At 41.4% G+C, this 288,358-nt stretch overlaps 14 protein-coding genes and 1 long non-coding RNA gene across 21 annotated transcripts; 7 read left to right on the forward strand and 8 right to left on the reverse strand.

Annotated features, from left to right (window-relative positions):
* Positions 1-3,022: 3,022 nt before the first annotated feature.
* Positions 3,023-10,091, reverse strand: ikzf4 (IKAROS family zinc finger 4). The gene is given in 9 exon segments (XM_022203204.2): positions 3,023-5,789; positions 6,057-6,188; positions 6,447-6,599; positions 7,508-7,675; positions 7,808-8,110; positions 8,220-8,327; positions 8,426-8,480; positions 9,935-10,021; positions 10,023-10,091. Coding segments are annotated over 9 exon segments (1,881 nt in total). The 5' UTR covers positions 10,077-10,091; the 3' UTR covers positions 3,023-4,968.
* On the forward strand, positions 10,052-13,425 carry LOC127534541 (uncharacterized). The gene is made up of 2 exons (XR_007942697.1): positions 10,052-10,164; positions 12,185-13,425. It is a non-coding gene; the product is annotated as an uncharacterized LOC127534541 (long non-coding RNA).
* dnajc22 (DnaJ (Hsp40) homolog, subfamily C, member 22) lies at positions 11,055-13,649 on the reverse strand. The gene is made up of 4 exons (XM_022203205.2): positions 13,427-13,649; positions 12,164-12,773; positions 11,779-12,071; positions 11,055-11,644 (listed from the first exon to the last, which is right to left on the reverse strand). Exons 2-4 carry the CDS (start codon positions 12,711-12,713, stop codon positions 11,468-11,470), a joined length of 1,020 nt encoding a protein of 339 aa, XP_022058897.1. The 5' UTR covers positions 12,714-12,773; positions 13,427-13,649; the 3' UTR covers positions 11,055-11,467.
* A 3,163-nt stretch (positions 13,650-16,812) lies between these two features.
* On the forward strand, positions 16,813-31,315 carry lmbr1l (limb development membrane protein 1-like). Its single transcript, XM_022208664.2, has 17 exons — positions 16,813-17,038; positions 22,500-22,584; positions 24,412-24,445; positions 24,797-24,936; positions 25,521-25,624; positions 25,737-25,860; positions 25,948-26,016; positions 26,104-26,168; positions 26,967-27,039; positions 27,121-27,207; positions 27,316-27,392; positions 27,485-27,562; positions 27,659-27,732; positions 27,942-28,032; positions 28,127-28,193; positions 28,849-29,010; positions 29,564-31,315. Exons 1-17 carry the CDS (start codon positions 16,976-16,978, stop codon positions 29,647-29,649), a joined length of 1,479 nt encoding a protein of 492 aa, XP_022064356.1. The 5' UTR covers positions 16,813-16,975; the 3' UTR covers positions 29,650-31,315.
* Positions 31,316-35,616: 4,301 nt separating this feature from the next.
* Positions 35,617-40,813, forward strand: dhh (desert hedgehog signaling molecule). Its single transcript, XM_022208665.2, has 3 exons — positions 35,617-36,630; positions 39,166-39,427; positions 39,579-40,813. The coding sequence occupies exons 1-3, from the start codon at positions 36,322-36,324 to the stop codon at positions 40,397-40,399; spliced, it is 1,392 nt and encodes a 463-aa protein (XP_022064357.1). The 5' UTR covers positions 35,617-36,321; the 3' UTR covers positions 40,400-40,813.
* Positions 40,814-44,746: 3,933 nt separating this feature from the next.
* On the forward strand, positions 44,747-75,647 carry kmt2d (lysine (K)-specific methyltransferase 2D). Of its 4 annotated transcripts, none has more exons than XM_022208663.2 (55): positions 44,747-44,870; positions 47,158-47,240; positions 47,564-47,672; positions 47,790-47,992; positions 48,108-48,217; positions 48,327-48,489; positions 49,276-49,447; positions 49,552-49,666; positions 49,860-50,038; positions 50,131-50,423; positions 50,553-50,657; positions 50,800-51,581; positions 51,710-51,823; positions 51,938-52,051; positions 52,179-52,283; positions 52,367-52,548; positions 52,831-52,995; positions 53,196-53,305; positions 53,433-53,477; positions 53,586-53,774; positions 53,861-54,037; positions 54,139-54,261; positions 54,785-54,906; positions 55,006-55,141; positions 55,242-55,331; positions 55,417-55,494; positions 55,608-55,766; positions 55,908-55,977; positions 56,191-56,429; positions 56,544-56,617; positions 57,055-57,105; positions 57,380-59,008; positions 59,091-59,264; positions 59,522-59,661; positions 59,874-61,660; positions 61,743-61,866; positions 62,900-62,981; positions 63,071-63,137; positions 63,254-63,486; positions 63,600-66,515; positions 66,602-66,751; positions 66,846-67,010; positions 67,123-67,270; positions 67,358-67,439; positions 67,544-67,716; positions 67,950-68,074; positions 68,640-68,775; positions 69,140-69,261; positions 69,360-70,728; positions 70,853-70,989; positions 71,265-71,395; positions 71,734-72,019; positions 72,207-72,280; positions 72,372-72,480; positions 72,599-75,647. In XM_022208663.2, exons 1-55 carry the CDS (start codon positions 44,866-44,868, stop codon positions 72,689-72,691), a joined length of 15,114 nt encoding a protein of 5,037 aa, XP_022064355.2. In that variant the 5' UTR covers positions 44,747-44,865; the 3' UTR covers positions 72,692-75,647. The 4 variants fall into 4 exon arrangements, with proteins under 4 accessions (XP_022064355.2, XP_051804980.1, XP_051804981.1 ...); XM_051949020.1 differs by having other exon boundaries at positions 55,245-55,331; XM_051949021.1 differs by having other exon boundaries at positions 54,139-54,258.
* Positions 75,648-78,395: 2,748 nt separating this feature from the next.
* acvr1ba (activin A receptor type 1Ba) lies at positions 78,396-96,210 on the reverse strand. The gene is made up of 9 exons (XM_022208661.2): positions 95,989-96,210; positions 86,596-86,832; positions 86,214-86,474; positions 85,774-86,004; positions 85,396-85,563; positions 85,124-85,280; positions 81,532-81,656; positions 81,284-81,414; positions 78,396-80,819 (listed from the first exon to the last, which is right to left on the reverse strand). Exons 1-9 carry the CDS (start codon positions 96,050-96,052, stop codon positions 80,694-80,696), a joined length of 1,500 nt encoding a protein of 499 aa, XP_022064353.1. The 5' UTR covers positions 96,053-96,210; the 3' UTR covers positions 78,396-80,693.
* Positions 96,211-100,097: 3,887 nt separating this feature from the next.
* On the reverse strand, positions 100,098-111,513 carry acvrl1 (activin A receptor like type 1). Its single transcript, XM_022208660.2, has 10 exons — positions 110,865-111,513; positions 106,230-106,301; positions 104,819-105,055; positions 104,367-104,569; positions 104,163-104,262; positions 103,930-104,076; positions 103,534-103,809; positions 103,142-103,339; positions 101,523-101,653; positions 100,098-101,157 (listed from the first exon to the last, which is right to left on the reverse strand). Exons 2-10 carry the CDS (start codon positions 106,297-106,299, stop codon positions 101,008-101,010), a joined length of 1,512 nt encoding a protein of 503 aa, XP_022064352.1. The 5' UTR covers positions 106,300-106,301; positions 110,865-111,513; the 3' UTR covers positions 100,098-101,007.
* Positions 111,514-117,532: 6,019 nt separating this feature from the next.
* ankrd33aa (ankyrin repeat domain 33Aa) lies at positions 117,533-122,491 on the reverse strand. The gene is made up of 4 exons (XM_022208656.2): positions 122,156-122,491; positions 121,916-122,045; positions 121,685-121,825; positions 117,533-120,370 (listed from the first exon to the last, which is right to left on the reverse strand). The coding sequence occupies exons 1-4, from the start codon at positions 122,411-122,413 to the stop codon at positions 119,538-119,540; spliced, it is 1,362 nt and encodes a 453-aa protein (XP_022064348.1). The 5' UTR covers positions 122,414-122,491; the 3' UTR covers positions 117,533-119,537.
* Positions 122,492-147,514: 25,023 nt separating this feature from the next.
* On the forward strand, positions 147,515-190,107 carry arhgef25a (Rho guanine nucleotide exchange factor (GEF) 25a). Of its 4 annotated transcripts, none has more exons than XM_022208658.2 (16): positions 147,518-148,066; positions 168,536-168,843; positions 169,340-169,450; positions 172,711-172,835; positions 176,551-176,617; positions 177,047-177,150; positions 177,378-177,447; positions 178,959-179,048; positions 179,677-179,769; positions 180,204-180,254; positions 180,365-180,442; positions 180,559-180,750; positions 180,976-181,156; positions 183,376-183,605; positions 183,836-183,970; positions 188,133-190,107. In XM_022208658.2, the coding sequence occupies exons 1-16, from the start codon at positions 147,961-147,963 to the stop codon at positions 188,256-188,258; spliced, it is 2,067 nt and encodes a 688-aa protein (XP_022064350.2). In that variant the 5' UTR covers positions 147,518-147,960; the 3' UTR covers positions 188,259-190,107. The 4 variants fall into 4 exon arrangements, with proteins under 4 accessions (XP_051805836.1, XP_051805837.1, XP_022064350.2 ...); XM_022208659.2 differs by having other exon boundaries at positions 147,519-148,066; positions 188,136-190,107; XM_051949876.1 differs by lacking the exon at positions 183,836-183,970 and having other exon boundaries at positions 147,515-148,066.
* Positions 190,108-191,068: 961 nt separating this feature from the next.
* On the reverse strand, positions 191,069-193,801 carry sp5l (Sp5 transcription factor-like). Its single transcript, XM_022208657.2, has 2 exons — positions 193,328-193,801; positions 191,069-192,947 (listed from the first exon to the last, which is right to left on the reverse strand). Exons 1-2 carry the CDS (start codon positions 193,379-193,381, stop codon positions 191,913-191,915), a joined length of 1,089 nt encoding a protein of 362 aa, XP_022064349.1. The 5' UTR covers positions 193,382-193,801; the 3' UTR covers positions 191,069-191,912.
* Positions 193,802-214,092: 20,291 nt separating this feature from the next.
* On the forward strand, positions 214,093-220,364 carry slc26a10 (solute carrier family 26 member 10). The gene is made up of 18 exons (XM_022199567.2): positions 214,093-214,531; positions 215,280-215,390; positions 215,573-215,730; positions 215,859-216,023; positions 216,297-216,449; positions 216,541-216,623; positions 216,714-216,861; positions 216,958-217,071; positions 217,342-217,419; positions 217,506-217,601; positions 218,002-218,108; positions 218,402-218,471; positions 218,642-218,824; positions 218,913-218,967; positions 219,085-219,173; positions 219,269-219,323; positions 219,402-219,508; positions 219,617-220,364. The coding sequence occupies exons 1-18, from the start codon at positions 214,267-214,269 to the stop codon at positions 219,653-219,655; spliced, it is 2,076 nt and encodes a 691-aa protein (XP_022055259.1). The 5' UTR covers positions 214,093-214,266; the 3' UTR covers positions 219,656-220,364.
* A 1,186-nt stretch (positions 220,365-221,550) lies between these two features.
* On the reverse strand, positions 221,551-232,168 carry b4galnt1a (beta-1,4-N-acetyl-galactosaminyl transferase 1a). The gene is made up of 7 exons (XM_051950158.1): positions 232,141-232,168; positions 228,827-230,171; positions 227,721-227,813; positions 227,445-227,632; positions 227,215-227,355; positions 224,458-224,695; positions 221,551-224,349 (listed from the first exon to the last, which is right to left on the reverse strand). Exons 2-7 carry the CDS (start codon positions 228,921-228,923, stop codon positions 224,138-224,140), a joined length of 969 nt encoding a protein of 322 aa, XP_051806118.1. The 5' UTR covers positions 228,924-230,171; positions 232,141-232,168; the 3' UTR covers positions 221,551-224,137.
* A 26,050-nt stretch (positions 232,169-258,218) lies between these two features.
* Positions 258,219-272,404, forward strand: c1galt1la (core 1 synthase, glycoprotein-N-acetylgalactosamine 3-beta-galactosyltransferase 1, like a). Its single transcript, XM_022199275.2, is given in 8 exon segments — positions 258,219-258,503; positions 261,568-261,795; positions 261,798-261,818; positions 265,779-266,237; positions 266,240-266,275; positions 266,278-266,358; positions 266,361-266,440; positions 271,114-272,404. Coding segments are annotated over 7 exon segments (1,218 nt in total). The 5' UTR covers positions 258,219-258,503; positions 261,568-261,608; the 3' UTR covers positions 271,468-272,404.
* A 265-nt stretch (positions 272,405-272,669) lies between these two features.
* On the reverse strand, positions 272,670-274,576 carry tac3a (tachykinin precursor 3a). The gene is given in 8 exon segments (XM_022199276.2): positions 272,670-272,794; positions 273,066-273,132; positions 273,277-273,315; positions 273,318-273,329; positions 273,432-273,461; positions 273,674-273,773; positions 273,860-273,975; positions 274,360-274,576. Coding segments are annotated over 7 exon segments (369 nt in total). The 5' UTR covers positions 273,962-273,975; positions 274,360-274,576; the 3' UTR covers positions 272,670-272,775.
* Between the last annotated feature and the right edge of the window lie 13,782 nt (positions 274,577-288,358).

The raw sequence follows: 288,358 nt of genomic DNA on the forward strand, positions 1-288,358 counted from the left end.
CCTTTATCTATACACCACTTAATCCTCATTAGGGTTGCAGACGATTTGGAGTTACCAGTTATCCTCAGCATATTTTTGGACTGTGGGAGGAAGCCAGAGAACCTGGAGAAAACCCACACATGCACAGGGAGAACATGCAAACCCCATGCAGAAAGATCCTGGGAAGGGTGAGACGCAAACTGGGGATCTTCTAGCTTCAAGGCAAAAGCGCAAACCACCAAGCCACTGTGCAGCCCTGAATGTACCAGTGCCTGAAAATATAAAAATTTTGCTTGCAATGTCTCACCTCAGTAGCACATTTACACAGTTAGTTTATTAACACTACTGTGTTTATTTATTCCTTTCTACCTTGTAAATACCTGTGTATATACTATGTTGTATTTATTATTATTACTGCTATTTTTTCCCGCTGTTCTTCTCTCTACCAACATGTACATAACTTGGACATTAAAGCTGATTCTGATTCTGATTAAGTCGGTCTAAAATACAATCACTCAGAGAGCAGATTACATTGATAGAACATCTCATCAAAGGTCAGATGTTAATTGAAGTCAGTTACTTTACACACTGAAGACACTTGACACACTGTGACACTTCACACACAAACACTTTTAGAAACTTACATTTTGTACTTTGCATTCTGTCCTTTATATTATTTGTTATTTCTATTTCCTACTAACTTCTGTGTAACTATGTGTATTCCACCAACCTTTGTCTATTGTTTTTTGTGCTCTGGCAAAACAATTTCCTCCGGGATGAATAAAGTAGATCTTATCTTAATTCAAGTTAGCTGAATAAATGAATAGATACATGTGTCAAGTCTCTGAAAACTGGTGCAACACAGTGGTAAAAGTGTAAAGCTGTGGCTACATTATTAATAGAAATAATGAGTTGAAAAGATCAAACTTGCATTGGAAAACAGTCAGCTATAGTGTTTTGGCAATGTGCTGTAAATTCGGTAAAACGTGCAAACTAAGAATATCAAAGAATCAATCAGGGGAACATGCTGCCTGAAAGCTTCCTGTTGAGGACAGGTGGCATTTCTCTGTAAATTCACGACTCAAACTCAGCATATTCACACAGGGATTGCAAGCAGATTATTTCCTCAGAAATGTAAAAGCTGCACATACCACAAGTACACGATGTTTTTCAAGTTGTGCCAAGTTCTCAAATTAGCAATAATGATCTTGCGAGCATTGCATTGCTTCACAGAGGTTTGTTCGCATTAAACAATTCACGTTGACCATTTGCAAAGGCATTTAAAAGTACATCAGATGAGGATGCTCACTTGGTATCTGTGTGACCTGTTTACATCAGTGTTGCACATATAAAAATTAAAACACATTTCACAGCTCCTAATCTTTACTGTTCAGAACACAATGCTAAGCCTGTTTGCTTTCTTCATGGTGGTGATGTGTGCACTGATGTTTGGTAAACTAAGAAGCAGTAATCTGTTCAGACATATTTTGCTTTATACAGACAAGAATTTGGTAGTTTCTACAAATTTGGTAATTTCTACAAGTATGCAATTCTTTTAAAAAATACTGCTGTGAAAGATATTCTGAATTTCAAATAAGGGAATCCTTAAATGAACAGAACAAACAACCGTCTTTCACCTTTAAGAATCTGTGCAAAAGTTGATTTAACTCTATTTAACGCTATTCCACCGCGCTCATTTTTAAAAGTAGCTCATAAAGTAAAGTTTTTTGCGCGCACAATGCTTATTTGTGCTTTTAAACTGTAGCGCGTGTTTATGTTTATGTACTTTGTGCACCTGGAATTTGTATGTAGGAGCAGTGAAGATAGATGTGTCGCTTCAGAAAGCAGAAAAGGTCAAAACTAACCTGCAACCAGTAGAACAACGGTATGTCATGTGGGCCAAAAGGTCACATGAGAACAAACAGTAAAGCTTCAGGTTAGGCCTATTTATATATAACCCTATCTGAAACATGTTTCTCAGAAAAAATACACAGCCTAACTGAAAGTCTGAAAATGTCAAGTTCCATTTTAGGTTTATCACAGTTACATACTTATGTATTTATGCCAGACTTTTGTGCTTTTCTAAAACACTAAACTGATTTCAAAACTGCAAAATTATGTTTATAAAGATTTTTTTTAACCAGAGAAAAGAGGTTTGATAGCTTTTTACACAGACATTACAGAGCCTCTCTTACTACTCTTCCCACTCTACAATAAACAATTCAATTTTTTTAAAAGACTATAATTTTAAAGATGAAAATGATAATCAAAGAGCTGCTCGCCCCATATACATTTATAATTAGAGCTGATTTTTTTACAGCCACTTAATTAACTGTCAAACCCCTTTGTGAATGGTCTTCTGAAAGGTGCTATACAAATAAAGTTTATTATAATTAAGCTATATCCTTAATTTTCCTTACTGTGGCAGACCTTGTTGTGAAGCATGGAGATATGAGATCCCAGAATCAGCCTTTAAGTTATTACTGTTAGGCCAAAATGTGAAAATTATGAGCGCTATGTGCAGCAGATACTTAAAGCTCAAAGATAGGAAACTGAATATTCAAAATATTTACAATAACGGGTGTTTTTCTTTATTCTCCCAGAGTTCTTATATGCGGGTAGAATTATAATAAACCTTTTTCCAATTGCTAACTGAAATACCACACAGATTACAAGCAGTAATGTTAAATATTTAGATTCTAAAATGTGACTTGGGCTGATAGACATAACGCTGAAATGTAAAAGATAGCTATGAAAGCATTGTTTTTACTCAAATGTAAGTCTAAGACCTTGCAGAACTGTGGCAGTGGTAAGCAGTTAAAGGAATAGCGATGGATCAGTGTGCCTATACAGTAATATCCCTCGAGTCCTTGTGAAGCTTTTATGTATTTTTGTGAAATATTATTCTTATAAACATCTCAACTCTGCTCTTTATGTGTTTGCATTGGCACAAAGGAGAAAGTGAGACAGTCTTAATGTGTTTCGTGTGACAAACAAGCACAGCGGAGCGATTCGGATGCTTTCATAGTCAAACCGGAGAAAATCACTTTTACAATAAATGTAACTTTATTGACAGTAAAAAGTTTTGAGAATATCGAGGGGCACGCATTTGTAACTGCAAGAACATCTCGGAAAGCAACATGACTTTTTTGAAATAATGAGGCAGTTGTACATCTTTAACTTTGAGGTAAAGTGTTTTGTCGTGTTACATCATTCACAAAATATCGTATAACATTGAGTCCACACAAGGAGACAGAAACCCATGCCTCATTTTCACTTCTTCAAAGTACTTCACATTTCAAAAATAATTCACAATTCAGGTAAAAGCAGAAAATGACAAGCACACATGCTATATTCCATTCACGCACACATTTCTCTACTTATCAAACCAAGTGCATTTTTAGATTACTTTTTTTCTCAAACGGTTTCAAGTACATTTTGCCTGCTATTAAAGGAAATCAAGTTAAACTATGAAGCAGCAAACCAACAATAACAAGTAAGAATACTGAGTTTGGTCTCATTCATGTTCCCAATATTAACATTATCAGATAACTCACCATACTGTAGCAATAAGGTATTTGGGTGCTATAAAGAAGCAGGAGGTAACATTTCATGGACTTGAGGAATATGCTGGATAAGATTTGGAATATAGCTGATTAAATACACCAAGGCTGAAACAAACAACACTAAATAGATAATCACAAGTGATAACTGAACAGTTTCAAACTGATTTGTTGTTAATTAATTTTTAAATAATTTCTTAATTCACCTACATCATGGAAATCGTTTAAAATCTCAGCTACAACCGCCGAGTGCAAAACCACAAAATAACTGTTTTAGGTGGAACTGATGTTTAATTCTCAGTCACACATTGCAGCAAACTCGAGTGCAGACCGCGGAACCAGTGCAACGCTGTGGGTGATTCTGTAGAAGGCCGGCTCCGTTAAAAACACACTGGTGTTGCAAATTAGGTGATCAGTTATTGTGAGTATTATGCGATTTATCAGTGCAGTAGAATAATCACAGAAAAAAAAACTTGTAAAGCCATCAAGTGCTTCAGCAAAGATGTTCATATATAAGCAGGGAACCAAAAAGTGCAATCCTGTATAGGTATAGCACCCTGGGCCATCTCAGTCAGGCTCTTAATATACACCACATGGCTCATGGTCTGATCTGCACCAGTACTCTAAGGCTCACTTTAAAATCCAAAAACCTATTTTAGAGTTGAGCCCTGAACTCCCATTTCACCCTCAGGAGCGATTTCAACTTCATTTCCTCCATGATTTTGCTTTGTCCTGAATATTCTCTCTTCTAAGCTGACTTCACACGCTGTTAAACCAAGCTGTAAACATTATGTATTCGTACAGCAGCGTACTACTGTAGGAGTTAAGGCAATCCATTTCTGTGCTTCGTCTGTGACAAAAGCTCCTCCCCGACCCAGAGGCACAAAGCTCTCAGTGCATATTAAGCTTACCTGACACACTACACAATATACCCTCCTCAGCCACAAAAGCAAAGCTCTTAGAGCACATTAAGCAATAGAATTCATAAAATGTACGTGCCATGCTTTTCTTACTGCATGTGCACATGATCTCCTAAAAGTGCTAACTACTCAAAATCACTTAGGAAAAGATGGCTAGTCAAGATTTTTGAGCACCAGTTTCCCCCCCCCACATGTTTTTTTTAAGTTAAGAGTAAATCCCCAAAGAAGGCACTTTTGAAGCAAAACCGGTAGTTTTGCCAAATGATTTGATAAAGGAGTGCAATCAATCATAGAATGTAATTTGCCTCCACTAAACTTAAACTGGTGCTGTGAAAAGAGTCTTCACTTGCATCTGACTTAGTATAATAAATTTCCTTGTGTTAAAATCGCAAATCTTTTACTTATACTAGGGATTTAAAGCAACTGATCTGGTGCAGAACAAACGTGAGCCCACAACTTTTGAGAGCAGCAGTCACCTCTCCTCACACAGCCACTGTTTCCTCTCCTCAGCCCACCTGGTGCTCTCCGCGGCTGATGTGGGATGAGAACTCGTAGCGGTCCTGGCTGCGGTGGCCACAGATGTTGCACTCGAATGGCTGGCGGAAGCCATGACAGCCCATGTGGATGGTGAACATGACATGGTCCAGAAAGAGAATCCGGCACTGGCGGCAGTGGAAGGAGCGCACAGGCCTGCCTTCCCCGTCTACCACCTGCACAGTGTCCCTGGAAGTGAGGGGTGAACCAGGGGTCCTCTTTACTGCAGTGGGGGGCACAGGACATGCCCTGTCCCACTCTGCATCCAAGTCTTTGGCCTGGCTGGGGCTGGAAGTGGGATGGCTGCGGGGCAGTGTTGGGGTTTGGTAGTGGAGGTGGTGGTTGTTGGAGGTACTAGTCGGGGCTGTAGCCCTTGTGCTCTGCTCTTCTGCTGTGCTCTCTGTGTCTGTGGAGTCGGGGCAGCCGTTGGGTGAGGCGGTGTGGCTGTGTGCTGAGGGCTGGTCCTCACGGCCTTCACCTGCCTCCCGCCCGGCCTGGCCAAGCGACATTACTGCCAGCCCACCTCCGCTATGGGCTCGGGGGCCCTGAGGAGTCACATTGCTGTTGATGGAGCCCATAACCGTGCGGAGCTCTGACAGGAAGGCAGGATGGAGCTGAGGCAGTGCAGGCGACTCGTGGTTCTCGCCTTTACCTCTAGCGCAGTGGAGATGTGAACCAGCCAGCCCAGCTGAGTCTCCAGCAGACTGAGAGCTCATGAGGTCGCCATCCTTCTCTGAGCCAGAGGACAATTCATAAGGTGCTTCAGGTGGATCAAGGTGCATGTGCATTTCACCTATGAAAAGGACATAGTAGCGATAACAAGCAATTTAAATGAAGTGTGCCCTGGACTGACTACATCTGCTCCATCTGGCAGTTGTCATGAAACAACTGTGTCCCAAAACTGGCACAGCAAAGTTGACATTTGGCTGGCTTACACTGCAGGACAGCTGATGATGTTATTGTAGAAATAAAGCTGAGATATAATGTAGAATGTGGGTAATACATATTTCTACACTTACACAAAAATGAATAGCATAACTTTCTTTTTAAAGAAACTCACCCAAAAACTTCTGTGGTGTTGACCTCTTACGTTTGGTGATGCTAATAGCCAGTCTGTCCACAAACTGGATTTTTTCATTGGATGGCTGAAGTGCAGGTTTAGTAACCGTCTCCATATTTACTGATTCCTCACCTACAAAAAGAAAACCACAATCAAACATCAACATACTGACAAATTACATGTTTAAAGACACTAAACTTACTTTATTCAATACATTTGCATTTACAGTGTGTATGGACTCTGACTATTGTCCATAACATCAGTGAGTGTGAGTAGTCAATCAATCAATCAATCAATCAATCAATCATTATTTATAAAGCACCTTTCATACATTAGAAATGCAGCACAAAGTGCTTTACATAGAATAAAACACAAAGTGTGATGTGTTACCCTGTACAGTCTGCATGTTGACAGCCGTCTGGTGATCCAGAGTCTTCAGATAACTATGGCAGCGCTCCAGATGTTCCTCTAGTGTGCTCTTTTGTTTGTAGCTTCGACTACAGGAGCTGCACTTGAAAGGCTTTCCCACTGTCGGAGAAGAAACTGCAATCCAGAGAAAAAATACTTCTTATTGATTTCTTCCCCGAGATGATGAATAATTTTTTCTTGAAGGAAGCATGTATACAGTATTCTAATGATGTTATTTATTTAATTGCTGGAGGGGATTTTTTAATAAAAATGGAATGGATTTCCCCCTTGATTAGCTATTCCTGAAATTGACCTATGTTGCTTGCCAGTGACGAGTGAAAAACGCCTAACCATTGACCGCAACGTTCCACCTTAGTAAGCTGTCGGAAACATTGACGTCATTTCGCTGAAATCCAGCTTGCAGTAATCTTTTCTTCGAAAATGAACCCATGAGACCCGTTGAGATCCACTACTGTACCAAGATTGTATGTGAGCACCTGTTGAATGCGTGTTGAAAAATTGACAGCAAAAGCAGGATTTCCTGTTTTTGAAAATGTTAAATGTCATACTTTGTCATGTGTTTTACAGAACATTGTGGTAAATAAGACCTACTTCCTCTGAGCTTCACAGAAGGGGGAAAGGACCATTCTAATGAATCCCCATTTCACTGCTTACCTCTGTTTCACATTACACGAAACCGCAATATAGAACAGAATTGTTTTGTTACACTTACATACATCAAACGCTTTTCTGAAAAATTTTCTCATTGAATAAGTTTGATGTGTTATTAATATTGTATTGCACCTAAATAGCAGATAGCAGATAGCAATCAGTTCTTGGCTGATCTGGGCTCTTAACCTGCAGTGTGAGCCGCCACTTTATATGTGTGTGAGCCTCAGTGATTCCAGATGTGTGTGTGTAGCATCAGACAATCATGCTGCGTATAAGCTGAGAACACAGGTATATATTGGGCCAGAAGAAACACAAACATGTGGCCCAGTCTTATGGCAGAATAGGTTTACTATCTTGGAAGTCTGATTTACCAGCATGTGTGCGTAGATGTCCAGCCAGGGCATCTCTCCGGCGGCAAGCATAATTACAAATGGGACATTTGAAAGGCTTCTCTCCTGAATGCAACTTTATGTGGCGCAACAAGTTCCCCTTCTGGGTGAAAGAAGCTCCACACTGGTTACACTGGAATGGCCGCTCACCTATGAAATACATGGACGGATGCAGAATTTTTGTGTTAAACTATTACGAGTACCGCTTTTCATTTTTTGGCATTTAGATTGATAATGCAGGTTGTGCGTAAAATGTACATTGTCTTGTTGGCTTGTTTTCACCTGTGTGGCTTCGCTTGTGCACCATCAGCACATTGGGTCCGATGCAGATCATCCCGCACACCTCGCACTGGAGCTTCCCGTTGGGCAGCCGGATGGGTCCCGGTGAAGCAGAGTTTGGACTGGCCATCTCGCTGTAGGCGTTTGCTCTGTCTCTTCCAGCCCCAGCGAACTCTGCAGTGCCCTCTTCCATGGGGTCACCTCGGTCATCCTTCCCGCTATCAGACCTCACAGCGTCTTTGTTCTCTGGCTGTGAGGCGCCTGCTGACTCATCATCACTGCACAGCTCTACCTTGATGGAGTTTGCTTTGAACAGAGATCGAAAGAAGAAACATTTTTACTTTTGCACATAATATGAATGAAGCGGTCTACACGGATCATATGAGCACATTGTGGGAAAGCAATGATAACTAACCACTAAGAGAGCGGTGTGGTGACGACTGCTGACTGTTTGGAGATCTCGCAGAAGGGCCCTGCAGCCCGCCATAAAAATCCTGTTCAGTTGATGACTCTCCTCCATTACCTGAAACACAAATATGCCCATGTTATTAAAGTAAATATTAAAGTCTGGAGACGCCACACACTAATGTACAGTAGTTTTCCCTCTATATATGAACTTACCTTGTGCATATGAGCGTCCATTGCAGTCATCAGCATTCATTCTCTCACCAGATGCCTGCGGAAATATAATTTAAACACAGATTTTAAGCATCACTCTTTCCAAATTTACAACAATAATTCCTAACTAACTTCACAAATCTCAATCACATGAACATGTTACATCACACCTGTGATACTAATCATATGATATATGATCAGCAGCTGTTTGTTGCTCCAAAAATAAGGCTAGAAGACAGATTCTCAGGTTTAAGCTTTCAGCTCCAAGTGTCTAATAATAAGTTCACCGCAATAAAGCAATCGAGTAAAGTCCTCTGCTATTTCTGTAACCTGCAGATTCTTCTCCAGCGTGGCCAGCAAATGAATATGAGAGGCACCACATTTATAGAAAGCTAATGGCCAAGAGGGTTGAAGGAGGAGTTTCAACTTTTGGGGGGGTAGACGAAAAAGCTGTAACTGCTTTAACTATAAGGGTACGGAGTATGTGCTCGATTTGAGGCATTAATCTCAAAAAGATATTATTATATTATTTTATATTATATCAGCAAAGCAATTAATGTTAAATTTAAATGAGAGGTTAAGCTTATAAATTGCATTTGTTGCATGCATCCAGCTTATTGATTTGGGATTATTTAGCACCTGTTCCTGTTATTTTGTCCACCCCCTGTTTGATTATAATTATTAATTTACTGCAGGTTACATTAAACATTTCATCCAAAGCAAACAAAGTGAGATATGTAGACTCTACACTGACAGCAGACTGCACCGGCGTTGCTGAGTTACGTCCTCAGACATAAAGGCGACGACGCTTTCAGATGAAATATATATATTTATATATTTAGACAATGATAACGGCAAGACACCAAGACGTGGCTTCAAGGCTGCACCTTTTGCTCAAATGGATGACAACAGTGGACACAGGAGACTTTGGAGCGAGCAGGGGGCGGAGACAGCACATCGCAGGGAAAATTAATATCCTGGCATTGGCCGCGCACGGGGAGCAACAGGCGCTGATGCAGCCGGGAGACGCGCCAGTCACACCAGGGCACGGCGATTAAAAAAGGGACGCGCACCAGCGACGACCCTTCGCTCGACAATCCATTCCGCTCCCAGACGGCCGACCGTGCATCAAAACACACATATCCTCCAAAAAACTACCATGCCTCTCCATTCGTCCGCGGCTACTTGTTTTAGCTGCTCGCCGCTGGATCCGCTCCCTCCACCCGTTGTGACACCAAAATCAGCTCACAGACGGTCGAGACGGCGACGAGACGCAATTTGTTGCAAGAGTTGTCCAAATTGTCCGCATGAACGCGGCTGTCATCCAACATCGAGCACGTCAAACTGGCCTGGGCTGTACAATGTTTCTCATGAGCCGTTGCTATGGCACCCGACCACACGACAAATGGTATTCAGCCTACCAACTACTCAAAAACATGCCGTACCTCCACATTAATACCGATGGATGGTCTTACCAAGTGCCGCGGCGAAGTCCACAAGCCTCCTCCTTACCTGGCGACCGATCGGTGTTTTCCTTTTTAACTGTCTGGATAGCTGTTTGTTTTCCCAGGCGACGACAGCATCTCCGGGATTTTTTTTTTTTTTTTTTTTTTTTTTTTTTTACCTGGGAATCCCAAAGAACTTCCGGGCCCATGCTGGGATACAGACTGAATAATTGGACAACAGAGCTGTGGATTCGGAGATTGCCGAATGCATCGATGCATGTCAGTGGTATATCTATGGTCAGTGGCAAAAAATTAAAAAAAAGAAAAAAAAAGAAAAAAGAACATGTGGTAAAGTTTCTGCCTGTAGAAATATTCAGGTTCAACACAATAACACACACGGCATGATTATGTATGTATTTTAGGAAACACTGGCTGCAGCTAAGCATGCCAGGTTTAGGAAAATAAATGCATGCACGGTAAGAATATGTTTTATTTTATATTTAAAAATGCACATATATTTTGAATATCAATGTGACATTTAAACAAGAAAGCCTTTTTAAAGTTTACCGTAATGGACTACAACTTTATTTTATTTACATTTTTGATCAATGCAAATAAGTTATTTATGCATATGATTAACTTTATTTTCAAAATTTCCTCTGAGTTTAGCTGCATGTAACACACATAGAAAATACTTTTAATTTTTAAAACGGTTTGATTATTCCCAGGTAATTTAGAATTGATGACACTAGGACATCACTGATATTTAAAGTCCAAATATAACAAAAAAATATATATAAATTATGCCCAATACTCAACCAACAGAGATGTTTGGCTAACACTAGCAAAGAACTCAAGCTAGCTAGCTAGGGCTACAGCAAGCTAATATAGCATAACATTATTAGCTTAACATAAAGTCAGCTAGTTAGCCTTTTAGACAGTTAATTGTACGTTTTTAAAAGCTGGTTAGCTGTTATGCTATTGTATTAGATGATAGAGTACAAAATATATCAGAAATTTAGGCTAGAGTATTGAAAATCATGACGACCATAGGGGGCTTCTCATCCAATATCAAAGTGGGCATCTTCAATCAAAAATCCTTGTCTTACACTCTCACAGATTACAGTAAACGTATTTCTTATTTCTCCCATTCAAATTAATGGATAACCATTCATAACACTCATATAAACAGAATAGAAAATTTGTATGTGTATATTTATGTATAAAATAGACTTAGAATCTTACATCAATATACCTCAAACCCAGTTCTTTAGATTTCCTCTAAGAAGTAAAAGGATTTCAGTACTTTTTAAAGATTAGCAAGGCCACTGTCATCCAAGGAAAGACCTGAAATGACACGTTTTACTGTGATAATACATCTGTGACACCACGAGGTGGCAGCAAACTGCTGTTTCACACAAACTGCCAAATATCCAGACATCTGTGAAATGCTGTTTGACAGGTGGATGTATGCTCATTACACGTGTTGATACCAGCACAGTACAAGTCCCCTATGAATGTTCTTGTTGGGTGTTGTTGGAACAATAGGAGATAAAAGCTACAACATAATTTAGGCCAATCCTTAATGAATGTAAGGCAGCTATTGGAATCGACGGGGCCTGTGCCAGCGTTGAAGAACATCATAAGCATCATGAATCTTCACAAACATTGCCTCAGCATCCTTGCTGGGGTTGTGGTCTGGATGCCATGTCTTTGCCAGCTCCCTGTAGCTTCGAGTTATCTCTTCAAGAGAGGCCTCTGAATCCAAAGATAAAACCTGCAACATATCAGAATATTCAGGTCATAAATCAAGTCAAGCAGAAAATGCAGAGACTGACATGTAGTATAAATGCTGAACTACAACTACTTTATCTTATCCCTTAGATTTTCCTGAGATATGAGACTGTTTACCTGCAGTGCCTCTTTTTCTCTCTCAGTGTACTCTTTGAGCAGTATTTCCAGCACCTTCCTCCAACCCTCTTCATAGTAGCCTCCTCCAGTTAGGACACACAAGATCCGATATGGCATTAAAAGAATGTACTCCAACACACCTCTGAGCCAAGGCAGAAACCAGAAAATATCCAGCAGTGCTGCTATAGAGTCAGACAGATAGTATAGTGTGGCTGTGGTGTTGTGAAAAATACAGTAACCCAGCGGAGCAGAGAACGCCAGCCAAGCTAGGCCGAGCCTGTAAAGCCGTGGACCTGAATAAAAAGTAGTCATTTTAGTAAGGCCTTAAAATTCAAAGCAAAGCCAAATTATTTGTCAGAAGGAAATCAGATGAAAATCAGCTCACCTAATTTCTGTGTCTTCCCAGGTGTCTGTGGAGGTTTGAACCTGCGGTTTTGTGCAGCAGTGACGCTCGCAGCCAAGCTTATAGGAAGAGGTGATAAAGTGCTGCCGTAGAATATTGGGGAGGTAATGAGACAAGCAGTCAAAGTTTTTTGGAGATCAGAGGTCTGCTGGCCAACATTGGACACCAGATGTACACCTGCACCCACACTTAAAGGCAGAACAATCAAGTAGAAGAAACTGAGGGAGTTCAGTCCTATCAGAGCCACGGTACCAAAGTAGATCCCAACACACACCTGTCCAGCAAATCTGACAGGGCCCACAGGAGGAGGAACCGAGGCATGATCCCTTTTTCTCTCTTTGTCGGCATCTTGATTGGCCTCGCCCACGTATGCAGGAATACGTGAGACCTCTCTGACCCAGCCAAACCCAAATCCTCCCAAGGTTAGCATCCACAGCAGAGCATGGCTGTCTCTTCCTAAATACAAATGGTGGAGGCCTAAAGGCCCTCCTACTGCCCACAACACATAGGCTACTATTACACTTTTTGCCATCCTGTGGCCTCAGTGGATTAGTCTTAGTGCAGGTTGGTATTAATCATCCTTGAGAAGTACCTGCAATGAAAATACACAAAAATTTAGCCTTACCTTGAAATCAAAATTATGTGGAATCTAGTAAATAATCATTATTTCTAGTCAGTGTTTCTAGTTCATTATATATGGACAGAATCTTAGAATATATTGTTTATTTTCAGTGATGTGTGATGTATTTTTTCATTAATGCTTTTACTTAAAGAATGGAAAAACACGTGTTTACTCTTTTATTTGTTTTACAGTCATGCTTCTTTTGATCACATCTAATTTTTTTAATCCAATGTTCTTACATCGTTTCTAAAATATACAGCTTACTTCATTAAATTTCATTTTAAGACTTTGATATACTCTATGTTTCCTGTATTATCTGTCAGCTGCTGGTTGACCAGGACACTCAAAGGGATTTTTAATCTCCACGATCCCCTTCCCCGGTTAAATAATATATTATATAAGAGGGATTTATCTTGGTCCATGATGTGCATTGTCATTTAATTCGACTCATTACGTGATCCAAAATGTGGTGCTTTCTAACCGGAATCGTAGCACATATGGCCGTTACAAACAGTCAGACATTACGCTATTAGATAGTCTACCAACCTTCTCTACAGACAGAGGACATTTTCTATTTTTATTTTCTATATTTGTTTTTGTGCAATAAAGATTGAATTACTTACTTAGTGTACTCATAGTTTCAAATCCTTATCCCAAGAAGAGGTTTCAATACTTTCCGTAGGTGAAGGTGGTGCATGCAGTTGCAACAGTTGGACTTTGGATCATGACAATGGAATTGCACGGTGCCCTCAACACATGATGTACATCGGCATGAGCCCTTGATTATTTGAACTGATAAGATGAGTGAAAAGTTTAAAGGGGACGCTTGTGAGAAACAGTATACTGGCATTAATGCTTCGTAAAGTTCTGTAAACCTTTCAAGGAAGGTTGAACTGCAAATACAGTGATATTTGTGAAGCAAAGCTTTAAACCGTCAAAAAGTAAAGTAAATTAGAGGTGGGTTATGTACATACAGCTTATATAGAATGGCCATTGTCAGACTTAGAGTGGCATATAAAATTGGATTGTTAAATACATTTCTGTGTTAGCAACATTTCCTCTGGTTGTGAAGTTAATTGTAAATATGCTATATGGTTATGGGTAGTACAAACTAATGCATTATTTCATATATAAATTATAAGTTACAAAAATTAGACTGTAATTTGCAACAATCTGCAGAATCCTAGAACAATTTAGTTTATTGAAAAAATATAGTAATCCTTTCTTAATTGTAGAGGAGTATAGAATATGGAAACACAAAATAAAGATAAAGTAAAATACAGAATATTGTACTTAGTTACTATCCCCCTATGACTGATTAAAGCAGCTGTAAAAGGACATGCTAAGGTAGAGTTTGAAAGCTTTAAGGCACGTCATATACATTCAGGAAAAACACATTGCACATATTCAGTTGCCAGTTTATTATTAGTTTAAAACTAGTGCATCAGTTCTGCAATAAATCCTATTCATGAAGGGTGTAATGAGGAAGCTGTCTTAGACAATTGTTCAGTCTACTCATTTCAGAGGCAGTTTGTGTTGCAGCTTATAGTTAGGACTGTCTCAGGTGACCCAGAACCATCCATTAGTAATGCTGCTGCAGGCCTAGACTGCTGGGGGAGTTCCCACGATGCACTGTGTGCCTCTCTCTTCTACCCACTTTTCTTTTCCTCTCCATGCATTCATTTGCTACCGTTGCATGTCATTAACTGTCTTCTCTCTTTTGAAGTTTGTGTTCTATCCTCTCTGCAGGTATCTCTAGAGCGGCATGTTTCTGATCTGAGGTTGCAGACCTCACCAACCTCCCCCATACTTTTTGTTTAATTGTATTTATGTTTCTCTTTGCTATCCTTTCCTTAATTCCTTTTACCCTCACCCCAACCAGCTGGGGAAGATGGCAACCTGAGCCTGGTTCTATCTGAAAATCCTTCCTTCTAAAACAGATTTTTCTTTTTCCAACGGTCACCACAGTGTTTGCTCAAGGAGAACTGTTGGATTTCTCTCTATAATATAATAGTGTAAAGTCTTGTAAGTCCTTTAAATGAATTAAACTGGACAAAATTATCAAGGTAGCATGCAACATTTAATTTAATTAAATCGATTGTTTTTTTGTGTTTTTATCATCGGGGAATAAGTATTTGTTGTGTCAACACACTGCATCTCTGCAACACAGTGAACGTAATGACATCCACAATACTGGAGATGATAATGGACAGATTAAGAGCAGAGTGGCAGACCAGAAATCAAAAATCAGTGAAGAACCACAGTTCTATGATGAACAGAGTTAATGAGGTTGTTGTTGCTACCTGGTGGAATCTTGTCCCACTTCCCCTGAAGCACTTAGCAAAGTTGGTTGACATATTGGGGAACAGGATCCATTTGTCAGACAAAGCAAGGAACATATGCCATATTTATGCTGTACCATTCTGTCTGAATCAAATGGCAGAGTCGTGGACATTCACGTGCCGTTAAACTGACGTGTCAGCATCCAGCCTTTCTCTTATCATCTGCGGCATTGTGTTATTTGAATGAAGCTGCATTTTAAGGTGGCCTTTTATAATCACTGGTCAAAGGAGTGTCAGTGTGCTGGTTAGACTATCTGATCATTGTGTTTAAAGCTGCACCTGACTAGGGTGTACATTGACTCAACAGTTGAAAATTTATCACCATCTCAACAACGTTTTGTGCACAGTTGGCTAAGTGAAATCCTTTTACAACCTTAGCAACATAAATTAGATTTTCAACTCCCCACTTGCAAACGTCCCATTTTGCAGGCTGCAATCATATTTTTCTTCAGTTGAATATTATCAGGTCTTGATCTTACTATAAAGGTATTTCAAAAAGTTCTCAGCCTGACTTGGAAACAAGGAGTGTCACTCCTATTTTAGTCTAACTGTGTATTGTAATTATATATAATTTCACTGTCCACAAAAAAATCAATTGTTTGAAGCAATGACAGCAAAGATAAAAGAAGAGGGAGGCTCTGTCCAAACAGCACAGGTGGCAGAAGCAGCCAATTGGGAATCTGAATTGTAGTTTCCCAAAGTAATGATGAAGCTGTTGTATCTACTCTCAGATGTACGTCGCTTTGGATTGGTGTCTGCTAGATCAGTCCATCCATTCTCTATACACCGCTTTATCCTCACTAGGGTTGCGGGGGGTGCTGGAGCCTATCCCAGCTGACTCGGCGAAGGCAGGGGACACCCTGGACAGGTTGCCAGTCTGTCACAGGGCTACATATACAGACAAACAATCACACTCACATTCACACCTACAGGCAATTTAGAGTAACCAATTAACCTCAGCATATTTTTGGACTGTGGGATGAAGCCGGAGTACCCCGAGAAAACCCATGCATGCACAGGGAGAACATGCAAACTCTGTTCAGACTGACTCAGCCCAGGATTTGAACTAGGGATCTTCTTGCTGCAAGGCGAAAGTGCAAACCACTACCCTACTGTGCAGCCCTGCCAGATGAAATTGTAAATTGTAAGTCACTATGCTGTTGAGGACAGGCTCAAGCTTTGACCCATTTCTTGAATAGGATTCAAAGCTTGAACATCACTGAACTAAGTGCAATAACATTAAATGAGACTGGGCCAAAAAACAATGCATGCAACAATCATTTTCCTCTGACGTGAGGCCAAGAGCATTTTGAAATTTCCTTATGTGCAGTACCCTGAGATGACTTCTGTTATGATCTGCCACTGTTTAAACAAGTAGATCTGAAAAACGCCCCTTTGTATTTTACTGCACTATGTTGAAGTGTGTTTCTATTATCTTGTCAGCAGCAATTACATATGAATGAGGGTGTGTAAATAACAACAACGCCTCTACTGCATAGCTGTGGATAAACTGGTTCATACATCCAAAAAGTAGGCTGCATGAACCTTGTAATTAATTTGATTGATGATGACCTATTAATAATAACAGAAATGATGATTGACAGCTACATACAGAGCTGTCCAGACCCCGCCCCTCCATATGAAGCCACTCCCCCTCGGTTCCTCATCAGTGCAGCAGCAGCAGGTTAGCCGTTTAAACGGAGACCAGCTAGCTAGCAGAGTCAGATAACTGCAGCGGTACAGAGATGCCCATTCTTTTAACTTTTTAACACAGTTTTCCACGCCCGGGGGTTTTAAAGCCAGAAGATACTGGTATGGTTTCGGAGGAGGATGGAAACGGACGACGTGTCGGTTAGAGAGCAACTTTTCCACAACCGCGTCCGGGAGACGATAGTAAGTGCAGCCGTCGGTTAATATGCATATGAGGGTCGCCACTCACAATACGATCCGCTAATCACTGCAACACACACACACACACACACACACAATCACTCACGTCGTTTAAGTGAGTTTATTTGACATGACTTGAAAGTGGCACAGCAGCTAGTACAGTCTCACGTTACTTGCTTTTTTTTTGTTTAGAAGTTGCTCGTTTTAACGGTTAGCTAAACTTCTGTGCGGACTTCAGCTGTAGCACGGATGGAGCTGCTAACCAGGCGTTGGTGTTTCACAGTATTTTCTGTCCTTTTAATATCTTCTCTCACTTCCCCTGCCTGACTGTACAACAGTAACTACTGAACTTCAGACCAGCCAAGAAGGGATCATTTCAGTTACAACAGGGCACATGAATCCTAACCTTTAACCCTAAACAGCACAATCAGGTGTCCTTTCCTGAGGCAGGAAATATTGCTGATGCAGTGTACTAAGAAGGACAAACTGGATTTTTTCTTTCTGTGATTGACTTATCATTATGTTCTGATTTGCTCAACTCTAAACAGCTAAGAGGGGGCTTTTACGTCCAGTCTGTACTAGTACTGCAGAGGAAGATGAACTGAAACTGTGCAACTGTGAGCCAGCAAAGGGGTGCATGATTATGGATGAAATTATATAACATGAAATTTAGTGATCCCTGTGGGAGACTGAGTCATTGCAGCAGCAGAGAAGAACTTATAGAAGAATGTTATAGCAGCAAAACCACTGGAATGGCAATTTTAATGACTTCATTACATTTAGGTGTCCCAGTTCCAAGATTCAGATTTTTTTTAATCCACTACCATCAGTTTGGTTAGTTAGATAGTGCTTCTGCTGTATAGTAGAAACATCAAAAGCAAAGCAAATCTTCGGGAATTTAAGATGTTGACAGTGTATTGACTTTTTCTATTTCTCTTTTGAAGTTTTAGGCGAATATATTTGCATGTCAGATGTATATTGGTGACTTTTTTCCCCTCCCACATAACACATAACAAGCAAAATTAACAAAATATATGAAATGGTAATCTTGAGTAGGAGTTATGTTGTTTCAGTTATATAGTTGCTCATATAGCTAGAGGAGAGCTACAAATGATTCTAGTGTCCTTGTGTCATTGCCTCTTTCACCCAAAGGCCTAATGCTATTAGCCACTGGCGCGCCTCAAGTCTCCAGCTTACCACCTCTTCACAGTCCTGTGTCTCAGACTGGTCAGCTGCCCCAGCACCTCTGGTCATTAATGGCTTTAGACCAAGCCTATCATCGATAAGCTTATTTTAAAATGATGAATATGAAGTCTAAGTGCTAGTGGACTAGAGGAGAGCATTGTCATTTAGCAGAAACAGAAGCAAATACTTAGGATAAAGCATTTTATCCAAAGAATCATTTGTACGTTCCTAAATAATGTATGTGGAAATCAGACGTGTTAAACAGTGTTACTTTTTTTTCATACAACCAAGCTTTTTTTGAAAGACAAACTTTCATTATCGATTAATCTGAGAACTATTTTTCAACTGTTAAGTCAGTAGTTTAGTCAATAAATTTTCCCCAACAAACATTTACTTAGATTTTCACAAAGGCCAAAGTTTTGACCAGCACTCTGAAACTCCAGACATTCAGTTTACTGTTACATGTGACCAAAAATCAATTAATCCTCACCTTTGAGAAGCTAGAAATTGACTAAAAAAGACTATCAAATTAATTGCTGTTTCATTTTCTGCTCATCAGCTACATGTTTAATCGATTTATTGCTGCAACTCTTGAAAGAAGGTATGAGTAATTAATGATCAAAACCTATAAGCAGCAAAAGCTGTCACTGTTAGCACTTGTTTTTGGCTGTGGGGAAACTGCTTGCTGTGCGTGAAGCCATTGAGAATGTGTGAAAACCGTTAAGTTAGTAGGATGAAGGCCTGCACAGTGCCTCATTACAGCATCAACACTGTGATGTGAGTCTGCACAATAATCACACTGCAGGAAGTATAATGTAAAGTAGGGCAATATAAGCCAAACCATCATGCTTTTTTGCCACTTAATACCAAACAAAATGTGCACGGTTCTCATTTTCCATGACTACTCTACTAGGCAAGCCTATCTGATAGGACATAATTTATTCTGATTTAAGGGTTCTTGCACACTTTGAGGTTTTGAAGGTTTTTTTAAAATCTTTATTTACAAGACACTGAGCTTGTTGACGTGTGGCCTCGATGTGTGCGGAGCGACAGGAAAGAAACACTAAAAAGGAAGATTTGGCTGCCAAAAGAACATCAATGACAGGCTTATGAAAATATTTTGGTTACGAAAAGCATGACCAAAAACAGGTTCTCTATTGGCAGAATGTGGTACTCGTTGCCGCAACACGAGGCAACGCACCTACTTTGTTTGATCGCCTAAATCGGCACAACAAACATCTCAATGCCATCCAAAGCAAAAAAAAAACATATTTTGGATGCCTTTACTAGCGCTACACCACATGAGAAAGATTCCAAATAGCTTTTTTTAAAATATTTTTTTGTTTTTGATGCAGATACACTCTTCTACAAAATCACATTTGGATAATTCAAGGATGATTAATACGTTCCAAATATTCATCTGGTTAAAAAGCCCTGTGTTTATTTTCATATTACAATATCATGTAGACTCACTGGTGCGTGTCTATAAGAAATTCTTAAAGTCTGAGTCAGAAATTGAGCTCCCTTGACACATACGCATACGTGCAAAAGCTGGCAAGAATAATCAGCTTATCAAATTTGACTGGACAAATGTTAACATCGCTGGAGCTGATGTAACGTAATAAATAATCTTAGATAACTGCTTCTGGCAGATGTAACATAGATGGGTGAAACTGTCTGTGTGAGATGCTGTAAATGGTAGAGCCAGGAGTACACACCCATAGCCCTGCACCCTGGGCCTAGAGGGATCAGGAAGGATCAACGTCTAGCAGAATAAAAGGTCGGGGTGACATCTTGTTGCACTGGAGAAATAGGACACCCAGCATCACCACATATTGAGATATCTAGTCATCCTAGGAAGAGTTGCACGACTACCCTTTTATTTAGAAATGGCACGGTTGAGTCTCAGTGACTACTTTCTGTAGGGCTGTTGAGAGAAGACATGAGAGTATTTTGTGGGAGTGATGGATCAAATCTGCCTCCCACTTTGTTTTGGTTTAGTTGCAAAGGGGTGACTAGATAATGATTTCTTTGGAGGAAAACAAATAACTGCCTGGAATTTGTGCTATTACTTGTGTACATTCCAGTAAAATGTTCTGTAGAAGATACTGGAGCTGGATACCTTTTAGGATGCAGTATTTGAAGTATTTCCTGGCTGTTGAATAGGTCTTGCCTAATCTATCCACATACTTGTAAACATAGGCCGTCATGCTTTGCCTAAAATGTGTTAAGCTGAGCAAGAGGCTCTGTGCCTTTGTGATACCACACTCCAGTACAGAACTACAAGGTTTATCAAGATGCAAAAAAATTTGAGCCTCACCGTTTTTAGCTTGGGTTGCTACAAAGATGTTTAAGTTACCCTGTGAATTTTAAAATCCTGGGACTTTGTGTTCAGCACAAAGATGTCCTTCTGGATCGTGAAATCCTTTAAACTCCCCCTTCAGTGGCTTGCTGTGTGCTGCCAGGTCTTTACACCGCCGGTCAGCACGTGTTCCAACAAACGTGGACTAAAAGGGTGTTATTCTGGCCCTCCACCTATTTCTCATCCAATGGCCTTTGTTTCCTGCTTTTCTTATTGTTGGATTAACCATTGCAAGCTCCTTGCCAAATTAGGCTGCATTATTGAACAATTTTGCAGACTGAGCTGATTAGTTGTTGTGTGTACAGTCCTTTGTTGTTTGTATGATACAGCTAGTGCGCTGCCACTCAAATGCTCAACAGATTAGCCTTTATGTTGAATTTGGAATAGATTTTCAAGCTGAATATGATAATAAGAGGTAAATGCAGTCTTGTTTGGTAGGTCTTAATTAGATTTTTGTTGTAAAAATATAAAGAGGGAGATGCTTTGTGTCAAAGAATATTACAGACTCCTTATAATAAAATTACCAGGTTACTTATCTGAGCATTTGAATTTGTCTTTTGGTACTTGTAATTCTGATGGACACAAGTGAGACATCCATACAGTACCATGTGTCTATAAGTCACATTTTCTTGGCTTGTATTTTAGTTTAAAAGAAACACTAAAAGGGCCCCATGAACAATTTAGATGCTCATGTTCACAGTGCTTGTGTTAGACTAAACTGTTGCAATAAAATTTTCATGCAAACTTGATTTTGCATGCATTTTCAGAAGCCGGTTTTACATGCCTAACCCCGGGCATCTCTCCAGAGAAGCTCTCTATCTTTATTTGTTGCCGTTGTTACCTGGGGGACAAACGTCTACACCATGCTGCCAATACTGCGCTCTCATTGCTGAAATGTTTTGATTGATTGTGTTCTGGCTGCAGCAGTTCACTCATCAGCCAGTCCAATTATTTTTGCTGCATGGCATGTGTTGACACGAAGCTCATTACTGACAATTTGTCCCCAAATGGTCTTAGATCACCTGAGGTATTTTGCTTTTGAAGAAGACGGCGGTAGTCATTGCTCAAATTAATTGCCATTTACATATTGCACACATGTTCCTCCCACGCATCCGACAGCTTGCAATCAAGGCTGATGATGTACAGCTGAGCCGAACTAATTTGAGTGTGTGTGTGTCTGAGCAAAGGCTGCTGTAGGTGTTTGCAGATCGCCTACTCTGCTGCCGAGACTGGAATGAAGCTGATGTAGTGAATGTGGAAAAGTATCGAAGCCGTCACAAAGATGCGGTTGTTATCTTTGAAGTGACCTCGTGTTCTGTTTGATGTTGGAGAAAAGATTTACTTGAGACTTTAAATTTGACAGCTCTGCCAGACAACAGATTGCTGAGTGAATACAGATTTAGCCTAAATATTTTGCTACATTTAATGTAATGTCAGCGGGTGACCTTTACAAGCATTATAGTGTATATCCCTCACTTGTTATTAACCCCTCTTTCTGTTACTCCTCTTAATCCCTTAGCTGGTCACTGTCACCCCACTCTCTTTATTGGAATAAAGGGGTAATCTTCAGACTCCCATCTGTCACTCTTGGCCAAAGCAAAGCGCTGAATGTTTTTGGCCTGTCTCTTGCTTTCCCTTCTCCTCCCCCTCAGTGTTCTCTCTGTCTCCTCCGGATGTTTTTGCTATCTGTGCTGCATATCCACCCAAACTTTAAGGACCTGTCTGCATATGCTAAATCAGAGATACGAGTCAAACTAAACAGAAGTGTTGCCCATCAGCGGTGCATGACAAATTGTTTACATGGCTACCTTTTTTTAATGCCGTTAGCTGCTTCAGTATCCAAAGCACCGTTCTGAGTCGTGATCTCCAACTGTGCAGTGCAGAAGTTACCAAAATGTCTTTCCTTCTCCTCTGCAGATCTGTGTACTCCTGTTTACATGCCTTTACATGGTGTCCTACCTCATCCTCACACACTTCAAGAAGACAGCCGAGTTCGTCACGGGTAAGATTTAACGTTCTTCGATGGCAATAAATGTACCACATTGATGCTGCTCTGTGGGAAAGCCTTCCATCGAAGGTTTCTAGAGATTTGCCTGGAGGGGAACGGACAGCGTTGGCAGGCTTACTGATTACATAGGTGTTTTGGAATTTCTCTGCACAAACTATGTAGGTGATCTTTTAAGTAAACACAGGTGCTGTTCAAGAATTAGCCATTTCATATATATATATATATATATATATATATATATATGTAAATGGTGTTTTTATATATAGTTTGTTGGGGCTTGGTGAAAGCAAGAGCAACAACATCAATTTTTTCACCTTATTTGCAGATTCCTCAGAAATCCTGATAACACTCAGTTTAGCAATAAATTGTATATTTTACAACTCAGAAATCTTAATCATTTTGTGCACATATTGTTAATATTTGGTATAATGTTTTATCGCACAATGAAATCCAAACCTGTATGGACCTTTGCTTTTATGAGTAGTGTCTTCCATGTTTGCATACATGTAGATACAGCCTAAATTTGCACAATAGCAGGATAGTAAGCCTCTGGACCTTGGCTGGATCGGCTCAGAGGTGAAGGAGGCGTGTTGTGAAACCTGTGACCGCCTCTTCAGGCAGTCCATAGATCATTGAGGTGACGAATGTTGCTGCAGGATAAACAGAGTTGTAGCTCCACTTAGACAAACAACTCTACGCAGAGCTTTTTAACAAGCACGTAAAACTACGTTACGGGTTTTTGTTGCTTTTGACAGCATGAGCATTGTATAAGAATATATTTTGGTCCACACTGTATTGACGATTAATAACTTTGTAGCCTACAAGCCAAGATTTACATGTGTGTTTCAAATACAACTCATGTACTGGGATGTTTTGCATATTCTCCAACATTAAAACATATTTAAATACTGAAACATATTTAAAGTTCCGTGTTGTTACTGGGCTGACAGTTACATAATGAATCCAATAACTTGCCACTATTGGAAGCAGATGTGGGCTGTCCAAACAGCCAAATCTTTTAGCTTAGCTGGGGTTGGGTTGGAGTCTGGTAGATGGCCAGCTCTGTTTTTTTTTCCTTTTTTTTTTTTTTTGGACAAAGGGAAATCTGCTATGTATTAGTCCACTGTGGTAAACCTTGTCTGTGCATCAACAACAGCAGAACAGTTGTAGCCTGCAGACAAATGATAGTTGTGCAATACCACTGAACAGAGTTGTTTTTGAGATTAGGAACCATAGAACTGGTTTTAGTTCCTTAGGCTTAACCTCATAATTAAACAGCTGCACCAACATGTGCACATAAAGATGAAACTGTATCATGTACTGAGCCAAGTATAGAAACGTATACAGTGCATTTTAGAGATCTGTTGTGTGTCATGATCCTTTTTTCACCGTTTGAAACATATAGAAACATTTACAGATGGGTCCCCTTGGTATTTTTAATACTCCACTCTTTGCATTTTCTTTTTACCTGTGGGTTATTTAGTCTTGGCTTTTACTTGAACAGAATGTTCCAAACATGCTTGTCGCCTGCTCACTCCCCTCTCCGAGGCCAGTGAGATGTTTGCTTTTTTTTTCATCCTCATGTGGACTGCCTCTGTTGCAGTTTTCCCCAATATTACCGATACAGTATACACACACACACAAACTCACACACTGTTCTAGACAGCTTTAACCTCTCCTGTGACAACGCAGAGTTTATCTGATTGCACTCCGAGTTCTCTGTGCTTAAGCCTTCTTTAGTTCTAAAACTCAAATTACGTAAAAACAAGTAGAACGTTGATAATAAATGTAATCCTGTTTGTTTTTTCTGCTCCGTTTCAGATGATGTTGAAGATGCCACTGTCAACAAAATTGCGTAAGTTTAAACCTCTAATCATTAACTGGCCACCAGCAGTCTGTTCTAACTCAGTTTGAGTGTCACTGAATGATTGAGCAGATACCAAGTCAATGCGACGTGTGTAGTGACCTAAAACCAATGGGCTGCAGATTTATTGCCTGTCTCCTGTGTGGCGGTGTGTTAATGTGACCCGTTGATTAGAATGAGGTGACTTCATTGTCGCTCTGCCCTTTGTCCCGACACGCTGGCACTGTATTACCTTAATCGTGGCCACCCCAGCCCTTCACCTCAGCTGTGCCGTTAGGCTCTGAGGCTAAACACGATTAGATATGTGACTTCACTCATAGATTGTCTCTCTCCTTCTCCCAGGCTGTGGTTGTGTACATTCACCCTGTCTGTTGCAGTGTGTGCTGTGCTCCTTCTCCCCATCTCCATTCTGTCCAATGAGGTGCTGCTCACCTTCCCACACAGCTACTACATGCAGTGGCTCAATGGATCTCTTATCCACGGTACATCTTGCTGTTTTTATTAGTTGACACAATGTAACGGCTTATGATAATTGCAACTGTAGTAACCTGTCAAACAACAGAGAATGTTCCTGTTCAACACGGAGACAAACAAGCAGATTAGATGAGGATCAGTGTCGATTGCTTCCGAATCAATGACATGCAGGCCTGTTTCCAAATGAATAACGATTGTGGTTTGATGAGCTCTGACCTTTCTGTGTACCTTGTTCGGAATTTTTAAAAAAAGACACGGTTCACCTCATCTTGGTCGCACTCTCCAGCTGTAGTCGAACAACAATGTTTTGTTTTGATGTTGAGTTAATGGTTATTAAGTTAAAAACTGTGGTCAGAGACGTGTGTGATCATAACCTCAGCTTTTCACTTTATTAAATTCCTTTTGAATTGGAGCACATCCTTGTCTCCCAGTGCATGCGACCGTGCAGCCAGTGTTTGTCATGCTGCACTGTTTGGCAGCCCTGTGCCTCACAGCGGTTGACAGAAGAGGTTCAGCCAAAATCTTTCATTGCAAATGAGTATGTTCACTTAAAAGCTGACTTCTGAAAAATCTCTCTTCCTTCTGTTGGCAGGCTTGTGGAACCTAGTTTTCCTTTTCTCCAATTTATCCCTCGTATTCCTCATGCCTTTTGCCTATTTCTTCACGGAGTCTGAGGGATTTGCAGGGTCCAAAAAGGTAGTAGTTTCGGCACTGGCTCAGAAATGAAAGCTCAAAAAGAATCAAAAACTATTCTAAAAGACTTAAGTTGGCAGCATCTGATCACAGAACATCTGCTTTGGTTGTGTAGGGTGTAATGGCACGAGTGTATGAAGCTGTTGTGCTGCTGTTGTTGCTGGCTCTGCTTGTGCTTGGCATTGTGTGGGTGGCATCAGCTCTCCTCCATGACAACATAGCCCGGAAGAGCCTCTACGGTGAGTCACTTGCATTATACCCATAGATTTCTCAGTGACAGGTGGTTGTGCAGTTTTTCATAGAGTTGCTTCTCTTTTGAATTTCAGACCTGTGGGAGTATTATCTTCCCTATCTGTACTCTGGCATCTCTCTGTTTGGAGTGCTGCTGCTTTTGTGTGAGTATATCTGAATCACACTTACTGAAGTAACTTCAAACTGTGTTGTGTGACTGTTGCACATCATCATCTGTGTTTTCTCCACAGTGTGCACTCCCTTTGGGTTGTCCCGAATGTTCAGTGTAACAGGCAGCCTGCTGGTCAAACCGCGGGTGAGTCACACACTCAATGTCTAGAGTTAAAATCCAAGACTGAATGTCTGCAGTCATACTTGCTGCTCTGTGAGGCTGTTTTTAGGCACAGCTTTGTTTTGAGCTAAATTTTAATGAACGTAAGACACATTAATAGACTGTTTCTGTCCCCAGAGCTGTTGGCATTCCTACACTGGAAAAAATGCCCCTCAGAACAAGAAAAAAAGCTTATTTCAAAGAAGTTTCTACCTTGAAATAAGTGAAAAAATCTGCCAATAGAAAAAGTGAAAAATGGCTTGGTCAGATTTCTTGATATAAGATGTGATATTTAGAATATTGAGATCCTAAAATTAGCTGGGAAAACTTATTTTAAGCTCTATTTTACCAGGATTGTCAAGCTTAGGTGTCTTAAAATAAGTCAGACATGCTTAAAAAATGGCAGTTTTTCACTCAAAAATAGATTTTTGCTTTCATGTAACCTCCTAATTTGAGATGTATTAAACTTATTTTGAGTTTTCTAGTAAAATACTACTCAAAACAAGATAATTTCAAGATTGTTTGACTTAACAGGATATTTAAGATGCACTGTCTTAAAACAGATCCCTCTATCTTGCTGAAATGTCACTTGTTAAGTGAATTGATCTTAAATCAAGTGGGATGAGACATTTTGACTAAAAATAAGACAAATAGATTTGGTAAGATTTTGAGTTTTTGCAGTGTAAAATTGACCTATTCAAATAGAGAAACCTCTGCATTAACAGTCGTCTTGTGGCTTTGAATTGTAATTTCCTCTTGACTGATTGATCCCATTCTCTTCAGTTGCTGGAAGATGTGGAGGATACACTGAGCTGCACTGCGTTTGAGGAAGACTCGCTCTCCAGGAAGCTCAACTGTAAGTGATCACTCTCCTTCGCCATTTCCTAATGATTCAATTTACGGATGACTGACTGACTTTTTGTTTGTCTGCCTGAAGGTGGCAGTACGTCATGCTGGGTCAAGCTGGACATGGAGAACATGAAAAAGGACTACCAAACAGTCCGGAGCAAGCGCGTCGCTCTGGGTAAGACTGATAGAACAAGCTTTTGTCTGCTGAGTTCTTCCAACAGTAACTACAGTGTATAATAATTTGTTATTGTTGCTTTTCTCTTTTTTCTTCTTCTCCCCATAGAGATGCGTAGGAAGGCGTCCGCATGGCAGCGAAACCTGGGCTATCCACTGGCAATGCTTGTGCTCCTCGCACTCACGGTAGATGCAAATTTATCAATGTAAGCACTAATTCTGCATTTCTGTGTTTTGTTTTTTTTTAAATTGTGTAATTGCCGTTGATGTGTCTTCAGGTGATGTGTGTTCTGATGGTGTGTTTCAATGTGCTGGAGCTGCTGCTGGATGAGACTGCGATGCCCAGAGGAATGGAGGTGAGGATTCTACTAAAATGAACTTGTAAACGTTTCATGTATGGTGTGCAACAGCTAGTCATTTGTGTATATTCTGTGTATTTTTGTGTGTTGCAGGACCCACATTTGGGGATGGCCTCATTCTCGATGTTCGGCTCTCTGGGTGCTGCAGTTCAAGTCGTCCTTATACTGTATCCTTCCACCCCGTTAGCTTAAAACGAGCGCACACGGAGTTAACTGGTCATGTCGGTTTTGCTCTGACTCAGTCGCTTGCAGCAGTTCCGTCAGTCTGTGTGATGCTGACTCATTCAGCCACATTCATACATTTAAAGCACATTTTGATGCACTTCCTGGATTGTATTTACCATCTGTCTACTGTTGCCCTTAAAATGAACGTCAGCTATCTAATGGTGTCGTCAGTGGTGGGCTTCTATAGTTCTCCTCTCTTCACTGGCCTCCTGCCTCGTGCACAAGACACCAACCTCACACAGGTACCTGCATCTATCCCATCTCTCAGTAAAATATAACCCACAATCAGTGATACTTTGTTTACTCATTATCTAAATTTTATTTTATTTTTTACAGATGATTGCAAACTGTGTTTCACTGCTCATCCTGAGCTCTGCACTGCCGGTCTTTTCACGCACACTTGGTATGTAGCATAAATGGCAAATGTGTTTATCAGAGATTACAGCCATGTCCAAGTTTTACACTACACACTAATTCTAAATAGGTTTTTAGAATGTATTGTATTTGATGTGAATACGCTTTAACCCCTTAACCCCTTCAAGGAAATGCACCTCGCAATGCGCTTCCAATATTCCCTGTATTTTTCATAATTTTTTAAATTTAAAAATAGAATATTAGCGATTTTTTTTTTGTACTGAAAACGGCTGGAATTGACTGAAGCTTAAAGGGTTAAAAAACCAGGATGCTCTCTAAAAATGCTGTTTATGTACACTACTGTCTCAATGCAGTGCATGAAAGAAGGCGGCAAGGCAATTGTAAGATCATGAAAAACATAAAAGCAGTTATAAAATCTTTTGAAAAACTGTCTTCTGTTCTATCCTTGACATTACATAGGTTTTACTAAGTACAAAAAAAGAGTATACTTGCACAATTGGGTATGTTTGTGGGATGTGGACGCAGCTTCGAGAAAATGTCATGACTTGCTGAATCAACAGTTTACTTGCAGTTGTAGTAATGCCCACAAGAGGGCGTGTGTATGCCATGATTACTGCACCAGTAGATAAATCCAGGCCTGAGCAGTTCATTCACAAGTGGTTTCTTCTATTCTGTTGTGTCAGGGATCACCCGCTTCGATCTACTGGGAGACTTTGGTCGGTATAACTGGCTCGGCAACTTCTACATAGTCTTTCTGTACAACATGCTGTTTGCTGGTCTCACGTCTGCCTCCCTGATAAAGACAGTCACCTGGGCGGTACAGAGAGAGCTCATCCGTGCCTTTGGTCAGTCTACTTTCATTTTATATTCATGAAGTAAAGTGAAAGTAATTTGTATGCATTTCTCTTTCTGTCTGTGGGCCTGTACTCTGCTGAAATGCTTTGCACTTGGTTAGCCATGTCATAAGTTTCCCCACCTTTGGCCCCATTTCCCTATGGGCTGGTCTCTCTTCCTCAGATAGAAAGAATACAATTCTTTCAGGAAATTGTAAAGGGACAAGAGGAGAGTTGGGTCCCCTTGGGGACCTTCAGACACACCGCCCTAGACCCCTCGCAGCACACACACCCTCTAAACCTCCACCCAACACAAACAAGCCCTTGGAGCATGGGCACGCCAAACACACACATACACGCAATCCCCTTCCTCATAGTACAGATAACATCTCTGCACCATGGCAGCTCTCCTGCACTTTCCCATTACCTCCCAACTTACTTTTGTTCTGTGATTAATAGACTTTCACTTCACCTAAATCACAATTTTTCCCTAACTTTGCAAATTTAGAGCTCCACCTTGTGATTGTGCGTAATGTCATGCTCTATTTTTTCTTCTTTCTTGCAGGTCTGCACAGACTGCCTTTAACTGTGTCACGCTCCACCGTCCCCTTCAGACTCCTCCTGGCCAGTGGACTGTCCAAAATCCAATGACTATTTTTTCACCTCCCCGCTGCCTTTCCTGGCCTTTTTGAACTGAGCCACCTTAAATGTGCACCTGTCAAATGAAAGGCATTTCCAGTTTAGTTCCTTTGCCAGTTGGTACATGGGTAAGGTCGCCCCGTGTGAAGAGACTGGAGAAGGAGAAGAGTCTGTCTGCACTGTATCCAGGGGGACCAATGCTTGATGCTGTGTTTAATGACCAATATATCAGGGTCCAAGTTTGTACCGCTATGTGACTGCAAAGAGGAGTGCTGGTACAAGCAGTTAGCTGAGTCATGGGTATGACTGGAACAAGGGGAAAAGGGATTTAAGCCATATTGGCAGTCCTGCCATTGTGAACAGTAACAGAGCAATCTCCCTGCAAGCCTGGCGCCTTATAAAAGAGGATTCTTGGGTAACTGTTGCTCTGCTGACACACGTAAATGTCAGCAGAGTTATTTTGAAATATCACATTGTAACTGTGACTTAATTTCCTCTTCCTCCTTCAGGTCGATGGAGTGCTCCCTCTTTCTCTGTGGCTTCCCCACACATTCCTCTTAAGCTGTACCACTATTTTAAGATTGGGAATCTTCTGCTTCCATGTGTTTGGAGGTCCGATCTGCACCAGTGTTGTGTTGGATAATAAGAGGAAGTTGTTATTGGGAGCAAATGGGACACAGAGAACCTATCGTGGCTATCTGTGGATCTGCAGGTTACACAGGGAATATAAGATAGAATTAACAGTGTCAGTGTTGCAACTCTTTTAAAAACACAGTTTACTTGTTGAATTGAGAGCATTTTCTGTGTTTACTTTTTTTTAGATGACCGTAAACTTACTAAGTATAAGGACTACTTATCTACAGAATTAATAAGTGGAAAGCTTTACACTAATTATGCAAGACCTTTGAATGCCACATGACACTCATTAGGAGGAACTTCTGCCTTACACCAGTTAAACTGTGAATCATTAAGAATTTGTGTGGGGAAAGTGCAATATATTCTAAGTAAAAGCACACTTTTTCACTTTACCAAAAGTCATTTTTTTGAGTTTTCCATATCTTTTGTATTAATTTTATGTGAATTCTTTTTCATCTCGTTCCTCTTTGTTGGACATGAAGGTGAATGCTTTGAATTAATTTCAGAATATTTTCAGATATTACAAAAATGCGACTGTAAAGCCTTCCAGTTTTTACCAGTATCTATTTTCACATTTAATTTCAGCATTATCTCATCTCCCACTTTGATGGTGATCCTGTCACCATTTGCTTTTGCTGCTGTATCAGCGGGTTATTTACTGTTGGTTTGGCCAGCAGGGGACAGTATCTCTCTCTGTTTAGTTGTTATTATATGTATTGTATAAGGAGCACCCTGAGGTTTACTCATTTCAACTTTTCTGGGAGTGCTCTTTTGGATGTTCAGAACACAACATTTATTTGCATTTCTATCATTATTTATGGGCATTTTGGGATCCGTATGTCACATTTTGATTCAGTAGAACCTTGAAACAGTTGAATACGTTGAATGTGATATCTGTGACAAAAAAAATCTTTATAGTTCTCAGAGATAAAAGAAAAAAATAATGGTGGCATTGTTTACTTTTGAAATGCTCTGATGTTTTACATTTTCATAACCGTCATTGTTCCACTGTTTTTATGAGCAATAAAAAATGTGTTTTTAACTTCTTTGTTTCCTTTTGGGTCCACATCAAGGTGACTTTTACTGTAAACCGAGTGTTTGATGCTGTTACATTTTTCTGAACTGTAGCAACACTGATGTGGCCTGTGGTGGGTGTGTGTGCCTGGCAAGGGCATCTGTCCTCTGTGTCCCCCCCACCCTTTTGTTGCACTTCTTTAATCAGCAGCAGAAGAAAGCCATATTTTGGCCCGTCTGTCAGCGGTGTCCACCCCCGACGCCACTGCAGTCGTGGCCCACGCTTTCCCCGCTCCGATGCGAATGCCAGATAAAAACAAACCCCTGCAAATCAGTAGAAGTGACATTCACTCACACTCACTCCTTCACATCCCCACCACCCACCTCCTTTCTTCCATTCCCTTTCCTTGCCTATTGTTCATTTCCTGTCCACATTTTTCTTAAGTCAGTTCAAGAAAACCCCAGCGCTGATTAATTTCTCCCTCTTGATTTTTGTTTGCATTTCTTGTTTTGTTTTGTTGGATGTTTTAATTAAGCTTATTTAGTTTAGGTTTTGTTTTGCACTGCGCTTCCTTTGCTAAAAGGAAATGAACTCAAATGTCGCCGTAACATTACTTGCACATCTGGAGGCTGGTTAGTCTCTGAGGAAGTCGCACATAAGCCAGACACAAGGTGTGTGTGTGTAAGTCAGAGAAATGTGCATTATCTGAAAGTCTTGAAAGAAAGAAGAGTTTTTTCAATGTGATTAATGTTTGAACGAACCCAGACTTGTACTGTCACTGAGGAGGTTAAGAGGTGGCCATTCAGAGTGTCAAACAGAATTCAAAAATTATTTTTGTTGTCAATCGCTGTTGAGGTTGTTCCTCAAAAAAGTTAAAGAAATCCATTACTCATTTGCTTCCTTTAGATGACACTACATGTTACATTACTCGTCGCAGATCTACAACATCACCTATCTGTTAATTGCCAGTTTACAAAATCAAATTAAACCATACATATGCACACATATCAGCAGAAACACCTACTTTAAGATCTTTCTTTCATATCATTTCGTAAACTTTTACTATAAAACCAAAAGTAAAAATAGTGAAAACCAGTACAAAGAGCAACTAGTGACAAGAAACATTAGGTTGCATGTCTAAAAAAAAAAAAGCTCTACTGCCTCAAAATAAAAGTTGCTGTACCTGACTAGTAACTAATCTTAATTTAGGAACAGTAATGCATCACATTACTGCATTAGAGACAAATGTAACATGATTACACTGATGAATTCCTCTGCAGAGCATTATTGCCCACACTGATGCCAACACACCAAGCCTATTGCCCACTCTCTGTGCTACTGAAAGTCAATCTAGACGCCACGCTGTGTTACACTTTGGAGAGACTGTAAACAATTTGTGCCAACCCTTCTCTTTTGGCTTTTTAGAGAACAACTACAGCCAACTGGATGCAAGGATTTGTCTCTACCAGGGAACACTGTACACACACACTGCATGGAACAACCCCACATATCACTCCTAACCTTGGATTTAGTTGGTGAAACACTGAGATAGCACCTTTCCCTGCAGCAGAAAGTAAAGGTCGATGGCGTCGCAATCAGTGTCCCGGCGGCTCCATTGGGCAGCACACTCTATAGGACTAGATGTCGGGCATATCGGGGACAAGGCGGGAAGCGGGCAGCTTGTAATGGGATGAGATAGGCTATCTTTATTGTCAAAACATAAGAATGAAGGGGGGAAAAAGACACAGATTAGCTTTCCTGACAGTCGGCCGTTTGAAGTGTGTGCCAAAGTGCATTAAGGGCTGTTATTCCCTCTTTTCTACGCTTGCAAATGCAGAATCACTCAGGAAAAGGCGAGACTTGCTTGCTAATCAACTGATAATGGGCCACACTGTCCGTTTGCCATAGCTGCCCGCCATCCTGTGTGCACACTCACGGCACACTTGCTTCACACAGTCAACTGACGAAGGCCCTTGTTGGACCGGATACCTCTGGAGGACTGGGGTGGCGTAGAATTTCAGGGAGAAACACATGACATCACAATTTAATTCACTTTTATTGGGAACTGTTTAATTGTTATTGTACTCTATCTATACAATGCAAGTAAGTTTTTTCGGTCAAGTTCGGAAAACAAGGTTTTAGCATTATATCTGTCCTCTGACCTGCTTGTCTGCAGCCAGGAAGTTCCACCCTTCTCAGTCTATTGTCCACTTCAGTGCAGCATCGCCTCAGCTCAGTGGTGCTCTTTTTCACGGGCCTCGTCATGAGCAGAAGCACACTTGGCCCCGGACGCAACATATTTATGTCCACACCATGTTAAGTGCTGTACACTTGAACGCAACACATAAAGCGATCAACGTAATGTCTACCAAACTACAATATAAAAGCCAAGAATGATCCAGTGTATGGAGCCACATCAGAACGCACCACCCTGCCTCTTCCTGCACTGATAACACGCTGAGAGACAGCGGAGTGAGCCGAGCAGCATCAGGCAGAGGGAAAAGACGGCTGTGTGTGTTTGAGAGAGGGGAGGGAGGTGGTTAGATGTCAGCTCCTTGACTTTCCTTTCTCCCCCCCAACCCTTGAAACGGCCTCCATCTGAGGAAGTGGATTCTGCATAGTGTCTATTCAGCTCCAAGAGACAAGACAAACACTTGAAAGGTCCAAGCCAGCATTGTCTAACTTCTCTTCTACAACTCATCCTAAAAAAAAAATTTGCAAGTTGCAATCCTTGCCTGCACTGTTCCACTATTTGCGAATTATGAGTCGGTTATTAGTGATCACTGACAACTCCACAGATGATGGAAATACTATCTTGCAGGTACTTGCTGTATTTGAACAGCCAGCTCAGGTGCAAGCACATGCGTCGATTTGGAAAGAACAAAGCAGGGTAGGCTAACCCAAGCAGGAAAGATCTCGTTTTCTGTGCTGTGGCTTTGCAGGAAACCAAACCATTCACCCAGCCATGTACTCCCATCCTGAAATGGGGGAGTGAAATGCTGAGAACACGAAGGAGGCAGAGGGAGGCAGGAGGATGGGGGCACCCAAAATAAAAACTAATAATAATAATGACTTTATTTCCATCTCCAACCCACAGATGTTTGCTTCCTTCCTTTCCCTTTCATGTCTGATGAAATCTTTTTTCTTCCTGTACGGCTTTGAGGAGAAACATCGGTGTGGGTAATTGTAGATACGAAAGTGTTTGTTACTTTTTTTGATTGAGTCATTCCTTGTATTTGTTATGAAGGCTGATGTCTTTCATCTGGGTCGCTCAGGCCAGACTTGAGCCTTCCTCCGTGTTTATCATAAGGACAGGAAGATGCAGCTTCGCCTTGCCACCCCTCCCTACAACATCCTGGGATCATCTGGAAACTTCCCCTACAAGGTTGCTTTTCCATGGTCAGCATGGAGCTCTGTGACCTGCGCTCCATTACTGTACAAAGGAAAACTTTCAGGCACAGTTGGAGATCATCACAGGCGCTTTTTGAATGAGATGTTTTAGTTGCTTCATCTAAATACCGAGCAGTTCTGTTAGTGGGCTGAAATTCCTCAGAAACAAAGTCTCCGTGAAGAAGTGCACTACGATGCACCGAGTCCTCGAGTGTTCCAGGAAGCTCGAGATAGGACGGTGACATTCTCTGACCTTTCACCCCCCCATTAATTTAAGCTTCCGTGTGTGATTACAGATGTCACACCCTCGAGACACAATGCTTACTCTCTTGTCTGGGCCCTCTCTGGCATTATCTGACACATTTTTATGATTCTCCCAGCTATTGTTCTGAGAGGGATAAAAATAATAAGTGGATGATGTGGCCAGGCGGGTGTTTCCAGAGGTCTTCGGTGCACTGGGTTCAGGGGGGTCAGGCGGTGCTCCCCAAACACAGGAAGGCAGCACTGTAAGTCATAGTCAGGGGTGTCAAGGCTCCCTCTGGGGTCCTCACCTTCAACTCTGTCTATTAATAACAGCAGCAGAGCGGGGCTGATGGGTGGGATGGCCACATAGAAGCAAGGACATGTTAGTTTAAAGTAGCTGGAATGAGAGTTTGGGGCTGTATTTGAACTGAAATATTCTGTATAAGCTCTATATGAGACATAAATCTCATTGCTGGTTTATGATTAATATTTTTTCTTAAGAATATTTGGTTATTTGTTGAGCATTAATTGGAAAAGGTGCCCAAACTATGAATGTTTTAATGATCCTGAAATATTTAATGAGTTTGAGGGGGGTCCGGGTCATTGTGTGAACATAATTAGACTAATCATGTGTCCTTTGTATGGCTGAATTGGAGGCGTGTGCTGAAGCGGTGGGAGCGCGCAGAGGAAGGGAGGGCAATCTTGTCCGGACGCTAATAAGACCCAATGGCTGGCGCAAGGTGGCCAGGAGCGCTGAAACGCGACAGAAGACGGTGGACGAAACAGAGAAGGAGGAAGAAAACACACACAATAACAACAACAAGTAGCCGACTGTCTCTACAGACGCGTTTCTTGGATGAACAGAGAGGATGAGAGCGTCCACAGAGGGACACCAGAGATCCGAGGAGCTTTAAGTGCGCGTCAGTTTGTGTGTCGCGTCAAGGGGAAGCTGCGTGGAGAGAGAAGCGGTAAGTGAGCAGAAAGAGACTTTAAAAAAAACACCTGCGTCACGACAGGTAACGTTGAAGGACGTGTGAAGATGACTTTCAGCTCTCAGGAGACCTAGAAGCAGCTGATATTTGGTGAAATATCTGCTCCAAAAGCTCTCTGATTTCTTATTTGATGCCAAACTTCACTTCCACCAATCAGATCACTCCTGGAGCTACTTTAAAAACTGAATCAGAGTATCTGCTTCTGTACTTTTAAGCTCCTGTTCTGATCAAGACTGTAAGAAGTACCTGCATGTCCCAGCATTTTTTGTGTTTATATCAACACCAGTAATCCATGATTTGGAATGGACCCACATTTGACCCTCATTCACTTGCTGTCACACACCTGGAACTGGGCTGTTGCTGCAGGAACTGTGAGCCACTGATTCCTGGGAGCCCCAACCCTCCCCAATGAAGCAGTCCTGGTGGGCCCGCCTGGCACAGCTTGGCCTGCTTGCCGTGTGGACATGCATATGGCTGGTCCAGGGATGCGGGCCAGGCCCCGGGTACGGCATCCGACCCCGGCCCAGGAAGCTCACAGCCATGCACTACAAGCAGTTTTTCCCCAACTTCTCAGAAAACAACCTCGGGGCCAGCGGCAGAGCAGAAGGCAAGATCACACGCAACTCTGAGCGGTTCAATGAGCTGGTGTGCAACTACAACCCAGACATTGTGTTCAAAGATGAGGAGAACACAAACGCTGACCGCTTCATGACCAAGGTGAGGCCGGTTGTTGTGTTTAATGGGGCTAATTTTAGAATAAATGAGCAAACAGGTCAGACAACTAGCTGAGGGATGCTGAGACTGAAGTGTCTTGATCCTTTCCTACACAATCCCTCTGCTGGATGCCTGATCAACTACATTAACACAAATGTGCAGACAGTGGTTTACAGTTCATACCACTGCAGCACGGCACCTTCAGATCGAATCATACAATCTCGGTCATTGTTTGCTGTTCTCTACACTACCTGCCCTTGCCAGGCTCCTAACTGACAAATGTTCAACACAGACTGTGTAAGTTTTAACCAAACATTCCCTCCCTTTTTTGCGGTGATAAGACAATCAGGATGTAATTCAACACTACCCTTAAGAGACAGAGTTCCCCTACAGGAACAATTCCTTTTAATCTTTAACCAAAGTCTTTGTTATTGGAATTAAACTGATTTCTATGGCAGGTTCTCAGTGTGCCCTACCAGAAAATAACATCCAGGCGTGACACTTAAACCTAAATTCTTGATTGTTTACTGAGGACAGGCAGCTAAAGTCACAAAGGACAAATCAATGATGTCGAGATGATAAGATCGAGGCAGCGAGATGAACAACTTTTGAGCAGTGGACACTCAGATACTGCTCTGTTTGGATGCTGTGGCCCACTGTGATTGTTTCGGATATGAATCTGTGTTCCTTCCCCTCCCAGAGTGATTTTATGTGATGGAAACTTGTGGTTGTATATGTGTGCCCTTCTGATACCCATTTTGAGTGTGTGTATGTGCCCCATTTTTTTTTTTTTTTGCCCAGATGTGAAAGATGCTCTTTGTGCGTCATTCGGAGGCTCAGAGGGGTCGCCTATATAAAATTCCCGCCTGCTGAAGTAATGGCACCGTCGGAAAAGCGACTATTGTAGTTGTGACAATGAAACGCCTCTCTTCAATGGCATTGCGAGAGAAATCTACCCTGTTTGTTTTCTGTGCCTCTCTCTTTCTCACTCTTGCTGTCACATTCCCAAGTCCGTGCCCATACATTCTTCCCCTCTGCCCTCTCTCTGGAGTCCCAGCCTCGGCTCTGCTGCTTTCTTCTCACCCAGCTCCATGCTCACCTCGCTTTCCGTCTCAGCCTTTTTTTTCGCCTGCGAAATAAGCTTTGTTCGGCTAATTCTGCACCGCAAGACCTGCCACATCACGCAAGTCACAAGCAAACACGCTTTCAGGAGACAACAATGAGTGTATCACCTCGGATGTCGACGTCATCACTTCTCTGCCTGCTATTTTGCGACAATGCTGACACAGTCTGTAACATTATGGCCCACGGGGGTGTTAAGAGTCACTGTGCACATATTTGATCAAATGTCTCAGGGGTGAAACCGAGAAACTCAAGCCTGGAACAATCTGGAAAGGCAGAGAATGGCCTTGATTATTCTGTCACCCCGTTGAAAAGGCCAAGGAATGTGCCAAACTGGCTACAGTAGGTTTGTTCTTGTACTCTGATTGTTTGAGCAAGGTTGAGATGGCCTTTAACGGAGTAGAGGAGGAATTGTGTGATGATGCCAGCAGACAAATAATCATAACCTGGGAGCCAGAGACAGAGCGTTGAAATGCTGGGATCATTTTCCGCTAAGCACTGAAATCACTCTGTACGTCGGTGGAGACTCACAGCCGCCTGTATTCCGAGCTAGTTCTGCTGCTGCTGTTAATGAATGATTACACATTTCTGTTGCCTGTTCATGGGTTTGGTTCAAACTGTACATGACACATGCTGTAGAACAAGTGATTTAAAGTAGAAGTTTTGTCTTAAATGAACTGAGAACTATTTCAAAAATGTCAAATAAAAGAGAAATATCTACAGATAGAAAACAGAATCTTACTGTACAGCATTTTTCACATCTGAAAACCAACCAACCATGCAACCCAGCCCTGTTGTTATACCTGTAGAGGAATGACAGATTTAAAAAGGAAAGAGACTCAGAAATGCACATCCATACATCTTCACACGTTCATCCACACATAAAGTCTGCTATTAGTCAAAAGTCCTTTACTGGAAATGGGTTTGACTTCCGTTAATATAAAATAATTCTCAGTGATGTTAAGTTTTATTGAAACTGTGTCCAGTTTTAATTTGAATCTGTTCAGGTCCAGCTTTTAACAACTTAAAAAAAACATCATAAACAGTCTCATATATACTAAATGGTTATCCGACTGTTTTCTACTTCAGATTTTGATAAGAGAAAAGGTGATTTGTTAGACTCTCTTTGTAGTGAATGTTGCTATTTTACCGATATGGAACCTAATCCTTAGTGGAACTGCTTATCTAATAGCCTGACACCAATATTATGAATTCATACTCATTTGAGAGTTTGAAAATCTGGTAAATCTGTGTGAAGCAAATGTATGTATGTACTACAAATTGATTGTTAAAGGCTGACATATGTGCTCACATTTGTATATCTGTAATAGTCTAATCTTTTCCAATATACCAGCCATTGAATTAGTTATGCTGTTTGAAACTGAACCCCTCTCCTCTGTCTCCTTCTGTTCCCAGCGGTGTAAGGACTGTTTGAATCGGTTGGCGATTGCAGTGATGAACCAGTGGCCAGGGGTTCACCTACGTGTGACGGAGGCCTGGGATGAAGATGGTCACCACCCTCCTGGCTCTCTGCACTATGAGGGCCGCGCTGTGGATATAACCACTGATGACAGGGAAACTGAGAAGTACGGTCTTCTGGCCCAGCTGGCTGTGGAGGCAGGCTTCGACTGGGTCCATTATGAGTCCAAATATCACATCCACTGTTCAGTAAAAGCTGGTAAGTTCAAGGATGGAGCTCTCATGCATGATCATGCTGGTAGCTGTCATATTGCATCACGTCACTGTTTGGTGTATCAGGATATTTAGGACACAAAAAAGGAACATAATTTGTACAGTCATCTTTACTTTTTCTGCTGATCTTTCTGCAGATCATTCTGTTGCTGTGGAAAAAGGTGGCTGTTTCCCAGGCTGGGCCCGGGTGACTGTTGCTGGAGGGAGCCAGAAAAGTCTGTCATCACTGGTTCCTGGGGACAGAGTCATGGCCCTGTCTGGGACAGGCCAAGTCGTGTTTAGCCAAGTAGTCTTGTTTCTGCACCAGGACCAAGAAAGCTGGTCTTCTTTTCTGTCTCTGGAGACAGAAGACGGCCATAGATTGGCCCTCACTCCGCATCACTTGGTGTTTTTGTCCCCCCACTGCAGACGTGACAGTAGGGAGTACCAGGCTCAGTTTGCTAGCAGAGCCAAGACAGGGGACTGTGTTCTCGTCCATACAGCAGGGGGTCAAATGCACCCATCTCAAATCATCTCCATTTCAGTTGCAGAGAGTGTGGGAGTGTATGCGCCCTTGACAGAAGCTGGAACTTTGTTCGTAGATGGCGTGCTGGCATCCAGCTATGCACTGTTGGAGGACCACAGACTTGCACACTGGGCATTTGGACCTCTGCGACTCTTCTCCTCGTTAAGCCAGCTCTTCTGGGGGAAGACGGCAAAGGGACACCATACCACTGACCGTCAAGAAACTTGCACTAAGACTCCAATGAGTTTCAGTGGTTTGTCCACACAGGACAAAGCAAACATATATGTGAACGATGACATTCTGAGCAAACAAAACAATCAGAGTGAACCTATGAAGATGGAAATTAAAGAGAAACACTCCTTGAAAAGACGGATATCACACGTGCACTGGTATGCTAGATTACTGTACAGTATTGGATGCCTTGTTTTAGACTCCAACTCATTTCATCCTTAAAAGCCTTAACATATAGATTCCTTACATACATTTACACTAACAACTCCTGTTTTTCTCTCAAATTAAAAACACTGGAATGGCTTGCTTGCTTTTGTCACTGTTGTTTGTAATATAATCATTGTGATAAACAGTCTAACACTGTGGTGATACTCCTAAAGAGACAGTTTACCTGAGCAGGTAAATATAGAAATGGTGATACCATAATGACTATCATAGTCTGTCTGTACATCTGAGTATTTCTTTGTTTCAGTTATACATGTGGAAAATATATATTATTCTAATAGAATCTTTATTTTTGTACTTTCTGAATCATAATATATAAATGTTTCATTTTATTGTAATAATTCCGTTACCTGTATTGTACGCCCTACTTGTTGTTATGTCATAAACCAAATTAAAATGTAATTTTATGAAGCAACACTCTTTTTCTTCAGCTCTGCAGTAAATTTTGCCTATTAAGCTGATTTATCTTTTGTTTATTAAGCCAAAATGAGTTGCTCTGCATGAAAAAAAAAAAAACAGGTACATGACAAATGCAGAGAATAGTTTCCAGGGCTTGCAGTTGACTTTTATGTACGTTGCAGCGTGCAGCGGTGTGCCGTGGAAATATAGCCTAACAGGCCGACAGGTTAATGAAAAGCCCAGACGTACTTAATATTCCCCACACTCTGCCACCACTTTGACTTTATCAGAGTCTCAGATTCTGATAAACACTTCAAGGGCTACTTAAAGGCGGTTATCAGGTTTCTCAGAATCTTAGAGGAGAAGAGTTTATTGGTGTGCATTGCAGTAGTTTGTTGTATATGTCGACTGTGCTGAATTTTGCTCATCTATTCATCAAAAGACAATAGATACACTTTGACTTGCTTCGAAGGCAATTTACCTCTTCCCACTAAAAATCTACTCTAAACATGCTCAAAGTAAAGCAGCTTTTGAAAGGTTAGTGCTGTTTGTTGAGGGCTGTTTTCAGGAGTGTGAGGTTATACACCCCCTTGTGGAGGAATTGTTATTATACCTGTGAATTTCCCCCCCTGTCCTTTTAGAAATTTCCTCATAGGTACAATGACTTCTCTCCATAATAAACTCTCATTTAAATTAGCAAACATTGGTTTGATTTATAATATTATGTACATCAGAGCTAGTAAAACCTATATATTTTACAACCATTTACATACATAAAGGATATTATTTATTTGCAGTTTACAGCAATGACTGTACAGTAAATATTTGTATAGCTTACTCCACACTATGTTATGAGTACTATGAGCTCAAAATCAACACAATACGAGGTAAATAAGATAAAAACAGACCAAACTGTATGCTATAAAAGTAGCATGCATTGTTTTTTCTTACTGGTGCTCTTTAAAGTACATAAAAATGCACAGCAGACAAAATATATTCTCTTCTACCAATGTATGCTCTGTTGTAAACATCTGTGAAGGTATTCTAGGGGATTATCCTTGAGATACAAGAGGCAGATGGGAAAGCACCCTGCTCACCAACTGACCAATAGGAGAGGCCTTGTGTCCTAATACCAGCCTCTATTTACATCCATCAGCCAATCAGTGACTGTTTTACAGCCAGTCTCAGCCCCCTAAAATCTAATCCAATTTTACTAAAGCTGAATGGGGAGTTAACTAATCCTGTCAGGGGGATCAATAATAACCTATTTTCAAAATGAAAGCATGTATAGCACTCATTCAGCCAATGACAATCTCAAATATTCAATGAGCAAATATTTCTGTTCAGAATTGAAACCAGTGTCATCAGGCTCCAACAATAATGACATAACTTTTTATGACAATATTATTTGTGCATGCAAATATTTCCATATTTGTGTGTGTACATGGCTCCAAAAGCTATGACTATAGCTAAAATGATTCTGTTTACTGTAGCTTTAAGACAGATTCTATGAGTGTTAATATGTCTTTCAAACATATTTCTGATCACCTTTGGAAAACTAAAACTATTCTTGATTTAGTTGCGTTCACCAGTAATTCTTGTACATTATTCACTTTAGTGGCCTCATGTGCATACTCTAAAATGCCTCTACACTTATTCAATTTCACAATACAAGATCAAGTGCAGACCCCCTGCAGCAGGTTCTTGTTCACTGCCGAAAGAAGATCACACAGAGTATTTTGAGTAGACAGTGTATTGCATTAGACGCTCATCTACAGGTAATAAAGAGAAACATTCATGTGAAATCACCTACAGTAACTTCAGCAGATGTTCTCCTACATAGTTTCTTGAAAATGTTGAGCTATAGGTTAAGTAAGCTAATTAACATGTGAGTGTTTTGCTATTCATGGCAGATGATATACAGTATATGATGATTAAACCTGTGTTGTTCTAACAGTGGAGGAGGCAGTTACCCAACCTCATTTTCTCTAATTTCACAGGATCATCTCAATGACATCTGAGCTTTACTACATGTACCGCCTTGGGCCTTTAGCTTTTCAGCGTGGGCTCATGAAAGGATGGCACAGCGAGCTCAGTGTCTAGATTTAATCAGAACTACAGAATGAAATAAATCTTTTTCCTCACCAAATTCTGAATCGTGCCACTCTTTATGAAAAACAAACAGAAAAATACAAGCGCTGAAACTCTGAGTGCACTTTCCGCCTTTATCTGCAGAACAGCTCATTTGCTGTTATGCAAAGTGTACTGGTTTTTAACATGCCCTCAAATTTCAGCATGACGCTCGTTAGAGGTCCCATCGAAAACTAACAATTAGGGAACCGAGCAGCTCTCAGAGCAGTTTTCTTGAACCTATCCTTCCTGGGTCATCCATACCAATGTAATTTTCTCACAGTGATAAGGCAGCCGGCAGATAAAGAAGGCCAACCCAGTCCCATCCCCCCACAGGATCTGTGGTGTGTTCACCGCCTGTGACATTATTATTGCTCTTTAACATTGACTGTGAATGAAATCAGAGCTTTCATTACATTAGGAAATAATTAGTATTTAAAATAATAGAAAGATCACCTACTAAATATGAACAAATTCGTTATATGGAAAAAATGGCTGTAAAGTGTTTACTGCATGGCTGAGCACGTCTTTAACTCATTACTATTATTTAAAGGCTGTACACACATTTTAGTTTTTAATTTATCTCCATGTCACTTGATAGAAATTTGATAATTATGACCAGAGCATAGAGCAAAATAATGTGGCACCAAACAGCCAGAATAAACCATGAAACATCTAAAAACACAAGCAACACTTATGTTGACTGACTTATTTCAGTCCTTGCAGATGAACTTGCTGGAAACTTGGTCAAGGTTTATTTCGGATCATGTCATCGACTGTACTTCCCAATCTTTCTCAATAGCTCCTGTCAAATGCACACAGCAGTATAAAAATCGAGGGGGGAAAGGGCATTATCGACCACGATGAAGTGCATATTACTTATATTCATGACAAAATGAATTTGCACCAAGAAAAAAATGAACCTGATTGAACCCAGTCAAATAGCTGCCGATCACTTAACACGACCAAATCTTTCAATCGCAGGTCCGTCACAGCAACTCTGCTCTTACAATCATAACAATCTAATGAAAAATGGCTTCCCTGGATCCGAAAATCTAATGACCTAATATCTAATATCCACCATATTTCACTGGTCCGCGCTCTCTACATTAAAATCTTGTGTTGAGTTCTGAATTGTCAACCGCTCACAGTGTGTTGTTCGCCGCTTAACTCAAATGTAACGCATCTACAAGTATCGTGTGATAAAAACACAATTTGTGCTCGTTCGTTTGCATGAATTATTTTTTGACGTAGTTGTTATTAGCTAGCAGTGCTAGCAGCGGCTAGCCACTTGGCGGAACAGCCGTGTGCAGACGCAACGCAGTTCAGCGAAGTGAAGAGATGCTAGTGACCCATACAAGGGTACCCATGCAAAGTTGAGCTGCAAATTTAGGTAGATTTAAGTCTCCAGTCGACTTAAACTTAAAGAAAATTGTATACACTGGTGTGTCAACTAAGTTTAGGGCTGTTATTTTCGGATACACTATTTTGTGCCAACTTGCAATAGCTTTAACGACCTCGCGAGTGAGATTCCAGAACAGAGCAGCAGCTAGCTAACGTTTTAGCCGTCAAGCTAAATCCACAAGCAAGGAGCCAGTCAGGTAGAGAGTTTCTGGATTCAGTGCATGAAGCCGGGGAACCTTTTTCTCGACTGGTCGAAGACTTGTCTTTGTGTTTAATAGTTCCCCGGCTGTACACCACCCCTCGAAACAAAGCTCAAGTAGCTGGTTAGCTATATGTAATCCATCTAGTTGAACAGCTAGCTAGCACCACCGCACAGCCTGCCTTCCGCCGACGTGCACTTCCCCCACTCACCCTCCAGCCGGCTAGCCGCAGCGTTAGTCCGGTGCATAAAATGAGGCGACCGTCAGCATTTTGGGACGCTGTGTGGCTGTTTGGATTTTGCTGATGCATGAGGAGTCGATATTGTTTTTATGAGGTGAGCTGCTTTAATTGTGGCCTCTTTAACTTCTTGCAACAGACATACCTAAAGACACACTAACCCTGACCTTAGACCGGGTGTTAGCGCTGCTATTGGTACCATTTAGCTGTTAGCTTCGACCAGATGGGGCTTGTCTAGTTGCTGGAGAACTAGCTATGTTACCTGGTTACTAACTTTAGGTTGAAATATGTCCTACGCCGCCTGTTTCAACGATATGATCCACAGAATAGTCCATTGATATTTTTCAAAACGCATGTTTTGGTGCATGGTATTTCATGTATTTCTCGTAGTTTTGTCTCTTCGGAAGACTTTGCAGCTACGTCACCATTGATAGTTGTTAGCTTTACCGTATCAGCCTGTCTCCAGTGGCAGGGACTTGGCTATTTGCTGGACACAACCAACCCTTTGAAGTCGATGTTTACATTGAGAAATAGTGCTTAGCGCTGCAATTATTCAACTATTAAACCACAGTAGCTTTTACTGTGGCATTGGAACAAATCGCACCTGCTGTTGACTAACAGTACAAACTAAAACCAAACATGTTTGCGGTGAAAGTTAATTTGTAACGTTAACACTTTTCACGTTAACTTTGCTAGCAAGGATGTTAAGACGGTAACTTAGCCATCGTGTCATTAGTTTTGCTCTGAACATTGGCAGCTTAATTTCAGAAATAAAGCATGTATAGTATCCGTGTTAAGGATGATATAAAGAGAGTTAGGCTTTGGGGGACTTGGATTTAACATGAGTTTGTTGTCGAGAGGAGAGTGCGTTTCCAGTGTTGTTGCCACCGAATACGGTTAATACGGAGATGTAACGTTAACATTATATAGCTTTGTACATTAGCCCGATTGCATTTTGCCCTTAACGGCCGTTGGAGCACTTTGCTTATGATGCGGCGCCACATATTGTACAAGTTATTTTGACTGTGCACTTATATTTTGAGAGTTTGGGCTGTATCTTTTAAAGTAATGATTGGACAGTTCTTTAAAACACCCCCCATGTAATAAAGTTTGGCTTTTGCATATACGTTGCTATTGGTTAGTGTTGCAAAATATGCATTGTATTCCATTCTTAAATTGTTGTTGATTCTGCTTCTGTTAAACACGAGGAAAGCGCACCCGTCCTTGGACTGGCATCTTATTCCAGCTGTTTTAGCGAGAATGAAAAGGAAATATTACGAAATGTGTGTGTGATAACGTTAGCTTACAGGAAGGTTTTCTTTTGTTAAGTATGTTGGCACAATTTGTTATTTTGTAAGTCAGGAAAACAGACACAATCGGCTGGATCTGTGTTTCATAACCACCGTCTCCTCTATTGCCTTTTTGACAATTAGATTAGCACGGCATCGTATCATTGCCGATTCTCTCTCTTGTCAGTTTTCTGACATCTGGGGATTCATGGTTATATTGCCAAATATTGGCGAAGCTGTAATAAACCGTTAAATTATAGCATGCTAATTAAAGCTAGCTGACCGCTTTTAAGATGTCACTCGTGAATGGTCATAGACGTTAAAAACACACCAGCACTTCCTATTATTAGCCTTGTGGATTAAATACGATGAGCCTTTCATTGTTTGTGTTACAGTAATTTTGTTAATGGCGTTTATCTCGTAGCGGAACTATGATGCGAGTGGCAGGGTTCCGCACGAACGGAGTCCCGCTGCAACAGGAAGTTCTACATACGGAAGTTGTGTTTTCTTTGTGTATCCCGATTTATGGTTGTTTTATTTAGCAAAACACCATTTCACTTGTAACATTTCGTGCTTTTTTACCGAAGCAGTTTAACCCTTTTGGATTATGCATTGCTGGGTAAATAATTTCAGTTGTTAAACCGATTGATCTCTCTCTGTAACCTTCGCGCTATTTTCATGAGTTTGCGAAAAAGCTCGGTTGCATTACTACTGACGTTGTTTAGATGAACACAAGGAAATCATCCCAAGTAAAGACGTGGTAGTCATATTGAATTAGTTTGTTGTTAGTTGTCGGTTTTATGTTTAAAGTGCTTTTGGGTGGGTAGGGAGTCATGCCTGTGGTATGTTGTGAAAAAGGAAGCGTTTGGAGGATTCTTTTTTCATGCTGATAAATATGTCGGTTTATGAGAGAAAGTCTCGTATATTAAATCATTTTCACATACTGTTACTGTAATGTGGTGATAACAGACCTGACGTTAATGACATGGCTTTAACTAAAACGCTCACAGATTGTTTGCATATTGTGAATAATTATGACCAGCATTCTGAAATAGAAGCATTCACAAACTGAAGAATTATGTTTTTAAATTGCAGATCTCTGTCAAGGAGGTCAAAATCAGTACAGGGAATGGACGAGCAGAAATCAAACTGCGAGGAGAATGACTCTGAACCAACAGGTAATGAATTCTCCATGTTTTGCACTTCATTCTGCAGTGTCATAAATAATGTGTTCCTCCACCCTGAGGCAAAAATGAACATGGTTGAGGACAAAGGCCGGTTTTCTCTCTCTTTAGAGCAGTGATTTGTAATTTGTAGAATGTTTCATTTTTATTATATTATTACATTTATGTTGCTATGTTCTGATATATTCTTTAAATGGGTTTGTAATGCACCAGATGGAGCAACAGCTTTGATTTGATTTCCCCTGACAAAATAGTATTTGTGTCTTTAATGCAGTTATTGCTGAGTGCCAGGGTTTCATTTTTTCCTTTTTATTTAGCTGATGACAATGCCACTGCAAAGCAACTTGTCTCCTCTGAGGAGTCCAAGGCCCTTCCTGCTGCAGAGGATGAGTCTGGTGCTAATGCAGCCTCTTCCAGCACACCTGTGTAAGTTCCTTAGTCAGATCATCAAGGCTGTTGTACTCATAACTTTATTCCAAGATGGTCATTTTTGGCAGCACAACAAGCTGAATCTCTATTTATGTTTCATTTGTCACTACACAGAGAGAGAGTTCGTGCCTGTGCGCTTTGTAACTGTGTAGAGCGGAGCCTGCATGGACAGCGGGAACTGAGACAATTTGGGCCATCTTCTGATCAACCATCCCTCAAGCCATCAGCTTCCCCACTGCCACAGCCCGGAAATGACGACCTGTCTTCCATTGGATTTTTGGAGTCCTCTTGTCTGACGGCACTCCTTGATGATTCAGGTTAAACACAAATTAATCACTGGCTCCGTCTAGCAGATATACGTGTATCACACATATTTATAATGAAAGTAAGTTTATTTAGATATTTTACTGACCTTGGCTTTATAATGAATAGGGGGTTACTGGGTTCATCACTGGTGTGCGGTGTGGTCGGAGGGAGTGAAGCGGACTGAGGATGAGAAGCTGGAGAACGTGGATAAGGCCGTTATCTCAGGGACACAGCGGGTAAGTGTTATGTTCATTGACTTGGATTAGATGTATTGGATGGGAATATAAAAGTTCTAAGATTATTCCTTCATAAAAGTTAATACTTGCCATTGTTGATTTGTGTCAGCTTTGCGAATACTGCAAAAGGCTGGGTGCAACCATTCGATGCCATGCTGAGGGCTGCTCACGGTTCTACCACTTCCCCTGCTCAGCAGCCAGTGGATCATTCCAGTCCATGAAGCAGTTGGTCCTCCTCTGTCCAGAGCACATAGACAAGGCAGAGGAGCTGGGTAAGAGAAGTTGTCATCTTTGCCAAAATTGCGATGAAGTCATTATTACTTGGTTTATGTTCACTATGCAGGGGTTATACTGTGCACACATCATGTTAATGATGACCACATGCCTGTCAAATAGGCCTTGCTGACTTAGTTTTATCAGCTGTAGAATGTTAATTTGCTAAGCCTTTAAACTTTGTCATGGTCTTCGTGTCTACAAAATGTTAAATGCCAGCATAGTTTAATAGTTAAAAAATAATCATAGATAATATATCTACTTTTTAAAACTTTTGAATTCCATACTAATGTGTTGTTTGCCACACCCAAAAGTAAGGCCCAAATACACATGAGATTTAATTTAAAAGGTAACATTTTCTTGTTTCTTAAAATGTGGTCATGTTGCACTAGCTCAAATGGGTTGCCAGCGACCTGGTGGTTGTTCAGAGATTAAAAAACATGGTGTACTTTGCGCGCAACCTGATGGCTGAGTGGTTAGGGTACATACCACATGGACACATACCATATATTCCCTGGTTTAAATTCTGGCTGGGGACCTGTCCTTCTCTTCTCTGTTCATGTAAAAAATATACGCAAAGACGTCAGCCAAAAAATGTGAATAAAACAGCAAAAACAAACTTTCTTTGCTTAACAAAGCACTTGGCATCTTTGAGGAATACCGGTTCCCCATCTTGTGGTGCTATTCCTTGTCGACTTTCATGATGTACAACGAAGAAATAAAAACTATAAGTCATGCAAGTGTAATTTAGTTTTTCTAATGCCATTTTATATTTTTTTCCCCAGCTGGTGAGGAGGCATGGTGTGCTGTGTGTGACTCAGCGGGGGAGCTCTCGGATTTGCTATTCTGTACGGGTTGTGGCCTACATTATCATGCTGCCTGTCTGGAGATTGGTGCCACGCCCATCCAGCGGGCCGGATGGCAGTGCCCAGAGTGTAAAGTGTGCCAGACTTGCAGGCAAGTTTGTTGTTTTTTTTTTGATGATTTTGACACAAATCTTAACTTCTGTCTTGTTTATCTGAGATTTATTTCCATTTTGTCTCATTTCTTCAATTGCTTAGACAACCAGGGGAAGACTCCAAAATGTTGGTATGTGATGCCTGTGATAAGGGATACCACACCTTCTGTCTTCAGCCAGCCATGGATTCTGTTCCCTCTGACCCATGGAAATGCAGAGTAAGTCACATTTGTTTTCACCTATTTACACGAAGATTCCCAGAGCTTTGAATCATAGGTTTAAGCAAATTTACTAGTTTGAAACTGTGTTATGCATTCTGAAAATATTTGCACTTACCAGGATATGTGTAAGAGAGCTATTTCCAATTGCTTCTTTGATCACCTTTTAATTCCACAATCTCTATTATGTCAGAGGTGTCGTGTCTGTATGGAGTGTGGTGTCCGAGGACTAGTGCTGCCAGGTTCTGCCCAGTGGTTTGATAACTACGCCGTGTGTGAGGGATGCCAGCATCACCGCAGCTCTGTGTGTTGCGTATGTAGCAAAGCTTCCAACCCATCTGTTGCTCTGCAGTGCTGCAGCATGTGCCACAGGTTAGTTCAACATACCGTGGAGGTTGCTATAACGTGTGTCTATGTTACTCTTATTGTCAAAAATATTTCTTGATGATCTGTTCTTGTCTTAGGCGGGTGCACAGTGAGTGTGCTTTACTGGGTCAATCTCCAGAAGCCAAGTACATTTGCCTGCTTTGCAAGGAGGATCAGCAGCAGCCTGTTGCGCAACCAAACACTGCAGAGACACAGACCAGAGAGGCATCTGAGGATACTGAGGGACAAATGAAACTGATGAAGATGACAATCCAAATGGATGCAGACATGGTGGCAGAAAAGCAGATAGATTTATCAGACGGGACACCAGGACAGACAGAGATTGGTCAGGCTGAATGTACGGCTGAAGAAGAGACACCAATGGACTTGGGTACGTCTGAACTGGAAATGACATTCTGCCAAAATTACAAGACATGCCTCTCATGAGTTTTACTGGATTAGTAAAAAATGTTTCTCTGAGACCTCTCTATGTAAGATAATTACTGTTGATTGATTTTAGGGGTGGAGTCTGCAGATGTTGGAGAAAAAACCATGGAGGGTCAGCCACAGGTTGCAGCAGAACAACTCGATTCTGAGGCGTCAGCTGCTCCAAGTGAGTCTACAGGTAAATTCGTGCTGGGCATACATATGAACACAAAGCACTGCCTTATTTGTCTGATGTCTGCCGTAACTAATGATAGATAAATAAAGGATGATACTGATAATCATGCATTCCTTAATCTCAAATGTATAATGTGCAACAACAGAACAGGGGGCCCCTTGTCTACCTGCTGATGAAGAGAGAGCAGAGGAGGCACTCAGCCAGATGACCCAGGCCACCCCTTCTCAGGACCCCAAAGCAGCAACACAGTCTGACAACAACCCTAAAGCAGAACCACCACTGGTGTCACAGCAGGGCTCTGAAAATATGGAGGTGGAGAAGCAAGAGGCCCCTCCCCCAGTTGAACACAAGCTATCACAAGAGTTATTAAAGAGTGGATCTGATGACATGACTGTTGCAGAACAATTCAGTAATGATCCACAAAAGTTACCAGCTTCTCCAAACTCTGTGATCAAAACGGAGCCTTTGTCCATTGATGATAAGCAGGAAAGAAGTCCATGCCAGGAGCCCCAGTTTCCTACTCGTTCTTTATCAGTAGACACACAAGAGGCACTGTCTGCTGCGGACATGGATGGGAGGTTACTACCTCACTCTGAAGAAGAGGATGAGGAAGAGGATGATGAGCAGATGAAAGGAGATGGACATAATGAGGACTTAAAGCAGGAATTACAAGAGGTTAAGCCAGAATTGCTGCTGGATGAAATGTCCAATATGAGCCATGGAGATGAGAGCAGCAGCGGCTTTCTGGGCTCTCCAGGAGAACCTGATCCTCAGCTGTCCATGGAGCTTGGCCTTGTATCCGCTGGCCGCTCACATCCAGATAATCTGCTCACTGAGACTGATGACTCACTTCCCTTCGAACCCCTCAGAAGTGATAGAGAGAAGGCAAAACGTAGAGGATCTCCAGGCCGCTCAAGAGTCAAACAGGTGACAAGTTGTTCTATGTTTCAGTGTTTAATCTTCAACAACAGGAATTACTTTAAGTCTCGTTTTATGTCTAGGATGTCATTGTCACAACATGACTTTACATTAAATTTTTTTCCTTTCACTTGTAGGGGCGAAGCAGTAGTTTCCCTGTGAAGCGTAGACCACGAGGGGGTGGTGGAGGCAGAGGGCGTGGCGGGAGGTCTCGCCTCAAAGCCATGGCCTCCTGCATTGATGCCTTCTTGGTGAGTTATACATTCTGCACTATTCAGATGTTTTAAAAAATGTTTTTAAGTTTTATAACGCGTTAGTTTGTTGTGTAAGGACAAATTTTGTCATAACTGTTATCCCCTTTACAGCTAAGCATGACCTTAGACACTGGAATAAGTAAGGAAGAGGATGATGAGGAAGATGACACCATGCAGAACACAGTGGTTCTATTCTCAAACACTGATAAATTTGTCCTGCTGCAGGTACAGCTCTTAATGTTTTTCCAACTACACTGTGCCCATTTGCTGTGCCAAGAACTGCAGCTGTCACTTTTGAATGCAGTGCTAATCGACTCTTTATTTCCCTTCCTCTTTTTCTCCTGTGTTTCAGGATATGTGTGTTGTGTGTGGCAGTTTTGGAAAGGGTGCAGAGGGACAGTTGCTGGCTTGTGCTCAGTGTGCCCAGTGTTATCATCCTTACTGTGTGAACAGCAAAGTAAGATCAGTGTCATCCTTAGATTTAGTTGTAATTCCTATGTTTTGTGAATGCTGATAGATTAAACCTGATATCCTCTACAGATCACCAAGACGATGCTCCGTAAGGGCTGGCGCTGTTTGGAATGTATTGTGTGTGAGGTGTGTGGAAAGGCTTCAGACCCCTCCCGTCTGCTGCTGTGTGACGACTGTGATGTCAGCTATCACACCTACTGCTTGGACCCACCCTTGCACACCGTACCCAAGGGTGGTTGGAAGTGCAAATGGTAAGAAAAACAAACAAAAAAAACTCCTAAGTGCACAATGCTTTGTTCAGCTTTGTAGCTTTGAATTGGGTCAAATGGAAATGAATACATTCAGATTTGCATATTATGTAAAACACTGGTGTCTCAGCCTGCATTAGCAATTCAAAGGCCCAACCTTTTCCTCTAGCTTCTTTCTCAACAGAGAAAATTGCTACACCACTGACTATGGCATCTGCAATTTTTTTTTTCAAATTGCGTATTATTTAGACAAATGTTACAGCGTGCTTCACTGCTTCTGTCCAGGTGTGTGTGCTGTGTACAGTGTGGCTCCGGCTCACCGGGTTTCCACTGTGAGTGGCAGAACAACTACACACACTGTGGCCCCTGTGCCAGCCTCGTCACCTGTCCGGTATGCCGAGAAAACTTCATGGAGGAGGAGCTTCTACTGCAGTGTCAGTACTGCGATCGGTGGGTGCTGGTTATTTGGACTACTCATGCACACACTAAACACAGAAACTGAGATATTCATGAGACTGCAGCTTTTGAAAACAAGGAATGAAATGGGTTATTTATGCAGTTTTCATATAAATTATTCCATAACGTCTCTGAGCTGTTGTGTGATTTACTGAAAAGTGAGTATCACTATGTATTTGTGTGTGCCAATGCAGATGGGTCCATGCTGTCTGTGAGAGTCTGTACACAGAGGATGAGGTGGAACAGGCTTCTGATGAGGGCTTTGCATGCACGTCCTGTACCCCTTATGTTCCAAAACCTGTGGGTAAGTCTCAGAAAGGTACCATTTTAAAACTGAAAATGAAGACGCCAAAAGTATACATGGGATATTTATGCACAGATAACACAATTTTCTTTTGCTGTCTCTCCTTGCATTTTGCCTTTGTACACAGTAGTAGAGTCCGCCATTATGGCTTCAATAAAGATCAAAGAGCCAGGTTAGTGGATTTTGTTTATTCATGTTTATTATTGCAAACACACCCTGCATGGCTATGTTCTGTTTGTTTTATTCAATGTCACTTAGGTTTGCAAATGTCACTTTACAGAACCGCAGTTCTACCGGCTGGAGGGTGTTTGGCTGACGGAGTCGGGTATGTCCCTGCTCCGCAGCATCTCCATGTCTCCTCTGCACAAGAGACGGCAACGTCGCTCCCGTCTTGGCACTCTTTGCTGTGATGGAGGTCCTGATGGAATGGATCTAAGGGAGGCTGATGGAGAAGGAGAGGATGGAAAAGGTTGGCATTCTTTCTGCTCGTTCATTGATGTATGAACAATTTTCAGGGGTATTTTGCTCGTTTTTAATTTTATTCTGTTTAAATAGGCTGTGGGGAACCCATGGAATGTGAAACCAAGATGGAGCAACCTGGGAGCCCTGACAGAGAAGGTGGTGCTGAGAGGGATGGAGGTGCAGATGGCATGGCTGACTGTGATGGACTGAAAGGAGGCGCAGAGGAGACAGATGACAGCAAAAAAAGAAAGCGGAAACCTTACAGGCCTGGTAAGCCATCCCTAACGTCACACAACAACTTATGATGTCTACGTAGATGTCCCTAGTATTCATGGAATGCTTAGAAATATGTTATTATTTAATTCTACTAGGAATTGGAGGCTTTATGGTGCGACAAAGGAAATGTCACACACGGATGAAGAAAGAATTTTTTGCCCAGCTGGCTGGAGAGACTACGTTAGATGGACAGCCAATAGAGCGAACCATTGAAGGTGGTTAGTAACCGTTTAATTTTCTTTTATCCAATAATAAAATGTTTGTAGTATTATATGTTTAAAATCATTCCACAATATTCACATTTTTTTCACTAATAGTAACTGAAAGGGACAGGGATTCAATGCTTTGAAACATTTTGTGAGATCAGAAAAACTGTTTTATAACTTTGTTATTTATGATCCCAAAGTCTATGTGCAGATTGACATTTACCTAACCTGAATAAACAAAGACCCCTCATTCATTTAATCAAAGCCATGTGATGCAATGGAGATGCCAAAGTAAAATATAATGAACAATTATGTAAATTAAGCAAAAAAGTTAAGTCATTTATTAACTTGTGCCACAATGCAGTGTCCCATCATCTGCCATGGTGCTGAAACCACATGTCCCCTGCCAATACAAGCCTTGCATTTTACAACATAGCTTGCTTAACTTGTGGCAGCATGCCACTATTAATTTTCTGGGAATATTGAAAAATTAGGAAACTGAATTTAATTGTTTTCTATATATGTATATATGTAGGACCCCACCCTGACACGGATAACATAATGGATCCCAAACCAGTGGAGGGTGAGGAACAGGCCAAGAAACGCCGTGGTCGGAAGAAGAGCAAACTTGAGGACATGTTTCCAGCTTATCTTCAGGTTTGTGGTTTCTCTCTGCCCTTTGCTTTGAACAGTTTTGAAACTCACAGCTTCCACTCATGTAATTTTCATAACTTAAACATGTTTAATTCACTGCAGGAGGCTTTCTTTGGAAAGACACTAATAGACTTGAGCAAGAAAGCTGTGATGATCGCTCCAGGGCAGAGGCCAGGTGCATGCCTTGTCCGACCTTCATTAGCAGCACCAACAGGGGTCAAAACTGCTACCCCAGAGAGTAAGAACGCAAACTTGACCAGTGACATTCTACCCATCATTTGTGATACTGAGTGTGGAAAAGGTCAGTACAAGGTGTGTGACTTTTGTGTTTCTCTCAGTAGCTGAGGCCAAGGATCGGATGGTGGAAGGTAATATTCCTCTCAAGCAAGAGGGGGGTGAGGCCCCCCAGGCTCAGGGAGACGGTGGAGGTAAGTGTGTACATGGACAGTGAAGTGACTAGTTAATTGTTGTAGTCTTTAGGTAATTACAGATTGACTTATTTTACAATTTTAGGTATTCCTACACCATCCTCTTCACTGAAGGACCAGGTGTCAACTGACCCTCAAGACTCTGATGCAGAAAAAAGTGAAGGTAATTGAATATGAGAGTACTTTAAAATATGCAGTATGCAGCGCTAACTTGGCGAAAGATTTAATATCCTATTTTAACACCCCGCCTTTTCTGGTGTTGTCCTTTTGTAACAGGTCTTCCACAAGGAGTGGAGAGTCAGGACTCTGAGCAGTTCTTCAGGAAGGTTTTGGGAGTGTCAGATGGCTCCTCTTTGGGGGGCATGAAGCCCATCTTGGAGGGCAGTAAGGGAGAACTCAATCGTAGCACTCTGCCACAGAGAGCTCTCCTCTCAGGTGTGTACAAAGGATGCACGCAGATGATCGTATAATTCCAACCTTTAATTATCCAATCAGTATTTCTTATAATTCTGAAATCGGCAGAAATGGTTTAAATGAAGCTTGGATTGGGATTCAAACATAGAATGTCTCTTACAGGGTCCCTGCCCTCAGCTGGAATGATGGATGCCTTTCCTGGTCTCTCTCAGTCACCATTCTTTGACATGCGGTAGGACCAATATTGATTTGCTTGATGTATTTTATTTTGCATGCAATAATCTATCTCTAATCTATATTCTGCTTTTCTGCCGCAACTTATGTAAATGTAGATGCTTAATTCCCCTTATTTTTCTGCAGTTTACAACAGACTCTTGTTCTTGATGTTTACACAAATGTAAATCCTTTATTTCACAAAACCCAATATCCTTTACATTGTGTACAGGGACAGAGGAGGGCTCTTCAGTCCTGATGGGGGCGAGGAGAGCCCCTGGGCCACTCCCTCTACCCCAGCAACCCCTTCCTCTCCACCAACCCCCACAGAGGCAGAGGGTGATGGGCTGTCTTACAACCAGCGCAGTCTCCAGCGGTGGGAGAAAGATGAGGAGCTGGGAGAGCTGTCAACCATTTCCCCTGTTCTTTATGCCAATACCAACTTCCCTACTCTCAAACAGGACTATCCAGGTTTGTATGAAAGAAATACCAGAATGACATATATAATTTATTATTAGATTTAACTTCCAATTTATATTATTTTTAAGGTTTGTAACACTATCCTATACTTATTTTTTCTTTCAGACTGGGCTAGTCGCTGTAAGCAGATCATGAAGATCTGGAGAAAGGTGTCGGCTGCAGACAAGGTTCCATATCTGGTAGGTTTTGTGCTTTTTTTGTCTCTGTGTCATTTGTTTTGAAAAAGAATTGATTTACATGAGCACTTTGCTGCAGTTCTCTTTAAACACAGAATTTGTAAAATGCAGTCAGTTATGCCCATGTTTGCTATTTTGTGTTCTGTCAAATTCTTAGTAGAAGCTTGTGCCCTCTTTTGAATGAAAAATGACAATTACTAAACACAGAAATATAGGATCTATTATGTGAAATGTTTGGCATCTTAGCTGGTGGGCACTGCTTATTGGAACCCTAATGAGGAGTTTGGCATCAAGATGGTTTTTAATTTATTCTTCCTACACAATGTGCTGTGTTTCTGCATTTAAATAAAACTAGTAATAAAATAATTTTAATAATGTTTTTGTTACATAGTAAACAAGTCAAAATGTAAATTGTTATCTGATTGTTTTTTTTTCTTTAGCAAAAGGCCAAAGATAACCGAGCAGCACAGAGGATCAACAAGGCACAGAAGGTGAGTTAAAGCATCAACTTTCTCGTGCAATGTGAAATGGAATGACAGACTTGGTAGATTTCGTTACTGTTCTGGTGTACGGGCGACTTGATAGCTGAGTGGTTTGGAAGCATACCACATGGGTGCACATGACACCAGCATTACTTACTGCATGTCATTCTTCTGCTTTCTTTCTCTACATTGCTCCTCTTTCTGTTTCTCTATTCCAATACTAAAAAAAAAAACATTTAAAAAGGCAGATTCTTAATGTTTCTCCTGTACTGTCCTCTTGCAGCAGGCAGAGTCTCAGGTGTGTCGGCCGATCAAGACAGAGCCAGGACGTGTGAAAGGAGAACGACCGAGTTTACACCTCCAGATCCCTCCACCTTCAGGCTCTGCATCAGTCTCTTCCCAACCCAGCTCTGCCGAAAGCCCATTTCCATTTCCTCCAGATTCAGGATCATCTTCTGTCTTTTTCTCAGATGGACCTGTTAAGACTCCATTGTCAGCTGAAATCCGGACAGATCCCTTGGCCAAGCTTCCTCCTCAATCACCTCACTCTCATTCACATCCAACCACACCCTTCTCTCATGCTGGGGCCAGCCCCTTACAGGCCTCTTCCTCAGGTTATTCCGCTTCCGGCCCACAGGGTCCTCCTCAGGGACGGCCAGCCAGTCTTGGCCCTTTTGACATGCAACCAGGAACTCCTGGAACCCCCAGACGGGCTCAGCAGGTTGACCCCTACTTCAGATCACAGCTGCAGCAGCAACAGAGTCATCTACCGCAGTCACAGCAAGGCTCTCAGGAGTCCCTAGGACCTCCAGAAAGTCCTCATTCAAGAGGTCCTGGCCTTGGGGAGTCACCCATCTTCTCACCACCCCACACACCCCACTATGGAGACCCTTTCAGAGCCCAGCAAGGGATGGGACGGTCAGAATATGGTTCATCTCCTTCACCTTCTGCAGTGGCTTCCTCACCTGTAAGCACAGGGCAGTACAGGGCTGATATGAGTGCACCTTCTCCACGCTCCTCTGCAGTTGGAAGACATGAGCTGTCTACTGGCTCCCCTGCTGGGATGCTGGAGTCTGGGGATGGTTTATTCAAGGCACCCATGACCCCACGGATGCACCAAGGGGAGAGTGGTGCACTTCATCCCGGAGCTTCCCCTAGTCATCCTTCTGAAGGATACAGGCAGTCTCCCTCCCACACTTTCTCTGACCCCCATGCTCATGCACCGCTAACTCCCAGGCCGCAGTCAGGTGACAATTGTTCCCTTGGACCTCAGAGACACCCTCAGCAGGAACAATGTCCTCGAGTGCCCTCCAGCCCACAGTCCCAGGGCAGCTCTCAGTCTCCTCACACTCCTTGTGGCCTGTCCAATGATGCTTACTCTGTCCAGTCTCCTGCTACCCCTCGTTTTCAATCCCCAGACCATTGTTCTCAACCACCTTCCAGGCCACAATCAAGGGACCCTTTTGCTACTGTCCACAAACCTCTTCGCACTCCCTCTCTTGCTCCAGAGGGAACTACAAACTACAAAACGTCACCTCATCCTAACCAGCCACCTCCAGGCCATTCCACCAACAGTTCCATAGGCGATCCTCTCTCTGGTAAACCATCAGCACCTCCTACTTTCAGTCGCAGCCCCAGCACAGGAGGCTTCCAAATAACTCAACAGCAGACTCAGATGGCACAGGGTCAGCTTCAGCAACAACAGCCACAAGCTCAGCTGACTTTGGGAGCAGACAACCTCAGTTCCAGGGTACCAGCTCCTTCTGGATCTCAAGAACTACCAGCTGTTAACCCTCAAGACATACCTCATCCACCGTCTTTGCCAGGCACTCAAGAAATGCCTGACATTTCAGCAGTACAGGACCCTTCGTTAGTCGGACTCAGCCCATCTGAGCTGGAGAAGCACAGACAGGTATCAAAATATTAGCCAAGGACTAGCCATTCTGTGCACCTCTAAAGGGGTTTTGCTAATCAATGCGTCTTGTCTTTTTCAGCGTCAGAGACTGAGGGAATTCTTAATCAGACAACAAATGCAGAGAAATTCCATCAGACAAGAGAAGGAAGCTGCTGCTGCTGCTGCTGGCAGTGCATCCCCTGGCTGGTCTGGAGGAGAGATGGGAGCCTTTCAGCAAGATAAGGCACACAGAGCACCACCTCCTTATCCACAGGTATTATTGTATCAACATCACAAATGTAACATCTTGCCTGCATTGCAATGTTGCAATTACAAGTCTGTTATACTGTTAGCTTTCTAGTTTGCTGTGGATTTCATGAAAAGATTGAATTGCTAAAACTAAAGATGCATCATTCTTTAGCTGTGCTTTGATGTCTCTGTTGATTGCTAAAAGCTAAATGACAAAGTTGCAAATTATTACAGATTAAAGGTATGGTACACTGACCTCTTTTTGGCTGTTGCTTCTTTCAGGATCGTGTTGCTGCTGCTACTGCTGGAGCTCAGGCTTCTGTGGCAGGGAAGATGCCCTTGGCTCCTGGAGGCATGGATGATAAGCTTATTCGCCCACCACCTCCAGGAACCCCTGCAATGGTGGATCCTAGCACACTAAGGCAAGCACTTCACTGAAGTAGATTATCTAGTTGTCTTACTGGAATGTAATGAGCCCAAAATCTCAAATTGGTCACAGAAATAATTACCTCTGCCCAGAGTAATATTTGTCACCCTAAATTAGTCCCGCCTCTTTTATCTTCAAAATTATATTATACGGCAAATAGTATTTGAATAGAAATATATTTTTTCTTTTTGTATCTCTGATGTTCAGGCTACCAGGGCCCGCCAGACCTCAGGGCATGTTTTCCCGTCAACCATTCCCTCCTCAATGGCAGGGTCAGGCTCCAGGTCCGAGGAGATTCCCCCAGCCTGGCATGGAGGCTATGGGCATAAGGCACAATCTTAATCCTGCTGTCAACATCCAGGGTATGGAAGGCATGGGTACCCCTCACACCATGATGGCCGGACATGGAGGAGAGACCATGCAGCCACTTGGTCAAGGACCCCCACCGCAATTCATTGAATTAAGACACAACTCTCAACGGCTACCTTTACGACCGCAGTTTATGCCCCGAGGACCCCAGCCAAGACCACGACTCTTTGCCCCACAGCAAGAGATGGCAGCACCTTATGCTCAACAACATCCCATGGCTCAACCTGGTGGCATTCAAACAGAGGGAAGCAGTGACTCACAGCTGGGGCTACCACAGGGTGGACTCTCAGTGTTACTGCCTCAGCAGTCTACAGGATCGGGAACACAACAGCCTCACCTGCAGCCTCAAGCAGCTACTTCCACTCCAAACGCTCGAAATACTGAACAGCATCGGCTCCCACAACCAAGCCTAGTCACAGGACCTCAGCCTGCAGGGGTAGAAAACAGTGAGGAACTACCAGAGCCTGACCTTGAGGGGCTAGGCGATGCTCCAGGAGATGGAGGTGTGGAAGATGAGGATGATTTGGCTTTGGACTTGGACCCTGACAAAGGAGATGATGACTTGGGTAACTTGGACAACCTTGAAACCAATGATCCACATCTGGATGACTTGCTTAACAGTGATGAGTTTGACCTGCTGGCATACACTGACCCTGAACTTGATCAAGGAGATCCTAAAGATGTCTTTTCAGACCAGCTACGGCTGGTGGAAGCAGAAAGTGAAGCACCTTCATCTTCCTCTGGATCTGCACATGCTAAAGTGGAGGAGAAAGCAAAGTTGGAGCCAGGGCAGAAGCCTCCTACTGCAACCGATGCTTCTGCACGGAAGTCTACTACCCAGCTGACGACTGCTGCAGAAACTGCTGATATTTCCAAAGTCAAAGTAGAAGACAGAGGTCTAACGCCTCAGCTGCAGCCCGGCCAGACTGAGGTGAAAGATGAAATGGGAGAAGCCGTGTCAATGCTTCTTGGTGGGCCTGCACCAGCAGCCAAGACTGCACAAACAGAAAATCAGTCAGCCTCACTTAGTTCTGTTCGATTGGGCGGACTTCCATACCCTTTACCAGGCCAAGCTGATCCATTGCCTTTTCCTCCAGCTGCTACACATGGAGTTATAGGTGATGATCCACTAGGGCTACCTGATGTAGGGGGGCAGCACTCCCCTGCAGTAGACTTGGCAAAGGTAGAGAGCTCTTTAGAGGGTGAACTGCCTCTTTTAATACAAGATCTCCTCGAGCATGAGAAGAAAGAACAACAGAAACAGCAACAGCTCAGTTCTCTGCACCAGGGAGGAATGGCATCTCATTTTTCTGGCCTCCCAAGTCAACATCCGAACCCACAGGCACCTGGGCAAATAATGCTGCCACACCACCATCGTCCACCACCTCAAGGAATGATAGCTCAGCCAGGAATGGTACCCCGTGTTCCACACATGATGCAGCAGCAGCAAAGGCTTATGGGACCAGGAATGGTACCTCCACCTCACATGGCCATGGCCCAGCAACAAGCCATGATGAGGGCGGGGCAGCCGGGGATCCATACAGGTCTTGGACATCAACCGCAACCACAGCAGCAGCCAGTGGTTAAGCAGTCACCTCTGGCCAACAGTTTCTTTCCAGATAAAGGTTAGCGTGGTTGATCCCTGCCACTGCTCTTATATGTTTTTTTTGTATACTTTATCAACAAACTCTTTTTTTATTGTTGCAGATTTGGACAAATTTGCTACTGATGACATCATGGATCCCATTGCCAAGGCAAAGATGGTGGCACTTAAGGGTATTAAGAGAGTGTTGGCGCAGGATCCAATGGTTGTTCCCACTGGCATTAACAGGTATTTTTGTTCAACATAAAACTTTGCATACATGATGTAGACATTTTATTTTTTATGCTATTCTTTAAAATGTAGCCAGTATGTTTTCATTTAGCTGTTTAAAGTTGTCAGGTTTTATCTATACACAAACTAAGGTAGAAATTACAATGTTGGTAAGGAATGTTTGGCTTCTACAATCCGTAGAGGAAACATTGATCTACTGCTTCCACACAGCAGAGAACACTCCTGCCCCCGCAAGAACATAATTGCAATTGAAACTGGAATGCTGCCAAAAATGGCAGTTCTGTTTGGACTTCATTTTTCCAGTAGCTTATGTTGAGCTTTGTATTTTAAATTGTTTTTCCAATGGCATATACCATACTAGAATGATACATTTTGTGTGTCATTCAATCCAGAAAGCTCTCAGTATGTTTACCACCCAATCACTAAATGTAAATAACTTTCCTGATTCGAATTGTCACTTTCAGTTTAAAGATTCTTAGTCTCTGACAATATGGTTTGTTCACTTTTTCCCTATCCTAATGATTATTGCTATTCAAATGCATTGTAGGATGTGCAACAGTGAGAATGCATGACAGTTCAAGCGTACTTGAATATGCACACCGGTAAATAAATGCATGATTACTCTTACGGCAGTGTTCTTCAAAATTGTTTTTGACAGTTTTCAGTAGTGCATGCTGTCTGTTGCTGGTTCAAGCTGTACCACACTGTTGAGTTAAAAACTAGGCTCCTTACAACAGCTGTTTACAAGATGAGTCACTCTGCAGCCACTTGTTTGCAGCTGTGATCTGTGTGTCACAGCTGAACCAGTAATGGTCCCTTCAGTCACCATGGAGTGTAGTTCTCTTCCTAAAAGCTGCTGAATTTGCTTATTGTCAGTGATTGATGATTCATAGCAGTCAGCTTACTTTGAAGTTTTGGAGTTAGTAATGTTATGGTATTTTATAACTTTTTGCACAATATTTAGAAAACTACATACACTTTGCTGTTCAATATGCTGCAGCTGTAGTTTTATTCTTTGTTTTCTTTTCAGGCAACAAGTTTCTCTGCTTGCTCAGAGGCTGGCGTCTGCCCCAGGCACAGATCCAGGTCAGCTTACATCTGGACCTCCAAAGGTACGCTGTCTTGCTTTCCCAAAGTGACTGATTTTATTTAAGTCTTTTGCACCTGAATTATTTACAAATGGATTTTTTTGTCTGTTTAGGAGGGAGAAACAAGTGATCCTACTCAGTCAAGACCTAACCCTCCCCAGTTTGTGCAAGGAATCATCAGTATGTTATACCAATCCTCTCTTTCTTTTTTTTAACATTTAGGTGTTTGGGAAGAAGTTCTATTGCTATCCTCATCCTTTTTTGTAGATAACTTAAGCTGTCTTCTTCTGTTACAGATGATGCAGAACAGCACCAATATGAAGAATGGCTTCTTCATACCCAGCAGTTACTTCAAATGCAGTTGAAGTTTTTGGAGGAACAGATTGGAGTACACCGCAAATCCCGCAAGGCACTGTGCGCTAAGCAACGCACTGCCAAGAAAGCTGGCAGGGAATTTGCGGAAGCAGATGCAGAGAAACTGAAGTTGGTTACAGAGGAGCAAAGCAAAATTCAAAAACAGCTTGACCAGGTGTGTAGATTTGAAAGAATCTGAAGAAAGCTGTAAAAATCACATATTACAAAGCAAAAGCAGATGGAAATTTCATATATAACATTGATTTGCTCACAAATATTCTGTTCTAGGTGCGCAAGCAACAGAAGGAGCACACCAATCTTATTGCGGAGTACAGAAGCAAGCAGCAGCAGCATCAGCAGAGCTCTGGACTTCTTACCCCAGGTCATTCTGCACAGGGAGGTCCTTCTCATATGTTTCCCAAGATGCCTGGCCAGATGATGATGGGCCAGCAGGGAACTCCAGTAATAGGCCAAAACCCTGGCATGATGCCTCAAGGTGGGATGCCTGTCAGGATGCCACAAGGGCAGCCATTTATTGGAGGGGCCCAACCACAACTTCCTGCTGCTCTTGGAGCCAGTGGTACCAGAGCTCCAGGTCCCCCTGGGGCTCCTGCAGGATTCTTTCCACAGGGGCCTGGAATGCAAGGTGCAGACCCCAGGCTTCTGCAAGAAAGACAGCTTCAGCATAGGATGCAGATGGCAAAGCTCCAGCAACAGCAGCAGGCGATGATGGGCCAGCAACCAATGCCACACCCAAATCAACAGTCTGGTTTAATCGCTCAACCACAGTCTGGTATGATGGGAAACCAGCTCATGGCCCAACAACAAACAAACGCTCAGCAGGGAATGCTGGCCAATCAGGCCAATCAACAGAACATGGTGCAGGTTCCACAAGGAATGGTTGGAGGCCAATCTGTGGCTCCACCACCCCAGAGCATGGGAGGTCCGCCCATTAGCCATGCTCAGGCTATGATGGCAGCTCAGCCAGGAATGATGGGGAACCAACCAGTCGCACCATCACAGCAACAGAGGCCTCAGCTGATGATGGGCCAACAGGGTGTGGTTGGATCTCCAGGTCATCCCGGACTCAGGGGATCCCAGGCCCAGTTGACTCCACAACAACAAAACATTCTGGCTCAACGCATGCTTGCATCTCAGCAACAGCAGAATGTTGCCAAGAATTTAGTCCACCTCCAACAGCAGCAAATGGCACAGCAAAGACAACCAACACAGCCTAGCCAAGAGCAAGGAGGGCTCTCCCAACCATCTACCCCACAGATGGGCTCCTCGCCTTCAGCAGGAAGTAACACACCCCAACCACAGGGCTCCACAGACAGCCAAAACTCAGGACTTAAAGAAGGTGGAATCCTTAGCCCTGATTCAAGAACGCCACCACAGCGGAGTGGACCCTCCACTCCTAATCAGATATCCCAGATTGGTTCTGCAAATGATCATCAAACTGACGTGGGACGACAACAATTGCAGCAGCAGCAACAACAGCATAAAAACCAAGTTTATTTGGCCCAGCAGCAACAATCAAATCCACAGTCTGTGCATGAGCAACAAGCTGGTTTGGCTGGAAATCAGCAAACTGGTGTGCTGCAGCAACAACTTCCAATCACGCTTCAAAGACAAGCTTCTGTCAGTGCTGACAAACCCAGTTTGATGACTATTAAAGAAGAGGGGAAGCCGATCGATTTCTTGGCTCAACAACAGCAAACTGTACAAAATGCCACACAACAGTCACAAGATTCCACCATGCAGCAGCAGATCATAGGACAAAACCATCCTGGGCAGCCACAGCAAATTGTGATGGGCCATAATCCACAGCAGCAAGCCCTCATGGCCCAGCAGCAGAAACAACAGGCCATGATGGGCATGATGAGAGCCCAGCAACAAGGGATGATGGCACAGCGACCTGGGGTTCCTCCTGGACAGATCCGCACCCCTATTAACATCCAGGCTATCATTGCCCAGAATCCTCAGCTCCGCAATCTTCCCCCAAACCAGCAGATACAGCACATCCAGGCCATGATTGCGCAGAGACAGCTCCAACAGGGGCAGATGCTGCGAATGTCAATAGGCCAAGGGCAACAAGGTCAGTTGAGGCCACAGGTGTCTCAGGTTGGGCAGCAGATGCTGGGGATGGAAGGCCATCAGATGCCATATGGAGCCATGGGGAATCCAGGAGTAGTGGGTAGTCAGCAGCAGTCTGGCATGTTGGGCCAACAACCTGCTCCTCAGTTACAGCAAGGGCTGATGGTCCCGGGACAACAACAGCCACAAGTAGGGGAGATGATGCCACAACATGTTATGAGAGGCCAGGTACCAGTGCCACGTTCCCCCATGGACCAGGGCCGTATGGTGAGGCCTGCATCTCCACGTCAGCCTTTAGCCAACTCTCCTGGCGATCCACAGCGACACACATTTAATCAAGCCATGGGGATGCGACCACCCACTCCCAGCCAGAACCAACAACAGGCACTAATGGCAGCTGCAGCGGGCCGTGTACAGGGCTCTCCTTCACATGCATATTCTCCAAGAGGTCCCTTTGGCATGAGCCCGGTTCACCCTGCCTCACCCCATTCATCACATGTCTCCTCACCCACTATAGCGGACAGCAGGGCTGGACGGGGGAGTCCATACAGCCAAGTCAAGGCATCCCCACTCAGGTCACCTGGAGCCAAGAGTCCACTTGATTGTCCAGGGCTAAAAGTCGAAACTCAGACATCAGGCCAGGAAGCATCTCAAACATCTTCAGTTGTCTCCAATGGGCCACAGAGAGGCATGAATGTTCATCAACAGATGCAGCAGACTACAGAAGGCCAGGTTTCTCAAACACAACAAGGGGAGCTGTGCAAGATGACAATACAGAATATCAAACAGGAACCAAGGGAGTTTCAGTGCGACGGTGGAGCAGAGGCTCATCCTGGGGCTATAAAACGGGAAGTAACAGGTGAAACAGCTCCTTCTGGGAACAATACTAGCTTTATTAATTCTGGAAACATGACGAGAGATCCTGGGAATCAAGGCCCGAGATCTGAGACTGGACAGCAACTACTCCAGAAACTCCTGAGAACGAAGAACCTTCAGCTTGGTGCACAGAGGCCGTCTGAAGGTATCCATAATGAGATCAATGGTCACATCAACAGCAAACTGGCAATGCTTGAGCAAAAACTTCAAGGGACTCCACGAAACATGGAGGTATGTTTCTGTTAAGTGAAATAATTCTTTTTGCTGTCATGTTGATTGTGGGGAAAACCTCTCTCTCATTTTGTTGATGTTTACAGGATTTACAGTCTATAACAAAAAGGGCTCCTGTACAAAAGCCAAAGCGCACTAATAAGGCAGCTGGAGACCGAGGGCCAGCCTCACGGAAGAAGAATAAGAAAGAAGAAGTTGGAAAAAGTGCTGAGGCCCTGATAAAACAACTCAAACAGGTAAAGGATGGCAAAATTTATTTCCTAATTGATTTTTCCATTGATGTTTTGAGGAATATTTCTTTATGTAGACTAATGTACATTGACCCTCCAGGGTCTCTCTCTGCTGCCTTTGATGGAGCCTTCGATCACCGCCAGTCTGGATCTTTTTGCCCCTTTTGGAAGCAGCCCAGCGAATGGCAAAGCCCAACTCAAAGGATCATTTGGAAATGCAGTGCTGGACAATATCCCAGACTACTACTCTCAGTTACTTACTAAGGTATAACTAAACTGTACATGTACCATCAATGATTGGTCGTCGGTTATGCTACTTATAGAAGAAAGTCTTCAAAAACTCAGGTCTCAAGAACATACTGTTTTTGCCTTTACAGAGCAACCTCAGCAACCCTCCAACACCTCCATCCTCATTGCCACCTACTCCTCCACCATCTGTGCAGCATAAGCTGCTGAATGGCGTGACTCCTGGGGAGGACCTGTCTGAGAGTCAGAAAGAAACAGAGCCAGCAGAAGAGCCAATGGGTAAATTCATCATCGGTATTTAACATGCTGTAAGACAGATTGGTTTTTAGACACTGTTTCCTATATTATTTTGTTTTTCTTGTACAGATTCTGTTACAGATGAGGTGAAAAGCGTAGACATCCTAGCTGCTCTCCCCACCCCACCCCATAACCAGAATGAGGACATCAGGTACAATAGGATGATTGTCCTGAGTTGTTTGTCTGCCAAAATGCATAGATTTCTTTTTGTTAAGTGTATACATGTGGGTAATGTATGTTTTTTTTTTTTAACAGAATGGAAAGTGATGATGAGGATGCTCCAGAAAGCATCATTCCAGCCTCATCCCCAGAGAGTAATGTAGGAGATGAAACGCCGCGTTTTCCTCACCTGCGGGAGCCTAAAGAGGAGGAGACGGAGAGAGCAATATCCCCCATCATACCCCTCATACCTCGAACTGCCATCCCAGGTATTATGCAGCATTCTGAATATAATTTCCAAACAAAGCAGCAACAGCAGTGCTCATATGCAGCAGGAGCGCATACCATTAGCTATATCCATCATCCTACATGTTACAGGGACATTTTAGAATATATGGAATTACATTTTACTGCTGAAGTTTTATTTCATTCTAACTTTGAATCCATTTTCTTTGTTAAAAAGCAAACTAATAAAAGTTGAATGTATTTTTTTTTTCAATAGAATTCCCAGAAAATAAACCTTTTGAAGCACCTGACAGCAAAGCAGTTTCCACATCCAACCACTGGGATAAGGCCAAAAACAATGAAGTGTCTGTTACCTTCACACTGTCTTCTGCTGCAGCCAAGGTATGAAGCCATATCATAACTCTGTCACTTTTCCTCCCTTTTTATCCCCCGCCGGCCGTAGGCACAGACGGGGATATTGGCGTGGGCATGTCCGTACGTCCGTACGTCCGTACGTCCACATTTTCGTTTCCAGAGCATATCTCAGAAACTACTCTAGGGATTTCATTCATATTGCACCCATGCCATCTCTATATAGTATAGATGTGCCTTTTGGGGTGTATGAACTTGACCTGATTTTCAAGGTCATACTGAGGCACTTAAAATATTTTTTGGTTTCTGGATCATATCTCACAAACTACTTGAGGGACTTCATTCATATTGCGCACACTAAGCCTGCTGGTGATGTAGATGTGCCTTTTGGGGTGTATGACCTTGACCTGACTGTTTCTTTTATTGTAGTGAAGATGTATCATTTTGTAGGTCTATCGTCCAGTATATATTATTATTTCTTGCACTTAGAGGCACTATATATAAGGCGGGGGATGTTTTAAGCGGAGCGTGTTTATTTTTTTTACTCTACATGCTTGTAAACAGAACCCTAAATTGTCTTTTTTCCCCCCTTCAGAAACTGAATCACGTGATGATGGCTATGGCCCGGCTGCTTAACATTAGGATGCCTGGTACTTATGAGGTCACTTTCCCGACACAAAGCCCTGACATGCCTGGCGTGGATGGGACTGGGAAAGCTCCTGGTCAGTCCGGTAGGTATTTGGAGACTATTTTGTGAATTGCGTACTCCTGATGTCTTTTTGTGTTAAACTGTTTGCACATTGCTCACAACAACAGGACGTGAATGTCAAGACGGTCTGCTTCAGCAGCTCTTGTGGAAAGCATCCAGCAGTGTCTAATTCTAAATATGTACTAGTAAAATTAGCCTTGGCACGTTTAGTCTTTTGTGATGCCAGTTTCTTGTTTGTAATTTGAGCATGTTACTTTAGCAGTCTTGCCGCTATACTAGAGTAACCCCACCGTCATTGCTCTCAAACATTAATGCAGAGCTTTAATATAATGTGAGTCTGTTAAACCACAAACGGAAACTAATGTTAAGGTGGTAATGTTTTCCAGGGTCGCTGTGTCCTAAAGACAGTGCTTCACCTGGTCAGGATGAGTGGCTGAGGCAGTTTGATGTGTCTCTACCGGGCTGTACACTGAAGAAACAGGTGGACATTCTGGCACTTATTAAACAGGTTGGTCGCTGCAGTTCTCAAACTATATTTAAAACAAATCCTTTTTGCTTCATATGCCTTCAGAGCTGTAGATCTCATATGGGGATTTTTTTTCTTAGGAATTTCCTGAGAAGGAAGACCAACCAGTCCAGCACTGTTACACAGCCAAAGTAAATGATCTGGATGTGCGCCACCTTCCTGTTATACCAGTGGAAGAGTCCCCACCCCCATCTCCTTTTCAGCCTCCCCCATCTCTCCCAGCTACAGCGAGTGAAGCCGAACCTTCGAAAGTTTCAGCTTCTCCACCCCCCCCACCATCCAGTCCCACCAATGTTCAGACCAAGACTGAGCCTCAGCAGGATGTTGATCCTCCTGTTGAAGCTGCTCAACCGACTGAAATCACAGAGTCCCAAGATGCTGCTGCACCAGAACCACCCACTGATCCAACAACTGCCCCTGCAGTTCCAGATCCCCCCGCTCCTACAGAAGATCTTCCGATTCCTGTTATCAAGGAGGAGGACGTTCCCGCTGATTCGGCCGAACCTCCGAAGGATTCTCCCAGCACCGTAGAGTCTTCTCCGAAGGCTTTGAAGCAACGCAGGCCTCTCTCACCTGATGAAGAGGTGGTGCACCCCAAACTGAAGAAATGGAAGGGGATCCGATGGAAGCGGCTTCAGATTGTCATAACAATACGCAAGGGTGGGTCTAAGAAAGAGAGCAGCCGTGAAGTGTCTGAGCTGATGGAACGGCTGCGCATCACTCTTCGACCAGAAAAGCTGCCGCGGGATAAGCGCAAATGCTGCTTCTGCCACGAGGAAGGCGATGGCGCCACTGATGGGCCTGCACGTTTGCTGAACATCGACGTGGACCTGTGGGTGCACCTTAATTGCGCTCTGTGGTCCACGGAGGTGTATGAGACGCAGGGGGGAGCCCTCATCAATGTGGAGGTAGCCCTGCGTCGCGGATTGCGGACTCTGTGTGCGTACTGCCAGAAGACTGGTGCCACCAGCAGCTGCAACAGACTGCGCTGCCCGAATGTCTACCACTTTGCCTGTGCCATCCGGGCACGCTGCATGTTCTTCAAAGATAAGACCATGTTGTGCACCCAGCATAAGCTGAAGGGCCCCAGTGACGACGAACTCAGCACATTTGCTGTTTTACGCCGCGTCTACATTGAGCGTGATGAGGTGAAGCAGATTGCCAGCATCTTACAGCGAGGGGACCGTATCCACCTGTTCCGTGTCGGGGGTCTCATCTTTCATGCCATTGGCCAGTTGCTACCCTCCCAAATGGCCAACTTCCACTCGCCCACTGCCATCTTCCCTGTCGGCTATGAGGCCACACGCATCTACTGGAGCACACGGGTTCCCAACAAGCGCTGTCGCTACCGCTGCCGCATCAGCGAAGATGATGGCCGCCCCTTGTTTGAGGTGCGCGTTTTGGAGCACGGCATGGAAGATTTGCAGTACCGCGAAACTACTCCAGAACGTAAGAGCACTACTTTCCAAATTGTTATGTGGTGTCTCTCAGTGTTGCATTTTTCCAGTACTTTCCCACTTTCAATAACTCTCCTGACCAATGACTGAATTTATTTGCATATGTTTGTCTCCAGGCATCTGGGAACAAGTAGTTCAGCAGGTGGCTAAACTCCGAGAGGAATCATCCATGTTGAAGCTGTTCACTGAACATGTCAAGGGAGAGGAGATGTATGGCCTCACAGTTCATGCTGTCATGAGAATCACTGAGTCGGTAAGAAGAAGTAGCACTTTCTGTCCCAGTTATTTTGGATTTATCTCCCAAATATAATTGAAGCCTGTGATCAGTTTCATCACAGGTTGATGTAAAGTGTTAGCTTTTTTAAAACCCTGTTACAGACTACACCAAACATCATGAACAGTCCTATCATATAAAACTTAACTTGAATCCATGTGACCAGAAGGCTTTATAGCCACACAACACTGCTATGATATAACGGCTTTACTGTACTGAGAACTGCATGAATTTTGCACTTTGTCGTGTTTCAGTTACCTGGAGTGGAGAACTGCCAGAACTACCAGTTTCGATATGGCCGACACCCTCTCATGGAGCTTCCACTTATGATTAATCCCACCGGCTGTGCCCGCTCTGAGCCCAAGGTTTCCTCACACTGCAAGAGGTAGAACATTATTCTAGCATTAAGACAAAAGCAGCTGATTTGTAAGAAATACTGAACACGGTAGAAGACATTTGAAGTGTTGTTGGGCAGGTGTGTTAATTTAAATATTAGTGTTTTTGTGCAGTTATTTAGCTTCAGCAAGGAGCAGATTTAAATGCTAAACAATGGAGTTGGCTTCTTCATTGATAACTGAACAAATATGAGGTCCTATGCTGAGGACTGTAGCGTTAACAACTCCTGTATATTCTGTCATTTCATGCTCCGTTGTACACATTCTCTAAATGAATGAATAAAGTGAATATTCTGAATGATGACGTTTTTTCTCTGTTTGTCTCAAGGCCTCACACTCTAAACAGCACCAGCGTCTCAAAGGCCTACCAGAGTACCTTCACTGGAGAGCTCAACACTCCATACAGCAAGCAGTTTGTCCACTCCAAGTCCTCCCAGTATCGGCGCCTGAAAACCGAGTGGAAGAACAACGTGTATCTGGCACGATCCCGCATTCAGGGCCTGGGGCTGTACGCTGCGAAGGATCTGGAGAAACACACCATGGTCATCGAGTACATTGGCACCGTCATACGCAACGAGGTGGCCAATCGTCGTGAGAAGATCTACGAGTCACAGGTACTCCAGAAGGCACAGAAGGCATTCAGTTTGGTTAAAGATTATGGGGTGAACATACAAGGGGAAGGTTTAAAAAGAACATTCATGTGGATCGGCTGGCTAAGCTCATCTTACAGCTGGACCAAGAAGAAATTTAGCTCTGTATGACACATTTACTTAATAGGTGTATTTTCCTTTTCTGTCTTAGAACCGTGGCATCTACATGTTCCGCATCAACAACGAGCAGGTGATTGATGCCACTCTGACAGGAGGCCCAGCTCGGTAAGTGTCGGTTTGTAAATTGCTGCCTCACTGTAAACCCTTGACTATAGGAATATATTTCAACTGGCTTTTTTTTTTTTCTTCTTCCCAGCTATGTCAACCATTCCTGTGCCCCCAACTGTGTTGCTGAGGTTGTCACATTCGACAAAGAAGACAAGATTATCATCATTTCCAGCCGCAGGATCCCGAAGGGAGAAGAGGTGCCGTGCATTAAATAACTCTCACTCACATTTCACCTGAAGTTTGCTCCTTTTTTACATGTTTTGGAAGTCTTTTTTTCTAAAGCAGCCTTTAACTCTCACTGTTTTCTTATTCCAGCTGACATACGACTACCAGTTTGATTTTGAGGACGATCAGCACAAGATCCCTTGCCACTGCGGAGCCTGGAATTGCCGAAAGTGGATGAACTAAGGAGGAGGAAGGAAAATGGAGACTTGCCATCTCTGCTGGCACCAGAACACTCCTGCGCCAAAGCCTTTGAATCCTACATAGCCAGTGCATAAGCTGTTCTGAAAGATGTGGAGGACGGCTGGCCTCCGCTGCTGAAAGACTTAAAGTGTTGACACCTGTAGCCAAAGGTTTGAAGAGCATTAATCAATAAAAGCAACCGACCACCGAACATCAGCTGCAGCTTTGATGGCGGGGCTAACTTTCATGTTTGGACTAATGAATCACCCTTTCCTCAGCCAGACCACCCCTCCTTTTCCTCTGCTATTTCTCTTCTCAATAAGCTTACAGTGGCTGGAAAACAATCCTCAACATCTACCAAATGATTCTGACCCTCTGATATCAGTTCTTGTAGTGCAGAGCTCAGCCGGAGCTTCGACAAAAAGCCATTTTAAAAATACTAAGAATGAACTAAGGATGCATTTTCACATTTTGAAGTCGGACCTATTTCCTGTCCCACCTGACCACACCTCCCCACCCCTCACCTCCCAGAAAAAAAAGGCACTTTCCCATCAATGACTCACGCGGATATTGGCTAGCTAGACAATCTTGATGTGGCTCTGTGTAAGAACTGCATATGATCGATGGAGGAAAGAAAAAGAAAAAAACGATGTAAGTAAATATAAAATTTGAGATGCTATTTGCTCCAGCGGCACCAGATGTTCTGACCGCGTGGAGCTCCAAGGTGGGTTAGTCGGACCCAGTCTACCTCACTGATTTAGCGGAAAGTGACTGCTTTGTATAAAAAACTGTTAACTGCTACTGTGGAATTACTCTGTGGGGGTAAAAGGGGGGGTGGGAGCGGCGGCGGTGGGGGGAGGGGGTTGTTTTTATGGGCTTAGCCTTCTCGGACAAGCAGGGAATCTTTAGCAGCAGGTTTGCTCTATCTACTCTATGCTGATGATGATTTACAATAATGAGCCAACATAATTATTATTCATGAATTATTTATACAGAGGAAATATATGACAGTTTTGATAAGATATTGCATTAAAATCACAATCAAGCTTAGTGGGTGTCCTGTATGCCACCAAATCATCCTGGATATTGATGTAGCTTTTGCTATTTTTTTTTGCTTTTTTTCTTCTTATTTTTATTTATGAATCTCAGAATCATGCTATTAGCTGTGTGAAAGCACAATAACATCCGCCTTTTTTGAGTTGCTCCAGACAGTAAACGGTGCGAGTGAACGGCTCAGTCTTAGGAGAAGATTATGGAAATGAAAAAGCAACCGTGTACCCTTTAGCCGGTTGCTTCGTAAATTGAAGTTTCAGTCGTTTAAAAAGGAGGGAAAAAAACGAGCCAGTGGATGCATGACTACTGTCCCATTTAACGCTTCTTATTCCCCAACAGCTCGACCTTTTCACAACTCGACCTTAAACTTTGAATCATGCCTCTTCCTCTCTGTATTATTTAATGGACTGTTGTTAAATTTTACTGTAGTAAGTCTTCCTCCGCCTGAGTCCAGCCTGCAGTGTTTCTACTTCTCCCTGTAGTGTGCTTTTTCTAGTGCTGGTACTGTCTTCTTGAGGCTGAACAGATGGCAGGGAAAGACTTATTGGAAAAAAGGGCATTTGTTTTCATTTCTGTGTAAGATGAATGAAAAAAAAATAAGTCTTTAAAGGGAGCTTTACTGAAACTCCACCTTCCCATACTACTTTGTTTCCTCCTTCCCCTAACCTATGACCTCACATGATTTAAAAATGCAAAGTTGTACAAACTGTAAATATAGTATATGCATTTAGGGGGACAGCAACTCTTTATCCAGCCCCTTTGTAATCAATAAAGTCAAAAACGTGTAGAAAAATAAAATTGAAAAAAAAAAATCAACCACTGGATATCATTTTAACAAAGATAAAGCTGTAAATAAATATAAATATATGTAAAATGGCAAACTAATATCTTTATGTATATGAACCAGAGTGTTTTGCATTTACCTGTTTTTCTATTAGTGTTTTTTGCTATAAGCTCTGAGACAAGTTTGTTAAAATAGGTATGAGAAAAAAACCGCCCGGTCTTCTCCAATCACTTGCGACGAGAAGTCCGTGGCGATCACGGAACCGTTTGGATTCATGGCGGAGAGTCGATGACATAAGAGACATAAAAATCACTTCTTGCATAAAGCAGTACAATGGTGCATAGCATTTGTATTTATGTAATATTGTTCGTGTTTATTTTTCTTTTTATTTATGCTACTGCTTGTTGATTACCAAAACCTGTCCCTTAATCGGTCACAATTGGATTAATATAGTCTTGAATGGAAAATCTTGAACTCCCTAGAATACGGTTAGTGTTTTTGCTTTTTTTTATATCTTCCCTATAGAAGTGAATGTGTTGGTAAACCTTGTGAAATGGTTACTTGGCCTAATGTATGTTATGATGTAATACTCAAAGTTAATCCCATACTTAACCTGGTAATGAATTGCACTCTCATAGTATAACAGAGAACTTCTCTAAAGTGGTAGATATTGATCAAGTATCCGAAGCAGTTGATATATATATTTTTTGGTATGTTTCTATTTCAAGGGAAGACCATGACGAGACATTATGCCGCTCTCACTGGATTTTAGCCTAAATAATTTTTAACTTCTCTGAATCTTAATTTAAGTTCTCTGCATATCTTATAATTTAATAAAAGTTTGCTCAAATTGAAGGTTTTTTTTAACCTCACCTACTTTTTAAAAAGATGTTGCATCTGTACAGCAGAGATACTTTTAGGGAATATGAATAAATATAATGATCATTTTTATTGTATGTGGCATGTTTTGTATGGATATTATTTTGAATTGTACATATTTTTTTCAGGACGCCAGAGGTTGCATCTCTTTATATACTGGTTTCCCACTCCCTTTCCCCTTCATCTTATTTCTTTGTCTGCTTTTGTTTCTTGTAAAGGAAAATAAAATGCATTTTAAATATCTGCTCATTTTCTGTTGTGAGGATGTGACCAACGCTTTATGTCTAGCAGGTTGTCGTACATAAACGATGAAGCTGATTTTAGGTGACTTGAGGCGTTTTATCGAGAGTAAAGAGAATGTCTGAGTGTAGCATTAGTTTGTTACCAAATCTTTAGAGAGCTGTAGAGGTTAGCAACTCCATTATTAGCAATTATCTCAGTGTTTTGGCAGCTGATAACCCTGTAAGACCCAACTATAGAAAAAAAATATATGAGCAAAATATAGAAAAAAAATAGCAAAAAAACTAAAAATGAGATTTTTTAAATATATTTTTTACTTTTTTTGCTGTATATATAACTTTATTTTTACATTTTTTTGCTCTCTCACTCTATATGTAGTTCACAAAATGAGCAAAAATTATATATATATATATATATATATATATAAGCAGTAATAAATATAAGTGGGTTTTACAGGGTTAAAGTTGCATTGTGGGTAATGTAGTCTCCAGATTTTGACAGGTAAAAAGAATATTTTCTGTTTCTGTGGCTTTAATTTTCCTACTTTAATAATCTGTTTTGAGACGAGCTTTCTCATGGTTCCCACTTTTTCTCTGAAATTATTTTTCCAGGACATTTTCAGCCGGTACAGACACACATTTTCACATCATACACTAATACATTCCCATCTCCCTCATTCTTTGGAAGTGTTCTTTACTACAGCTGTAACTTGCATTTACCCAGATTGTTTCTATATTTATTTCTCAGACATTTGATGTGCAGTCTACGGTTATAATTTATCTATGAAAAATAATTCTGACAAAGATATCACAGAACTAGAAAAGCACTCGGAGAGCGCATACCTCCGCCAGGCCATCTGTCTGTCTGTCTGTCTGTCTGTCTGTCTGTCTAATTTCGTCGTCCCTTTGACATTGTAGTTTCCAGGTGACCACATGGGTGGAGCCAAGGCGGAGTCTGGGTGGAGTCAGAGCGGAGAGTGTGTGTGGGGGGGGGGGGGCTATTTAATGACAGAGCTACACATCTGAACTCAGTCTCATTAAAACAGACTCTAATTCAGTGTCATCCATCCATATTAAAGTGCAGTTACCCAAAATGTTTGTTGCATGAGCTCCAACAAAACCTGTCCAGGTAGAAGGCCACTTTGACAAACAGGAAGTGGAAGATTCCAAGCAGATTTATAGACGGGGGAACCGGACTGTACTAAGTGTGGTTGAGTATAGAGGGGTGTTTTGTGGGTTTTTAAGGCTGATAATGATTATTAGTGAGACATTTGGAGGAAATATTCATTTGCAGTAAATGAAAGTATTTAAAATCTTGGAGTTAAACTTAGAACACAAACTCTAGCAGAAAACTTTGTTGATACGTTTTTATTTTGTTTACAGATGTTAAGTTGGAGTTTTATTTGTGATGTATAACCAATCAAATCACTCCAGAAGACAGAGCGACCACAAGTAGATAAAGATTCAGAGCCAAAATAGTGGCATTTTAAATTGATTTATTACCGTAAATCAGTAAAAAATAAAATACTGGTAATCAGTAAATCAGTCAGCCCACAATTACTACAATTCTACAATTTATGTGTCTTTCCTTTGACTTGTTATTTGTACAATATACGATGTATATGATGGCGTTTTTCATACTAAAGGCTATACTATGATGTTTTCTCAGAAATACTATGTTACTCTGTTCTGGCTCTGGGCCGCTGCACTCCTCTGTTGTTTTCTGGATTGTTCTCAGCTTCATGCCTTCGTCCACCCGGCCTCTGTTGACTCGTCCCGCCTGCCTAAAGACAAGGCCTAAAGAATCGCCTGTAATCCCAATCATAAAATGGGTTTGGAGGAAGAACATAGATGCTAATCTGGATATAATAATGCAACTACTACTAGTAGTAGTGGTAGTACACTAACTACTGCTGCTACTTCTACGACTCTAACAGCTATTTATACTACTACTGCTGCTTGTACAACTATACCACAGCTGCTATTGTCTGGTATTTGGTTGTCAAGCTCTTAGCTTGAATTAGTGTTTTGCTAGTGGCTAACTAGTTAGCTCTCATAGACTGGAAGACTCAACAAGATTTAATGAAAAAAGAGCCAAAAACTATTCTTACCTATGAAAAGTCATTCCAAGTTTCCTTATCTCAATCGTACAACGTAGTGTGCAACTGTATGCAGCACAGTGAGACGGCGTACTTGTTTCTTCCGTTTTCACGCCGTCAACAGAATGCGCTGAAACGTTTCCCTAACTCGCTTAGGAAACAAAAATATTTCAGAAAACATTTGACACCCGTCTATTGTTTCAAAACAAATCTGAAGAAAAGTAACCCTGTTTAAATCCCTCTACAGTCACTGATTAAACCCCTAAAACTCCTCTTTGTATATCAAAGTTGCACATCCAGGTTCTCATTAAAATAATAATCCCAACTTGACTAGAAATTCTCGACACTCTGCAAACTGAAAATACTGTGCTACACAATGGAAAGCTGTAATATTGGAATTATTCAGCTACACGTGTTCAAACTGATTCTTAGGAAAAGTGATATGAAATGTCCCACCCTGCAAACTGGTAAGATTGATTTACCCAATGTGAAACTGAGTGTTTTAGAGACTCCAGTGGGACACTGAAGCTCTGGGGTAAAGAAGGTACAAAATTCCACCAGAAGGGGTCCACCAAAAAAACTAGCGATGGAGCTGCTAAGAAAAACACTGCATAACATTTTGAAAAAAAACACAAAAAAACAGAAGTCACAGGTAAGAAAAAGAGGAATTTATTGTATATCATCTATGTACACTTTAAACTAATTCTGAAAAGATTTGCACAATATTATTTTGAAATCTTGAAGTATTATCTATGAACAAGATGTCTGATGGTCATATACCCATGGCAACAAACCAAACATGGACAGGAGTGTTTTGACAATTTTGGTTCAACTGACAGCATTCTCCTGCTTCCCCTCCCGGCTCTCTTATCCGCTACGCTCTGCCTGCTGAACTACTACCCATGTTAACAGTAGCAGCAACATTTCTGGGGTACATAACCAATGACGCAAATAAAAAGGAGGGGAAAAAAACAACACATAGAAGGCGGGAAATACACGTCTTAAGTTCATCTACCTCAGTGCAGAGGACCCAGTGTTTGACAGCATGCAAAATGGATACGAAACATGACACATGGATTCTGGATCAAGAGATGGCTTAACTAACATTAACTAACGCCCTTGTGGACATAACAGTGCAGAGCCCAATGGTGACAAATGTCAGTGTAACACTTTCATAGTCTCAAAGCTGCAGACGTAAAATGAAAACATGCAGTTTCACTTGGGGGTAAAACTTCTCGACTACATTTTACATCTAACTGTATGTTCCCTGTACGTGAACTGTCAGCAGTCGTCTGTATTTCTGAATAAATAGCCAGTGGCAGTATCAGGATTTAAGGTTTCCATGATGCTCCTCAGGATTCCAGTGTCAGTGAGGAAAAGAGACGTCACCCCCAGAGGACATATGTAGAAACAGATCTGCGTTACTGAGCTCCAAAAGAGCTCAACAAGCAATTCCAACAATTACATATATATATTTATATTAAAAAAAACAAAACAAAACAGAAGTTGCAGCAAAAATGATCTGGGATCAGTAGTACCACCAAATTGCCAAGAGAGAGGAGCAACTGAAAAACAAATTCCAGCAGATAACACAGTCCATTTCCTGGCACAGTTAGAAACCATGCAGATGGATCAAACGACAGACTTCTGAAAGTACCATCCAATTAAAATCACCGTTCAAATGTCACACTGGTGCTTGTGGCATAAAAGGAAAAAAAAATGCATGTATTATTTACAAATCATATGTACCCATCATCAGTAGTGTCTAATGTCAGCGTCAGAAGAAAACACCCATCATGATGTCTTTACACAAAACACAAAAAATATATTCAAAAATAACAAAAACGGTATTTTTCATTGCCATTTCATACTCCTCTTATTAGCTCAGTGTGCACGATGTCATCGCCTGTCACCAACAGGGTTATGGCTACATTCGAATCTCTTCTCACTAAATGAATGCGATAACCCTTTAATCTAACATCTGATAGTGAAGACTCGGACTGAACTACGACATTAATGTTCATATCAAGACTGGTTTGTCACATCTCGTCTCACAGTGTTCATCAACATGAAATAAAAACTATGAACAAATAAATAAAAACAACAAAAAAAATAAAACCATCCCAAACATTATCCCTGCCACATTTCAAACTTAACACCAGGACTGGACCACATCTGCCGTGTGATACCTGCGGGTCTCACGCGCGATGAGGAAGCTACAGTTGAGTGCAACTAATTTCTGTTTGGAGGAAATTCAAGTGAGGGATTAAAAAGCACAATCTGGCTGTTCATGCTTGATTAACCAAATGTCCGATAACTGATTACACCTAACGAACTACAGCCGATACCAGAAGACATCGTAGTGTCTTAGAAACATGCTAGTAGTCCAGACATCTTCTACACACACACGACTAGAAACAGTGCTTCAGCCTCTTCCCCCCGCCCCTCACACACTTACAGCGACAGAATGTGATGTTTGTCGTTCTTAAAACGGAAAACCCACAACATGCTCGACCCTTCTGGACACGATCAGACAATTTCTGAGAGGTAAAAAGATCAAACAAACAAAAAAAACACCTGTCACTGTACAATAGTAATAATTCCTGCCATGAGAAACGAGAACGAAAAAGGACCGAGTGCGATGATATTAACAGTGGTGGTGCTGTAGTGTAGTGGCCCGTGGAGAAGGGGGTCGAAGGGGAACAGGGTGGGTGGAGGAGGGGGGGCACATGAGGGACAAAGGGAGGCGGGGGAGAGAAGAGTCAGGAGGGAGGAAGGGGGGTGATTCTCAGTAGTTTTGGCTAAAAAGGTGAGGTAGGCCTTGTCACAACTTGGAGTGTGGCTTTAAAACTGGCAGGGTTTTTCATTTGCAGTCTGTCTTTAGTGTTTGTTTCCTATGGGAGTGTGGTCTGGTTGTGCGTCTCCAGCGCGTCTTTCCGCCGCCCGGCCGCTCACATCTTCACGTCCTCCTCCACACTGAGCTGAGACAGAGTTTTCTTGATGCGCAGAGCCGTCAGTCTGGCCGCTCCGTTGGCGTACCAGCACTCCCTCATGATCTTCCCCATCACACGCAGCGACTGTGCAGCAAAAAGGAAACGCTCGGTTAGATTTTCAAACAAAAGTTTTACTCCCAACCCTCTCACTTTTCTTTTGTGGGCTAAACTTTCACTGCGATATAAAATTGATGGACACAGCATGGCTAGAAGTAGGGAGAACTGGAGAAATTCGACCTGCATCAATAAATACCCACTGCTGAGCCCTGCACTTTTATGAAGCCAAGTAGAAGGAAATCTGTTGGCCCTTTTACAGGCTACTGGATCTATTGTTGACTGATTTGATGAGAACAATGGAAGACGAATTACACAAAACTCTGAAAATACACTCCCACACTAATTTAGCTTTTTAGCAGTCCAAATTAGCATCCAAGTCGGAACATCTTGTACTGCCAAACAAATGAAGCCCAACTGCCTCCCTATACAGCCTCTCAGCATATTTTTAGAAAACCGTCGGTGCAGCTGTTGGTATACATAGTGTGAAATACCTCGTAGCTCTGCCACCAGTTGGGCACATTGGGCCTCAGTTTCTGGTCACACACCACCTTCCTCATCTCTTCTATGGAGGGGTCAGAGGGGACGAGGTCGTAGTAGGGCAGCTGGTACTCTTCATGGATACCTGCAGGAGGTAAAGGAAACGACTTCTCAATCTCTCATTTCATGTTTCTGCTCATTAGTCTCATAAAGAACACATTTTTTCACCCCCACCATCATCAGCTGCTGCTTGTATTCTTACCTCCTGCATTGCAGCGACGCGCAATCTCCCAGTAGACCAGGCCCAGCGCGTAAATGTCGGCACACTTAAAAGAATCAAAGTGTTTCATGTTGATGGTTTCATCCAGGACTTCTGGAGCCATATATCTGAGGAGGGGAGGGACGCAGACGACAAGAGTGAGTGGAGTGAGACAGGGTGAAGGTCACAGCTTCAAGAGGCAACTTCAAAATGCAACTCTTTGCAGCTTCACTGAGTAGGAGAGTTTTCACATGACACTGAAACCTGAAACTGGACTTCTGAGACCTCGACATATCAAAAGCCCAATTCTTCTCCTTTAAGGATAGACAGTAAAGCAATTTTCACATGAGGAGGAAAATGTTAGTTTGATAATGACCAAACATTTCAGTGACTTTTCCTTGTGACAAACCTCATTTTACCTTTCAACACTTATTAACTGATTAATCCTCAACAGAAGAGTTCATGAGAAGGAATCATCCCTAATCACTCAAACTCTCCAAACCCAAAGACAAGGTAAATATTTCACAAATGGACTTTACGAACTCTGATTAAAAAACAGCAAAAAAAAAAAAAAAAAAAAAAGACGCTCATCCTTTCCCTTCTCTGCACAAACACACACAGAATAAAGATAACAGCTCTGAATCAATACACTGTTTGACACACTGTAATGTAGTAAACAGAATTATTACTGCATTTACCTAGCCTAGCCATGCTACACCCATGTTTCTGACGGCACAAGAGTCTAGGGAAGCTCGACAGGGAGGGAGGTGGGCTAAAAGGTTGTCTATCAAATCCCTCTGCAGCAATTGGGTAGGTATACAACCAATCAACACAACGAATAGGCTGACGTAGTTCCGAGAGCACCAGCGGATTGTGGCTAAGTCCCATTAGCTTTCCAACCAGCGGAGCCGCGGAGCCAACTGGTATATTAAGGATTTGCCATATCCCGTCGGCATAAGTCCAAATACGTCTTTCTTCTCAATGAAACACTTCAGTGCCGTCCTTTGTTTATCTTTCAAGTTGAATTTTAGCTTCAAATCTTTAAGGGCTGTGGCCAAAGCCGAGTCGAAAGATAACTGTTTATTGTGCGCCGGTTGTTACTGTCAGAATCGTCACGCCTCTGTCGTCACTTAGTTACGCCCGCCTTCTGACTCTACACTTCATGGTGATTGGTCCGGCCAGTTTTAGGAGAATCCAGCCTCGAGCCTTATGGAGGGTAACTAGACCCACCCTGGCAGAGAATTAAATTCGTGGCCGTGGGTTGTCTAGCGCGGCTAGGCTAGCATTTACCTGGATTCATAAGACATTAATAAATACTATTTCATAACTTTTTATGTATTCATTATTTTTGTTTAACCTTTATTTAATCAGATAAAGGATCCATTGAGACCTAGACCTCTATCACAAGGGTGACCTGGCCAAGAGAGGCAGCAGCAAACGTCAAAGTAAACAAAAACAGATGGATAACAACAACAACAAACATAAAAAATATTAAAAACGTTGTGCTACTCTCCGAGTCACATTTGCCGCTCCCTCTTGTTAGGAAGTCTAGATATGATGATGGGGAAGAATGCATTTCGTCTTTCAAATAAAATCAAACCTAATCTTAAAATAGGTAAATATTCACTCTTCTCCAACACAGAATTTGGTGTGTAGTTTAAAAAAAAAAATCTAATTCTGCCTTAAAAGGATGATCCAGGATGTGCTGCCAATAAAATGAAGTCGTTTCCACAACTTTTTGGACTCCTGAGCTTTCTTCCATCTCTCATCCCCTTTCCTTCTGTTATGTTCCTATCTTTTTCAATCCAGTACTTTTAGTTTTTTTGGAGCTTCATGTACAGTTTCTAATGAGATTTTTCTGTAACTCCTCATCAAATGTTTTTTTCTTCATTTTAAATTTACTTTTGTGTGATTTGCAAAAGTTCCTCCTTTTTTCCTAAAACAAGCCATTTGACAAATAGCCACTTTAAGCTGATTTACTCCACAGCACTGGAGAATGGAAAGTCTGCACCTTATTATTATTATTCTGATATCACTAGAAAAATGTTCTGGATTTCTTGAAACTAATCACAATCACCTTGGGCACTTTAAGTGCTGCACGGAAGAATTCTTTTGGTGCAACATTTGCACTAAGGGATGCGAGTTCTGCCATTAAAACGGTTTATTTACCAAGATAACCAAGCAGGCCTGCCTCAGTGCATGATCCACACAGCAACACTAGACAATTTAAGCATGTAGATTGTTTCTTTTTTGACAGTTGTTCTTTTCTGTAGCTAAGGGGACTTTGTAAAACAGTAAGGAGGAGAAAGCTGCCAGATTTGTACGGAGGAAATGGCAGTTTTATATTAAGTGAATCTGTGCTGCTACATACAATTTCTTGGACATCGCAGGGAGACAGTCCAACCTTACATAGCCGTGCATCTGTCTGAACCTGCCTCATCAAAGCAAGAAAGACTGCCAGACCAGTTGAAAAGCCGCTACAATCTGTGGCTGAGAGGATGTCTGTCCTGGCGAGAGCAACTCACTGGGGAGCTGCTCAACACCAGACCGCAAAACAGTAGCGGTGGTTCAAGCTGAATAAATCCAGCCTGTGATCACAAACAAGAGGGCGACAGCAGCACTTAATGTCAGCTGTCTTATTATCAGCGTTTATGCCAACGACAGTCTGACTTTTTATTGATTTTGTCTTCGATATTTTGAAATTAATTTGTTCGTTATTCATCCATAGCATGATAAACCACATCTGTCTGTTGTCAATTTAAACAAAAACTTTAGAGTTCAAGGTAGTCCCTCTCTTCTAAATCTGTGTGATCTCTTAGGCGAATTTTTCCTGTTGTGTACATGGTCTACATAAATTCCTCACTTATCGCTATGTTTTGGTCTCTTATCCTTCTTTTGCAGAGTTCATCTGTAAAGAATCCCTTTTTAAATTAAAAGCAGTATTGCTACATGAGTAACAGCACCATCAAGAAAATCACAGCTTTCAAATGATCTTATTTATCAAAACTCAAGGTTTAAGGAATCTAAATTGTGACAAAAGGGCCTGTATACTGGCACAAACAAACATCCATCACAATCACCTTGGAATTTTCTGAAGTTCAAAAAGGCTGAGGCAAATATTTCAAACTGCCAGAAAACTTCCCAAAGCTGTTCACACATTTTAGAATAAGAAAAGCTGAATTTTGCAGCAAGACATGCACCGCTCAATACTTTTAGACTTGATGACGCTCAGCCTTGAAGTCCAGCTGAAGATGGAAAGCATGAAAAACAGAACGGCGTACAAATATTTAATTTTAATGGGAACTAGAGTTCATAGCAAACATTGCATAGAAGTTAATTGTGAATTTGCTGGGGACAGTTTTCAGCTTAAGCATCCAACATTGTGGTGAAAGTGAGACTTCCACAGTGACCATGTTGATTGTAATGGGATGAAAACATTCACTGCTGCTTTTTGTCTTTTCATGGGCTTTGATTTGACAGAAAGAAAAATACTGAGCGTTGCCAGACTTTGCTTTTTCAGACCAGGGGAAGACCTGCAGGATCCCCAGTGTGCTGTATCCATCTGTGTGCTGATGATGAGTATGGAAACATTTACCTCTTAGTGCCCACGCGCTGGTTCGGTGCTATATCGATCGTGTCTGTGATGGATTCATGGCGGACTGCCAGGCCGAGGTCAGCTATGGCACACATGCCATTCTTCTTAACCAGGATATTTTTAGACTTGAGGTCGCGATGAGCAATGCCAGGCTTACCTGCAGGAGAACAGATAACGCCTCATTACATTTGCATTTAGAGCATGTCCCTGCTGTGTTCACTTGTGCATTTAGTGGAACCATTTATTCCGTTTAAATGGACAGTTAATCTCACCCTGAGTGCCGAGGATCTCCATGTGTAGGTGTGCAAGGCCGCTGGCAGCTGACAGTGCCAGTTTGATCATGCCCTCGATGGTGACAGAGTGGCGGTTCAGGTAGTCAAAGAGAGACCCGTGTTCATGATAGTCTGACACCAGCCAGAGCTGAGTCCATGTGCCATTGTCTGAAGAGAAAAGACAGAGAATTTCACTCAATTAATAGACCATTTACTTAAACCAACACTGAGGAATGGGAAACTGAATTTCTAAACATGAGTTCACTTTCATGTACATTTTAGACTTTCACTTTCTAAACAATGCTGCTTTCATTTTATGTTATGGATAAATGAAAGCTAAATGTGAACAGTGCCCACACAGCCCACAGCCGTCCTCACCTTTATTGTCTGCTGCAATGAACCCTAAGATGTTTTCGTGCCGGAGCATGATTGTCTGGTAGATTTCAGCCTCTCGGAACCACGAGCGCTCCTCCCTGGATGAGAAGATCTTTACGGCCACGTCTCCTCCCCTCCACTTCCCTCGCCACACCTCGCCAAAACGACCCTTTCCTATTATCTCCTGCAGCACGATGGTCCTGGCCACTGTCCGCTGCACAAACAGAGGCAAACCTGTAGGGAAGGGCGGACAGGTAAAATAAATTAGCTGGTGTTCCCTGAAGACTTGTTTTGTAGATGTAAAGCGCTGGAAGTCCCCTCAGCAGATTCAAAGTCCAAATCATTTGACTGTTACGGCTCATTTGGCTATTTATGGGAGGCTACAACTGATAAGAGGGACCATTCAATTGGCATATCACATCAGGTATGCAGTGTGTACTGACCAGAGCCTGATCCTGAGGTGGACATATCATAGATGAGGTCCTGCAGGGTCTTGTCCTTGGCCAAGTACAGATGGTCACATGATGGATCCTCTACTTCCAGCCTTTGTCTGTGGCTGTAGGCCCTCTGGTGATATTGGAACAGGAACACACCAACCATCAGCAACACACAGAGCAGGAACACGGGTCCTGCAATAACCGCTACCAGCTCCACTGGCCCCCAGGTGCTTCCTGGGCCTGACCAATCCCCTCCCTTTGTTGGGACTAGGAGACAAAAAAATGGAAAAACACAGGTGAGTTTGTTTTTTGTTTTTTTTAATTCACCTGAAGGAACATTGTCAGCACTGGACTGAAAGAACTCTGAAGTGTGATGATGGTTCCTCACCTGGGACTTTCAGGTCAATACTGTTGCAGTAATCTACATAGCAGCAATGAGTGTTGAGGAGGCCTTCAGCACTCAGACAGTAGAAGGGCTGTCCAGGGGGCACCAGGTTGTCCTGGTTGATGCAGATGCGTACATGTTGCTCTTTCCCCTGGATGTAGTAAGTTGAGGCCATGCAGGCTCCATCTGTCTCGCATTCATAGCCGGTCTTCTCACAGTTTGTGCAGTTACAACGCAATGCTGAAAGACAGTAAATAACAATTTATTAGATGGTGTCATGAGGTTAAAAAAGTCATCTCTGTCACTTCACTGTTTTGACCACTAGGGGGCAAACTCACCCCACCGTTTCAACACTAAATGTAAAGACTGCCCCATTCAATTGTGGGCATTTTATGACATGCAGACAGAGACCTTAGAGTTCAGCAGAAGCAGCCAGACGGCCCTGGCGGCCCTGAAATCAGATCCTTCACTGCAGATGAACCCAAACACGCAGGGTGGAGACAGACCTGCCCAGTGGGACAGACAAAGTGAAACCCAACAAGGGGAGAGAGCTCCTGCCAAATCCCCTATGCAGCATTCTGCTCCATTCCTCTACTCCGTCTTTCTCACACAGACTCAGAGAGCTGCCACTGTTTAAGCTAATGAGACAGGAGTTTTATTAAACACAGCACACTCCTGCACAGGGACCTATTAAAGGTGACACAATGGAACTCCTGCCGCTGCCGTAATAAAACACTGGTGGTCCATCTACACGCTCAAATGAGGTCAGCGCCAGAAAGTCCACAGAAATCTGTTACATCTAAAACAGAACCAGCGCTGGTTGGCCAACCCAGAGAGCAAGAAACTGCAAATTGATTAGATTTAGAGCGAAACGCGATTTTGAGTCATCGCACACATGCTTCTCATTTAGAGTAAGGTCAGCACAAAAGCTTCCTCTAAGGTTTTCTACCACCACAATGCACAGCAGGAGCAGGCATGGTTAGATGGTGGAGGCACCGTGGGGCTTGTTTTTTCTACATGGGAAAAAGAAACAAATGATAAGCTGTCCGACTGACAACGGGGCCGTGAGTGAGGCCTGACGAGCTAAGAGGTGATCCTTGAATGAAACAATGGCTGGACCACTTAAGATTAAACGCTGTGGAATTAAAAAAGACAGGACCACTGTACCAAAAACAACACAGGAGGTGACACAAAGAGCGGAGGAATTCCAATCCTTATTCTTCTACAAAAGAGAAGCTCAGCATCGGTTGGACCGCTGACAATGTCTGGCCCAGAAGAAGAAAAGATTTTAAGAGTGGCAAGATTCCACTAATCCTCTGTGTCTTAAACCGAGTACCTCTTTGACCAGATGAGCTCACTGATCTTCCCGATTTGAACCAACTTGGGCGTCTGTCAAACGATGTCAGCAGATTTTAACACATTCTTTAACCAACCGAGCAATTATTTAGAACAGTTTAGATTTAAAAAAAAAAAAAAAAAAAAAAACTTAAAATGACTGAAACACTGATTGCAACATCAGCTTGTAGCATCCAAGAGGCCAAAACCACAAACCCTGTTGTCATCAAAGTGGTTTCCACTCAGTTAAACACTTGAAGGCTGATTTCTGTGTGGGAGCATTTTTTGCATGTAGCGTGATGCAGATGTGTCCATGCTTGTTCAATGAGTGGTAACTGGAAATGCGAAACACTCGAAGCAGGGTTTCAGTAATATTTCGCATCTGTTTTTGTGTGTGTGTGCATGTGTGTGTGTGTGTGTTGTTTTTCAGGATGTGAGCGGGAAAGTGACAGGAACTCCAGGCTGAGTGTGTCCAAATTCGCCAAAGTTCACATGCAGATGGAATTTCCAGGAGATTACAGAGAGGTGAAGCAGACTGCGCCTGATAAAGAGAGAAAAACAAGCCCTGCGCCACATTCTGCTAATCTGTAACACTAATGGAGCTAAATAAAACAGATGACAGGAGTAAAAGAAGCAGGTTTAAGAGCTGGATGATACTCAATTTCTATCAAATTCAGACAACCTGTAACCTGCTTTCCATCAGACTCCTCTTTTGTGGGTCTGCCTGTTTACGGGTTCACAGCGAAACAGATCAATCTGGAGAAAAAGAATTCAGACAGGAGCCATTTTGATCAATCCACCCTCAAAGCAGGAGCAACATTTAAGAAGAAACACATTTTTTAGGTTTCCCACCACCACACTCGTATCACAGCCAACTATTGGAAGCTACACTTAATGTCCTTTTTCTTTTCTCACAAAGTCAAACTGAAGGTTACGAGGGAGTACCACTCAAAAACATATTCCCCCCGATGTACAGTGATGGAGCGATCTGAAAGGAGCACCGTGATCTGAAATGAACACGCTCATCCATCATGGAGACTCTGTGTGTGGTAAGACAGATGGCCCACAGACATACAGACAGAAGCTCAGGAAGGAAACCAAACATGGCAGAAAACACACACATTCACTTCTTGAGGCTGCCACGGATGGTTTGTGGTCTACCAAGAGTTTGGTTTGTGGCAAATCGTCCCTTTCATTTAGGGCTACCTTGTGACTCCAGCGTAGCCTGCTTCCGCACAAATAAGCAGAAACACTATGGGTGGCCAAATACAGAGAAAATCCATGACAGAATATATCTTTAAATTGATAGTGACCTCAGCCTTTTACAGATAAAATGACCAGATGGGGATAGTTTGTTTCTGACTAATCTAGTTTCCCAAAAGTCGAACAACTTAAAGTCATTCGTCATACTTGTGCAAAAATACCTTAAAATGACTGCTGCCAAAAAAAACAAACAACCAAAACCCTAGCTCACTGATTTGCAACATTGCTTCTAATAATTCGATGCAATAAGCATTATTTCGGGATCCCTCTGTAAAAAGTCTACTTTCCCACTACAACGTTTAATCCTCATGTCGTCCTGCAGATCAAAACTGACTCGTTTTAAAGTTTGAAAATGTGGGAAAAAAATTGATTTTCACAGTGAAACTTCTTTCTTTTGGGAAATCTTTGAACATTTTTTGGTGGAAAAAAAGAAATGTTAAAAATGTTTCTTTAAGAACCTTCACACAAAAAAAATCAACCAAAATCCATCGAAATTTGCTGGATTTTGGTTGATTTCTTTGTGAATGTTCTTGAAGAAAATAGAAGTTTCCCTGACATATATGTAATCACTAGATATTTGGGGGATTTTTTGGAAGCTTTTTACTCATTTGTTGAAAATAATTACAAGAATTTTCTTGCCAAACTTGGGGGATTTTTTTTTTTTTAAAATAAAACTTTTAAAGAATTATTTGAATTTTCTTCCTGAAGGTCTTGCAAATTTTCTGACATTTGAGGATTTTTTTTTCAGACAAGGAAACAATATTTCTTGGTGCCCGTAAATGACGGCAATAGGAGGGTTAAAGCAGCCCCAAACAAAATGTCACAAAAGATGGCATAATGCGAAACTGATATCTCAAAACTAAAATGTAAATTTAAAATGAATGCCATACAAGACGGGGCCCTGGAACATAACTAAATCAAACAAGAACCCACGGGGCAATACCTCTCACCCACATGCCATGTTGTTTGCACAGTGCCCTGCATATCTCACTGGATTCAGAGCAGAAGTGTTATAAACCTGGACTTGAAGGAATAATATCAAGCTAAAATACACATGAACCTGAGTGGAGGCCGGGTGTGCGTGGTTTTTGAGTGAACTCTGCTCTTGTATCCACATAATTGGTGGTCTTTACACTGGTCCTTTGTGTGGAGATTAAGGCGACATGAGGAGGGATTGGACTGGCCCTACGCGAACAAAGAGCAGAGTGGGGGAGAGCACTTCAGCGTGGAGCTGTGTAGGGGGATGGGTGGAGCGCAGGGGACAGACTGGGGTTACCAGTAACAACCCCAATGTTTGGGGGCTGCTCGGGGCCAGACAGGATGGGGGCTGGTCCCCATTTGGACAGCACAATGCAGAAGGGGGAAGGGGGCATCGGGGGTAACAAACAGCACTCACAGGGCCCCCCAGCTGCGATTGAGGTCTGCCCAAGTGACCAGCTGCGCTTGTCATTAAAACCCAGTCTAGACTTTGACTTACAGGAGGGAGCAGGAAAAAGGAACAGCAGAGGAAAACAGGGAGAACAGAGCACAAAAAAAGCAATTCCTTTGAGCTGCTAGTATGTGGAGTTCCTATCATTCCGTTCATGTTGGGACAGGAAATGGCAGACATGGTGAGGAAAGGATTAATAAAACATTGTTGCCACAAACAGCGTCGCCTTAACTTGGACCCAGCTAAAACCACAGCGTAGTCCCACTCCAAACAGCATTACCCATTAACCCTGATGACAGCATTCTGTGCATACACTTGTTGTGCAGAGCTACTCGTGCGAAACAACCCCTGTCAAAACAGCTGCGAACTCCTGAGTACGGTAATATCGTGGAGTCTGCGGAAAACAGTCTGTTTGGCGTGGGGCGGCGGGTTACACAAACACGGCGGGTTTTTCTGGGGGCCGAGCGACGCAGACAGACGGTGTGTGTGCGGAGAGGAGAGCACCATTACCAAAATGCACCGGCTGAAATTAGATCCATACAGATACCAGACTGAGAGCTGATCAAGACAAGCAGACGCCACCAGACAGTGTGAGTGCAACACACACAGGCAGCCACGCACACGCACACACCACAACTGTGTCCTAATCAATGCTAGGGGAAGGAGGAAAGTCATTACCTTTGTCTGCATCTCAGGGTCAGATTACTGATCTGATTCTAAAGTGAGGTCTCTGGGGCCCAGGCTGCTTCTACTATCTCTACCAACCACCACCCTCTAGGCTACATCCCATCCTGTCTGTCTGTCTGTCTGCTGTCCTGGATGGGTTCAAAGACACACTAGTGTGAGCACACACTCACTTTGGACTGCTGATGCTGGTGCTCAAATTCTCAAACTGATCAAAGCTGCCTGGATAATATTTAATTATGCTGCAATACTACAAATCAATGTACTGCTATTTGAATAGAGCTTTAAACCCATCTGGCTAGCGGCAGAACTGTAGACAAATTTCCACTCTGTCTACAGTTAGTTCGCTATAAAAACTTCCATACTGTTTTTGTTACAGACAAAAAAACAAAAACAAAACTGAAGTACTAAAAGCTGCCATTAAAGGATATCTACAGACTTGTGACGACAATTTATATTCTTAATATGTTGTATAGGCGGGTTCTTGTATGTTTGCATGTGTTTAGACAATATTAATATTTCATTGCAAAGTGTAAAGAATTTTATAGTAAAAACACTTTTAGTTTTTATTTTATTTTACCTTTATTTTACCAGAAAGTCTCTTAAGATTGAAAATCTCCTGAGACCAACTGTGTACTGCTCAGTCCAAACCAAGATTAGTTAAAGTCAGGTTTTCAAATTGAGCTCAAATGAAACGATCCTGCAACCATCGATACCTAAAAAAACGCCTGTTTTATATTTAGGTCTGACTGAAGCGAAGGTATGGAAAGAGTTAGCAGCAGAGTGTAGGAAGGAAGTCTGTTATGTTTAACATAAAATAAAGCATGCATCAAAAAATTATGAAACATATTCTAAGTATATTCAAGACAAAAACTGATGCTGATATATTACTCAGCAAGAATGTCAAAGCACACGGCTCTAACTACACTGTATAATAAAGTTGTATTTTTATGATAATCTTTTGCACAAACAGCATTTTACTCATTTCTGTGTTAGATTTTTTGGATGATGTATGGGTTTTTTTATAGGCTAAATTAGCAATAGAACACCAACAGAATGAAAATACACTTCACAAAAGACATCTGGCAAGAAACCAGGAAACCTATTTTCAAACAATCATTTTAGATTGTGCCAAAGCGCTCAGTATGGAAAATTATCTCCTGATATTTTGCACACAATGCGTAAGCAGATAAGAAACACAAAAACAAACAGTCCAGCCATAATGCCGTGTTGATGTCGGAAACACAGGGATTTGCCACAGGGTTGGGTCACATAATACTAAAACGATATGCTCCAAATAAAGCTGTCTTTACTATACTACATCTTTGCATATTCTCCTGATGATTGCTTAGCTGCCAAGTGAAACACCGTTTAAGTTAACGTCACCACGGGAGACCGAGTAAGGCAAGACGTACAGGTTTAGATTGTATTTCCAGAACTAGTTAGATAACATGAAGTCACACTGTATTCGCCGAGCAAAAGCCTTCTTAACAACAGCCCATCCCCTGGATCACACCAATCAAAGCAGATCATTGTCAAGGGGCCATTGTAGAAAACTTGACGAGTAGACTGAACACCTTCCAGCAGAAAATTACAAGATAGAGCCGGTCTAATCTAAATTCCAACAGGAGCCAAAAAAATTAATCAAACACCTCTACAAAGAGACAGGTAATGGAGGGCAGGTGTCAGGTTCAGCCCTATAGACATGCACTCACACAGCTACCACGTTTGTCTCAGAATGCTGTGACAATTACAACTCTTTATCTCCCCTTTACATTTAAGAAAGGGCCCAGCAACGAATGGCATTTTAAGATTTATGCATGTAACACAAAACACCCCATAGACAAAGACAAAGTGTTCACAGTAAATTAAAGGCATAGAGAAGTGGGCAGGCTCTGTGGTGGTAGTAATCCCTAGTGGTCTAACATCAGTAATGGCGGAGCTGGGTCAGTCAGAGGCTATGCTGTCTGCTGTAGCAATTAGGGCTCTGTGCCTCCGGGCCAACGGAGGTCATTAACAACATTGGTCATTATCGAGGGAAAAGTAGACCTGACCCGACCCCGGCTCGCTTGGTGCCACGATATAGAATCTGTTGGTAAACACAGAGGAGGTCTCTGGGCCCAGGAAGCGACTGAAATTTTAAACAGAGGACGTGCTTCAACTTCATTTGATCATAACTTAGCCGCGGAGATCTGACAACTAAAGCTTCTACGTACTCATGTAGAACAGGTCTCGACAGCTGCTGCACATCTAGGAGGGAAAAACCAACTTTCTCCCTTTTCAAGCTTAAGCCAGATGGAAACACAAATGTCACTCTCCCTTCGTCTGTCCAGCGTCTCTTCTATTTACAGACACGCACCTTTGAACCCAATAACTTGCAGCCTTTCCTTGTGCATTCCCTAAGCTCTGATCTAATGGGCAGGTGTACACATGTTCCAATCTGACTAGCGCATGCCTTCACCACTTGAACTCTTCCACTTCAAATATGTCATTAAACAGCACCTGTAGAAAAGTTTAGCTCTGCACAGTCAGTTCCCAGCGCAAACCAAAAAGACAGGATTTTTCTCATTTTCCAATCGCCCCGTCTTTGATTTACACCAGGGCATATCGGGGAATGTGAAGACTCTGGCAGGGCCGCTGATAGTATGACAGGCTAGTAAAAGTGAGTGCAGAGTTCAAGAGATAGCAGGAGCTCATCTAACCGAAGGCCTTCCTTTAACCTGGGGATGAAAAACAACCCCAACCTAAAGCTTTCTTCGGCACCCTGGTGGCGGCGAGTACATGAAAGCAGAAGTGGGACCACAGATAAAGTACAGATTAAATTCTGACAAAGCACAAGGCCTTTTATATGAGGGAGTCAGAGAATGGCGAGAGAAAGGGAGGGACGCGCCCTACCTCAAGGCAGTGTAGTTGACAGTGGCCCATATCACATTGCTAATGTGTTCAATTCACCCAGGCCGACTGCGTCATGCAGGCATGTAGTGCCCCGTAACACCAGTGAATCCTCATCCATATGAAGTCAACAACACATGACAGAGTCATTAAACCTGTGGGCAAAAAGCATTCTCACAAAAACACACGCCTGGAATCTGCTCTAGCGTAGCAACTTTCAGGTTTGTCTGGTTTCAGATGGTGCATGGCGTCATGCATTATGCGGTGTGAAACTATGGGCCACATTTGCATGGTAGATCCCTGCCAGCTGGACAAACCCATCACCAATCCGCGTCTGCTCTGGCGACAAGCCCACCCCCACTCTCCACTCTCACACATTACTGTAAATGTTGAAGCAACCCAGTCAAACAAACCAGTCACTCAGGTGTGATAATTTTCCCAGCATGCCTCACATGAGCTGATCAACCTCGGTGTACTGCACCCTTATCTAAACTAAGCGGGGGAGGAATATTTTTATGATTCTTTGTAAGATGACTCAACTGTTTAAAACACAACATACGCTTTAATAAATGACAACAGAGTGAAAATATTTCTTCTGGCACACGGGAGGTGTATTTAGTTTTTTAAGTACCAAGTTTATCTGGTGAGTGGCAAGTCGAAACAAGGAGAGAGTCTGCAAATGCAGAGATCAGAGGAAGAGCAAAAATTGAGCTTTGCAAAACCCAAGACATGCATGTGTTTAATCTATTAAATCCTCATGTAAAAAGTGAGGCATTTAGAACAAAGTAGAAGATGAGCGGACATGCTGCAGAGGCAAACACTCAGGTTTAAAGCTACATATGCTGATTTGAGGCTGTGGTATCAGCTGCTCCGGCAGATGGGGAGGATTCAGGGCTGAAGCAGTCCCATAACTGGCGCCTCAAAAGACCCCACTTGCCACATTTCCATCACAATGAACCCAGACTTCAACTCTGACTTCTGTCTGGGTTGGCTGAATGTACGGCTGTTGTCACCCTATGCCAGCATTCACTTTCTGCTGGAGGCCACTAAGCAGCCTTTTCACTCCTTACAAATCGACACCAATGGCAGAGCAGCCAGTGTTTACCCTCAAAAACACATTTCATGCACAAAGTGGGTTAGGGCCTTCATTCACAGCCTCTTTTTCAGAGTGGAAAGCAGCGCTCACAACATGTGACGGAACTGTAATTGACCACATTGCGCACATTTAACCAACCAGCTATCATCACACCGTGTCGCCCCCCGAGCACAACACTGATAACAGTCACAAGCCAGCGAGAGATTGTTTTGTAAATATGTTAGCATAACAGCCACCGAGAGATTAACTTCAGCATCAACACCACAGTGCAGGTCACTATTTGTCGTTTGGTGTTTCCATGCAACGTAGTAAATAATTTCTACAAGCGCCATAGCAGGCAAAAAACAAAGAATTATTATCGATATTATTTAACTTTACACAGTTAGCTAGCAAACGTTAGCTGGCGCCTCGGATCAGACAGCCCCACCATGTTGTTGTTGTGGTTTAGCTACTTGCTTCGTGTTTCGGTAGCGACTCAACGCGTTTCCGTCTGTTGATAAAAACCACTAACAACAAAACTCCTTCTTTTTTTGTGTGGTCGCACAGCAAGCCGCGGTTTTTGAGGTCGACGCCAGCTAGACGCGGCTAGCTAAATCCCCGATACAGAGCGCCATGACGATTAGCGACAACAGGCGATGCCCAGTCCAGGAAAACACATCGAGACAAAAGCCGGAGAAGGTGCTCGGATGAAACTTACCATTACCGACTGCCGCCAAGCCGAGCAGGGCCAGCAGCGTTGGGGCAATTTGTTTTAGAGCCATTTCTTCTGAATTCCCATCTCTCCGCGGTGAAATTGCGTCTGAAGTGTGTCGTTATCAACACGACCGAACCTGAAACACAACCACAGTCCAACCGCACACACCACACCGCCAGATACTAACTAACTAGCCAGCCAGCCAGCCAGCACGGTGACGTGTTTAAAGGGGTGTGTGTGCATGTTTAAAGGGGAGGGCTGCGTGCTGCACGTCTCCTCCTGCCGCCGAGGTCACTGCTCAGGGAGGTAAATAAGAAAATGCTGGCTCTAATGCAACCTTACAGTCTCGCACTATAAAACACAGTGTGGAAACCCACTATAATTTATAGTAAACATCACAAATTAAGACTGTATCTTTAAATTATGGATTGACCTTATATGCCTGCATCTATTTTCCACGATTCTATAGATTAACTGGCTGATGTCATTGTCTCAAAGTAATGTTTTTTTTGTTCGAATGCAAGCTTTCCATTATATTTTATGGTAAGCATCACAAATTAAGATTGCATCTTTAAATTAGGGGTTGTCCTTATAACCATCCTTAGTTATTTTATTATATATTTGTCAGATTAAAACATCCTCCACCCAATGTATTCCCGATTTTATTAGCATTTTCATATTAAATAAATCCCACAGATTGCTGCAGTTACCTTCCAGTCTCACACTATCAAAACACAATAAGAAATTTATGGTAAATATCACAAATTAGGATTACATCTTTAGATTATGAGTTGTCAACATCAAAAAACTGTGAGGAAGTCCACTATAACTTATGGTAAACATCACAAATTAGGACTGCATCTTTAAATTATGGGTTGACCTTATATGCCTGCTTCTATTGTTGACAATTCTGTACATTAACTGAACCTTGATTGATGTCATTATATGTAAAGAATACCTTTCTTTGTTCAAATGCAAGCTTTCAGTCTCCCTATCAAAACGCTATAAGGAAACCCACTATAATTTTTGGTAAACATCACAAATTAAGACTGTATCTTAAAATTATGGGTCGAACTTATATGCCTGCATCTATTTTCCATGATTCTATAGATTAACTGAATGCAAGCTTTCAGTCTGCATCTTTGAAAGACTGCATCTTTAAATTATGGGTTGACCTTATGTGCCTGCTTAGTTATTTTATTAATTTTTCAGATTTTAGTAGCATTTTCATGTTAAATAAATGCCATAGATCGTTGCATTTACCTTCCAGTCTCACACTGTCAAAACACAGTGAGGCAGCTGACTATATTTTAAGGTAAACATCACTAGTTAGGACAGCATCTTTAAATTATGTGCTTATCGTGTATGTTTGCATAATTATTCTTATGTTGAAACAATTGCTGTCTGATTAAAACATGTTTACGTGTGGCCTTTACCAAATGTTTTCCTGATTTTATTCACATTTTCATGTTCAGTAAGCCTCCCTGATTGATCTATTTTCCACAAGTCTCTGGAACCTTAATCTAAGTCATATGGGCTAACGTTTGTGCATTTGGTTGTATTTTTCTTTTAAATTACCACGTTCCACTGCTGCTGTCCTCAAAAACATATAAAATCTCGAGTTTCACTGAACAATGTGATGATAGAAAAAAAGAGCAAAAACTATTGGAAATATATTTGTTTGACATCTTTGTTGTTGTTCCTTCAAAGTGTGACTGTGGAATATACTGGTAAAAACACTTTTTAAAATTACAATCAGTTTACATTCTGTGATAATGCTACTGTTTTATGCCCCATTCTGAACTCTTGGGTTTTTGCTAAGTTTTAGTTCCCTGACTGAGGTTGCTATTGAACACTGTGCATCTGCAAAAAAAGTGTGGAAAAAATTATTAAAATTGATACAAAATGCGGGAACAAGCTGTTTCCAACTTACCCCTTGCATTGTTATTTGAATTTAAAATGAAAAATCATGTCTCAAACACATTATAATATTCTTTCTTTCTGACCACTTTGCTTTCTGTGACTGCAAAATTCTTGGGTAAATTCAGTTTTGCTATAGGCTGTTATTCAGCTCTGTGCATTTTATGAAAAATGTGCTTGAGAACAACAAAAAGCAACTCAAAAAACAAACAAACAACAAACAAAAAATTGTGCGAACAAGCTGTCTAACTGAATATTTTTGCTTTGTTATTTTAACTAAAAATGAAAAATCATGTTTCTCCCAATGACATAAAATAATTGTATTTACTTTTAACGGTTATGTTGAAAAGGTAAAACTATTTTTTAAATGATCTTTGTTGTTGTTCTTTGAAAAATATAATAGAATTCTTCCTTTATGTTCAATTTCCTTTTTCAATCAACACTATAACTTTATGTCCTATTTGTACTTTATGTCCTTTACGTGCTGTTTCTGTCCCATACCAGGCCCAATTCAGTTTTGCTAAGTTTTAGTTATTCTGACTGAGGTTTTTTTCTAACACTGTGCATTTTGTGGAAAGTGTGTTTAAAACCAGACAAACAAAAAGCAACAAGAGGCTGCATCTAATTGAAGGTCTCGCATTGTTATTATAACTGAAAATGAAAAATCACGGCTCCAGCTTCATTTAGGGTTTTCTCCCATCCTGTCCGTACACTTTCATCTACCTCCGACTGAGAATGCAGCTCAGGAAGAGGTGAGTCAGGCTGTAACCAGGTGCATTTGGGACTTTATCTGTGGTGCTTTTATCACCTGTCCTCTTGCTGGCACTCACTGATCTCTCCCCAAGCCTAATTGTGTCTGCATAGTCTCCTCTGTGGCTTTATATCTTTCCATTATCGGCCCTGTCCAATTTATCTCCACATTTCTTCAGTGCATTTCACCCGCAGAACAAATCCCTGTGTCCCTGCCGAGACGCTGGGAATGATCCCACTGTGACAAAGAATCCACAGTGGAGTTAAACAGAGGGAGGAGTGAGATGGGCTTCTGCACTTACAGACAGCAGTTTGGCCTCTCTGATACTTGAACAACCTCCTGCAGTGTTAAAAATAACCAGCTCTTCATCTGACTGACCAGACAGACTGGGACTTTGAGGGAGTATTATCTCTCTGGAGTTTGTTCAACAACCAGGCAGACAGGCAACACACACACATAAGCAGATAAAGGAAGAGAAAGCAGGACGGATACAGAAAGAAAACACTGGTGTGCTGATATTAAGCAAAGCAGACAGAGCAGATTCCTTTATTTTCACCAACCACTGGGCAGCTTTCATTGGTGCAAATTTTGTGAGCCAATCTGAATTGTTTTTGGACACTCAAACATTGCTTTCATGCCTCAGTTTGACCTTAGTTTCTCACCAAGTCATTTGTAAAACACAATATTTTTTCGAGACAAAGAAAACACAAGATTTGAGATAAATCTGAAAACCGATTAGCTGCTGTGTTGCTGTTTTATTCATCTAAAGATGAAACAAAAATGCTAGTTTTAAATTGGACAACAGGTATCGTGTTTTTTTTCTGAATTGTCAGATTTTTTTGCCTTTTTTAGAAGAGTCTGCAATTATTTTTGAATTGCGTTAGGGTAAGTATTTGAATTCTTTCTTTATGACCAACATAATAAAAAATACATTTTAGTATCTGCAGGGTCCAAAGAATATTACATCAGAACATAATGCAAGCAAATGCATTAGAGACTATTTGCAGCGCGTAATCCCCAGTCAGTCGGGTTCGTTTTACATTCTATTCTTTATATTTTCTATCTTAGCATCTCAGTATGTGACTGAGAGAAAATGCATGAGAAGATGTTATCATGATGTGTTGCATTCTTTGCTAGAGTCCTCTAAGTTATCGCTGTTTAAATATCCATATAAAGGTTGTGCAAAAGAATAAACTCCTATTTAACTGATGATGAGTTTGACAAAATATTGACCTTGACTTTCTTATCTTTTTAAAGAAAAATAGTTGTAAAATGATGCAGCGCAAATGAAAAGAGAATTGTACATTGCTCACACCATAAATCTCCCTGAGGAAGCAGCACTACTGTATCTACAAGGACGCTTGTTTGTCTGTTATCTGATGACCTCTACTGGTCAAATAGAGAATTGCAAAGATTATTGCCACAAAAGCGGCACAGGTGCTTAAAAAATACAATCCTTTATTCAAGATATACAACATTACATATCTGTTTGTGAATCCATTTACCCACAGGAACTGTGATGGTGCTTTTTCGGTTGACAGAAATATATATAAAAAAAACATTCTGTGTGATAAAAACAAGTATATAAAACGTGTCTCATTTCTGAATAGTACAAAATAATATCCCTTTTGAAATATATTTACAATAAATCCAATGGTGATACAACAGCTTCATTGCTGTTAGAATATGTACAACTAAATAGCTCAAACTATGTGCAGGTAATAGATTTTACTTAAGTTAAATATGCATACAGAACAGGTAATGTGCTTTGGTATGTTTCCAGTATTATAAAATAAGGACAACCATTCTTCATGCTTGCTGCGGTTGCTTATAGCTTTGGCCATTATGGGAAAGTCCATACATCATACTGTATATCATTACTCCTCTTAATAAGAGGAGGAGTAACTGTGCTATGCTCAAGTTTCCATTCTGTTGCAACAATGGAGATTAAAATAATAACACTGAAAGAGAGCTGTGGCAAAAACCTACCTATGTGAATTGTGATAATGACTCTGCTGTAGAAGCGTATGACCTAAAGGTTTCTTAGCTTAATGAAGCAAAAAAGAAAAATACTTTTCTGGGACCTCTTGCTAAGAAGTGCCAGAAACATGGCAAATGAAAATTAGCTTATAGGGAAAAAAAAGAAAAGAAAAAAAAAGGCATAGCCGTGGGGGCAAGAGTCTAGACGCTCCTGCTCAAAGTCATGTGGTTTTAATATAATGCAGTTACTGTGTGAGTCATTGGCTCAAAATATGCTAATGATATGCACCTCGCTGCGCTGTTGGAATGTGGTGCCAAATCCCCTCTGGTGGTTTCGATCTTGTGTCCCTGTTTCCAGCCGGTGCTCTGGTCTATAATATGTCCCGCTTGAGTTTCTCGATGCTGAAGTCGCTGTCCTGGTCCAGTTTGGAAAGAGTCTTCTTCACCCTCAAAGCCGTGAGGCGGGCAGATGGGTTCTGGTACCAACACTCCTTCATGAGCTTTACGATGGCCGACAGGATCTGCACACACAGACCAAAGCGTAAATGTAAAATAGCATGTGGTCGTCGCAGCATTGACGTGTTCCTGTGTGATGTTAGGATCATGTGGCTGCTAAACATGGGAAGATGGGATAAATTGTGCAGAGATTTGAGAGAATGTAATTGCCAGAACCACAAACTCACTGTAAAACAGACAGGATCGTAGTGTGGGATGTGTGTATAAATACATGAAAAGCTGACATTTTCTTAATCCATCTGGTTGTTAATAGAATTGTAATCGCCTCATCACCAGTTTCAGAAGACAGAAACAGAAGAAGTGATTACATGTGTAGAGATATGACAAAAGTAGTTGCATTTGTGTGTGTTTGTGTTATCAGATGACCTACAGGATGGGAGTGGAGTCTGTTGTGCAGACTGGGCCTCTGCTGGTCCACACAAACCACCTTCTTCATCTCCTCAAAGCTGGGATCTGACGGCACCAGGTCAAAGAAGGGAGGGCGGTACTCCTCTACAATCCCTGAAAAAAAAATGCACACAAAAACCCAGCCATTTTGTTAGCAGAAGAAAAACTGCTAAAAGCCAATGTATGCTGCAGGAAAATGCACAGAGTTGGCTGATACTATCAGAGAAACTCCAATTATCAAATTATAAATCTCATGAATAGATAAAATGAACTGCTTCTAGCGGTTTTTATCTGCTCATACATTTCCAGAACATACATTTCCCTTCATACGTGGCCTGAAACAGCATACTTGGAGATTGAGATAGGGTGCAGTGGGAGTTTGGTAAAGTATGTTTGACTAAACAAGAGAGCGGGGAAAGATATCAACTCCCTGGTGACTATGCTGGGATGGAAATGTGGAAGTCCCGCTGAGTGAGCCACAAAGCGCACACACACACACACACACACGCACACACACACACACACACACACACACACACACACACACACACACACACACACACACACACACACACACACACACACACACACACACACACACACACACAAAGTTATGGATGTGTACCCGTCTGCATGCGTGCTTATGCATGTGTGTGTCTGTGTGCATGAATGTGTGCTTGGATCTACAAATTGCGCGTACGAGTATCTGGACTATGTACAAGTGAGTGCTGACACCAGATAAGACTGTTTATAATTACTGTAGTGCTAATCATGAGAGAGGATAGCAGAGACAGACACAGACTAGAAAAACAGTGGACTGCTGAGAGACATGAGACTAACTGCTTCTTATGTATGCTCTACCAAACCCAGGCTGACGTGACAGACCAAACACATTTTCACTGTGTGTGAATCAGTGAAACATTCATTTCTAAAAGATCCACAGATGCACAGTTTATACACTGTACATTTCCTTTGGTTAGTTTACCCCTTTGTTGTCTTTGGGTCAAAAATTACCCAGTCACTATGTTTAATAACACAGAAAAACCCTAAATTACCTTATTTCAACTTAAAATTCAATGACTTTTCCATACTGTATACTGTACAATTCCATTTTACAGTCTACAGTACAGTGTTGTTTTCCTTCAAAAATGCATTTAAAGCTACTTTCTGTACATTTCTGGTTCTTTCTGAAGATATAGAAGCACTCTCTTTTGCTAAACAAATAATGTTTATACCTATGCAGTACTTTTAGCAGCAATAATAGTGATAATAAACCTCAACTTTAGTAAAGAAAACAGTTCTAATGTGTGATGCAATAAAAATGAGTGGTGTCCATTGATTAAACACAGTCTTTCTGCCTTCTGAAGAGGGAAAAAACAGACATTTATGAAGTGTGTGATGCAGGACAGGTTGTTTCTTCATGTAAAATAAGATTTTTGGTTGAAAAGTCAATTAAGCTGCTCTATTTTTGAGGCTCAGGGGAAACGGGTCATTTTTGACCCTGAGAACAACACGAGGGTTAAGTAGATAAAAAAAGAGTTCACAAATATCTCTGCAAATGACCTTGATGGCTCAGTTCTTATTGGATTGTTGCCTTCTTACCATTGACAATGGTCCTGCGAGTAATTTCCCAGAAGACCAGGCCCAAAGCCCAGATGTCAGTTTGCTTATAGGACTCAAAGGTGTCCACACGAATAGTCTCGTCCAGCACCTCGGGGGCCATGTATCGCTTGGTCCCCACACGAGGGTTGTTGCCCACATCCAGGTAGTCGTGGGACTGAGAGTGTATCACAGCCAGACCTGTGGGCACAGACCTTTTGATTGTGGCGCATTTCCAGCTTCAACATAACTGACCAAGAGCAGAACTATTAAAATCACCAAGAAATAGCTGTTTTGTTTCAACACATTCATCCTAACAGTCAACAGAAAAAAGACATCTACAGGTCTGATGGATTCTTTGTGATTCACTGTCTTTGCTTCAGCGCTACCATTACCTAGATCAGCGATGCAGCACTGCCCATTCCGTTTTACCAGGATGTTTCGGCTTTTTAGGTCCCTGTGGGCGATTGCTGGCTTTTCTTGAGAGCTGACAATCTCGGTGTGGAGGTGGACCAGGCCACAGGCCACAGACAGGCACATCCTCAGGCAGCTCTCTGGCTCCAAGCTGCTGTACTGCAGGAAATCATACAGCGAACCCATCTCATGGTAGTGGGTGACGAGCCACAGCTGGGTGCTAGAATTCTTGGATGTCATGTCAGAGGCTATGAAACCTAAAAGCAAAGTACAAGCTGTTTTTCATCTGTCACTTTCTAATATAACATCACACCTTTCTCTGTGCAGGAAATGCAAAACAAGAACCGCTTCTTAGGAACTTTAATCTACTGCCGTACCCAGGATGTTGTCATGTCGCAGCTGTACAGTGTTATATATCTCTGTCTCTCTGAACCAGGACTGCTCGTCTCTGGAGGAGAAGATCTTGACAGCTACGCTCTCCCCCATCCACGTCCCCCTCCACACCTCCCCATATCTGCCTTTACCTGGAAACAGAGTGACTCAATTACACAACAGCAAAGAATTACAAAAACTACAATGAAGAGAAGCAATGGTGAAACAAAAGACTCACCGACACACTCAATAAGTGAAATTTGTCTGGCCATAGTCCTTTGGACCAGATATGGAAGTCCTGTTCCACTTCCTGAAGTACAAAACTCATCAAAGATATCCTGGAGAAAGAGATACAGACATGCACATAAAACCCAAGCAAAAAAACCCTCAACAACACCAACATCTTTTGGTGAAGTTTTGCCTCATATCAAACAACTCTTACGCCGTATGTGGGGTCATCGCCACTGGGGACTTTGAGCATAGCAGCCTCACGTTCTTCAGGCTCTTTCAGTTTGCAAGGTGCACATCGGAAACGCAGGTATAGCACCAGACCACAGACACTGGTGATGATGAATAAGAGCAGCAAAGACAGACTGATCCACACCTCTGGACCTGGAGCTGATGGAGGTGCTGTTGTCGGCCCATCTTGTGGATAAACAAACATTTAGTTCAGTCACTTTTTTAAAATAAAGGTAAGACTGCTGGAGCGCAACATTCAGTGCAGCGTCAGTCCAAAAACGGAAAGTCATTTGTTATCAGTTTGCTCTAACTGACCACAAGGGGGAAGCAGTTACTATCTAGAGGGAAGCTACTGCCTATCAGTACAGAATAAATGATATTCACTCTGGTGCTTTGTTTTTCATGGATGTGATGCTCAAAGATTTGGGTACTGACCAATGTTGGGAGGAAGTGTGGCGAAAGCGTTGCATTTCTCCTGTTGACAGCAGTAGACGTAGAAGTGGTCCATTTTGGTATAACAGTTCTCTCTGTAGTTATGTTTGCTGAAACAGCCCCACTCCTCTCTGCCCTGCACCCACGTATAGAAACAGTAGTCTCCTCTGCAAGTTCCATTGTCACAAGTGTTTTTCTCATTGACACATGTACACAGCTGCTTCCCATCGTCTATGGTGTCTAAAGCACAGGAAAATAAAAATAAAAAACTGTGTTGACAGAAAGTCAGGGACACAAATAAGAGGACACGGTCACAACAGCATATCTGAAAAAGCACGACCAGCCAAGAGTAAAGTCATAAAACCTTCTAGCGATGACTGATCTGGGAAATGAGCACGCAAAGCAAGGCCCGTCACCTTTACCTTACTTTGTTCAGACATACACGGTGATAAATGATACTTGGTTTCTTTGAGGGGGAAACCCTCATTGTAACAGAAAGAGATGCTAACTCAATTTCCTGGCAGCCACAACACATCACACAGAGGTTGTGTGGTTCACCAGGAAAGACGTCTTAAAGAACACGTTGTCTCCGAATGAGAGAAGCAGAAAAATAAAACAAGAGACAATGAAATGCGTGGAAAACTGAATGAAGAGATGTGATGTTCATAGTGATTGCAGGATTTTCCGTATACTAAACACCCCCAACTCACAAGCCTCTGCTATATGCTACTAAAGATTTCCTTTATTTCTACAGATTAAAATTAAAGCAAGTTTTAGAGCTGACCTGAACTCATAGGATGCAGACAATAGCATAAAACTTAAACTGTCAATGCACAAAAACCTTTCTTATAAAAATTACTTTCTGAAACAAAACTCAGCAACAACTTGCAGACAGAACATTTCACATTTCAAAAAGTGAGACAAAGTTTTAAAACGGATCAAATCATTTGAAGCTACCTTTAAGACTTAATTTAGTAGACTTCTTATCAAGTTAGTGAATGTATCCTCATGCTCTGCTAGTTGTTCTTTCTCCGTATGTTCTGAACTCTGAGTCCACATTTAAACAATTTTTGGTAACAAAGAGGCAGAAAGACTATGATTCATCTGCTCTTGAACTGATATTTGACAATGTTCTACTCATTTACTGCCTTTTCATGTCAGACAGGTAACCTACATCCATCGTGTCTGAACTTGTTTGCTGGAAACAGCTACTTATGCTGGTGAGAACTGAGACTGAACTGTCCAGTTTATGGAAAAAAGCTGCATCCTCAGGGGCTTTTGCTGTATTCATCACATTAGAACTGCATGATTCAGTGTCAAAAATACTCTGAAAAGAATGGAGGTCTAACTGAATGAAATAAAGTGATTGCTCTTCACAACAGTGAACATTTTCTACACCTGCCCATTAACTCACCTGCATGGACAGCGGAAATCCACGGAAAAACTCCAGCGAGCACCACTGTGAGCAGAGCAGAGCTTGCCATCTCTGTGAATCAACCAAAATACTGAGTAAACATAATCAGATGATGATAATACAATCACTGCTCTTTCTTTCTTAGAGCCTGTCATAATGAAAAACTGACATTTAATTAGAGGTGTTATGGAAAATAAAACCAACTTCCATGACATTTAAACTGCTACTTTAATGAAATTTACAGGCGGAAACTTAATAGTGGTGTCTATGAGGAGTTGAACAGTGGTTGAAGTCCGGACCCTGAGGAGGAGGAGGAGGAAGCTATGAGGTCAAAAACAACACTGAGAGGACCCAGCCTGTCTGCCTGCGTTGTAATTGCCCTGGGTGGGAAAAAGGGGGCTTTGGGGGAAGCAGGCTGGAACAGCACTCCAGAGTGTTTGTGTATGTGTGCTGAGACTGTGCGTGGCGCTGTGCTACTCAGGCTCCAGGCCTGTCGACTCCTCGGCTGCCCCGCTTGCAGAGTAAATATTGATGGCTATGCTTCCTGCCATTGAGTGGCCCCACCCGGCTGGCTGGCGAGACTCAGGTCTGCTCATTGTTTAGAGTTGCGCTGCTGACAGTCACGCAAGTAAGAAGGGCCAGTATGCAAAAAAGCCAGCTTTTTTTTGTTGTTGTTGTTAAGGAACACTTTAAACAACTAACCAGACATCCAGGTGAGCTTATACCTGTTAGATCAGAATAACTGGTGTGAATATGGATGCAAATGACCAGGTTCACCTGCATGGTGGCTGAGGAGGGAGAAAAGAAAATGTCGAGAGCAGTTTTAGTTCAATTTTGATGAAAATGAGGACATTAAACTTTACTTTCCTGTGGCTCTAATATAAATTAACGTTCTTTTTATGTGGATGCGTATTCATATGCAGTGCAGAAAGACGCCATCACAAAAATAAACAATGCTATCGCACATGGCAGATTTTCCCCATATCACACAAGCCTAGATTAAACTATTTATTTATTCATCCTAGAAATAACCTTCAGAATATTAATAACGATGATGATGTTTTAGTTGCACTGCAGTGGAAAACAGGGACTCTTTATTTTCTCAGGAAGTTAAGTGATTCAATAAATCCAGGAAAACTTAAAATTATACACAAAGGATGTGATCATCATTCCTTGGATTTGTTAAGTAACGCCAGTTTCCTGCAACCGCATCACTCTGATCAAGTAGTTAAACGTAGGCAGTTACTGTGGCTGCAGTATGAAGCAATACGAAACAATTTCACAGAGCCGCCGCTGCTGTGCTCTGGCGTTTTTTGGAGTTAACATTTACACTTCTTCATATTACAGTTTCACATGCTCTTCAGGTTGTTTTGTTGCATAAGGAATAAGAATCACATTTTCATTTCATGGAGATACTGAGCCAAAACCTCATTCACAAATCTATTTTTTTTTTAGATGAAAAGAAATTGACATGCACTGAACTGAATCATCATTGAGTCATACAGCTAGTCGATACTTTACACCTCGAGAAAAGTAAAAAAAAATCACACCAGTTAGACAGTCTGTTCCTACAACTTGCCAACTAAATGATGAATCAGATTCAAATTGGAGTTTCCTGAAAAAGTGAAAATCTCTTCTCCTATGAAAGCTAAATACTACTTGTTACTTAACTGTTTATACTTATACTTAACCACAAAACATAATTAACCTCACAATGCACTTTGAATTGTGTTCTCAAGTACAAAAATATAAACCTCGTGCACATACAGATCTGCTTGGACATACTGTTTAAATTAAATTGGACGTGTGTTTTCTGCTTTGTATTCAAACAAAAAAACCAGGAAGATTGTTTTTAATTGAATGTTATTGACTGTGTCTTTCTCTATTTTTGTGTTCTTGCATTGTGCATAATAAGTTAATCCACTGGCTTTAAAGGAGGCGGGTTTAGAACAAAGGTTAGATGCTGTATCAAGTCCAGATCTGGAATGAAGATGGGGTTGTAAATGGTCACAGGGTCTAAGAACCAGACTAATTCCTGGGTAGGTTTTCTGTTTGTCAGGCGAGGACAACGCTGGGGTGCCAATGAAATCACAATGGGAAGGATAACCTCCTTAAACAGTACTCATTTTTGACAGTTTGGTCAATATTTGTGCAATACTTCTGCCAGTGAAATAGAAAATGCTCTTTTAAGCTGCATTTTACATTGAATTTTTTGCTTTTTTTATTTTTGAATACAACCGTTCTAATTTTTACCCTCATGTTTATTGTCCATTACTTGCTGGTACTTATCACTGAGTGTTCTTATAGGAAAAGCTATCCAAACCGACATCTTGAACTTCAAACAACCTTCAAACTGCAAACATCTGGCAGTGCAACTTGCAGACGTCAGCACAAAACTACGGATATCCTCCTTTAGTTTTGATGCATCTCTCTAGATACATTTAAGTACAGGAAGCCATCACATAACCTTCATCATGTCAAATATGATAGAAGAGAAACCAGCTGAGGAAAGGTGTTTAATATGAATGTCTGTATGCTAACTGATTTTATTTCTTTCATTTTCATTATCGTTAAAGTGCATTTAAGTCAAGAACACGTCGCTGGCTCTCTTGAAAATAAGTACACGTCATGAACAGTTTCCTGTGTTTATCAGAGTCAAATCAAATGTGACATCTCTGCTAGATTTCCCAGAACTATCTTTAAACTTTCCCCCGATCTGGGGTCACAGCTCAACCCCACTGCCTTGAACTCTATAACACAAAAACCACAAGTCATATTTTACAGCAAGCTGCAGAAAAACACTTCCTGATTCGTGCTGACTGCATGTCAATGGTGGTGAATCTAGAGGAAGAATAGCATAAACACGTCTCCACCCACAGAATTCACTTATTCTCAACGGAGAACCGCCAACTGTGTCTCACTTCTCTCGCCACCATTTTCCTCATCCACAAGGTTTCTGACATATGAGAGAGCAGCAATCACGTCCTAGATCGTAGGAAGACTGATTTTATGCCCCGGCAGACTTCCTCTCTCCTGTTTGTCTCCATTCTGTCCATAGCTACACCCGCGTGACCCAAGGGGAAAAGATCCATTGTCATCTCTTCCTCTCATCTACAGCGCTTTGACTATGGGAGGCAGATCTCTCATTCCATCTGGATGACTGTGTGGTTACAGTGGTGGATTGTGGGGGCATGGCGCAGCACAGCAGTCTCCAGCAGCCCCTCCGCTGGGCCTCACTGCACCAAAAAATCCTTTTTAACTCCGTCTCTGGAAAGTAACTTTAAGCAGCGTTACCGTCAAAACTTCTATCACGTGGTGTAGACGCCAACATTGTATTTTTAATGACTTATAAGTGGTGAAAACCTCTAAATCTGCTATCCAGGGATTGTGACTGTCTGCTAGTTAGGGTGACAGCGAGTTTGTTGATTTCAAAGACAGGCTTGGCAGTTGTTGTCTGCATGCTCTCACATGCATACCTACAATGGAAGCTTGTCTGGGAAAAGACAAGACAAATAATATCCTGTTTCTTAGACATGCTGTGCAAACAAAAATGCTTCCAAAAAGAAAGAAGAAGAGGAAATACATGGTTTGGGTGATGCACAGCTTGTACCAGCAGCTACCTTAAAGGACCCCACGTGACTTCCAATATGACCTGCAGTCAAAAGGGGCAAATGTCTTTCCAAATGTGTATGTGCGATTGTATATGATGAGTGAGAGAGATGTGCAAAAGAAACAGTGATAACCACAGATAGATGTAGGCCAAATAATTCTGCACATTTTAGGACGAGAACTTTTCACCCTGACACATTCTCAGAGAAGAATCTCCTTCGAAAGCAGAAGTCAGCGGTTAAATAAGTTTTCAGATCCTGTTTGCATAAAAATAGTCATACGTCAGTTATAAACATCTCAAATAAGGTAAAAATGGTCATTATGCAGCTGAATCACACTTAATTTCAGTGTCAATTTTAATGTAAATTAGCAATTTGGCAACAGTTAAACGATGGAGAGCTATTTTTTAACTATTTTGAATACTTTTGGGTTGTTTCACATTTCAATAACAAATCATATTTGAAAGATTGTGATTAGTTTCATGAGTAAAACCCTCTTGTTAAAGGCAACTTGCTGCTATAACTTCAACAAATTGAATTATATTAGTGCTAACTCTAAAAGTAATCGACTTTAATATTTGGCTTTGAAATGTAGTGAACCACATGTTAGTGGGCTAATATGGAAATAGAAACACTCAAGGTACAAATATGTCAGCATTTTGCAGTACTTGAGTGGGATAATTGTGTTAATTACCACTGATTGGGAGCTTTTCGGCAAATGTGCATGATAAATGTGGTTTAACATGTTTTTGCAAATTAGAAAACAGCATTTATTAGAGGATATGGTGTAAAAAAAAGATCCACAAAATAGAAAGCGAAGCTGCATAAATCTTGTGCTAAAATAAGTCCGTTCATTGCTGTTACTTTGTCTTTGACTTGACACCTGTTCACATCTGGAAACGTGTGTGCAGCAGTGATGGTGCTGTCAGAGATAACTTTACTGTCCAACAGTGCAACAGGTTACAGCTTTACAGATGTGTGATTTAAACCAAATCAACACACAGAGAGAAAATAAGAGTTTAATTACCTGTTTTCTGCTTCGCCTTTTTTTTCAACTCGACAGATCCAAACGCCGCATATCAAGACAGCTCCGTGTATTCCTCCGTGGCCAAAGTGATTTCAAAGAAAAGCAAAACGCAATGAAAATAACAGCTGGTGTCATTTTAAGAACTCGGTTTGCAGATGTTTCATCCAGACAGACTTCACATCCTTTCCTGCTTCGAAGTTTCTCAAAAAGTTGTTTCCTCGCGTGATCCAGGAATAAAACTTCGTAAAACGCATCAAAAGAGGATTGAAAAATGTAGAAGAAGTGGGAATAAGCTGGATCTGGCAGCTGGCCGGGTCTTGGCTCTCACACAGCCGGCTGGAGTCTATCTCATCTCGGTCCAAATCTGCGCTGATAAACCGCCGAACAGAACCGGGATCAGCCTCCTTCCGCGTCGAGAAGTTCACGAGTGGCGGCTCCACTGTCAGCCCCCGTCAGTAAGAACGCTGTTTGTTGTCTCTGTCGCTGATTTAAAAGCAAGATTGCGAGATTTTTAAAACTAGTATAGAGTTTTGTCCCACCCCTTATTGTCCCGGACAGGCTCTGCTCGGCCTGGAATGTGTTCTCATAGCGCTTTTCCTGTTTCTTGCTAAACCTCTCATTTTCCTTTTCCCCTGTGGACTCGTGTCTGCTGCTCTGACAGGAATGTGCTTCAAAGACCCCACTGACAAACAATCATATTTACGTAAGCAAAAAACACAAAAGAAACCCTGCAAGCATCTAAGTAATTGTTATTCAGCTATTATGTCATATTCAGATATGAATTTAGATTCCACTAGTTGTTTTTTCTTCTCACATTTTAACCGCATTTCAGCAATATTTGTGTTTTTCTGCAAAAAAAGTGAGTTATGACTTCTTCTACTAAAGAAAAAAAAACATTAAGAATTTTCCCACTTGAGGGCAGCACAAACAAGCTGTCAACACATCACTGACATATCCGATTCCTTTTAAAGGTCCTGTTTTTTACCCATTTTTTAAAACAAATTAATTTAATTAATAAAAGTGCCAAGAGTCCCTAGAATATGTATTTCAGTTTTTTAGGTTAAAATACTACAAAATGGTTCCTTTCACATGACTGCATAACCCCTGGTTTTAGCTTTGTTCTAAACAGGCCCTTTCAGTGTCTGAGCTGCTGTTGACCACGACCCCTTCAGGAAGAAGACTCTCTCTGTATGTGTGTAACAACCTGCAAAATGTAGATGGTTATAAGAAATGTTTTACAATATGTATAACTGGTGAAAACTCGTTGCCCATGACTCTTTCAATGCGTAATGTCCTGTTTACTCAGCCAATGTATTTTGGTGTTTGAGGGATATATTGCAAGCCAATAGGGGTTTTGGTAAAGCTGCACTCTTAGCCGATCAGAACTGACTTTGTTGGTGAGTGTGGGTAACGCAGGAAGAAAAACAGCGCTACGTGCAAGCTACGCTGGAGAAACATAGATATGTATAGAAGAGTAGATAAGCCAGCTCGCTGAAGCAACCGGCTAAGTGACATGCCTGTGTGGCGGTCATCTTGGAAAGGGCAAAGTTCCCATTCAACGCAATGCATGTACATTGAAAATAAATCATAATTTGCTCATTTCTCAACTGATTTTTGTGTGGTTTACTTTATTGTCAACCTCAAAACATGTGCTATTGATAGAGAATATTTGATCTGAAAAAGAAAAAAAACACAGAAAAAGGCTTCCTACAAATGTAGCCTGCAACTTTAGTTATCTTATTCTTTAGGTCTAGCCTAGCCGCGCTAGACAACCCACGGCAACAAATTTAATTCTCTGCCAGGGTGGGTCTAGTTACCCTCCATAAGGCTCGAGGCTGGATTCTCCTAAAACTGGCCGGACCAATCACCATGAAGTGTAGAGTCAGAAGGCGGACGTAACTAAGTGACGACAGAGGCGTGACGATTCTGACAGAAACGACCAGCGCACAATAAACAGTTATCTTTCTACTCGGCTTCAGCCACAGCCCTTAAAGATTTGAAGCTAAAATTCAACTTGAAAGATAAACAAAGGACAGCACTTAAGTGTTTCATTGAGAAGAAAGACGTATTTGGACTTATGCCGACGGGATATGGCAAATCCTTAATATACCAGTTGGCTCCGCGGCTCCGCTGGTTGGGAAGCTAATGGGACTTAGCCACAATCCGCCGGTGCGCTCAGAACTAAGTCAGCCTATTCGTTGCGTTGATTGGTTGTATACCTACCCAATTGCTGCAGAGGGATTTGATAGACAACCTTTTAGCCCACCTCCCTCCCTGTCGAGCTTCCCTAGACCCTTGTGCCGTCAGAAACATGGGTGTAGCGTGGCTAGGCTACTTTAGGTCCAGAGGTCAGGGAATCTTTTCAGTTCAACCATTACGTATATAAATGTAAATACTTAGATATGTAGAAAATATTTTGAGATCAAAAGATTTAATTGTAAATGTAATCTATTTATTAATATTAATTTATTCATATATATATGTGTATATATATATATATATATATATATATATATATATATATATATATATGTATAGGCTGTTATATACATATAACAAGGAACTAGAGTAGAACAGGATAGAGTTTATTGACATTTACAATAAACAACACAATTCTTAATATCATTTTTTAATATTTCTCTCTTTAGGCTGTTATATACATATAACAAGGAGATAGACTAGAACAGGATAGAGTTTATTTACATTTACAATAAACAACACAATTACAATAAACAACAGAATTATTATTAATATTAATTATTATTTATTTATCTCTCTCTCTAGGCTGTTATATACTTGCAGCAAACCCCTCTCTCCTCAGAGCTGCTTCCCACTTCTTCCTCAACCCATAGTCTTTGGGAAACCTACACGGAGTAAAAAAAAGTAGACAGAGAAGTAAATAAGTATGTACACAACAACATATTTAAAAAGAAATCATGCTAATAAATTAAGGACAAAGAACTGAATTAGCCAATATACTGGAGACCAAAGCTATTTAATTTGATAAGTATAACCTTGTTTAGTAACATTTCAATTATTTGAGAGCAGTCCTAAAGAATTGCCTGTAATCCCAGTCATAAAATGGGTTTGGAGGAAGAACATAGATGCTAATCTGGATATAGATGAGTTAGGCCTTATAACTACTATTGGTAGTATTGGTGGTATTAATAGTAATGCGACTACTACTAGTAGTAGTGGTAGTACACTAACTACTGCTGCAGAAACTGTCACTGCCACTACAACTTGTAATACTATTACAAATGCTGATACTACTTCTACGACTCTAACAGCTACTTATACTACTACTGCTGCTTGTAATTTTCGTATTACTACTACTGCTTGTACAACTATACTACAGCTACTAATAATGTCTGGTATTTGGTTGTGAAGCTGTTAGCTCGGGTTAGTGTAGTGGCTAACCAGTTAGCTCTCATAGACTGGAAGAGATTTAATAATGAAAAAAGAGCCAAAAACTATTCTTACCTATGAAAAGTTATTCCAAGTTCCCTTGTCTCGATCGTCCGATGTAGTGTGGAATTGAGTCTCTGTAGGCACGCCGCTCAGAGAGGGATGTGTCGTATATACCCTTCTATACATATCTATGTGGAGAAAGAGGGAGAGAAAAGTACACAGCGGTTGAAGGAAACAGCAGATGAGGATCAGAGAAAAAACAAGTTTAAATGTCGAGGTGATTAAAGTCATAGATCTGCATACTTTAAGTACTGGCACAACTATTATTTAGCAGATTTCTGTCTCCTGAAACTTGCAGTTTAGCATCTCACTATACCGAAGTTCAAAGTGCAGCTAGGCTAGTCGCTAGCCGGGGTTATTGTTCTTTTTTTTTTACTAGCTTGAAAAATTCTAGGCGTGGACTCAAACGCGGACATTTAAGCACGTATTGATATCAGAAACAATTAGTTCTAAACACCTGCCGCCATTTTCACTGAGGAGGATTGGGAGAGCTGAGGACTTCGCTCGAGGACGGTGCATGCTAATTAGCCTGTTGCTACTGCTGTGATGAAGGACCCCGCCGTTGAACTTGCGTGGACACGCGGATGACGCTGTTGCATCTCACCTGCTGCTGCTGCTTCATCGCTATGCATCATGGAGTCGTGAGTAATAGGAACCTTATTCCATGCAGCACAACCAGGCTTTTTTGTTTGTGCACCAACTAATAAGGGCCCCAATGATAAACAAAACTCAAGTGCTTGGTAACATTGGGAACACACAGACACACACACAACTGAACATTGAAAACTATTGAAATTGACTATACACACGCACTCATAACTAAAGACTGAAAACTGTTTGGACTGTCTGACTGTTGATGCAATCTGCAATCAGTTAAGCTGTCTTTGTTAAAAGTATAAGTCATTCTGTTACATTTTAAATGTGTGATTGTTATATATGTTATTTGGTTGACCTGCGTAATTTCATATAATTTGACTGTATTAACATTTTTCACATTTATTGTTTGTTTCTGGGACATACACATGTAGCTCATAGATTTGTGAGTTAAGTAGTTCCACCGTGGAGGCACCACACTATTATTATTTTTTTGTTGTTGTAATTTTTTGTTATAATACCATCTATTTAAACAAGGCGATTTAGCCAATTCAACATCAACTGATAAGCACTCAAGATCCTGTTCGTTAAGGCTAAAATAGTAATCTAGCCTAATATTAATATACTTCCAGCGCCAGGAAGGGTTACATGTGTATTGACAATGTTTTCTGATTGACTGGATACAAACTGTAGACTCCTCTCTTTCTGCTATCTACACTTCCTGTCCAATAAAAAGTCGCCACTTGGCTCTAAAGCTGCATGTCCACTAGATCTGGCAATTTCCTGCATCCCATTCATTGATGATAGACATCGCATGCAAAAAGTACAATATTCCCTTCTGAAATGTAGTGGAATGCAAGTGTTAAATACCATAAAATGGAGTACAAATATCTCAAAGTACTAAAGTACAACTGCTAAGTACTTAATTACTTTCAACTACCGGAACCAATACAGTAGATTTGCCGGCAGACAGCTAAACAAACTCACTATATAACTAAAAAAAACAGAGGGAAGAGGTGGCAAAAATTTAAAATTCACTACAGGTTCCTCACCACAAGCTTCCTCTTTTGCTTTGTCATGTTGATTTCACATGCTCACACATTGCTACTGTAAAAATATGAATTACAGCTGACAGAAGTCTAATCTTAATGTTTGTTCTCAGTGCGTTCACACTTGTATAAATTGCATGTCTGACCTTACTTGACCGTACTTCATTCTGCACAGTGAAGAGACAACATTAGAAGCGTTTTTTCAGTGGAGGGTGACTTCAGGATATATTTTTGTCTTAAGAAATACTGCACTTTACTGTATTTGGTGACTACAAGCCCTCTCAAATTAAAGACAACACTTTGATGCTCCAGTGCTATTCTGTCACAGCCAGAGTGCGTCAAATCCGGAGTTGCCTCTTAGATGCCAGAGAGACTGCGCTATGTGACAACACTTCATTCAGCAGTGCCTGAAAGAGACGTCTTCATATAAATTCCCCTTCTTGTTCTCAGGCTCTGTAATCTCTGCGTTTTGGCTTACGGCTGCAGACACAGCTGGAAGCTCTCACATCAGCTGTCACGTAGCAAAGAGGGCAAATTGTTCTTTTTTTAAAATCAGCACTTATTTTTCTTTCTCACTAATCTCTGGGATTTGAAGATCCCCACCTGTTCCCTTAAGCGGTTTTCCTGAAGAGCCCGTATTTGTTGTAGAAGAAATGTGATATTCCAAAAGCAAACTGAGAAGAGACAACTGGTTTGAATTGCACTTACTATTGAATGTATTTTAGTCGTGGATAACATGACATGTTGCTGACTTTAGTCATACTTCTTTCTCAGGAGTCAAAATCTGCACCATCAGGTTCTATTTATGATGATGTGTATCTGCTGTCATAGACGTGGTTAAAGTTGAGCGTGGTCTCTGGTTGAACTCTTCACAGGTATTTTTTTTAGAGCTGACCTTAAGCTACCAAGTTCCTCTGTGAGTGGAGAGGAAGTTAGCCACATTACTAAAAATGTAACGTGTCAATGTTTCATTCAGGACCAGAAAAACTGATTGAGTTCCACCATTTTTAATGATAACATGAAATACATGCAACTAAATTGATTCAATTGGGATAAATTTAAGAAATGCTCTCCAAGACGTCAAAGTAACTATTTTGACTTTAGATTACCACCAATAAAAGCTAATTGTTACGTCATAATGCTGTACAGTGGATTAAAAGCTTACAAGCCCAGGGTCAAAAGTCACTCCATGCCACTGTTGAGAGCGCATTACAGGCTTGCTTAAGGAGCTCAGAGTCACTTTTTAATGAAAATTTAATCAAGGTTAGGTGGCAGTCATCGGTCACATGCATGCCGGTTAAGACAATTAAACATTTCAAGGGCAAATGTAGCTGTATAAGTTCATGGTGCCAAAAAGTAAAGCGTTTCATGCAGCTGAGTAGGTACCTTTGAAATCCAATTTCTGTTTCAGTAATCAGACATCTGTAAATGCGTCAAGCATGAAAAAACACTGGATTCTTTTTGCTGCTTTCACTTTTAGTTGGCTGTAAAGGAACAAAAAAAAATCACTTTCTCTTGGATAGGTCAGTAATTTTATTCCAAACGTGCATGTACAAACACATTTTCATTTGTCTCGCTTGTTGTAAAGATGCAGAAGACCTGAGCTTTGTGAGTATCTTGCTTTCACTTTAAAGTAACCTCAGAAATCAGCCTCTAATTAGTCTTTTTTATTTAAATAGCATCTAAATACATATAATTTTAAACACAATCAAATATATTTAGTCATTCTTAGAATATGTATTGCTGTTATTGGTTATTGTTTTATTTAATTGACCTATACACAGAATATTTAAAATTGTGACAATGCAAGCTGGACGCCACATTACATTTCTTATTGTGATAGATATCCTGATGTCAAAATGTCCGTTCCACTGTTTCCCTGAACATTCACAGGCAACTCTGCGTATGAGAGGTCTTCTATAGGTTTCTTTGAAAATAAAATTGCAAGCAGCAGTTCTGGTTTCCAAGCACATCAGCGTACATAAAGCAGCGGTAGGCTGCGGACGTGTGTTTGTATTTGCATATCAGTGGACAGTTTTATTTTATTTTTACATTAAAAATGATGGTGCAACGATAAGGTTCAGTTCCCTTTTCAGCATTTTGCAAAAATCATTTGTGTGACACAGCGAAATGATTTGGAGAATTAGAGTTAAAGGTGAAGTCTGTGACTCTAGAAGTGAAAATCTATTATTGACTTTTAGCTAGATTGCATATTTAGATAGCTGGAATGTTCCAGGTTTCTCACTCCTGCCTCCTTTCAGCCCGTTCTGTACAGAAACCTGAATTTGCGTGACTTTGAAATTGAAAATGACCTGCTGGAATGATGTTGTCTTGTCAGATAGGAGTCACTTTGTTTCCTATTTATAGAATCAGAACGGATAGCTACTCAGCCATAAGGTGGTCCGTCGATCCATTCTCTATACACCGCTTTATCCTCACTTGAGTCGCGGGGGGTGGGGGTGGTGGTGGGGCTGGAGCCTATCCCAGCTGACTCGGGGGAAGGCAGGGGGGACACCCTGGCCAGGTCGCCAATCTATCACAGGGCTACATATACAGACAAACAATCACATTCACACCTATGGCCAATTTACACTAATCAATTCACCTCAGCATATTTTTGGACTGTGGGAGGAAGCTGGAGTGCCCGGAGAAAACCCACGCATGCACAGGGAGAACATGCAAACTCCATGCAGAAAGATCCCAGGCCCAGGCCGGGATTTGAACCGGGGATCTTCTTGCTGCAAGGCGAAAGTGCTAACCCCTGCTCCACTGTGCAGCCCGCCATAATGTGGTATTTCGTGAATTTGATTTTAAAAAAGTGTACTGGATTAGAGTCACATACTCCACCTTTCAGTTAAAAAGACATGAAGACATCTGGTAGATGCTAGTTGCATAGAGTGAAGATTGGATTGCTTTTAGGAAGCAGTTTGTGTGACAGTGAAGAACTTTCACAACGTTTGTCCTGGCCCATGTACAATGCGGCTACAATATAGTGTCCTTTAGAGCACATAGGGCAGGCAGATGTCTTGCCTCTTATGACACTGATTAACTCTGGAATAAAGTTGTTTCCTGAAGGCATTTCATCACATGCAGTATATACAGTGTATGGTATTGGCTATTTGGTTACCTTGTAGTTAAATACCATCATGGTATGCTACTTTGCAGTCATTCACAAAACACAGATTGGTAAAATTACCACAAAAGTACAGTGTTTTTAAAATAAAATACTGTCATTTCATATTATTGCATTGTGTTTGCAAATGGCTTTGCATCCCCATTAAACCTATTAATCCAACAGGCTGGAGATAAACAGCCAGACATGGAGCTGTATGTATCTAAACTCACACAGTTTTCAAACAGCAAGTCACTCCAGTTTTCTCGCATCCCGATCCAAAGCTCAAAACCACCCAGGAGTTTTGTCAGCTGGTCATTTCCATAATTGTTTCACAATTCCTTTGTGTCTTGCTCAAACTGACATTAGATTAACTGTAATCACATGGTTATCTTTCATATGTGACATTATCACAGTGAAATTCTCTATGGAAAAGAGAAAACGGACTCATTTTTGGCTTGATGAATTTTTTGACCCCTTCGACTTCTTTTCTTTTTCCTTTTCTTTTTCCTTTTCCTGCTGCAGCTTCTTTTCCCTCTTTTTCTCCTCTTTGGCCTCCTTGTACTTCCACACTGGAGGCTCCAGGTAGCCCTTCTGCCTTTTCTTCTTTTTCTCTTTCTTTGGAGTGGGCTCCCCAGATTTTGTCACTTCAATCTTTGGAATACAGCCTGAGGGGAAGATGCTGTTTCTGTGTGCCATGCTTCGCGGAATGAAGCTTCTCATGCCACCGGCCGTAATGCTTTCCCTGCGCTGTGATTCCTGGCAACAGGAGGTCAGAGACACAGAGGTGGCTGAAAGACCTGTGAGAGACGCTGAATGGATGGAACCGTTACTGTGAGACACCGTGCTCTCCTCCAGCTCTTTAACGCTGTGCTTTTTAAGCAGCTCAGGTACAGCAAATCGTCGTTTGCCAATCTCTGGAGGGCTAGTGGGACAAAGTGGACGACAACCAGTAGCTACGAGGGGGCTGTGGATGCCTGTAGTTATTCGCACCATGTGGTCCATCACCCCATTGTCCTGGGGGTCGTGTGGAAAGCTGAAACTAAGACTGTCTTTAAGGCGTTGCCTTAGCTTCTGACCGGCTGTCTTGGTGGCGGTGGCTTTTGCTACTAGTTGCTTCAGCTCAGGCCACTCAGGAATGTAGGTCCCACAGAACTGCTCAGCAACAGGATGGCCCTGCAGGCGGCGTATTCTGTTCAGAGTTTCAAACCTTCCCGTCCTAAGGACCCAATCCTTCAGACCTCTGCCTTGGACCAGGTCCATTGCATTCATATCTGCACCTGCACACCAGAAAGGGGAGAAAATAGTAGAATACAGTGAAACTAAGGAAAAGTAACTTTTAACTGGAGGCTATGGAACGTGAAGGAATCGATTAATCTTTCAGTTCAGCAGAACGACTCTACCATGTGTTCGCTTTTGGACTCATGTAGAAGATGTCAAGCATAGATCCTCCAAACAACTGAGGCCATTTCACTGCACGGTGGAATATTATATAGATTGCAGTTGGAGGAAAGCAAAATGACACATTAACGTGAGTCCTTGTAATAATTCAGTTTAATCCCTTATTGGAGAAGGACAGTCAGTCGTGTCTGTTTCAAAGAGTACGGCAGAGTATGTGGTGAGTAGTCAAAGCTTTAAAACAAATCAAAGTCCAACACATGTATATTTAAATTCCACAGATGCCCCTAAACACCTTCAGATTGTTTGTTGATGCTGTCATTCTGTCTGAGATAACTGAGCTTTAAATAGAGTGTAAATGGAGTTTTTACTGCACCATCCTAAAGGTGAACCTCGACAGTTCATACAGGACTAATCCCTACAGCCCAGAGAAAGACCAGATTAGTTCACAGATCAGATGTCCTGGATCACCCTGTATATTACATGCACAAGGCTATTCCTGCATAATCAAAGTTATGTCGTCCCCATTTTAGTCAGTGCAAAAGAGAAGTCACAGCATCAAAATGCTAAGAATAGAGAATTAACAAAAGTCGTGTGAATTGAGGTTTCCTTCACTGTAACATAAATTAAGTTTGATTAAAGAACATTTTTCTAAACATTTTTTAAACAAAAAAGTCTATTATGTAACATAAACGACACAGCCAAATAGGAAAGTGCATAGTTTTCTGTCGATAAGGTAACATAAAGTAGCTGATTTTACTGCTCCTGCACTCATTCTTACTGTTGTGTGCAGTCAATAATGCCAAATGTCCCTGAAAAACCCTTCATATAAACAGCATTTATGGTTTTTGGGAAGTCTCTCATTGGTCGTTAATTGTACCATAATTGTCATCCCACCAAGCTGTATATTTTTGTTTTTCTCCCAAATTATTTCAAGTGCATTTTGACTGGCTATGGGGACTTGGTATACGATTTTTAAAAAATACATGTGTTGCTTTGATAGGGAATATTCTGTATTTGCCCCAGGAAGCTGCTTCTAAAGTCACCCCTAGAGTAGATAGAGTTAAGGGCCTATCTTGGTGATGCTGGAACTTGAATCCTCAACCTTTAGATAAGTAGACCAAGGCCTTAACCACTGAGCTACCACTACCCATTTGGGATTTTATCTAGTAAGACATCTAGATTTCCAAACTTACCATGCATTAGCAGGCTGCACACACACTCTTCTCGGCCTTGTAGGCCTGCTTTGATGAGGGCTGTGAAGCCACGAGGATCCCTGAGCTCAGTGTCCACGCCAGAGTAGTAGTTAAGGATGTAGTTAAGGATGGTGATGAATCCTAGATTAGCAAAAATCATTATGGTATCATTCTAGGACAGATTTAAGACAAGATGTTGAGGTTATGTGGTGAATGCGTCCTCAGACAGACCTGCCTGGGCAGCAATCATGAGGGCCGTGTTGCCATCATTATCCTGGTGGTTGATGTCTATGAATGGACATGTGTGCAGCATGGAGACAATGTCCACAAAGCCTTTCCCTACGGCCACCATCAGTCCATTCTGGTGGAAGGAAAGACAGATTTTTTGTTGCACAAATATGTACCTCTGAAATTGGGTCAAGGCCACTTTCTTGTGTACGGTAATTAAAAGAAAAATTAAATTTATCTCACCCTGCCGTTGATGTTTAGCTCCATGGCCTCTTCTTTCATGACTCCTCTCTCCAGGATGCTTCGCAGAGATGTGGTGTCATTCCTTGCACAGGCCTCAAACAGCGTTTTAGCCGGCTCGATATAATTTGCATCCCTTTCAATGTCTGGAAGCACTGAGTCATCAGAAAGCACACTCCCTGAGTCAGAATCATCCGTGGTGATCTCTGAGTTCTCGGATGGGCCGTCGCCCAGGTGTGGATCATCGTTTCCAGTAGCCATTGGAAGCCCTTCAGCCTGGAGTCACACCTGGGCTTCAAGCTACACATACACCCATATCTGGAACAGAAAAACAAACAGTTATCATACACACAAAATTAAAAAATACATATGTTTAGTGATTGGCTAGATAAGGCCCATTCTTTATCCATGTGACAATCGCATACTACCGCTAAGGGAGGATGTAATGTTTGAATAAATTACATTATCAAGATTTGTTTCCTTCACAGTAGACATAACAAGAGACAAACCCTGTATTCAACACCATGGAGACAGTGGAAAGTTCAGTTAACTGGTAGTTAACTGGATTGCCATTGTTTTTGCTGGTCGCAAAACCTGCTACAGAGATAGAAGAAAAGTCTTCTGTAACAAATACTGAGTATCCAAATACTTGTGGTATATCCTGACATAGTTTGTACTTTAGATCAACAACATGATGATACTAATACGAAAGATGATGGTGACTATGAACACATTTGTGTGCAAAATGCATGTCATTGAAGCTGCATTTTGTTCTGTATTGCATCGTTTAGGAATGGATATGGTCTCTTCTTCTCATAGTCTTTGTCCTGCACTGGTTCATATCTGACTGTAAAAGTAGGAACAGAAACCTAGCAACTGTTGAAGCATGTTAATTTGATCTAGCGATCTGAAAAGGAATTTTCTAGCAGGCATGATGCCTAAAGAGGATGAGAAGCTTTACTTCACCTCAGCCTTGTCAGATTTCCTGATCCGTAAGTCTCTGATCTACAAGATACGCAAGCAACCTCCCTGTGTTACCTGCTTTCAGCCAATTATTTGTTCATTCGGTTAGACATAGAACAGAGAACGAAAATGAGTAGCAGTAATAATAAAAAAAATACTTATGTATATCTATGACATCTGAAGCTCAAATTGTACAAAAGCAAATATTTACAAAGAAAAAACAGAACCAAGAAATCAAGGAATGAAGAATCGCTGTAGATCCAAGGAAACTCAGTCTGCGAATGTAATGTGAATGAAAGCATAGTAGGAGGAGTGTGCTGGGTTGAGAAAGGCCATATGGTGCCTGAAGCAATAGGAGGCCAGTCTAGTGACAGCATCTGTCATGGTGCCTGAACAGTGTCACACTGCCTTGCAGTACAAGTACACTGGGGTTTCCAGTGGTTACCAATTTGTAATTTTCTGCATATAAATCAACAAACTATACAAAAATCATCCATGCAAACAGTCAGTGACTCTATTTGTCGAGACTGAGATTCATGAGAAGGCTACTTTTAATTCCTGATGATTTAAAGAGTAAGAAGGAAAAAGAGCTCAATGTTTGTGTGCATTAGTGGATGAGTTAAAGGTGCCAAAATTGCTTCAGTCATCAATCTGCCTTGGTCCTGCATAACAGCATTAAACACAGTAGGCACGTATTCTCACAAATAGTTATTTGCACAAAATTAGCTTCATACCTGCTCACAATCTCATTAATTCTAAACCGTTAAAGTAATTGTGTCTTTTGCCTAAGCCTTTGTCAAATGCCACATGGAACTGCTCAGCCCTCTTAATCCCACAGGCATATGCTTGCATTTCAGGACTGTGTCATGCAGGAGAATGAAGATCACTATCACACAGATCTTTTCTCTCTCTTCCTCCTGTACAAACATAGAAGTCTGCTACTTTAACTCTGCCATTGTGACCTACACTTCCTGCTAAGCAACACCTTGCAATCTGTCTAGGCTTCTCCTTCCTCTGAAGCCTAAACATGAGCTGCTTCACTGCCTTTTGAATGTGAAGTCAGCAACTATGTGTGCCAAAGCAAAGTAACAAAATCTAAGAAGAAATAATAAGTCAGAATCTCACCCTAAAACAGTCCAACCATAGGTTAGTCCTCTTCTGTTATCTCTCTGAGTTTGGCTTTGGTCTTTGTAGTTAAACCATCCTCTTATGTTGCACTTCCACTCTTCCTGTTGACGTGTAGTAGAAACTGGTTAAGGTTAAGTTTCCCAAACTGATGGTAGATCTATCCTTCCCCTCCCTCCATTCCTCCTACTGGCCAGTTACGTTGTCACATCAGTCACGTCCCAACATAGACTCTGCTGTCCTATGTCAGGCAACGTGCTCTCGCCCTCTCATCCTGATTACAGAAGATTTAAGGATTAAGAGAAAGAAACAGACAGCAGCCAACCTTGCTCTCCTTACAGTCTGTTGAGTTGGTCTGCTCTCTCTTTCTTCCCTCTCTCACTCGTCTCCACGACTCTCTCAGAATCTGCACATCCACAGCTCTCTGCTGCCCGTCTGTTGTGTCAGAGCAAGCCTCTCTAACTGTCCAAAAAGTGCTGTGACTGAATCATGGAGGCTGTGTCTCCCAAATCTGAGGACCCCCTGCCTGAATTATTCCAGTGTGTCTCTGTGATGGTAGTCTGTGCTCTGTTTTCCCATGGAAATCCTTTTGCAGGGACAGCAAACTAACCCTGCTGTTGCTCTAAGCCAGGGGGCCCTTGGTGGTAATTATTCCCATGACAGGGATGACACACATAGAGACATGCTTGGAAACACATGGATGCAAACACGCAAATACAAGATGCTACACACACAATAGCAGTTATTGTGCGTGCATATAGATGCTGTAAAAATGGGCAAGGCCTGCATGCTTACATGATAAGATGTTTAGAAAACACAGTAAACTTACAAAGTTTTCACATTAGTCTACATTTTATAATCATGTACAGGAGAAGTTCAAATGAGAGCATCCATATATTGTGTTACAGTTACAGGTGTATATGTAAGATATAAATCCCCCTCAGTGTTTACAATGTGCACCTTTCCTCCCTCAATAAAAAAAAGAAAAAAGGCAAAAGACTTTTATTTTAAAAAACACTAACATTACTTATATATGCAACAATGCCTCTGTCAAAGGTGAGATTCTTTTTTTTAACTATTTCAAACAAAGATATGTGTAATAAGTTTCAAATGTGCAGAAAGTTGTGAATGTGAGCAGAATTCATGAGCTACTAATGTTAACAGGTTTATAAATGCACTAAAATGAATCAGTCCGTCACTGATAAGGTGCCACATGCACATTTAAAGAGTGTACTTCCCCAAAGAAATCTAAATGATATGAATGTTCACTCAGCAGTGATATTATTAAATGAGAAAAATCTACAAGTGAATGAATATGTGAATGCAATGCAGAATACCAGACAGTTTTACTGCATTATAGTTTAGATTGTTTGTGTTTCCTTTGCATAAATAAAGTCGTTTACATAAACTGATGCAACAATGCACAAACCGATACACTGATATTGACCAGAATGCAAAAAAAAGGAAGTGTTTGATGCTCAAAATTTCCTGTCAGAGGACCCCAATACCCCCTTTTAAGGGCCCCCAAAGGATCAAGTGAGTCTACACCTGTGGTTTTCATACACAGATATTTAAATATCTTTTTAACTTCATGACGCAGTTACAAATTTCACAAGTTTGATAGCTAATCTTATCATGCAGCTATAAGTAAACCTGGTTAATTTTGTGCTGGCTTAGTTGGCTTAAACTCCACTGTTTAAACTGTGACTACGAGCTTTTGGTTCAGGGGGCTAAATCTCATATGTGGACAGAAATATCGTATTGCCCGGTTTATTCATAGCATCAGTGACTCAACCACATGGTACCAAAGGTGCATGTAAACAGATTAGCTCTAATATTGAATTGGGGTAAGCCCAAGCCCTGACTTTGTGTATTTGATTGGGTCCTGCCTTATGTAACAGCTCCTCTCTGTTAGAGGGATGCAGGCTGCCTCCTTCTGATCAAACTGGGAAATGCAGCGCTCAAAGAATGAAGTTTGTTTATGTGCCGTCATTCAGCAGGATGTTCGGACAGCTCATGAAATATGGCTGTAACATTAATCCTCGCTGCAGGTTTCAGCTACTGTCGGCATCCCCTCCAAATAGATCTGCAAACCTATAACAAGGCACATCTTGTTTGCTTTTAACTTACATGTCCACAGTACACTTTTAACAAGTTATTATCAAATCCTCGCCCTTAATAAGCAACATTATTTCAATATGAGATATGCATCGGTGTAGAGACCCGTCTCGACTGACTAAAGCCATTGTAATAAACTGGACAGTCATTCAAAAGCTCTTTAATCCTGAGAATTATAGTTGCTTATCTGTTGTGAAGAGTTAGCAAACATAGGTATGTTGCTGATAGCAGCCAGCTGAAGCTGACACACCTCCAACATCACAATCCCACTAAATCGCATCAAATGCCCAAGGCAGCTCCTTATAAGAGGGTGCCTTCAGGCTGCAAACCATCAGATCAGACCTGGAGCATGACACTATCCTGACCCATTACTCAAAAGGTGCTAAGTTTAGCCACAAGGGCCTGAGGTGGGTCTTTGCTCCTTACTGATAAGAAACGCAGGAAGAGTAGAAAAGGGCATGCCTGAGGGCAAAGATTATAGCCTGTGAGACCAAAACAGAAATGAAATTGACAGGAAATAATACGGAGGAAAGGGAAGTCTGTTTGGCACGACAGGGCGGAGTAGTGATTGAGTGTGTGCTTTCAGTGTTTTCCTTTATCCTTTCAGATGTACAAGAAAGGTCAAGCTGCTTTACCAGATGAGGGCAGCATAGCACATGCAGCAAACTGAGTTTGTCCTAGAAGTCGTTGCTCTGGTTTCTCCAAGAAAATCCAACACGTTTGACAAATAATTACGAATCCGATGTATGGGTTAAAGAACATTTTGTTCTGTTTCCCACCTCCTAATTGTACTCAGACTTTCCTTTTAGGGTCAGAGTTATTTTCTTCCTATTCCGCAAATTCCTCACGGAGTCATTCACTCATCACTGCAAAAGGCAGCCCAACTTCTCCCCAGACGCCCCAGTACCCAGCAGAAGTCAGTGGTGGAGCAGAAGAACTTGGAAAGAGGCTTGGGACGCAATGAACTAAGTTTAGCCAGCTTAGTGACTGATTCTAAAGACAACCATGTGCTCAGCTAATATTAGACTGCTGGCAGCCTCTCCAGGACTGATCTTACCAGCACTTTGCTCAGACTCTGTGAGCATCTGCTATATGATTTCCTTCTATGTGGCTAAAGACATAAAGATCTTATGGTATTTGTCTGAAAGAATCTAAACGCATTCTGGAATCAGGTGAATGGAAGGAAACAGCTGAACTCGTTTGTGCAAGGCAAAGAGGAGGATTTTTGGGTGATTTGGGAAAAGTTATTACAATGGGAAGTGGAGGTTTGTGTTGTTTGTGCTTTGACTCAGGCGAATGGGGTAACAAGTGCAGAAAGACATGACGAGTTCAGAGCAGGAGTAAACAAATAAGTGCTGGGTTATTTAAGGAAATACACAGACCTAAAGTATAAAGTATACTAAGCTCTCTGCTATCTAAGATGTAGATATAACTACAACATGTAATTTATTAAACCCTCAGTGTAGAACTTTTGTCTGCCACTTCTGGCAGTGAGAGTAATAACACAAACAATGCATCCTCAGAGATTTACCCTTACTGTGTTATTCTTGCTTTCTTTTACAGACTTTTCTCTGATTTCCGAGTTCTCTTTTTATTTGGAACGTCAGAAACATGCCTCCTACATTATTATTCCACAGGTTCTGCCTTACTCTTTGTTTTTGTAGCCTTCTACATCTCCATTGTAGTTTTTAATGAATGGTCTGACTCTCCAGATGTAGATTGCAGTTATAAGGCTTACATTTCCATTGTCTTTCTTCTCCCTGTCTGCTATTTATGCGGCACAATTTTCAAACCCTCTTCACTACAGGAAACAACAGCATCTCGTAAAGCGGCCCTGATGGGTTATTTTTCTTGGGTAAATTAAGCATTTTAATGATGGCGCTCATCTTTCTCCTTGCAAATGTTCCACCAAAAGAATTATCCAGTGTCTGTTTTCAGGGGAAACCATCGTTGTATTCTTTGGTAAGCACCGCCAAAGATAATTGTGATTGGTTAAAGTCAACACAAACAAGAGCATTTTCTCCCCTCCCTTAAAGCAGAAGGATAACAAAGTGCAGTCAGACCATTCTGTGCTGCGGAAAGGTCTGGTTTTGTCAGACGAGTCACTGAGTGATGTGGAAACCTTGTCTGAAGTGGTTGTTGAAAGGAATTGTTGCTTCTTCCAACTCCAAACAAAATCACTTTGCTTGTGTTGCCACATATTTACTCTGCCTGCACCAGTCATTTCTCCGAGATCCTCAAAGCTGACAGATATTTACTGAACTAAGCCCTGATAAAAGTTGTACTGATTTATTTGGCTGTTGTGAGATTTCAACTCCTTCATATGTGAAACCTGCATGTCTGTAGGGCAAATACAGAAAATGGGAAAAGAACGTGAATTAAATCATATAAATGCAAATCATGCAGATTTTAAACTATATTTAGAGTTAGGATCCTAAAGAATAACTAGTACAGATTTTGGTACAATTTTGGAGGCTACTTTAACTAATTGAATTAAATTGTTCCAGACCTAGCTCCTAGGTTATTAGGAGAATGTCTCCTTAAAGAGCCTTCTTACATAAGCTTTCTGGTATCTGGCAGCATTACTTTTTTTTAAAAAATATTTATTGTACGAAGTCCGGAAGAGAAACAGGAAAGAAAGGAGAGAAAGAAGGGACGACATGTAGCAAAACTTCCCAACTAGAATTGAACTCGGGCCACAAACAATTTAAAACAACTTTAAAACATGTATTAATAAAGCTATTCCTCAAGAAATACACATAAATCCTGTGAACTGATATCATAAAACCTCCTGTTCTTTCAAAGGCATTACATAGCATCTTCGTTTTCCACATACTGCCACGAGTCTTAAAGGTACAAGATGCAAAAATTATGTCACTGAAATGAAAATGATTCCATAAAATTATGTCAAATGCAAAACCCAGTTCACAGGGTTATTTGATCCAACCACAGAATAACTGGGACAAGAGATCGCACTTTTTTCCCCTGGTGTCATAAATTGTTACATTTACTCTTGACTCTATAACTTTTAAAATCCCTGAAGATGAGTAAAAAATACAAAAGCTGTATCGAAGTTAAGAATTGTTTCTTGAAACCCTGGAAGTCTGTGTTTTTGACACTGCAGTTTCAAGGTGTTTATGCTCACCCATTGTGTTCAGCGCTTGTTTCACTGATATTGTGTTTTCCAGCAAATCAAAAACACCATATGGGGATCTTAGAAGAGAAAAACTTGATTTTCACCAAAGGGATTGTAAGGGACTGAGCTGCAAAACACGAGAACTCGCAGCTGAATTCAAAACAGGGTTTTGCTTTCACCCAAAATGACAAAGTTACAAAAAAATAATGGTAAATTCAGGCCCATAAAAGAACTTAACTAAGGCTGTAAGCAACATAATAACTCTGTACTGACCTCACTGATCGCACAAAATCATAACAGACTGGAAAAACACTGAACAAAAGGGGATATAAACTGATCAGACCAGCTACACACAATAGGGGCAACATAAAACTCACACACCTGAACTAACAACAAAAAGCTCAAAACAGTACTATTTGTCTCCTTAATCAAAAGAATCACAATAACCAGACCCACAATATTTCTAAATACCAAACACAAATTAAACGAAAAAAGTAAAATTTACATCAAATAAACTTGGTCCACCCCTTCACGTTGCAGGTACTTGGTATGGTCTGATTGGCAGCTCTGGTATAAAAGCCTGAAGCTCCTCTGAAGACACTTTTGGCTGAAACCTGTCAGATGACCACAGCTGCAGAAGAACGGACAATGCAGTACCGGTAAGACAAAAATGTTCGTACGACTTTAAAAATAGCCCAGTGCTGAAGATACAAAAATCAACTAAATGTCCGTACATAGAACAGTACATAGAAATTTGTGGTTTTTGTGTTCCAGCTAAAGTACAGTGACTGGGATTACTGACATTCTTGGTTGGAAGTCTGCAAGTGTGGTCTTCTTAAAAAATAAATACAATGGAACACATACAATTGCTGACCAAAGAAATAGTAATTAAAATAAGGTTTTAGATGTTATTTACATGTTAAAATGCTAATGTATTAAAAAAACAAATATTTTAATAAGCTTCCTTTAGGGGAGAATCACCGTGTGCCACTATAATAAAAGTTATTGATGTTTCTGCCTTATGTTTTCTTCAAATTCAAAATTACTGTCAATATTTGACACTGGAAGGTCTTCTCACAGCAGGCATTTTAATCTGTCATAGTAGGAAAAGCAGAAGTATTAACAGTGACATTAACGATCAAGTCTAACCTGCAAAATACCAGGAACCTGAAACTGAAGCAGCTGAAAAGTGTTAAGCCACCGTTAGCTAATTATCCTGTGACATGTTTTTTTGGCATTTCTATTTGTTTTTATTCTGTTTTTGGATGTGGAACCTGATGAGATTATGCTGCAGCGTTTTGTTTCTCTGAGCTACATCTGGTTTTCTTAAAAAGAAGTAAATGCCCAGTGAATAAAGGAATGAAATATGAGAACAGAATTGAAAACTAAAGCAAAAGCCTCTACTGTGTTTGACCAAAACAGGACAGCGTGAGGATCTGAGGCTGCATTTAGACTCGGTGGAGGTTAATAAGAATGGGATGTTGTCCAAAATGTTCCTGAGTTAAAATTAATAAAAGTCCATCAAAAAAATTATACTAATTTGTTGGCAGTTGTACAAAGATTTACTTTAGTAATAAATGAGCAGTCAGAGTTTCCACTTGCTTAAAATGCAAACACTGATTTGCTGCAAACACTGTGGTGCAATATTTAATGTTTCTTCAGCTTGGATGCCAAAACTGAGAATAATTGAACAACAGGCTTTGTTCAAACTTTACTTTCTTATCAAAAATGATAAAATTTCAAGCTCATACTTTACATGAATGATCACTTAATCTTGAAGATTTTTGGAGCAATCTCATGCTCATAACTTATTGTGTCAAACCAAGAAATAATGAATAAAGAGTCTGAGGTCCCGTTACAACAAAATGTTCAATTATGTCTGCATTTAGTAGTCTCAAATAAACATTCAATGCCATTTATTTAATATTTTAGTTGCTTTTTGAAAACCGCTCTGCTGTTTGTTGTTTGTACCATTGCTCTGCTTGTTTTGTGATGTGCTGGATGTCAGGATAAATGTTGGTTTGTTGTCCACATCTTCTGTGTAAACTGAAATATCTTCAAAACTGTTGAATGCAATGGATGGAAATTTTGTTCGGACGTGCTCGGCTGCCTCAGATTTTTGATTCAGTACATGCTAAAACAAATTAGTTCTCATCGTCTTTTGTGTTAAGTGCTAATTTACAAAGTTTTGGATGTTAACACTTTACAATTTAGTTATTTATATTTTTTGTCTGAGTAATGTGACACAAATTCAAAAGTGCAAAAGTAAAATTTACAGATTTCCCATGGAAGAATGCATGTAAACGCTGCAGTGACTAATTAAAAGATCATAGAAACCTCGTTACGACGTTTGAACCTGATTAAAGGTAAATAAAATAATGATGAAAAATTAGCAAGTTAGACACACACACATGCACATACATGGCCTGCAGCCTCAAACTGTTAGTAAATAATGCTGCAAGCCTCGTGATTTAAATGGCAAATAATTATTAAAGTAGCCACAAACAAACAGTTTGAATGATTAGTACTCGGGCGGTGGAAGAAGTTGAGTAAAATGTGCGTGCCGTTGGTGACAGTCTCCTAAATAGTTAAGCTTCATGGGCTGTGTGTTCATACCTTATTTGGGGCTGCCCTACTGCTCAGAGTTCACACAATGCATGTGTCACTGTCTGAGACTTGGGTAAAGATGAAGAGAGAGTGTAGGGTGCCATGATAGTTCAAAGGAAAGACTAAAACAGAAAGCAAGAGATAAAGAAAAGATTGAGATAGTTTGAGATTGGGGAGAAAATTCAGGTAGCAAAGACAAAGAGAAAGAAGAGAGAGAATGATGGAGGGAGGTGAGGTTTTGGGGAGGGGGTGGTGATCCTCTATAGCCAATGAAGAACAAGAAAGGAGGATTTCAGGGAGGGTGATGTGCTCAGTCACCACTCTCCATTCCAGCCTTCAGAGAAGACAGAGGAAGATCAAGTTCACAGAAGGATCTCCTTATTTCAAGAATGACAAAGACGAGGACAGAACACTCAGAAGGAGGCCCCGAAAGTTTTTCTACCTGCGTTTTCAGGACAAGCTTCTGCTGAGAGCTCAAATCAGACTGAGCCAGAGAGACACTTGCAGGCAGCTCACCTGTGGGAGAAAGACGAGCTCTGAAGGCTCCCAGGCCCAGACAGACACCAGCCCTCCTCTTCCTGGATCAATTACTCTCATGCATGAGGTTTCCTGTGTGTCGGGGTAGAACGAGGTCAGCTCGGGTCCAATCTGCGGCGGGGAGGGAGCAGAAAACAGGAGGACGAGACAGACGGAGGACACGGAGAGGCGAACGCTGCATCCGAGTTGGAGATCCAAGGTTGCAACAGCAGTGGAGAGTTTTTGTTTGGCACTGGGGAGGATGAAGGCTCTGCAGAAGAATCAGGGACGCACTGACCAGATGTTGGGAGCCATAGCTGACATGCTTACTTCTGTGGCTATGCCCAATCAACAGTGGGTGAGGTGTAACTCTGTTGTCCTGCCGGCTCCGTTGACATCCGTTTGTGTATTTACTGTGTGTTTATATGAAAGCATAATGCCACAAATTCAAAAGGACAGGAAAATAACGGCAAGAGACACATATGGAGGTGTTTTTCGGGGCTTGCAGAGCGTGACGTCTGACTTATCTTGGGCTAACATCGTGACATACCAGGTTTATTTTGTGTCATCGCTATAACTTGGCTATAAACCTAAAATGGTCAAGACAGACCAGCACAGAAGGGAGAGAGAGAGAGAGAGAGAGGGATGGAAAGGCTGCTAGTCTCTGTTCAGTGCTTGGCAGGAATTTTGGATGTTTCAGAGTACAGGGAGCAGAGTGGTGGTGATTAAACATTTGACCATAAACAAAGTCATGCAGGTCTTATGCCTCACTGTGACCGTGCAAATTTATTCTTGTCCCTTCTGCCCTTTTCTTTTCTGAAGTTATGCAGCTGAAAAGAAAATACTACAAGTCATTTTGAATGGTTGCAACAGCAGCAACATCAGCCTTTTCACTCTTTGAATCAACCACTTCAAACTGTTCTCGTCTAAACCAATAGTGTTCTCATTCAATTTATATTTATTGAGCTTGATTTACCCTCAGTGTGCATTTTTGACACATTTAGAGCTGAGATCAAACATGCAGAGGTCAGGGTGTAGCAGAAAGTCAAGCAGATTCATCTTTCAAGCCTCTTTTCTCTTTGAAAAATGTTTATCTTGATAAATCATTTCCTCTCAGGCATATAGTGGTGAAAACCACAACAGTGAATCTAATCGCCCTCTATCCCTGCAGAAGAGGTGATAACTCTGCTTGCCTCTATTAACCTCTACTTTGGTGCTGCTGGGCTTTAAATACAGATTGAAACTGCTGTCTGAGAAGCTGTTTTTTTACAAGCTCTGTGGCAAAAGTGGGACCTCGTTTCCATTGCATTCTTGTTCGGTGCGTAATGGAGAAATGGATGAAAAAGATGCAGGGAATTGTGGAAAAAGTCAGCCACTGGTATATTGTTTTGTGGTTCCGTGACCATAAGTACTCTGTACAATCTTACAATCACTTCCTCCTTGAGAGCAGGGCTGACAAAGGCATCTCTGTGTGCAGCTCTCAGAGGGGGGTGAGGCAGACCTCCCATCAAGCGAGGAGGAGAAGGGGCCTGTCCAGGGCCAGTGGGAGCCAGAGGGGCTGGACTGGGAGCAACAGGCCGCCACCACAGAAACCCCAGAGAGGACAGAACGAACAGGTAAGACCTGAATGAGCTGCACTGAGTGACAAACCACACTGTGACCCCGAACCTTCAGCTATTTAAACACAGGCCCTCACCAAACCAGTCAAACCCTCCAGCTTTGATTCTTCGTGCGAAACGTCTCAGATTTCTGTGCAGCAGCATTTAAAACAGCCTCCTCAGCCATGTGTGTCCTAGTAATGAAAACCTAGTTTTATACAGGCAATACTGATTCAGGATTCATGACAGTAACCCCACCCCAACCCCTCACCCCAGCTGGCTGAGGGAGATGGGTGCCTTCCCTGAGTCTAGTTCTGTTGAAGGTTTTTATTTATTTTTTGGTTCTTTCCCAAGGTTGCTGACTGCTTGCTCATAGAGAATCAAGGGCAGCTTTGGATTGTTGGGTTCTCTTTTCTTTGTTGAAAATATCTTAAATGCTCAGATGACATATATTGTGAATTGGTGTCATATAAATTGAATGAACCTTTGTTAAATCAGTAGAATAGATATTTACCGTCTTTGTTAATCAGCATCAGAAGGCAGTTTAGCAACTCTCTGGGTTAGCACATAGACTGTATATAAAGATATATACAGTCTATGGTTAACAGCATACGACAGAGAAGGACAATCATAAGCTAAAAAACACAATTGAACTGTGTAAGAGTTCAAAATTGTGCTAGATCTATAATCAATACTCAGTTCCTGGAATCATATTTGGAGCATTTTCCATCATTTGAACCAGTTATTTTCTGTTAAATTGCTAATATCAGACTCAGAGCTCCATTATTTTCATGCGATTTCTAGTTTTGAGATGACCTCAGTGTTTGCTTTGTTCCATTTTGCATCTATTTGAGTTTATTTTTGTCTTTCCTAAAATTGTTTTCAGTCTTTCTGTAATCCTTTGGGGCACTTCCTGTTGTTTTTGTGTGTCTTTGTAGTTGTTTTGTTTCAGTTTGCAGTTATTTTGCACCCGTTTGTCTTAATATTTCATCTGTTTTCATCAGTTTGATGTCACTTTGTGGACGTTTGTTGGTCTTTTCTGTATTTTTGTTTCTGTTTGCATTGGTTTTACATCAGTTTGTGCTGCTCAGCCTACAGCAGTTTGATGTCAGTTCAGCCTGTTCTTGCTATGTTAGCCACATGTGCATCAAAACAGGCCCATCTGCCATATCTGATGGTGGTCATTAGCAGTAATAACTTCAGGGAAAGTATCAGATTGGAGTCACCTGAGTTGTTAGTGGTTCACTCTTATTAAACTCCACCTTCTGTATCCTCTATTAGCACTGATAGCGGTAAATTGCTTCACTGTAATGTACCATACATAAGTGCGTGAGAGGGAGAAAGAGTTCTTGTGTGTACGCATATACACAAGCAATACTTTCCAGATGGGGCAAGAAAACATGTTCAGCTGCCCCCCCTCTCCTTCCCCTTCTGCCCCATCACTGTTGGTTGAACTTGTTCTGATTTTGCTGTGAAAGGGTTGCGTGCATTGCCATTTTCCTCGAGTGGAATGGAACAAAAAGAGCTTTGTAGCTGGGTTTGGGTTAGAGGGAGTGTGTGTGTGTATATACAGGAGGTTTGGTGGTGTGTACCATGTGGCTGCACCGCTAACTGTTGTGCTGAGCAGTATATGGCTTACAGAAGGGGTGTGAGTGAGGCCAGAGGAAGCTGTCAGCGATGCTTATCTGTGATGGTCTCGCTCAGACGGGGTATGCTGTTGGAGTTAATGCAGCCAAATATTATTTTAAGTCACAACTCCGAGCCCAGAAAAGCAGAAAAAAAAGCAAAGTAGTGCATTATTCAGGGCCATGCGGATGGATGGCGATCGGTAAAGGAGATTGTTTATTTCAGCCCCGCGCTCATCTGCTCAATTGTTTTTGCTTAGACCGTTTTCCTCTGGATGGGAAATTGGATGGAAAATCAATGAAACATGAGGCAGAAAAACATCTGAATGACAACAAGATGCAGACATTGTTGTTGTCTAGAGTAGCTTCGGGTATAATATTTGCATGTATTGGCTGTCTATTTAATCATACCATAGCAAAATTCCCATAAAGGAATAGCATAAATCAATATCGTGAACAAAACTAGTACATTTTTTTTTATCTTTGTGTCATAATGAATGATTTTACTTGAGGGAATCTTGTGTAGTTTTTGAAAGAGGTTTTTCAAAAGAAATTAGCAGGCAATTTTAATTGGTAATTTGACATAATATCGCATTCAATACCCAATAGATAATTTGGAAATATTGTGTTAATGTGCCATTGAACAGGCTTGGTACACCACAGGTGTTTACTTGTAAAGAAACATTTTTGCTGAAGCTTAAATTGGAGAATATTGCACACTTTTTTTTTTTGCTTATTATATCCTGAAATGGTCTTAAAAAGAAAGATTTTTGTTATCCTCATCATATTTCACATAATAATTAAGTTCACCTTTAGACATGTCGACCAGAGGACATGTGAGTGGAATGAGGATAGGCCTCTGCTTTCTTTAAAGACGTGGTTCATAGGGCCATGACGGCAATCTGTTCTGCGTTAGAGACAAGAGGCCTGCTAGTGACTTTCCAGGGAAAACAGGACAGTGCCAGCCTCCATGAATTCAAGCTTATTTTGTTCTTCCAATTCATCCCATTTCTCACTCCTTGTTTACTTTGCTCTTCTTCCTTCTTCTTTCTTTGTAGTAAATCTTTGCTTCTGTCTACTCTGCAATTTGTGTTGTTTCTTTTATTTTGAGTCAAGGCAACGCCCACAGCATCGGTATTTCAGAGCCAGTCTCTTCTTTGAAAACAGATTTTTTTTCCTCCTAAAACTCATCAGTTTCTTCCTCTGCTTCTCAGCTCTCTACACTCCCTGCCTTCGTGTTCTCACTCTTCCCAGACAATGTTTCGACAGTTTTTCGAAGTGTCTTGTTTTTGTAACGCTGATCTGTGATGAATGGCCACGCACTCTGTGTTTTATGGTTTTGTGTTTTTCAAGGTGAGATGCGTGAGGCCACATCAACAGGACACAGCACTGAACCACTAACAATAACAGTGTTGCACACGACCCTGAAATGCTTACACAAGCTGGTCATTTGCACAAATATACACACTTTGCATGCCTCTGTTTAACTTTAATGTGCTTGTATCTAACTGAAAAGACGCATGCTTGTTTCTGGTGCACAAGAAGACAAAGTTTTTCAACAGAATTGCAATTTCTATGGGAAAATTATACTCTGCACAAAGGTTCTCCATGGCCTACACGCAAGGATAGTACTGTTTTAATGCTTTCGTTCTTAAATTGTGATGCAGTTTTACTGATTTTCACAAATTCCTACCAATAAAGTCTTGGAATAATTAGTTAATTTCTGATTTGAATGATCAAGTGGTGAGAAATACATTTGAAAACTGTTTTGTTTAGGGGGACTGTGCACCCATTTTGGCACCCAGCTCCTCATTGGAGTACAAATGAAATCGTTCACCATTTTTGTAATTAATTATGAGTAAACTATGCTGAAAATCTACGGCTGTGCCCATATCGGGTTTTGTACAAGGCTGGGAGAGTGCACCGTCCAAAGAGAACCACTGATCCCCAAGGACCCAGGGACTGAACTGTGTGTGTGTGACCTTAAATGGGCAGAGATCAACCTGAAGCTGCATCATGTTGTGTTGTAAGGAACAGAAAACTGAAAACATTACTTCACGCAGGTAAATGGCGCAATTATGTGTGTTTATTTGCACAGTTCTAAAGTCAAGCTCAGTGTCTACAGAACTGCAGAAAGCGTGTGCTGTGTTCACTGCAAACGGCCTGAAATGTATCTTTATTTTTAGAATTGAAGTAATAAATTTAGATTGAGTTGGAAAATGTAACTATCTATAAAAATAGCTAAGATTCCTGTGTGAATGAACAACTTACAGAGAGCCAGATATGGCCAAGTTGTCATACAGTTAATCATAAATATTATAAGTGCTCTTCCAAATGCTGCCTGTGTTGCTGTGTGATGATTAGATGGGCTGATATTCCATTTCTGTTTTATGTTGTACCGAGTGCCCCTGATCTTTGGACCAATGCTTGTCTTCATAATGTTTTCTGCACCTCTGACCTTTAGATCAGATCATTTTTAGGTTTTGTTTTCGGTATATGTAGATGTTTAATGAGAAACATTTAATTTGCATTAATCTAGCAACATTAGTCAAGATTCTTAAACTTGCTTGTAAACCTGTAATAACAATTATATTGGTGGTTTAGATGCAGTTGAAACAAGATGTAAGCACAACACTGACATATCACCATCTGAGTTATTCTTAGAATTTGCTGCAAATTGTTGCTTTTGGAGTAACTTAGATTAGTTTAATTTATAGTAAATCAAATGCGCATCATTTTTTAATCTATGAAGTCTAGAGGAAAATGTCTGTCTTTGTAGCTAGTAAATGCTCCCCTGTGTACACCAAATAGTTGCATGCTGTCTACTACTTGGTGCTGAGAAGGTAGTGCACAGAGGGATGTAAGCTGTGGCTTCCTGCTGCGACTGAAATTAATATTTTGTGAATGGTAAGGGTGAAACAAAGCTGTGAAGTTGCAGGCCTGACAGCCAGTCAGTTGACGCTTGCTGTAAAGCTCTGTAAATCCCTGAGAACCTGGAGAATTTTCAGTAGGTTCATCAGCATCTTTTACTTGTCATGTGATGCAAAGACACCAGTTATTTGAATAACATGTCAGTCAGAAGCAAATGCTTATGTGGGTTGTCCTGGTGGCGTGACTCTGTGATAAGAGTGCCACCTGCGTCTCACCTAGAAACCTTTTAAAACCTTCTTAAATATCTTGGTTCAAATATTATTTATTGCTCATATTTTTGTAGAGTTCATGCCGTGTTCCAAAGAAGTGGGTCAGGCAGAGCTCGCTGGGAGGCGCAGGTCGGTGAGGTCCCTCAAACACCTCACAGGTCACTGACCACAGTACAGCTGGCGTTTAAATCTTACACTGACCAGGGAGAAGGAAAAGGAGGCAGATGGAGACGTGTAAACAGCACTTAACGCTCACAGCCTAAATCATGAACACCCATTTGCAGTCCGATCGGTCTATGCGTTTGCAGCACGATTTGCTCTCATCTCATGTTGCAATGTAGCAGAAACCTCATCTCTAAATCATTTTTCCCAGCAGATAATCTCGTGGGAAGTCTGCAGGGTTTGCATTTGTTTAATTAACATTTTATCCTTTGGGTGGCGTTTCAGATCAGACTTAAGCCCTGAACACAGTCAGCAGCCGGCCCACAATCTCAGTGGTAGCATGCTGCTTCTAGAGCAAGGTTCACAGTTCAGCTCCAAGGAGACGAGGAGAGGGAGGGATGCCGGGGGCAGGAAGAAGAGGAAAACTCTGACAAGTTCCAGATTAAGTGATGTCCACGGTTTTCTAGAAAAAGAGGAGCTTGGTGGGTAAAGGAGCATGTCCTTGAGTGAATGCGGGTCTCGGTACGTGTGCTTGTGACCGCATGTGGAGAATGCTATGAGGAATAAGTCTGCATAGGTGGTGTGACTGCCCTCCGTGTAGGGCAGAGCTCCTGCTGCCTGAGAGCAGCACCGCTTGCTGAGGTGCAACAGTGGGAGGTACTGAGTGATACTAGTACTGGACTACATGCACACATGCATGAACACACAAAGAGCAACACACTTGCATGTTAGCGGCGTAGTTTAGTCTCACAGGACGAAAACAGCAGCTCTCTGCAGGACTGAGAGGAAGAGAACAGGACGGTTACTCCATGACTTCTCCTCCATGATGGGATCTCGGCCAAAAAAATCCCCAAAAAACCTCCCCCCTCACACCAACTGGTCCAAAATGCCAGTTTGCCTTAATTGGCGCTCAGCTTAGAAATGAAGGGAGGAAGAAATAGAGAGAGAGAGAGAGAGAGAGAGAGAGAGAGGGGAACTAAGGAAGAAAATGCAAGGGAGAAAGAGGTAGGAAAATGAAATGTAAGTGAGCATATTTTGGCAGGATTTCAGCTGGCTGATAGGGTGAAGAGAGGCTAATGTCAGTGGGGGGTTGGGGAACACGCTGCGAATAAGCAACTGCATGTCCGTTGAACTGAGAGTTGCTGTACCTATTAGTATTCATGCTTATGTCATATGAATTCTGTATTTGTGCTTGTTCCTTGTGTAGCTTAAATGTGTGTGCATTATTACTGTACATTGTGAACAGGCAGGATGTACAATGTTTATAATATAACGCAAAATCACAAGAACTTTAGGGGGTCGTGTGTATTTGCATGAGCTAATTCACAGCCATAAATCATACTTGAGATTCCACTCTGAACAAGCCTCCTAAATATGACTGACTGTCTTCTTCACATAGTGGAAACACAGTGCTTTTTCTCTTTTTGGCTGCTTGGCTTAAATAACAAAAATCTTCTATGTACAAGAGCATCATGCTACAGACAAGCCTTTAGGTCCAGACCAGTGTGAATGTACATGTAATGATCCCCCCGTTATCCACGTCTCTTCATCCACATGTTCACAAGCATACGTGTGCAGATGAATCATCTTTAGCGTATGTGTGTGTGTGTGTGTGGGGGGGGGAAGGAGCGAGGGAGCAAAGGCAACAGATAAAAGGAGAGAGATGAATGTGTGTTAATGCGCACCTCACGTAACATCCCCCGCTCCTCCCTTCGAGCCAGAGGAGGAACATTTTTTCCATATTTCTGTTAACATTCAGAGCTTTGTACATGTCTGCGGGGCCAATTCCGTTGCTCATTTATTGAAAGGCTTCATTCCGTATTGAGAAAGGGATGCTGTAGGTGTTGAATGTCAGGGTTGATCCGCAGAAATGGGTTATTAGTCACAAAAGTCAGCATTTAATATAGCAGCAGATCGGTCCACCCAGTAACTTATGATAATATGAAAAGGATCCTATATGAAATATTTGTATTCTAAGCATTTGGGATACTGTTGTTGGAGAAAATATCGATCTATAGAACTGGACTAAACATTTTCTCATGTTTGCTGTTCTTTGAAGCTCAGTACACTTTAAGTAATAAGGTCAAGACTTTACATGATCAAAGGGAGAAACCCAACAATTCCCACTTAAGCAAGAACTTTTTGAATGCGGAGAGAAAATACGCCTTTTCACCAGAATGAAACAAAACCGGGCTCGGGGTGTGCAGCCGCCTGCCTCAACTGGTCGGGGTGAGGAGGGAGTGGAGAGTGAAAACGTGAGCAACTGAGAAACAACAATAAACACTGAGCGGGTTGGTAAGGCCACTAACCACAGAAACATGTAGGCTCCAGAGCCTTGGATACCTGCAGAAAGTTACAGAATAGAAGACAGAGCAGACACGAAGTCAGTGATTTGCAAATGTGGCATATAAATATTTGGAAAAGGGGGAAAAAGGGACAGTAGAGGAGAGGTTCCCCCTGCATAATGGGAAGATCCTCAGCAGCTAAGGCCTATTGCAATACAACTAATGGCTGGTTTGAGGTCACATCTGCTAGCCTAAACTAAGCTTCAGCACATTATTATGAGTATAGAGGAGGTGTCCCAACCCAATCTAAGAGCTGATTCCACAGCAGACGAGCCTGATAGCTGAAGACTCTACCTCCCATTCTGCTTTTGGAAACTCTTGGAACCTACAATCTGAGAGTAAAGTGCGCTATTGCCCATAATATGAGGTCTTTAAGGTCTGATGGAGCTTGGTCATGAAGGGCTTTGAATGTGAAAAGAAAGTTTTTTAATTCCTCTTCTTGATTTTACGTGAAGCAACTAAATAGAAAATGGTATAACAGAAATATGATCTGTCTTGCTGGTTCCTGTCACAACCCTGGTTGCAGTATTTTGAGTCATCAGGAGGCTTTTCAGAGAACAGTTGGAACATCCTCACAATAATATATTGATGGTTTCGAATGGTCTAGAAGTAAGAAAATCCTAATTCTGACAATATTGCACTGGTGAAGATGGTTGGCCTGAAGACCAGTTTTATGTGTGAATTCAAGAAGATATCCTGACAAAACAAAACAAACGGTGACAAAAAATCTGCTGATGTTCCTGGAGCCAAAGTAAGGCCATTCAGAGTAACTATATGACTAGTTGTGATTCTCATATTGAGGGCCAAACACATTAACTGTCTTTGTTTAGAAGTCAAAAATTACACATTATCAAGCCCCTTATGTATTTAAGATATACTTGAAGCTTGACTACCCTATTTATTTTTTCTGGCTTCATAAATATCTATAGCAGGGTGTCATCTGCATAGCAATAGACATTTCTGCAGTGTCTCCCAATTACACTGTCTAAGGGAAGCATGTAAAAGTTGAAAAGTATCAGACCTACATGACTAGCTTTTCTGTGCATGGAAGAATCATTGTTAACATGAAGAAACTGGAATATCTCTGATAAATATGATTTAAATCAGTATAGTGCTGCTCCTGTAGTCCATATGACACGTTCGCATGTCTATAATGAAATGGTGTAATCAGTGATGTCAAACACAGCACTGAGATTCAGCAGCACAAGCATAGAGATGAGTCCATTGTCTGAAGATATGAGAACTTTCACCACTGCTGTTCCTGGGTATTGTTGGCTGAAACACCTCAATGAAGATGCTTTTTAAGTAGAGGTTTAATTGCAGCGTTCTTAGAAATCTGCACAGCCTAGATAGTTCATCAAAATATAATGATCTAATATGCAACTTCTAATTGGGGGTAGAACATCCTTGAGTAGTTGGGATCAGATCTAGATCAGATTTGGACAAAGCAATAGTTAGAGAGAAATCTACAGGAGAGAAGTATAATAAATACGAACTAAAGACACTGTGGTTGACGATACATCTGTGACAGTTGTGGAAAGAATGAGGTGATTTTTTTTTTCTCTAAAAGCGACAATTTAAAAGCAATGTACAAATACCCCTCACTGCTTTTCTTGTAGAAACACACTCCTGCAGCTTCTGCCTTAAGAGCACATGAAAGGATTCTCCTGCTTTCACTTCATGATTTGTGAATGCATCTCAAGAGCAATGCATTCTTTATCATTTCTCCACTACCAAGCTGTTGTTTGTGCTGAATGATAGTGCGGGCAGCGTTTGTTCAATTTGTAATGCTCGGCCCTTGGATTCTTTGTTTTTTGTTACTTTGAAGTCTTCTGTTGTGCTGTCAAATCTGTTGTTTCTCCGCCTGCTTTGAATTATACTCCTAGGCTCAGACGGTATTTTGCAGCCATATCAGCATCAGACAAATGGAGACATTCAGAAACGCTGTTCAATATTCCCCCGGTGACTTGCCCCTTCAATCACAGTCGCTTAAAGCATCCATTATAAGCAAAGAAATTGAGAGATGGCGAGTGGCTGAGATGGAGAGAGGGAGGTGAACTGTCATCTGTCTGTATCTGAGCAGTGTGTTGAATGTGACAAACCCGTGGATAATACATGTTTTTACGTTTCTACATCCAGTGCAGAACTTTCTTGTCGCGCATTTTGTAGCTGCTTAAGTTTGCTCTGTTTGTGGGTGAGGGAAAACAGGAATGGTAAGCGAAAGTTGGCGGGAAGTCTAACATAACTGTGTTTGTGTAGTTTATGTGGCTAGCAGGTGAGGCAGGACCGCTCCTCTGTTTGCTCTATGTCCTGAAGATGACAGAAACATCCTGACAGCATTCTGCCGCTACCCTGTCACTGTGGATAGATGGATGCTGGACAGACAGCTCTGCCAACCAGCGAAACACTTGACAGTACACTTCAGGGATTTGTGTGTGTGTGGTGGTTCGTTGCCAGCTGATACTGAGCCCTCTCTTGTTTCCATTGATGCCCCCAAAGAGGAACCTGAGTGGGTGCTGTGACGCTGCCCGTCTTTGTTCTAGCAATCAGGTGGTGATTTCCACACAATCGAATTGTAGCCTGTGAAAGAAGCATGGCGTGATGCGCCCTGCAAAAGTGAGATGAGATCACACACTGAGTCATTAGCTCAGCAGCTTCGGGCCTTAGAAACGCTGTTTGTTGGTCAGAAAATAATTGCTTGCATCGCCGAATACACGGTGTGTCATAAAACCTTTGTCTTTCTCCTTCCTGTGGTGGTTTATCTTTGGTTGTTTACTTGAATGAAGCTGCCTTACTTACTGACATTTGAACAGACTTGGATTTCATCTGTAAATGAGGCTAATGAGTCATAATTTAGATGTTAATTCAGTTTAATGTGCTCTGAAATACACACATCTAAATATGGCAGTGTACTGAAATGTTGGCAATTACAGATCTCTGCAGCTTCCAGGTTTGTCACATTGACTCAGAAGGGAAAACAATGTCACGGTGCACAGAACTCCTTCCTGACACTAGCAGCACACTTGTCTTGAATTAGACACATATGCACATCTAATAATCTGAACACTTAATTTTAAGACATTTAAACAAGCACAGAGATGATTGTGTTGTATCACACACACATTTTCTTTTGCAGGAAAACCAAACATAGCAGACTTTTGGTTAAAGGCACTGATGAGTGAAAGCAATCATATTAGCATATACACTTGTTTGCTGTTGTCCGGGTTTTCAGTGTACAACCAGGTAGTATGATGATGCTACTCTGGTAGACCGCTGGACATATTATGTTAGCCTCCGTGGGCATAAAGAGCAGGAGTGCTTTTAATTTATGAATTATATATTTTTTTATACAGACCTTTCATTACATTGACCAAAGGGTGGCAGCCACAAAGACGTGATTAAGTAAGTTAATCAGTGATGCTAAATTAGCTGTAGTGTCAGTGTATCTCTCTGTCTCTGTGTGTTAGCCGTGTAATTTATTGGTGATCTGGCCAAGGTAAAACTTAGGCTCCAGTCTAGAATCTCAAACAGGATGAAGTGGGTATTGTTTATGGATGCATGGCATAGTTTTGCCAAAAACGCAAATAAATAACATAAACAAATGACAAATTAGAGTGATAGGAAATGAGGTGGGATCAAAAATTGCATTTATTAAAGGCAACAACTATTCCAGATTCAAAACTGGCCTCTTTGAAGTACATGGGGTCTTTGACTTAAGTCGGAATTCTGTTCCTACGGATCAACGCAAGTCGATTTTCGCTTTAAGTTGGGACTCCGGCGAAAATGTAAACAGAGCCGTTTCGTACATCACGATATCAATCAGTACTTTGGAAAAGTCATGAATACCAACAACTTTCATGCATGTATGAGTCATTTTACAAGAAGATAACAGAATATTGTAATGGACTGATATTGTTGTTGATGTTTCAATGCTTATTGTTCAGTTCCAGATTTACTGAATGTCAGTGAATGTGCCATGTTTAGTTACCTCACCTCTGATTCGCTGAGAGTCAGCAGTAGTGTGTGCATTGAGTGAGAGAGAGCTGGGAACGGTGGCTAATTGTGGAGCTAAGTTATAGTTTTTGAAGTTATTTTGACGTTAGCTACGACCCACAGTAGCCTGTGTGAAGATTCAATACACGACCAGAGAACAACAAAGTCTCACTTATTCATCACAGAGGGTCGCTACAATATGTTGCACTGTTTTTACAACTTGCTCTGATAATGCTAGTGTTCGTCTGCGTTTTGCCCTGTTCAGAGTGTTTTTTAGGTCTAATTTCACTTCCACGTAGATGACTTTGCTTTTCCTCTAAGCATCAGAAGAGTCTGACTCATGCATGGGAGAGATAATGAAGGGTAAAAAGTTAGTGAATGCAGCGCAATCCAAGGTGGTGTACAGTTGAAGAATGTAAACAAAGCCGTCTTATAATGCCACGTCTGCTCGCCAGCTAGTTCCATTTAACCAGTTCTGACGTAACGATGACACGCCGTAGGTCGAGGACGTCGTAAATCGAGGACCCCCTGTACTGTATCTACTTGTGTTTTAACCTCTGCCCTCTGATCTCTAAACATGCCAATACCATCTGCGATGAATCTCTTTCTGTGACACAATGGCCTCCCTTTCATTTGTATTTTATTTTGGTTGTTGCGGCAAAGAAACTTGTGTGTAATCATCTTGCTGTGAGCGATGCATGATAACACTCAACTGCACCACAGTTCAACTTATTTGTGCTGAAATATCTTCTTCCATCCTCAGTACATCATAGTATTGATGGTCCGACCCTCAGGATTAAATTCCTGATGCTCAACCATATGAATGTCGAAGAACACAACTCACTTGTTGCACTTCTATCCTAATGCGCCTTCTGCAGTTGCTTTTCTTCTACAAAGACTGCTGCTTCTTCTCTGGATAATGGCTGCAGACCCACCTGCTGTCATCACTGACGATCCTCCACATGAAGACTTTCTCATCATGGGCTGCTGATGGACACAGAAGGCGATGTTTGCGCTTTGCTCCAGTTTGCAATTCATGGTGAAAGCGCAAATGCACACCTGTCAGTGATCACAAAAACACATGCAACACAGAGCCTGACGTTAATTGCGTGCTGTCACGTGGAATCCTGTCTCATGGCAGTTACTCCTTGCACCTGTTGGCCTTGTTCAGTACGTGCACAACAGGAACAGGAACTTATATTACTACACTATGTCCATTTTTTGATGCTCAATCAAAAGATTCATTCAGAATATCAGGTTTCATTTTGGAGAGTAGAACAGATCTGGAACTTATTTAGCCTGAGTGATCCACTGAGTCTATAAATTTCTTTGGTCATTCTGGCCCACAATGAACTACAGTGAATTATTAGGCTAAATGACTAGTGTCTCTCACACACACTCACCAAGATTGCCAACATTGTGAAATATGACACCATCTGTTCACTCCATGGAAACACACACACCAAAAAAAAAACACTTTGCTGGCTCCATGATCATAGATGATGAACACAGCAGCCAGTCAATACTGCAGCAGTCCCAGCCAGGAGAGCCCACGACGATCCACACAAGGATAAATTATTAAAGTGCCAGAAAGTCTCTCGCACACTGTAACGCGCTTACCGGAAAACACACGAGACCCTCAACCTAACATGGCCTGTACTCTGTAAATAGCATTATGTATCACAACAGACCCGGGTGTTACTATTCCAGGGTCAGAGAGCGTGTCATTTCATCGGGTTACAGATATCTAAGAGCCCCTGCAAGCATTACCAACGCTAAGATGAGACTCAAGAATGTAGAAAAGAGGATAACAGACAAGATGGGGGGCAGCAGATGAGAGAGGAAGCAGAAGGAGGCAGGGGAAAAAAACAGCTGAGTGAAGGGAAGACAGCAACGGAGGGCAGGAAGAGAGAAAACTGGGGGAGTGGGAACCTTATCCTGGAATAGCCAGCAACTAGAGCTGCAGACTCCACCCTTCTCACCCCTCCCCTTACTCTCTCTGTTTCTCTCTCCCTTGCTATCTCTCTCTCTCTCCCTCTCTCTCTCTTCGAAGCAGTCTCCCAGTCTGTCATTTGACCAGGCAGTTCACAGAGGCGAGAGCTCAGCACCAAAAAGAAAGCAGAGGAAAAAACAGAGACAGAGCGAAGGCGGCACGTTCAGTATTTAGCTTGCTGGAATCTTTCTTTCTTGCTGTTTATTACCAGATATATATTAAAGAAAAACAGTGAGTGAGGATTACTTCTTTGGCAGCTGCTTTTGTGGACTCTTGGCTTGTTGGATGTGGACTTTAACTCTGTTTGCTGTCAACTGAGGAGGAGGATCAGCTGACACATTTTTTTTTCGGGGATTTACACTTTTGAGGAGTGAAACCTCTACTTGTGTGTGTGAGTGACAGACTTGAGGGAGGCCAAAAAGAGAGAAAGAGAGGTGGGAGAGAGAGAGTGCCGGGCCATGCCCACTTCTGCTCATGGTTCAACAGCATGAAAGGGGGCCACCATCACCATCGCCACCACAGAGGCTGTGGCTGCCAACACTTGTTCCGTAAAGTCCTGGCCAAGTGTGGCTGCTGCTATGCCAGAGTCAGAGGTCAGTGTCACACACAGATGCATAAACACGTTGCTTCTCATTGAAATTGTTGGACTTTCTTTGCTTTTGGAGATGGTTTATGATTTAAAAATGTGTGTGCGAGTAGTTTTCACTGACTCTCCTCTCCGTCTCCTCAGTATTTGCTTAGATGTCCACCCATGTCTACCTTATCTCCCCTTCCTTCCCTGTGAGCATATGCTAATCATTTAAATGTAAGCCTCAATCCTCTCCCCTGAGCCTCTAGCTAAAGCAACAGATGTGTGTCGTACACATCAGAGCAAAAAGAGGGGAAAAAAGTCCTTCCTACAGATGAGACTGTGCAGTGAGGAACAGGAACGAGGACGTGCATCACACAGGCTTCCACTGAAAACAGAGAGGAAGAAACAGGGCGACAGTGTGTGTTTGGGATTTGAAAAGTGTCCTCATCATGATGGTTGTGTGTCATTCAGCTATGTGCAGCACGTGGATGGATGAAACACACAGGGGGGTGGGCGACTGGACTATGAAACATTCCTCTACCCCAAACAGTGGGAGCTGAACAAAACGGCAGTAATCCCCCCACCAGCACCACCACCTCCCAGCCCTCTCACTGTCTTTACCTCCAACTCTGCTGTTTGTTGTAATGAAGTGTGGCATAAATAGCAGCGGTCCATTAGAAAAGTGTGGTTGAGTTGAAGCAGCGGGTGGCACGGTATGTAATAACGAAGCCGGTGAGCTCACACAGGCACTGTCATTTGTTTGAAGTTGACACAAAAGTCAGGACTCGGTGTAACAATCAGCTGACAGCAGCCATAAAAAAAAAATCCAAAACCTCTTACTATCACTGCCTGACAGTTGTTTCTCTGCCACTGTTGCTGCCTTGTACGCACACACGACCTCTGTCCTGTTGGCTCAGAGGCAAAGTTAAAACAACAGCGGTGTCTAATAGCACTATATGAGTTTACACTGCAGTGCCACGCTGTGCGTTTGTTCCCTTTTTACAAGCCTACATCAAAGGTATAAACAGTGGACCTACCCATTGAGGCTCTGTACTTAAGGGCGGCTGGGGAGTGGTGGGGGGGCTCATGAAGTCGACTTTCATATTGTTGGCCAGCGTTGTTGGATGCATACCTCAGATTCCTTCAGTTTAATCTCTTATGTAATGGATATTCTCCTTTTCCATCGCCTACAGCTCCCCACTGCACCTCTGCCGTGTTATCATAGCGAATACACACACACACACACACACACACACACACACACACACACACACACACACACACACACACACACACACACACACACACACACACACACTCAGTCTGATCATCATATATAAACATGCGGGGGATAGAAACATTTCAGGCTATTAAAAGAAATCTCAACAAACATATGGCAAGATCATTATTCCAACAGAACAGGTTTCTTTAAACAACTTCCAGCATATTTGGAGGCTGTTTTTCACCCACCAGGACCAAATGAGATGTTTTAGATTTTACGATTCGAAGCAGGAGACCTCCAGATCTCACTTTACTGCCTGAACAGGAGAAATATGAGAGTTCTATTCCTCCTGGAGAGACCACATTATAAAAGTACAGTAATCTCCACAGTAACCTAACTGGTAATGCGAAGTTGTGGGCTCTATAAAACCTCCTCATTGAATGTGTAAAGTAGATTTCTATGTAGCTACCGCTGGTGCAGTCCCACTAGTGTGTCGCAGAGCTCACGTGCAGCCTTCTACATACTGCAAAGCAATTTCTATAATTAACACAATGTCAGGAGGGAAAGGGTCAGCTGTGGAAGTTTTTTCTTTAAAATAGTATTTCCTCTTCCTTTCATTTCTGTATTAAAAAAAAAAAAAAAAATCTAATTTCCTGCAACCGTGTCCCTTCTCCAATACATTTAACTTTTCAAACTCATTTACGGTATCTTCCTGCAGCTTGAGCTAATCCACTGAGTGTTAAAGTGACACGCAGACCCCAATAGCTCTGTGGTGTTTACAGGAAAAATACTGAACAATGCAAGCCTGACTACACCGAGCAAGGCCATCAGCATGCTACCAAATAATGTCTGTCGGTCTGTTTTCACAAAACAACAGCTGAAGCGGTGCCTGGATTTTCTTATCTGAGGTAATCGGGGTCAAAATACAGATAATAGCTTATTGTGAGCTGCCAGATTTCCAACGGGGCTCTGATATCAAAAGCAGACAAAGAATTTCCGCTTTATCATCTTTTTATTGTAGTGACAGGTTGTCTTGCTTTTTTCTACTCTGTTTGTGATGCATTTACATCATTGATTCTAAAAAAAAACACTCAACTGACACGAGAGGAAATTACCGTGTGCTGCATGATTCACTCCCTACTTAGACATAATGACACTTACTTCTACGCCGAATGGTGACACACTCTGCACCGTATGCGCCTTTCACACGCACGCTCTGATCAGCACGCTCACACATCGCTTTCATTGAGTAAACGGCTAAACTTGAGTAACTTTGACAGCTGTCACTCGGACTGAGTGACGTGTCGAGGGAAGTCATCAGTCCTGCTTTTAAATCATTTGCTTTTATGGAGAAACAGGACTGCAGGCAAATCAATGGCTTTCTGTGGCCTTATACAGACTGTTTGGCCTCACTTTTTTTCACGTCTTAATCAATATGCAATGAAACAGCAACACAAGCAGCAGAGTCCTTAGTTCAGCATGATAATGTGTGCTGTTTGTTGCAGCACTGAGCATGCAGTTGTGTTTATTACGCCACTGACAAGCGCTAGAAGCTATGAAGGCAGGAGCTGGAGGAAGTATATAAACATGAGTGAAGGGGGAGGGGAGGGATTATTGATCTCAGCTGTACTCATGGTGATAGAGGAGGGCAGAAAGATGCACAGGTGGAGAGATGGGTATAATGAAAGAGAAATGCACGTATCATTTTAGCTCTGATATTAGCGCAGCTCTGCGCAGCACATTAGCAGATTGGCTGCCAGAGGGCCATTAGTGGGGGCTGCTTCCCAGCAAAGACTGTTGACAAACCCTTTAAAAATAGATGGTGTGCTACTGTCTTATATTGTCCACACTCGGTGAAATTCATAGCCCGGAGGGAGAAAATGCAGGATTGTCCAAATCAAATCTTGTAGGAAGTCGAGTGTTTTGGGAGCTGTGTTTAACATGCGAGAGAAAGGTGGAATAAAATAGCAAAGCACTGAACAGATGTCTGTTTACTCCTTGGAGGATGAAATACTGACTTTAAAACAAAGCAAAGAGTTCACATAAAAATGCTGTACAGACTTTTGATGATGACGCCGACAATGTTTTCTCTATACATACACGGCAATGTTTTTTTTTTAAATTAATATGTTTATTGGGAAGTTTGACATAGAAACTGCAGGACAGTCACACTGTCCTTGTATATACCTGTACATTTAAAGGGAGAAGAAAATATTTAAACTTATACAAGTCATGCAACATCTTATCTCTACAATTCCAAATCTATACAATTTCTTACTACACCAAATTGTACTTCCCTTGAAGATTTTTTAGTTTTTTGCAACAACTTGAAAATAGAAACATAAACAATTTTTTTATATATATATATATATATACACACACACAAAAGAAAACAAAGAAAAAAGGTAAGCAGAAGAAAAGTAAAGAAAGAAAACAAAGAGCGAGTGAGTGGGTGAAGGGGGCCTTATTCAATTAAGAAGAGTTGAAAGAATTAAAGTAGGCTAGAAAAGGGCCCCATTTCTTTTGGAAAATATTCATATCACCTTTGACAGAATATCTGATTTTTTCCAATTTTAAAAAAGACATTACCTCTCTAAGCCACTGAACACTGGAGGGAGATATAGTGGACTTCCATTGCAAAAGAAGATGACGTCTTGCTATTAGGGAAGTAAAAGCTAAGACCTCTAATTGTCTGTGACTGAATCGAGTACAATTTCCCGGGACACCAAAGATAGCAGTGTGAGGGGAAGTATTTATAGGAATCGAAAGTATTTTGGACATCGAATCAAAGTAATTTTTCCAGAAATTGAACAAAGAGGGACAAGAAAAAAACATGTGGGTTAAATTACAGTGTGAATTGTAACACCTATCACAGCTATCTGTAACGTCAGGATATATTTGTGACAGTTTGGCCTTAGAATAGTGAATTCTAAATAATACTTTGAATTGTATAAGTGTTAGACGCGCACATGTTGAGCTTGTGCGAATGGTATCAATGGCTGCATCCCACCAACTATCTTCAAATACTAGGCCGAGCTCATCCTCCCAAGCCCTCCTCACCTTAATGGTGTGGGTATCATCAGAAGATATTAGATGGCTATAGATTCTGGAAATTTGCGATTTTTGAGAAGGATCAAATTGCAAGACCTCTTCCCACATTTGAGTTGCAGGTATTTGTGGAAACATTGGAAATAGTGATTTAACACAGTTTCTAATTTGAAAATACCAGAAAAGGTGGGAGGGTGGGAGGTGAAACCTTGCCGACAACTCAGTAAAACTAGAGAAAACATTGTTTTGATATAAATTTTTAAATAATTTCAGACCCTTGTCGTGCCAGATAGAAAAGGTTGAATCTGAGAGTGAGGGTTTAAATGAATGATTCCTCAGTATAGGAGCTAAGATAGATGGAGAGGTAAATTTAAAATAATTTCTGAATTGATACCAGATTCTCAAAGTGGAACGGACCACTGGGTTCTGTGTGAACTGGGAGGGATTGATGGGAATGGGGGAAGTAAGGAGAGCTTGCAGGGAAGATGTAGTACATGACTGTGATTCTAACTTGCACCAAAGTGGATCCACTGATGTGTACCAATAAGAGACCTTGTGAGCATGTGCAGCCCAATAATACAACTGAAAATTAGGTAGAGATAATCCGCCATTAAATTTACATCTTTGGAGTGTATTCTTACTAATTCTGGCTGTTTTGCCACACCATAAAAAAACTGAAATTATTTGGTCAAGGGTATTAAAGAATTTTTTAGTCAGAAAGACGGGGAGACATTGGAACAAAAATAAAAACTTTGGAAGGATATTCATTTTAATCGTATTAATTCTTCCAATTAATGACAGGGGTAAACTTTCCCATCTCTGAAGGTCTTCCTAAAAATTAGACATTAAAGGTGAAAAATTGGCAGAAAAGAGAGCAGATAATGTTCTGGTTACCCTTATCCCCAGATATTTAAAACCAGTTGGGCTGATTTTAAAGGGAATGTCAGATTGTTTAAGTTGTAGTGCTAACTTATTAACCGGATAGCATTCACTCTTGGAGACATTCACTTTGTAACCTGAGAATGAGCCATATCTTTTCAAAAAAGCTTGGATAACAGGAATAGACTTCTTTGGGTCAGAAACATATAATAATAAATCGTCAGCATAAAGTGACAATTTAAATTCCATTTTGAACCTTGTTATCCCAGTATATACAGAAGAAGACCTAAGATAAATTGATAAAGGTTCAATTGCAATTGCGAATAAGAGCGCGGAGAGCGGACAACCCTGACGGTTACCACGTGACAAAGGGAAAAAACCCGACTGGATACCATTAGTATAAATACTGGCCTGTGGAGAAGTATAGAGAAGGCGTATCCATGAGATGAACCCCTCTCCCAGTCCAAACCTCCCCAGTACCTCAAATAAATAATTGTATTCCACCCTATCGAATGCTTTTTCACTGTCAACAGAGATAACTACTTCTGGATACACGGCAATGTTAACCATGATACCTCTACGTTCTAAGCCAAAACTGTCACTTCTACACTTCATCTTTTCTGCGGTGCAGCCTCCCACACGCCTAATGGTATTTGGGATGCACCCTGAGGTAAATCTAATATACATACATGCAATCTGACAGAGACGCACAGACAACAAAACAGAGATAAGAATGGAGCAGAGGTGAGATCGCACTTAAAGGCAAATAGTAAACCTACATGGAAATAAATTACATTTTCAATAAATACCTCTTTACAAAAGATTTTTCCTGAATTGGCTCTGCAGAACGCATTTTAGGTCGAGCTAAATTACATGCCATGTTTCTGTTTATAAATCTGCTCTTGAAACATTTTCAAAATGCCTTTAAAAAAAAAAAGCTGTTTGAAGACAAAAAGCATAACCGAATTAGACTGACAATACATTTCTGAAAGGCTTCTCAAATTGGTTTGGCATTTGAAAGATGTGAAGGAGTGGGGAAAAGGAAAACGTGAATAGACTTTCTGAACACAAATGCATTTGAAAAAGACATGTATTGCAATAAAGTGCTTTCATTTATATATTTAAAGCTACGCATAAATACAGACTATTGTTAAATGTATAGCTATATAATTCTCCTTATGGAAGGTTTGCATATAGAAGACAGAGGGAATAAAAATGTATGAAAATACAGGATTTAGCCTGGCAAGAAGGCTTTATTTGAGCCTCCTTTCACTCTGTCTCTTTTCTTACACACACATATATATAAAAATGTCTCCAGTCATTTGGTTTTGCCTTTTGCTCAACATTTTCCTGACCTGCTCCGTTCCTCAACCGAGGCAGTAAGCAGCTTTACCTGTGTCTGGGAACTTACGGTAAAGATGACTTGGCAGCAGCCATTGCAGTGGCATAGCAACGAAAATAATGTTTCCATGTGTGGATCCAAAATATCCTTCTCTCTCCCTCCATAAGTATCTCTGTGCCCATCACGTTCTTTCTCTCTTCTGTTGCTGCCTCTGAAGAGGGAAAAGGCTCTGTGTTGTCTTCTATATGCATCTATATGTATGCTCTAAATATACATCTGAGTGTGTGTTTATTTGGCCTGCTGTTGACTCATGCATGCAGTGTGTTAGGACAAGGATCCCCCACAGCAATCACACACACATGCACAAATATGCATATATTCGCATCCTTGAATGGCGAAGACAGCCAGAGAAAAGGCATGCATGTAAGCTGTTAAGAAACAAACGGAGTCAAAAGTCAAATAACACCAAAAGAAACTGTTTCCCACTTTATTGCTTGTGTAACACTTGCAAAAGCTCATACATGTGCATTCAAGCTGGTTTCAACATCACAAATGACACATTTGCCTCAAGACCTTTGCAGCCTTTGCATCATGTATATTATTGGCAGCATGATGCGCTGAGCTGCACAGCACAATCGCTGCATACAAGCCAAGGACAGAAATACAGAAACATCTACATAATATGATAAATCTGTGTTTTGTGTGTGCTGATGTCAGAACAGTTAATTCAGCCTGACAGTGTGAAGCAGTAAATTGCATTAATTTGGAAGGCTTGTAAAATTTTTTTTAGCTATTCAGCAATGTTCAGCTTCAACACATGGCTCATTTGCTGCAGTTTCCAGCCAATTTAAACTGAAGCAGCCGAAAACATTGTAGGAACTTTTTGTCCACTTGCCCTTCGCAGATGAATCAGAGGGCGTGATGTGTTACAGACCCTGGAGGTGGTCGGGTTCAGTGTCCAGCTCAAGGGCATTCCATCGGCGTGGTTGTTTTCACACACGGGTCTCGATCCCCAAGGTTTCCCTCAGCTAACCTCCGACCCTAAGATGCATGAATAAATTTTCTTAGCAAGTGGAGCGTACTTCTGATGGAAAGCAGCACTGCTGGCAAATGTGGAGGGAAAATTGCTGTGACAGAACTAGTGTGTCTTTTTATGTCTCAGCTGGAGAACCTTCTTTGTCATCAGCTTATAAGGCAGACTTCAGACATTATGGAAAAAGCAACAAAAATAGCTGAAATTGAAGGTATGCTGGACTGCTGCGGCCCAGCCTTGTGTTCGGCAGTCTGAGATATTTTTAAACTTTGCACCTCAGCCCACCCTCCACCTCGTCATCTCCTCTTGCCCTCCCACCCAACCCCCTGCCTCCTTTCTGCTGTGCAACCAAATCTCCTCCATATTGTTTCTCCCTCGCACATGCAAAAGAAGAGGGAAAAAAAAAGCGACATAGAGAACTGGAGCGGGAGGGAAGGGAGAGGAGACTTGTGGCAGCCCAGTGTTGCCAGTCTCCCAGGTGGAGGAGGAAATCAGCCGGTCTTAATTTTGGTCTGAATGTTGCATGATCTGCTGGCTGGGAATGTGAACACCAAGTGGAGCATTAAGATCATTCCTGGGGCATTTTAGTTTTATGTCTCTTCTTCCTCTTTGTCTTCGTTCCTCTCCCACAGCTCTCTCTCTCTGTCAGTCTGGTCAGCGTACACCCAGTCAGCCAGTTATTAATGATGTCTTCTCCCCTTCTGACTATTTTCACCATCTCCCTCTTTTTTTCCCCTCCTTTCCTCGTTGCTCTGTTAAACAGCGTTGCCCTGACATATTTCCAGGACTCCCATGCACCTCTGCTCCACTATCTCCCACACTCTTTTCCTCTCTCTTTTTTTTTCTCTTCCTCTGTTTGTAAATGTGCAGAGGAGAAGAATGAGGGAACAAATTATGGAACACAGGAGTGCATTCCATACCTTGTTTAGAAAGAATTCTCCAACAGCGTGGAGGGAGCCACTTCTCTCTGCGATTCTACCCCCACTTTCAGCCCATATGGCTCTTTTTATGTCTGCCTTCATAAGGGGCGTCTGTGGCATTTGCACTTTCTGCACTAATACGCAGTTATTACTGTCGTGGTGTTTTACTTGTTCCCCCTTATGTTCTTTCAAAATCCACAAATTCTAACGGCGCTGTGATGAAGCGTGACTGGGTAAAGTTTTTCTTCTTTCCAGTCAGAACATCTTTTTAAAACATCCAGCAGGATCGGAACATGCTTTCTGTCAGTCTCAGCAACAGGTTGACTACAACGATTACTTCAGTGGCCCCTCAGGCTGTCATAGGAAGGAGTTTTTCTTTTCTTTTTTCCTTTTTTGATTCTGGCTGCTTTCCTCTGGAGCGTTCCCCGGAGAAAACTTGATAGAGGCCTCACCGAGAAACTTTCCAAAACAGTGCACAAAGCAAAGCAAACAATGGGAAGTGACAACGCTGAGAGCGATGCGGGGTTGCGCCGAAGACGTGAGCTTTGGCTGCAATGCACGGGAGCTGAGCATGTTGCATTCGCGCTAGGTGACCCTTAGAACAACAGTCAGGGAAAGGTTACCTTGTGCTTAAAGCTGTAGTAGGCAGAAATCTGAAAAAAGTCTGAATTTAAAAAGACGGCGCTCATCCTGCAGCTCTTTGCTCACTGTACTAAACCCATCAGAAGAGCTTCGAATGTGCAAAAATAGCCAAGAAGAAATATCACTTGTGGCCCTGTGCAAGATTCAAAGTGCACTCTTCTGATTCTTCTGTTTAATCCATTGGGCCACCATGCTCAGCTTTTAATGTGGGCTTTGCTGATCTTCATAGTATCTCACCTGATCAGGGTAAAAAGAGCTGTGACTGGCTAAACCTTCCAGCTGAGAGGATGTGCAGCAGCCTCGTTTCCTCTCATCACTTGAACTGCAGGATGCTGAAAGGTTGCTATGGAATTTTATCCCACTGACTTTAAAAAAAAAAACGCTGCCTATTCCAGCTATAATCACATTTATAGTTAAATCTGGACGTTTCCAACCGCTTTCCTTCGTGTTAAAGGAAGCTCTAAACCCTTTGAGCAGAAGATCAGTATAGAGAGTACGTCTTGACTTTTGACCTGCATTCTCCTTCGTGTTTGCCTCTCTGCGACTAGAGGATAGCTGTACAAGTTCATGGTTTATGAGTTGCATAAGAGTGTCTTGAGTGTTTGTACATCACAGTATATTCTGGGTAAAACAGGACTCTTTAAACTATTAACTGTTGCTTTTTGGCTCTGTTCAATTCAGCGGAAAAATGTGAAAAGCGCAGGAAGGGTTTTTACTGGGAAATTCAGTGATGTAAGTAAAAAATTAAAGCAAAGCATTTCCAAGAGGTTGCTGTAGTCTTTAATAAAGCTTTTCCATTTCCTCTGTATGCTTCGCCACATTGTTAGCAAACCACAAATTGACCTGTTTTCCTCCTCTTTGTCAGCAGATGACACATCTGTCCGCAGGTAGCATTGATTGTTGCCATAGACACACAGCTCTCAGTTCACAGATAGCCTGCAGCTTGTCTATTGCAGCTAATACTTAAGGCTTCAATTCTGCCTCGGTGGCCTCGTTGTTAAGCCAAAACATGTATATCAGTCCCTGTTTGATTCAGTCTGGGCACCACATGTTTCGTTCCCCTTTCCCTCTACCTTTGTTTCCTAACAGCATCTTCACTGCTACCTGTCTAATAAAGGCTAAATAGTTTTTGTTTTCATGCAGCAGCAAAGCCAAGAGATATAATCATTTCAATACCAAACATTTAGGAACATCACCTCCAGGCTATTTCGGAATGTAAAGATAGGAAAGAAAGTGTTTTTGTGGTAAATGATGGGGAAAGCACGGGCTCAGTTTATGGTTTTCTAAGAAGGCAATTTAGTAAGAAATGAGGAGGAAAAAGCAATAAGTAGAACGTTTACACTTTTTCCATTGCTTTTCCTTCTTGTGATCATTAAATTTGATTAAATTATCCAGAATTTACCCTCCTTAAGATAATCAAAAGTGGATTTAGACCACCGACTCCAGGTGGAACTGAGCCCTGGGTCGTCCTGTAACACATGAATGGATTTTGCGTATTCATAGGACACCCTCTTAATGACCATATGGAGAGCTCTTGCTGCAAAAGCAGGATCCGATCTGAAACAGACAAAAGCTGACAGGTGCAGATGGTTTTCTTGAATTTGGAATTAGCTTTTCAAAGACACCCTTTGTGCGCGTGGCATTGTTGTACAAATAACCATAAGACATGGGAACATTTAGTGGTGTGCTACTGTATGAATATCAATTCAAATCTGTGCTGATGACTACACTTGGTGCTCGCGTGTGTTTACCATGCACAGCATGAGTTGGTGTGTGCGTGCCCACATGTGTAGGTTGATTTCATGTCTTGCTGATGGCTAATCTTTTGTGCGGCTGTCCCTCACTCTCTTTCCTTCTGGGTTTAGTTGCTATGGCAATGAGAGTAGGGAGAAGTGGAGAGCCATGGAAATGACTGAGAATGTGTCTGGAAATCCCATCAAGTCTGACTGAGAATCACTATAGCAGCACATCTTTACATCTGCAGGTCAAATCAGCGTACCACATCGTTAATTCTGCCGTTTTGGCACACAGACCTGTAATACTTACCCCAAACTCACAGTAGGCTTCCGACATGAGTGCATGTGATGCCACATATGAGGAATCCACCAGACAGGTAAGCAAATCCTCACCATTATTCATATCGCACTCATTTAGGTACATACAGTGGAGTCACTGAGTCAGTGGAGTTCTGAGTAGAGTAGTGACCTTGTACACGACTAGTGTGAAACGCAGTGAGAGCCTGGAGCTGAGAGGACCAGAGCTGTCAGGCAGACTGAGGCTAGGAGGAGAGGCTCCACATCTCCAGCGGGCTCCACAGCTCTGTCTCCTGCTCTCCTCGCAGGCCTCCTGAGCAGGACTGCCATATGAAATCACAATCGCTTTTAATTTGCTCTGCGCTCTCGGCCACCCCGGGCTTAACGGTGGCCTTGTTTACCCCGAAACACGAGTGTGAGCCAATTGTACTCTAAATTTTTGCTTTTGAATCGTGTGTGCCTAGAAAATCACAGGGATGCCGCTAAAAATGTGGAGATGATCATCACAAATACACACAGACAAACAAGTACACAGCAGTACACATACACTTAAAGTGCTATGTAGACACGAGCAAGGTCATGCAAGTGGTTTGTCATCCCACATTTTCTCAAAACATTAGTCAGTGGACTTTATATAAAAGTTTGGAAAATCGAAAGAACTACCACATTTTAGGACCTTTTTGACAGCTGATAAATGCCCTCATACAGTGAAGCATTGTTTCACATCCACATCATCAGCTTTTCTTGCTTCAACTTCACAATATTTAAGAGACAAATGTCGTACTTCTTTCCATTTATATTTTATTTAGTCCATTTTACATTTATATGGTACTTTAGTTACTAGTTGTAAGATTTGGGCCAATAATAGAAATTGTAACTAACAAATAAATTATACCATGTAAAATTTATCAACTGAATTCAGATCCATGATTCCCAGCTGCAACAAGAAAGACAGTACGTATATTTTATTGCTGCCACTTTTACTTAACTTACTTTTGCTTAAATGTGAATTATGTGTTTTTGATGCGCTTTCCATCAAATTCAGTGCAAGTCTTCTCTAGTAGATGTCTAATTTGTGTGAATCTGGTGTACACAGCTCTGGTTTTGTAAAAGACAGATCCAGACAACACCGTTCCACCCAGCTCTGCCCTCCAGATGTTACATTCCCTTACAGTAAATCTGTATTCTCAATTAAATTTGGAAACAAACATAATTTCTCCTCTAAAAGGGGAAAGATTGTGATGTTGTAGGAAAGGCTCCCAGGTTGAAAGACTCTGCCTAGGAGGCTGGAGCTCATGTCCTGGGTTGTATGATTATTCCTAGATTTTTTTTTTCCCCCCACTTCTTGTTTACTTCCAGTTGTCACTCGGTGTTTGGTTAGGTTTAGGAAAATATCCTAATTTGGGTAAAAGTACAGTCCTTTCACAACATGTTCGAAGCTTCTCCTCCATTTTCCGGGTTACCGGGATGATGAGTCACACCCACAGCCCACTGGACAGGACGTCTGTTGTAATATTTTCATCCAAGTCTTTGTCAGATTTCAATAAGTGAATATTCTTTGCAGGGCTGCTTAATGAGGGCCTTGAGCTGAAAGGCCACGTCTTTGTTTATTAGCTTCTTCTGGGAGGAAAAAATGTACTGCAGGAGTTACAGAAGAATGAATGCGTGTGATTTTACTCATCAGTGCAGAATCATAGTGACGATCATGTGACAATACTGTTCTGTTAAAGACAAAATGCACATTTAATGTATGTTTTAAGCTTGTGCTGTCAACACAGAAACACTAACTAGAGTCTACAGACTAAGACACACATTAAGGTGCAACACTCATCTGTTGTCTCAATGACCAGGATTGATTTGGTTCCTCTCACTGCTCAATATTGATTGATAGTATTAACTAGCAATTAGCAAAATAAAAGTCACTGTTGTCAATGGTTAGACGTCTTTTAGACACAGGCTTACAGAGGGGGGTCCTCTGTGTGTGAAAGAGGTGTATTAGTATCCAGAAATCCTCCACTGAATTTACATGTTAAGATCATGATATCTAATCGAAAACCAACCAGTATAGAATACAATTCACTGTTAAAATTTAGTGCACTTTTGTTTTGAAGTCATTTGAGTTTTCTTTTTCAACAATCAAATTCAAGTTGTGCAATTTGAAAAGCATTACTTCTACTCATTTTTTAGGGATCATAAGTTCAGATACAATATTAAAACAAATTAAATATTTAGTAATGATTGCATTTTGAAATGAGGTATTCAGTGGCTTGTATTATTTAAATAATTAGTCCATTATTTGTCTATAAGGGGAGCTTTTTGATCCAAACATTGGATGTGGAGTTGAGCATTTACCAGACAGGACGTGTCTAATCAGATACACACTATGAGGGATTATGGGAAATGTAGGATCTGCTGTTTGAAGGACCTAAAGATGAGGCAGTGAGTGACGTTTGCTGCTTTGAATTTGACTAATATCAGTAGTTCAGTGAATGTGCAGAGCTAAGTCATTTCAATTTACCCCTCTGATGAAAAATAGTGATGATTAGTGAATATGATATTCCACATGTGTGTACCTGTTTATCTCACAATGCTCAGTTGTTAAAAAATCAGTGCAAGTGTGAAATGGGCCACACTGGAGCCTTAATCCTTTGAGCTTACTAATAAATTAAAGGCAGATGGTGCCAGGAACTTGGCAGGTCTCTCTCCGGATGGTTCTAGAGGAATGTCTTTTGAGTTTTTAGGCCAAACAACCGCTAACATGCTTCCAGTCGCTCACTTCAACCGGTGTCTGTGCTGAGATTGTTGCCGCCTTCTCATGCTGATGTCTCCTGTTCTTTTTTTCTGACAAAGTAAGATGCAAAGTGGGTGCCGGAGCAGCAGTGATTTAAACTTTAGTGGGGAAGTCGAGAATATTATCTCAGTGGGAAGCTGTGAATATGAAGTGAATGCACCACCTTTGCCACTTGAAATGCATCGCAACACTCATGGTGACCTGATTTTGACAGTCAGTGGCACCAGTGGCGCTTTAGATCTATCTATCAATTAGAGACGTTTCATAAGCTCTCATCAGGAGGAGTGTCTGAATCGCTCTTTCGCATTGTTTCACAGACAATAGGATTATTACCAGCATCATCATTTCAGCTCTCCTTTTGCTAGTGACTGACTTTGCTTTGATGCTGAACACTGGTGAAAAATATGCCACAGAGTGTGTGATGGCTGGAGACCGACTCTGATGGCTTGTTTTTCTGTCACTTGATTTGTCTACCACGTATTTCCTTCTGTGCTCCTGGAATCGCAGCACTGTGTTCGTGTGTGTGTGTGGATAAACTAGGTCAGTAGGAGGGCAGGAAGCCACTGTTCACTTGTCTGACTGCAGCGTATCACTCCTGAAGTTTGACATGAACACACTCACATATGGCACACACAAGGAGGATGACTACTGCGCTGTTGCACACATGTCCCTGTTTCTATGCATGCAATTAGAAATTAGCACACTTCCTGCTTATACGCACTGAAGTACGCAGTTTATGCCCTGATGGCCTTCCTCCCATTCTTTCCTCCAGTGTCTCCTCCCCTTCGCTCACTGAAATTTTTAGCTTCAATCTCAGCGGGATTTGCTTGCTTTTCTGCTGCTTCACATTCATTTCCTAATTACCTATAAATCACAAAGAATCAGAAGCTCTCTTTATCATCTTGTAGCTTCTCCCTTTTCCGCTGGTTCTTACAATGCGCATTCATATTCACTGAAAGATGCGTTAGCTTGATAGTTTTAGAGGTTTTCTAAAGTTGCTGATTCAGTCAGTGAGCGACTAGAAAAGAGAAAGAAAAGGAGGAGAGATTTTCCAGTTACTTTCCCCCCTCTTTCCTCCTGTGTCATTGTCTTCTCTGCCAGCTGGTTTTGCATGTCGTACTTCTGCTTTTCTCAGCAGCTTTGGGGTACAGCACAGAAGGGCATTGCATTAGAGGAGGGAGCTGATCCCAGAGCAGGACCCAGCTGTCGTCGGAAAAACACTGCTGTGCACAGGGATGCAGTGGGTTAGAGGGCAAGATAAGGCGGCAAACAGAGGGATGTATAGTGAAGAACTGAAGATTAAAAGAAGTGGAAGGACTGCAGTACAAATGGAACACACATAAACCAGTCTCAGGCATAGAGGAAAAAATTCATTTAGACACACAACTTACAAGTATAAAGTGAAATTTCAAATGCTATACAACACCTTATAATACATGACAGAAGGTTTCCGGTCATTTGCCTGAGCCTCTAAGTGCCTCATGGTCTCTCAGGTCTTTCAGTTTGCACATCTGAGTGCCTGAGTGCAGCTCAGGTCCTGCTTGTTGATGGGAAGAGTGTCCATTTCCTCTGAGTGGGTGAAATGTAATATAGCTGCGGAGTCTAGGCTGAAGAGCATGAGGTGGAGAGGGCAAAGAGAATGGAGAAGATAAGCACGGTGTTGTGCTGAGAGTTGTTAGTAATGACGCAGTCGGGTGTCTTGTGCCTGAACGCCACACTCCTCCAGGGTTTGTGCTGTGTGAGGTGCTGGCATTGACTGGCAGCTCTACGAGTCTTTCAGACTCAGCTGGACATTTGGCTCGTCCACCACTGTGGCAACCAGCGGGACGCCGGCCTCGAATGCGCCGCGTGTTGTTTACTTTGACAGACAGATGACACTGGAAACTTGGATGACGGGTCAACAGTCGGCAGCCATGTGCCCATCTGGACAGCCACTCTGGGGGAAATATGCTTCAGCAGTTTGTCTGCGTACGTGCAAGTGTACGGGCACCTGCATGTCTGACTGCATGTGTTTATTGGTGGAGTCCAGTAATGCCTAAATTGCCTATATGGTCCCAAGAGGCCATAGGACTGACAAAGAGCTCCACAGCGAAGGGGCTGTGAACAGGTTTGCTCCATTACAGCCAACACTTTCTGCCTGATTTGTCGGCTCAGCAGCACTCACTCATCAACTGATCAATAAAAAGAAGTTGGACCAGACTTCTTCTGGTGGACCCACACTTAACGCGCACACATCGGCACCGTTTGCCCACAAACAATAGAGCCCTTATTTCTTTCTCTCATTTGTCCTTCAAATATAAATACCTTTAATTCAGTGATATCCAAATAAAACTTTTGCAACTTTCACTAGAACATTGAATCAGATGTTTTCCCTTAATAATAATAATAATGGATTAGATTTGTATAGCGCTTTTTTGGCCACTCAAAGCACTTCACATTGGACCCATTATTCATTCACTCACACATTCTCACTCCAGGGGTGGTAAGTTACATTCGTAGCCACAGCTGCCCTGGGGCAGACTGACGGAAGCGTGGCTGCCAATCCGCACCTACGGCCCCTCCGACCACCATCAACATTCAAACACCAGTGTGAGAGCAGCACTGGAGGCAAGGTGGGTAAAGTGTCTTGCCCAAGGACACAACAGCACATGAGAGCAGGAATCGAACCGCCGACCCACTCTACCACCTGAGCCACAGCCACCCCACATAATTAACACATAATTCAATTGGATAATTCAAATCAGCAGCTGCAATTACATTTGACTTGGCTGACATAAGATGGACATCAAATAATGTGGAGCTCAATAATCAATGAGATAATCTTTATAGTTCTTTGGAAAATTCATCTGGTACTGCTTTGATACAGTTTGACATTACTCATTACCTCAATTCGTTTTCCAGCAACAAACATTGGAGGATTCTTGCTTCTCAACTTTATCGATCTTCTCTTTTCAGTAAATTAATAAAAATTTGGCTTTAGATTGTAATTGAGCAAAACAAGACATTCGGTGAAGTCATTTTGGGTTCTCGGAAACTGTGATGGAAAGTTTTCTGAAGTTTTATACTGAACAATTAATAACTTAGTCAATTAAATAAAGATTATGTGCTGCCTTAAAATGATTAGAACAATGATTCAAATGTCTATTTAGCGCAAGAAAACATTGCTGTTTATCAATACAAGTACTGTAACACAAATACAAATGCTGTAAGATGATTAGATTTCATTGTGACTGAGCACCATCAAGAGGAAATCTGGAACTACTTTGCAGCAGAAACCCACTTGGCTCTAAAGTTACATAGTACAGCAATTTTGGACGAACCTCCCACACTGGCAGCCGCTCAGCCTTTCAGACAGTGAGTGGGCGACTGGTGAAAGCCCAGCATTAACTGATCGCCACAGATCGGGCCAGCTTAATGCAGTCCTGCTGCCCTGTGCCTCCAACTGTTAATTATCGTAAGCACATAAACAATAGTGAAGTTGCATTAACAAAATCAGCCGGGGTAATCTTTTCTTAGCAGTGCCATTATGGAGATGAATATCAGCGGGCGCTATCGGCATGCAGCAAGACAGGGAGCGAGTGGGAAGGAATGTTTCTCCCAATTTCCTCTTTGTAGGTGTCTGACAACATCAAACTCTGCTTATTGTGTGGGGAGAGCGGAGGCATGCTGCTCCGAGGGGAAGCTCATCATCTCCTTTTGAGTTTTACAGTTTCCTTCACTTCACTGACAAGAAAAATGTTAGCGGTGTCTCTGTAATGGCATATATATGAGAAGAGAGAGATTAAACTTTCCAGGGTCAACAGGGAAACCGATACATATACACAACAGAGGTAGAGCCGCAGCGTTGCCATGGTGACAGATGTAAGGCTCGCCATTGTAAAACCTGTAAATAATGTACGTTCTGTGCATTGTAAATCTGTGAGTTTGACAGGAGCCAGTGTATCATTCTGATGCAGCAAATCATAAAGCTGCACTGTCTCCACTCGCTTGTAATCACTTCCAAGTAGGACTGGGCGATAAATCGAATTAATTCGATTAATTCGCCTTTTTAAAACCTGACGATTTGAAAATTTGAAAATCGAGGCGAGCTTAAATATATAACAATACAGATTCTTCTTCTGGCTTTCACGACTTGTGCACTGGCGTTTGCTTCTGCCTCTCTTCTCCTTCCGCCAAAACACTCACAGCCCCGTCATGGCGGACAGAACAGCAGACGAAGAGTCGGTCGCGAGAAAAGGGCCTCATGTTACATCGATTATATGGAAGTGGTTCGGCTTTAACAGGACTGACACAGAGCAAACTACAGTCATGTGCAAGGTTTACAAAAGTAATGTGAAAACAAAGAGTAGCAGCACAACTAACCTCTTTCAGCACCTCCGGCAGAGGCATCCTAAAGAATGTTAAGAGTGCTTGCAGCTACGGGAGTGCAGCATGGCTAGCACTAGCCATAGCTAACAGACCGCAAAGAAACAACAAAAATCGATCAAAATTCTAATCGTCCAAGATGACTAAAAAAATTTTAATTTTATTTTTTGGCCATATCGCCCAGCCCTACTTCCAAACACTCAGTGGGTGTCGGGGTGTCTTTTCCCCCGGAGATAGTTCGAAGTTGTGTTACCGGCTGCACCTCTGCACTTTGAGCCCCAAACACTAACCCGACTGAAGCTGAGCAAGGCCACAGGGAAATACAAACCTCTGCGTCTGGCCCTTGTTAAAGGTCAAAGAAGTTGGGGTTTGGAGGCTTCATAGTATCACATGTGCTCACCATTTTTGCATCCTTTCTTCTTCTGCTCTGGCAGAAGACCTTCACAGACGGTGTACGCTTTGCTTTTTTCCAGATCCAGCCATAAATACAATGGCTTTCAGATGCATTCTGATATCCCAATAGTTTCTGTATATTCCCCGCAGGATTCGGCCGTCTCTCTTCTTTGCACCAGTCTCTCCATCCTGCCAGCCTCAGATCTCCTTACGCTCTCCGGTGTTTTATGTGAATGGGGGCAGTAGGAGTGGCAGAGGAGATGATGGGGGAAATTGGCCACCCTGAGATCACACACATGAATGCATGATGCATGTGAGACATGTTGGAGGAAAAATTACAGAGCAGATGGTGTCTTTGTGGTGAAAATACACAACAACAAGAAGTTTTGAGGGTTTTTGTCGGCAGCCAAGATCCACAAATTATATACTCGGCCTAAATGTTGCGCACTGGCAGGAATGTGAGGCGTTTTGCTCTGAGGTTAACCATTTCTCAAAAACTGTGACTGAGTTTTGTGCAGTGCAAAGTTCACTCTCACTGATCGGCACAGTGGCTATTATTGTGCTTCTGAGAGTAGGAAATTGAATGAATAAAGTGTGGAAATGCTCTGTTGCTATGAACATCGAAAGGGGGTTGTGAATTTATTAAAGTTTTGCCTTTGAAGTTGGCACTCTCACAAAATGGGCCACGCTGTGTCACTGTGGCTTCTGAAGTCTGGGTCTTCGCTGATGAGAGCTGTGGTAAGATCTTCCTCTGTGGTTCACATAGGGAGCACTGGAATGAGGTCAGTGTGGTCTTCTTGTAAACAAATGCATAACAAATTCCCAAAGTTAACAGAAACTTTACAGGAACGCATGTTTTCTTGGAATATAAAGCGTAAATATTTTGCCCATCCTTCTATCTATCTACACTAAGAATTAGGGGTGAAATCACTGCTATATTTGAAAGGTAATAAGTCATGACAGTGATTCTTAGCACGAGAGAGTGTTTCTCCATCTGTAAGAGAGTGGTGAGTCAAGGGTCAGATTTCTAGGGGCGTGAAGATGGATGGGAAGCATGACTGAACTGCGACTGAACAGATAAAACCCTCCAAACGTGCAGCTTAGAAGAAGGACTGAGGAAGGCAGGAGGAAGGACGTTGGGTTGGGTGGACGAGGAGGACAATACAGAAAAAAACAAACAGTCCCAGGCAAGGATCTCCCCATCTACAAAGGATTAAAGTGGATGTCCGGTCCCGACTGAACCCCCCAGCTCACTTCCCGTGTCCTCCTGACATCGCTGTGCAGCCGTCCATCTGCATCTGCTCTGCTCTGTTTTTCATGTAGAACTCCAGCCGTCCTGACCTCTTCTGTCTGCCTTGCATCAGAGTGTAGTCATGTGATGATGACATGCACAGATGCACAGCTCAATATATAAAAAAGAAAAAGGGTCTGCTGGCATGAAGAGAATAGTATGTCTTTTATGGTGCGGCGCCACAGCTGCACAGCTGTGTTTGAAAAGGAAGGCTAAATATAAATCCACTCTGTTTTGATTTTCTCTCTTTACTTTTTCTCTCCTGGTGTGTTGACACGTCTTCTGCCTCCAGACAAACCTGCACTTCTGCCCTCGTCTTACAATCGGTCATGGTCTCTCTTGCCTCAAACAAAATGCTCTTTCTGCGTTTCTGTTTTAGTCCATAGATTAATTCATCGATTAAAGTCTGATAAGGTCTGAATGTGGAGAGTGTACTCTGCCCTGTTGCCCATTTAACTTCTATTATCAGTTGTCTGTCTTGACGCACTTCACCTATTAATCTCTTGCTCTCTCTTCGGTATCCTCTCTGTAGATTCATACTCGGCAGCAGGCAGTGAGGGCAGCATCTCCACCTCTGTGGCTTCGCTGCCCCCGCAGGCATCCGGCAGCTCGGCCCCCAGCTCCCCAGGCTCCAGACGCTCTGTGAGCACCCTGAAGAAGTGGCTCACAAACCCTGTCCGCAAGCTCAGTGTTGGATCCACTGCCAAAGGAGAGCGTCAGGTCCGCAAACTAGAGGGGAAGCCTCCACCTCTTCCGTCCCACAGCCATAGCCAAGACCTGGGCAGCCCCCTGAGGCCTGAAGACACCCTCACCATCCTGCCTGTTACTCACAGAGAACTGGTGAGAGACGAAAATCTAAGATGAAACAAGGACGCTCTCTCTTGATTGCATGAGTTAATCAAACAAGTGATTTGCATTCTAACTTTGTGGTTGAAGTTCCCACCTAATAAGTAAACTCAAAAACTGTAATTATTATCACAAGATATGTGAATGAACTAGTCCTGAAGTAAACATGTAAAACTTCAGTCTTATACAAACACAAATTAAAGCTAACATCCTGACTATGGCTTGTTTACTTTAGGTAACTCAGGAATGCCAGCAGAGATACATGTGTGATGTAGAGTTCATCCACAAAGGACTAAGCTTTCTGTCAGGTGGAGATGTTGTTCTGTGACAGCAGCACTGCTGGCTCAGTCTGCTCCAACTCACTCCTCCATGTTCTGTGACCCGTGTGCGTCCTTTTTCTGTTTTTGCAGCTGTCTGTGTGTAGCATGCTACGGACATTTTGCATCATGCTGTGTTATTTAGACCCTGCGGATGTGTGTGTTTGTTCCAGGAGTGGAAAGATGGCCTGGCAAGCCCTGAGGACCTGTCACCAGCTACGCTACAGTCACCCAGCTACATAACTGACTCGCTGATTGGCTGCACGTCACTGCCAAACGCTCAGGTCAGCCAGCATGATAAACTCAAGTCTAACCTGTTGTATCACTTATCACATATTATTTGTATCATCAAACAGGGCTTATGTCACTGGCCTAAAAAAGGAAAGGCCTGATCTAGCTATGAGTTTCAAGCTGTATAGAATAAATCCACTACAGATTCATTTTGGGCATTTTCTGAGAGGACTACAAGTAATATTCTCATTGAGGACCCAGGTCAGGGGGTGACATCAGTGCTCTTTGTCTCTATGACCCTCCAGTCAGATCTGGAAATGACTAACTCTACTGTCGCTGCAGGAGCTCGATGATCGAGCAAAAACAAGCACACACATTTACGCAGGAGGGCTGCATTGTGCAACCACATGACCAGAAATCCAACCATACATACAGTATCAAGCACACATGTAAGGGAGTCTAAATGAATACAAGCTTCTCTCAGAGCAGATAAATGCCCCCAAGGAGCAGAGGACAGAGTCTGACAATGACCTGTGTGATGCATGACTCACAATGGGCACATTACAAAAGGGCATGCCCGGAGATAAATAGGAAATAGCAAGAAATGGCAGATGTGATGAAAGATGACTCCACTTCTCGAAACAAAGGAACGTTGAGTGAAGAATGTGAACACATGCGTTTTCATTTGTCCATCAAAGCCTTGCAGTCTGTGGCTTGAGGCGAAGGAGCATCTCAGAGTTGGGTGTTCGTTCAGGGTCCCTTATTGCTGTGCAGCGGAAACGTGGCAGAAACTGGGGTTTGCTCACACGGCAGCAGCTGAATGTATGAAACAATAATGATGTCTGAGCGTGTGACCATTGTGGAGTGTCTCCCGTTTGTGAATCAACACCTGGGCACTTAAATCCTAATTTCAGTCTCAACAACAACACATTGAGCCACATTAATACGATTACATCAGAGGGATGAGGTAAGTGCTTTGGTGTTTTTACTGCCAGTCTTTGGAGGGAGAGCGAACGCTAGACAGAGGAGAGATTAAATTATGTAGGTCAGTCATCTCCGTGAGGCAGGTTTCAGACATCTACCCCACCTTCACCAGCCACAGGTCGGCTGTTATATCTGTTCTTGTTTGTCTCCCTTTTCTACTCGCCACAGTACAGCACGGTTTTTGAATACGATGTGTCCACAATGTCCACAGTTAAATTCTGAAGCCAAAAACAAACCAGATCATCATGTTTATTAGATTGATTTCCCTAAAAAAATGTTTGTGCAGTCTGTCATCTCTACCCAGCGATGTAACAAATAAGCAAGCAAACCAAATAAATAATGATGGAAAATTTCAAGAAACTCAGGAAATTCAAATAAAGGGTTGAGTGGTTCAGTTATTATGAGATCTTTTAAAAATCCATCCTTCACTTTGTGATGCCAGAAGTAATTCTACTAAACTGAGAAAATCCCTTTAATTCCACTGTAATACTGATGATGTGCAGTATTCATGTGTCCCATCAGAAAATATCGAAATAATCCAAACTAAATCCAGAACTATGAATATAAAACGATGTTAGATCCTTAAATAGATGCAGTTAGACATAAAATGATGACATGATAAGTTTATTTGTGTGACTTGAACACTTTGCTTTAATCTTTGTAAACTGTGAAAATATTGAATGATGTTCAAACCGGGAACACTTTTCTGCAAGATTACCGTATATTTTTTAAAGAAAAGTTTTCTTGGACTATTTTCACACGACTTTTTTGGTGGATTTTGTGCAAAAAAATATTTCTAACAACATCACTCTACACTGAACTGTTTTGATAGATTTTGGAAAAATTCTACAGAAAAATCATGACCTCAGCTTATCCTAAAACTGTTGTCAGTTCTTTTTTGTGGGCTTCTGGGTTGAAAAACAAAGCTTACAACAGAGGGAGACGGGGGAATTTTTCCTGTGGGCTTTGCCACAACACATCTGGAAATGATCAGGGAGCCAGGGAAACCTGTCAGCCAGGCTGGAACACTCCTAGCAGGGCAGGACGAGCTGGGGGAGCAGGGGTCTTTATGGAGCCTCCCTGTATCTCCTGACTCGCTTGTCTCTCTGCTTTACTTTGTCTTTTTCATTCTTTATGTTGCTCCCACACATCGTTTTGACAGTGGAAAGCTTGGTGCTTGTAGACGCCAACAAGTTCATCACAGAGGTGGCAGGTGAACGAGTCGAACTAGATCAGAGAAGAAAAGGAGAAAGTCCTGTCCCTTTTTCCATTTGCTTATATGTGTATCTATCCACCCATCTGTTTATGTCTTCATCGGGCAGCCGTCTGCTGGAGGAGTCTAAGAGATTAGGTGTATGTCTGTGGTGTGTGCAGGTTTGTGTATGTGTTTAAGGTGGGGAGGTTCTGCTTGACTAGGACAATGATTTAGGTGAAGACAGACAGCTGCCCCTATAAGTTTACAGAGTCACAAGCAAATGAAAAGACTTTAAAGAAATGACTCGAAGCGCACGGCTAAAAATAGAAGGAAGAACTTTGTGAGAAGATACAATTGTGTGGACGTGTTGTAGTGAGTCACTGCATGGCCATGTAAAGAGGATAAGGGGTTGTGTTGTGAGACAGAAATACTAGGTTACACAAACATGAGGTTTGTGTGCAGAAGTGAAGCATGTGTCCACTGAGTTATTCACTATTTTAGTCTGTGTCGGCTTTGTTGCGGTGTGCACAATGACTCTATATTTGCACCAGGACCCCCACAGGAAATTATATCAATTCCAGGAAAAGCATGAAAAGAGGTCATGTACTAGTATATAAAGCATGAACACAATCGATTAGCAGCCTCGGGTTTATCCTGCGTGCATTGGAGCTTATAAATCAGTACTAGGAATGCTAATGTAGATGATGCTGGAAAAATGATGCAAGGAAAACATCAAAAGAGTGTCATGCATGTATAAATATAGGTTTGAAACCTGGCTTATCAATTCCCATGTCAGAAGTGTAATACTTGTGTCCTAAACTTCACAGGTTAATTTGTCATCTCTTAGAACTACGGAGCCTGTTGCTGCCTTTGTTTTTTATCTGTGTGGAACAGCACGGATCATTAACAGCAACAATCTGAATCAGATCTTTTTATCATTCAATCTCTGTTCCTCGTGTCTCTTCGCCCTCCCTTGGTCACCTTGGCAACCTGCATCATTACCATTGCTCTGCTGCTCTTTATCTCCCTCTGTTTACTTTAGTCCTGGCATGATCCACATTACTGGCAGTGGACCTTTGATAAACACTTTCTCCTTCTGTGCCTCTGTCTGTCTGTCTGTCTCTGCATCCTCAGGACACTCAGTCCACCAGTGTTCTTCCAGATGACAGTGGGTCTGTCTTGATGGACGACACCTCCAGCCAATGGTCGGCTGCTGCTGACACTGAGGAGGAGAGGAAGAGTGCCTTAGAGAAAAGCATGTATGTATCGATCAATCAAACAAGCATCATTCACATCATTTATCTCCAAATATAATTTTCAATGCAATAATGCTGTCGTGCATTCTCTAAGTACATGTGCTATAGCATTAGAATGTATGAGACAGCATTATGTATGAGTGTAGCTGCAGGATGTTTTCTACTGTGTGAACCATAAAGTAGCTGAGGCTGCTGGGAATGTGTTCTGTCACTAAGTTATAAGATTACAAAGTAAAGTGTTTTGGTGACACTAAATGAGAAGTCAAGACATAATTAATGCCATCAGGATACATTATCAGTACCAAATGTGTTTGAAATTAACTATTTACATTTCCCATCATAGAGAAACAGAGCTATAGATTTTACAATATATTGTTAAGTTGTCCAAAAAAAAAGAGATAATTTTTAAATGTATCCAAAAAGTCTGACAATGATGTAGCAGTACACTGTAAAAAGAAACATTTGTACATTTTATGGTGAAAAACTGTCAAACCATGACGGTATAAAAATCTGTAAAAATCTGTAATCTCTGAAACAATTTGATGCAGTTTGTTTGAAGCACCACAAACAAATTAATCAGGAGAAATGTGTGTTTTTGAGTTTTTTTTCTCTTGAAAAAATACATTTCCCAACTCCTGCACAGTTTCTAATGGAAAAATGCTGTAATATGTGTAATAATACTGTAATTTTTGCATTTCATTCTCGAAAAAAATACAGTTTTTCCTTTTCTGGAATCAATCCTCGGTGGGTGGAGAGGTGTGCAGGCCCGGCCCTAGATGGCCTGAGATTGAGCTTAGTAATGCTCTATCACTTACAGGTGCCTCACTGTCAGCTATTTTATTTTCAACACCTGATTTCAAAATGAAATCCCTGCGCAACAATTTTGTGCTCTACAACTCAATCAAGATTTTGAAACAAATTAAGGGAATCCTGAGGCTCCCAATAATTTCTATACATGCTCCCATATATCAGAACCCTTGTTTTAAGCCGGGATTAATGGGTGCAGTTTTCAAGCGGTGGGCGAATGTTGGTTTAATTTCTATCAGGGATCTGTACGTTGATAATCATTTAGCCTCTTTTTCTGAACTTCAAGAAAAGTTCAAACTCCCTGCTAGTCAATTTTTTCACTATTTGCAAATTAGGAATTTTGTTAGGCAGTCATTTCCCCGCTTAGAGGTGGCTCCAATAAAACATGTTTTTTATGACATTATGACCAAACCTCCCACCTCTAAACATTTGATATCTCAATTGGTCAACCTCTTTTCTGTGGCAACCCCCTCTCTCCATATAAAGGAGGCATGGAATGAAGACACCGGGGAAGTAATCTCTAATGATCTTTGGGCAAAAGTGTTATATAGGATAAAAACTTGCTCTATTAATGCTCGACTTCAGCTTATTCAGTTTAAAGTAGTTCATAGGTTGCACTACTCTAAGAAAAGACTGAACAAAATATTTCCTGCTGTTTCTCCCATTTGTGATAAATGCAATTCGGCAGAGGGTACTCTTGCACATCTTTTCTGGTCCTGCTCTAAGCTCACATGTTTTTGGTTTGACATTTTTCAATTGTATAGCACTGTTTATGATAGACAACTGGCTCCTGACTGTCTTTTAGCAATACTGGGCTGTTCTAATGTCTCTCTGACTTTTCCTTCTGCTTTACAACAAGCACTCATGTTTGGCATGGTTATTGCAAAGCGGGTCATTTTGAGGGAATGGAAGTCTCCTTCCCCTCCCTGCTTTAGAAGATGGCTGAATGACATGGTCTCCTGTTTACACCTTGAAGAAGTTCGGTTTGCAATGTCCAATTCCCTAGATAAATTTAAAAAGATGTGGGGCCCTTTTGTAGAGTATATTAGGAGGGTGGGACCACAATCTGATGCTTGAGGGCTTTGCTCCCTTTTTGGCCTGGCTGTGCTGTTTATTCTTACATATCCATTTATTGAGACTTTGTCATTCCCCTCATGATTAGGCCTTCCGGGCTAAATCTCTGGCCTTTTCCTTACACTTTGGACAATCTTGGATCTTGTGTTGACATGTATTGTATATTTTTTCATTTATTAATGGTCAAACGCTGGCTGTAGAGTGTTTTTTTTTCTCTCTCCCTTGTTTCTCTTGTGGTTTTTTTTCCTTTTTTCTTTTTTCCTTTTGTGTATTTTATGTGTTGGGGGAAAAAAAATTGAAAAAATTCTTTGCATAAATAAAATTTTCAAAAAAAAAAAAAATACAGTTTTTCCCAGTTAAAAATACAAATTGTTGTACTGATAATGGAAACATGCTACAATACTTATAGCAAGTAATGTGGCAATTTCTGCATTTATTACACGCAAAAAAAACATTTTCTTTCCCGTCAAATTGATGTACTTTTGATGGACATGTGCTTTATTGTTTATGACAGCTTTAACCACAATTTTTGCTAAAAATACACATATTAAATGTTAAATGCACTAAATGTTGTGCTATTAATGGAAAAATACTGTAATATTTATGTAAATTTTCAAATTTTTAAAAAGTTAAAACTTTTTTTAGAGTAAAAAAATGGGATGAAGCATGTTTTTTAACGCTAAAATCAGCAATATCAATATATTTCTTTACCGTAAATGTAGAAAATGTTTTATTGTAATGTTACAGTAGTATTCTGGCAACCACAGCTGCCAAAATTTTACCAAAAAAACTTTTTTTTTTTTTTTTAAGTGTAGAGGATTTTTAGGGCAGATACAGGTACCAGGGGAGAAAATAATCCAATTTTGATGATGACTGATATTATTTACATACAGGGAAAATAATTGGGCCATTATTTCTTTGCTCTCCAGCAATGTATTTCACAAACTAGTTAGCAACTTATTGTGAAGACACAGGCTGACTCCGCACCACCTTCCCCTCAGTTGTGATAAGTGCTCTGCTACATGTGCTGCAGACAGTGCTGTGAGTGTTGAGAACTGAGTCAAAGCTTTTCTGCTTGACATATTTGTTATGACACTATTTCTAAATTACTCTAAACTTGTTTTTCCACATTATTGTTATTATTATTGATAACAGGCCCTGTAGTAATTTAACTTGACAAGCATCAACTTATTTTGAGGATTTACTTGAAATGACTCCCTGTATTTAGAAAGAGTATCTCTCTTTTACAGAGGATAATAGTGACTGAATTCCATTTAACTGCTTCAGTTTTGAGATCCTGCTGGTTTAGTGTGATACTTTCATGTCTCACTGGGATACTGATAATAGTCTTACAAATGTTTGAAATAAAGCATATTTCATGGAGAAACCTTTTTATATTCTTTTAAGTTACGAATCATGCAGTTGTTGTCTAGTTAATGTTCCAACATACACTATGTAAAGTGCCCTGAAGTGACCTGTGATTTGGTGCTATATAAATACAAGTGAATTAAATTCGGTGAGTAATCAAATTTTTTTATCTCCGTCTGATCTGCTGTGTGCTGACTGAAAAACTCGGCTGGCTAGATGAATTAATCGAATTTATTCAATTGAAAGCATACCAGTTGCATGCCGTCTCTGTTTTCCATCTAACTTGTTCCAAATTATATTAATACTTTTCCGGGAAACTTTAGAGGAAATTACACTCTGGTATCGAGTCCGTTTATGAAAAATGTCAGGACCTGTAAAATACTAATTGGAACTGTGTGCTTTGCTGTGTGGAGCATAAATTGGGTAGCATAACTCGAACACTAATCTTTCCTCATTTCTGTCTTCACAGGTATGTTCTGAAGGAGCTTATCGAGACAGAAAAGCACTATGTGGCAGACCTGGGCCTCATAGTGGAGGTAAAACTCACAGTCTGACAGCTCAGGACACACAATCTGCGCCGACACAGAAACGGCTAACTTAGTCATCCGCACCGTCTGTCAGAGAAAGCTCTAAATCCTAATCATCACAATTCCTCCACTTTACTCCACACTTTGGTCTGCTTCCACCCCGCCGTCTCCAGCCTTAAGCAGATTTTGTGAATTATTAGCTTGCAGAGTATTATGTTGCAGGGCTATCCATCTCCTGGTGCCTCAAATAGCTGAGGATATTTTGGGTCAGAGAAGAATTCTTGCCATCTGAAAGTTAATAAAAGTTCAATAATAGCCGACGTGCAATCGCTGCTCTTTGTTATACCAGCCTAGCTATATTTACTGGTGTTATTCTGAGCCAGATGTGGGCTTTGATAGGTGTAAACAGACATGAGCTGCTTTGTTCTTCTGTTGCAGGGTTACATGGGAACAATGAACTCCAAAGGTGTACCGGAGGATATGAAGGGAAAAGACAAGATTGTTTTTGGGAACATTCACCAAATATTTGACTGGCATAAAGAGTAAGTCCCTCTATTCTAAAAAAAAAGTTTTGTTTGGAATAAATGCAAAATTGCACATTTGTTCAAGCTGCTTTTAAAGTGAGATACAGACAAGGATGTGCAGAGCTCTGTGTTTGTAGTTGAGTGCAGGACAAAGGAACAATAGGTCAGGAGGCAAATCTGACCTTCCGTTTTGTGGATGGTGGTGTTTGAGCGTGTGTGTGTGTGTGTTTGTTTCTTCTCTGTAGCTACTTCCTGGGAGAGCTGGAGAAGTGTTTGGAAGAGCCAGAAAGGCTGGCTCAGCTCTTCATTAAACATGTGAGTACGTCTAAAGTGACACACACACACACACACACACACACACACACACACACACAGTGGAAGTGTCTGGGTCCCCTTCCTTGTGCTGAAGGTGAAAAGAGCTAAGAAAACACCCAGAGCGCCTGTTTATCCTATACCGTACCTCTTTTCCTTCTCTCTCCACTGCCAGCGTCTCTCCTTCCGCTTCCCTGTTACTGATACGTCTCAGTCTGACTGTGTTTTTACAACCGTGCACGTGGCGGACGCATGCACACGCACATACACACACATGGCTGATCTCACAGTCTGGGCTGGACCAGTTAGGAAGCAGCAGGGGAAAAAAAACACACAACAAGAATAAGATGATGAATAACAAGTCCTCAGTTCAGGCTCTTTGATAAGAAAGCCTTTTTCCACCCAAAACAGTGACCTACTTCTTCCTACATGTCTTGGATAAAGAACGAAGCAAAAGTGATGCACGCAACAAAGACCCGCTGTTAAGTATATTGCTCTTTGAATAGAATAGAGCCGGAGTCCGTATAGGGTCACAGGACTTATACAGGGAGCAAAATTAGATTTATGTATATTGGTTAAGTGGCGGCACATGCAGAGTAGGTAGACATGATGGGGAATTTGACCAACTTGTCTTCGCTTCTTGTTTGAAGCTGATTAAGTTAAACGTCTCTGTCCTTCTTTTGCTACGTTCGCTCTGTCCGACTGTAGCTCTTTAAACGATTCAATAATGCTTAGCCCACTGGATAATCAACTTAAAAAGCCTGTGGGGGAATAAAGAAACTTGTAACTAAATCTAAGCATGATGTCAAACTGTGAAAACAAGCAGACTGGGAACATGGCCCTAATGAAAAGCAGAATGCCCAATCCGCTTTTAACAAGAGCCGTGTCACCAATATGCAACATGTGTGCTCACTTACACACGAGCAGCATGTAAACACGTGAACATGCAACCACGGCGCTGCACAGAATGCTGGTAGACAAACAGACACACGGTGTTTCAGCAGCATGTTCTCTGTGACACGACGTCCATATTCAGGCGGAGTGGCTCGCTGTTCTCTAGGTTACAGAGCCATGCAGCTCGTTGCTAGGTACACTCTTATATTGGCAGGTTCTAAAAGGCTCTGGTTACACTGAGGGTAACCTGGGTGAATTATACATAACCCAATGCTCATCTACATGTAGCTCCATTAGGACTCGCAGGACCACCCCATCTGCACCCCCTTGCCAATTAGTCACAGAAGAGTAGGCACTACCAGACAGAGTCAGCTTCAAAGGCAACGCACCCTGAGACAAATCATTATTGCTCGGCTCCCTTTCATCCCAAACAGCGACCAGAGACACTGCACATTGATCGCTCTTGTTTTTGCTCACTTTCAGGGACATTTTCTGTATTTGTAATACTATTAATGACATTTTTCTCACTTTGAGACTCTTGTTAAAGTCTTTTTATTAAGTTTAATATGTAAAAAAAAAAGTTGTGTCGTTTTGTAATGTTTGTTTCGTTTGTGTTACAGGAGAGGCGGTTGCACATGTATGTTGTGTACTGTCAGAACAAGCCCAAGTCGGAACACATTGTCTCAGAGTATATTGAAACATACTTTGAGGTGAGTAACCCATAACATCTACCTTTTCTTTCACCTTATGCCATTATTCATAGATAGATAGATATGTACACTACTAGTCAAAAGTTTGGACACATTATCTTGATTTGATTATTTTATTCATTGTAGATTAATACTGAAGAAGTCAAAATTATAAAAGAATACATATGGAATGATTTAATAAATGTTAATCTTCAGTATTAATCTATAGTGTCGAAAATAATACAAATAAATAAAAGGCATTAAATGAGAAGGTGTGTCCAAACTTTTGACTGGTAGAGTGCATATAGTCAGGGTGTTTGCCAGATGTGAAGTCCTCAGAATGCTGGTTTTGTCCGAACAGCAGTCACCTGTCAATCAAGCCTGCAGTTAATAAGACACTTAGTATGCATGAATGTCTCACTGTGCCTGCTCTATGTATTATACATGGCCATGTGGACCTGTGTGGAGCTCCCATTTATTATTCAGGCTGTAATCAGTTCATTTTCATTGACAGTAAACACAAGACAAATAGACGTACAGTATAATCCCTGTAGCTGATTGTCTTAGAGGGATTATATTGGCCATCAGCTGCCGTGTTTCGCTCTGTGGCTGTCGGGCTGACTGATGTTGTGTTCGTCTCCGCCGTCAGGAGCTCCGGCAGCAGCTGGGCCACAGGCTGCAGCTCAACGACCTGCTCATCAAACCTGTCCAGAGGATCATGAAGTACCAGCTATTGCTGAAGGTGAAAAGCCGGGCACCGCTGTGCTGTTGATCACACACCAGCACCTAAACGCACACAACGGGCGACTGTGAGACACACAGCGGGGTCTGTGAAGAAGCCGTAAACATACAAGCACATGAAAACACTCACACACCCCTCTGTGCGTAAACACAGAGCATTATGTCTGTTTAGGCTAAAGTCAAAGAGGAAGAGGAAAATTACAGAACGAGGCTGTAATCTTTCAATTGGATTTAAAAAATAATATGTAAAAGTGTTTGAAGAACATCATGAAATTACATCCCTGGTATAAAACTTTTCCAAAATGTAAAACTTTGCCCTTTGGCACTCGAATAAAAGGTTAGTTTAGCACCCATAAATACTCCTCCAGATGTCCTCACCTTTCCTGGCAGTAAAGCTGGAATGCTCCGGTGACCATGCTGTGTTTATTTCACCAGGACTTCCTAAAGTATAACACCAAAGCAGGGATGGACACAGAGGAGCTGGAGGTGGGTGTTCTGATGGATTATTATGAGGCTTAATGTGCTGTTTTGCATGTGCACAACCATGTTGCCTCACACTGCCCTTTAAAACAGATGCACCTCTATCCTTCAAACAGAAAGCAGTTGAAGTGATGTGCTTTGTGCCAAAACGTTGCAACGATATGATGAATGTGGGCCGACTACAAGGCTTCGAGGTTCGTCTCAGGATTTTAGATCATCAGAACATTTCTTTTGCCGACTGTTCGTCTTGTGAAAGCCACGCTCTAACGACTTCCTCTGTTTGTTTTGTTAATATTCAATGTGGTACCAGGGGAAGATCACGGCCCAGGGCAAACTGCTCCAGCAAGACACCTTCACTGTCATCGAGCAGGACTCAAGTTTTCTGTCTCGCGCCAAGGAAAGACGAGTCTTCCTCTTTGAGCAGCTGGTCATCTTTAGTGAGCCGATCGACAGGAAGAAAGGCTTCTCGCTCCCCGGATACACCTTTAAAAACAGCATTAAGGTGGTTTTAGCTAAATGAAATGCCATAAAATACAAAGTTCACTTCCCTCCCAGGTTATGAATTACACAACAGATCCATGCCTCATTTACTCCTGCCTAAATCTGCATGTTACATAATTCCATGGTGTGGGCTTTTTAGAGGCTTGCATGTGTTAGTCACGTATTTAACGAGCACTTCAGCAGGATGACCTCCTCGCAGGTGCTAGTCAGATGTGCTGTGTTCCAGGTGAGCTGCCTGGGGGTGGAGCCCAGCGTGGACGGAGACGATGCACGCTTCGTTCTGACTTCGCGCAACCCTGACGGGAGCGTGGTGCGCTTCCAGCTGCAGGCGTCCTCCCCTGAGATCTGCAGAGCCTGGGTCAATGACGTGGTGCAGATCTTGGAAAGCCAGCGCAACTTCCTCAATGGTAAGTCTCAGCTGAGCTCTGAGGTCAAGTGAGGTCACCGTTATTCAAACAACACATTTAAAACAACAGCTGTCGAGCCAAAGTGCTTTCTAGTAGAGAAATATGATTGGCATTATGAATTAACTAAATTTAGGATCCTATGGTCTTATTTGTGATGTGAAGTTTCCTGAGAATAAAGTGAAACCTCTGGTGCCATACCAGCACATTTAAAACTGTGTATTTTGTGCAACATAGATAAAATCTGTGTAATATTAATATTTCTCTAAGAATATTTCTTCTCATGAAAGCATCTGTACAATACCATTCATATGTGCAATAATGTTCTTTGCATAGCCAGAGGAATTTGGTCAATCTGAGTACCCACATATGGGAGAACTAGTACTTATGTGTGTTTTTTGTTTGTATTCATTTTTGTACAAATGTTTCTTAAATTATTTCGTATTGTCTAATAATTAGATCCTACAAAACTGCATATAGAAACACCGACCAAACCAAAGATCCTCTATGAAGGAGCATATTTGTAGCAGTGTAGTGAAGACATCACCACAGCTCTCAAATCCATAAATCATGCTTCAGCTTGGCATATTTTCCATTTATTGACTATGTTGTGGAGTCAGTGTGAGTCAAGACTTATCTTTGGTTTGACTGTGCAGTCTTTGTATCGACACCCATTAACAAAAGAAAAAACAGGTTTGAGTATATTTTCTGTATTCAAAAATTACTTCATCGCCTTATTTTGAAATTTTGACTGAAATATCTATGCTTTGATTACTTTAAATCAGTATTTTTGTCATTCCTAACATGTCTTAGGCTTAGGTATTTTGTACTGTATTGTTTTAACAACACAAAAAGGCAACACTTTAACCCACCCTATATAACATTTAGAATTAGTAAATAAACATTTGATGAATGGATTATCACACATTGCAAGTGTTAAATCATATTTTTTGTCAAAATCTGACTGAGCACGTTGATGTGGATGCTGGTGGGTGCATAAACAGATAATGGATTACAGTATAGAATGACTTTGTGATGTTTTCAGTCAGTCCAGTGCATCTGACGGAATCGGTGACATGAATAAAGTTCTTCATCCAGCTTCCTCTGTCCAGCATTGCAGTCAGAGGTTCTTTGCCTTCCAGACCAGAGTCTTCTTCTAGCACCTTCCTTAATGTTGTACTATTCTTGCAGGCCCTTCTAAAAGTATCAGGTTTCCATAATAGTACTTGACCAGCTGCTTCGTTGCGTCTCACCACATGTCCATCCAGGGCTAGTCTACGTTGACTAGTGACGGTTGACAAACATGCATGTGGACCATATAGCGACTTCTTGGCGAAGTGTGATTTCCAGGAGATGTTTTGGACCATCTGTAGCATTCTGGTAGAAATCCCATCAATTCTTTTTGAGAGAGTCTTCGATAGTGACCAAGAGTCAGATCCATGGAGTAAAATGGATTCCACTGACGCCTTGAATACTCTAATTTTGTTTTTGTTTTAATAGGAAATACCCATATTTTTAACAGCGTGTTTATTGCTTCCCAACCTTTACCAGTTTTTGTTTCTATATCATGTGCTGTGTTGGTGTAGCCTCCAAGATACAGGAAATCATCAACTTTCTCAATTTCAGATCCATCTACTGCATGCAATGTCTCCTCCAATGCTGGGTTAAGGTTCATGAACTTCAGGAAGAGTCCAATCTGTCTTGTTTTTCACTCTACCCGTTGCAGAAGGTCTTCTGCTTCACTGAGAGGGTTTTCCAGGAGGGCAGTGTCGTCTGCAAATGCAATTTCTGGGAGGACTTCTTTGGGGTGTCTTCTACTTTGACGATGCTTCAGGGTCAGGTCATTAGAGGGCAAGATTGCATTCCTCACTCCATAGTCTAAGCAGATGATGAAGAGGAAAGGTGCTGGAGGGTCTGCTTGAAGCACTCCGGTGTATATGGATAAGAGATCTGTGTTGCACTCAGGAGTGTTGATTAGAAGTGTTCACATACATAACTCTTATTGCTTCAACAATAGGAGGAGGGATTCCACATGCCAGTAGAATTTGGAAAAAAATCAGTGATGTTTTAATAATATGGAAAAGTGTCTTTTGAGTTTTACTTTACATTAATGAATGCGGATGGTCTCTCAACAAATAAATACTGAATCCACCTGTTACAAAGTTGAATAAAACATGCAGAATGCAGATTAACAAGATGTCTTTGTTTCTTTTGTCTTTCAGCCTTACAGTCACCTATTGAATACCAGCGGCGAGAGAGCAAGTCCAACAGCCTGGGGCGCAGCATGAGGCCCCCTCTGTCTGCTGCCAGCGCCCTACGACCCCACTCCTCGGCCTCTATTGACCGTCATAAGCTGCCCTCCCTCCACTCCCACAACACCTCCCTGCCCACACTCTACCTGCCGAGCCAAGGCCAGAACCAAGGACCCAGTGAGACCTACTCCCTGAGAGATGTAGGTTTATTCAGTCTCTCCCTCCATACAGTGGCACCATCCTACAGTAACTGCTCACTCAAACACAATATTTCTGTTCAGGAGACACCCGAGTCACTGCTAGGCCTGCTTATGTCTTAAGCTTTTTTTTTTTGGACTGTAGCAAAACTAAAATAATGCATACAGCAAATGGTATTGTGTGCATGCACCCCAGTGCTGAGTGACTTATCTGTTCTTACCTGCATCTGCAGCCCACTGTGGTCCAGCTATGCCCTGCTGACTCCCACACTGTTTCTCCATCACATGTCCAACTGGGCTTCACTGATCAGCCAAACTGTCAAGCTGTGTCAAATGGGCTGTACACTCCAACCACACAAAGTGCACAGGTAGTGTATCCGCATGCATTTAGACACAAGAGCTACCTCCGTGTTACAGCTAAAATGTGCCTGTTTTGCACAGAGCTGAACATTGTGCTCCTGAGTTGTCAGGCAGTCATTATTCAGCACCAGCATTGGGAAAATTAATGACAAAACAAGCCGCAGGAAGCTAGCCACTGGGGAAATAACAGGCCATTGTTCAACATCTAACAATAATTCCAGTGTGCTCATTAATGTTAATTAAAAGATGAAAAGCTTTAGTAAATGGTAACCATTTATTTAGACACACATACAGTGAAGGTATTTGTTGAGTTATAAGAAGAGTTATTTCTCCCCCTATTGGATGACAAAGGAATCAATAAAAATCAGATGATTCTGAGGGAAATGGATTGCAATAGCATTTACAATTAAATTTAGTTAGGAGGGAAACTGCAAGATCTCAGTGCTTTACATGTAATAACATTCTCTATTAATTCATGCTGTCTGTCCTAAGCATCTGTAAAGTACACAGTAGAGTATCCTGTTACTGTTCTACATCTCCATTAGCAATGTCTCCCTTCATCATTGCTGGGCTCTTGTCCTTGGAGGGAACATGTTTACAGGCCAGCAGTTGTTTTTCCTTCACCTCTTTCTCTCCGTTTGCTCTGGCTGGATAGGCTGGGCACATAACAAACAGGACGTAGGCTGAGAAAGACTAGGAAGTCCGAGAGATGCTTATCGAATGCAGATAATCGTTTCCCATACTTGTACCAGGATACAGAAATGGATTTGTGTATTTTTAGACTGATGCTGTCGAACAAAAAAAATCAGATTTTTCCCACATTTTCCATGGTATGTTAAAGAAAATGCTTTCTTAATATGTGGGTGCTTTAAAGGTACCATATGCTGCCCCTCGTGTTGATAAAAATCTCACATTTCCGCTATATGTGACTTCAGATTTTCCATTAGTTCACCTGGTTTTAGAATTGTTCTAAGTGTTGTGTGTCAGTGTCTGTAGCTTTAAAATGGAGCTAAGTTGCTGCTGCCCACGTCTCCTTTGAGAAGACTCTCTCCGTGTATGTGATCAGAAACTATATGGAAATAACGTTGAATTTACAGTACAGCCGTTGTTTTTTATATGCGTTTGGTGAGTTTGTCAGATGATTCTATGGTTATAAAATCAGTAGTTTAGCAGTGCGGCAGCTTGGAAATGACTCTGATGTAAGTGGTGTTTACATGTAGTCTGTGTGTCAGACACTGTTTCATAATTATTCTGTCATCTGATAATAGAAAAATGTGTAAATGAGAATGGCTTTATGGGGAATTCAGTGCTCATGTGCAGTACACATGAGCACAGAGATCAAGAGAGAAACAAAGATGTAAACGCTGACTGAATTTAGGTTGCACTGACACAACAGGCAACATGAAAACACAGTAACCTACCCAGTTCTTCTTTGTTGGTTTCAAAATGCTCTTAATGTCCTTCAGCATTACATTTTCCATATACACACGTGGACAAAATTGTTGGTACCCCTCAGTTAAAGAAGGAAAAACCCACAATTCTCACTGAAATCACTTGAAACTCACAAAAGTAACAATAAATAAAAATTTATTGAAAATTAAATAATCAAAATCAGCCATCACTTTTGAATTGTTGATTAACATAATTATTTTAAAAAAACAAACTAATGAAATAGGGCTGGACAAAAATGATGGTACCCATAACTTAATATTTTGTTGCACAACCTTTTGAGGCAATCACTGCAATTAAACGATTTCTGTATTTGTCAATGAGCGTTCTGCAGCTGTCAACAGGTATTTTGGCCCACTCCTCATGAGCAAACAGCTCCAGTTGTCTCAGGTTTGATGGGTGTCTTCTCCAAATGGCATGTTTCAGCTCCTTCCACATATGTTCAATGGGATTCAGATCTGGGCTCATAGAAGGCCACTTTAGAATAGTCCAACGCTTTTCTCTCAGCCATTCTTGGGTGTTTTTGGCTGTGTGTTTTGGATCGTTGTCCTGTTGGAAGACCCATGACCTGCGACTGAGACCAAGCTTTCTGACACTAGGCAGCACATTTCTCTCCAGAATGCCTTGATAGTCTTCAGATTTCATCGTGCCTTGCACACTTTCAAGACACCCTGTGCCAGATGCAGCAAAGCAGCCCCAAAACATTACTGAGCCTCCTCCATGTTTCACCGTAGGGACAGTGTTCTTTTCTTCGTATGCTTGGTTTTTGAGTCTATGAACATAGAGTTGATGTGCCTTACCAAAAAGCTCCAGTTTGGTCTCATCTGTCCAAAGGACATTCTCCCAGAAGCTTTGTGGCTTGTCAACATGCATTTTTGCAAATTCCAGTCTCGCTTTTTTGAGTTTTTTTCAGCAGTGGTGTCCTCCTTGGTCGTCTCCCATGAAGTCCACTTTGGCTCAAACAACGACGAATGGTGCGATCTGACACTGATGTACCTTGGCCTTGGAGTTCACCTTTAATTTCTTTGGAGGTTGCTCTGGGCTCTTTGGATACAATTCCAACGATCCGTCTCTTCAATTTGTCATCAATTTTCCTCTTGCGGCCACGTCCAGGGAGGTTGGCTACTGTCCCGTGGGTCTTGAACTTCTGAATAATATGAGCCACTGTTGTCACAGGAACTTCAAGCTGTTTAGAGATGGTCTTATAGCCTTTACCTTTAAGATGTTTGTCTATCATTTTTTTTCAGATGTCCTGGGACAATTCTCTCCTTCGCTTTCTGTTGTCCATGTTCAGTGTGGTACACACCTTTTCACCAAACAGCAGGGTGACTACTTGTCTCCCTTTAAATAGGCAGGATGACTGATTATGAGTTTGGAAACACCTGTGATGTCAATTAAATGACACACCTGAGTTAATCATGTCACTCTGGTCAAATAGTTTTCAATCTTTTATAGAGGTACCATCATTTTTGTCCAGGCCTGTTTCATTAGTTTGTTTTTTAAAATAATTATGTTAATCAACAATTCAAAAGTAATGGCTGTTTTTGATTATTTAATTTTCAATAAATTTTTATTTATTGTTACTTTTGTGAGTTTCAAGTGATTTCAGTGAGAATTGTGGGTTTTCCTTCTTTAACTGAGGGGTACCAACAATTTTGTCCACGTGTGTAATTCTGACCTGTGGAGACACCATCAAAGCTAACTTTAGCCACGTTAGCAGTGCTACATGCATACTAAACTGAGGATTGTTCAATTGTTGTGGCTAATGTGCCTTCAAAAAATTAATTGAGAATTCAGTTCCTGAAATGCTGGGTGTGCATGAAGACTCTTGTGTTCACTACTGCAGCCAAATATTTTGTGTGTTTTGTTTGTGTGTGTGTGAAACATTTCAGAGTTAGCAGAAGCAGCTCCAGACAGTAAACTAACCAGGTGAACTGTGAGGAAGCTGCTCCATGTCTATTGCTTCTTGTGAACCAGTAGACATGGAGCACTACATTGTCCCAAATATATAAAAAATGTGTCCAAAAAATTACAAAAATCTTCCAGAGTGACTCCAAGTCATTAACAAATGTTCAAAAGGACCTGAAAGTTTGTCCAAAATGCCTCAAAAATTATCCAGAATTGGTCAAATCTGGATTCTCGTCAAACTGGGACACCTGGATGGATGTGAAACTGATCTGGTGTCATCAATAAAGTCACTGGGGATGAAGAACCAGATGATTCTGAGGAGGTCAGGAAGGAGCTTTAGCCCTATTTGGTTGATTTTTTTTTTTGTGCTGAATTTGAATTTTTATTGCAATTTCACCTGTTTTGTGATGATTCTGGTACTTTTTGAGGTAGTTTTGGCTCTTTTTGGGTGATTTTCTGTCTTTTTGTGGTAATTTTGGCTATTTTTGTGGTGATTCAGAAACTGAATTAACTTTTGCCTGACCTCTAAAGCTGGGCTCAAGTCTAGGCTCTATTTTATTTGTATTTTATTTATTTATTTTATTTTTTCAATGTGTGCAGCACTTTGGCCAACAGTGTTGTTTTTAAAGTGCTTTCGAAATAAAGTTGGATTGGATTGGATTAGTTAAAGGGCGTAGAGAAATGGCAGTACACACATTTTACACCGTCAAATTTTAAAGACATCAGAACACAATAAAAATAGACTTTTACCATATGGGAGCTTTATGTGAGAGCACTTTACAGTTGTGTAATGAATGTTCCCTTTTTGTCCAGCAGAGAGCAGGAGAGGGCTGCCGTCGGGGTCAGGCTGCTGATGCTGGGAGTCAAGCCCCGTTGTCTGGTCCCTCAGCTGGACGACGTCCCAGCAACCTCGCCCAGCTAGCTGAGGATGATCTCTGAACTCCGATACTATGTGTTTCCTGGGTCAGGAGGACTGCAGCTCATGCCACAGCTGTGAAGACGAGACTGGTGGTTTGTTTATGACAGGCTGGACCTTTACGTGGTTCAGTCGTGAGTTTTGGAGGATAGTGAAGGAATATATGAAGGAATAATGGGCTGTAAGGATAAAAATGACTTTGCTCCTTTTTAGAGAGCCGTTTAACGGGAGGTGACGTTGCCTTGATCACCTTCAGTGTACATGAACAGCATCCAGTGGGACGTTACTGGGCTCAGAGTTCTAAAACACTCCGTGGACACTCACTGTTATGACAATTTCTGCTTTTTACCTTTTTTTGAGAGGTAGTAGTCCTTACTATTCTCTCTTTCAAAGGGCGAGGGGAATTTATTTGATGATTCCATTCCTGATTGGGGCAGTCACTGGAGTTACATGTGTGCCTGAATGTGTGTTTATGAGATGATGTGTGGATGTGTCTGTGTGCATGCGGGCGTGCAAGTAGTGGCAGTGGCTCTTCTTGTACCCTCTGGTAAAATTCCTTGATACATTTTTTTCCTGATGCCCCATTTTGAAGAGAAATAGAGCTACAATTATACTTTTTTTTCATTTCCCTGCTGACAACAGAGGTTGCCGTTTGTGTCGACAAGAACGGGAAAGGCAGAACACTTGATGTGGACATGCCACAAGAACTTTGCTCACTCAGATTTCACCTGAAAGTGAAGAACTTTCTTTCTTGCCACAGTGTCGAGAGCCCCTTGTGTGCTCTATTATTCTGTTTGACCGGCCCTCCTTTGATCTGGACAGGAAGGCGTGAGGGAGCCCCCTGGAGGTTCTCTGTGGATATGACGTCACTTCAGAATACTTTTCACTCTTTGGGCAACTCCAGAAGAGTTGCGAGGTAGATGCATTCAAAGGGCCTGCTGGGCTGACCCAAAGTGCTGCATGCAACATCTCCTTGGTGATTGACTAGCACATCGCTACTCTACATAGATCTTTCTTTACAAGCCGAAGTGGGTTGCTTGTGTCCTTAAAAATGCATTGGTTTCAGCTAATATGAATTGTTTTATTAGTCCACTGTTGTCATGTCAAGGCTGTGCACCATTTCTATAATCTCTGTTAGCTTTCGCCCTCATGGACTAAATACTGTACGATGCATACCATAAAGGCAACCGTACATTTTCTGCTTGTAGGATGAAAAGTGACCCAGGTATGCCAAGAAATGTTACGGTTCTGCCTGATTAAAATGAAAGTGTTGTTGCAGAAACAGAATGATGCTGACAAATCTGCATGCTCCCCCTTCCTCAACAGTGCCAAAAGCAACAGCAGTTCACCACTCGGATGTTCCATGCTCCTTCAGCTTGCCACCGCTCCGACAAAACAATCATAGATATGTGTTTCTATTTGGACTGTACAGCCTAAAAAGAGGAGAGGGGAGCACATAAAGGGGGCTAGCCTGTCAGGTTCTTCTTTTTGGCCGGTAGAGGGCCCCACAAGGCTTCCACTTCCAGTTTAGTTGGATCATACAGCTGCACCAAAGATCAATAGGCCTCATATTTCCGTGCTCACGTTGGAGCTGCTCAGTAATCGGTCCAACAAACAATAAATTACTCAAAGTAAACTGATAGGTGGGACATCAGACTAGCTGAACCATCTCACTGAAGCCGTCTGTATTAATGTGAACTGACGAGTTTTCACGGGAATTACTGATCAAGGCAGTTTTGCATGTTAACACAAAGGAATACCACTACAGAGAACCAAAAACAAGGACATGAAACCAAGAGAGGGTTGGTTATTGCCATGTTTGAGTAGAAACAGTTGTATCATATCAAATAAAAAGTGTCTTTATGAAGCTGAGTGGTTTATCTTTCTTTACAGTTCCCTTCTTTATTGGTTTGATCAGAACAGCACTATTGTTGCATTTTGTTCTGTAGATTTTTATTCTATTAAGCCTGTTTTATTGATAGTCAGATATTACAAATTTACCTCAAGTGGCTTTAATATCTGTACAGCACTTTTTAAGTTTAAGGTGCTAAATGTGATGAAGTATTAATTGAAATAATATTGAATTCAGAATAGTGTTTTTGCTGTGGAGGCCCTCAGACTCCACTGTGGCATTTTTCTTACTTTTGCATCCCATTTGGAGAAAGTTCAAACAGGATTAAAAACAAAGAGAAGAAACCCCTGGATGAGCAGACATCTGGTTGGCTGGCCTCTGAATAAAGCCCCATTCTAGGCAGTAAAGCGAGGACCGTCGTAACACGGCTGTGATATATGGAGGCCTGGGACGGAGGGGGGTAGAGGGGTATTAACTTTCACAAGGGTGCAAAATCAAAGGGAGTTCCTGTCACCACCAAGGGGGTCTCGGCAACAGGGGTCCCATTCACAGGGAATTCCTCTCCGCTGCCCTCTGTTGCATCTGTTGACTCAATCTCCTCCATTGAGAGAAAGAAAACACTCATTAAAAGCCACATGACTGTGAACTTGATTGCAGCAGGCGAGACAAACGGCCCCATCAATGGGATGAGTATTTACTTTGAGGTGTGAAAATCTTTGAACAGCCCACAATGTTAGGTCTTCTTTAGGAGCTTCCTCCCTCACACCAGCAGCACAATGAGCAGCATTTGTATTCTGAAAGCAATCAAACTATCATTTAAATGAAATGTTAGATCTTTGGGAGCTCTGAGGCATTCTCACAAATTCACGCATGCACTGGATGAGCCGGTAAGAAGGTTAAAACCTTTTTACGCTCGCTGTCTATTTACTTCACCAACAGCTGCCAAGATGTAGGAAAATAACATTATTAGAAACAGAGAAATAGTTTCAAGGACAATGTTTATTCAAATTTACATGCTGCCATAACCCCAATAAAATTGTTCAAGATATTTATAATTAATTTACACAGAAGTTACAAATTTAAAATGTTTGCTAATCTGAAGCAGCGGTGCGTCACATTGCTGCTTAAGAGTGGATAAATCTGTAGATCAAAGACTCTCATGTATACATTAAAAAAAAAAGATTCCTACCTTGAAGCAAATTAGGACATGTCCTGAAATCAAAATCTATTCATCAACAGCAACACAGGCATTTATCCACTCTGAAAATATCGTTGAAGAGAGCAGAAATGAGCGTCTCTCTACAGCAACCTTAAGCTGTACTAAGGCATACATTTATTCTGAACAGGATGATATGAACAACATATTAGGGTAAACTTTTTGGGATTTTTCTCGTGTCTGGCACATCCTTCGCATGAATAAAATATTTACATTGTGAGCTTAAAAAAATTAGACTTTCACATCAGTTGAAATTTAAATAAATCTTAAATTGTAGTAGGTGTAAAATCGGTTTTGTTCCAGGCGAAATTTGTCCGTGTTGTGTATTGAAAGGTGCAGTGAACACAGCAGAACTCTCACAATATCACTGAAAAAGGCTTCAAGTTTTCTTTAAAGGTGCTTTGCCTCAAACAGCACACATTTATTTTACTCAAAATGGTCAGTAAATATACTTTGATGGGACTACTTGAAGTCAAAAGTAGAGCTTTGACGAGAGAAAATACTCGGGGAGCTTGATGCTTACCCTCTAGTGCAAACCTATGGCAGTAAAATGAGTCACACAGTCTGTTCACTGCTGATTATCATCTCTGAATGAAGGGACCACAGAGATTACTCTCTCTTGATGTTGGTGAGCAGAGGGTCCGTGCTCTGTGAAGGCTGCCCTGACCGGCTCTTCCTGGTCTGGTGGGTCTTGACGTGTTTGGAGAGGTGGTCACTCCTCATGAACCTCTTGCCACACTGCTGGCACCCAAACCGCTTCTCCCCAGTGTGCGTGCGGAGGTGCCGCTGTAGCTCGTCTGAACGGGTGAAGCTTTTGCCACAGAAGAGCCAGTTACAGATGAAGGGCCTCTCCCCGGCGTGCCAGCGTAGATGTGCCTTCAGGTGAGAGGTCTTCTTGTACACTTTGCCACACTCGGGGATGTGGCAGATGTGCAGTCTCTTCTTCCCGAACTCCAACCCACCGCCGTTGGCCTGGCAGTTGGGGCATTTGCAGCGTCGGCAGCGGCGCGTGGAGCTCAGCAGACCCTTGGAGGTTCCTTGGAGAAGGGCAGCTATCTGCGGCTGGTGACCCAAGACCAGCTGTCTGCCCAGGGAGAAGGGATGGTTGGAAGGGGCGGCGTTGGTTTGGGGTAGGCTCCACCACTGCTGCCCTTCCTCCACATGGCCTCCAGATAGGTGATGCCTGGCTGAGGAATTCTGGAGAAAGGTGGGGAAGTTTTGCCCCACGCTGTTGTGCTGCGGATAGTACGGGCCGCTGGCCTGTGGCTGTGAGGACAGCACTTTAACAGGGGAGAGTTCAAACGAGTACGATGACGGCGGTTCGGCTGGAGGGGTGAGAGGCAGCTCATGGTGGTGGTGATGAGGGTGATGATGGTGATGGCCCAGGCCAGACTGCATGTGTCCAGGGAACTGCACCTTGGGCACCGTGAAGGTCATCTGGTGGGTGCTAAGGGCCGTGCTGGGCGTCATATCGTTGCTCCAGAGCTGAAACATTCCAGATGTGGAGCTGACGGTGCCCTCGTAGGGGAACTGGGAACCTTCTGAACCCATAGCGCCTCCCACCTGCCAGGCCTGGCTACAGGTGGTGGCCAGGAAGGACAGGGCGTTTGGGGCTCCTTCTGGAGAGGAGCTGGGCGTCCGGTCCTGTGCGGTGACACAAACATACGACAGGTTACATGTGGCACCTTTATAACAAGTAAAAGTTCAAAAGCTTCCTAAATAGAAATAAACACAAATATTTTATATCATGAATATCCAGAAATTGGTCCTAAATGTTATCCAGACTTTAAATACATTCTTAATTTGAAACAATAAATTCCACTCACCATAATATTCTCAGTCATGTTTGTTACTGTAATTTCTGTAACTAACTGCAAATGTTTCAAAAATGATTTTACCACTAAAGCATCATCTGCACACAGATTCGACGCGTAAAACGCACATGCACAAGTTGTGTGGACGCGCCACGAAAACAGGAAATAAACCCTCCCGCTTTGAATCTAAAGGCGGATTAGAGGACAAACCTGTAAAAAGGTGTGCAAAAAGTTGTCAGTCCTTTGTATCGTCAGCGCAGCCATCTGTCCTCCGCTCCTTCTCCACGCACCTGCAAGGCAAACTGCGCCAAGAGGCGACGACGCACAAAGTCTCAACTACAGCTGGAGGCGCAGGAGGGGGGGGAAATATGCTCACATTCGGCTCTTGGAGACTCCGACACCTCGGCAGTGTAGCCTGGGAAATCCCGCGTCATTCAAATGTCCCTCAGTTCGCTTGGTAAAATGTTTTTCAATGCGCTCGCCAGTCCAGAAGATTTGGCGCTGAAGCAGCCGCAGGCAGCCGTCTGAAGTTGGTGGCTGAGAGGCGCGCAGTAAATCCTCGCGATCATCTCAAAGGCGCCTGAGCTGCATCTTCTCTTTATAGAGAGAAAAGATCCTCTCAACGGGGTCTCCAGCATGATGCAGGCGAGCCAGTCAATAGAGAGGAGAGGCGAAGGAGGGGGGCTTGTTAGGTGAAGGGGTGGGCTGCTCATAATTTCACTCAATTTCAACCAAATGCTGACCCCAAGAACTGACTCCTCCCCCGGATTGTTCTGGAAAAAAGAGACTTAAGACATCACATTAAAAAAAAACTCCTATAAAATCCACTTTTCCGAATATCATACAGCATTTATTTGGACTTCCCTGGATATATTGTGTTATTCCCTACTTCTTTACTTAAAAATAAACTGTTTTTCCTAAAAAAAATAAAAAAATAAAAAAATAAAATAAAACATTCAAAGAGCTCATACTATTATGTGTTTCAGCAACTTTCAATATCTGCATTTAGGGCCAGAGTTTGCACAAGAACAAAATGCTTAGTCTGTTAAAAGATCTAAGATTACTAGAGCCAGCTAAGTCAAAAATATGTTTCACTCTGGGAGTATTTGCATAATGTTTCAACTCCATTGTGGGAATTCAAGTAAAGATAGAATATAAATGGATTTTTTTTGTATTTCTGGCAACAATCAGTGATACAATTGTGATTTACAGACAACGGATAGATAAATAACAAATTAAAAGCTGCATAAAATAATCTTAAACTCTAATGGATTCATACAGGACAGCATAAAAGTATAATCAGTTAATAAAACAAGAGATTTTGGACATTAAAGCTTTAACAGAAAATGAATGAATTAATAAATGAACAGAGAGATTTGGAAACAGCTTCATTAGTTTTCTCCACAAACTTTATTTCAGGCTTACAGCATCCAGCAGCTCCGTCTTTCCATCCGAGAGCCTCACACATCCTGAAGAAAGTCCCGGTATTTTCCCTCACAAAGCTAATTGATAAAACTCAATCAAAGACTCTGAGTTCTCCCCAGTAGGTGACATGTCAAATAGGCCGCCCTGTGTGACATTCTCACATTTCAGGGTTCAAGTAGAGGCCGCTTCAGATCTGCTCCATTAAATGCAGATTGAGGCTTAATCTCATTCTGTAAGTCTGTTCACCATTACAATGTTAAGAGTTTAAATCCAGGCTGGGAACCCGTTTCTCATGTAAATGCCTAGTTCCTCACTTATCTGCTCCTCACTGTTTCACAGACTGTGATCCTTAAATAAACACACTGCGAGGAGAATCCAGTTAAATTAGAAATAGCTTAAGAAAAGACAGAGTTACAGTTTGGAGAGGAATGTGAACAGAAATGTGAAGGTTATTGTATTCCACTTGGCCTGCAATTACACAGATTTTTAAAAGCAAATGAAAGCCACTGATGATATTCCCTTAACTTTACCATTTGGTTAAGGCCTTTTTTAAAGCTTTTGGTGTAAAAGCTGAAAAGACACAATGCAGTTTGTGTCCTTCTGGAAACACAAGATGTCTTCAGACTCACAACATTGTGCAGACTTCAGCATATTGTGCATATTTTAGGCTTTTGCAAAATCTGTGTTTCTATGTTTATTTTTTTTCTCAGAAAAATACGACCGAATATGATGTTCTGACTGAAATATTCACCGAAAGCTAAACCAGATTTAGGAAACACAACAAGGAAAGATGCACTTAATGAATTCTAATTGCCAAAATGTTTCCTAATGCCTCTGACTTGAAACACAAAGTCGACAAAGCCATTACAGTATTTCTGCAAGCAGACTAACATCTGCAGATCGATACTGCCGGCAGATAAAAACTACACCGATTTTCTATGATGCAAATTCCCAGCGCAGGTAATAAATATGTGTGTGTAATCATACAAAAAAAAACAGTAATTCCAAATTAAAGTGAACATTTAAGATGAAAGAAGGCAGTAGTAAAGGAAAAGAGTGAGGAGGACATGAAAACAGGAGTGTATCTTGGAGGCAGAGGTATGCTGTGTCTCTGGTTTATTACAGAGCAGAAGTTGTTAATTACCCTGATTCTTATTTCCTGTCCCCTCTCCCCCACGCCACCCCACCCCCACTGTACTGCCTCCCAGATGAGTGTCTTTGAAGTGCAAAGTACTCTCTCCTCACTTTGAACTGTGAAAACAATGCTCATGTGGTGGTGCTTACCTTCCCCATGTTACCTCATTTAAATAGACCTGGATACGGCTTCCACAGTATTCAAGGGAAAACTAATTTCCAGAGAAAGAGGTCCCTGCGTTCATTAAACAGCTGGTGAGATTGCTGGTAATCAGGCCCTCTCCGTCATTGGACCGCTCTGACTGGGTGGCTACCAGCAACTTCAAAACTGACACGGACTGAAATCCCAACAAGATGATGCAGACGTTCTCATGCACAAAGCCGAAAACAACAAGATGAAGTAAAACTCTGCAGGCCTTCGTGTGATCTGTGAGAAGTTCTCCCACCTACTGTAGAACACAAATGGTGTTGTTTTCGCTGCAGACATAATCTTACTCTTAAACTCAGAGCGTAGAATATGCAAGAGGGCACTCAAGCTGTTTTTTTTTTTTTTATCATGCCTGGGGGGCAGTTTAAAAGCCTCAGATCACTAAATTGTCCCAGCTGTCTTGACCATCTGCACTCGAAAAGGGCAGCCACAAGAGGAGAGCAGCCTTTGTGCTGGTGGCCATGTCAAAAAGCCAATTTTACAGCACTGTGCTGACTCAATGGCCCTCATGTGATAAATGTGGTCTAATGGATGAGACAGACAGCATGTAAAAGCCTGCTGCTAACTGTAGTGCTCCACTCTTTAACCATTCAGCACGCCGAGGCTCCACAAGATGGGCCATAATTACCATGACAGCCAGTTTCTTTGGGGTGAGGAGCAACGGCAGCAGCTGGACTTTACAGTGCAACAATTTGATACTTCATTCAGGAGTCTGTATTTCCCACTGAGTTAGAAATGTGCGACTGTTTGAGCTTGTGCGGGAGGCGCAGAGGGAGATATTAAATCAAGATTGATGTTTATACTCAGAGGCGTGTTTTTAAGGTTCACCTCTGCAGATAAAGAGACATACTTTCCTCTGAGAAACTGCAAATTTAATTTCATCATGATATCATGTTTCAGTTCTCGACTTCAGTGACGGCGCAGATACATGCACCGCTTCATCTGCAAATGCTGCGTTGCCTGAAACCTTAAAAGCCCACTTAGAATATTTGAGTTCTTTCCCTCTTACCCAGTCAAGAGTTGGAACTGGTGTTCTTCTCTTATCCAACTTCAAAGTTATTTCTGCTCTTAATATCTTTCTGCACATCAAAATGGCTTTTTGTAGTCAGTAAAACTGATTTTCATCTGTTTCTAATCACAGTTCTAGAGGATTACCTCCGCTCATTAAACTATTTAGTCATTTAATACATATGTTTAGGTGTGGAAGAGTACTTATATCCTGCCAAAACTAATGCAAATGAATCTTTTACTTTCATCTGTAAGCACAGTAACTTGCATTGTACAAAGGAGTGTTGTCTTTCACACTTGTTTCAGTTTAGCTTTTTAGTTTTCCTGATTAAATAAAGTTCTAAATCCTTACAAATTCAAATGAAAACATAAATCAGAGAATTACAGTGTTTGAGTACCTCGATATCACAGCATGATTCTGTAGTGATTCCCTCCCCGTAGCACAGTTTACATTGCGAGGTGTGGGAGAAGCAGAAAACTATAATAATTCCCTCATCTCATGTCCATTAGCATGTACGGAAACCCCAAAATCTCCAGTCTTGGGCAGACACAGGCAGACAGCACGCATCTCCACTTGTCAAAGAAAACTTTTATCAATACCAAGAGCACTTGAAGTTTGTTTGCATTTTGTTTTCCAGCACTCTTAACAACTTCAGAAGTCAGATCACAGGAGTATCTGATCAAAGCGCTTCGTGGTTAGTTCTGGAAACACAGGAGTGCTACGCCACGCTTTGATACTCCACATCAATATTTCAATTCAACAATCACTTGACATGCACCCATACTCCCAGAGACGAAAGACGAAAGGGGAGAGAGAGAGAGAGAGAGAGAGAGAGAGAGAGAGAGAGAGAGAGAGAGAGAGAGAGAGATCCAGGGAAGATGGAGGGGGTTTGTGAAGTACATATACAGTAAAAGAAATGGATTGAAGAAATCACTACCTTGTTCACCGTTGCAGCGATGTTGTATAAATTGAACCGAGATGCCCTTTGCATTACTAATGAGCAAAAATCTTGAAGTCAGGAAGTTTAATCATTCTATAGTTTGACTAAACAATCATATTTTGTTTTTCTGGAAGCTTTCTGTCGCAAACTTTAACATAGAATCAACAACCAGCACATTTTCTGCTTCACAGATTCTCAGGATTCACCACTTACAGGTATCTGTAGAGAAACTAAAACACTTGTCACAGACTGAAAATCTGAGCAGAGGAGGTGTTTCATGTTTTATCAAAGGAAAGTAGTACAGGAACTCTGCAGTAATAAAGATGAATGCGGTCCATCTGCCAAATGTCACTTTCATGGTGCTTCGTGATCATTTCATCATCTCGACAGGATATGACACGCTTTGAAGGTTTTGGGCCCATAAAATATGACGTTTGATCTGGAAAAGAGACTTGTGGCAAAGTTGCATGACAAGACATGTAGTCAATCAAGAGGTAACAAGTGACACTAAGGGTGGAAATCAGCTCTTTTACAGTAGGGAAATAAATCGAGTCATTTACATAGCTTGTTTTCTTTTTTCGCTGAGAGTGAAGTGGGAAGGTCAATACTACTCTGAAATATCTGTGGTAGATTTGGAGCTACAGGCTGCAGCTGGTTCGCTTAGCTTTGCACAACGACTGGAAATAGAAAAACAGCAAATCCTGGCCAAAAATCCACCAACAAGCAGCTCTAAAGCTCAATAATAAACATATCTCATTGTGTCATCTGTATAAAACCAAAACAATAGGTTACATTTTTGTGGTTTTATAAGGTGTGTGGACATGTTTGGGTAGAACCGATGTAGTTGTTTCCACTTTTATACAAAAATAGACTTCCAAGTATTTGCAGCTACTCCTTTGACCCTAAAACAAACTTTTTGAATTGTTACTTTAATGTAGTTTCTGCATCTCTCAATCACAACCCATATTAACGCAATTTTTAATATTTAATACAATTTTCAACAACATTTCTGTCTTCATTTGGCCGCCATGCTTTTGAAGGTATTATTTTTGATATCATAGCTTCCACTTATAGCATAAAATGTATGTTTTATTCACTCGTACGTCTGCATTTATAACTTGTAACAGACAGCCTGAATCCAACTCCGCATATTTCTCTATATACATCACTACTTAAATAGATTCTAGTCAACGTAAAGGGGCTGTTTGAAAAAGGAAAAAGATGTCATCTGTACGTGTATTATTCGTCTGACATCCTCTGCGAATTTCCTGTTGGTTTTTAAGCTATCCACTGTTGTACCCTTTTTGAGCGCGATAACTTTATGTTAATTCATTTCCCCAACACAGCATTTAAAATTAATGATAACTAATTTACCAGGAAAAAAAATGAATTGTTTATTCATAGGGTTTGCTGTGTAAATTCCCTAAAACGAGGAATTCCCTACTATTGCCTGTCTGTGCAATGCCACATAAAATGAATAATCAAAAAGCAAACACAGAGACAAAAGAGGGGAAAAAAAACAGAAGAAACAATGGGATTATCAATCACAAAGGGCATACAAACGCATTTCGACAAAGACGAACGCAGGTAAATAATTAGCTGGAACACTTGACAATATCATTTACAGCCATCAAGTTAACGTGGGTATTGGAGCATGCAGGGACCTCTGCCAGTTGATCTTATAGCTTTGTTCAGTAGCTGTGGGAGATGAGAGCACCTGTCACGGTGATATTGGCCTCTGATCTAAACTACTGTACTCAGACGGGACTGAATCCAGGAGGAAAAATGAACAAAAGCAGAAAAGAGTCATCAAAAGTCCCTTTAATTTTATGTAATATTTAAGAGAAGAAGAAAAAGAAGCTGCGCAGAATTACATTGTTGTTTTAGCAGAAGGCCTACATTCGCATTAAGAAACCAAACCTAAAATGTCATGAATCCCGTTTCATAAATATTATCCAAGAAGCCCCAACCTGCCATCTGGGAAGAGGGACTCACGTCGGTATGGTAACCAGATCTTATGGCAAGGCTCCAGCTGAAATCAGAAATGCAAAGCAGGAGCAGAGATACAAGGGCTACATGTGCGAAGGAGTGCCGCACAGCCAGAGCAGTAGATTTATTTGTAAACGTACGCCTGTGATGCCACTATCTGTTAAGCCCCTCAGTCAGCTCAGCCGGCGTAATGTGAGGGGAAGTGTCACCCTGTCACCGCCATGCCAGGGATCAGCCTGCTGCTGTTTGTGTGTACTCTGAATCAAGCCAAGCTTTGAGGAGGAGGGGAGAAAATGACACGGAGGCTCTTTCATCTAATCCTTGTGGTGTAATTTGCACCTCAGTAAGTTTAATTGATGACTACTGATCAAATGCTTGCCTTTGAAAATAAAATCTTTGGGATTGTTATTTTCCCCTTCAACCTGCAAAAAGAATTCTTAATGCACCTGATGAGAGTTTTTTTTTTCAAACTGATGGATCAGTTTTTGAGAGTTTGAACTTTGGTGCAGTATACCGAACAGCTGCATCCTCTGCCAATAATCCCTGAATTCTCCTTTATTTGCTGTATTAACTTTAGGGTTGAACTATGCAAACTTCATTGAGCGAACTTGAAGGGAGTTGACTGCAGCAGCATGTGCACCTTGGTTCTGTGTATGCACTGCTTCCTCCAGAGATCCAACCTGAGTATCAGTGTCATTCAGACAAACGGATAGTGACAGGCCGAGCTTATCAATGTCAACGTCAGGCTGCTCTCCGGGACTTTGATTCCGCACTTTTCCCACAGCTGAACAGAAGGCTGTGCTTTGCAAAACAAACCAACAAACAGGGAACCTGAAGAGTGTGATGAAAGAGTAAACAACACGGCCCGCTAACATGCCCCACAACCATGACACTTCCTAAGTAGGTTACCATGGAGGGTAACCCAATTTAACACGTGTGTCTGATTGTACTCAGAACCTGTTGAGAACTTGAGGAAGTCCACAGCGTCACAGCACGCCGGGGCTGATGAAGATTGATCCGTCTCAGGACCTCGGTCTTGAAAAAGAACCAAGTGGGCCCCGCCGCTGATGCCCTTGCACGTGTACAAAGCAGTTCATTATCAAGAAAAATTATAGGGAGTCAATCTATTGATGTTGCTTAACTAATTGTAAAGCAGGGGATTCAAAAGCAGATGTTGCATTTCAAAGCAGTTGTGAGCAAGGAGACAGGTTATGATTTATGCTAAAATGTGTGGCTTCAAAGCGTCGAACGCGGCTTCTAAACAAATTGAACAAGTCAAGCGCTATTCACCCAGGACCAGGAGGGAGCCCAGCGCATGTAGATCAGAGGCGCACGGCTGCCGCTTGTAATATCACTCAGTGGAGGAGGGGTCCCACTGGGGGGAAGCAGCACATAGAGGCTAACGCTGAGCACAGAAAAGAATTATGTACGAATGCAGCTGCAGCACCTGTGCAGAAAAACTACACCCTCCTCCCTCCGCTCGCCTCCTGGAGCATCATCCACACATGGGGGAGTGCACAGGGGTGGGCAGCATCTTGAGACTTGACATCCTTTCCGTGGATGGCGCTATTATTTGGGAGGAGATGGAAGAGTTGGTAGAAGATACGGGGCCTGTGTCAACATACTGATGCAATTTTAGTAAACATGGATAGAGCTGGGTTAGTTGTAGGGGAGATTGGTGGATGGGGGAGGCTTAAAAATGTGTTTACTACTGTTGTCTGCTAAACGAAGCAGGCGGTGTGAGAAAACAGATGATAACTGACTGGACTGAGCTCAGATCTCTCAGTTATATGAGGCCAAAGTTATGGATTTAGAGAAGAAGGAATAAAGAAATCCAAGAAGTCAGAATGATGGGGTGTATATATTGTGAATTTTGCACTGGGTTTCTTTGTTCAAAATATATTTAGATGTATTACATGCAGGGTGTAGTATATTTCCTAATGATGCACGCTAAAAAGGAACGGCGCATCATCTTGAATTTAATATTACCAGAAGTATTCCTCCTTGTTGATGTTGCCATACATGTAAAAAGACAGACTGCACGGACTTCTCTCACAAGTCATTTTTCCGTCTGTTTTCTTCCATTTGATGCAGCCTAAATTGGGACGGGAGAAACGAATTGCTAAATTTTTAATTAACTTCATAACATCTGCACTTGTGCTTTGAGAGAGCAGCGAGATTTCCTTTTAACCTATTCCAGCACATTTGCACACCAAGGTAAATCTTGATGCTGGCACTCTTACAGAAAGGAAGAAAAAAAAAATCAAAAATGGAAATGAACTCTCACTTGTGTGTGCAGATCAAAGAGGCAGAATTATTCAACTTTTTGCCATTGCTTGATCTTCAAAAAAGAAGAGAGGGGAAAAAAGTAGGGGAAATCTAGATGGATGAATGAGTTTTAGTTCTTCAGTTGTTTTAGGAGTGCTCATTTGCTTATCCAGTGTATTTACTTGTTCATCATGACTTTAATGTCTCAGCTCTGAGCTGCTTCATTTCGAAGGTAAGACAGCCATATGTTACTGAGAGAAAAGCATGCTTAAAAATCACATTCCCTCCTCCATCGCTCTTCATTTTATTACTTTATTTCTAAATCTTTAAACTCTCCTGCTACCCTGATAAAGAATTACTCATTAGGACTTAATGAAATAAATAAAATCTCTGTATTACAATTATAAAGAGACAGAAAATGCACAGAAAACTTCATTATTTTGATGTTCATAGACGATTAATCAAAGCACAATCAACACAGCAGCTGTTTTATTAAATGTCCCCAATATTTCATACATTCTGATAATAGCTGATAATGTAAAGGACACTTACACTCAGCAGTCACTCACACACAAGCAGCTCTGATTGATTTCACAATAATAATGTGACATTATGAAGAACAGGAATAGTAAAGTTACATACAGTTCATTGCCACCCCACTAGAGAGAGCTGTTGATGAGGCAACCAATGCAAGTGAAAGATACAGAAGGCTGCAGCAGGACGTAGAATCACATTTCTGAACAGTAAATATTTACATTGCCTTACATACATTTAAAAGTAGACAGGGACTGATCTATTATTTGCATTTAAGGTGGCTTAAACCTGACTCCTCTCCGGTTTTGATTGTTTCCTTTCTGCTGTAGCTTTCCTGTTTGGTCAGAAGTCTGTGAAATCGGAGCAGGCCGTGAGTCCAGCACCCCCCCCCAACACACCCATCCACCCCCCGCCCCTGTTGCAGGCACCTGCACAGGTAGTCCTGACTGATGTGGGTGATATCACAGCACACCAGAGCTCCTTTAACAAATCTCCCTTTGATACAGCACACACAATGGCGTCTCTATAGGAAACCCCCGTACCTCTCTGTGTGTGGGGCGAAGAGTCTCAAACACAAAAAGATAATGACACAGAAAAAAATAACGTTCTTTAAAAAAAGAAAGGGCTTGTGGTTGGAGAAGAAAAAGAAATGCTGCATTTGCGTTACCTTCTCTCTCCACAAGAGGGCGTGTTGCGTCTGCTCCCTGCTGCCTCAGTGTTCCAGAGTGTCTGATGGCTGATTTTCATGGATTGTTATAAGATTCACACTTATACTTGTACACAAAAAGGTCAGTTGCACATTCTGCCTAATTTGTATGTAGCCTAAATATTATTATTGTGCAAAATTTTGTTGACAAAGTACCAAGGGCACAGATCAGTCACGTAGTACAGTCTGCACATTTGCTTCTTTTATGTTAAAGTTCAGATAATTTTCCCCAAAGAACATACTATGGAAGCAGACTCAATTACATACTTTCATACAGACAGTAGGTCTAACAAGCAAACAAAAAATCTTAATGGCATACTTTTCAAAACCAAGAAAGCTACAATTATACATGAGGGTTATATTACTCTTACTTAGAGATAAAGGGTCAAGAACTATTTTGTGCCAAAGTAAATATAAATGTATGTCTTAGCCACTTATTTTCTTACTGTGTGCACATTTTAACTGCTGTTGCTCTTCTTGCGGTTTTCCTCCTGTTTTTAGATTTTTATTTTTATTCTATTTAGCTTTTCCTTATGCAAATTGAGAGCGTAAGGCAGATGATGTCTCAAATTTCCTCGTAAAGCTTGGGAAAGACTGCGGAAAAGCAAATGTGACCTGACTTTTTAATTTGATTGCATAAAGCACTCAGGTTTTGATTAAAATGTCATGCTTTTTCTGTACAGAACTAGTCAGCGGCTTCTCCTGTGTGTTTTAGTTAAATTTAGAAAATGTCTTTAGTACTAAAGCAGCCACAAAACATCAGCATCAGCAACGTGTTGAGTCATGTCATGCCTGTGGGTACAGGATTTTCTTTTGCTAGAAAAATACCTGCAGGTTTTGACTGTGATATTCATGTGACGGAGCAGGTTCAGGATTTTTTGGGAGAAACAAATGTCTATTCAGACATCTTTCATCCACTGGTTCACTCTGATTCCATTCATGTTATTTTTCATTAAACATCTGTGAATATAATGCTTTTATTTACTGCCTTATAGTACCATATTCCATGCTGCAACTTAGTCTGGTGCAATAATACAGCTGAACCTGTGCAATGAAATTCACATTCCCTTTAGCCATTCCTTTTAATTTACTTACAGTTCCTCATCTTTACAGTCAGCTTTATAGTGTTTATATTGTGTGTTATATTTATCTTGTTGTTTGATTATAGAATGTCCTGTTTAGTGTTTAAACATTTGTGTATTCTATGCGCCAAAAGAAGGAGCACTCCTAATTTAACTGAACGCATTGCAAAGCTTCCAGACAATAAAGACTTTCCGAGTCTTCATCAGATTACATCAGAATCCGATGATGACTAATTGGGTCTGAATTCGTAGAAAGGACATTACAGTGACTTAAAGAAATCAGCACCCAAACTCGAGCTGGTTATTGCTGAGTGGACTAAATATGATCTCAGTTCTTGGCAGCAAACGAGTAGAGACTGATTTGTGTAGCGTTTTACCAAATGAAAATGCAAAACTACTGAAGCATTACATATTAAAAATCAGTACACTGGCAAACACAAGAAAAGCAGAAAAGAATTTACAATACGGAAACAATATCAACAAAAATGTAAAATCTGCTAATAGAATATATGCAAGTCTCAAATAATTAAATTAAACTCAACTATTTTTTTGTCTTTCTAAATTTGAGAATCTGCCCAGTTTGAGCAACTTTGACACGTTTGTGTCATGCTGAGCTGTTTTGCCGCCTCATGCAGAGGGATTTTCTGCTTTTATTCTCCCACAAAACAGTAGACAGATTACTTTTTTATTGCAGTTGAGCTGAATATGTATGTCGTTGTTTGTATGTGCATTATCTGTCTTTTTATGAAATCAATATTCGTTTTTTGGATCAGTTTGATGTGATGTGTATTTTTGTTCAATTTTGTGTTTGGTTTCATGAAAGTATTACATCTGCTGCAATCAAATTTACCCTGGTTAGTTACCAGATTTGACTGAACTCTTACATGCAAATCAGTGGCAGCTTGTTGTCAAAGAACAGCACAAAACGTTATCTATTAATATTTGCTGATTTGTACTGTGATTCTGAGATAGTCAAGCTCATTGATGTTTTTTTCTCACTCTCACTTAAACATCACTGTTCTACTGCTACATCCATCAGTCACTGACTTTCTTAGTTCACCGGTCCACAGACCTTCCCACTGCCTAATTGTACATAATTATACCATGACCGGCATAGATCAGGTTCCTTCACATCAGTGATAATTATTTTCACCAGCTCTGTGTGGTCTAGCTGGCTATAATTTCCTTTAAACCCAGAAAATGTCTGGCGCTTTTATGTATCTACCAGTGTTTGTAGAACTCTTTTCTCAAGCTATTGATATGTTTAACCAAAAGAAAAAAAAATCCTCAGGAGAGCCTCAACACAGCCAGCGAGGTGGAGGGGGGCAAGCTCTTGGCTTTGTCTGTCTGTTGAGTGGAGCCATCAGATAACGGCCAGGACAATGGCGCTCCATTCTGAGGGCTCACTTAAATGAGCAGGAAGCGGCAGTGAGCGCCTAGCGGAGGCTTCTGGTGGACTCCCTGGGGTCCGCTCAGCCCTGATGGAGCACGCCACCGCTGAATGGTTGGAGAGCATGAGAGGAAATGAGAAGCTAGTAGCCACCCAGCTGAAGTCACGGGTGTCCTTTGATGCTGAACAAGCAAAGATGGATGCAAGGTAAAGGTGATGGAGAGGTAAGGGGAGGCAGAAACTAGGGGAGAGAGCAAAATAAGAAGAGGAGAGGTGAAACATGAAGGGGAAAGATATAAACAAGAGAAATAAACAATCCGATTGGGATATTTTAAAACGGGTACAAATTTCCTGCAGGGGTGAAAATGTGCCAGAATGGAGTTCTCACATTTGTCATTGATGGTACAGCCAAGGCCATTTTCTCTACCATATCATGCATGTCATATTTATCTGGCTCACTCACTACAGGGAACTTCAGAAACTCTGTACACATCTTTTACATTTCTTTGTGGACAATTACAATTTTTTTGTAGCACACAGTTTATGCTAGTTTGCCTTGACATTCACCGTTCTCAAGAAAAGAGGGCATACAGGTTTTTTTTAAAAAAAAAAACAGCTCAGTGCTGCCTAAAAATGCACTCACATCTATTTCATCCCCTATTCTGATTGATTGTTTTTAGTGGGTCTGACTCCTCGCACATGGAAAAGTAACACAAACCCTTCTTTCTTCCTTTTCTTTTGTTGTCTTGCCTCAGAAGTGACTACATGGGTGATGGCACGTTTTGGCAGGATGGTGGTCCGGTTGGGGTTCTCCCTGCCCTCCACCCATCTCCGCCAGCCTGGTATACGTGCAGCCGAGGCTGTCTGGTGCTGCAGCAGCCCTGTGAATAACTCTGTGGAGCTCTCAGGCTGATATCAGGAAATCCAGTGTTAGAATATTACAGAATGGCATTAATGACAATGGAGGTTACATAAGAAGCTGTAACTGGTTTAATGCACCGGAAAAAGTCCTCACTTGTCGTGAACCTAATTCTGTCCTATGAAATTGGAGACTTTTACATGTTTTGCATCCCGTTTCATAATCAGTTTCTCACATATGCACAGTTTGAGTGGGAGTAGTCAACTTGGGTCAAGCAGACTGCATTATCCATAGAGGACTTAAGATTCACAAGGACAGATGATCCAATATCCTTTCTGATTCTGTATTATAATGTTATGATTAAGACAGAATTTTAGAGAAGCAGGTTCTTTGTTTTTAGCTCCATTTGAAGTTTTATTTGACCTTTTGCCCTTAAGAGCATAGCATAAACACAGACAGGAATGGTGATGGTTTGTAGGTGGAAGGTGGAGGTTACAGGTTAAAACCACAAATTACTGAGCTGTAGTGTATTAATAGAGGGTTCTCCCTAAGCTTTGAAGTGACGCTATGGATACTGCTGTAGGCAGGAATCTACTTAGTCAAACATACTAATGTTAAGGCTTAACTTTAAGTTTCTGACACTTTTACTGTTGGATTTTAGAGAGGTGACGAAGAAATCACATGCACTTTCTGCATACAAGGTGTTCCTCTTCCAACTCTATTGCCTCATGCACATCACCTTAACACATGGATAAAGGCAAAGCTTGACAGCCAGTGAGTAATGGGGGATTGTTCAGCATTACCAGGAGACAGTTTAGGAAAAAAAGGAGACTGCTGAAAGTTTTAAGTATCATTTCATTGCTCTTTATGTGGCAGAAAAGCTGAATTAATTAAACCAAAAGAGCCTGCATGAACAGATGCAACTAGAGATAAAAAAGCAAACTTCAACACGTAGTCTACACCAGCTTTAAAGATCCCAGTGTGGGTGTACATACACTGCTAAAAGCTGTTGAGTCAACATTTTGGCCAAAGAGCTGCAACGTAACCACCCTGACCTCTGTGTGAGGTGAGTCTGGCTGCACTGGTGATTTTCAAGGACCCTCTCCACGAGAGTCTCACGCACAAGATGAAATACTGGAGTCACTATAGTGGCTCAAGGCGAAATCTTTTTCCCTTAAAACTCATCACTGTGTCTGAGTTCACAGCCTTAATATTAGCCTCAATTTTTTTGGGAAGCATGCAGAAATCGAGCACCGTTTAATACTGCATAGAAATGTGCTCATGTGTCACAACACACCATTTTCAAAGGAAGATCTTTCTTCTCTTCTCCAGCCCACAGTTTTTTGTGTGTGTAATGCATACGGGACTGATTATTACCCTCTACAGTAAACACACGAGAAATGACAACACAAGGAAATGTTTCTTCGTTGTGTGGAATGCCTCAAGTGCTCCGCGGCTGAAAGTGAATCTGGTGTTGACAGAAGTGTTAAGGTGAGGCAGACAATGCAGCGGCGGCTCTTACAATGAGGTTCAAGGTTGTGTCGCCACTGTGTACTTGAGCTGCACAATGCTTCGGCATGGGCTAGGAAGTGACACATCCCAAAACCTGACTCTCCAGTCAGCCCAGGGCCTCGATAGGTCAAAACAGCTCCGCGACATGGTTTAGGAAATTGAACTGGCATTCCAAATGATTAAGCAGCGCAAAATGTCAAGTAAAACTGCCCCTGCGTGATGACACATTTTATAATGATGTTAGCACCAAACTGGACAACAGAGGAGACGGTGAGTCGGCAAGAGAGGCAGCTTTGACTGTCAGACAGAAATACCTCAGATGAGACTAAACACAAGTGAGTGTTTTGTTTTTTTCATGTGTGGCACCATATCCTGACAGGGGACATGCAGGACAGTGACTATCAGCACCGAAAGGAAGGTCAGACAGGAGTCCAGGTCTCACCTTTTGTTCTCTTCAGATGACAGACAAGCTGCTTCGGCCAGGCGTTGACCTTTTAATGTCTGTTTTGGTATGCCTGCTTTCCAACATGGAAGAACTGAAAAGCTGGAACTCCTTGAAGTGCACTTCCTTCAACACCAGCCAACCAAACAGTCATTGTTCATAATCCACCCTCAGCTTCTTCAGATGGGAACTGCAGTATGATCAAGTGAGCAACGCTACATCGTTAAGTCATCATCCTGTTGTTATCTTAATGAGAACATAAAACTTAACCACGGAGGATGCTTCACGAGCACACGCTCAGATACAGACCCCTGGGGAGCCTGTGGATGTAGGCGGGTGCTGCCTTACCCGCCCAGGAGATGGATGACCCAGATGTTTGATGAATGGACAGGACTGGTGTGGGTGTGGTGGAGGTCAGGAGACGTTCATCAAGAATGTACGGGAAATACGCAACTCACTCCGAAGGTTACTGGACTCACACAAAGTTAAGAAACAGTTTAATAGGAGAAGATCTGAAATAAACACTGAAAATTTAGGAATTTATCACAGTCAAGAACAGAAGAATTAGCAGAAGAAAAGTGTTCCGTTAAAGAATGCAATATTTGTTTGATTATTGTGCTGCCTGAATAATAGAGCCTGACAAGCTGCTGTGAAATATGCACTTTTCAGCACACATCAAAGGGTTGTAAGACAAATTCCCAGGTTATGTTCAGCTCTTAACCCCGACAGAAAGTTTGCGAGGCATGAGTGACAAATTACAACAAATTCATGACTTCGTGAAAGATGCCCCTCTGAAGGGACATGATTCATGAAGTCGAACAATACTTGGACAGCACAAGGAGAGGGAATAATGGATGGAGACGAGCATCAAACGGAAAGGGTTGGGAGAGGTAAGGAGACACAAGGAGAGGTTTGGCTTCCAGCAGCCAGCTGCATAGACAAGGTCACTTCCAAAGGAGCATGCCATGGGGGGTCGGGACAAGCATCCCATAAAGGAGATAAAGAACAATAGCAGGAACTATAGGCCACAAAGTAACTGGAGACTCTCCCTGGAAGAGAATAATTGAAAGACCCTGTAAGATCAGGACACACACTCAGCATGAAGGAGACAGGGTGGATGAGGTATTTTTGTAATGTGATTAATGCTAATGCTGCAAGGAAAGTGGGATCATGAGGTGTGCTGCCAAACATAACTACAGCTGCCACCAAGCTGTATGTTTTTCCAAGTTCACAACACTCCCTAAGAGTTTTTTTTAGACAAGATAGCTAATCATTTGTCTTCATGGACAATGCTGCACTTCAGAAAAATCAACACGACTGAAAATGGAAACAAAACTAGACCTGTTTGTGCAAGCAGATTATTACCACCCACAGTTGAGTTATGTTAAGTGACTTCTGGCACTTTTGCGAGACAGCATCAGTTGTCAGACGACCTGTGACCTAAGTGGCGTTCAAAAGGTTCTGCGACTGGCTGTAAAAAGCATGAACCATACCTGTTTTAAATGTGGCTATTATCCCCTACAAGGTAGTGCTCTTTTGAAAAAAATATGCTGTTCCTTGTGCTTCTGCAACCCTCTGCAAATCCTGTTCTGATTCATTTTTGCGATTCCACCATGGGCCTTAAGCATGCACAGCAAACAAATCAAATTTTGTGTCAAACTGAACCCAAATTCATCTCGTCTGTGATAAGAGTTGGATTTACACCTATGACCCACAGAGCAAACAGCAGTCTTTGAAGAGCCGCAATCTGTAAGACTGAAGATGGCACATCTGATGAGCAGTACAGCCAAGAGCATGTTCGTTATTTTGAGATTGTGCACCATGAATTTGCCCCCCATAAGCAGCCTTCTAACACCAAGATCAACTGTAACATCTTGTTACATCTGAGGAAGAACATACAGCTCAAGCAACATGAACTGTGGCATGTGCCAACGTGTGCTCACTCACAATACATCAAAAATACACACATTTTGTAGCTGACACCATCACAATCACTGCTCTCCAGCCAAGGTGGAGGACATCCAACTCATTTTGTAGATGGTGCTTGACATGTTTACAGAACAGAACTTTCAGGAAGTGCTTCAAACATGACAGGAGCACTGGGAACGGTGTATTGCTGCACAAGAAGCCACTTTGAAGGGAAAAGTGTCAATATCTATATCCGGTATGGTTTTTGCTTTTCATTTGTGCAGTCTTGGAACTTTCTGATTGCACCTTGTGGTTGTAGTGATTGATGAACAAAACTGCTTTATAGAAATATAATTTCACACATTTGAAGAACAATCGTTAACAATGTGACCTCACATTTATAATATGAATTTTGTCTCACAAAAATGCAACTTGACATGTTTGGAGTCTGCAAAAAGGTGTTCAGACCCTCTGGCCAATATTATATACGTTGGATTATGTAAAATGGTTTGTAGCTTGCTGTGCCACACTGCCATTGTTTAAATTTACGAAGAACTGTGTGTTATGGCGGAGCAGACAGGTTTTATCTGGTTTAGAGTTAACACTTCATATCCTTTTCTATTGAATGCATTGTTCCTTTAACCACTGATTCATATCTTGTTTAAACAGTCTGCAGACACATCACTCTCTTGGTGCGTTCATAAATCCTCTGGAGCTGATCAACACAATAGCCCACATTCCTGGCATTTAAAGGAAGTCCCTTATATCACTGCATCTCCTCTCCACCAGAGACAAAAATTCTAGGAATATGACAGCGAAACAAAAACAACTCTACACATGCATGTCTGCTTATTTCATTTAGTTTAAAAGGCAGGGATACATCACACTTTGCACACGCAGCGCTTTGCATCAGTAACACATCCTCAGACTTTGTGCCGACACCCTGTCTGCCTCCTCTGACATTGTTAGCAATGGATTCTCTTCCATGAAATAACAACTTCACACGAAAGAGTTAGCTTAAATTAGCTAATGTTTTCCTTTTCCACATTTAGAAAGAACAACAGTCATTAGAAAGAAATATTAATCAGGGTTAAATCATTTGACTTGTCTCCAGCACTGTATGTGGGATTACCAAACATCCCCCGCTAATTATGGCTTCGTCTGGGCTGAGGTGACATATTATATAACCATGACAATGATTTCATGTCCTCAACACTACAGCTCCAGCAATGATTATTTTTATATTAATTAATCAAATGACTGCATGAATGTGTCGGAGGCCTCTTGGAGTGATGAACCGACTGGTGCTATCCAGCTCTGTAGCTCCACGGCTCTTCTTTTGACAGAAACAAATATACAAAAAGGTACAATATCCACCAAAAGCTAACAGCATCGGAGTAAACAAAATGCAGCAAGTCAAAGAGACACTGTGTGTTGTAGAAAAACAGCAACATATTACCTCCTATTGTGACTGTGACAGGAGCAAAAGAGGAAGTGAGATGATGGTATGAGAACACGAAAGAAGCTGAGTGGATAAAGTTTCCATATCTTTATCTTTACCCAAACTATGACCTTTTCCTAATCCTAATTTCTCAAATACTGAGACATAACCAAACCTTAACCATAATCATATCATAGATTTGATTTTCACCAGTAGTTTGTATCAGTTTTAGAGGGCACTAACAAGGCATGTCACCCTGTCGATAGGAGTATCAGTGCAGGAAATGCTTCAAATGATTTGCTTGATTACCCTGACTTAAAACACGGATAAATTCAGCAGCTGAATGTTGCCCTGTCTCTGCTGGATATCAGATTAGGTAATGATTTGCTAAAACATACAGTATCGCAGAATTTTGAGGTGATATAACGTGAAGCAGCTTGCTGTGGAGTTCAACGGAAGTGGCAGCCTCTGGCGCTGCAGTACCTCGACCATCCACTCGAGGCAAGTCAGTCCCGATTGACCTTCATGTTAAAATGTTCAACTTTACAGCAGAAATAAAAGTGTTTACAGGCTGGCACAAAAAATGGTTCTAGGCTCTATAGCTAATTTATCTGGCAATAACAACTGCACATCGCATGCAATTTTAAATATGACATCCATTTAAATTGCATTAAGGCTTAAAGTTTTGCATTCATAAGGGTGAAGCAGGTTTAAATTACAGGTGGGCACTATCATAGGGAAGTAAATGGCCTAAAAATGTTTGCTTGGCCTGCTTTTAGATTAGCAGGGAGTCAGGAGAGATGATGTCCAGAGTTGCCACACTGAGCTTCTAAACTACTGTCCAGGAAACCTTTGGCCCAACTATATGTGCAGTCAACCCCACATTTTCAAAAACAACCAAACAGTTACTATAGCTTTAGTTTAAAAGCTTTTAAATGTTTCTTTTACCTTTTGTAGCCATTACACAGCTATTATTGTTCACATATATTCTTACTAAAGCTATATGGGGCCCTCCATACTCTGATTTTTGTTTGGTTGCATTCATGGCTGGACGATCAATGTCATGTTCACCTCATACTGCAAGACGAAACAGCTTCACGCATGCATTTTATCCTTGTACATCTTTGCTGTAGATCAAACGTGTGGTACAGCACATCTTGAATTTTCAGCTGTAAACTCACTGCCCTTCTACCGAAGGTCTACGCCCACACAAATCCAAATCCTTGGGTGTTGGCCTGTATAACAATTGTGAACAGTGGCATTGCCTGCCCTTCCTCACGTAGCCTCATGGGATGGGAGACGATATTCATGAGACGGGCGTGATTGATTCCCCGCACCCAAAAACCAGCGTATACTCTCCATATTTTAAATGTTATATTCACCAGTTGGACTGAACCTTTCTTGAGGCCGCAAGGATCATTTCCACTTTGATGATATAGTCAGCCTCCCAAGCAGCATTTTGCAGACATACAGCTCCTGTTTTATCTTGTATTTATCCAAAGCCCCCCTGTGTACTCTCCTGCCTGACAAAGAACATCTCACTCATCGCACACAATCTCTGACCAGAGTCAAGGTGTGGTTTGATCCATGAACCAGGCTGCCATGTATGATTGGGTTTCACAGGGGTCTCCCGGGTGCCCTGCAGATGACTCTTTTCCTTATGGCTACACAGTTTAAACGCCCACCCATTACAGACATCCATCCTTCTCGGAAATGAACTCCTTGCTAACAGACATGGTTTGAGGTTACACCTCAGCTCCACCAACAATGCCACTTTGATCTCCTCAGGCGTTTCACAGTGCTATACATTGTGTGACTTAATCTATTGTGCCTACCCTGAACTTGTACCAACCGCATAGCTGTGCAGTGTGAAGGATTGTCTGTGTGTGTGTGTGTGTGTGTGTGTGTGTGTGTGTGTGTGTGTGTGTGTGTGTGTGGAGGAGGGATTGTGATCAGAGATTGTGTGTCTGACATTTTACTTTCTGCTGGGGGGGGGGGGGAAACACGTCTAGCAGTAGGACCCAGAGGATATCTGTTGGAAAAAGTGAACCAGCACACCTTTATGTTGTTAGAGGCAGAGCAAAGATGTAAAAAAAAAAAAAAAAGAGGAAAAAAGTTGTTCAATACTGTAACAAGAAAAAAAGTTGAGCTGTGAGCCATGTCATTGGCTGAGGGGAGGCTGACAGGAAAGAGCAATGGCTCTTGAGGTCAGGGCAGAGTGTGCTATAAATGTATTGCAATTGACAACACCTTGACGGACTCTGCTACAGCGCTTGCATGGTCCACCATCACCGGGGACAAGATGAGCGCTTCTGTGGCCGTGTACAGGAATATCTACACGGAGGACCGCTTCAAACAGGCGTACGGCTCGGATGACAACACGAGTGGAAGTTTGAGGCTCCGGGAAAAACTCGCGGGGAGATGCAGGTGTTCGAGGCGAGCCTGCCTTCACCTGTTGAGGGACAGAGTTCCCATTTTCAGCTGGCTGCCGAGGTACAGACTGAAGAAATGGATCTTAGGAGATACTGTAGCTGGTCTCACTGTGGGCATTCTGCACATTCCACAAGGTGAGTAAACACTGATTACTGCATTATGATTAGTGATAATAATAATAATAATAATAATAATAATAATAAACAAATAATGTATTATATTGACATTTTGAATTAGAATTGAGTTGGAAAGAATTGCAAGGCTCTCGTAAGTTCTTAATTTTTTCAAATGTACATAGTCATAGTGTAGAATAGATTAAAGATTTAAGAGTTTTTATTTGTCCTATACCCTACAGTATGTGCTGTGAAATGCTGAGTTACTGTTCTCAAGACTATGCAATAACAGTAAGACATTATGAACAGAACTAATCTCTAAAAACTATACAAATGAAGAGTTCATTTGCAAAAACAGATAACTCCGTTTTGATAAATTTTCAGAAAACTTCTTTTTTTAATGTTTACTTGCTTACACTGAATTGAGTGGATTTGACTCAGTAGAAAAATACATGACAAAATAGAGAAAAATAAATTATTAGTGTTATAATTACTATTATCTCAATTAAACAATAAAAAATGAGTTTTCTGAAAATGGAGTTACCTGTTTTTGCAAATTAACTCTTCAAATATAAATAATAAGGAGGTTGAGACACATTTTGTAGTAGATTTATGTTATTATTATTATTTCTTTGCACATTTCAATCTTTATATGGGAAACTACAGGAGAAATTCCAGTTTTTTAAATTTTTTTCTTAAAAGATTAAAGAAAAAAACACAGATTTATTAATAAAAAGTTTTTCTTTTCCCATTGTCTTCCCCTAAACAGGCATGGCCTTTGCTTTACTCACGGCCGTGGCTCCAATTTTTGGCCTTTACACCTCCTTCTTCCCCGTTGTCCTTTACATGTTTTTTGGCACAGGTCGCCATGTGTCCACAGGTAAGACTGGAGTCAACTTAGCATGTCTTTTATATCATCTAGTGGAGCAAACATCATTTTCAGCATCTACTGTGAGCGGTTGTAGCTTGTGCAATCATCTTGAAATCAGCCTTGAATTTTAAGTCAGTTGTCAGTTATCATGTGTTCCACTGCTGCTGAGATAAGTGTCTTTATTTTTTTAGGTACATTTGCTGTAGTGAGTCTGATGACTGGGTCTGTGGTGGAGCAGCTGGTTCCCACTCCTCTGGACATGAACTCAAGTTCAACAGAAGCCGCTGACTTCGAGGCCCAGAGAATTGGGGTGGCCTCGGCTGTAGCACTTCTCTCAGGAATTATTATGGTGAGACAGATGCGCAGAATTTCAGAAAATCACAATGTAAAATAATACTGCATGTGGGGCAGCAGATTTCTCAGTGCATAATTTCTTGATTTCCTGACACTCACAATGTTAATTATATGTGTGTCCAGCTCTGCATGTTTGGTCTTCAGCTGGGCTTCCTCTCCACCTATCTGTCAGAGCCGATTGTTAAGGCTTTCACCAGCGCTGCTGCCTTCCATGTCACTGTCTCACAGCTGCAAAGCATGCTGGGCCTGCGACTCCCTCGCCACACCGGGACCTTCTCCCTCTTCAAGGTTAGCAGAGCTTCATGATGAGATTCGATTTCACTTCCAACATGTATCTTAAATCTGACAACATACAAGGTTTCATATAAATGACAAAAACGCAACATTTCAAAAGTAGAGCAGGTGCACCAATTTATTCCCTTTCTTCAGTGATTAATCCACACAGGAACAACACAGGAACTAAAACACTGATTTAGACATTTCCACAGCTTGATGCTTTGTCTCGAAATGTTATTATCTGAGCAAATAACCTTTAGATTTCTAATTGATTTGTGTGTTCAGACTTTAGCGTCAGTGATGGAGAACCTGCCTCATACCAACACGGCAGAGCTGCTCATCTCTTTGGTGTGTTTGGCCCTCCTGGTCCCAGTCAAGGAGCTCAACATGCGTTACCGGCACCGTTTGCGTACACCTATCCCAGTGGAGATCCTCACGGTCAGTCACCTGGCTTTATGGATGCAAACAGTGAACGCCAGCAGTGGAATTACACAAGTTACAAATTCTGGTTTTCTGCTTGCCTCCTCAGGTGATTATTGCTACAGCCGTGGCCTATGCCTTCTCACTGGACTCTACTTACAGCATTGAAATAGTTGGTCACATCCCTGCTGGGTAAACCTTTAAATCTGGATTTAAAAACACAGATGAGTTCAGTAGGTACAAGCAACATGACTCATTTTTTGCAATTTTTTATGTTCTCAGATTCCCAAAGCCGCAAATGCCTGCCTTTCACACTTTCCCAGACATCGCTGGAGACACAATAGCCATAACATTTGTTGGTTATGCCGTGTCTGTCTCGCTGGCAATGATTTACGCTGATAAACATGGATATTCTATACATCCCAACCAGGTAAAATCCAGGAACGTCACAGCTGCTCACTGAAATGTCCAGTTACATCTTTACCAGTCTGTTAACTTTTTGTATCATATCTGTGTTTGTTTTCAGGAGCTGCTGGCTCATGGGATCTCCAACACAGTGTCCTCTTTCTTTACCTGCTTCCCCAGTTCAGCCACTCTGGCCACCACTAATATACTTGAGAGTGCTGGAGGATACACACAGGTAAAGTGTGTCTCTTCATCTTCACTCATTGCAAGTGAAGATAGCCTCTTTGCATTAAAGGAAAAATGTAAACAGAGGCATCACACCAGGGAACACAATACAAATACTTAGATACTGAAGCCTGCTTTTGCTCTGGACAACCAAATTTAAGCCATTTATTTTTAAAATTTACAAAACATACACATAGAAATGCAAAATGCTGATTGTACATCTATCGTAAATCATTGCTGAGTTGTGTATGTGATTGTATTTGTGTGTCTGTTTCTGCAGCTCTCTGGCTTGTTCACCAGCCTGGTCGTCCTGGTTGTCCTGCTGCTGATCGGACCACTGTTCTACTTCTTACCCAAGGTGTGGACATATGTATGTGTCTGTACAAGTTAAAGAGAAAGACAGAGGGCAAATTCACTCACCTCATCCGTTGTCTCTCTCCTCAGGCAGTCCTGGCATGCATCAATGTTACCAGCCTGAGGCAGATGTTCTTGCAGTTCCGAGACTTACCTGAACTGTGGCGAATCAGCAAGATTGACTTTGTAAGGTCATTTTAGTAGCAACATGAGATAGAAGAATGAGGCCGCCATTCAAGAATAGACATGAGAAAATGGACAAAAGAGAGTTAATTGACTCTTAACTGCAGTTTAGGTTACATTTTGCACGACAAATTAATGATGCAGGTATCTGTAAACAGTAACTGTGGTGTAATAGTTGCAAGGTTGTTGAAATAAACACTCTTTTAGCCTAAATTTATCAATCAAGTCATGGAATCATGACCTAGTGAAACACAGAGAATTCATCAGATAAATGGCCTTGATCTTTGCACTTTTAGACTGAACGCTTGGCAAGAACTAATCATATTTTACACCGACATGCTTCCATTGTTTAGCGTTTTATTTTGAAATAGCAATATTCTGTTGTGTTTGTATTTTTGTGTAGATGGTTTGGGTTGTCACCTGGCTGTCTGTAGTTGTGCTTAATGTGGACCTTGGTCTCGCTATCGGGGTGGTTTTCTCCATGATGACCGTCATATGCCGCACACAAAGGTACATTTTCCTCTTTGTCTGCATAAATACTGTTGCAATCCAGCAAGAGCAACAAAGTTTCAGTTACAAGAAATAAAATGCACATTTGGGAGGTTAAACATCAACTCCCAGATGTGCATAAACATCACACTCACAAGCAGTAAAAATTACCCTGAATAATTTGCTGTAGACTATGAAGCCCCAAGAACAGTGTGAATTGTCTCATCAGGACATTTAGAGTTTTCTTTTGACACAACACAGCTAGATCATTTATCATAATGTGTGATATTATTCTAAAATTGATGATTCAACAGGGCCAGTTGTTCAGTGCTTGGTCGGGCCAGCAACACAGAAATTTACAGACCTCTGGAGAACCACAGCAAGGTGAGCAAAGTTTCAGGCTATTGTTCTTTACAAAAAGTCACTTGCAATACATTTGAGCCTCATAGAATATTAATTTTCTTATTCCAGCAACAATTAACAATTACAGTATCAGAGATGATGCAGCAGGAGCGTTTTACCACAAAAATGAGACTATTCTGTTTGACTTTCAGTGCTACGAAGTGCCTGGAGTGAAGATCCTGACTTACAACGGGCCTATTTACTACGGCAACCGTAGTTTCTTCAGGGAGGAAATGAGCAGGCTGTTGGGCCTGACGCCAGAGAAGATCCGCAGCCGGGAGAAGGCCAGGAAAGCCCTGGAGAAACGGGAGAGAGAGGCCACCGTCAACACTGTGGTAGGTAGAGAATTTAGAGCAAAACATGGTTTGTAAAATCATATTTAATTCACGGGTCTTCTTGTCCTCCTCTCGTGCTGTTTTGTAGGAAAGAGGCATTGCAAACACATCATTTTCCTCAGAAAATGAGTTCTTTAAATCAGGTAAGTAATGCCTTTTATAGTGTGAAGGACACTAAATATAAATACTGTTCTGTTTACTAAGCATTTTTTGTAGATTTCTTTGTGCTGCAGAGAATTTCAATTGCTTGTTTTCTGCAGGAACATCTGAGAGTGACGTCCAGGTCGTGTTAATCGATTGCAGCAGTGTGATATTTGTTGATGTTGCTGGGGCAAGACTCTTTACGCAGGTTAGTCAGCAACAGTAAGAGGTGATGTACACGTCACAGTTCTGGGTTTTCTCCCCACTGTGTCAAAATTATTGATTATTCTGTGCTTTTTGCAGATGTGTACCGAGTGCCAGAAGGTTGGAGTTCATGTATATTTGGCAAACTGCAATGGTAGGACCTTTTCTAATGTTTTTTTTCTGTCCTATTCTATGTATTTTATGATGCTACTACTGATTTCTCTCCCCTCAGAAAGTGTCCTAAAGATCCTAACGTCCAGTGGTTTAATGAACTACATGAACCCACAGCATATCTTCGTCACGGTTCATGATGCTGTGATGTATATTCAGCAGCAGCAGGTACAGATCAGAATCTTTTTACAAATGTACAAGAAAGTTTTATTTGTAAATAATTGAATTACTGCAAACAAGAAGTTGATGCTATAATAGTGCTTTCGTATGTTGTAGGAAAAACCTCCAGAGAACACCCCAACAGTCTGGGTATGAGCCAGGAGGACAGTGATGAGTCATGCTCGCCTCAACCAAGTATCTGGGACTAAAATGTCAGAGTGCACAAAGACTTCGGCTTTATTAGCCGAGGCTCTCAGCTGTATAGGAGCGCTCCACTAATCGGTCCAGATTGTACTGTAAACCAGTGTTTCAAAGAAGCAGTAGCCCGTTGTAGCACTAAGTCATGGATTACTTTTACATTACAGTGTTACCAGATCTTTCGCAGACATTGGACTGGCTCCTGGCAAATCAGAATCAGATAAATTAAGCAGAAGGAGTCACAGCACGACACATAAATCTCCTCATACAGTATGTTTAGAAAAGTCTGAAAAACAACAATATAATAATTACTTGTGTCTATTACGCTGTTTGTGACGAATATGACATGTTTTTGTTTAACAGCTGTTCTGTTTTTTATTGTCATGTATGATGTATTTTGGCATTGTAATATTTATTTAGTTTCTGTTTGGTGTTTGCAATACAAACAAATATTGAAGTGCACTGCGTAGTTTGTTAAAGTACTTTATATATTTATGTCTTTTGAATATCTGTGCTTGAATATGCAACCGTGTACAGTAAATGCCATCCCACACCGACTTTAAATAATCTGTTTTCTAATTCCAGAGAGACTGAACAAAAGATTTTATAAATGACTTTTATACACTCATTCAGTGGCAGTTTTGACAATAAATTTATCTCCAAATTATGTGGATTATGTTTTTTCCCTCATTGAATCAGAACTACAACTAATAAATACTATTAGACAATGTTGTATGTTTCTGCATCAATGTTTGGGTTATCATAGTTATTAAGTATGAATACGTTTTGGGGGGGGTGACCACCATGTGGAATGTGAAGCATGCCGCAGATTTTGAAGAGGGAAGAAGAGCCGTCTTTGTATCGGCTCATATACTGTAGATCTGGGTGTCTGCACAGAGAAATGATTAAAAATGAAAAACTACTCTCACACGACAACAATGCCAAAGGAATTTTTGTCAGCGCCAAAAAGTAAAACTGGGTGAGAGGGATCACAGGTCATCAGTCCTGCAGCTTGTGTGTTTTTTCAACACCAGGCTGGAAATACATTAATTTGATTCTTCCGATCCTGTGTGTCTTTCTACTTTCTAAGAAAAAAGTGGTACATTACAAAACAAGTCTGACAAAAACCTTGTGTTCCGAGATGTTAGCCGTTGTGGTAGTTGAATGTAATGCCTCACCTCGCTGCCCTGCTGCCCTCTGCTGTCCACCAGCTGGAATCTTTCCTGCCGCTGCTCCTCATCACAATGCTGTTACCTTGACCTGATAAAACTACATGTAGTGCGAGTTCAAAACCAGGACAAAAAAGGGAAAATAACCTAATTATTTCCTTGCTTGATGTTGGATAGCCAAGTTATTAATTTTTTCCTTTGCATATTTCAAAGAGGCCTCTAGACACTGTACCCTTTGGGCTTTCCCTTTAAAGCTCAAGGAGTGTTTCACTAATTGGCAGGAAGTAGTCCACTTCAATTAGAACATGGTACACAAGGTCTGGCCAAATGTTTACGAAGCCAGATTCTACCGCCAGGCCTACTAACATGTGCACATATACAGACATACGTTTAGACAGCAACCCTACAAGTTCCTCCAGGAAGGTCAGCAATTTAATGATAAAGGTCTTAAAGGTAATACTACAAAAATGAGAAAATTGAGCATGTGTACAGCTTGTACTCCCAGTTATGATACTTAATAAAGAAAATGAAGTAATTCTCTTTTGTCTTCTCAGTAACTGTCTGTACTTATGATTTATTTCCATAAATGACAGTGGATCATAGTAGAATGATACTTGCAAAAGTACAAAGCACAAAGTAATTCCATATTCCTGTTATTATTTATTACTTGATTGTACGAACACAGCAAGAATGAAAATGTAGTGAAAAATACATTTGTATTTGACAATCCAGAGGACCTCCCAGCCTGTGTGCCATCTGTCTGATCTTTTATCTCCATCTTGTGGTGAACAGATGGAATGACAGCCTGTTTGTTGTTTCCATATTCTGAATGAAGGATCACACGATTCTCCAAAGAGTCAGCAATCTCCATAGTAACAAAAATTTGTACAAGCAGCCTGTTACCCTTATTATTCACAGAATTTCCCTCTGGGGATTAATAAAGTCTGTAAGTCTAAGTCAAAGGATTTGTGGTTGAAACCAAAAAGAAATAGAATTTATACCCAGAGGAGATACTCTGATTTATAAAAGTACACTTTCAACAGTATAAAGATATTTTATTACTGACTCGGATTTATTATACATGATGTTAGATTTTTAAGGCAACAGTGAGCAAACAGGATTTAGAAGTTTGAGGTGGAGCCATGGTATGCTGTCTAAAGGTTTTCCAGGCTGGACATCATCCAACGGATCACAAGACAAGTCCTGAGGATTGTGACAATAATCATAATAACAGAGGAGTAAAGAACAAAAACAAAGTTCTGTGACAAATCTGCTGTTCTTATTTGGATCAATCACTATTTGTTTTAATTATTTATGAAATATTTGGTAATTTAAATAATTTTAGGCCTCAGTTATTCTACTGAACATGCCTAGCAGCTGCTCTTTTTTGATTCTAAGGTAATAATAGTTAAAATAGATAGACTCAAGTAAAGTACTAGTACCTCATTATTTTACTTTATCGGACTTAGTTATGTTTTATCACTTTTATAACGGTAACTCTCATTTTCCAATCCCAACTGGAGAAACTCTTACAAATCTTATTTTCCACATCACTTCTGACATAAATATATTTACAAAACCTTTACAAAACAGCTTCAGTTACTTCAGCTTTTGGCCCTCAGCCGTTTTATGTGGTTGTCCCTATATTTAACAAACCCCTTGTCACCAAGCTGGGGACTTAACCCAGACAACCAAACAAAAGCAGTTAGCATTCATATCAAAGCTCTGAGATGCTACCAGCTGATGGTTATTCTTAGTGAGGGAATGACTCTTCAGCATATTCAAGGCAATGAGTAACTTGTCATCATATTAACAAGAGGATGAACTTTCACTGCCACAGATTCACACACAGGTGATTCTGTCCTTCACAGACACACAGCGAAACAAAGAAGAGCCAAGGAAGGAAATTACTTTTTTTTAACACCAAACATCTTTACTTGGCAGTAAAAATCAAGTCAAACAAAAGAACTTCGTTTGCTGGAACACAGTCAGATGTTAAAGAAAACCTTTCCATAGAAAAATATCTGATGTAACCACTATCCTTAATGATGATTCATTCTACTAACATGTGGCAGGGAAACATCTCAGTGCAATGAAGGAATTATTATTGTTATTATTATTATTATCATTATTATTATCATCAACTCACTGGCACAACAAGTGTCATTTGTGAAAAAAGCCAACATCTTGTTTTTGAAATAGCAAAAAATACAACATCATCTGTCATCAAACACATCGGCTCCTAAATGACTGGAATGAACATCAGCTAAAAACAATATACAATTCAACAAAAGTCCCTTTTTTTGCTAACAAATCCAAGTGCAAAAAAGATGTAAAAGGCTCCTAAGATTTGGAGGAGTGCTTCTTAAAGGAAAGTACACTTCTAGCCATTGTGGCACGATCTCTTTCTTCCAAAAACACTTGTAATATTCTACTGACATTTTTTTGTGATATTGCTAAAAGAGGGTGACGCAGTGAGGCAGAGGTCAGCAATGCGGCCTCACAGGAAGCAAGTTAGGCTGTTGGTGATTCTAATTAGGCCTTAGCTATGAATATAAGTGTGGACGGAGGTCTGTCTGTCCAGTGTGAACCCCGCCTCTCACCCAAAGCCAACTAGGACAGTCACTCACATCAGCGGAGAGGGAAAGAAGCTTTGAAAGCCTCACTACTGAGACATGACCATAAAACAGGCTGTGGACAAACTGTCACTGAGTCAAAACAAGAAGTGCAACTTTGGCACTCTCTCTCTAATCCTCTCTCGTATCTACTTGTCTTTCACTCTTTCGGTTGCTTCTGTTTCATGAGTGCCAGTGTTACGAAAGCCTATCATTGGAGTGCCTGAGCAGCCACATGGCCTTCGCTTTTCATTGGTTCGTTTTGTGTTATTTCTTCAGTTCTCCCACTCACACTCACTCATCCACTCATGCATTGCACCACTGACTGTACTCGGCATTTCAACATACAATTAGAATTTACTTGCAACTCCAGAGCCTGAAGTTTGGAACATGATCACATAGGAAGTTTTGTAAACCAAACTATTGTGCCATAAAAAAAACAGACTACAGGATTTTCTGAATAAGTTGAGTACTGAAAAGCTGACTGACAATTTAGCAGCGTCCAACAATGACTGAATTCCCATCAAACAGGGCACAAGTTGTAATCATTTATGAAAACATATAATCGTGGACTTCTCCACTTAACGACATTCTTCATTAACCTGAGAGCAAAAATAATTTCACAGTCTTACATTTGACACGTGGGAGTCCAAGTGTCACTGACTAGTCATGCATTTAAATCTGTTCTTGAAGTAGAAGACTTCATTTTGCATGTTAGTATTCGCACTGGAAGACGAGTAACGGAATTTTTCATAGGCCTTTTGCGACTCTGTTTTACTCCAGGGTAGTTGGATCTTCGATGCGTGGTTTACGATGACGTCACTACAGGAGCCCACGTGGAGAGAGCCCAGAGCATCGACGAAGAACTCTGCAGAACCAAGAAGACAACTTACTTTAGCGCAAGCCTGGTTTGATTTTCATTCTGAAGCAGCTCAACAGTGTTACCACAGCTCTGTGTGGGAAAACAAACACTAACCCAGGTGTGCTTGTCGTGACAGGCGCGGGTCGAAGCCAACCTCCCGCACTTTGTCCGTCCGCCCCAGGAAGAAGTTGATGACGGCGTCAGCTACCACACAGTTGGGAAATCCGTCGATGGTATGATGGAAGCCATTTCTGATATGTATGCAGTCACCCTCCTCTCCTCCTGCCTCCACTGAAATGGTGTGACGATATGTTGTAGTGTAGCCCGTCACCTCTCTCACTGCACCGCCGACCTGATGTCATTAAGGTAACAAAAATATACAATGGACACAAAACTTAGAGTGTTAATATACAGTTCTGTGAAAAAGTATTTGCACCCTTACAGATATCTTCTAGTTTTGCATATTTGCCACTTAAATGTTTCAGATTATCAAACTAATTCAGACAAAGATAACCAAAGGAAACAAAAAATGCAGTTTTTAAATGTAGACTTCATTTATTAAAGGCAAAATGCTGTCCAGCCCCACCTTGCCATATGTGAAAAAGCAATTGCCCCCTTAGCTACCAGTCTGCCAAAGCACCAAATCCATTTGGCAGTTGGGTTCAATTTCACCAGCCACACCCATGCAAGATCACTGCCAGGTTTGTTGAATCTAAACATCACTAAATAGAACCTGTCTGGTTCTGTGCAGCAGATACAGGGTCTGAAAAAAAGCAGCACAATATGCCACATTCTAAAGAGATTCAAGAACTGAAGTGAAACAAAGTCACTGACATTTATCAGTCTGGAGCCACAAAGCCATTGCTAAGACTTTGGGAGTTCAGAGAACCACAGTGAGAGACATTATCCACAAATGGAGGAACCATGGAACTGTTTTAAACCTTCCCAGGAGTGGCCAGCCTACCAACATTTCTCCAAGAGAACGCTGACATCTCACCCAGGAGGTTAGAAAAGAACCCAGACGAACGTCAAAAGAAGTGCAGACCTCACTGGCCTCAGTTAAAGTCTGTCTACATGATTCAACAATAAGGAAGACACTGGGCAAAAATGGCATCCATGGGAGAGCTGCAAGGTGAAAACCATTCTTTCCCAGAAAGAACTTAAAGGCTCATCTGGCATTTGCAAAAAAAATATCCGGATGAGCTCCAAGACTTCTGGGATAACATCCTATGGACTGACATTACATCTGGTATAACGCTAATACTGCATTCTACAAGAAGAACATGGTACCAACAGGGAAACCTGGTGGGGGTAGTGTGATGGTTTGAGTCTGCTTTGCTTCCACAGAACCTGGATGACTTGTCATACCTGATGGAGCCATGAATTCTGCTCTGTATCAGAAAATCCTCCTTTAAAATATCTGCCCATCAGTTCAAGACCTAAAGCTCAAGACAAATGTGTTATGCAGCATGACAATGACCCCAAGCACACAAGCAAGTCCACCTCTGAGTGGCTCAAGAAGAACAAAAATAAAGTTCTGAAGTATCTGAATCAATTGTGATACTGTGACAAGACCTAAAAACAGCCACTCATGCTCGAGTGTCCGTGACCCATTCAGAGGCACCTGTGGTTTACTCAGCTACAGTATTTTACTGGTACTGTTTACAACCGTTGGTTTGGCAAACAAAGTAGTTTGACTCACTCTCTGTAACCTCAAGGCATCAGAGACATAAAATAGTGCAAAAAAGCCCTGAAACATATAGTTGCATGGTGCTTGAGAAAAACGGAGACACCTAACAGTAAATTGTGATGAGTGATTAAAAACCGTAAAGCTGCAGCTCTCACTCATACTACAACAACAAAAAATATCAGTGAGAGACCTGTCCATTGAAAGTCTTGATTAAAATAGTCCAAATTGTTGACTGATAAAACATATAGCAACATTGTTCACCTTTGGTCTTTCAAAGTCACATTTGCATGTTATTTGGTTTTCCGTTTCCCCTTAGAGTACAACATTAGTGCTCTTGTTACCATAGCTACCAAGACCTTTCTACGCTATGACAAAATCAAGTCATGTCAGTACTCATCATGGAATGCGCTGTAAGGAATCAACAGAAGTGGAGCATGCAGAGTTCACTTGAAGTCAGTGAAGTAAAGCCGATATGGTGATATGAGGGGAAACTGCTGGGGAGCTTTGCTGCTGATACTATCAGCGCCAGTAATGAGGACATCTGCTTAAGCACAATTAAAGTGTACAGTGACATCTGATTTTCTTGTGTTTATATGACTGTCAGAGCTGATCTTGGTTCTGTTAATTCATTTGGATACATGCACCCTCCTTGGCCTCATTTCAATGCCAAGGATGAAGTAGAGAGGAGGGAACTGAATACTTCCATTAGATGAGACTGGGACATCCACCCTGCAAGGAGCGCTATCACAGGTCATTCATTCCATCTGTTGTAAGACTGCACAACATCAGCATCACTGGCTGATGTTAGCATAAACCGGACGATATAATATCATCTTAAACCATGGTAAAATCTGCACAACAATTCCTTGCACTGCTGGCATTTTCTGCACTTTTAAAGTTGCATTTATTCCACAAGCCACTTTATGCTGGTGTCACTTCTAGTGTAGTAATACTGTATTTAATCATTTTTCATTTTCATTCTTGTATATATTGTGTATATTATTGCTATTATAATGATTATATTTACTGTACATATGGTTAGTGCTGCTCTGAAAGACTTTTTGCTGCTGTAATACTGGAAATTTCCCAAGATGTGGGGCGTAATAAAGGACTATCTTAGCTTATTTCAAATAAAATAAGATCCACACATAGATTTTACTGTCTCAGGACATGCATCTCACCAGATCTAGAGTGGTTTTCTCAAGGATGTCCACCATCTTCTCCAACTTGGTGTTTGCAGTGAAGATGAAGTCATCATCCACCCAGAGCACATACTTGGTGGTCACTTGAGAGACTGCCAGGTTTCTTCCAGCAAACCAACCCTATAAAAAAGAGCAATCAGCGCACACTAACTGACTGTTTCATCATCACAAATGCAGGACGCTACATGGAGATACACCAATTTCTTTACCTTTCCAAATGGCATAATGTAGTGTTCAACGTGAGGCCCGGTCACTGGCACAGGGTGTTCATTATCATCTGCTATCACTATGGTGACGCTGGGGTAATACTGCCGTATGCTGTCGATAAGATCTTTGAGTTTGTCATAGCGTAGAAAGGTCTTGGTGGCAATGGTAACAAGAGCATTAATGTTGTACTCTAAGGGGAAACAGAAAAAAATAACATGGAAATTTTATACTAATAAATACACTGAAAAAAAGATGATACACAATAACTGCTCACAAACCTTCCTGGTGTCCCGAGTTGTGAAGCTTCGGACGAGTTGGATGCCCAACTTTGATGATGAACAATGACCGGTGACTTTCAGTTGCAAACTGAACTGCACAATGAAACAAATACAGTGATAAGTCCAAACTGCAATATTTATGAGAGAAGATGAAGCAAGTGCATATTTCTATAACTGTAATTGTCTAGGCATGGCTGTTTTTCTAGACAACCTGGTCACAAACATCAGAGAGAGACTTACATTTACATGATTTCTTCTCCTTGTTTCACTTGGTTTGGAAAAGAACCTTTCATGCATCTGTTACAATTTTTATTGCACAGTCGCTTCACTTTTTTGTCATTTCATGATTAGAATAAACTAAAAAAAAGTCTGATATTGAATTAGGGATGTAAATATGTGTAGGCATTATTGGAAGATATTCTGCTTTTGCTGTCTGCCGATATTAGTAATATACATATATATATAAAAATGTAATAAAAGACTATATGAATTTTCACTGTTATCACTGAAATAACTCATATCATATTAAGCACGCATTTCTTGTTTCTGATCATGTGGGCTTTAAATGTCAAATTCAAAACATAGAGTTAACTGAGCCAGTTAATAACCAAACATTTGGTTTTAGTAAACCAGGAAAGCTATTGTTAATCACAGTGAGAACAGATAACCCAAGAACATCAGACAAGGTTCAATTTGATTGATTGTACAGGCTTCTGGTGAGTACTGACAAAGTATTCTCACACTACCCAGCACGGAAATATCCTAAGTACAGAAGCATCCCTCTGACAGGCGATAGATTTCAGCTAATACATTTGCACCTTGACATAAAACTTTAGCACCCCATTAGTGTAGAGAGATAAAGAGAAATCAAACCTATCCTTGCTTTACTTATGTCTCTTTAGGTAGTTATTTTTTGGAACCAACTGACCATTTCATGATAATTATGAGAGCATATCCCTGTATTAATGCTTCTGCAACACATTTTGAAAAATCTCTCTTTTTCCATTAGGTATTGAACCAAAGGAAGGTTTTGTATTACCACTGACTTTCCATTCTGCACTGTTGAATAGGTGCACATGTCATTTAGTATATATGTACACATTTACTTGTATCTGCTGTCTTCGGGTTGAACACAGTGTTTGTATAGGTGACAAACTGCAGCTGCCTGTTCAGGTCAGAGAGATGAGGACTTGATAGGATCATGTGCTTCTCTCCCTCTCCTTTGATGGAGACCCTGTCCACCGTTGCAGCAACATCAAAAGTCCCCAGAGTTGCTGTCAAATGCACCTGTTAGACAATTTGTATAGTTTGGGAGGGGGAAAACACAAAAAGCTTTAATACTTGTACAAAAATATGAATATATCAAATACAACGACAACCTTAAAATTAAGAAGTTACTGTATGGACTGATCTTTCTTCTTCTTTAAGACCCAGACCTATGGAAAGAGTGCAGTGATTACTTGAGATGTCAAAGTGGAATGATGATGAAGAGAGTGAATGTAGCCTTTTCAGACAAATAATATGCAACACTGCTGGCTTCATCTATCTGTAATGTGATGGCATCTTATCATTCTGACATGGGTCACTTTTACTTTAATGTCAATTAATTATAAGCAATTAATGAAGTTACATGTTGTGGTTCTGCATGTGTGTAGATAGGTTTATGTGGATTTTGTTGCTGTCTGATGCTACAGGTGTTCACAAACAGCTGAAAAGCAACAAGCTAAATTTTAGCTCCTCCTAACATTTTGCCAACACCCAGAATACACTCACTATTGGTGAGTTTCGTTAATCTGATGTATCCTGCCTTCATCAAAGGAAAGTGGGATTTTTATGGACTATTCCGGTTTATAATGGATGTAAAATTGTCGGCTTAAGCGCATGAGGAAGGTGTGCTATTTTTCTTACAGACTGTGTCTATGGTGCTCTCTTTGATGTTTTTAAGATAAGATAAGATAAGATAAGATAAGATAAGATAAGATAAGATAAGATAAGATAAGATAAGATAAGATAAGATAATCCTTTATTGCTCCCCAGAGGGGAGATTTTTGGTGTTGGAATGTGGAAAAAGACTTCCTCAAACTGCTTCACACAACTGACAGTACACGGCTCGTGCTTGCGACATACAGTTAAGACTTGCGCCATATTGAAGTGATGAAGACAAGTTACTAGGCCCAACCAAATTATCACTGTGTGACTTTCATGAAATATGACCAGGGGGCTCATTTAAAATGCCTCAAATGCCATTAGAACAACAGAAATGAACGCACGTCTGAAAGGGACTTCTGTAACTGTAAGGCCATCAGTTTGTTTCATACTGTTCTGTGTTAAACAGTGCTGCTACCTGGAATAAAGATTGTTTGGAGGGGTCGCACCTCCACACCCTGGGTAGGATACTGAAGAGGACTGTTGGCCTCAGCGACAATCAGCACATCTGCAGGATTGAAGGACCTGTATATACACAGAGCATATTGAATCACTACTGTAACATAGCTTTATTATTTCACAACATTCAATTATTATCATACTGCAGATATATACAGAAGGGACAGTGTGCTATCACTACATGGCTCTGCACAAGTATAAATAATAAAAATTGACAGATGAAATAATAAAACCACACACACACTCACTTAATGACAGTTAGCAAACTGTCATGTGCAATAAACCCAAGTGCAATACATTTGTGTATTTATTCTAAAAGTTTGTGTTGTTAGTATCCTGGTGTGTATTTTTTTCTTATTGTTTCTTATTCATATTGTATATATAGTGTATATATCTTATGTCTTTAATTTACAGATGTGTTCTCTTGATTTTTGCTGCTGTTATGATGCAAATAAAGATATTCTATTCTATTCTAATCAAAAAAAGAAGTCTTGGAGCTAGCATACTATGAAATACCCTCTAACCAAGATGACTGATCCATTGTCCAAATAATATTGGTGAAATAACAGAGTGGGATCCCAAGATTTCTGAACAGAAATTTAAAAAAGGATGCATTGTGTGGTATCCTTGTTTATTTAGCCAAGATGACTAATGATTATTATTACATGTATTGTGACTACTTTTACTGAAAAGCCCAAGCAGGGATGGGAGTTGATAATGAGCTTAATGCTATACACTCTATGTGTAATACATCAGTGTGTGTGTGTGTGTGTGTGTGTGTGCGTGCGCGCGCGCGTGGACATGGGAGTGCACGTGCACATATATGAGAACCTGACCTGGCTTTGGTTTATGAGGTTGGAATATACCCACTAGAAAAAACTAGACTACACCACTGGTTATGACTGTCATTACTGTGTACACGACTTGCTTTGATTTAGAGTTAGGGGAAGTGCAGTGGGGGCAGGCAATACAATGAAAGTCAGTCTGTCTATGAATGCCAGCGCAAGAGCTTTATTGTGATGGGCAGGAGCTTTACTGTGCACTGGCAGGCTCCGAAGCCCCGCCCACCAATGAAACGGAATATTGAGTCGTATTTTCATTTTGGGGGTGAAAACGAAAAAACGAACCGTTTCCTGTTTTTTTTGTTTTTTTGTTCTAAACGAAAAAACGAACCGTTTCCTGTTTTTTTGTTTTTTGCTCAAAACGAAAAAACGAAAAAACGGCTTGATTTTTTGTTTCTGCTTGTGTCTTTTATAGCCAGGAAACAAACGGATAAAACGTACCTTGTCCCACTACCACAAATATTGAGCAATGTTGGCTTGACAGCATGAATTTAATATTTTTAACTATTACCAAAACTGAAATTATAAGAATGCATTACTTGCCAGCAGGGCCTAAAATCAGCGTTCTTTATTTGATTTAACTCGGACATAGTTCATCTATTAGACGACATTTGATGTTCATTTTCTGGAAACATCACTATGATATAAATGAAACGTCTAAAAATCAACTATGAGCAGTATATGTTGCAAAATTGATCAAGAAAACTAGCAAATTTCAGATGAATTACATCAAGAATGTTACTTTTGAGTCCACTAAAACAGTGGTATTTGTTGTATAAAATGTTTGTAGATGGTCTTACGCTTTCCCAAGTTGTGCATGAAACAGCCCTTGTTGGTCAGTATCATGACATGCATCCAAAATGCAGCACTGATTGTTGTCAGCAATGATAAACTATGGGGACAAAATGATCAACTGTAATGCCTAGCACCTAATTTCATTCCTGATGCCATATGTCGTCTGGGTTGGAATATTTTCACGCTGATATGATGTAGTCTGAAACTGTTATTAGTTTCGACTACAGACCAAAAGAACCAAAGACAAACAGAACTAAAGCTGGATTAAGTCACAGCATGATCTTACAGAATCTTACAAAACTGTAAACATCTTTTAATTAAACCAAAAATTGAAAAAGTGAAACTGAAAGTTACACAACTGCTACATAATCAGAAAGATGTTTTCATTTGAACTTGACCTCCATTGGAAGTTGCTGTACTCCTGAGCTCTGTGACGCTTTACGCCGTCTGGATCAGGGTGAGACTCCAAGAAAGCGAGACCGAGGTTGTGGGCCCACACCCGTGGAAAGAGCATGTCTGAGAATGGCAGGTGAAAGCTTTCCTGATCACCCTGGCATACACATGTGTTTTGGGCCAAACGACTATGTCAGAAACAAACAAAAAATGTACAGAGTGAGTTGATAAGGATGAACATCTTAATTTAGAACATAATTCAAGCTAAATAACACTCATGCTAATAAAAACGCACCATGCCACATCCTCTTTTATATGGTAGGGAATGTCGCTGTCTCCAATTTTCCCACTGAAGAGGTTCTTTAGTGGACTACTCTGTCTTGGCCGTATGTCGACTCCTGAGCTGGTCCCGGGGCTCCAAAAGTAAAACAGGACGACCAGCAGTATTCCACCGACCAGAATCAGTCTGCGACACTTCTTACAGGAATTATTCATCTGGAAAGAAGATTTGCGGAAATGTCAACATGGGAAACAGAGCAAAGGGGCATATGAAAGACTGTGTTTAATATGAGGATTTTCTGGTTTCACCGGATTGGACAGTCAGGCATGAGCCTGTATTTTTCAACCCTTGATTATAATCACTGAAATCCCTTGGAGGTGAAAGCACAGTTGGAGCTACTGACATTAATTGTACAATATGGTACAAATAAAAGACCTTAAAACTTATTGAGCTTTCTTTATCTTGAACAGACAGATTTGAACTTAATACTAAAAACATTTTACGGGGTGTGAACATAGACTGCATAATAAAGATGGATTTAGCTACTGTGCCATCACTCGTTGGTTTCTGCCATGTTTCCATGGTTTCTGCACTGAGAAAATGAAGCCGTTTTTTTTTTTTTAATTTAAATTTTGCTACTTCCTGGTTGACGAGAGCTGTGGAGCCAGAGAGCAGTGATTGGTCAGACTGGCTGAATTTTCTGTCCCGCCCACATCTATCGGCTTGTGCTGTTTACAACGCTGCTGCTAAAAACGTTAGCCTCCAAATGTAGAGCTAAGCTGTAACAGGTAAGTGTTAAAGTCATCTTTGTAACTTGTTCTGCTCTTATCCACATCTAGACAATATCACATATATAGCAGTGACCTACGTTACTGTAGCTGAAGTTACTGTAAGTTAGCATCAGACTGTAACATCTGATGATAAACATGTTCTAACATGGTGTTTTAAAGTTGTTATGTAAATCTCAGGTTACATTTCCGGACTTTCTGTTAATAGTGATGCTATTGTCATTATCATAAATTAGCTAAACTGTTGGTTATAGCCAAAAATTGTACTCAAGTAAGAGTAACGTTAATTCAAAAATAATATCACTCAAGTAGAAGTAAAAAGTAGTCATACAAAAAATCACTCAAGTGAGAGTAAAAAAAATATTTGGTGAAAAGACTACTCAAGTACTGAAAGTACTGAGTAACTGTTTGATTGTAATGTCCGATTATTATTGTTTTTTTTAGAAATGATGAGATCAGACAGACAAAAATGTAAAATAATGTGCAAATTCTGGTATTTACAGGTAACAATGAAGCTCCTTCCCTGAATGTGTTGATGTTTTAATGCTCCATATCTGCTGTAAATAATATGGACTTTTTATATTGTATTTCTGCTACAACAGCAGCATGGAGATATGGGATCCCAAAACCAGCCATTTAAAGGGGCTGACTGGGATCTCATATCGGAGGGTGTGTTGAAGCATGGAGATATGGGATCCCAGAATCAGCCATAAGAAGGAGACTCTGACAGCACAACAGCTAAATAAGGGAACATTGTGATATTATCACCGGTGATTTATGATCAGATTATGCCACAACCTAATGAATGTGTTTGAACTAACCAAGTGTCTATTTTTTGCATTCCTTAATTTTGAAACAGTGTAAAAATCAGAAGCGTGTCTCACTGTAAAAAGTGATGGTTTGATTATATTTGAAAGGTTGTCTTGAGAATCTTTCTTTTAAGAAGTAACCAAGTTGGAACAGCAACTCACTGTGAAAAGTGATGTTTTTGGTTACCATAAGAAACTGATGTTTTTGATAGATTTGACTAAAAAGGTAGCCTAGCCGCGCTAGACCCAGCTCTGAAGACGCAAGGGTCTAGGAACTCTCGACAGGGAGGGAGGCGGGCTAAAAGGTTGTCTATCAAATCACTCTGCAGCAATTGGGTAGGTATACAACCAATCAGCGCAACGAATAGGCTGACGTAGTTCCTCGAGCGCCGGAAATCAGAGGATGCGGTAGTTCGGCGAAGCCTTATTTATACAGTCAATGGGTGAAGCTCAAGTATATTACAGATATGTTAACAGAAAGATTATTCAGAGTCGGTGCTAATGGAGCTCAACGACTGTTGTCGTTTTTGTTGTCGACCCTGGCAGATAATTAAATTTGTTGCCGTGTGTTGTCTAGCGCGGCTGGGCTAGTTGTTTCCAGTTGTTTCTGTCAGAATCGTCACGCCTCTGTCGTCACTTAGTTACGCCCGCCTTCTGACTCTACACTTCATGGTGATTCGTGGGCCAGTTTTAGGAGCATCCAACCTCGAGGCTTACCGAGGGTAACTAGACCCTTGCGTCTTCAGAGCTGGGTCTAGCGTGGCTAGGTTACTAAAAAGGGGAACTCATGCTTTATGAAATGGGAATGCTTTTAAGAGTTTTGATTACTATGAAACTGAGATGTTTTAGGAAGAGTTTTGATAACTGTTAAACTAAGAGGTTTTTAACCTGGTAATGAGGTGAGAAGTCAAGAGCTAAGGTGAACTAGGGTCAAATGTTCACCGTAGAGATTAAACTCAAAATAGATTGGGGATTTTTATAAGTCTGTACACATTGTCCAAAAGATTGCACAATGGAATGCCAGCGACAGTTAGAGGCTGACATCTGTTTTACCACTTCCTGATCGGGAGCTTGTTCTGAGCTGCAGACAGGACAGATCGGGGGGCAGATAGTTTTGGTTCCTCAAACAGGAGGGATCACTTGGAGACGGGCTGTCTGGACCATCCAAAGCAGATAGTTTCAGTTCCTTAAAAGTGGAGGTGTCCATGCGGTCGGTGCATGGTACAAGTGTGCGAGTTGGGAGGGAGTAGAAATGAAGTTATTGCTCAAGTTAATTTAGTATGAGATCATTGCTATGTTAATTAGGGGTGCAGTCATTGCGTATGCAAAAGGTTCAGTTCACTATAAATTACACCTGATCGAGACGCAAGTTGGGAGTCGTTGAGTGGTAGTCGCTCGATGCAAACCAGGGTAGAAATGCCCTGAGTAAAGGGCAGCGTTTGAGGATTACGGAACTGTGATCTAAAAATTATGCTGACTGAAGGTACATTACTGAACTCTATTTTCCCTGTGAGGAACAACACCAGAATGGATTAACAAAGTTTTTACTGGCCCCAACAACCAAATTGGATACATACAGATCTAAATCTGGTCCGGACCCCCGTACACTTGCCCCTGGGCCCCGGCGAGTGTCAAAGGCTTGTCGGGTTTCAGGTGAGCAGTTGACTAAGGAGAAGCCGGTTGCTCTGAACCTCCAAATTATGTAATCTGGGTGATTATTACTTCTCTTTTATGAAAGCATAGTTCCACTTATGAGTCGTGTTAAGCCGTTGAAAGAATATGGATGTTTGATTAATTGTCTGATAATTAAGAGCTATTGCTACGCCCTTGCTAAATATTATAATAAACATTTTTTCTGCAATTAAAGTTAACAGATTGGAAATAAACTTTATCCCTATCACAATCACTAATTATTTATATTTTCTCTGGTGGTAAAAAGTCAGGTTATTGTGTGCATTACATCTAAGAAAGGTTCTGAAAGGTTGCTAGTCTTTGGGGCCGTGGGTGGCCTATTACAAACATATCCTTGGGGTTTTTTCCTAACCTCTAAACTTTAACCTAGCAACTTACCAAGTGCCAAACCCATGAGAAGGAAAGCTGCCGTTAACAGACATGACTGGTAGTTAATTTAACCATTCGAAAGGGGCTACTCAGTTAAATTAATTATCAGAGGAAGCAGGATTAGGCGTCTGGATGGAGGCAGTGAGAAGCTAGGCGAATTTTCCTCGAATACCAGCTTAAACGTTCTTCAGAACCCATCTGGGTCAGACCCACTGAGCTGGAGAACCGGACCCGTTAGACGGAGAGCTGAGGGGGGGAGGGAGTCCAGTGATCCTCTGAAGATCAATCAATTTATTTGGTTGGTCCTAGGGGGATTTACCGGGGTTCTCTCCTCCCTCAACCCTTTGGGTTTTTCTCAGGTGAGGAAGAGCAGCACTGATGTCCTCCTCATCCTTCCAGTAATGACAGTAATGCTCCAGATTCAGCTCCTCTCTTCATAATACAACTTGTCTTGTGACTGTTCAGTTTTTACATTTCACTGTCAGCAACACATTATTTATTTCATCCATTTATTTCATATGTTTACACATCTTTACAGTTCAGAATTGTTAAATAATGTAGTTTTAAAATGTACAATAAAGGTAATAATGAAGCTCCTGCCCTGAATGTGTTGATGTTTTAATGCTGCATATCTGCTGTAAATAACATGGACTTTTTATATTGTATTTCTGCTACAACTGCAGAGATTAAGTTAAAGGTGATGAGTGGAAAATGCAAATACTAAGAACGGAGAATAATAAGCTGCTCAAAGAGGTGGTCTTTCCTTCTGTAAGTGCAAGCTTAACAGGAAGTGGCTCATTGGGGGTGTCTCCTTCTTCACAGTCTGATGAGGTTTTCCCTCTTTATGATAATCTATGGGTATGAAGCACGTGTGTCGGTTGTGCCATTGAGTTTTGTGGTTAGCTTCAGCACTCATTTTGCGACTGCAGTTGACAGCAGTGTTAATGTATGTGACTCTGGTACCTACATCCTGTTGTTCAGAAGTAGACTAAATATGTCAGTATATTAAGTATCTTTATCCCCTTGGGATCACCTGTGCATTGGAGCGAAGAACATGATAACATGATGATAAGGGCACAGCTGAGCCTTCTAGAGGCAGTGAGTCAAATCTGTTATCAGGAGACGCATCCTGGTATCCCCAGAATGGCCATGTTGAGTTTTTATGCTCTTTTGTAGTGCTCTGAAAAATGTCATATGAAATGTTATTGTCAGTAAATATGAAGGTGAGATGAGGGCTAAATGTATCTGTGCTTAGTTTTTGACACTGAACCAAAGCTACTCCTTATTTATAAACTGCCTGCTGGCACAGATATTTACAAAGATATAAATAATTAGATTATTCAACTTTATAGTCATTGCAGTACAAATACTAAGACAACAGCAGCCAGTTTAGCATCTAACCAGACGCGTAAAAGCAGCAGTAAAATACGTTATTTACAGTATGGTATATACAGCATGTAACAGTAGAAACAGAATGAACAACATGAACAGAACACTATGAACACTCTAACATGTAGAGATGTGGTTACAAAATAAAATAGATAATATAAATCTACAGGTAGAGATAAATGGTGGCACAAGCCAATATGCATTGGACACATTTCCTTATATGAAAAATGATAAAATGGATGGGTTTTAATAATAATAACTTTATATTGCTAATTTCAGTCTTTTATTAATTGTGAAATTCCACTGCTTCCAATTTAGTCTATTTTTAAAGATATTTTAAAATAGCTTTAACTCTTCAATCAGCAACTTTCAATCCAGTATAAAAAAATCTGCACTGCCCGAAAGAAACAATAAGGGTTGTGTTATAATGATGACATGTTACGTCCTTGTAGATTAGATACATACAATTTCAAAAGTTCACTTAAGCTTCAGTGTCCCGCCGGCGGTACACTTACTAATTTGCATAGGAATTTAAAGAATGTCCGAAGGCTGCAAACGCGATTATACAAACACTATACGCCGATGGAAAGCTTAGATTCTCATGAATCCGCCGGTATAAACCACTTTCAGATGTGATTACCACAGCGGGTAATATAAACACATTTGTCCGACAAACAACGAATATCCATCCATCCGTTCTCTGTACACGGCTTTAACGCACACAGCGCGACTCACATTTCCGGGTTCATTATTACACACAGATGAAAATATTCCACAAAAAACAGTCATAATCCAACCTTGGACATCCAGACGACACAAGCCAGTAAAATATTTTGTCCAAAACATGTCCTGAAGTCGGTATAAAATCCCGGAATCGGTCGTTTTCAAGGAAATGCACCTCGCGATGCCTGTCCAATATTCCCTGTACTTCTCGTCATATTTTTTATTTACAAATAGAATATTAGCGATTTTTTGTACTGAAAATGTCTGGAATTGACTGCAGCTTAAAGGGTTAACTGTTAAATGAAGGGTCTGCCTGCTCTGTATCTTAACACATCTGACTTCAGTCATAGCTTGCCTAGTAAACAGCACAGCATTAGGGTAGGAAATGAAAAGGGTTGAACTGAGAGGCCATAGGAGACTATAAAGTGATATTATAGGTATTTCAAAGGCCCTTCAACCAAATAAAGCAGCGTTTCTACCTGCGACTGTCGTTACACAACGTTGTATAATTGTTTTATCTCCATAAGGGAAGTTTAGGTGTTTCCTACTTAAATTGTGTGAATGCAAGTGTGATTAGCGTAAGAGGAAGCGCTAACACTGTAAAGCTTCCACATTAGTATTATTATGTGACGATTGGTGTACGTTTGTCCTTCTGTTAATCTGTTAATCTGTCTGTGTGCAACATTACTCAAAAATGGATTTGGATGAAATCGGCAGCCTTGAATCAGCTAGCAAAGAACAAGACTCTGTTACAATCAACATTTCCTAAGTGAGACGCTGTCCAGCTGACCACAATTTGTTGAAACATCAACTACAAATGGGCCCTAATAGTTTCTTTGTCAATAAAATGTGTACCCACAGAGAAAAATAGAAACAACAGAATGCTGTTTTCACAACTATGACACACTAGGGCTGGCCCGAATAGTGGTTTCTGGCCTCCGAATATTCGGGCCCTATTAAAGACGAATATCCGGATATTCGTTCCGCCCCATAACGTCCAACCGTGGGGGGGTTGTGGAGACGGCCCGAATATTCGGATCCGTCCGTGTGGTTCGTGCGGCGGCGCGGCACCAGCAGCGGAGATGGCCTGAATAGTCGGATCCGTTCATCTGGTCTCCCGGGTCCACATTTTGCCCTCGTTTAGTCTTTAGTTAAACTGAAGAATTCCCAAACACCGGTCTTCAGCATCTTGTCTTGTGTTTATGTGTGACCGGTTTGTTTCTGTCTCTGCGTTGTGTTATGAAAGACTCAGGCGTGCATCTTTTTGGAGGCAGTCTCCATTTATTTTCCGGCTCCTGACATGAAAATATTAACACAAAATCCTCCTGTCAGGGATCGCCACAACACATGCCCCTCTCCCACAGAGATTCATGTCAAAAGGGCCGCTAACGTTAAGTTTTTCAAACAGAAAATGACATACCTGACATGAAAATATTAACACAAAATCCTCCTGTCAGGGATCGCCACAACACATGCCCCTACACAGATCAAATGATAACAAAGTAAGCATCATGTGACAAGTTTTAGCTTGCTAGAACAGGAATTTCACCGGACAGCAAAACCGCTTACCTCTCCCACAGAGATTCATGTCAAAAGGGGAGAAAATCGGCGCGAAAACGCCACTTATAGAGGGCAGTGCTACATAGAATGTGGCTGTAGTAATACAAACCGAACCAAAGTTCCGCTTACTGACAAGGAGGCTCAACTAGTCAGGCATTAACTGAAACAAAAACAAACAAAAACAAATCCACAGACACAGATTTTGTGTAATTATCACAATAACTAAAGTACAATATACTGTATTCCATATACACACACATATATTAATGTATAATTGACCCTGTTACACTCACCCCCCCAGAATTACACAAACATCTGGGCAGCAAAACAACTGTCAATAGCACGCAGGCCATTAAGAACCACAACCAAATACGTGAACCAGCAAGAAGAGCTTCCTATTAAAAGGATTGGAAGATGAGGGAATTGCTCGGCGCCTAGCAAGAACCCACAACACTCCATAGACAAGGTGAGGTGCCTTATACACCACACATACACAGGCCAATGATACAGGTGAGGAAAAAAAAGGGCCTATACAGCAACATGAGACTATAATAACATAAAGAGCAGCTTATCATAACACGCCACCCTGATTCATACATTTCACACATGAAGAACAGGACGGGATCCTGACTGGACCCCTAGAACGGACTCAAGTTGTGCCATAGACTCAATCAATCGGCACACTGGTCTAATGACTCTGCCAAACCGTGAAGTAAGTTGGCCGTCAATACCAGACGCTCGAGGCAGACTGGCAGGTGGTGGTTGCAGCAGGAGAGCTGGGGAAGCTGATGGGGGGTCCACAGCAGTGGCGGGGTCACCATTAATAGATGAGGTCGCTAAAACAGGGGGTGACTGACAGCCTGAACCAAGGGGCTCATCAGTGGAGGACTGCTCACGTACCCAGGAGGCAGTGCGACCAATATCCCAGTCACCAATACTCAACAGAGAACCCGTAAGGGATGGCCCAGCCGTTGCAGCTGCAGTATCTAAACCAGACACATCAGTCTCATGCCAAACAGATTCGGGGGGGTTATTGGCCATACTAGGGGCGGGCAAGGACATTGGAGCATCATCATCATCCAAAGCGTCCTCCAGTGGAAGGAAGTTGACCTGAAGCAACAGGTTTCGGTGAACTACACGTTCATTCCCTTCAGGGTCCCTGATTCGGTAGATATGGAGGGCAGGTTTTGAGGCCACCACAGTATGCACAACAGGCAGCCACTTGTCAGAGAGCTTACGTTTCCCCTTTATGCCTTTGTTTGCCAGTAGCACCTGGTCACCGAGAGACAGAGGCTGACCTTTGACCCGTTTGTTGTACTGATTACACTGGTGTTTCTGCTCAGCTGTGCAGTTCTTCTGAGCCAATGCCATCGCACAGTGCAGGTCCTCCAAAAGAGATTTCACATAAGCGTCATAGTCACACACAGTCACATCATGGAGCACGTTCTTGAAGAGAAGGTCAACCGGCAGCCTCGGGACTCTCCCAAACATCAAATAGAAGGGTGCAAACCCGGTGGTGTCATGTACAGTGCAATTGTATACAAAGGTCATGGTCTGGATCATTTGCGGCCACTTCTGTTTGGAGCGAAGGGGTAGAGATCTCAACATGTTGCCCAAGGTGCGGTTAAACCTCTCCGTGCTGCCGTTTCCCATAGGGTGGTAAGGTGAGGTGTGTGACTTGTCAACTCCTGACAACTTTAGGAGCTCGGCAATCAACTCACTCTCGAAGTTCGCTCCCTGGTCGGAATGGAGGCGCTGAGGGAAGCCGTAGATGCAGAAGAAGTTGTCCCACAGCTTCTTGGCCACCCTCTTGGCGGTTTGGTCCTGACAGGGAAAAGCATGGGCCAACTTCGTAAAGTGATCAGTGATCACCAGTACATCCACAGACTTGTTGTTATTGTCCTCAGCAGACCAAAAGTCGATGCTCACGAGCTCAAGAGGGGCGGAAGTTTTAATACTCTCCAGTGGGGCCCTAGCTGAAGGCTCGGGGGTCTTGCTGAGCACACATCTGAGGCAGTGCTTCACGTGATTGCGGACATCCCTTTCCATATCATACCAGAAGAAGCGCTGGCGGGCCAAAGAGAGTGTGCGGGGCTGACCCTGATGACCAGCGTGGTCGTGAACACCAGACAACGCATCTACCTTCAGGGACTCAGGCACAACAAACTGAAACCTCTTCTGTTTAGTCAAGGGGTCCTTTGTGACCCTATAGAGGATGCCTTCCAGAAGTGTTAACCTATCCCACTGCTTCAGGACCCTCAGAGTCGGCTGACTCTCATTGTGGCGTTCACGTCTGGAAGGTCTGCGTTTCCTGTCGACATAGTGAGCGACCCGTGAGACGACTGGGTCCTGCTGCTGGTGTGACTGAAGCTCAGCGCGAGATAAGGAAGGCAACATGTCCTGGCCAGGGGGTGTGAAAGCGGTCAGGTGGTCAGCCATGGACGCCGCACGCTGCCTGGGAGCAGAGTCCCACTCATCCAAAGAAGAGAGGAGGGAGGAGACATCATCCTCAGACATTGAACCCTCAATGGCAGCAGAGTGAGAGGGGCCCCCTAGTGACTGTGGCTGGCATGTGAGGCGGAAGGCATCCTGCACACGCCTGTCGCTGACATCATCTGCTTGGTCTAGCAGCTCAGAGTATGGCTCGCACAGCAGCCGCTGCCTCAGAGGCTTCACAAATGGATCTCTGCTGAGGGCATCTGCCACCACATTCAGCCTGCCGGGAATGTGTTTAATCTCAAAGGCATACGGAGCCAGCTTAGAGACCCACCGCTGTTCACAGGCATCAAGTTTTGGCTTGGTCAGAATGTATGTGAGCGGATTGTTGTCGGACCAGACAGTGAACCTGTGACCCTTGAGCCAGTGGCTAAATTTATCGCAGACCGCCCATTTCAGAGCCAAGAATTCCAGTCTGTGGGCAGGATAGTTGGCTTGACTGCGACTGAGGGTTCTGCTCGCGAAGGCGATTGGTCTTGCCTTCTCCTCACCAGGAGGCACCTGCGACAGGACAGCACCCAGACCGTCAAGGGAAGCATCGGTGGAAAGAATGAATGGCCTATCAAAGTCTGGGTGTGCCAACACCACACTATTGAGGAGTGCGCTTTTCAGATCCTCAAACGCTTTCTCACAGGCGGGAGTCCAATCCTGAGGAGTCAGTTCTTGGAAGGTGCCAGCCCGTCTCCGACCAAAGGAGCCTTTGGCCTTCCTGTTCTGCCCCGCAGTCAAGGTGTAGAGAGGCTTGGCGATGGAAGAACAGCCCGGAATGAAATGCTGATAAAACAGCACCATCCCAAGGAAGGATTTGACCCTCCGTTGAGATGGAGTGCAGCCATCCTCATTCATGAGGTCCTCCCTCCTGGAAGCCGAGATAGCCTTTACTTTCTCCTCGTCGACTGAGACACCACTACTGTCCACCACATGACCAAGAAACCTCACGGACCTGCGTAGGAAGTAGCACTTCTTCTGCGCTAACTTCAGGTTGTTGGCTCGGAGACGTGAGAAGACAGCCTCCAACCGTTTCAGGGCTTCTTCCTCGGATGGGGCAAAGACAAGTAGGTCGTCCAGATAACATAGGAGGCTGGAGAAGTTCAAGTCACCAAACACACTGACCATCATCCACATGAATGATGCGGGACTGTTGCATAAGCCCTGGGGGAGTCTGTTATATTCGTACAGGCCTAAGGGTGTCGTAAAGGCCGTGTACCGCCTGTCGGACTCATGGAGCGGGATGTTGTAGAACCCCGATGTGAGGTCCATGGTGCTGAAAAAGGAGTTGCCCCCAAGGGCAGCGAGACAGTCGGCTTGGTGAGGTAGCGGGTGGGCGTCCTTGACAGTTTTGGCATTAAGCCAGCGAAAGTCAGTGCAGATCCTCAGTTCTCCTGACTTCTTCCAGACAAGGACCAGTGGCGAAGCATATTCGCTGATAGACTTACTGATGATGCCTTTCAACTCCATCTCAGACAGCACCTCTCTCAGTTTATGATAGTGTGCTGGAGGGACACGGCGAAGGGGGCGATCATCAGTAAGGTGGATTCGGTGGACAAACTCCTTTGCTTCCCCACAATCCAGCTTGTCTTTGGAGAAGACATCCTCGTAGGTGAGCACAAGTTCAGCTAGCCGCTGCTTCCATTCATCGGACACCTCACAACCTTCAAGGTTTATGTCCGTCAACTCACAGTCCTTAAGCTGCTGAAAGGGGGTGGAGGTGGCAGCTGAGTTAGTGTTAGGGTCAGTTGACTGATCTGTCTGTGGCCTAATCACACCCTGGGAAAGAGGAAGGTCCTCCACTGCCACACAAGGAAACACATCTGCCACTTTTGCATTGCGGTGCAGCGTCACGGGTTTCATTGTTGGGTTAAGGATCTTCATCGGGACCCATCGATCCCCCCACATGGGTGTTACAACCCGTCCCACAATGATGTTTTTAGGAGCTGAACGGGAGGAGGTGGGCTCCACAATGACAGTGCTCCCAGGGGACACAGGAGCACTACTGGGCAGCTTTCCCCACACTAAATGCTCCCCCTGTGGTGCAAGAGTGACAGCCTGCCGCAGCCTGACTGTGCCAACTTTATCAGGCAGATCAGGACCAGACCAACGTGTAATGCAGCTGAGCAGCTGAAGAAACTGCTCACAATCAGGGTCTGAAGTGTCGGAGTGGATGAGCTCCCAGTACTTCTCATCAGATTTCATCTTCTGTATCACAGATCTAATGACATTGCTCCCTATGATAAGCTTGTCTTTCTGCCCTGGGACAAGAAACGTTGGCACACTGAATTTGGACCCAAAAACCTCAATTTCTCGGTCATAGATACATCTAGGTTGCGTTGTAAGGCCACCGCAGCCAACAAGAACCACCCTCTCAGGCACAGGTTGAGGACTGGGGAGAACACCAGCGGCCCTAAGCTCAGACTCTGCTTCTGCACTGAGTGTGCATGACATGCTCCCAGAATCAAGCATCCCTTTCAATGTAGACTGACCCCCAACAACTACTGGAGCATAAAACAAGTCACGAGCTGCCTTTACTCTATGTGAACCCACAACAATAATGGTTTTGTCAGCAGAAAGATTACTACAGCAGTTCACATAGATTGATTGCAAGTCATTTACATCACTGAGGGTGTCAGCAGTACCGCCCATGTTACCCCTCTCACTACACGGGCGGGCTAGTTTAAATCTGCATTGGAGGGAGAATGTGGTGGCGTGGCTGGGGAAAGGGAGGCCTGCGGGCATTGACTTCTGATGTGACCAGGACTGAAGCAGTTTAGGCACAATCTATAAAGCCTGCAGTGTGCATGAGTAGTGTGGTCCCTGGAACTACAGACCCTGCATATTGAGGTCTCAGAAGCCTGCAGGTTACGGGGTCGACCAGTTCGATGGTGGGCGGGCTGACGATTTCCTGGCTGACGGCTGACTGGTCTCTGAGTGGTTCCAAGGGAAGCGTTGCACAAGGCCAGAACTTTGTCAAACATTGCCACAACTTGTTGAACACCAGAATCGGCAGTAGTTGAATCAACAGCAGGGTGAGCTGGGACAGAGATGGCAGAAGGAGGCAGGGACAAGGATGCAGGCTCACGTGAGTTCACTACAACACCGTCTGAGTGGGGCTGACCACAGGCCGGGGCAGAGGCCAGAAGAGGGTTAGAAGGAGGCTGCGGCTGGTGCACTACTAAGGCGGGCTGGGCCACGCTAAGGTCAGGTGAGTGAAAAGAATCAGCTAAGGGCCTCTGACTGTAGGCCGACAAACCCACCGTGCATTGGGACTGGGCTGCTGTCTGTCTCACATTCCTCATGTGAGCATCCAGACGCTCCTGGACCTCAGCTGCAGTCCACTGCTCAGGCACCTTCAGCTGGAATGACATGGCGAGTCTGGGGTCAGGACAATGATTAATAAACATCGAGACCACCTCAGCACTGGGGTCCTCCACAGATTTACCCCGCCTCCGAAGACACTCATCGGCAGCATCAATGGACTTGTTAAGGCGAATCCAGTAGTCCATAGCACTCTCACCAACACAGGGGACGGTGCTGTAGAAATCTTTCATAGGTAAGTTAGAGAATGACAGCTCACTGAAGTTACCTTTCAGTATGTCAAACACAGCTGTGGGCGGGTCAGCTATACTCAGTTCAGGACGGCTGCGGAGCGAAACCTTCACCACGTCCCTAGCTTTGCCAGTTAGTCTCGACATTATCAGGTCAAGCATTTCAGCAGGACTGTCACACTTTATCCTATTTAAGTAACATCTCATCATGTCCTCCCATTCATGAACAGAGAACGCATCAGCATGATCACCCCTGAAATAAGGTGGAGGTCTGGTGTCTGATTGCACAACAACCTTCAAATGTGACAAACCAGCCTCGCTGGATGGCTGACAGGTGGTGGGAGACTGAGGCTGAGCGGTACTAGGCTGGCGCATAGTGTTAATGCTGGCTGAAATGTTTTCTCCAATCTGTTTAGCCAGATTTGCAATCATGTCCCCATAAAAATCAGCAGGCATGACTTGTGTGGGCATGGGATCTGCATGGGAAATAGGGGTGGAACTAGCAGTGGGAGTCAAAGGTGGGTTAACTGTCTGATCAGCTATGTATGAGGGAACACCGGGGGACAACGACCAACCCCTACCAGCAACCTGCCGGCCCCTCCCCACACCAAAAGTGACATTCACATGTCCATCCATAACATGAACCTCAAAAATATCCACCCCAAAGAGCTATACCAATACAGTAATATAAGTGCAATACCAGCAAAAAAAACAAACATATATATATATATATATAAACCTATATTCTTGTACCTAAATGTTCTCTCAAATATTTGACTAAAACAGATGATGAGAACAACAAACCCACTGTCAAAACAAGGTTTCTGCCCCAGTTATAACAGATACTTGTCCTTCACAGTTTTTTTTTCTTTTTTCTTGTGTCCTTTCACACTACAATGATCAAACTATTCCTTCAATTCACTGGCTGGTCACAGCAGTATCGCCAGCATAAACTAACATGACAAAAAAACGGCGGGAGAAAGAAACGAAGATAAAAAAATAATAATAAAGAGAAAAAAACACACACACACACTCCTAAACAGGTGGCGAGTGTCCGTTTTACGACCCTTGAATCGGTCAGCAAACCTCTCACACCCGCAGAAGCGAGCGCAGACTCCGACGCCGCGGAGCAGCAGACAGGACGGAGGAGTAGCCGACAGGAGCCCGGTGAGAGCAGCCGAACCCCGGGGACCAGACGAGCGCTGATCGGAGATGCGACGGGTCGTCACGGCACCAAGTGTGACCGGTTTGTTTCTGTCTCTGCGTTGTGTTATGAAAGACTCAGGCGTGCATCTTTTTGGAGGCAGTCTCCATTTATTTTCCGGCTCCTGACATGAAAATATTAACGCAAAATCCTCCTGTCAGGGATCGCCACAACACATGCCCCTCTCCCACAGAGATTCATGTCAAAAGGGCCGCTAACGTTAAGTTTTTCAAACAGAAAATGACATACCTGACATGAAAATATTAACACAAAATCCTCCTGTCAGGGATCGCCACAACACATGCCCCTACACAGATCAAATGATAACAAAGTAAGCATCATGTGACAAGTTTTAGCTTGCTAGAACAGGAATTTCACCGGACAGCAAAACCGCTTACCTCTCCCACAGAGATTCATGTCAAAAGGGGAGAAAATCGGCGCGAAAACGCCACTTATAGAGGGCAGTGCTACATAGAATGTGGCTGTAGTAATACAAACCGAACCAAAGTTCCGCTTACTGACAAGGAGGCTCAACTAGTCAGGCATTAACTGAAACAAAAACAAACAAAAACAAATCCACAGACACAGATTTTGTGTAATTATCACAATAACTAAAGTACAATATACTGTATTCCATATACACACACATATATTAATGTATAATTGACCCTGTTACATATGCAACGAAGTGAAGCGTGACTTCAGAGTCGGCAGCCACCCGGCCATTCGGGTGGTGTTTACAAACACGAATGGAGGAGCTGAAATGAGCCGAAGAACACGGCGGAATGAGCCAAAATGGGTCGAAGGTGCAGGGAAGACACGAGCTCCGAATATTTTAGTCTGGGGGGAGGAGGGGGTGATCACATCGACATATGTGTATATGTTATAGACATATGTGTACAGCCATGGCCATAAGTTTGGACACAAGTACCATGACGCTTGTGAATCTTTGAAAATACCACAAAATTGTCACTTACAATACAGTACACAACTCCTGAGAACTATATTAAGTTTCATATTTAAAAAAAACATCAAAAGAGTTTGGTGTCATTTTGTTATTCTTACAAAATTCGGTTGTGAAAGTACTGCATTTTTTTGTTATTTTCTTCTAATATTATGTTTTGGGAACAAAGTTGTTCCAATTGTTGGAATTTATTGATAATATTATATCCCTTGTTGATTTGTTGACTAATTAAACTGGTGCTGTCAAAAAATATTAGTTATGTTCTGTAATAGACATCAAAACAGACATAGTAAGTCATGCTGTGTCCAAACTTATAAACTTATTTTCTAAGATTCACAAGCGTCATGGTACTTGTGTCCAAACTTATGGCCATGGCTGTATGTGCCCTCCTACTCTCGTGTTTCTTTATTTTCTCTGACAAATGTTTCATATCTCTTACTCCTGAAACAGTCCATGCCATGTCTGTCCCAGCCGTTTTATAGAGCAAACACGGGAAGCAATAAAAAAGCATTTGCATGACTAGACCCAGCTAGCCAAGCCTTCCTCTTGTCACTGTGACTGTGACAGTGTTACAGTTACCCACCGCACTCACGCATGCTCACTTGGCTTGGGGTGAAATCGATTTTGCCCCTCTGGGCATCAGATTCGACGACGCTGATTGGATAAATTTCTGTTGCTATGTCGAATCTCTTGTCGGTAATTGGCTGCTCTGCCGCACTAGAGGGGCGATTTCTCTAGCGCCCCAGCAGCTCAGCCGAGATGAGCAGGAAATTATTTTCCCCGAAAATTCTATTTAATATTTTGTACATGACATGTAATTGCGAATTTAAACATGCATGGTGCTAATAATAACTGATTATTGTTTATTTAAAAAAATATTTATTTTTAAAATGAAAAATAAAAAACACGGGGGGGGGGGGCCCGTCTATTGGCCAGCCGCCACTGGTGAAAATGGTGACTTGTCATCAAAAGACGTGTCTGTGACTGCGTGGTGAATTTCGATGTCTCGCCATGACTACTGAAGTGTTTATACCTCAGCTGCACATGATCATATCTGCACGAAACTTCACATGCTGGACCCCAGCCCCAGTCTGAACACATCCACACTCGTAAATGTAGAAAAACTCATAGTGCCCCCTATTGGTAAAAGGAAGTTTGAGGCTGTAATTTGCACTTGCACTTAATTCTGGAAATGGCTCCGCTCACTCTTCACCCTTTGACCATGCCACAGTGTGAATATTTTGACGCACTTTTTGACAGGTTTAGAAAGCTCAAAACCTCACCAAAATTACTACACACATCACTGTCAACCCAAGGAAGAACACTGTATGCATCTTGGCAATACATGTGCCATAGCGCCCCCTGTCGTTTTTAAAAAAAAATAGCCCCCGCACCAGGTTTCATCTACATCCACAAAATTTGGGTGGCATTTATAACACACCAGGATGGACAAAAAAACCTCCTGGAGCCAAATCCTAGACCCAACAAGAAGTTCATCATCTTGGATCAATTGTGAGAATTTTGGCAATTTTTGTCATTTTCAAGAGCGAACTCTTTATAGGGGAATACTCCAAGAGGCTTCAAAATTTACCAGTATGTTCAACAGGCCTGAATGATGAAAATTTATTAAAATCATCTCCAAAAGTCGAAAGGCGTGGCTATGGCATCCCGTGAAATTCTGATCCTTCACTATGAAACATCAACTGCTGACAAATTCTCTAAACTTTCATAACACAGCTTTACTTGTTGGAACAAGCTTACCTACAAACTTACTGGAGGCTTTTCAGGTGTGGAAAATGTGAAAAACAACGGCATGGTCAACCAGCGTGACTACTTCCTGAGCAAATGAAATTTGAGCTGAGAACAAAATACCGTTCCCTCTTCAACAGGTGAATGTCATCAAAAAAGACTACCAATGTCACACTCATTGCAAAGGGTTGAATTTGCAGAGGTCGAACACTCAAAAGAAACAGCATTTTCAATACAAGTGAGCTAAACCTAAACATTTTTTTTAGTTTAGTTGCGTCTCTTTGACACCCAGACAGTTTAACAACCAACCACCAATGTCAAAGCCTAACATACATGTGGGTAGCCTAACCAGTCTAGTTGGAACTCCTATTTACACATAATATTTAGTTGAATTGTCAGATTTTTCTCTTCGTTTACAAGTTTTAACAGGAACAGATTTTAATAATCTCACCCAGCAGTTGATAATGCCTGCCTATGATGAGTAAGCACATGAGCCAGGTCATGAATGAAGCTCATTATAAACAACAAAAGAAAGCAACTCGATGATCCTCTGACCAAGCTGAGCACGGCCTGGATTGGCTGAATAACAGCAACATAAAGCCTCACATTTTGGTACTCAAGGCGTGGACACTACACAAGGCTGACAGGCCACTGATGAACCGGATGAAAAATGAACAGGCCTGAACACCTTCTGTGTGTGTTCATGCTTGCACTGCCTTTCAGTGATGTCATGCCATGCAATGCCTGCATTCATCTGTGTTCATCTGCATATGTTTTTTGGCGATTACTTTGCCTGAATTTTACTATCATTTTCTTCTTACATTTGGCTCTTCAAGACAGCAGGACTTTTCAGCGTTACTGCTCTGTACCATTACTTATGACTTTTACCTTCAATATACTTACTGTTTTTTTTGTTTCTATCTGTCCTAAAGCCTTTTTAGCACACATGTTTAAAATTTGACCTATAGGGTACATGATGCAAACCAATGATTACTTGTAATTTCCCTAAATGACTCAGTGTGAAACTGACACATTTTGACAAACTTGCCATGGTTACATAAAGTTTTTTAATTCGGAATTATTAATTCAGAATTAACTCATTCGGAATTAAAGTTTTGTGCTTCACGTTTACATGGAAATATTAATTCCGAATTAAGGTTTACATGGACCACACGTTTTTTCCCCTTCCTTCATTCAGCTCTAACGCTTGGGCGTTGGAAAGGATTCTGATTGGACAGGGAGTGGACGTGATGTATCCCTGTTTACCAGAAGAAAACAAACTCCATTTGCCGCGGCATTTCTTTTCCCCGACAACATGGAGGAACAACTAATAAGCACACTTTTCACTTTGCTTTTTATTGTCGTTTTGAAACAGCAACTCGACAATGGCGTACTACTTCTGTTGCACCAGTAAGGTCGCAGAACGTGTACGTCGCTACGTCCTCGCAGAATGACCGGAATTAACTAAAGTGGAATTAACTGTATATTAACTGTATACATGAATACGTACACAGGAATTAGGTTATTTGGAATAAACATCAAAAGAAACGAGGCAGTTTATTCGGAATTAAGTTTTTAATTCGGAATTAAGTGTTTACAATGACATTTAAAGCGGAATTAACTTTAATTCCAAATTAAAGGGGAATTAAAGGTCTCGTGTAAACGTACCGATTGTCATTGTGTCATGTGTGAAGTCTGTCCGACTGACTGATTTCAGCTCAGTTTATCTGTTCACTTCAGTGCATCTTTGTCTTAGGAAAGGGTTAAATTGGTCCAATTGTGCACATTTCTGAGCAGCTCAGGTGAGAACAAATTCGTAACAATTGAGATAATTCAGACCCCACTAAGGTGTGGCCTTGTGACAATGATCAGATAGTGTTACCTTTACTCAGACATTTTTTTGGACAGCGACTTCATCAATGCACATTTAGATAACAACATGCTACAGAGAATGAAAGAAATATGAGAACATGCCAGGTCAGTTAGGAAAAGAACCAGATGATCCTGTCCCCCAACATATCTGACAACTTCACTAATGTGATGACGACGCCAGCCACACCCAGTCCTCACACAGGCTGTCAATCAGCCACCAGGCTTGGAGGCCTGGACTCCGCCCAGGCCTGAACCAAAGCAGACTGGGGAAGGGGAAAGTTTGGGGTTGAGTTTCCTTAATAAATTACATTGATTTACTTATAAATTTATGGGATTTTTGTTAATGTGAATCATTGGTTTACTGAACGTTAAATTCCCTGTTTAGTTATGTCCTGTCTAGTGTTTTGTCCATGTCAGTCTCCCCCATCCTTGTGTGTGTTGGACTGATCAACCGACTTAAGTGTTCCAGGTGTGTCTTGTTTTGTCTTGGTTCGGTTCAGTTCTTTTGGGGGGAATTTTGATTCAGTTACAGCCATGGCCATAAGTTTGGACACAGCATGACTTACTATGTCTGTATTGATGTCTATTACAGAACATAACTAATATTTTTGACAGTACCAGTTTAATTAGTCAACAAATCAACAAGGGATATAATATTATCAATAAATCCCAACAATTGGAACAACTTTGTTCCCAAAACATAATATTAGAAGAAAATAACAAAAAAATGCAGTACTTTCACAACCAAATTTGGTAAGAATAACAAAATGACACCAAACTCTTTTGATGTTTTTTTTAAATATGAAACTTAATATAGTTCTCAGGAGTTGTGTACTGTATTGTAAGTGACAATTTTGTGGTATTTTCTAAGATTCACAAGCATCATGGTACTTGTGTCCAAACTTATGGCCATGGCTGTACTTAACATTATTTTGACCTCTTTTATGGGCCCAATTTAATGTTATTTTTTAACTTTTGTTGGCTACAATGAAAAGCCTTAAAACTTTATGACTCTTTTGACCTTTGTCCTGTCCTCGGTCCCTTACAACTAACATCACTAAACGTTACAGGAAGAGTGGTGTAACAAGATAAATCAACAACCTCATGGCCTCAATGCATCACTGATGTGTCTCATACTTATGATCTGCCTGCTTTCATTTCCAATGAATTTTTCATGACTTCCGCTCTATTATACAGATGCCATGTGTTGGAGAAACAAAATGCTGATTCCTTTATGTTAAAAGCAAAATTGTAGTTGCTATATTACTAGCTGCATTTATATATTATTCGGTATATGTTTCCCTGTCAGGATTTCTTGTAATAAAAAAATGTAAAATCAGTTCTTAATACAAATTTCTTGTTTTGCAGTGTTTATAACATGCAGTCTAGGTCTGAACGTGAAATGAAACTGTCATAAATTTTCATTTTAAGGCACATATTAAAAAATGTGGATTGTCATACAGTGCAGTAAGATTTTCGAGACTATTTGACACAAATGAAACAGTGTCAATCTAATACTAGTCCTCAATTCTTATAGATAGATAGATAGATAGATAGATAGATAGATAGATAGATAGATAGATAGATTAAACCTTTATTAATCCCACAGCGGGGAAATTTACGATTAAAGTCATTGCTAAAACTCACTGAGTCATTTTACAATTCATTGATCAGTTTACAGTAAAACGATAAAGCAGCACACACACAAAAAGCTGAGTTAGGCGAGAAACTGGCCCTTCATTGTCTTCCAGCGCTGCATATATTTCTCATATCGAGTTCGAACACGTCAGACAGTCTCCTTTCTTATTTGTTTAAGGAAAAATGTAAGGAACCCGTATTTCAACACACAAGTCCTCACCAATTCCAACAACATATCTTCTCAGTAAACACTAGACAGGAAGACAAGGAACCAACCAACAAAAAAAAGACGGATTTATTTCTTACGGTTGCTGATTCCGCGGGGTAAATTTTCCGATCAAGTAGACTTCCTCACAGATTTGCAGAACTTTTACCGTTGCGTGTGCGTACTGGATCCGGGGATTAGTGATGTGACGCGCTTTGGAGCCACTCCTTTAATGCACTTTAGTACAGTTCATTATCCTTGTAGGGCGATCTGCTTTGCATAGACACAAGCCAAGTTCAGTGCGTAAAAGTTCACAGGACCCTCCTTGTGCGCTCCAGTTAAGACTTTCTACATTCAGAAATTCATGTTGCTCAGTACAAGAAGTGTTTCATTTGAGTGCTGGAACGACTCTGTGCAGAGCAATATGCTTTCCGGGAGGGCCTGAATTTAGAGTCTAACCTTAAAGGACCCTATTTTCACTATTTCCAATATGAGCCTTTGTATATTTTTGATTTATGTAATTTATTCTTTATTTGACTGCATTTTCATTTTGGAATTAACATCAACTTCAACTTTATTATTTGTCCCTTGAAGAGCAATTTATTATGCAGCAGTTAAACAAAAATAAAACCATAAAACAAAAAATAAAAGCAATAAGATAAGATCTACTTTATTCATCCCAGAGGAAATTATTTTGGCAGAGTACAATAAACAATGAACAAAGGTTAGTGCAATTACACAGAAGGTAGTATAGAAATAGCATAGAATACAAAGTACAAAATGCAAAATACAAGATGCAATTTCTAAAAGTGTCTGCTTGAAGTGTCTCAGCAAATAAAGTGGCTTAAGTGTGTAAAATATCTAGAAAAAATAAGAATTAAAATAAATAGGAAAAATAAAATAACACAAGTACAGATGTAAACTGCATGCTAATACTAATAACAAGAAAGATTAACAGAAAATGAACCGAAGTAAGAGTAAACAGATGTATTGCACTTGAACAATGAAAATAAAGATTGTGAGTCTGCTTGGAAAGAGTCCGATGATAATGCACATGGAAGTAAGTCTGTTGATTATGTATCCAACTGTAAAACAAACAAACAAACAAACAAACAAACAAACAAACAAACAGAAGAAATGTTTTAAAAATGTAAACAAAATTCACAAAAAAAACCCAATAAAAAACACAATAAAAAAATCACACAAAAAATAGACAGACAGAAACATTAGCAGTAATCTCAGTCATTTAGGTTTTTTTTCCAGGTGTAGTTCAGTGTAAAACAGTCACTTATTCAGCAGCAGCAAGACACTACATGAAGTAGAACAGAATATCCTTTACTATTCCCAAAAGGGGAAATTTGCAGAATAAAAACAGTCTGTCACAGTACGTGATAAAGTACAGCAGCCAGAAACACCCTCTTCTCAGTGTTTATAGCTCAGATGGAGGTAGGCACAAAGGATAATTTGTAGCTGTTTTTTGTGGCCTGGGGTTCTGCCAGTCAAAGAGGATGAGCAGCATCCATACTAACCGACTCAGCTTTCCTTTTAACTTGTGTATTAAAAATGTCTTTAGGACTGTTAAAACACACACCAGCTACTTTAGAGGCTACTTTAACTGTCCTTCTGAGGGAGCTCTTGTCCTTGTTGCCAAGGTTACCATATCATGACAGAAACTGAAATGACTGACTGGATAAAGGAACAGCAGAAGAGATGTCGTTCTGTAGTATTCTTAGCCTAGCCGCGCTAGACCCATGCTCTCAAGACGCAAGGGTCTAGGCACGCTCGACAGGGAGGGAGGCGGGCTAAAAGGTTGTCTATCAAATCACTCTGCAGCAATTGGGTAGGTATACAACCAATCAGCGCAACGAATAGGCTCCTAGAGCGCCGGAAATCAGAGGATGCGGTAGTTCAGCGAAGCCTTATTTATACAGTCAATGGGTGAAGCTCAAGTATATTACAGACATGTTAACAGAAAGATTATTCAGAGTCGGTGCTAATGGAGCTCCACGACTGTTGTCGTTTTTGTTGTCGACCCTGGCAGAGAATTAAATTTGTTGCCGTGTGTTGTCTAGCGCGGCTAGGCTAGTTGTTTCCGGTTGTTTCTGTCAGAATCGTCGCGCCTCTGTCGTCACTTAGTTATGCCCGCCTTCTGACTCTACACTTCATGGTGATTCGTCCGGCCAGTTTTAGGAGCATCCAACCTCGAGCCTTATGGAGGGTAACGAGACCCACCCTGGCAGAGAATTAAATTTGTTGCCGTGGGTTGTCTGGCGTGGCTAGGCTATAGCATTCTCTGTATGATTTCCATTTTGCCCTTCTCAAACATGCACTTTCAAAGGAGGGTCAGTCCATGTTGTTCAGCTCTGCTCTGATTGGTCTAATCTGACAGCTGTTCATACATTGCACTCTAAAAAGTAATCCTCGTTCCACCACTTAATTTATCAGAAAGCTTTATTTGTCCCCAGGAGGCAATTTAAAGGCATGTAGAGCAGTCAGTGCAACAATGAAATAATAAGAAATAGGAATGAATATATGTACAAATCTAGAGCAAGTAACTAAGACAAAAAACACAGCTTAATAGCATACTAGTGTATGCTGTACATAACCTAATTTAATACATAATTGCAAGCCAAAAAAAGAAAAACAAACACAAATTTACAGTTACAAGCATAATTTTGAGTGGTTTGGTCTGCTCAATAATGTTAGTAATTGTATCAACTTCACATTGTGTGTAATTTAAGCTCAGATGTATGGCATAATTGATTTAAAACTGAATTTAAATTGGGGCTACTGAATAAAATTTACTTGATAACTGAATTTTTCTTCACCTTAAGCTCAAGATCAAGTTCAAGTCCCCTTTGTGGTTAGAAATGGTGAATAAAAAACTTTTATTTTTGAAGGAAAAGCTAATTCCCCTGACTTGTTTTTTGAACACAGTTCCATTCGAAGTTGTCATAAATCAAAATATTAGTGCAAACTGTTGTGCTAATTCTTTTGCTATTGTTGAACCCAAGTGTTATTTTTTTTCTTCTTCTGAAGTGTGTCAGTTGCTGTACTTCGTGAGGCAAAGTTCACACCAACTAAGACCGCAGCCTGACAAAAAATAGAGCTGCTCACAAACTACAACCACATCCTGGATCTTTCAAGCTCGCTGTTTAACTCTGAGTGCTGTTAACGTTCTTTACTCTTCTTTCTATTGCTAGTATCAAAGTGATATGAGGCCTGTGGATTCTGTCCCTGTGTCGTGTTGCTTTTTCACACCTGCTTTCCTCATTGTTGTTCTCCTTTGGCCCCATTTTAGCAGCCAGCTGTCGCTTCTCTGGCTTGGTTCTGCATTCTCATACGTCTCTTCTAAATATGCCTACAACCAGACTCTCAGTTGTCCCTCGGGTGATGGAAGTGGTGTGGTTTTCAGAGCCTAACTTAAACACTTAGCCAAAATCAGGTCATTATTCCTCACCACTACAGATTTAGAAAAGGTCATCCATGGTTTCCTCTTCCCTCCTCTCAGTGAAGAAAACATCCAGTTAAGTGAAGATGCTTCTGCTTTTCACACGAAACACAAGAAGTGACCACAGTACCACTATCCCAGCAGTCTGTCACTGGTTCCCAGTGGCTTTATGAATTGAGTTTAGGATCACAATGCTTGGTATAAAAGCCTTGAATGACCTGTTTTATGAGATCTCCCTATGAGGCTCATCACTGCCTGTTTACTTATTATGGTTTCAGAGTCTTGACTTGTCACAAAAACTGTCCTCTTTTCAATCCAATCTTAAGTCTCACTTTTCTAATATAGCTTTTTCTTGCTTGTTGATATTTCTTGGATGTATGAATTTTTTTCTCATATTGTGATATTTTATGTTTTGAATCCGACCGATCGAATAAATCACATCTGTTTTATTGTAAAGCACATTTTTCATAGGTGCTTTAAGAATAAAGTTAATATTATTGTCATTAACCATTTTTCAGCTCAGTTGCGTCTTTTATTATTGACTTGTATTAATCATGTTTTTGATCTGATGTATATATTTCTATGTCTATTTTTTCTATTTATTTTAAATTATTTTTTATTGTCTCGTCTTGTTCTTCTTGTTCTTCTTCACCTTATAATTCTTCTTATTATTATTATTATTATTATTATTGTCAATGATCAATATTAATATTGTCAATATTACTACTACTACTACTACTAATAATAATGCATTTAATTTTTCATAAAGTTCATTTCAAATAATTATTTATAATACGTTTAAGTTCAAATAATTAACGCTTCTACTACTACTACTAATAATAAATAGTATTATTCTTTTTCTAACAATAATAACAACAATAATAGTGATCTTCTTCTTCTTATTATTATTATTATTGTCAATGATCAATATTAATATTGTCAATATTACAGCTACCACTACAACTAATACATTTAGTTTTAAATACATTTTAATATATTTAATTTCAAATAATTAATTCCTAATAAATTTATGTTTAAATAATTAATACTGATATTACTACTAATAGTAATAAATATTATTACTCTTTATTTCTAATAATAAAATAATAATAGTAGTAGTGATATTATTATTATTATTGACTCCAACTGAAGATAGGGTGAAATTGTTGTTAGAGTGACATCTAGTGGCCAGGATTTATAAAGCAACACATTTACATTCTGTCCTTTCGCTTCCTCACTCATTATCCTTACATGCTTTAATTACTAATATGAAATAAACCTAATTCATCTCAACCTGTGAGTCAGTTACAGTTACTACATCTTCAAAACGTGGGAAAGCGGTTCTTCCTCATACGTCACCGGCAGCCAGCCAATGAGGCGGCCGCATTCGCAGAGCTTAGCCCGTGATGCTGAAGAATGCAAATCTATCCGGTGGCTTTTCTCTCAGTAATCATGTTGTCCGGGGACGCAAAAATAACGAGAAACCAAAAGCAGCAGAAGCAGCAGCTCGGACGAATGTGAGCCGCACATGAGAGCCTCTGTCCGGCAGGTGCAGCGGGCTGGTGCCGCTCTCAGGAAACACTGATCCGCTCACAGGGTTGGCAAGCAAACCGTGCTCACAAGATCCCACAGCCAAGGTAAATAACACACACATATGCGGGTGTATTTCTGGAACATGTATTTATTTTTCTTTTACTGCACACAATCAGCTGCTGGTGTTTGTAAGGATAAACTATACCAACAGATCTGCTTTGCCTATGGCCTCACGTCGCTGCTTCAGCACTCCTCTGTCATGTGTTTTTGGTTTAAATCCCCGATTAGGGTAACTGGATTGTGGCTTAATTTTTTATTTATCGTCAGGATAAGAGAGTAGATGTTTTTGACAAGTGTTAATCATTAACATCTCTCTGGTTATGAGGTCTTTAACCTATAAGCAGCAGAACTGACTGAAAACATTTGACATTCAGACACTGTGTCAAGTGTGAAATCTGTGTCAAAGAGACTGACTGAGTTCAGCCAAGTTTATCTGCTTACTTCAGTCTGTCTTTAAACAAAAGAAGGAGGCATTTAGAGTGTGGTTTAATCCCAGAGCTTCTGATCAATACTAATCACTGTGGCAGCGTTTTAGTGGAGCATGTTTTCTGATCCAAGTTCACAGCGTCAGTCATGAGTCACTAGTTTGTCAAGTCTTGACATTTTGATTTGCAACAAAAATATAAAATCAGCATGCAAATTATGTTCTTTTCTGACTCAGAGAAAAAGTGAAGCATCTCATTTGCATTGCTACAGCTTGAAAAGGGTTAAGTTTATCCATCTGTGCACATTTTTGAGCAGCTCAGCCAGTAACAAATTCTCGACAATGGCGGTAATTTACACCCCTGTGACAATGGTCAGATTGTGTTACCAGTATAGAGACTCTTTTGGCCAGCGACTTCATCGGGACACCTTCAAACGCAGCTTTATTCAAATTACAAGATGCTACAGATGATAAGAGAAATCGGAGAACAGACAGACTGGATGGTGGCAGGTCAGTTACAGCAGGAACCAGACACTTGAATATCAACAACTTAAACATTTGTTGTCTAAGAAATTGTTTTAGGCAGCATAGTACTGGATGGACATGTCTGACACCATGATCCTGTCCCCTAAAATGTCCGACAACTTCACGAAGCGTTTTAAAAAGATTGGGACAGCGTACCACAAGCAGCATCAGCATTAATTATTAGTGATTTCCAGTGTGAGAACCCCACTTACGATCTGCCTGGTATCATTTCCAATGAAGGCATTCTTGATGACTTCATGACCTCCACTCTGGTGTATAAATAGATGGATAGATGGATACTTTATATATCCAGAGAGAAATCCAAGCTGTGTGTTGGAAAAACAAATGCTGATTCCCTTATGTTGAAAGCAAAGGATAGGATTTATTAAAACCTTACTTGCTGCACTTCTAGATTTTTTTCTGTATAAGTTTTCCTGTCAGGATTCCTTACAAAAACAAAATGTAAAATTAATTTTTAATGCAATATTTCTTGTTTTGCAATGTTTTAAACATGCAGTCTGGGTCTGAAACGTGTAAATGCATGAACTGAAACTTCACTGCATATTTTCATTTTTAGGCATATATACAAAAATGTGAAGCTGGATTTTAGTGACTATTTGACACAAATGAAAAGTGTCAATCCAACACTAGTCCTCAATTCTTAAAAATTAAAGTCTTTGTTAAAACTCACTGAGTCATACATTTATGATTCAGTGATCAGACAGTTTACAGTAAATCAGTAAAGCAGTAAGTGTGTAAATGAGTGAACTAAAACCTCTTTGCATATTTTTATTTGTTGACATATATAGAAGATTTTCAAAGTAATACTGGAAAAGCTGGAAGTACTCAACCTTTTCAGAATTACATAACATGTCAGTATTGAACTTCAGAAACTCATTAAATCACGCGCTTCAGTTCAGTTCAGTAAATTTATTTCAACCTGCACACAGCTCTTTGGACAACAGACATAAAATTATATCTTGGTTTGAAAAGGGGATGGATGAAGCAAAAGCTTTTAAATTTCCAACCCCCCACTCACCATCACCGAAACATTACAATACAACAATACAAGAAAAAAACAAAAAACAACTAACTACAAAGATAAACATACAAAGACAGACGGGCCCATCATCACTGACTCTAACCCCACCCAACTCATCATCAACATCACCATCATCATCATCATCATCATCGAATGTGTGTAAGCACTTTCCAGTGCCCGTACACATCCACACAGCCAAAGGCATCAGTCGCTCTGTTGCAAATATTTCAACATGACATTCCTTTTAAATGCTTTTTAAAACTGATTAATATTTTTGCACGTTCTATCATCTTCTGTAAGTTTGTTCCATAATTGAACTCCACGAACAGAAATACACATTGATTTTAAAGTACTTCTCACTTTTGGTTGATAAAGCATGTTAGTTCCTCTCAAATAATAAGAATGATGGATATTTCTATCATGAAAAAGACTTTGTATATTTGCAGGAAGAGAGTTTCTAGATGCCTTCAACATTATTTGTGCTGTTTTAAAATCGACCAGATCATATAGTTTCAGATTAGACAATTTTAGAAAAAGAGGATTAGTATGGTCATAATACTGTACACCATGCACAACTCTTATTGCCCGCTTTTGTAATACAATTAGAGGAAGTAAATTGGTTTTATAACAATTACCCCAGACTTCAACACCGTAATTTAGATATGACATTACAAATGAATTATATAAAATAAGTAGTGCACCATGATTAAGAGCATGACTAGCTCTCCTCATAATGCCGACACATTTGGCAACTTTTGTTTGCAAATAACTAATATGTGGTTTCCATGATATCTTTTCATCAATTACAACACCTAAAAATACATTTTGTTTCACTCTCTCAATAGTGATATTGTCAATGATAATTTGTACAGGTATATTATGTCTTTTTTGACAAATGACATAAGTTTTGTCTTTTTTAAATTCAAGGATAATTTATTGGCATTAAACCACTTCTTTTAACTAATTCAACCGTTATCTGCACCAAAAGTTGTTTCATATCATGCCCTGAATGCACTGTATGCACATAATTATTAACAAAAAGTTAATGAGTGAAAAACACCCAGTTCAGGTTTGACTGAACCTCAGATTGATCCCAGTGTGTTGTGTCTCCGTGCAGACATGTTGTAACCGGGACATCGCGGCGCTTGAGACGTCACCATGAAGGGCGGCAGCTCCAGATGGGTCTTTCTGCTGGGCTTCCTGGTGGGGGCCTGCAGCGTCTACTTCTTCCTGCACCAGGTGTGGTTTGAGAGAAGCTACCCGGTGCTGTCAGAGGCTCTGGAAAGAGGCACAGTGGCGGGTGAGAGACCGACTGTTTGGAGGAAGGAGGGATCCGCTCTCGTCAACTCCTTCCGCTTCACCGTGCAGGTGCTTTACACTCTACAGATCAAACCATCTAGTGTGTATGAAATGACTCGAGTATTGTCGATGAATGTTATCCTCCATGTGTTTGCGGTGCAGAAAATGTTCGTGAACTCATCAAATCTGCATTTTTTTTAAAAGAGAACATTACCGGATTTTTCAAACAAAACACTGTCCGCTGCTAAACACTGACCAGATGCTGTTCACTAATAGAGGTAATAAGAGGATTGTGATTAATTTGAAAAACATCTGTTCGACTGAAATCACCGCAATGACCCAGACATCATGAATGACGCGCTGGAGGCCAAGTCAACACCTTGAATGTGCAGTAATCCTTCTTTTAGTGTCACACCAGTTAGGATGGACTCCAGCTCCCCTGACCCTCTGCAGGATAAAGTGGTGATAATGATAGATGATTGCACAGACACATTTCTATAATTTAGATGACTCCCTAAAAGATAGGATAGAGAGCTTTTAAAGATTGTTGGTAGTGGAGAAGTCTTATGACCACTAAATGATGATGAGAATATAGCATGCCGTATATTTTGGAATGGGTGCTTTGATTATTTTGGTCAAAGAGGAAAAATTTGGACACAGAGATAAAGAGCTGCCTTTACTCTTGCTATGCTGTCTTTTTTCTAGGCAAATAGTCTCTAATAGTTTTTGATCTGAAGCAAAGTTTCCATCAATGTAAGAAGCTCGAAGTCCTATTTTCCTTAGAACAGCTCCCGATAGATGAGAAGGCATATCGCTAGTAAGGTTTTGTCAACCTTAACCATCAAAGAGTCATTTGGACCCATTTTCCAAAGAAAGAAAACACAAGGAGGCACAAAAACTTTTTGACATTTAAAATGAAGATAGCACTGCATACCACGTTTTTAACCTTTGTGTTATGTATAAACAAAGTAAAGTGGATTGCATTTATGAAATCAATGAACTGCTACAGAGAAAACAAAATTAGACTTCTGCATGCAACAAAAGCTTTGAAATCCGAAACAAAGATGCTGGATTGAAGGTTACTTTCAAATAAAATACTCAATGCTTAAGATCCTCTTGCATTCAATGACAAAAAGACAGACTTTAAATTATCCACTGGCAAGCCAAAAATGCTGTGTGCCATCATTGTTTCACTGGAGCGTACCATCAGCTGTCAAACCTGAATATAAAACGGCATATTTCATTATACAATTAGAAATAGGACATATGACAAATTTAGGCAATTAAAATATTTCTTACTTGGTTAATGTGATTTTCGCTCCTGACCTAGCGCACAGCGTCTGTACATCAGGGCTGAAAGCTGTCGTCTGTGAGGCATGAGCGATGTTTGTTTTAATGTAGTTTCATGTTAGAGAAGACCTGCTCACATGCATCATGTGGAATTCAAAAGATCGACAGCACTCCAACGCATACGAGTAAAAATCAGCTTAAGGAGGTAAAAATGTGTACAAATCATCTAAGAAATTCAAATTCCTTTTATTGAATTATATCAAAAGACATTTTATTACACTTTGAATGATTGCCTTACAATAGCAACATATGAAAAGATAGTAAGCTAGGCACGTTTTTGACAAGTTTCCAAATTACGCTAATGTATGCTACTTTTGTCTGTTACTTTTGACGGAAAAAAAGTTCACTTTTTTCCTTCAAAAGTAACATACATAAGCGTAATTTTGGAAACTTGTCAAAAACGTGCCTAGTTTATTATCTTTTCATATGTTTCTATTGTTAAGGCAATCATCAAAGTGTAATAAAGTGTCCTTTGATTAATCAATAAAAGAATTTGAATGTCTAGATGATTTGTTACACATTATTACTCCTTAGCTGATTTTTACTCATATTTTGTTCATATATGTCGGGGATAACATTCCATGTTTCGAACACAAGTTTGTCCAGAGTGGGCAGAACCTTCAAGGTCAGTTGTCAAGTCTTTAAACTCGGACACCCATAGGTATTTGTCGGCTATTCCATCTCAAGATCAGCTTGACTTACACCTGACAATGCAGTCGTTTTCAGTAGGGATAGATCAATGCTTAGAGGAGTGACAGGGGAGGATAATATGTTTTTTTCCTCTTTGAACTCAGAGTCGTGCAAATACTCTGAATACTGAATTTATCATGTTGTGAGCTTGTTTGAAGTCTCTGAAATATGGGAAGTGAGACAGTCAGTGTACCTGTCTGTAAATCTCTGGCAAACACTGTCAACTTGTGCTCGAATGCCAAAACTTCCTCCAGCATGTGGCAGGCTGTGCCTCCTTTTCCCTGAAGAGCTGTGTTCAATATGTTCACTGTGTTTGTCATGTCTACCATGAAGTGTAGCTTTTCCAGCCACTCTGGCTGTTTCAGCTCAGAAGAGGTGAGCCCTTTGCTGCCCAGGAAAGTTTTCACTTCTTCGAGACATGTGGCAAAGTGTTTCAGCACCACCTCTCTGGACAGCCACCGGACGTGCTGTGCAGCAAGAGATCAGAATACATGCTTTCCACCTTGTCCGATAACAAACGGAACTGATGGTGATTTAAACCTTTTGCAATTATTCTATTGACAATCTGAGTGACAACATTCGTTACTTCTGTGCATTTGGAAGGAAATGTTTGAGCACAAGGTGCCTATAGGGGAAGGATGCAATGAAACGTCAGCAGCTTTCTGTCCAGCGACTTCTGCAGTAAAGCCACAAAGCCCTTCTATGCTCCTGTCATACTACAGGAGCACAGAATATTACCCCACTGACACCAGGAAGCTTTATTACTTTGGCCCTTAAACAATTCAAGACAGCCACACAGATGTCCTCCCACCGCGTTTGGCCTTTTAGTGGTATTAATTCAATCATTTCTTCCTGTGGCCCAGCAGAGTTTACATATCAGCAGAACAGCGCCATTTATTCAATATCACCTTTGTCTTTAGACTCATCACAGGCAATTGAGTATGCCACAGCTGAACTGATGTCTTTAATTTGCTGTGTGGGGATTTATTCTGCCATTCTTGTGGTTCTGTCTTTTACAGTCTTCGCAGAGAGGGGCGTATCCCTGATTTTCTGCACAGTTTCACTCTTGTTTTTAAAGTCTGTGATTAGCATATAATGATAACCTAAGAGCAACTGGTTTTACTTTCACACTGGGTAGAAATCTGCCGTGGTGAGAATCAAGATTTTTACCTCTTTAATGGCCAATTCGGTGTTTTTAAATGCTAGATGGCATTTTATAAGCAAAAGAAACAGCTAATTCCATGGCTGAGCATTTCCTCGGTGAAGCTGCAGTGCACTGATGACAATCTCAAAATCACGGATTCAGACTTAAAAGGTTTCATATCTCAACAACAAATCTTAATCTTGTGAAGAGTTACATTTAAGCCCATTTAAGACAGGAAGAGATTGCTTTTCTGGTAAAATTGGTTGTTAGGTGTTTAATCAGTGAATGGAGAGAACCTTTGATCAACCTGAAGCATGCTATGCTGAATACATGTGTCATATTATTACTTTAGCTGATAATTTCAACATTAAATTTAGCATTTACACTGCACTTAATTTTCAGATTTTATATAATCGGTTTGATAATGTTTGTATTTTTTTTTAAACTAAAGCTGTTAAACAGTGTTCCTATGATCACAGTTTAGTTTTGTCTTTTAACTGCTTGTAGTATTCTTCTTATCTGTTAAAGTACTAAGAGGCAGTACTACATACTTCTAGGTAGTATTTGTCCAAGTTTTCTGGATTTGCTTTGTTATTGCATAATGAGGGAAATGGTATGGAGACTTATCATCTTTTTATGTACTAATTGCATCTAAGAATTAAGTACAAAGTTTGAGAAATGCAGAAGAAGCAGAAAAACACGAAGAATGTGTAAGTAAACTGACTGAACATGTAGACATTATGATAAAGTGTACTAGGAAACTGTGGTGTCAGGTAGAATCACACATATAATAGATTTATTGCACTACAGGTAACATTGTTTCATATTCTGTTGTATCCCTCTAGATGAAGACAGCCAGGTGGCGGATGTGTTGTACAAGAAGGTACGAGTTCTCTGTTGGGTGATGACAGGGCCGTCTAACCTGCAGAGCAAAGCCAGACACGTCAGGGCCACCTGGAGTCGGCACTGCAACTTAGTTCTGTTCATGAGCTCAGTAGCGGACCCCGACTTTCCCACCGTGGGCCTGAGTACCAAGGAAGGCCGCGATCAGCTCTACTGGAAGACCATCCGAGCCTTCCATTATGTCTACGAACACCACGTGAATGAAGCAGACTGGTTCCTAAAAGCAGATGATGACACCTACGTGGTGGTGGACAACTTGCGCTGGATTCTCTCAAATCACACCCCAGAAGAACCCATTTATTTCGGGAAACGCTTCAAGCCTTATAGCAAACAGGGATACATGAGTGGGGGGGCAGGCTATGTGCTCAGTAAAGAAGCCCTCAAGAGATTCGTGGAAGGTTTCGGACCAAAGTTTGCGCGCACACGACGCCTGTAGAGGACTGGCGCTAGGGCAGTGTTTGGAGAAGATGGGCGTTCTGGCTGGGGACTCCAGAGATACTTTGCATCGAGAAACTTTTCACCCGTTGTGCCGGAACACCATCTAACTAGCAAGTTCTCCAAGAACTTTTGGTACTGGACCTATTGTTACTACCCAATTGTTGAGGCAAGTCCCTTCATATCTGTTTCATTGTGAATTAGTCACATATTTAAATGCTGTTAAATGGTAGTACTGTATATAAGTTGCCCAAAAAAGAGAAAAAAAAATCAAAGAAATCGCCATTGTAAGCCAATTTAGTTTCCAGAGTTCAGACAGACATTTTGTCAGTTTGAGAAATAGGAAAGTCACTTAGGAAGACATGTTGTTGAGAGACTGAACTGTAGTTTTTAAATCCTGAGTGTAAATCTACTGTTCAAATGAGAGAATTCTTTCATTTAACACATAGAGCAAGACCTTATCTTCTAATTCAATGTACCCTACAGTGTTCATTTTGCGTTGGATGATGCTTTAAATGACTAATCACAGGAATAATAACTAAACAAATGAATATGTGAGTATCTGACACATTCGGATTCTGCACCTGATCCCTGCATACAATCAGCAAATTGAAATAGAGAGAGCTCATTTTAAAGGAGATGATTGCAGCGTAAACAATGTCCTGTCAACAAAAGGAAAATTGGTCAATTTGTTGCTGTTGATGCAGCTAATTTATCATTCTTTGCAATTAAAATGAGACAGATTCATTACTGATCTTGTCGCACATCGGCTGTCGGTGTATGGAGCCGCTTTGTTCATGGTCTTTGACGGGGTATCAAGTAAACAAATTTACGTCTGTTGTTAAAATAATTTTTTTTTTTCAAACTGTTTACATGGATATTGGTGGTTTCAAAACTCTCAGCATCTGAGAGTGACACAAAAACTAATTTAGTAAGACCAGTGATATATGCTGTTATTTCTAGTAATTTCTTTGTTACTGGATCTTGATTTAGGTTATTTCTTTGCACCGCAGACCTCATTTGTTACTAAAAAAGTACTACGAACACACAAAAAAGAGCCTTGTTGTTACACTGGATAGCTGTTCTGTACTTTATCTTCAGTAAAGGTCCCATATGGTGCCCCTTTTCCAAAATGAATGCAGTCTCACACAGTCCTCACAAAGTGCCTTTCAGTTTTCCCACTGAAAATACTCCAAAGATGGTTCATTTTACCATGAATATGTCACACCTGGTTTTAGCTCTGATTTAAATGCAGATTTAACAGCAAAACAGTTGACGGCTTTGCAGCTGACACAGACTTCAATGAGTATGTGAAACCATTACTATCTGTGGCTCAAACTATCTCTGAGTGACCACTTTACATGGAAACATCACTGAATTAACACAGTGCTGATATACTCACTAGCATACAATATCAGTTTAGTCTACGGCTTACACTGCTCCTAAAAATTAAACCTCTTGACTAATTCTGACAGTGCCCAGCAATTGTAGGATATTGATTGATTGGTTTGAAACTCGGCGTGACAGATGGGAAGAAACAAATTGGTATTTGGGAGTTAAAGTGTTTTATGGAATTTATGGAATAACACCAACCGTATACTTCAAGCCAATTCTAATAGAAAGTATTAAAACATGGGAGGTGCTATGTGTCATATTTTTTGACACAAAATTAGAACACATTTCCATTGAGTGGTAATCTCATCCATTTAGAGTCTTCATGACAATTAAATTTGTAGCGTTGATACTTCATAAAATTGATACCATATGGAGAGGAAATCCTGTTTTTAAAAAAGCAGTTTCTCTTTCCTTTCTGTCTGTTGTCTTGAGCTCCATCCATCCATCCATCCATCCATCCATCCATCCATCCATCCATCCATCCATCCATCCATCCATCCGTAAAATTTCTTCTGCTTATCCGGGGATGGGTCATGGAGGCAGCAGAGGAAGAAGCAGGTCATTCCAGACTTCCGTCCCCCAGCAACGCTTTTCAGCTCTTCCTGGGGGATCCTGAGGCATTCCCAGGCCAGACAAGATGCATAATCCTCCAGAGGGTTCTGGGTCTAACCCGGGGTCTCCTCCCAGGTGGACATGTTTGGAAAACCTCCAAAGAAAGTCTAACCGGAGGCATCCGAATCAGATGTCCAAATCACCTTGACTGGCTCCTATTGATGCGAAGGAGCAGCGGCTCTACTCCGAGCTCCCTCCGGATGTCCAAGCTTCTCACCCTATCTCTAAGGCTGAGCCCAGCCACCCTTTGTAGGAAGCTCCTTTCGACTGCTTATATCCACAGTTTAATCTTTTGGTCACTACCCAGCGCTCATGACCATAGCTGAGGGTTGGAACGTAGATGGACTGGTAAATTGAAAGCTTTGCCTTGCAGCTCGGCTCCCTCTTCACCACGTTTGGTACAACGACCGCATTACTGCAAGCCGCCTGTCCATCTCTTATTTCATTTTCCCATCACTGGTGAACAACATCCCAAGATACTTGAACTCCTTCTCTTGGGAAAGCAAACCCCCCCCCCCCCCCCCCCCCCAACCTGTCTTGTCTTGAGCTACATGTCATTATTTAGCTTTACATGTAGTTGTTGGACATGAATTGTCTTGTACTTTTTTCACGTCAGATATCTATAATCCTGTGTACTCTTTGTGCAGCTTAGATGCTTAATGGTCAGCTTCTCCCTTGGGCACTAAAACAATGTCCATTTGTGCAATACCACCAGTTAGATACTGTAGTAGAGGCTGACACTTACTTTACTTTATATACCTGTCAGTTACCACATTAAACCACCTGCCTAATATTGTGTAGGTCTTCCTTATGCTACCAAAACAGTTCTGACCTCTTAGGCCACTGGCTTCACAAAACCTCTTAAGCTGCCCTCTGGTATCAGGCACCAAGACATTCATAGCAAATCCTTTGAGTCCTGAGAGCTGTGAGGTGGGACATCCATGCATTGGACATTTCCAGTGTTTACCACAGATGCTCTATTAAACTGAGATCTGGGTATTTCGGAGGCCAAGTCAACACCTTGATCTTATTTTCACGTTCCTCCAAATGTTCTTGAACAATATCTGCTGCGTGGCATTTTAAATTATTCTGCTCAACAAGGCCATCAGGGACTCCTGTTAAAATGAAGAGGTGTGTGTGGTCTGATACAACATCAGTTTTAAACATGAGATATGTAACATTGCTGGATTCATTATCAAGGTTAAGGTGGTGGCATTTTGTCATTCAGACATTGAAATACCCCGACAGCTGTGTTCAGTCCAGAACTCAACCTGGGGACAGCTGCTATCGAACAAATACTGTAATTTGGCTGCAGCTGATAAACTGTGACTGTGTTTAACAGCTCACCTGTCTAAGGTGATGAAAAGTGCACGGCGTGACTCGCTGTTGGATTCTGTCCCAAACTGACACTGTCTCGATGTGAGAAATAATTTATTATTTATAAGTAATTAGTGAAGTTAACAGAGCTGTTGCTCCATGTGCGTGAATGCCAGCTGTTCTCTTAGTTTGGAAACATTTAAAAGAATCCTTCTGGTGTCTCAAACTGCAGGTATTTTTTAAACTCAGAGGAAAGACTGCTACTAACAGCTGGAAGCAACAAACTAAACTTCCGCTCCTGGTAACGTTAATCATCGTAAAGCTTTATTTTTATGGGCATTTCAGTAGGTAATAGATCTATAACTGTGAAGCAACATGAATGAGAAAGGTATTTTGTGATTTTGGCAGCAAACTGTGATGAATTTAGACCAATACTGATGTTGAAATGCTAAATCACTTTTCACAGTTTGAAGCACTGTCACTTGTCCATGCCTATCTGTTAATGGGGAGGGCATGGAGTTCAGACTTGTATCCATGTTGTGATACAGAATCCATGTTGTGATACAGAAATGCTAGTAAGTCCAGCCTTGTAAGGTTTCTGTTGCAACTTTTACATAAAAATGAGCAGTTTGCTCATTCAGACATGAAGCTGACATGTTCAGCTGCTGTCAGATTAATGGAAAGGAGTGCATATCTGAAAGGGGCTGATGTTTAGGTCTTTAGGACATGTGAATGTGATATCCACATAATGCAAGGTTTCAAAGCAGAACGCTGTCCACAGTGCTTCTGCCAACTAGCCCTCTTCCAGTAGTGCATTCTGTTCCCATCTATTCTCCTGGTAAATGATGCACATACACCAGGTTGTCGACACAAAAACATCAGTCCAGGCCATCTTCTTTCATTGCTTTATGGTCCTGTTCTGACGCTCATGTTCCACCTGTAAGTGTTTCACGTGGTAGGCGGGTGTTAGTCTCGTCATTCTGACTAATTTGTGGTGACGCAGCACCACAAAGAGCAAGCTGCATTGTGTTTTCTGTTGTAAAGTTTTCAGCAATTTGTGCTGCAGCAGCTCTTCTGCAGGGCTTGGACCGTGTTGGCCACACATCAGTGAGCCTCAGGTGCCCACAAGATGTCCGTCTTTGGACTACTTTTGGTTGGTATGAACTACTGCATACAAGACTGGTTATTTTGGAGACGCTCTGACCCAGTCGACCCACCATTGCAATTTTGCCCTTGTGTGTAGTTGCTCAGATCTTTATGCTGAACATTTCCCGGTGTCCAACACATTAATTTCAAGAACTGACCGTCCACTTGCTGCCTGACATGTCCCACCCCTTGGCAGGTGCTGTTGGAACAAGATGATCAGTGTTATTTACGTCACCTGTCAGTGGTTATAATGTTGTGGTTGATCAATACCGAATTTTGAACATATTTTCAATGCAGTTTTACATTTTTACTGGTTGTAGTTCTATACTCTGTATGTTTTACATGTGTGACCTGTGTGCTTTTTATCCCTAGGGACCACAGTGCTGCTCAGACCTAGCAGTGTCGTTTCATTATGTGGAAGCAGAGCTGATGTACGAGCTGGAATACTACACCTACCACCTGAGAGCGTATGGCTACATGCCACGCTACCAACCCTCCTTCCTGCGCCAGCGTCTGAACCTCAGCTCAGCCTCGCAGACAACCATGTCACTGGGACATAAAGCAGTTCAGGGGGTGACAGACAGAAGGAGTCACACAACCGCTGCCTTTTCTGTTAGTAAGAACCAAACCAAAGAGGCAACGGAGCCAGATAAACAAGAGAAAGACAATTTAAACTCAAAGCTCACTGAGAACAGGACTGTGGTCACACAAGACACACATCGCTGATTGAGTGTGCTGTAGTTCAGCTGAGGCTGAATGTGTTTTATCTGCGATCTACATTAGAATCTGCAATACAAGCACTTGTGGCTACTGTCACTGGGACTGGGTGATAGGAGCTGTGTTAGAAAGCACAGATTGTTGCAGAGAAGTCTGTTACTCTGTGCAGTGTATTGGTTAGCTAGTCTTTTCTTCTGACAAAGTTTCCTTGAGCTGATCCCAGTTCATTCCTGCCAGTATCACAGTGCACATGATCCCAGTTTGAGTGATCAGCATTTGAATGTGATTCAGTGGCAGCTACATACAGTCTGGCTGTTTTTAAACAACACAACCACTTTATTTAGTTTAATTATATTTGGCATCATCAGGATCAGGCTTTGGATTTATGGTGTTCTCTGGACGTGTATTGTAGGATGAATATCATTAGTACCCGATCTGCAGTGATACAGTATTAGATATATAGAAGGATTTCAGAATTGTTTTATTAATTTTATTCATGACTTCATTTTTTCATCTAATGAAGAACAGCAACATGTGGCATAACTTTAATATGTTTAGCCTTTTTACCTTATGGCCACTTTGAGTTTCAGATTTTAGTTTTAATATTTTTCTCTTTTGGCTTTTTGAAAAAAGCATATGCAAACATGAATTTTAAATTTCTTTAATCTTTTTAAGTCTATGTCTTTGTTTGCATTTATTGCCTTTTAATTTCCTTTTTGATAATGGTTGCAGCCCGATCATTGATGCAGACTTTAAATCCAGGGCCAGCAGTGATGCCGTGTTTGTTTCAGGAATAAAAGCAACTAAAGTGTGCTGCGAAAATGTCATTTCTTTTTACCTTTGACTGACATGAAATGCTTTGACGTAGGAGTGTACTTGAAACCCTGTTTGCTTCTGTTTGAGAACTGTGCAGCCGCTGATGAAAACAGTACAAAACTCCAATGAATCCTTCGTGTCAAAGCATTTTATACAACCCAACAGTGTGACCGAACATTTCTGTCTGCAGTAGAGCCGAGACTGAAGAATCAATCAAACAGCTACAGGAAAATGCACCAATGTTTAAATGAATAAATTATGTAGAAAAATTCTGTTTATTTTGAACTTTGAAGGAAAAGAATATCATGATAAAGAAATAGAATTGATCACATATAATTATGCTTCGTCTTAAAACAAATACAATCTGCTTGGCTTATGATCATAAACCAGTTGGCACGTGTACAGTGTGAATCAAGTCTGTTTAGTCATTTCCATCAGACATTTAGTTGGTTGTGATCTTCTGTTACTGTAGCAACATGACAGTTGCTTCCGTATGAATGTCTACAGCCCCTGAAGTAACCTGCAACAAAACACACACACAGCATGTAAGTATTATTGTGTAAAATCAATTGTACACATGGTGAAATTGAACCAAACTACAGATTTACTTTTTCCAGAAATGAAAATTATACAGAGTTATTAAACCTCAAGAGTAGAAAACCTTCAGAAGTTCCTCTGTCTGATAGGGTTTTATTCTATAATAGACAGGTTAAGTGTTAGGTTCTTTTTCTAAGCAGTGGAGACTCGGTGGTGCTCCATCTGCTGAGTGAAAAAGAGGAGGAGACACTCACCTCAGTCTGCACTTATTGAAAAAGATGCCTCTCCTGTCTGGATACTCTCTCCTCCAGGGGCCATTATCTATAAGAGCAGGTATTACATGAAAGCCGCATATAGATATATTGTCCTTGTAAGGCAAATCAACAACCAGAAAACGTGATTGTGAATACACACTCCAAATAGTCGTGCTTGGATAATTCTTCTCTTATGAATTGTCACACTCACCAGACTCTGAGTTTCTTCTTCCCATGAGACCCACAAAATGTCATGCATTTCCCCTAATAGATGAAACAAAAAATATATAATTTAGTATCTAATGAAAATTTCGAACAATTTAAAGACAGCAATCGTTTAATCACACTGGTAAACGACAAACTTACTTTTTTGTGGCGATTGTACAGCGTTGTCGTCTGATAAAAAAAAAGAAAAACATAAAAGGAATCGTTGTCAAACAGAAATCACAGGAGCTTTGAAGAACAAAACTGATGCCCACTTTTTTGAAAAGGACCAGTTTTTACAACAAGTATTATTTTCATTAGTTTGTCATCATTAATATTTCTGCTATTATGTTAAATAAAAAAACTTATTTGAGGTATTTTCGCGAGATGAAATTAAGACTCACCGGCATTTCTTCTGCCCATCAGACCCACAAAGCTGTCATAATCCAAGTCGCTGTACCTCTTCAGAATGTTCCGCTTGGCGATGTCCATGCCCACGGTCTGCTGCAGTTAAGAGGATGATATAGAATTAGTTTCTTTCAAAAGACATTATGAAAATCCGGTTGGTTATTAGGCGCCAGGAAACCTACGTCTGAAGCTGATCTGCGCGCTCCGGGCTCCTCGCATCTTGACTGGCTGCAGCGAAGTTTCATGATGAGGAACAAAGTCACCAGGAGAAAACCTCTTCTCATTTTCTCAGCACCGTCTGTGCGGGACAATTAACGGTTATTTTGTGTTTTGTTTTAGGCTGATTTGTTAAATACATTGCATTTTCATCAAGGAAACAATTGCACCTGTTGCGCACAACCCACTGCGTAACTGGTGCGTAAAAACGCATGGATTAAGGTTTGCAAAGACACATAATGGATCTTATTTTTAAAATAATAATCATCAAAGTGTTGTTTCGATTGCATGAATCTGTCCAAGAAAGAAAGAAAAACATTCATCAGTCCTTCCACATAGCGTTCTTAGATTTACTTACCAAAGAGCCATATCAAACTTTAAATTCAATTCTTCCTAAAATAAGTTGAAACCAGATGAAAACGTTGAGATTTTAAAGCATTTAAATGTGCATTTTCTTTATCTCTACCTGTTTTCTGTCGAGCAGATAATTTGGTAAAGGAGTCAGCTGCGTGCGCCCGAGTGCAGAGCGGAATGGAAACGGATAGATCCTGCAGCGAGATCCAGTCTGGATAAATGAGGCGTCCACGCTTTGGGGTAATAAATAATCGCTGGATACCTGCGTAACGCCAATCAGCAGCTGGAGCGTAGGTGGGGTAAGGGGTCTTATATCACGTTGTACTGAAAGCTGCGCAGACTCTTCACTGATGGTCATGATGATGCTGAGAGCTTTTGCTGCCCCATCAAACACGCACGCGATCAAAAAAAAAAAAAAAAAGAGAAAGAAATAAAAGTCCAGGCTACGTGACGAGGATGTGGATTCCTGGACTCAATCCCATTTCTTTTCACATTTGGGAATTTCTCCTAAAGACCAGGCTCTAGTCTTTTGATTTCAGTTGGCTTTGACTAAAGATAAGAAACAACAGAACCAAACTGAACAACCTGAGCTTGTGTTTTCAAAATGTCTCATTTATCATTTCCAGCAGGCTCACATGTTTGGCATTTGGCCTTTTCTCTCCACTCAGCAACCTTTTTTAGGACAGTTACACACATAGCAGCTTCCTTTGCATGTTTTTCCAAGAGCATGACTTGTTATGTCGAGTGTTTTAATGACATATACAATAAAACAAAGACATCACATTCATTTCATGGAGAAGTCAGACAGTGATTTCAAGCATAATCATTTCAGCCACTGAACAAACAGATGAGCTGAGTTGTTTGGACAGACACTCCTTCATACCAGTATTGACACGAGGCATATCACGTGATTCATAGAGTCACTTGAAATTGTTTTCATGACTGTTAAATTCTCTGTTAAAAGGCTCTGACAGGTGGTGAGATGAAATGTCCATCTTGTTACTTGTATGAGTACCCATTGTGTGGCACTTCTTTACGCATTTACCTCCGCATGTTTTAGTAGCTTTGCAACTGCAGTGACGGTTTAATTTCATGACACAGCAGCTGGGGGATAACATTTAGTATTCCTGTTAATCTTAAAAAGCAATTTTTCTTCATCGCCAGCAGCTGAAAACAACTCCGATTTAGTGCTCACACCAAACCTATCATTTTTCTTGCAATTATACAAGCAATTACACTTGTGTTGCTGTTTGTGCGCCCATTCAGAATGCAAACAAGCATGAATATTTCAATAAGCTGAAGTTTGAGATCATAGCTGTAAAACAGGCAGGAGGTACTACAGTAGATGTCCCACGCTGAGGCCTCTGGGGATTTAAGCCAGATCCAAGAGGGTGTGACTCCAGGAACAAAGCACCAGGCCACAATCCAAATGGTGCATTTCACAGAAGGTTAACAGCGATGTTTTAGCAATGACTTCCCATTTCCATATTTGTCCTGTTCCCGTACGTGGTGAGGGAGGGGGCGATGTGCCAGGAGTGGGGAAGTCATTAATGGCACTTTTACATTATTGATGAGTGTTTTTTTTTCTTATCTCCCCTGGTAATCAAAGCGACCGTGGCTCTAGAGCAACACAGAGCACAGGGAAAGAGTGCCAGGGGCTGTTTATCCACAACATGTCATGGCAGGGTAAACTTTTCATCTAACAGAAAGGCGAACGAGTGCGTGTGCTGTAGGGCTACATGGACGTCCTGGTCTGCAGCCTGCTGAACGAAACGACACGCAACCTCTGCTGTATGCCATTCATATGTCATCCATTTTATTCAGCAAAGCACGAAATCAAATCTTTTGCACTCTCTTTATGTATGAGCTCCCCTCAGAGCTGTGGACAGCTGCAGACGTGTTTGGACAATCTCTCACCCTGACAGGCCAGCAGGACACTCACGGCTGGCTCAGTAACAGCTCTGTGGTGGCTATAGCTGAACCAGCATGCAAAAGAAAAAAGACATAGTTCAGCCCCATGCCGGGATCATTTAATGTTAATGTGTGTAAAAGACTGTTTCAAGTCAAGTTTGCGTCAATTTGGTGTCTGGTGCTTATCATATAACATCAAGTTGGCCACATGAAAGCGCTTTAATCTTTCTTATTGCGAAGGTCAAGTGTTGGAAAAAGTCAAGGGACATCTTGCATCATCATTTCCTTTTATTTTGGTGTTTCTCAGACATTTATCTCACTGAAAGTCAGCATCTTTGTCTATATAGAATTTCCTCTTGACTTTGAAGACTATGCATGTATGAGAGGAGGAATAGGAAGAGCTGTCATCTGTTGCTGTAGCAGTGGATGAGTCAGGACATGACAGGACCACTGCCTCATCCACCAGCTCAGCTTGGTAAAGAAGAGGGTTCTTTAGCTACCAAATTATTTTGACTCAGTAGTTCTGAAATGTTTTGTCACAAGGGACCTCATTTATGGAAAAAGATATTTCCAGGTTACACCTTCACATACGATTGCAGCTGTGTAAGTGATACATGGGACTGATTTCAGCAAATACAGTTTGGCTTGGATAAAAATACAGCATAGACGAAGCAAAGAAATAAAGTGGGATGATCTTACTTTGCCTAGAGCGCACAGTCGAACATTTATAATATTTTTTTTACTCTGAAATAACTTGAAAACTGTGCAGTTTAGAATTTATGGATTTTAGCTGGACTAAGCTCCTAATGTTTCAAGGTCTGAACAGCATCTCAGAGAGGAGAAATTTTCAAAAAGCAAAGAGTCAGACAGAAAAATCGATATTCTTTGTGTGTGTGACTCTAACATGTATAAGACTGTTCGGTAGCTCGGTTTGTTTCGAGGCCCATCAGAATACCGGTTCATTTCTGTGTGTAATTGTGCATCCGGTGGAGGAAAGCAGCAACAGACAGCCTGCAGTACAGTCTCACACTTTTATTCCTTTCCTGTCTCTCTAATGGAGCCGTCAATCATCCATTTGTTGCAGGCTTTCATGGCCTGAGAGGGAAAACATAAAGTAAGTTCCACCCTGGAGTTGAGAGGGGATGGTGACGCCACAGCCCTTATATGGGAGAGATGTTATGAAATAACGACTGACCAGAGAGAGACAGAAAAGCAGAGTGCGAGAAGAGAGAGTAAGAGTGCACAGATGTGTGAGAAATTGCAGGGTGCAGATTTAGCTTGATTTGTATACAGGCTGGGTGGATGCACGACTTTAAACCTCTGGCCAGGAAGTCCAAAGGGGATTCTTCATGTGTGAACACCATCACAGCAAAACACTGTCCTTCACACACTCAGAGACCATCCCTGCTGGTTACTGTTGCTTGTGGCGACATGGAGGCTAAAATAAGCAGATCTACATGATTCCAGGCTTCTCCACGGTAGATCATAAAACCCACCTGTCAATAATTGAGTTAATGGGCTCTAATCTAACGGGGGAATTTAACTTGGAGTCCACTTTGTGCTTCTCCTTGGGGCATGCAAAATGGCTTTGATGGATGCAGTTTTTTATTGCATCCACTCCTCCCTGATCTCTGTCTTGCGAGGTCCAGAAGTGTCACTTCCATCTAAATGTTAATTTGAAGGCTCCTTCTTTAAAACTGGCATGGATGCTGATGTGCTTTGAGAGTCTATTTGCATAAGACCACATTGGGTATGTGAAATTGTGAGCTGCTGTGTCTCTAAACCAAAACACACTACTTTTTTCAGTGTTTTCCAAAAGTGTTTTTCTGTTTTCTACTAGTCAAAGGGTTTTTGTCCTCCCTAATCTTCTCTCAGTGGCAATGGTCAGCACTGAGGCCTGTAGGAGAAAATAAGATGCTCTGCTACTGTTTAGGCTCTTGAACCTCTCTTTTGTAGATTGTCAAACTTTTTGGTCCGCCACTATTGCCTATTTTGTACCCATCATGCGCTGAGAATACTCAAGAACACACATCTTTGACATCCTCATCACTGACACAATCAGTGTCTCGCACACTGTGTCCTGCCTATACATCCCTTTATTTGCACTTTAAAATGGGCACAATCAGATGCTTGAATTGCAAAAATATGTTTTCTATCATGAAGAGGTGCAGTATTATAAATGAGAAAAACTTGGGACATTCAAAGTTTGTTGTATGTATTTTGTTCATTGCCAAAAGGTCTGCTTTTTTTAAAGAGACAGTGTATTATTAGACGCAGTCATTTCCGAGAATTTTCATCCTCAGTGGGTGTTGAATGCCTCCATTTATCTGATATTGGGTGAGAGGCATCAGTTGCTTCATGCTAGATTTATTTCCTCTGCCATTTGGTCATTACTCTGCCGCCAGCTTTCCAAACCTGTTAGCTACTACTGTTACCACTCACAGCTTTGTTTTTGCATTCATCTTGAATATTGTCAGTTAGTATTTAAATCACCCAGCATGTTTTTTTTCCCCACACACATCTGTGAAATTGCTCTGCTAGATCAGACATCCGAGAGGGGAGTCACAGGCAGCACTTTGATACTCGTGGCAGTGGAGTAAAGAAAAAGTGAAGAAACAAAGTAATATTCATTGTAATAACAGCAAATTGGCTGACAGAAAAGCCTTCAAACATGTCATACAATTCTGATAGAACAATCACTCAGATATTAAATCTGCACACAAAGTAATCTTTAACAGAAAATCTCAAAAATAAGTTGACAAAATTAAATCTTAAAAAAAATCTGAAGCTCTTACTTTTCAAGGTCCCATCATTGGTCACTGATGGTCAGTTAAACCATGATTACTTCCTGGTTAAAAGGTTACCAGAATGAAAAGAAAATAATAAATTTCTGAGCTATTACCACAATAAATAATGACTTTTGATCTGTTGTTCTGACTCGAACATACCTTCCAGCATAGAAAATGTCTTCATCTTTAATACTATGTCCTGGCTTGAATATCTGGCTGTGAAAAACAAAACAAAACCCTCCAGAGTAATCAACCTTGGCAATGCAATTTCAGGCTGTAAACAATAACAACTGTCTTATCACCGTAGCAAATTATCTTAAAGATTGACTCATGAAATCTTTATGTTCTCATTCTATCCCCACTTTCAGGAACAGAGGTATGAAGTTCCTTGTGAAAAGACAAACATCTACAAAACATTATGTATCCTTTTGCTATTCATTTATAATTTTCTTTGAGCTAAACTAAACAATCTGAGTCAAAAATGATTTATAATTTCCACCTCTTTTTTGCTAGTCTGATTTTTTTTTAAAATCTGTTTTCGTTGGGGCTGCACACTGGCTCTGTGGTTTTCGCTGTCACCTTGCAGCTAAAAGATCTGAGCCTGGGGTCTTTCTGCATGGAGTTTGCATGTTCTTTCTGTGCAGGTGTGGGGTTTCTCCAGGTAGTGAAGCTTCCTCTCACAGTCCAAAAACATGCTGAGGTGAAATGGTGATTCCAAACAGTCTGTAGATGTGAGTGTGCTTGTTTGTCTCTATGTGCAGCCTTGTGATAGACTGGGACAGACTCCAAGCCCCCTGCTACCATAACTAAACCAGCCCTCAGTAGATGGCAGAACCACGCCCAGATATCTGAACGGGCATACACACATATATACTTACCCAGCCAGCCAGATACCGAAGCGAATGCAGTAACCCCGCTGACATACATGTCAGGCGTGGTTAATGAGGATTAAGCGGTGTGTAGATAATGGATGGATGGATGCTTTTTTGTTAGCTGCAGTTACAGCTTGACCATATCTCCGATCACATACCTACAAGCTGACAGATTGACCTTTGACCTCAAGAAAAAAAAAAACCTGAAGTTTTGTTGTTGTGCCTCAGAATTAAGGCACAGTAACATAACACACGAATTTGGACAGCAAATTTGAAATAGCCAGGATTGTTTGGCAAAACCGAAAACATAAATACCAATAGACTTATCAATTTTCTAATGTGTTCAATTAACTGGAGTACCGGCAAAAAAAAAAAAACTAAACAAAAAACAAAAACACATACTTGGCAACAAATCAGAAACAGGCAGATTTCTGATTGTCTGCTTTTCCAACTTAATACATATAGGTTCCCATGGCAACACAATAGAAACAGTTTGCCTATTGAAATTGCTCAACAGATTAGCAGATACATAACATATTCCCTCAGAATCTGTCACTTAATGAAAATGTAAACATGAAAATATGGTTCTAAAGCCAATTTAAATCCAAAAACCTGAACAGAGCTTCCCATGGAGCAGGTTAGCTGGGCAGAATCTGTTGTCATGGTGATCTACCAGTTAAGAAGAGAACCAACCTTGTGACACTGATGCTCCAGATTTAGGCTCAACGTATTTCGCTAAACCGTTAATCTTGCATCATAGTACAGCCCTCTGCCGTTTAAATAATATTTTGAATTGTACCCATGTTAGCAGTGTCTGTTTTTGAACTTATGGATGGATGATGGCGGTAGAAAATGTGGCTCATATCTCATTATCATGATGTGAATGAGAGACCGCAATAACACACTTGAGCTTCCATCACAACTGGGCACTGCATTAGAGTGACTGACTGTGCTTGGTAGTGACCGCTCACTGCTGCTTATTTCCCTGCCTGCTCATATAATTGTGTCAAGAGCAATTACGGAATGACAAGATCAAAGTGTGCGACATGGTGACTGAGACAGAAATTAGAAATGCTCATGGCCGCATTACTCATCGTCTGATTCGATTTCAGCATTTGATGTTGGAATTTTGTGATTTGCCTCTTCCTGCTGCTTTTGTTCCTACACATGTCTGTCTCCATGTCAGCATACTTTGTGTTCAAAGATGGCAGCATGAATATTTAAAGAGAAAGTATGAACACCTACATGGAAACATCAAACAAACTGCATGTTGAATTCAGCTGCGATGTGGCAGATACCCATGAGGCAATGCGAAAAATTTACCAGGATAGCACTGCACATAACTGATTTAAGCTCTTTTCTATAGCAATTTCTTTAGCCAATTCATGAGAGAACTGAATGAATGTTTTTTTCTGATTTATTTATTCATTTATTTATAGTCAATAGGTTCAACATTAAATACATAAAAAGCTTCCAGAGGTTTGAGAGTGTGATCCACGGCTCCGTGATGTCCACTGCATGCTCATGATTGCAGAATATCAAAACTGTATACATATTATACATTGGCGCATTGGAGCAAAGGTGAATTCCACATAAAGGCAATCTCTGAGACAATAAAAACCATGAATGACCTCTGGCATTTTTTGCTTCACTCTGTCTCCACAGGAGACCAAGTCAATGAAACACATTATTCATGGAGCGCTCACCTAATTTGTTGGTCCCATTACCTTCAAGAGACAGGTTATTGCTGTCATTTTGTGAGGTTTAGGCTATTGATCAATCCTGACACATCAAGCTATTTCTCTTGAAAGCACCAGACGTCGATGATACCAGCTGTATGTCAATAATATGTCAATAAAAGAAAAACAGAGGCCTCCTGGCTGCGGTAATGTCAGAATAGTCGCAGGTTTTGTCGGTTTGAGTTAAAACATTTGTAAATATTGACAAATATTAGTGAGTAAAATTGAATTCCAAGGTGTAGATAGAATTGCAAAAGGACATAGAAGCAGCACTAATCAGTATTTTTCTATTAACAATACACCAAATGACTAATGTGTCTCTCAAACACTGATAAACTCAGACACGAATTATCAGCTACTTTGGATTTGTTGTATTGTGCTATGGTGATACTAGTATGGCAACTGATTGACAGATCTTAAAAAAACCAAAACACACAAACAAGGAACAACTTCAATCTAAATCCATGGTTTTTGAAGGTATTTTTTGGCCATTTTTGTCTTTATTTGACAGGCAAGTAGGTGAAAAGAATGGGGAGAATACCTGAAGCAAAGGGCCTCGAGCTGGAATAGAACCCACCCCACTGCATCGGGAACTACAGCCCCTATTTATGGATCACCCGCTCAACCAGTTGACCTATCTGGGCAGCCCCAGACTCAATCTTGATGAACGCAAAATAGCCGGGAACATTTGGTAAGTGATGTATGGTGTACTTGAGATGAGCTGTGCAATTTATAGATGAATGAGTTGCGTGTTTTTTGCCTTACTAAACCTACTGTACACTACATGCACAACACCAAGCAACTTTAAATTAGACCGCTAGTGACTAGCTGATACGCTTAAGCAACTTTTCAGACATGCACCCAATGTTACAGCTGTTTGCAGCAATTTGGGTAAAGCTTTTTTCACATTTTGACCACAATGTTGATCGAAAAACATTACAGAGAGCATAGTTTGTTAGGCAAATTCAGAACACCCCATTCTAGGACATCTAGTACACATGTAATTCCCACAAAAGTTGGTGCAGAGAGGTAAATCTAGAAATAGGTGATTTGTTCTGAACGTATTTCCCAAGTTGACAAAGAGTCAGTGTAGCAATGCTGTGTTTAGAATTTGTGTTCCTGCCCCCAAAACTCTGTCATAGTCATGTCCATTCGGCTGTGCTCAGACTAAAGGAGTTTTAGACTAATTTACCCCTATTCCTTCTTTTAACTGGAGGAGAAATCTGGTCTGTGATTTGAGTCTCAGCTGATGTTCGGCCTGGATTATTTGGTGATGTGAGGGATATACAGATACATTTTTAATGTCCCAAACTGCTTGCAGGCTTAGTGGGGCTGCCCCAATGATATCAAAAATGTTTGATATTTACAAGTTAAAATCAAGATGGTTACATTTATCACAGAAACGTCCCAAAGCATTGGATGCGGTTTCCAAGCAACATTAAACATTCTAACTCTTGAGGCTAAAGTTAGCTACAGATACAGAAACTCACAGTTAAAATCTCACTATCTTCCCAACTATTGTTACATTCTGAAGCATTATTCTGCACTCTAATGTATGATTAAAGTTACAGCAACTTATTGCACTACATTTTGTTTACATCTGCCTCCCTTTATATCAGATTTCTCTGCTCGCCCTCAGACACAGTGATCTTCAGATCCTGTGGCATGTGATGGGCCATTATTTTCAAATCTTGAAGTTTGTTCATGTCATAGATTAGAATGTCTATGATATTCCTCCTACCCAGAAATCTGTTCTCCTGTAGTGTGACCATTTGGCAAGAAATATGCTAATGTGGTCAATTGAAAGGGGACCTGAGACTAGTGAGGTTTTATCTTCAGAATTGCATCAAATGAAAAAATACAGCTTGTTCATTCATGTAGATGAAACTATACCAATGCCAGAACAGGTTTCCATCCAAGTGGTCATGTCAGGTTTGCTTCAGCCTCTTTATATGCAGTCAGTGGTTTTAACAGTCAGATAATTTGTTGCGGATAGACAATATGTGTACACAGAGCTTAGCTTTATGCTTTCCCCTCAATAATTCTGCAGATCATTAAAGTTTAATTGAGGTAACAAAGTAAAGTGGTACAATTTTATTCAAAACCTTATATTGGCTTAGTGATGTGATCCTTCTAGAACTTTTGAAAACTCTGCCTGTTTTGCTCTGTCCTCCACCGGTGACACTGTGCATGTCATCCAGCTAGCTAGACCAACATGTGAGTTTATTATAAGTCTCTTCTTTACAATCTTTAAAATCAAAATGCTGCAGAAATAACCATCCAATGTTAGGCTCACAACATAGTTCATTAGAGCCGTTTTTGGAACATAACAGAATTGCAAAACTGACCGATGTAAATTAAACTTCAAAAATAAGTGAACAGTGACTAAAAATCTTCATTTTCTCAGCAGATCAGAGCTGAAACTGGTAATATTTTGCCGATTTAATACACTGCAGACAGTCATAATGAGAACTGAGTTGTGTATGATCAGTATGCAGTGATTGACTGGTTACATGTGCTTGTATGTGCCATTGTGAATTCTCCCAGTGCAATGTTTTAATTTTTCTATTCACTGATTACATTTGAGAAGATTTCACTGTACTGTCTTCGAGAGGAGAACAGATAGGCTGATAAAAGCCCTACCAACCCCACCCCCTCAACACACACACACACACACACACACACACACACACACACACTTGCACACACACACACACACACACACACACACACACACACACACACACACACACACACACACACACACAGAGAAACACACTCACACATAGCGATGACTGATGGCCCTGGGCTCTCCTCTGTAAATGACAAGTGCCATCCATAACAGGCAGGCAGGGGTTGGTAAAGAGATTATGTTCATAACACACGATGTCCCGGTAAACACAGCTGGCACCATGTCTGTCACGCTAGACATGAGGGCAAATTGCTCGATCAATGCAGAATAACTGATTGTGTTTTAGGTTTGTCATGAGAGAGGGTTGTCGATGACACGGCAGATGGACTTCACCTTTATTCCACATCACTTGAACTGACTGCCTGAACGCGAGGATGTCGGAGACAGCTGAGTGTGATAAAGACTGATAAGATACTGGGAGGAGGAGCTTTTTGCTGTATTGTAGGCATGGGAAGCGCATTATAAACTCGTTATACATCACTATCTGATGATTACATGCATTATGATTCATTATAAATCTGGCAATGCGATTTCTATCTGCCTGTGTCCTTTCCTGATTATAATTATGGTACTGTGATCTGCTTATTATAATGCAATATCTAAAAATACAGAGCTCACCAAGTACAGGGCACTCTGAAAACAGCTCATATGTTTTTCAGTATACATACTGATAAATTACTCATACTCACAATGTCTGTCTTAGCATTGAGTATGTAAATGGACATGGCTACCTTTTTTGCAGCAGTAATTTTGAAATGTCATCATAAGAAAAGCACAGGTTCAATTAATAGCATTAATTTCAGGGCACTTGTGCATGCTGTGTGACTCAGGCACTTAATGCTCATTATTCATAATGATAGTTCCATTCCATTCCTGTCATTTTACTGTCATTCCTTCCATTTTGCTTTTATGAAAGGACTGAGACGATGTGAAAAAGGTCTATTCCCACTGTAGCTGTGGCAAACTTCGGCCTGAGCAGAGTTCCAGTCAACCAGAACAACTGTAAGTACTCATGTGATGCATCGTTTGTCAACATGACATCTGTGATTTCAGTAAAATGTACAGACATGGGACAATTTAAAGGAAAAAAAACACAACCAATGCATCTGCTTCCACATAGGTGTATGGCAGGGTACAATAAAGCAATCAACATTCAGTCATGCTCTGTGGCATGTGTAAAGATAGGCCTAGTCAATCCAGATTTTGTATCATAGTGGCAGGAGGAAAACATTTAAGTGACATGCACATTGGTTCATTGTTTGGGTAGAGATGGCAGGAGCTTCAGTCACAAAGACTGCTCAACTGGCTGGTGTTTCAGTGTGATAGATGGGGCTAAAATATGACCCTTTCACTACATATTGAATTACCTTATTATTAGGCATTCATGCTAACAAATAATTGTCTCACAATATGCATTGACAAACACCAATCTGACTTAAAGATGCCACTGTTTAAAGGAGAGGAATTTTGAAATTTCATAAAATGTGTTTAATCAACCACATGGATAAATTCTGACTAGACACATATGTTGGATGCTCAGGGCCAGAGTTGTAAAATGTGTTGTTAGTCATAGGTGCAAATACTATCTGGCAGCAATCTCAATCTGCATTGACTTTATGGGAGACCAGCCAGTCACTTCCTCCTTACCCAACTGGAAAACAAAAAAAATGATTTCACCCAAAATCCTCCCTTGTTTTTGCTTACACTATTATTTAATTTCTTTTGCTTACGGCATCATTGTTATTGTGTACTTATTCTTCTTTGGTGGGGAGTTTCATTTTGTTTTGCGCGATGGTTACTCTTGCGTTGTTTCTGTGACTTTTATCCTTTGGGACGTCACTTCCTGTCTGTTCGCGGTGCTTTCCTCGGATGGTCAGGAACGGGTGAGTAAACAGAAAGCGCTTTCTGTTTGTAGCGTTAGGCTCAGACAAAAAACAAACAAAAAAACGTTGGTGTAAAATCTGTTTTGTTATTTTAGACTCATTTTGTGTTATGTCTGAATTTTCTGTCGTTGTTTCTAGTTGTAGAATACAGCAAGTTAGTGAGGACTTAGGCTAGCTGGTGAGGGACGCGTTTTCACATGAGTAGCTAGCGAGAAACATCTGGGGGGTATTCCACGAAGCTGGCTAAAACAGGCTGGGCTTACGCCGGTAAGCGTGGCTTGAACAAGCGGCAACTTTAATCTCAGCTGCAAGTCGTTCCACGAACGAGGCTCAGCTGTTTTTCAGAGACGCTTATTCAAGCCAGGCTGATCTAAGCCAGGCTGAGCGCGTCCGGGGGAGAAAAAAAGCCCCGACGTGTCAATCGTCGAAATGATGATATTATGTCTAAAAACAGAGCGGAGACTTTCTCTTCGGCGGAGCAGAAACTTCTCACGGAGTTGTACAAGGACTACAGGGAGATTATCACAAGAAAAGGCAACACGGTTGCGATAAATAAAGCTCGAGACGCTGCCTGGCAAAGCATTGCCGACCGTTTAAATGCGTGTTTATTTTCTTTTTAATGAAGCACTTAGTCTGAGCGTACACACGCACACATGTCTGAAAATTTAATTTTCAGAGGACAAGTTTTTGACACTGATTAGGGATAACCCACAACTGCAGTGGTTGATGACTTTTTTTTCCTCACCCTGAAGTTTGTCACACTACTGTGGCCCAGAGGAGATCAATCTTGATGAAATAAAGCTTTTCAAAACCCATTGAAGACATTTTTTTATGTGTGTATAAACATATATATGCATATATATATATATATATATATATATATATATATATATATATATGAGAGAAAGAGGCTACAACATAGCCTGGTTTTGTGTAATGTGATGGTGGTTTTCACTTTTTACTCTGGTAGGCCTAATTCATGTTCTTGATTTGACAAATATATATCCACCATAGATGAATAAAGCAGCAACATAGGTAACACCTAAAACCAAAGTAGGAATACTTTGGAAAAAAGGGGCAACTTCATGTGGAGATGTTTCATCAAACACTCAAACTTTGAATAAAAAAGCAGAAAAAAACATGTAGGCCTATAGAGGAGATGTCATTTTTATTAGAGATGATAGTGCTACTGTGCCCTCCATTTAAATGAGGGAGAAGACACAAATGAGCTTGTACACAAAATAGTTATCTCATCATTTGGCATCACCTTTGGATTATCATCATGATCAGATTGGACCGCTGGTAAAAGGAAGGTATTCTTTATGGAAAACTGTGGCTGTTGTGTCCTGCTTATTTTAAGACAATCTGTGCCTATTCCTGTTACGTTTTGACTGCACTTTGAGGGTGAAAGAAGAAAGAAAATCAGATATTTCCAAGTATTTACCGCTGGTGGATTCGAACCCACGGCGCAATGAAAAGTAAAACCACATTTGATCTACTTAACTACGCTCTAACCACTGAGCCACAGTTGCACACTGTGACAAAATGTGTAGTGTAATATGATATAGTTTGATTCACGGTTATTCCGGTGTTATTTAAATAAGAAAATTTAAAAAAAGGTCTCAATGTATGTCACCGAACAAGAACATCATTGATTACAGATCAAGATGAATTTAATGTGTAACATGCGGTTCACAGGCGTCTTTCTGAAGCTCGTCAGAACCTTCTCTGACATGGGGCTAAAGTAAGCTTGACTGTTAGCCTGCCCCGGACCAGGCTTGTCGCTCTGGCTGAGTTACCATGGTTACCAAGCCAGGCTAGCCCTAAGCCTTGTTGGTGGAACTAAACTCTCACTAAAGTTAGCGAAGCTGACCGAAATAAGCCAGGCTTAGACCTAAGCCAGCTTTGTGGAATACCCCCCTGGTGGTTGCTGTACCTAATATATCAGGTATGTGAGCTCCTTCTCTCTCTCTCTCTTTTGTCTTTCATGTATTTTGTTTAATCGTTTCCATAGTTCTGTTTCAATGTTGGTATTGTGTTCCCTGTTTGATTTATTGTTGTTGACCAACAGTTTATGAACTGCATATAATATGAAAAATGCTGCTAACTGATTGGGTTTTTATGTGATAGACTGGTACAGAGTGAAATATGTTCGTATGATCATCCTGTGCATGTTTGATTGTATTTGTTGTTGCTTATTCAGACGGTCTGTGATTGTGATAGGA

Source organism: Acanthochromis polyacanthus, chromosome 6, assembly GCF_021347895.1.
Source record: "Acanthochromis polyacanthus isolate Apoly-LR-REF ecotype Palm Island chromosome 6, KAUST_Apoly_ChrSc, whole genome shotgun sequence".
Classification (NCBI taxonomy): Eukaryota; Metazoa; Chordata; class Actinopteri; family Pomacentridae; genus Acanthochromis; species Acanthochromis polyacanthus.

Bases quoted from the DNA above. Each gene is read 5' to 3' on its own strand.
- dnajc22 (XM_022203205.2), bottom strand. From the start codon at position 12,713: ATGGCAAAAAGTGTAATAGTAGCCTATGTGTTGTGGGCAGTAGGAGGG. The intron at 12,072-12,163 runs GTGAGCTGATTT...CTTTTTATTCAG, and splicing joins TGGGAAGACACAGAAATTAG to GTCCACGGCTTTACAGGCTC. The intron at 11,645-11,778 runs GTAAACAGTCTC...GATATGTTGCAG, and splicing joins GAGAAAAAGAGGCACTGCAG to GTTTTATCTTTGGATTCAGA.
- lmbr1l (XM_022208664.2), top strand. From the start codon at position 16,976: ATGGAAACGGACGACGTGTCGGTTAGAGAGCAACTTTTCCACAACCGC. The intron at 25,861-25,947 runs GTGAGTCACTTG...TTTGAATTTCAG, and splicing joins AGCCCGGAAGAGCCTCTACG to ACCTGTGGGAGTATTATCTT. The intron at 27,733-27,941 runs GTATCCTTCCAC...AATGAACGTCAG, and splicing joins GTTCAAGTCGTCCTTATACT to CTATCTAATGGTGTCGTCAG.
- dhh (XM_022208665.2), top strand. From the start codon at position 36,322: ATGAAGCAGTCCTGGTGGGCCCGCCTGGCACAGCTTGGCCTGCTTGCC. The intron at 36,631-39,165 runs GTGAGGCCGGTT...TTCTGTTCCCAG, and splicing joins CTGACCGCTTCATGACCAAG to CGGTGTAAGGACTGTTTGAA. The intron at 39,428-39,578 runs GTAAGTTCAAGG...ATCTTTCTGCAG, and splicing joins CCACTGTTCAGTAAAAGCTG to ATCATTCTGTTGCTGTGGAA.
- kmt2d (XM_022208663.2), top strand. The intron at 50,039-50,130 runs GTTAGTTCAACA...TTCTTGTCTTAG, and splicing joins TGCTGCAGCATGTGCCACAG to GCGGGTGCACAGTGAGTGTG. The intron at 62,982-63,070 runs GTACGCTGTCTT...TTGTCTGTTTAG, and splicing joins TTACATCTGGACCTCCAAAG to GAGGGAGAAACAAGTGATCC.
- acvr1ba (XM_022208661.2), bottom strand. From the start codon at position 96,052: ATGGCTCTAAAACAAATTGCCCCAACGCTGCTGGCCCTGCTCGGCTTG. The intron at 85,564-85,773 runs GTGAGGACGGCT...TTTTCTCTTCAG, and splicing joins CATTGCAGCAGACAATAAAG to ACAATGGCACATGGACTCAG. The intron at 81,415-81,531 runs GTAAGAATACAA...TACCTCCTGCAG, and splicing joins GCGTCGCTGCAATGCAGGAG to GTATCCATGAAGAGTACCAG.
- acvrl1 (XM_022208660.2), bottom strand. From the start codon at position 106,299: ATGGCAAGCTCTGCTCTGCTCACAGTGGTGCTCGCTGGAGTTTTTCCG. The intron at 105,056-106,229 runs GTGAGTTAATGG...CCTGTGCTTTAG, and splicing joins GATTTCCGCTGTCCATGCAG to ACACCATAGACGATGGGAAG. The intron at 101,654-103,141 runs GTAAGAAGGCAA...TTTTTTTTTCAG, and splicing joins TCGCAGGACCATTGTCAATG to GGATTGTAGAGGAGTACCGC.
- ankrd33aa (XM_022208656.2), bottom strand. From the start codon at position 122,413: ATGGCTACTGGAAACGATGATCCACACCTGGGCGACGGCCCATCCGAG. The intron at 122,046-122,155 runs GTGAGATAAATT...TCCTTCCACCAG, and splicing joins AGCTAAACATCAACGGCAGG to AATGGACTGATGGTGGCCGT. The intron at 120,371-121,684 runs GTAAGTTTGGAA...TCTGGTGTGCAG, and splicing joins GTGCAGCCTGCTAATGCATG to GTGCAGATATGAATGCAATG.
- arhgef25a (XM_022208658.2), top strand. From the start codon at position 147,961: ATGAAAGGGGGCCACCATCACCATCGCCACCACAGAGGCTGTGGCTGC. The intron at 179,049-179,676 runs GTGAGTAACCCA...CTCCGCCGTCAG, and splicing joins ATATTGAAACATACTTTGAG to GAGCTCCGGCAGCAGCTGGG. The intron at 180,255-180,364 runs GTGGGTGTTCTG...TCCTTCAAACAG, and splicing joins TGGACACAGAGGAGCTGGAG to AAAGCAGTTGAAGTGATGTG.
- sp5l (XM_022208657.2), bottom strand. From the start codon at position 193,381: ATGGCTGCGCTGACGATACAAAGGACTGACAACTTTTTGCACACCTTT. The intron at 192,948-193,327 runs GTTTGTCCTCTA...GTCACCGCACAG, and splicing joins TTTTGCACACCTTTTTACAG to GACCGGACGCCCAGCTCCTC.
- slc26a10 (XM_022199567.2), top strand. From the start codon at position 214,267: ATGAGCGCTTCTGTGGCCGTGTACAGGAATATCTACACGGAGGACCGC. The intron at 216,450-216,540 runs GTCAGTCACCTG...TTGCCTCCTCAG, and splicing joins TCCCAGTGGAGATCCTCACG to GTGATTATTGCTACAGCCGT. The intron at 216,624-216,713 runs GTAAACCTTTAA...TTATGTTCTCAG, and splicing joins GTTGGTCACATCCCTGCTGG to ATTCCCAAAGCCGCAAATGC.
- b4galnt1a (XM_051950158.1), bottom strand. From the start codon at position 228,923: ATGATCCTATCAAGTCCTCATCTCTCTGACCTGAACAGGCAGCTGCAG. The intron at 227,356-227,444 runs GTAAAGAAATTG...TCTTTTTTATAG, and splicing joins ACATTATGCCATTTGGAAAG to GGTTGGTTTGCTGGAAGAAA. The intron at 224,350-224,457 runs GTTAGTGTTTGT...TTGGTTCTGCAG, and splicing joins GTCACGACAAGCACACCTGG to AGTTCTTCGTCGATGCTCTG.